The sequence below is a fragment of the Agelaius tricolor genome, unplaced genomic scaffold (genome assembly GCF_023055355.1).
Source record: "Agelaius tricolor isolate 1412-34295 unplaced genomic scaffold, bAgeTri1.0.p SCAF_1, whole genome shotgun sequence".
In the NCBI taxonomy this organism is placed as follows: domain Eukaryota; kingdom Metazoa; phylum Chordata; class Aves; order Passeriformes; family Icteridae; genus Agelaius; species Agelaius tricolor.
This window is the reverse complement of record NW_027269261.1, coordinates 77,687,237-77,975,594: the sequence shown is the minus strand read 5'-3', so window position 1 is coordinate 77,975,594 and position 288,358 is coordinate 77,687,237. Positions and strand designations below refer to the sequence as shown.

Below are 288,358 nucleotides of genomic sequence, written 5' to 3'. Positions count from 1 at the left end.
ATCAAACATTTTGATGTTTTTTCTATAGTGCTACCTAGTCTCTGTAATAAAAATAACCCTTCCCTTCACTTTTTTGGTGAAACACCTCTCAGTAATCTGAGCAGTAACCTGGTTAATAAGAAGAAATATCTAAATCATGCAGTGTTTTAATCTCTTGAAGATCCCACCAGAACACATAAATAAAATAAATACTAATTAATATAATTCATATCATCACTATGATCAGTGCTGATTACAACAGTAAACCTAATAACATTTTATCAAAGTACCTCATTTTCATGAAATAGAATCTTTATCCATCAAATGGGAGTTTTAGATCTAAACAATAATTCACCATTGTAGCTTTTGCATAAACCAAAACACAGTAAAGAGCTAAAAACCCTCTAATTTTCAAAGTTTAGCAAGAGTAGAGATATAACCCCCAAATGTACCCATGAATTTCATGATAGCTTACAGGTAACAAAACTAGAGCCAGTATTTTAACTTAAAGAAAACCAGGTTTAAAAGTGAGGGAATGTAGCTGATCTGTGAATTGTATGTTAGTGAATTTCAGAAGCATTGATTAAAATAATCATTTAAAGTAGAAAGATTTCTAAATGAACCCTGTGTAACAGGAAGAACCAGTCAGTCTTCTTAAATGAAAAATCCTGCTTCTTTGATAAATCATGATTTTTATAGGTATCAAAAAAGCTACAGGGGAATTGTTTGAACTTTCATTTATTACTTCTTTGAACTTTCAGATAATTATTGGCAATATTCCTCAATGTTAAAGGAAATGAATAGGTTAAGAATTTTGGGTGTAACAAATAGTTTCCAGGGCTGAAAGCAAAACCAGGAAAGCCTCATAAAATACTGAGTGATAAGAGGGGATAACAAGAGTCTGCTTAACAGCAATCCCAAATTTAATACTTACCTGAAAACTGTAACTTCTCCTCTGTCTTTCTCTCAATTTTTAACACTGATTATATTCACCTGCAGAACAATGGCAAGGTTGGTCGCTTGTCCTTTTTTTGAGGAAGTGCTTTTGCACATAAATTACCTAATTTTAAGAAAAGCCACAATTATGGAATCTCCGCACATTTAATGATATCTTAGATTGTCTATACAGGATATTATTTTTCTTCCCAAAGATGTGTACAAGCAGATGCTATTTTTCTTTAAATACAGAGAAAAGATTTATAGATAATATCTAAACTTTCTTCACCAGTAATATTTGAAGTAGAGATAATTTTCTTCACTTTTTTTTTTTTTTTACAGGAAAGACTATGTCCCCTCCTTTATTTTCCCTTTATCACCCACACCCTCCAAGAGAAGGTATTTAAAAGACTGAAGGACCTACTTATGTAGAAACAGCAGATCAGCAAAGTATAAAAAAAAACTTTGGAACATTTCTGTGAGAAATATACTGTATGGTGTAAAGAAAGACATAGGTATTTCACAAAATAAAAATCACAAGGATAATGTTCCTAGCTCTTTTTTTCACTATTAGGTATCTTTCTACAAAGGAACTGGAATGCTATCTATCAGCATGTCCCTCAATTTCAAAGTGCTTTAAAGTCAAGTGCTGCACACAGCACTTTTCTAACTGACCAAATACAACCTGTGCTGTTCTGTTAAAGCTCTGTCTGCCTTTTTCTCAGTGGCTCTCAAAGTTTGGGTTTTTTTTCACAGAAGTCTCATGAGAAACCACAGATATCTACAGATGCCTGTGTCCTGAGCTGCAACGTTAAACAATTCTTGCTGGTTCTTTGTTGTATCAGTCCCACGATACCTTCCCAGAGAAGTTGCATTCAGTCAGTGTAAGCTGTTTCTAGTGATGTGAGCTAGTAACTAAACAGTTTTGAGCGATCTTTGGAAAACAAATCAAGAACAAACCCAAAACCTTACCATCAGAAAAACTTCTGAGTTAAAGATACCAAAACTCTGGAGAGAAAAAACCAATGGATGAGAAAGAAGACTAGAATTTCTGTGTGTTTTTGAACCAGATTGATGACACATGCAACTAACTGAAGACTTGCCTTCAGAAAATAGTCCTGGGAGAAAAATTCTCTAGTTCTTGTGACACAATTCCACGTATTGTTTTAGCTCAGACCAGAAATGAATTTTGCCAAGCTAATGTCCCAATTCTCCTAACAGATTGTTCAGGCAAATTTCAGTCTTCGCAGAGGAAACAAAACTGGAAGGTACATTTCAGGAGTGTGGCCTCTGACTCTGATCTGTAATTAAGGCATCCAGTCCCTGGGTCAGATGAGAGCTTAGCGCAACCGAAGTCCCCAAAGTGGGGGAGTACTTAGCACCTGAAGTTTCATTGTCTGGGTCCTCTCCAACCAGTCTCCTGCCCACCTTACATTCAAACTATATCTCATAATTTTGGGTGTAAGAGTGCCATAGAAGATTATATCAAAAGCATTTAATCAGAAATCAGTTACATTAGCCAGGCAAATTTGCCCATGGTGAAGAACTGCTTGTCATTCCCAGACATCTTCTTGGATCATCAGAGACTTCCTCTGATCATGATAAAATTAAGTTCAAAAAAGAAATTAAATATATTAAAATGGTAAAATGTATCAACTGGTTCCTTTAGAAAGGTATAGAAAGTGCAAATTAATATTTGAGGAGAATATAAATACTATATTAAGGAAACCTTAGTAGAAAGAGCTGAAAATCTAGAGGAAAACTCAAGAGATACAAGAAATTATCCAAATTGATATGGAAAATTGCCTTATTCTAGCAAAAAAAAAAATTCTTTTTCAATAGAGATGGCTAAGAATTTCTCTAGAAAGCCCTTAAAAGAAAATTCACCAACACAAAAATTCCATAGTTAATAAAGACAAGCATAGAGGATAATGACCCTCTTTGGAATGCTGTCAATATGGTGACAATGAATTCTACATAAATATCCTTGTACTAAAGACTTCCAGAAAGTAACATCCTATATGAAAGTGTAATCAGACCTCTGGGACAGGGATGCAGGTGAAAAACAGGATAGAAAGAAATCAAATAGACAAAGATTCAGCTCAAGGTCAGGATATCTACCTGGGGGATTTATATATGGCCAAAGTGTCTAAGCATCATCATAGCTGATCTTCTCAGCACAGTCAGCGGTGCCTGAAGAGCCCTCAGCTGATCAGCAGCTGGATATGTCCTGGAGGATGGGTTGGTGGCCCCCAGCCCAGCAGAGGAGGTGCCCTGAGGTGGCACTGCTGTGGTGCAGCTGTGTGGCACCAGCTCAGCCTTACCAAGAACAATTTGTTGCAAACGTGTGAGAAAGTGTGTGAACTGCAACTCTGCAAGACAGGCAAAATGGAAACATGGAAGGGAATTGCTGAGGTAGTAAAAGCTGGTTTAGAACCTAAGTGGAAAAAAAATACTGATGTGAAGAAGGAATTCTGTGAGGAATATAAAAGGCAGAGCAAAGTAAGACAACCAAGTATATACCAATCAGTCTGTTCCAAGGAGCAAAGCAGACCCACCCCTCCCCACAAGGCTGGTGACTGGCTGACCAGAAACGACCTGCTGGGTGCTGTGGGTGACCAGTATATTCCTGCTCAGTCTGGTACACCACGAGTCCCAGATATGTTGCCCATGTTAGCACACAGTGGAAAGATGGATGGGGGTAACATTAGAAGAAACTGAGAATTTATATTCACATCCTAACAGAAGTTACAATAGCACAGAAATTATAGGGTAAATTACAGTTGCTGCTCCCTGAATGGAATGCAGTTGCCATGCTTGTAATTTATTCCAGGATGGTTCCCCACACCCACAGTCTGCAGCCACAGCCCCTGCTAAAGGGGATGGAACAGAGCAGGGAGCAGAGTGGAGGCACCACAACCAGGCTCTACTGAAATCCTCACAGGGAGGGGAATTCAAGGCTGATTTGCAGCTGAAAAACCACCCAGCACCTGTCAGCCAGGGGAGAGAGAGGAGATGTCCTGCTGCTGAGCCAACAGCTGAGCTGAAATCCCTCTCCTCAAATGGACTTGGTTCATTATAACCTAAGTGTAACATTAACACACACCTCCAACCCAAAGGTACCACCTCCAAGGCACAGCCACTCCTCACTGGTCAGGTGCTCTAAATTTTATTGACTGTATCTTTAAAAGCAAAGCAAGAGAATTCTACACCAATCAGTAACAAAGGTATGCATGCCTGGAGTCCCACAAGCTAAACACAAATAGTAAGATGGCAATAGAGAAAAGTTAGGCAAGAGTCTATCACAGCAGCTAGGATCAGTCAAGGGGCTGAACCTGTCTTCTCCCCCATAGGGACACCTCTTGGGAAAGAACCACACTCTGTGTGTGCTGAATGGTTTTACTGGGTATTACAGCTTGTCTGTGTGTTGCTTTGAATACATTTTTGCAGTCAGATACTGTCAACAACAGTCCTCAAAACTTAACCTGTCACAATTTTATATTAATAAAGAATGTTATTCCATAAACTGTTGGTGTGAGCCTTTCACTGGTGCTGGCAGTCATTGGCAGCAGGGAACAGATCCAAATGAAAAGGAAGAGCTGCTGAGGAATCTCCCTTATGTTGTTGCCATATTTTCCTGAACAAGTCAGTCAAAGCACCCCTCAATCCAGCAGGACTGTTCAGTGAAGGGGACACTGACAGACTGGTCAGGCACAAGGGTCTCAGCTTTCCTGGGATGCTGACAGACAAATCAAGCACTAATGGTATGGGGGGGTCAAGTCCATCTCCCCACAGTAAGGTTTGAGGAAACCTCCCTTTTTCACATGGCACACATAAACAACTGCTCTGTATTCCTGTCTGTGTTGTGCTTCAATTTGGAGCATGGTAAAAGGCACCCAAAGACCAGAGTGAGGGAGGGTTACCAGCTCAACAGCTGTAAGAGGAACTTAATATTCGGTGCATGTCAGTCCCTGAGTAAAATTGAGTTGCCTCAGAAGGGTCATCTGTTTTCATTTTAAGACACAGACTTTACAGGGCCTAACCTTCAGCTGCTAGTTCAGAGGGGTGACTGCATTTGGTTTTCATTGCGATAGGACATACCTTCTCCTGATGCCTTCAGTAAAACCTCTCCAGCTATCAGGTGCAGACCTGCCTGTTCTGGAAATGAGCTGTTGTGATTTCACAAAGTAACAAAATTATAAAACTGTAAAAAATCTGGTTTCCATCTTCATATCTTAATTATCTTTTTCCTCTCTTTCTCCCTGCACGCTCTTTCTCAGTTCAAAATAAACTTTTTCTTAATTGTGACTGATTAGTTACATTGATTACGGTGTTGTCCTTTACCATTTCTCCAGTGGAAAGGAGACCACACTCTTTATGTGCTTGTAAACAATAAGATCTCCTTTTTTCTTACTTTCCCCTCATGGAAGTTCATTTTCTCATCCTCTCAGCTTGTGCATGATAATGCAAAACAGGGCACAACCCAGGAAGTTTTCTCTTTTTTAAGAAACTATTTTTTGCATTTACCATTTCCATTCCTGGCCTATACCTATAGCCTACTAAAGATGAAAAAGTAAAAGTTCATTTTGAGAGCTACTTTCAGATTAATGAGTACTCTATCCTTATCGGGATACTTTTTTTGTAAGCATCTACATATGAGCCAAATCTGATGCCACAGAAAGGCAAAAATTAGAGGCAAATTCTATTTCACTTCCCCCTGCCTGCAATAATTTGCTTTAAGGGAACATCTGCCAGAGGATGCCAGAGACCCTTCATGGGCTAAACTTGCTGCATTTACCACAGGCACAGATTAATAATCCTTACCACTACCACTACCACCACCTCATTTTATTTCATTTCTTTTACCACACCACTGTTGCCTGTAAAACAACTGGAAAATGAAATTACTTACTGTGATAACATCCTCTTTGCATTTAGGTTTTTTTAAATTGTAAAAACTAAGTGTTTCCAAGTGTTCAAGTTTAACATGCTTCAAGTGATGCATGCATTTTCTTTAGAAAACAAAACAAAATTATGTTTTGCACAGCATTTTATCTGTTGCTCTAATTTAAGAGGTCTATTTCAGACTGACACAATTGGAAACATTGCTAAGTGTGAGCAAACATTTTTGTTCAAAATTATCAACGACTCATAGTATATCTTCTGGAACTTTTGACATTTTCTGTGAAAGGGCAGACTGAGATGAGGAATCAGGAAAGCATTTCTTTGGCTCAGATCTAAGCCAAATAAGTATGGAACTTTGTTAGTTTTGATTAGGTTTCTATACTGACAGGAAAAAATATTCCTGGCAGCCAAAAAAATTATTTTTTCCTTTAAGCTCTCCTACTCAAAAATAGACCAACTAATTATAATAAAAAGAATACTAAATTATTAATTCATTAAGTAAGTTTGGCTCATGAGCAGTCTTGAGCTAAGTAATTCTGAATTGTCATTTATAGAAATATATTAGTAAGCTGATTCACTTGAGTAGGAAGGAAGATGGATTGTGAGGATAATAGTATATAAATATATATAACTATATATAACTACATGTAAAATAATTCCTGACAACATCTAATGTGACAAAAGGGCAGAATTAGGAGGAACAGGGTTACCTTATTATGCCGGCATCTCATTTCAAGATGACTGCATTTTCAGATAAACTATAGGTCAATGAAAAACCAGTCAAAAAACAGTCAAAAACCCAAGAGTTCCTGATTTGAAACTTTTTGAAGTGACTTCACCTTAAAAAGAGAACATGAAGCAGCACACTGTTTAAGCCTGAATACATATATGAAGAGGAATTTGAATAGGTAGTTAACAGCTGTTATTGATTAAATTGTATGCAAAAAAAAATAAACAAGCATAAAAAATAAAAAGTGAAAACCAGAAACTCAGCACACTGTGTAATGATATATGAAATATATCAAGACCCCCAACAAAAAGTTATGTGTATTCAACCCATTTTTTTATACAAGGCTAGGAAAGCAGTGAGCTAAATCTCATATGGTTCCTGCCTGAGCTTCTCTTCAAAAGCATCTTTAAACATTTTCTTAGCTTCAAATACTTTTATTGAATTCATTATATTGTGTGACTCACACTTAAGAGTCTGAATAAAAATCACTTTAAATATGTGCTGTGTTTGACTAAACTGGACTGTAAATGTATCTGGTGCTTTTCCCAGTGGGAAACAGAACCTAGCAAGATTGTTAATTAAGGTCTAAATTAAACTAGTCATCTCTGTTTCCTTGTCACTGGAGACCTGATTGCCCTCCAGAGGTGATTTTTTCCCTCAGCACAGAGCCGTTCCATCTGGACAAGTTGAGACAGACATAATTTTGAGAGGGCTCCCATGAAGACAGTGCAGAGCCAAGACTGAATTAAACATGCTGCCTCAGGGTCCAGCAGGAGACTGCCAATACCAACATGGACAACATCCCTGCTTGTTGTGTCACTCACACTGCTCCTGCTCCTTCAGCAAGACCAGGAATGTCTTCCATCTGCCTGCATACATGAAAATCAAGCTGTGCAATATCACAAAAAGACATATTCTTAATGGCTTTTTTTGCACAGGTTGATTCTCTGAAATATTTTGAAAAAGGGGACAGCAGGCAGTACTTCATGGCTAGAAAAAAGCTGAAAATAAGATATTACGGAAGCATTTCAATGCAAAAAGGAGTAAAACTTGGGAGTCATCTTCATCCTCAGCAGGCTGCCTGCTCAGTCTGCCACTTTTCATGGAACCCAATCTGAAAGTAATTTTCCTCCTAACCAGGAGGAAATTTGTCCAGGAAACCAAACTGTTCAATCCAGGTGTGGATTACAGTGCAGAGAGAAAGCAACCTGGAAGTTATCCCCAGCAGTGTCTGAGTGAGATGTCAGTGTTGCACCAATGAAACAGTTGTGACAGTGGCAGAGTCCAGAACCAGCAGATTGTTTCACAGAAAATAACTAACTTTCTGTGTTTTGGCTGAATCCTGAATTAGATAAATGTCAAAATGTACCATACACACCTTCACAACAGAGGGAAAAATAATACATTTTAAGAATATAAAATTAGGATTTTTTATGTAGAGATTGGAGCTCACAGTGAGAAAGAACAGTCTTCCCCTCTACTCAGCACTGATGATGTCAGACCTGGAATAATGTGTTCAGTTGTGAGCTCCCCAGTACAGGAGAGAAATGGACACTGGAGAGAGTCCAGTGAAGAGCTGCTAAAGTGATGGAGCTTCTGCCCTAAGAAAAAAGGCTGAGAAAGCTTGGACTGTTTGTTCAAAGGCTCAGAGGAGATCTCATCGATGTATGTAAATTCTTGGAGGGGCATGCAAAGAAGGCAGAGCCAGGCTCTTTCCAGTGTGCCCAGAGACAAGACCAGAGGCAATAGGCACAAAATGAAACACAGGAGGGTCTGTCTGAACTTCTTTGCTCTGTGAGGTTGATCAGGCACTGCCACAGGCTGCCCAGGGAGGTGGTGAGCTCTCCCTCCTTGTAGATGCTCAAGAGCCATCAGGACATGCTCCTGAGCAAGTGGCTCTAGGTGGCCCTGCTTGAGCAGGGAGGTTGAGCGAGATGATGTCCAGAGGCGCCTTCCAATGTCAGCCATTCTGATGGGGATGTGGTGATGTGGTGATTCTCCCTCCTGTGTGGTTTGTGTGGTAAAGAGCTGGTGCCTGCCTGGGGGTCTGAGCAGTGACCTCAGCTGGAACTAGGAAATAAAATGTGCAGTGATCTGTCTGCTCATCCTGAGACCAAGCAGTGCAGTCTACTTCATTCTATACAGATCAGCTCTGCTCTTCCTAAAATGAGGTGGTTTCATCTATTCTACCTTATAGGTCCATGACTTTTATTAAGTCAAAAACTAGCATTATTTGGGCTAGTGCTAAGCAGCAAAACCAAAAAATGTGCCAAGGAATGTACTAATGATTAAAGACTATGAATAATCCCATGCTAATGCTGGGACAACGTCCTGGGCTTGTTCAGCTTGATGGTATAGATATAGCTTTTATATTTATAACAAAATAAAGGACATAAAATAGAGCTCTAATTTCACTGTATTAATATTTAGCATCAATTTCCCTAGCAACACCTTCTCTAGTGCTAAATCTTATAATGATGCCCTTGGTTTGATATCTAACAATTACTTCCTTTGTTAAGAAGATTCTGGTCTTCCTACTCTATTTGGTGGGAGATGCCTCCAAGAAAATAAAGAAAAAATTTTTAACATGTATTGTCACTTCTGTCATCAGATTTACATCTATAAATGCACATAGGGCAGAAATCTCTGGAAATGTATTTTACTTTCATGTATTTTTTACACCTTAAATTTAAGGAATAAAAGGCTGATTTCTGTTTCTGAAGTCTACAATTAAAAATGAAAATACTGTTTAGAAAGCTACAAGTATTTTTGCCTGAAATCTCTATATATTTGTATCATTAAATATTTTTTATAGGAAAATGTTTTGTATGTATTTCAATAAGCATGTCTGAAAAGCACATTTATAAGCATGACAAAGTAAATTATGTACCACTGATTAAAGGGAAATACATGTTATAATTAGGTATGAGAAATTTCAGAAATGCTGATGAAAAACAGAGATAGAAGGCTTTGTTTACTGTAAGGCAGAGATTTGTAACTTTCACATTTGCCAAAGGAAAGTATTTTATTCTTTAGTCTGAAAAATGTATTACAATTCTTTGCTTTCCTTCTGGCTGCACTGATATCAAATTTAAAGATCCATGTCCTTACTAAAATTAGTCATAGTTTTGACAAGTCAGATCTCTTGTTTCTCAGTGTCAAGCAACAGTAATTTTTCTTCAAATACTCAAATACATGAATAATTACAACTTCTTAAAATATAATTTCATATATACAGTTGTTGTTTTTGAATATGGACAATGTAAGATACAAAGCTTAAGATAATTCCAAAATATTTTTACTGCACTTTCAGTTCAGACAGTGTCATGGAAAAACTGATGCATTATTCTTTGAAGAGCCTATTTTTCTAAGAACTAATGGATGTGGACCTTTTCTCAGATGTAGCAAATTGTCCCTCAAAATGACAATCATGCTAACAGGAAAGGTCACCTTCACTTCAGCTACAGATTAAGTGTAATTTCATTGTTATTTCTTTCATTATATCCTGCTTAATTTATACAAGTTGATGTTGAGCAGAGGAGTTTTGGTTTGGCATCTGCATGAGCATGAATTTGTCTCTCAAAATATACAGGGTAGTAATAATTTTTTCTTTTTAACAACTGTTAACATTTTACAGCTTTTAACCTTTAAACAAGGAAGGAACCTCAAATTAAAATTAATAGCATCTATCCTACAATTTCTTTTCGACTCCAAACCTCCATTTCTCTTTCTACCTCTGCTTTAGTTGTTTCAGATATTGACTTTACAAGAAATATAAGATTTCATCCTATTTGTCCAGTCTACATGCCTCTGGAAACAAGGAGCCATGGTCAAGGTATAGATCACCAAAGGGGAAAGCTGGATTCCCATCTTAGCTTTGCCTTGACAGTCTGTGAAATCTGTGTAGGATTCACTGAATTTTATTTTCTGAAGGTATAAAGGGAAGAAAAATAACCCCTATTATTTTCTCAAGTGCTTTTGGGATTTAGAAATGTGAAATAGAATGTTAGACTGTGACATCACATCTACAAAAAAATTTTCTTGATATTTCTGTAATCTCTCTAGATACACTTAAGAAGATACAGTTTGATATGAACAAATATCAACAGATCAGAAATACCTTATATTACATGCATATAACTTAACAAAGCAAGTAATGTTTCATGCTGATGAATATTGAAGACATTTTTAAAATTAGAGTTATCTTTATTTTGGGATTCTTCCACTAGCCAGAAAGTTTGAATTTGTTTAGTCATTAATGGAATTTAAAAAAAAAAAAAATCTTTCTAGAGTTTACTTTGCTGTGATCCTTTCATTTTGTCACAGACTTTCTGTTTATACTGCAGCCTGATAAATATCTTGTTACCTTGTTCAGCTGTATATGCTCATTACACAGATAAGTATTTCAAATTTTCATGTCAAGCTCTAGACTTATTTTTCAAAACACAGGAAAAGGAATGTAAAAAATTATTCCCCAGTCTGGATACTGTGTAGCTCAAACAGTCCTTTTGATTGTCCTAAGGTATGACATCTGGCCCTTCATCTCTTATGAAAAGATGGTCTAAGTCCTTGAATTGGGACATGATTCTTCTCCAAATTGTAAGAAACCCCAAGAATGCTCCATCCAACATTCATCTATGCTCTTTCCTATTTCAAATCTCTCTCACTGGATCACTCTGTTCACTGGAAGTTTTCCACTTGTGACTTTCCACTGTGAGTTCCATGGGAAGAGCCCATTATTTAACTAAAGACACCAGACACTGGGACAAAGATGTGAGTAGGAACTAAAGCAGCTCCAATTAATCACCATCTCCTCCATCTCACCTGCCACAATGAGATAAGACTTCAGAAATGTTTTCTCTCTTTTTCTGGTGTAACCAGTTTCAAGTTTCCTGTCTAGGAGAAAATAGTTTTGGTGCAAGAAGCTTCAGGAGTCAGGGAAATTGCAGGAAACTGGGCTGCAGAGGAGTTGTATATATAGAGTCCTTGAAGAAAAGTGTCCATCCTCCCCAAACATAGACTGGATGTGCTATGGATGAAGTTTGAGTGGGAGAATGGAAAGCAACCTAATCGATGGGAAAGTAGAGGAAACACTGGGAGCTGGACTGTAAGAATTCTCAGGGGACTGTACTACACTGAGGCCATAGCCAGCTGTGCCAGAGGTCAGTTCTGTGAGGGAACAGGGAGCAATGGTCATCACTCCAGAGGAGGCTGGATGTCAGCCCATGGCAATGCTGGAGGTGCAGGGAGAAGCAGCAGAAGGTGGGAGGATGACCCAGGTAAAAATATCAAAGATGGACAAAAATGACATTTGAGAACGAGAGCTCTGAGACATGTTAAGTTATGGCTCAAGCTGCCCTGTTGGAAAGATTCATTAACCTTCATCACAAATTATTCACTTAGCCCTGAATTTAATCAGTAACCTTTTACTACACCGTAATATAGGAATAATAATGTTTAAATCCTGTTATGCAGTCATATACTGGTGTGATCCTAAGCAAAGTAGAGTGAATATTTAGGGATATCACTGGGTAAATATTCACAAATATTTCAAAATACATGCTTTTAACAGCTGACACTCATTAAAAATATAAATATGTATACTTCCATTTCAAAAAAGATAAAAGCATCAAACAAGGTATTGATTTAATGTTCATTCAAATTGTTTGTTAACAGAATCACAGAATATCAAGCTAGAATGGATCCTCAAGAATTGCCTGGTCCAACCTTTCTTGGTAACAGCATGGTAAAATCTTGGTCTAGACAAGATGGCCCAGCTCTCTGTCCAGCTAAATCTTAAAGGTGTCCAATATGGGGGAATCTACCACTTCCCTGGACAGATTATTACAAGGCATGATGATTTTCTCTGTGAAAACTTTTCCCTTTGTGTCCAATCAGAATCTCCCTGGAATTAACTCATAACCATCACCCCTAATGACTCCTCCTAAAAATGAAGTCTCCATCTTCTTTGTAGCCACCTTTTAAATACTGGAACATGGTGCCAAGGCCTTCTCTAAATCTTCAAACTTCAGGGATGAGCACACCTAGATAGATCTCTCAGCCTTTCCTCATATGTCAGGCTTCCCTGCCCTTGGATCATCACTGGACCCTCTGCATTCTGTTCACATCACCTTTGTATAGAGGGAACCAAAACTGAAGATAGTGTTCCAGATGTGGCCTGACAAGCACTGACTAGAGTGGGATGATGTCTTCCTCTCTGCTAGTGATGTCCCTCTTGATGCATCCTGGTGACTTTCTTTGCTGCAGCAACAAATTAGATTTCTTGCTCTTATTTTCCAAAGTTTGTTAGGTATTAAGATGATGTTTCAAAGACATAAAACTTCCTCTCTGTCATATAATCAGATCTTTATCTCCTCCTCCTCCTTCCAGCTAATAATGGGGGGTCATAGCCTCTTGTTTATAAGACCATCAAGGCAATTACATGACAAAACTTGCAGCCACTAGTAATCGTACTCATTGTAAGATATAAAACATTCAACTATATGTAGAATTTACTTTAATTAAATCTTGTCAAAGGAATCAATTTTCAAAGCACAAACCCCACAGCATGCAAGGCAATACAATCATGCTTTTCTAAACAAAGGCACTTCATGTCAAATTAATTTCTTTCTAAATAAATGAATAACTGTTCCTTCTGTACCTGATTATATATCTCAAACTATGCATAGGGGAAATACAAACAGAAAAACACAAAGAAATAAAAACAACAACAACAAACAAGCACAAACAAAAGCAAACAAACAAAAGCCAACAAAAAGCCCCCCAGGAAAACAAAGAGAGGGGATGAGGCTAACCAACTACTTTCATAAGAATGATTTATTATAAAAACCAAACAAAACTCCCATTGTTCCAAGGTGGATATGCTATCAAGAGATTAATGAGAGATAAACTCTTTCTCTATGAAATCTGTTTCTGAGCTGGTTGTCATGACACTGGACCATCTAAAAGGCAACTAAAAATCTTTATCAAAAATATCAGATAACTAATGTGAAGAGAAGTGGAGTCTCAGTTCATTCCCTAATGGACTTGTTACTCACAATATGTAGAAACTATGTGAAAAATCAGGTGGAATTCTCTCTCCTCCAAAAGCACATCTCATACTAATCTAAACTTTAAACAGTTCCTCTTCTACCATCAGTAGCTTACTGTGTTTGATTTTATTCATTTGAGACGTGTCAAGCCCAAAGCCACAGTATTTATTACATATATAAATATTTATGTCATGATTCACACAAACTCCCCAATTTCTTCTTTATGCCGCTCTTTTATACTGTACACAAGACATTAAAAAATCAAGCCCCAAAGCTGTCCAAGCTAAAGGCAAAGAACTATAAAACATAAGTAGGGTGGAGACCTTCTATGTCCCAGTGCACTGTGCAGTTCTCTGTTTTAGGAACAGGGCAAAGAAACAGGAAAGAAAAATATGTTTCACTTTGGGGAACACAGGAAGACCCATAGAAGTCTACAGCAACTATCAGAAATAGTCCATAAATCCCTGGTAAATTATTGTATTCCCTGCACAGATTTCTTCCTGTATACAGTCACGCCTTTCCTTACAACTACTATATGCTTGTTTACAGAGCTAAAACTCATGCTAATGAAAAACAGTTGTTCGTGTTCCCAGCGACTAAAAAGAAATGTAAGATTTGTGTTAACCTGCACAACCTCAGTTGTTCTTTCCCTTTACATTTCTGTTCTTTTCACTGAGTGAGGCAGGGGTTTTTTTAGGCAAAACAAGACTGGTGAGTGTATATGTAAAGTTTATAATACACTATACCCACACAGCTTCTGAATTGAAATGGGGAAAGGGCCAAATATATATGTTCATTTCCTAACTTTTGACTACCTGTCTTTACAAATTACAATCTGTGGCCAGGAGGTTCTTAACTTAAAGAGAGGATGTAGTTCTGGTTCCAGGTATAAGTAAGTGAACCCAACCCAGTTTCAAGGAGTTTCTGCTGTGCTGAAGAACATCATTCCAAGAAAATGATGGAGAATTCCTGTAAGAGAAGCTGGAGCTGTACATGAACTTCAGGAACAGATCCAATCTTGTTTGCCCTATGTCCACTCAAACCTCAGTCCCATGACAACTGTTCTGACAAAGTTCCAGTGCAATAAATTTTGTTACTCCTGCTTTTGGAGTGGTCTGTTTCAGGCCTATAAAAGTTGTCTGTCTTCACTATTGTTCCATTAAACTGCTAAACCTTTTCTGGAAAATGCAACTGCGGATGGACAGGCCAGTTTCTAAAGGTTCATAATTGAATGAATGCAAGGCAATGAAAATTCCATACCTCAAGCTATGGAATAAAGCTTGAGAGCTTTCTCCTTTAAAAATATCAGAAGTTCAAAAAATCTCTTAACAGATGTCAGGTTCTAGAAAGGCACCAGTATATATGCAAGAAATACTAATAAAAATGCACAGAAATCTAATGTAAATTATTAAATTAAAAATAAGCAGATAAAAGTATAAATTTTCCTTGTTTTTGGTCTAAATCTTCAAAACATTCAATTTCATTATAAAACTCAAGTTGTCTGCCTTACATAATGATGGATTGCATTGCATGTGATGAGGTGCTGAGCAGTTGTGTGATTCAGAGATAGACAAGAAAACATCTAATCACCATCTAGAAAAGATTTATCAACATCTTAGGAATATGTAAAGGCATTGAAGACAATCAGGACTGCAAGTCTTCATCCAAAGTGGATCAAAATCTTTCTTCATTACAGACCCATAGGAAAAATAAAAACATACTAAAAAAATCCCAGTTTTTTCTTTATAACACACACACACAAAATCAAACGCCCCTCCCACCAACATTCTTTTGTAAACTATATTAAATTCAAATAGGTGTAAAAATAGCTGTTATTCATCATCTCAGGTGCAATGGATAAGAGCAGGATCCTATACTGGAACCAAGGTCTGTGGGACTGCTGAGGATCAATATAAAGGGCTAATAAGGTTTTATCAGTGAGCAAACGAGCACTATGAAATATCTCAAAGAAATGTGCTTTGACTTATTAATAGATAGATCCTGCTTACCCCACAAAATATGTGCCATATATTATTTATTTTTTCAAAAACTTTTAGCTGTATTTCTTTCATCCTGTATTCTCCCTATTTAATTTTAGTTACTCCCTGTGCTAGTGAAGCAACAAAAATATTCTTAGGTCAAAAAAATACTGAGAGAAACATTCACTTTCACTGAAAATAATATTGAACCATAGGTTATTTCCAGCCTACAAGAAGCTGATAAAAATACTGTATTAGGGAAGATAGCAGGATATAAGCAATGATCCTAAAATTTAAAGTGCTAAAAACATCTGGTAACAAGTCAACCACCTGTTACCTTGTAAGCAACAAATGGGCATTTTTAAAACACAGCTTGTTATTCAACTAATGTAAATTATTGGCTCAGATGAGGAAATATATTCCAATTAGGAATTGTCACATGGTATTTTACTACCACTCTTTATTTTTTTTTTTAATATTACTCATATAAACAATAGATTGTAAAAAAGCATCAAGCATTTTTCAAGAAAGCACATATTCACAGCTATTGCTACCTAGTCTTTTCTATGGAAATAAGGAGTGAAAATTGGCCAGTGCTGAAAGTTTTGTTCAGTCAGTAATGAAGCCAAGCAATTCACACACACTCAGCAAATCTTCAAGTTTTGCTTCCCACAGAAAACACAATCCACCAAATTTACAGACTTTAGTTAAAATGGTGCAAAAACGGACCTGAAAGCTTTTCTAAGCTGACAACTCTCAAATGTTTTCTTTTGTTTAAGTTATTCAGTGGCGGGAAATCTCCAAAGTTCCCAGGAGATTTTATTCCAGCATTACATTACAGTTCCAGTATTCCAAATATTTTTTCTAAATGTGTAAACTGATTTTTTTCTTGCTGCAACTTAAACAGGTTACTTCTTATCTACTCTGAATCTGTAGAAAAGGTAACCTCCCGTTCTTTACAACAAAACTGTGTAACTGTGGGCAGTAACTGCATCCCCATTCACAGCCTCAGTCATCAGTCATTCCTGTACATATCATATTGCCTTAACCACCTCCTGTTCATCTTTCCTGAAGTCCATTCCTACCCAGAAGAGAACCATTCCTGGGAAAGGCTGTTGAGTAACAGTGCTCCAGATTGCAATGCAAGATGCTTTCAATTTCCACCTGTATGGCAGATTACCTTTGACAAGTGGGCAGTTTGCCTTATCTCTCTCTTTGAGTGACCACATTCCCACCTCCCTCAGCAGGGGACATCTGCTGATAACAGACTATTGAAAGTCACTGCATGATTGATAAGAACTATAACATCCCATTGTGAGATGCTCTGCCCAGAGGGAGCAGCCAAGCATTGCTACCCAGATAGAATCCAGAGGTTTTTGAGACAGCAGCATGGCTTTCTCCACTGGATTCCCCAGAGGAACAGCAGCTGTCTTTTCTTCCACTGGATCTTTAGAGGAAGAATACATCCTTCTCTACAGATCCCCCTTGCTCCAACAAAACCACACCTGACACTGCAGGAGGACTGCAGCCACATTTCCAACTGGACTGCCACCAACACCCTGACCCACAGGGTGTCAGGTTGGGTTCTGACTCTGTCAGTGTTGTTCTAGTGTACTGCATTGTTTATTTCATCCTTTTACTTTTTTTTCCCTTCCCTATTAAAGAACTGTTATTTCCTGCTCCCATATTTTTGCCTGAGAGCCCCTTAATTTAAAATTTATAGCAATTCAGAGGGGTGGGGAGGGTTTACATTCTCCATTTCAGGGGAGGCTCCTGCCTTCATTAGCAGACTCCTGTCTTTCCAAACCAAGACAAACAGACAGTGCAATTATATCACTTTACAGATCCATATCTGTAGTTAGTTGTTCCCATCAATTTACAGTACCTTGTGTTGTCTTGAAGAGATTTGTCTTATTTTTTTTATCATATCTTCAATCTCTTAAGACTTGTTGAATTCTAATCTGTACTTCAAAGTAATTTCACTATCTCCTGGTTTCAGGTGGTCTGAAACAACAGTAATTGAAGTAATTAATAGAAGAATTTAACAGCAAAAGATCTAGATGTCTTACATTTCCATTAAAAAACAAACAAACAAAACCTACAAACAAAACCTACAAAGCAAAACCAAAAAGAAACAAACAAAAAACCCATAAAAAAACCAACCAAACAAAAACAAAACAAAAAAAAGCCCACAGTGAAATTTCTCTCTGTATATTTGTACAAATGTCTTTTTCACCCATGCTACAGTACTTTCCTCAAGAATGTCTCAACAGCTTTTCTTGTAAGTAAAATGGGTGAAACAATGCCAAAAGCTTTTCTGAAGCTGAGATGTATCATCTCTACAATTTATTTCTGTAGAAAGGCATCTTACCATCCAGAATTACTGAGGAAATTGAAGATAAGTGTCAGGTTTATAATCCCCATTTCCTTTTCCCTTTCCTACTTGTTCAAACTTGCACACTTTATTTGTCTGGTTTCAGTCTTCTGGCATGTCATAAACCTTTCAGACATTATCAATGAGAACACTTCTGAAATTACCTCAGACAGTGCTTTACAAATACTCAAATGAAAGAGTTCTCCAATGGATTAATTATTTTTTAAGGTTAAAATGAGAAATTACACTTTAAAGAAAAAAACACCCCAGCATAAGCTCCCATTCAGTATCACTACATTCCAAGACAGATGGGTTTAATGTCCACTTTATGACAGTCAGGCACTGGTCATAACAGCATGTCAGGACCATGGTGGCTCATAGAGAGCTCTCCACTAGTAATTTGGGTTACATAGGAAATGAGATGAAATACAGGAAAAACTCAGGGAAAAAATTGCATTAAACAAAATGTCATATTCATAAAATCATTTATTTTTCTATTCCAAACATACTGGTAGTGTAGAGTAAGAACATTTTTAAACTGTGATGTTTAATTTTCAACACTTCATTTTCAGTTCATCTCAATCACAGACTTTCCTTAATAAAACAAATTGTTCCATGATCACAGAGGTGCCAATTAAACCTGGTTTACCTAGATTCATGCCTGTTGTTGACTGATTGTATACTTTCTAAAAATTGGGTTGGTTCTAAAAGGGTTGCCTCACACGTGGATTCTCTACTGCCTGTGCTGAAGAGCAGCCCCACAGAAAGGGACCTGGGGATCCTGGCTGAAGTTGAACATGAGCCAGCAGTGCCCTGGCAGCCAGGAGGGCCATCCCTGTCCTGGGGCATCAGGGACAGCATGGCCAGCTGGGCAAGGGAGGGGATTGTCCTGCTCTGCTCTGCACTGGGGCAGCCTCACCCCCAGTGCTGGGGGCAGCTTTGGTGCCACAATATTAATTTTTAAAACTATTAAACTACTGCAGTGTCCAAAGGAGAGCCATGAGGAGAAGCTGTTTGAGGACTGGCTGAGGTCACTTGGTCTGTCCAGCCTGGAGGAGGCTGAGGGGAGACCTCACTGCAGTTACAGCTTCCTCATGAGGGGAAGAGGAGGGGCAGGCACTGATCTCTGCTCTCTGGTGACAGTGACAGGACCTGAGGGAATGGCCTGAAGTTGTGTCAGGGGAGGTTTAGATTAAATATCAGAAAAAGATTCTTCACCTAAAGGGTGATTGTGTAGGGGGATACAGTATAGGTAAATGAAAGTGGTATAGAATGTAATCTTACCCCCTAAAGAGTTGCAGCTGAGTTAATTACTAAAGATTAGGAGCAGGCCTGATGTTAACAGGCCACACCTGTAGCCAATAAAAGCATGTTATAAAAGAGTGGATTGGTTGGCTGAGAGGAACTGGAATCACTTGGGGAAGAGTTAGTGCCTGGAGGAGCTGCCTACAGGAAACATCAAGGAGGTATGAAACTCTAGCAATATGGAACCCTTGCAATGTAATGACTATAGAGCTCTTGCAATATATGACAGCAAGGTTGGGCATTGGAACAGGCTCTCTGGGGCAGTGGTCACAGCACCAAGCCTGACAAGAGTTTAAGAAGAGTTCAAGTGAAGGTTAGAAGTTAGACTGTGATGATCCTTGTGGGTCCCTCAGTATATTCTATGATGTAGAAGTGCATGCTGCAGCCTCTGCAGAAAACAAGATTCTTTCTCCTGTCCACAGCTTTCACATTATTTTTATGACTTTATTAATTCCTTTCCTGCTGAAAGTGTAAAGCAGATCATCTTGCCCTCAATAACTACAAAGAGAACTCAGAGAGAGTGAATCCTGCAATAAAATGTCTTAAGTCAGACAAGACAATGCCACCTTTAGAATATTCTTATAATGGACATGGTAGTTTAATATTTTTCTGAACCATCCTTAGCTTTTTTTCCTAAATCATTTAGTGTTATTTAATAGGAAAAGTCTTCCTGGCACAAAACTTGAAGACAGTGAAAAAGGGGAAATACTACATCCTGACAGTGAATTTTCCTTGCCCTAGATTTCACCTTCACTATCAGGAAACGCAGAGAGAGAAAGAAAAGGCTTGGACACCTGAGGACTTGTCAGCTCAAAATCTTCAAACTAAATTCAATCTGCTCCTTCTGTGAGTTAATAACACGAGCTGTGGGAAATACCAGGAACAAGGTTTTGCAGACAAGAGGTAACCCTGGGATGACACAGCAGTGAGTTACTACAGCAAGACAAGACGTTCAGCAGATTCTTGTAGTGAGTACAAGATTCAGCAATGCAAGACAGAGGGTTAGAAAATCAGCCCACAGCTCACAAATGTTTTCAGGATATCATGCACAGAAGTGTGCTCATCAGATTTGTGTTCACTTAGAAAACAGCATTTCTACTTAATTATTCCAGGCATGGGAACTCAACAGAAATATATCTAAATAATCAAAATAGGAACTGACCAAATTTTCAAGCTTAAAAACAACAACAACAAAATTTTAAAAAAAAATCACAATTAAGTAGTGAAATGCAGGACTTGTGCTGCCTACAAAATGAAGTACTTAGGGATTATTACTGCTCACTGGACCGTCTTCCTTATCATTGGACCTTCTTATCAAAATATCTCAATTAAAAAGTAAATTATCTTATGCCTTTTAACTGCCTAAGTAAATATCTTTTTCACACTAAGAAAATTGTTCCTGACTTTTACCTCATAAGGGCTTGTCTTAACCTAACAGTTCTTTTGCAGCAATTTGGAATGTCAGCTTTACTGTGGAGTCACTACACTGCTCTACTGTCTGCTGCAAATATGCCTGATGCCTTTAGATGCTTCTAAGAAATACATTTTTTCTCTAAAAGTGAAGGAAGGTAGACATGTAGACATGATGTCAGAAGGTGTATGCACACAAGGAAATAAAAAAAACAAGCCTCCATTTTTAAGCCTTGACGATGAGAGGGTAGACATGAATTTGTTCCCACCCAAACGAGGGGGCCACACACAGACTGGCACTGGGAATCACTCCTCACCCCTGCAAACTGCTACATCAGGACCACCCATTATTTGGAATGTTTCTGCTTTAAAACACAGCCAAAAACACACTAGGGATCATGGTAATAGTTCATCAGCATGATCAGACAGTGTGCTGACACTGTCCCCTGGTTGTGCTTGGTTTGCTGCTATGGAATCAGGCAGAGTCTGATGGGGAGCTGCTGCAGATGAACTGGATCCTGGGGTTGCATGGCTTCCCTTTCTGGAAACTAATTTCTCTGTCAAAGAAGACTCAGCCAAGGAATGGTACCAAAATCTGTTTTGCAGGAGATAAGTAACACTGCTGAATTTTCTGACAGAGAAACTCTGAGAAAATTGACTAATGACACAGAACAAAACCTGAGTGTTACATTCAAAACTGACAAAGCTTCAAATCAAAATCTATCTCTGACATGTCTTTGTTCTGACTAGGTCTGAAGGCTTTAATAATTTATGCATGTAAAATGGCTTTATTAATATTTAAGTTCAAAGACTGGTAGGCATGTAGAAAATAACTTTAGAACCACAAGGTATTTTTTTTATTTCCCCTTTAGTCATGTCTTAGAGCTGTAAATACCAATGGAGGTGTATTACATTCTGCATTTATATTCTGCCTGGCATACTGGAGAAAACCTAAGTGACATATTCTACATGCTATATCATACAGACCACTGCCTAGCTAGTTACTGTTAAAATGTGTCTGCTCAAATCCATGTGCAGGCAGGACTGATATTTCCTTACCACATCTATATTAACTCTCTCTGTATGCGAAATCAACAGAAATGCCACAAATTCCTTGAAATTCGAAAATAGATTTACTTATTCTTTAGTTTAATTATAATCTATGGAAAGATTTTATTTTTTTTTCCTCAAGAGGTAATTTAAAATCAGAAACATTCATAATAGCTAATTAGTGATTCTTTCACTGCTTTCCATTTCTTTGTTCAGGCAGACACACAACTCCCAGTCACAGGCACTCTTTTCGCACCAGCCTCTGCAGGACTGGCTTTCAATCACAGAGACAGCTAGGCAACAGAGCTAGGTATTTTGGTTTTTTTCCAATGTCTAATTCAGAAACCAACATAGCTGTCCTCTTTCCTGAGAGAGTGATGAAGGCAGTTTCACAGAGCTTAAATGCACCTGTTAGCTGAACTTGCTCAGGTGGACTAATTGGCAAAGATAACTGTCATACTATGTTAGGAATTCATTATTTCTGCAGACTGGCTGGTAACAGGTTCAAGCTTTTCTTGGGGGAAGAACTGCATGTTTTTTTCATAAAATACAAGGAAGGAAGACAAATTCTGGTGAAAAAAAAATATTTTAATGTATTTAATCCTTAAAGTAAGACTGAATAATTATAATTTTTGTTATGTAACATCTTAAAATGAAAAGGAGGTATTTGGGATGAAATGGGAATAATCATCCAAATTAGCCACATCTTTTTGGGGAAATAAAAGGCTGAGAGCACAGGCTGAAGCAATAGCATGCAATTGTCTTTACTTTTTGACATTTAGTGAGCTCTGTGTCACAACATCAGCACAGGCTTCCCCCCAGTGCCTGCATACAGCTCAGGAGTTGGCTGAGCCCCAACAGACAATTTTTGTGCAGTCATCCTGTTCTGGGGATGTCAGAGAATCCAGCTGGAGGGGTATATCTGTGCCATGCATATTGGCCTCAGGCCAGAAAACAGCCCCTCTGTAATTTCATTTATCAGCCTGGCTGTAGTTGTTAGTTTATAGAGGCAAGCACATGGGAAAATGTGATAAATAATGGGATTCCTCCATGTTTCTTCCTTGGGACACAGAAAAGGCTTGATGTCCTTAACAGAAGAAAACAAATCCAGAATCAGACCTAACAGAAGGCTTTTTGGGAAATCAGGACCATCAAATCATGTGCTTTATATGTTGAACCACAGGACACAACTGAATTTTTCCTTTCAGATTGTCATATCCTACCTGATTTATCTCAAGAGCCCTTTGTCTTTCTGTTTACTTCATCTCAGGAAATAGCTATGAAATTGTACTTATCTTTAATCAGTTGAGCGTTACCTTGAAAGTTTCCTTCCCCAAATAGTCTGACAAATCCAAGGAAATTTAATTGTTTATACCACTGGTGTAGGTGTGGAGGGGATGAAGTCTTTCTTCTGAGCCACTGAAATAACAGAGGTACAAAGACAATTTGCTGTATTCAATAAAGATGGCAAGTTGACATTACTTGCAGACACTACATAGCAGAAATCCTGTAAAGCTACAAAAAACACATATAAATGTAGAAGAGCTCATCTGGCCATGAGTGAGGTATGAAAGCAATAGTCATAACTGCAAAGTAAGGCAGGAACTGGCCTTTGAAGGGGAAGGTTGCCACCCCACACCTGGTCCCGCAGGATTGGTCTCTGCTCCGGCGGCACTCACTGGGCTCATGGAGTTGTCCTGCTGCCACTTGCGGATGTGCAGACTGTGTGACAAAGTCTGCAACTACTGAAAGAGGTAAGAGCTCTGCAAAAATGTGTAGGAGTTGTATCACCAGCCCAGGACTTAATGACTTGTGAATGACCCCAGCATTTTCTCAGCAGTGTAAAAGAACAGGCAATAAAGAGCAGACATGTCAAGAGCCAGTTAAACCTGGAGATTCATTTTCAGATATAAAGGCTTTTATGTCAAGGTCATCAGCTCAAATCCAGCTAATAGTGGGTCATCCATCTACAGCAGTTCTTGTAGAGGCTTCCCCAGTTACTCCTGAGGAAATAACTAACACTGACATTCTCAAAGTGAAAAGACACTTTGCCATCCTCTTGCAGACCCACTGAGCTTCAAGGATGACATCACAACACACCCCTTTGTGTATAAATGGAGACTGTTTTACACAGCTGGGAGATCTTATATATATTCCATTTGTCTTAGAAACCAAATATGTGCAAGCTTATGAAAAGCCCATCCCAGGCATCAGGAACTGGGGAGCTGTTTAACCTGTGATAGCAGAGCTCTGTGATGGAAGCCCACAAGGAAATAGATATGCAAACACGGTGGTGTGGGCACTGTTGCAGAAGATGAGAACTACACAGCCTTAAGCTGCATGTGAAATTAATCCTAGACTGCAGAAAAGCCCTTTTATTAACCTGCATATTGAAACATTTAGCAATGTCTGGAATTTTCCTCCAAATGTTTTAGCCTCTGTATGCAATGTTCAGTCAAATCTTATGGGTGGATAAAGAGTAGACAACTGCAACTAAACCAATGTACAGTAATCCAGTAGGGTGCATGTCCTGCTTCAGGGCAGATTTGGGAGAGAACCCGCAAAGGGGCTCCTCTAGGAAAGCAGATTCAATCGGCCCTTCCCCACAACCGGTCCGGGAGAAAATACCTCCTTAGAGAAAAGTGGGAAAAACCTGTTTATTAAACAATAAAACCCCTTGCCGCTCCAAAAGAGATGGCAAACTGAGAAAATCCCCTCCCCGGGTTGCAGCTCAGCTCACTCAGTCTCTGATCAGTCCCTCAGGCGCTGGAAATGCCACGGCCCAGGCCCGGCCCAGTGGGCCACGGGTGCGAGCTGCCGGTGCTCCCCTGGGTGTTCAGTCCCGAGCAGGTTTAAACAGGTCCAAAGAAAAAGGAAAAAAAAACATAGTCCAGGGAACTTTGCCTCAGCTAGCTAAACTAACTAAAAGCAAAGGAGAGCTCTGTCCTGCTGTCTGTCCATCCGCAGACAACACAGTCAGGAGCAGGAATGCGGAGGAGTGAGTGCAGTGTCTGAAAACAATCTGCTGCTTCTTGTCTCCCCCCTTCACTCTCTGGAGCAAGTCGTAAAGGTGCAAAACTTATTATTCAGCATGAAAAGAGCAAGACAATTCGGGATAAAAGCATCATATAGTCAACCTAGGACAGTGCAGTAAGTCACAGAAGAAGACTGACCCAAAATAATGGTGATTTTTTGGTCTATATTGTTTAATTATGTACATACAATAATAGAAGGTATATCTCTCTGCTTAAGAAGCACAACAGTATTTTTGGACAGTAAACTAAAATATGGCTAAGAGTTATAAATAGAAATTATTGGGAAAAATTTTGGAATGGAAAAGGGAGTAGATTATATTTGTATGATATATTTATGATTAAAATTAAGATCTTTTAAGAAGATATATGTCATTATTATGCTGAAATTTTAGAAAAGATGGATAATGGAACCAACACTACTGATAGTCTGAAGATAGATGCAAAACCCAGAGCCACAATAATTCAAGTTTTTGTTAGTTCTAGTTAATATAACTTTCATTATTTGTAAGTGAAATAATACCTGACTCTCTATTCACTGCTGAATCATCTGACAGCAAAACCAAAACAAAGACTTTTAAAATACCAGCCAGAAGTGAAGCTGCTTGTCTATCATCTTTCTCAAAGTGATACAGATTTTGAACTAAGCATCCCGCTGCCACTTTACACATTTTACTATAAATAACTCTGGGAATCTGCACAAATCTATAAACATAATGTGGTTCTATGTGCTACAGACATTCTTATTTCAGATCTGTCTCTTCATCATCTCTCCTCTCTAGATATATTGCTCTGGACTGAAAAAAACCCCATATCCTAAACAGAAGGGAAAGCCTACTGCCTTAAATTTCTCAGTTTATACAGAAGATTTTTTATCAAAAAAGATAAAAGTTAAATGTCTAAAAAGAGAATAAAAATACACAAGACCTCCTCAGAAGACCTGTTCTTCTGTTTTATATATTTATTTTATATATTCATTCTATTTTATGTATTCATGCTCTTACATGATACAAAAAAGATAAATGAAGAGGTGTTCTAATGTCTCAAGCACTGATAAAAACGACAATAAAAATTCAATTTCTTTAAATCTTGTTTATAGTCAGGAGACATTTGGCTAAGAAATCACTTAGTGCCCAATAACAAATTCACTAAATGTCTGCTAGAATTAAAAAACATAGGAATTTAAAAGCAAATCGATATTGAAATATTAAAATAACTGTCTGAGCTGTTGAGAAATTTAATATTTTTTTCTCTTTTTAACTTTCATGTGACAAAACAATTAATGATCAGCAATACATTTTTAAAAATTATTTAGATAGAATATCAATGTTATGATATCTTGTCTAGAAAATGCTACCATTATTGTTTTCTCATTTCCTACTCTTTCTTTTAAAATTGGAATTTTCCTATTTTAAAGCCCAGTCTAGCTCTATTTCTCTTTACTTCCCAATTTTCTCACTTTACTTTCCATTTCCCCTTGCTATGACTGAGAGATACAACAAGAAACTGAGTTTATGAGAAACAGGGCTTTTTAATTCAGAATATGGAGTTTTAACATCTGTATATTTTTACAGGATTATCGTATTGAATTTGCAACTCAATTTTCAATATTTTCTCTGTTTTGGCCTTACTGGCTGTTAAATCCAAATTAGCATGAAAAAAGTCTGTCTTTTATTTCTACTCTGAGCTGCACAGAGGTGCTTTGCTGTACAAATTTCAAGGACATTCCATACAGGAACCTCAGAGTGTAGTGCTACAGATGCAGTGAAAAGCTGTAAACAAACTGGCCAGGAAGAAAGTCAAATAGCATCATCTTATGCCTTTGGTATAAATTTTCTTAACAATGAAGAAGAAAAAATGAAACACATAACCCATTTTAGTCAAATAATTTGGATTATAATATGCCATGCTGCATAAAGATTTATATTTCTCTGATTTGGCAGAATCCCAAAGTCAAAGTCACATATTTAAAGAGTGTCAATGCTACACTCTCTGTATTTATGTTTAAAATTACCTGACTGTATTTGGAAGTACTTCCAATTTGCAGTACAACTTGCTACAAGAAGTGAAGCCATCTGCTTATGAGAACAAGTATACAGGTATCTTATATTCCATATGACAAGAACAAACCACTCTTATTTTTCTCCACCTAATCTTCTTTCCAGTGTTGTCTCCTGGCTCATTTCTTCTTTCTCCTCACATTCTCACACCCTCAGCTTTTATAAATTCAGTTTTCAAGCCCATGTATTATATGGCTATTCAGCTGTCCACTCCTTTGCCTTTTACCTCATCATTTGTTTGTAAATCTGGGAACTGATCTCCCACACACCTAAACAACAGGCAGCCTGAGCACTTTCTTTAACAGGGAGTTTCTGTTGCCTACCCCTCTGTTGCATCCTTTCTTTGGAAGAGAAGGTATCAGACTCAGCAAGAAGATTTAATTCAGCAGAGAACACTACAAAAAAAAGGATCAGGAGAAATTAGTGGACTGGAATTGAAGAAATAGCCCTTGGCAAATGCAGTCAAAATGGTTATTAGAATAGGCCCTAGTCCAGTTTTTAGGTCAATTTACAGTCCCACAACATTTAAAACTCCTAGTCCTAGGCTACAGTGCCTCCTAGTCTGGAGTCTGAAATTTCTGGATAACCCTTAATCAGAGATTAAAACATATTTTAAGCCACCTCTATCATAGAGCCTAAACTTCCAGCGATGTTTTTCATAATGAGTGGCTGAGTGCTGGGATATGATTCCCCTAAAGGTTATGGAATCAGTGTTTCTGGAAATATTCATATCTCAGATGGAAAAGGCTCAAAATAAACTGATCCATTTTTGGGAGTGGCTCTACACTGAGCAGTGGGTTGAACAAGATGACCCCAAAGGCATCCTCCAAGCTAAATTATAATGCTTTTATAACTGAGAGGTGGTTAAGGAAGTGACCATAAGCATGTCTTTAGTCTTACCTGCTTCTGCTTGGAGATAAGGTGAGGACTGAATATTGCAAAGTTGTGGATTCTAAACATCCATCTTCTAAAATGGATGGAGGACTACATTAACTTCATCTGCCAAGAAGCAGGACAATGCATAAAGTGTGAGATTGGAGCGTGGAAGTGTCTCCCTGGAACAGCAACAAACCCAAACCAGAACACTTAAACAACTGATTTTATCACAGATGGCTTTAGCCCCCAAGGACTGCGGGGATTTGTAGCCTTTCTGTCCCAGATGGAACATGCAAAATCTGAAGAGCCCAAAATCATAGAATGATACAAATGTTAAGGTTGGAAAAGACCTCTAAGATCATCGAGTTGGACCATCAACACAGCACCACCACCATGTTAGACATCAGGAAAAAATTCTTCACTGAAAGAGAGATTGGGCACTGGAATTGTCTGCCCAGGGAGGTGGTGGAGTCACCATCTCTGGACATGTTTTAAGAAAGACTGGATGTGTCACTCAGTGCCATGAGGAGGTGTTAGGTCATAGGTTGGACTTGATGATCTCAAAGGTCTTTTCTAATCTAGTTCATTCTGTGATTCTGTGATCCATGTCTTCCAGTGCCATACCCATACATTTTTCCAACACTTCCAGGGATGATGACTCCACTACTTCTCTGGGCAGAAAATTCCAGTGCTTTATAACCCTTTCAGTGAAGAAATTTTTCCTAATACCTAATCTTAAACCTCCTTGTCACAATTTGATGCGACTTCCTCTTGTTCTCCCTCTTGCTACCTGGGAGAAGAGCCCTACCTCCACCACACTACACCTTCCTTTCAGGGAGATGTAGAGAGCAATAAGGTTTCCCCTGAGTCTCTTTTTCTCCAGGCTAAACACCCCCAGCTCCCTTTGCTGCTCCTCACACAAAACCTCTCATCAAACTATGAAGTTAATTCCATGAAGACCTCATTTCGTACCAGATAAAGATCAACTTTATGGTGTCAACAACTGAAGCTCTCCGAGCTGTAACTGTACTAGTCTGAGCATTTAGCTATTGAAACCAGTCTATGGAGCACAGTAAGAGCACAGTTTGATCTTCTCACTTCAAAGTACCTGTGGGATGGTCAAATATACATGGGAAAAGTACATTCTCTTCTAATGAGTTCTGGACTACCACTTTTAAAGTTTCACTTGTAGAAGCCTATATTCAGTCATTCCTTGAGAAAAAAGATGGTGAAACAAAGTCTGCTGACTCTGAAATGCTCCCTTAGGAATTAGATTATCAGAGCCTGTTTATTGAGATATCTTTTTTGATTATGATTTATTCTGACTTAAATTGGAAGGTGCAGTTGACTGAAATGAACTAATTCAATTTATAAATGCAGATTGCAGGAAAGAAATAGCATTTTTTCAGGTCCAAAATGAATTTTATTTTACCTTAATTAGTAGAATATGTAAAGCAAATGTGGGGAAACAGCTTTTAATTTACAGTAAAAAAGTAAAACTAAGTAGTTTTTAAGATCAGTCTTTAGAAAAAGAAATAGACAGTTTGAGATTATTGTTCATTATTCAATACATATGATTCTGTACCATGCAAATTCTCTGGAATTAGATTAGAAAGCTCAGTTCATTTCCAACCTTTTAAGCAGCACAAAAAAAAAAAAGCCTAATGAAGGTCAGTTCATATGACATAGGCATGAATTATTTTTTTACACTTTAATATTGATATTTAGGGAATTATTAATCCTCATGGCAAGAGCCAGTCTGGGGGATTATTTCTCAGTAAGTGGCAAAAATCTTGCACAGAAAAAAGCATTAAATCCTCTTAAATACTAGTAAATGACATTGTTTATGGGATGATCCCCTGCTTCACTGACAGAAGAGTCTTTGAAAGGAGAGAACATGAGCATTCAGAGTTAACAAATCAGGCTGTATATGCAGAATATCCAGAAGATTTATATTCTCTGTGATGGGAAGAAGAAGAACATATTTCATATATACTTACTTGTAAATTATACCTAGCCCTTGGCATAACTGCAGTAATAGATTCAACCTCCATCAACAGATCTGTGACCAGAAGGAGATCTACACACACTAATAGAAATAATGCAGATGCTGGCTAGAAACAGCAGTTTATGTCCTAGAAGCAATATTAAATTAGAGAATACTGTTCTCAGGACACACAGTCTGGAGTTCTGCATCCACCTCTGGGCTTCCCAGCACAGGAAGGACCTGGACCTGTCGGAGGAAGTCCAGAGGAGGCCACAAAGTTGATTTGAGGGGTGGAGCGCCTCTGCTATGAGGAAACACTGAGAGAATTAGGATTGTTCAGCCTGGAGAAGAGAAGGCTTCAGAGTGACCTAGTTCTACCTTCCAGCACCTGAAGGGAGCCTACAAGAAAGAGGGTAGAGAGGCTCTTTACCAGAGCCTGTAGTTACAGGACAAAGGGAATGGCTTCAAACTGAAATAGAGTAGGTTTAGATTAGATATTAGGAGGAAGGTCTTTACTGTGAGGGTGGTGAGACACTAGAAGAGGTTGCCCAAATAAGTTGTAGATGCCCCATCCCTAGAAGTGTTCAAGGCCAGGCTGGATGGGGCTCTGAGAAACCTGGTCCAGTGGAAGCTGTCCCTGTCCATGGTAGGGGAGCTGGAACTAGATCACGTTTCTGGTCCCTTCCAAACCAAGCCTTTCTATGATTCTATGACATCAAACTTTTATCTGCTTTCCTATTTCACTTTTATATGCTTTCCTATTTCCTATTCCTATTCAGAGGAATAATACTAAACTGGGCTTAATTCCTTAAAGTCATGGGAATTTGAATGATACTCTACTTAAGCCAGATTCTTTGACTGTTGAAAGGGTTTCTTTAGTAACAGATTTTTTTTTTTTTAATTTCAGCTCAAACAGCACCACAAATACAAGTGAAATCAACAAGGATATGTTGAGTGTGCCTCCATCCCAGGAAGAAGAGAGCTATTCCCTTCCATCAGCCTGGTGTAGATGGTACATAGTATTAAATAGTAAAGGAGATTTCCCAAAATATATTATAATATAAATAAAATGATTATGATGAAAATTAGGTCTTTGAAGAGGATTAAGAAATGGCAGCCTGAAATTGCCATAGTGAGGCACTGTGATTTCAAAACATGCTACATGGAGACTTGGAGCCATGCCCTTCCTGCACTGAGCTGAAACACATTTATTGGTTTGGTTCTCTTTGCCCTGATGCTGCTGGAATTGAGGAGCAGTCAAGCTAAGATTCATGGGGAAATGGAATAAATACAAAAGTCTGAACTATATAAAAATATTCAGCTATGTCTACAAGAGTTCATACTGAAAACCACACTTTGTGCTGGTGTTACCAATGGCTTTGTGACCTCCTTTGAAGTTGTGCTTGGGCCTTGGTTATGGCAGTTTGGGGCTGGAGGCAAACTGGAAGTCTCTAGCCAAGGACAGGATAAACCATAACTGTTCTCCAGCATTCTGACTTTGTCATCAGCAGATTCTTTTCATTATAATTTTTTTTTTGTTCAAGACAACAGCAAGGATGAATGTCATGCATTTGTGTGCATACAACTCTCTGACAAAGGAAATAGCTTGCCCCTGAAGCTCATACCTTTCCCAATCACATAGAAACTAAGATAACAATTACTATAGAAAGATGATAACCATGAGAAGAAGAAAGCATTCCTATTATCATGGCATTTCTTAGGAGAAATAACAATCTCAGAAGCAATACAGATCAAAAATCATGTTATTTGTCTGCTATTATTATCAAGAAATGCAAGTTTCACAGCATTTCCCAATAGACAGAGGTTATTAGAAGGTTTCTAAATTTTAAAAACCCTCTAGAATTCCCACTATCTCCCTCTACCTTAATGAAAACACGTACCATGACTTCCAGGGCAAGAGGTAAGGTTGCACTACTTCCCTCGGGGACTCTGTGAGGGAAGCTGATGCAGTGCCAGAGTGAGCAGAGCAGAAGAAAGCTAATTTTGCACATTCTGGGACTTTGCAATGCCAATAATATGCTCTTCTAAATATACATTTCAAAAATGCACCTGGGTCCACTTTGAAGCACAATAAAAGCCAGGCAGCAGCCACACCTGAATGAAGCTAGAATATGACTTAAAAAGCCCTGAGAAAAAGCATCCAGAGCTGAGACACTTTGCAGAAAGTTGACTCTTGGCCTGGGAAAGAGAAGGAAGAGCAGCTTGTTGGGGCTCTGCAGCATCTCTCTGTAACTATGGGGCTTGCTTGCACTGTTTGGTGCTCATAGTTTTCAGAATTCATATTTTTTCATGCACAATGCAGTCTGTGGCCATTGCAGGAGTGTACATATTTGTCATCATGCCTGCTGAACACAATAAAGTGTGTCAGTCTCCTTCATATTGTCATCCTCAGGTAGGTTCAGGTCAAACAACACAAACATTTCACATTTTTCTGTGGGAAGACAAAAATGTTCTCTGAGACCATCAAAAATAAGGAGCTTTCATTATCAAACTCCTTTGGCAGCCATAAGCCATTAGTTTTGCCCTACACTGACATTATACTAAAAAAAAAAACTCGAACGAAACTTAAAGACAATCCCACCACCCCTAAAAAACCCAAACCAACCACACACTTGGGAAGATGCATGAACTGGCAGTCATAGATTGTCACCAGATCACAGCCAACCTTCTCTTGAGGCAAAGAAACAGTGATGTATAAACAGGTGGCAGAACAGATTCAACCATCTGGGGACATTCAACAATATTATTCTGGAGCGTGCTTTTACAATAGTTGCAGACTTCTTGTTTAGTAATCATCTTTCCCCTTTTGTTTTGTATCCTTCCTTTTAAAATTTAAGTCAGAAATAAACATATCAAATCTACTTCTGAAACAGGTACATCTATGGAATAGCTTCCAGGGCCAAATATTTATTAATATATCCCTATATTATCAGTAAGTTTAGTTTTATTCTTTGATATTTTTCAAACAAAAAAGACAGAAAAAAACATGGTCACATGAGATAAGAGGATAGCCACTATTCTGCCATCCCAGGGACTCCTTCAGAATTATATCTTTAATGATATGTGTGTAAGCTATAATAAAGAACTATTTTAATGCCAGATTACCAAGTACAATGCAGTTTTCAGTTTGCACAAGCTGTCACAGAACAATGCCATTATTTGCAATGTAAATGTTTTACTCACAGAATGTTCAGCATGAAATATTTAAGATCCCTGGAAAGGTAACATTTTGAGAAAACACCTCATGTTTTCTCATTTTTCTGTAATTATTCCTGTATTTTAGTAATTTATTACAATTTTAGACGTTTAAGATTTCTACCTTTTCTTCTCCAGATGATTCAGCTCTGAGGATCAACCTTTGCTACAGTTACCAGGTGAGGTGGAACCCATTTCATTCTAGAACAGTACAAAACTTCCCCAGGAGGTTCTGGTAGCAAATGCTCCAAAAATAAGAACACACAACAGCATTAAGACTTAGTGCTTAACAGATCCAAATTCCATTTAGGCAGCCAGGTAAGGGGAGACCACAATTATAACCCTTTTGAATTTTTTATATCCCTGGACTATTGGTATCAATATGATGTGCTAAGCTTCCAAATATCTGTAGCACAGGCAAGTTTGTAAGAAGATAGAATTTGAGAATGTTACTTTATTTTTTTTTAATGGAGAGAAAATCAAATATTTAGTAAGATTGTAAATATTATGTCAACTTAAGAATAAAAAAGCTCACTACTGCCTGTAGAGTCCTTAAAACCAGTGTTTTCAGAAATTTGTAGGTTACTTATTAACAGAAATTATTGAATATTCATTTGCAAATAAATTGAAATGAATTGCAAATGGGAATTAACTTGCTACAATATTAAATAAGTATTTTTTCAAGTCTGTCCTGATCAAAAGTTTAAAGATTAAATGTAAATTACTACAATAAAAATAAGTAGATATTACACTATTTCTCATCCACAGTTCTAAAAGTATTTGAAAAGATGCACTTTAGCAGCTTCAATTTATCAAGCAACTTACTAGAACTAAGACCTTAAATTTAATTCAGTTGAGTCTAAATAATGCCTATACATTTATGCTATCATATATTTTATATATATATAGGTAGTGTTTATTATTGATCCACAAAATTGAATATAGTCATTTTACCAGGGCACCCATATTATTGCTACTAATTATACAAATCAAAATAGCATTAGACAAGCCAGTGGGAGACAAACACCAACTTCTTTTCCCTCCAAGCTCTCATCTCCTCTGATACTGCATTTTAAACACCAGCTCCTTCATTATTTTTAAATACTGCCAAATAAAATTTCTTTAGCATGAAAAGACTTTGCTTGAATCCAAATAAATTCATAATAATCACACTAACTGGTTTTACTGAGGTGCTTTTCATCAGAAAGGGACATTTTACTTTTTTTTCAGGAGGCTGATGCAGATTTGGTTAAGCACATATGAAATGGATAATACAATTTCTTTCTGGCCACAGAATAAACTTCCAAAAGCAGAATCCTCATGCTTTTCTTTTTTTCTTTTTTTCTTTTTTTTTTTTTTTTTGCTCTTTAATCCTTCTAAGGTTTTTAAAGCATAAAGCTAATTTTGAAGGTACCATGAAGATGTTCCTCACCTCAGAAATGAACAAATTGTTCACACAAGTAACAAAGATCCATCACAAAATTAGTTAGAGGTTAAAACACAGACCAAGATCCATTATCTCTTCTGCTGGGTCTGTCTTGTCAGTGCCAGTGCTCAGTCACCCTCTCTGAGAAAAGTGTTTCCTGATGTTCAGGTGGGCTGTCCTGTGTTTCAGTTTGTGTCTCTTGGCTCCTGTTCTGCCAGTGGGCACTACTAAAAAGAATCTGGCTCCATCTTCTTTGGGCTGTATCATCAGGTATGTATAGACCCTTCACTGCACCCTCTCCACTGTGTCCTTACCTCCCTGTTACTGGAGAGCCTGTAGCTGGACACAGCACTTTGGGTGGTGCTACATCAGTGCTCTGTCCAGGGGAAGGTTACATCCCTCGTTCCACCAGCAGCACTCCTGAGTGCAGCCAGGGGGACTTTTGTCCCTTTTTTGTTTGCTGCCTTTGGTGCTGGCTCATGTTCATCTGGGATCCATGAAGCCTCCCATGTCCTTTGCTCCAAAGTTGCCTCCCAGATGGTCACCTTTCCTGCCGGCACACAGGACATGCCAACAATTTCCAGCTCTCATTTCTAGGATTTTCTGCTTAAAGAGAAAAGTGGGGGGTTATCTGTACATGGTGTCTTTTGAATTTTTGCAAACAGGCATTTAAATTCTTAGGAAAGGCAAAGGAGAGAAAATGAAAACACAACTCTGCAGCAAACTGTAAATCCAAAATAATTCAAGAGGCAAAGACAGTTAATGACACAAAATTGATAAATACTTCAGATAAAACCCACTCCTTATTCCTGGTAATGTTTGTGGATATAACATTGGGGATTACCCCAACTCAGTTGTACCCTAAAGAGGGTGTCCCTTTGATATTTACCCCAGTGTAAATCATTTGAACGTTGATGCCTGGCACAAGGGCTGGACCAGGGGATGTGTGGGAGGCTCTGCTGCTGAGGCAGATGGGTCTGATGCTGTTCTGCCAGACAGCTCACACTGCAGCCAGCTTGGGGTCAGCCTGCTGGGCCTCCTCTCACAGAAACCCAGCAGCACTTTTAATTCCTTTAGAAGGCATGACATTACCTACAAGAGTCACACACTGAATGCCACAAAAAAAAAAGTTTTCTAAAACTTTTTTGGCTAAAACTTTTCTAAAACTGTCTTGGCTGTGTACTCTTCTCTTGAAGGCTCCTGCCTTGCTGGGCAGGCATGCATACACAAACTAGATGAGTTTTAAAAGTTTTACCCAACATGTTTGTAATTATTAGAGCTCTCTCCTGTGTACACACAGCTCTTTTAACAGCAATAGACACCAATGTTATAAACCAGGTGTGGAAAGCAAAGTGGCCATACCTTCTCCCTCCCAGATAGTGCTGTTAGTAGTCCCTGCCTCTGCTCCTGTCTCAGGAGCATTCCTCCTCTGTCAGGTGTCAGAGCAGGTGAATCATTCCATCTCTCCTTGCAATTACATCTTTCCTCTCCTTTCTCTTGTCTACTTAACCTCTGGAGCAATGATTGCTTTTGTGACTTTAAGGAAACATGTTACACACTGTGTCTGGACCTCAGAACAGGAAATGGAAGGGGCCATGAGGACAACCACTTTCCTGTTATGGGTAGGATTTTTTTTCCAGGACATTCCTATTGGGTGACTGCAGAATCACAGCCATGAAGAACAGAATAGGGTTAAGCCTTAAGGGAGAGTAAAACCTTTTCTAAATAGGTCTCCTATATGGGGGGCTCCATGGCCAACCAAAATGGCTTTAATTTGATGCTACAGGATTTCTGAAGTATCAGAGTAAATAAAGGGTTATTTCTACTAAATATTAATCAATGCATTTCTTGAAGTTATGGTGGTAATAATATTTTTCATTATCTTAGCTCATGTCTCAAAGTAAACCTTATGTTCTTGAACTCTCTCAGTTATAAAACAGCAGTAACACATCCCAGTTTTAGTGAGCAGTGAAATCTCTAAATGGAAACAATTATGTAAATAAATCACACAAGTACAGGTAATATAATCCGAAAGCACAATGAGGCTTTTTTTCAGCTGATAAAATCATAGGAAGTGAACAAAATAATTCAAAAAGTAGCTTTGAAAACTGTCCAAATAAATTCATACAGGAGAGATACTGAAGAATGAACACCTTCTAGCTGACTTTACATGTGAGTAACAGTACCTTATGTGCCTTAAGCTACATCTATGTGCAGAAGGGCACTGAGTATAAGATGAGGATAAATTAGTTAAGTTCTAAAGGAAAGAATTTTGGAGATCAGCTCACCTGACAAGATTTTACTCCATGCATTTACTGCATAAATTTTTAAATGAGTTTTACTAAAGGTTGGTCATCTGAGAGAAAATACCAACAAAAATAGTAAAAGGTTAAAGAAATCACTTTTTAAAAAAATATTTGTTCAAGTGGTTTATTATATCTGCTGTTAAAAAAAGTCTGACTCAGCCAAAGCCTTTGACGGATTGATAGTTCTACACTTGCCTGTAAAAATAAAACATTTTCAGTCCTCCATTTGCTCTACTTAGGAAAGTCTTATGCCCAAATATCAAAACACCTCACAGTCTTCTTTTGCAGAACTTTCATCTGCCTAAGCTTCTCACTGTAAGACAGCTATGAACCAGTTCTAGGTTCTCAGTAATTTTATTGTATTTGTAAAGACTTAAATTACTAATCCACTGACTCAGCAATGTTAGATGAAAATTACCTTTTATCCTACTCTCTACAATCCATATCCAGCACGCAAGGATCTAGCTTACCTTTACCACTACAGCAGAAAAAACTAGGAACACTTAATCTAGTGAAAAACTGGCCATTTTAAATGAAAAAATATGCTATTAAAAAACTGGAAAAATTAAAGCATTCTAAACACACTTCATATTTATTATAACCATAACAAATATATATTCTAACTAGGTAGAAGAAAACATTTCTGCCTTGCTTGACTTCATTGCATGAGACACCTTAGCCCTGGAAACAAGAACTTACAGCCAAATGATTCTTTGCTCAACTTATTCATGGAAGACTGAGTTTGTCTAACATCCACTTTGTCTCCTTTCAAGCTGCTGTTCTAAGACACTTGTGGCTGTCCCAGATAGTTGCTGGCTGACAGAATTAGTGCCCTCAAGGGAGGATGAACAATTTCAATTTTACAACCATTTTTGGCTGAAGCACCAGACCAGGGTACTGCCATTTTTCAGAAACAAGACCTTTAGTTTTAAATCATTCACATCACTGCTGGCTGAGCTCCAGGATTTTCTTTTCTTCACCTACTTTGATTTGTGAGAAAGAATGGATCACCAAGAGGATCCTCTGGATATTCCTTTTGTAAGATCCCTAAAGTCATGTAATTAGTTCCAGCCTAAGATTCTTTTTCTTACTACAGATGGCAACTTGAGCTTACAAAGGTCCCTTGCCTCATTTCATTTGCACTGCACTTAAGACAAATGTTGAATACAAGAGTAAATCAGGTTCTTGCTGCATACTTTACCATTGGGTTCACTTTAGAGGGAATAGACTTTCACTTCTTGCTCCTTCAAGAGAATTATTACTTAGATATGTCTGTGCCTGGTCCTCTTTACAAAAATATCAGGGATAGTTTTGAGGCAGACTCAACAGTAGTTTGGAATGGTGTCAGATGTCTGGGGGATTTTATTGTTATGCATTCATTGAGCATTCAAAACATAAACAGTGCAAAATTTGCTATCTCATTCGTGGTAAAGTCATGCTGACCTTTTAGTAAACAGCAGTGTGCTTAGTGGCTATTAAATGCATTTTAAGTCTTGAGTCACAGATAAAGTCTCTGTGTCTTATCATTTTAATGGGCCCTTTCCCACCCTGACTGTACTGAGGGGTTGTCCCATTCTGCTCCTTCTGACTTTGTTTATCATCCGAACACACTTGCTGCTGTCACAAGTAAATACTAATAAGAAGTAAATGGTATGTGATTAGTGCACATCTCTGATTGAAACTTTTTTCCTCCTGCAAAAGAATCCTCAGGACTGACATCCCCTCTCTGTCATTGTGGTACAGACACCAGCAGACAATTTGTTTGTGCATAAACCAGTGGAATGGAGCTTCAGGCTCTGCTGGGGCTTCCTGCCACAGCCACACCAAGGTAGTTAATAAGTCCCTGCAAGCCTGTCTTACGTGGTAGGACTGAAAGGGAGTTTGAGGCAGCACAGGCTCATTTACATGTAGCTTACACTTCTTTTTAAAAGAGGTCCAATTCTCTAAACCTTTCTGAGCTGGTAATTCTAAACTGTTGACAACAAAAGTAATTGCTATACGTAGATTAACCCCAACTGTTTGTAGAGTTCAACTCCATTTCCAGCTCTGTTTTCCACAACGTAAGCATTCCAGCAGATCTGCATTTCATTGCACAGATGGTATCTCAAAAAAACCACCAGCAAAAACTATTCATTGTTAATATGTTTCTGGTGCCAAGACACACAGAAGGTTTATATGCCACTATGGAAAGGTAAGACTGAAGTAAAGCTGTTCCTCAAGTAATAAAATCATCTTTTATTTCATCTTCTCTTTCACAAGGGTAGCTGTTACCCTGATCTCACTAGGTGTTCCATGGACAATATAAAGGAACTTTCTTTCCAGAAGCATCAGCACTTCTAACTAGTTTGTTAAACCAAACACGTTTCTTATGAACATTCTTGACTTCCCTAACAGCCTGTCCAAATTCATGTAAATCACAGCCCCAGCAATCTGATGAGAAACATAGCTGTTAGCTCTGTATTCAGAGAGCTGAGCCAGGTCATTTCCAGTATGGGGCACAGCCCTGTGCTTGGGGACAGGCAGGCTCCAGCCTCAGATATTAAAAGCTCTGGTTTTAAATACAATCCTGTCAAGACAGCACATACTTTTATAAATCTAATCCTCATCCAAGTCTGAAATCGAGTGTCACCTGCTCAATGCAGCACTCTTATCTATTGGGACAGGAGACTTGTCCCAGTAAGTCTGAAAACATTTTGTGAATGCAAATAAAATTTTGTTTCAACCAAGACTGAGGAGAGGTTTAAAAGAGTGCTAAGTCATGGAAATCTCTTGCTAGGACAGCATCCATGACTATGGATGTTCACTACACAGCAATCCTCTTCATTAATATTGGCAGCCCCACTAGAAGTTTTTGGAGGTGCTTTAGAATCAAAGAAGCACAAAGCCAAGCTACCCATTGTGCTGAGGTGTCAGGCAGAAGGAAGACAAAGGATGGAGTGTCATTTCAGGATGACAGCTGTGGCCAGCTGAAGCCACTTCCTCCTCAGCCCCAGCTGTGCAGGCATTGCTGGCAGCCTCTCAACATGCAACCCAACATCTCCTTTCTATTTCACCAAACCAATTAAGCCAGTTAACTTGTAATTGCTTTTGTTCCTCACACAGCATGCATATGGCAACTATTCCATAGCGCTCAGCAAGTCCCTGGGGATTTCTTTTTTAGTTTCAGTGTGATTTGCTGTTTCTGTCTTGATCTGCCTGTGACAAGATGCATCAGCGCATTGACCACACTGTCTCCTTACTGTGTGAAGAGCACACATCGGATACATAGCATCATTCTCCCTTTGGCAAGTGAGTGTGATCCTCTGTACACACAGCAGGGGCCACTTAGAGCACCATAATAACATATTTAAAAAATACAAAACCAGAAAACTTTTGTAGCCCAGGCAAATTCAGAGTGCAGGCACAAGACATGGTTGCATAATATCACAGATATTATAGTCATATCACAGAAGATGCCAGTGGCCTTTCTTAGCTGCTCTCATCACTAACAGCAGCTGTTCTCATCTTATGTCAGAATCCAAATCTTTCTTGAGATATTTTTTTATACTATGCGTATTTAAGAAAAAAAATCAGCAGAAGTACATTCCCATAAAGCAGCAGCGTGACTATTTCAGAGCCTACCTTGTCAGGTTAAAACTATTATTTCTCTCATTCCCATCAGATGATCTGAATTCTGCAAGTGACATAGATAGGATCATTTTTCATTCAACAAGAAAAATTCAGCAGTAAGAAGCCAAATGCTGAACTGTGACTGTTTTGACACAAAAATTTTATTTGCTACCTGGAAGAGGTAGTTCAGTCCCAAAAACCATGCTGAAATTGCAGGGGGCAGCTGGGTGAAAGTAGTGTTTGTTGGATGGTCAATCCACACTCATTTTCTCTGTCTGCTGTGACTCTTTCCAACCTGGCAGACAAGGAAAAAAAAAAATTAAATGGATTCCCACCCTCCCTACCTCCATAATCTAATCTAATGCTTTTGGATTTTGTGGCTGCAGAAAGGGATATGCAATACAGGTATCATTTATTTTCTTTGCAAGTGTTAAACTTTTGAATCCTGTATTTATCATAGTGTGTGGACATGCACAGATAGATAAACCATTGTACTCCACATAGGAATATATACATAAATCACCACTTCCCACAATTAGCAAGTTCATTTTGGCCTGAAAAATGTTCTGAATCATTAAGTAAATTTTTTTCAATACATTCCAGCTATACTGTTCTGAGTGTACTGGGGCTGAAATAGAGCAATACATTAAAACCTGCAGAACTTCTCCTTTATAAAGCAAGAATTAGAATTAATTTTAGAACAATTAGTTAATTACTTATCCATACCTTGTGTCCACTCTACTGGACAATCCTTAAAAATAAAATAAGATGTTGAAGCAGAGAAAGTTTTAGTGAATGAAAGCAGATATTTTTTAGCCCAAATCACACACTGCATCTTTATGAAAACAAAATTAATTTCAGTGATTAAATAATGACTCAAAAAGCAGATAGCTCCATTTATTTAGAACAGCACACAGCTCTGATTACTCACTCGAACTGAAGTTCACAGAAGAGCAATGCAGACCTGGGAAACACAAGATACAGTCTTAAAATTCAGTCTTTTCCTGCTTTAGCCTGTAACCACTCTTCCTGGGGTCCTGGACACCCCTTGTTGGCTGCAGAGCTCTGGGCCTTGTGCTCATGTCCTCAGCTCCAGCTGCAGCAGCCCTTCAGTGAATAGAGGGGGCTGATAAGAAAGATGGGGAAAGACTTTATTTTAATTGAGTCTGTAGTGACAGGACAAGGGGTAATGGTTTTAAGCTGGGGGGGTAGGTATAGATCAGGAATAAGGAATAAGTTTTTTACAGTGAGGGGGGTGTGAGACTGGCACAGGCTGTCCAGAGAGATGGTGGCTACCCCATCCCTGGAAGTGTTCAAGGTCAGGTTGGACAGGGCTCTGAGTGACCTGACCTAGTTGAAGATGTCCTTGCTTACTGCAGGAGGCTTGGTCTAGGTGACCTGCTAAAGCTCCTTCCCACCCAAACTATTCAGTGATCCTATCAACCTGACCCATCTGTTCAGGACAAACACTGAACCTTCTGACACATTCAGCTGTGCAGAGGAACCTCCCCCGGGGGCCCTGCAGGCTTATGGAGGGCAGTGCAGGTCTCTCAGCACTCCACAGCACTGGTGCTTATTGATCACCAATTCTGTAGTAAATGTGTACATATGTACATATGCAAAACACAGAATAAAGACTTTCAATCAAATATTTAAGTATCTGCTGTATACCAAAGAACTGTAAAACTCCTGTATTGCCCATATTCTGTAGACAGTTTTTAGGGGTTTTTTTACCTCCCACACTAAAAGGTTTATAGGATATCTTCATTAACACTTGTTCAGAACACAGACATACACAAGAATTCACTTCAAGAGGCATGACTACAGAACAGTCTGTGGGGTGGGAAATACACCCCCAAACTCATAAGGCCCCTCAGTTATTCTGTAGGTGCTTTTTTTTACAGGTCACCAGGCCACATGAGAGAAGAATCCAGCTCCACCTGCAGATCCCAAGCTGCAATTAGAAGCGAGCAGTGCATTTTTTCCTATTTGCTTTGTGAAAACTAAAAAAGAGGATGGGAACAATCCTTCATTCAAAATCATTTTGGTGATCACTTTATTCCAACATGAAGAGAAAAGCAAACTGGAAGATGCCAACAATTTTACTAATTCTTCCCTTCACATTAGGAAGTAATGTGTAAACAAGTAATTGATCCTTCACATTCCCTCCAGTTTTTGTTTTTTAGAGTACATAGAATATAAATTCTTCATGTAAAATACAAAATAAATTGGTCTATTTAGCCATTTAGAAGAAAAAATTTTAAAATCTACAAATTCATAAATATATCTAAAATCAGGACACTGAATTTCTGGTCTATTTAAAAATAATTTTATGGAGCTAAGCATAAGAGAAATTCTAAAGGAAAAAAAAAGCCCTAACAAAATGCAATAATGTTGTTTATATTATACCATTGATGATATCACACTTGAATAATTCTTACAATTTAATGTAGCTATAAAAGCAGCTAAAATAATTCTTTCAGTGAAGTAGCTTAGAAATAAAGATTACATTCATCTTTAAACAATGTTGAAAGCTTGTTTTAAAGAGTTATCAAAATAACACCTTTCAATGATGTTTTTATTTCAATAAATTTGTATTTCGTGACCCAGATACAAATGTGGCTCATCTAGTTGGCTTTATCCAGCATCTGTCTGGATTTCAAAAAAACTTCTACTTGGCCATCTTAAAATTCCTGTTTTCACAGACAGTTTTTCTCTGTTGCTTTCTCTTATAACTTGATTCTTCAAATTCTGACACCAGGGGTTTAATGTGTGGGGGGTTTTTTCCTTTTTGCTTGACTGTCAAAAGAATTCATTTTCTAGCTAAACCATGTCTTCCATGTTACTGGTACTTCAAACTGTGTATCTTTGTCTAACCCATTATTTTAGATATATATAATTATATTAGGTACAGTTACAAAAAAAACAGAATAGTTTATTTATATTTTTTCATAGTATTTATTTTGCTTTTTTTTTTGTGGGAATAATAAAACAAATATGAAGCCAGTCTCCTTAAGACAGAACCACTTCTATTGGCAATAATACAACAGGTGTTAATTCACTGCATTTTTATTAGTTGAAGCTAGGTAGAGACCTAAGTAAAATAAGATTGATTTTCTCCTTGAATCCTCACCGACCATTTCTCTTCATTAGACATTCAAGTTCCACTGTGATGAGGGGCATAAAACTAAGACAGATTTGCAGAGGGAAAGATCATTATATTCTTTCAATATAATCTCTGCTCAAGACCCCATCACAAAGTAATAAGGACTTTTCTTTCAGGGACATGATGGAGGTAGTTTTGTGACAGCACTTAGGAGGTTTGACAGCCCAGCTTCTGCTTGTCTGCAGTAAGCTTTTTAAACATTTCCTTTAAAGGAATGCAGTTATTTTTCAGGTTTCCTGAAAGACGTAGGAAAAACGAGAGCAATCTGAACATGCTTAGATCATAAGAAATAATTGGATTGAGTATGAGCTATCAACTTAAGCATAAGGTAGATATGCAAAGATTACAAGGAAGCACAACTAATGAGATGAGATTGCAAAATAGTCATAGCTGACTTGTGTTCTCAGCCCAGGTAAAGTGACTGGACTGGACTGCTTGTCTGGTTGCAAGACAGACAAGCAGTTTCAAAGTAATTAAATGCTCATGCTCTCAGCTGCAAGATTGCCTCTCCAAACCCACAGCATTTTTTACCAGCATCCAGCAAACTGCTAATAAGAATGAGGAATGAAACAGCTGGGGGCTGCAGAATCATGTTGCCATGGAAACCACTGCAGGTGCGTGGTCCGAGGAATAGTAAACCTCAGATTTTAGAGTTTATAAAAAAGAATAAGGAAGAAATGAAAAGAAGACAGAGATAAATAAATAACACAAACCAAGGACATTGCAAACACTTTTGAGAGAAGGACAGACTAGTATTGTTAAATGGGACCTGTCAGAGAACAGTGCAGGGGACAAAAGGACTGAGCTGAAAGATATCTCAGTGCATAAGTATGCCAGAAAAAAGAAGAAATCAGAACTAAACAAAAGAAAATACAGACACCAGAGGGCACTGAAACAGAAATAAAATCTATTACAGGTCACTGTGTTTAGAAAAAACAACAAAAGAAAAGAACAGTTCAGAAATTGATGTGGGAATCAGGACCCCTTGGATTGCCTGACATAGTTCTACTTCTCTTATGCCAAAAATCATTTGTACATCAAGTCTCCCACTTGTATAACTCATGCACCAACCTTTCCCAAAATAACAGCTCATTCATCTATGTACAGCACATTGCAAATCTGATGGATCTGATTTTCAAAGGTATTTAGAGTCCCAGTACTGTAGCTGGTGGGAATTGCTCAGCTCCTGAGCAGGCTGAGCACTTAATTCACATTCACGTCAGTGGAACTGATGTTCCTCATGCTCACCTTGCCTGTCTGAGGACTACTGGCACCCTAAAGTCCCTCTACAGTGATGTGCAGCTCTAGGATTTACTGAACCAACCAAGATTTTAATTTGTTTCTCTCTCTCAAGTGACTCTATAGGACACATTATCGATTCCATTTTTATTAAGATTACATTTATCTATGCAGCTTCCTATTTGTAGAGTTTATGAGCAAAAGGAGGAATGCTGTCTGGAGATGCCATGCAGTGATTTCATTGCAGGCTCACAATACTCACGATGCAAAAGAGAAGTCTCAGAAGACCATGATGTCCCCAAGCCCATTTGTGGTGATGGCTACTCCACACAATGGCCACACACTGCCCTGCAGTAACCTCACCCTTCACAGAGCAAGGAAAGGTGGATTATGCAGGTGAAGGACCCAGTCACCAAGACAATTGGTGACAAGAGTTCTGTTGCTAGAAAGCCTTCTGGTGCCTTTTCTGACCAGGAAGAAACAATGTGCTGTTCTAGACAGCACCTGAACAGCAAATCCAGGGACAACAGCTATGGTACAGTGACATGCCATAATCCAGAGAACAGCAAGAGAGAGGCAATATGCAAGTTACTGCACAAAACACTAAAGAACTCCCTGATGGCACCACCTGCATTTACCACTTAGTGGAAAAGCAGACAGAAGGTGAAATCATAGCGCAAAAATGACAAATTAAGTCATAAGGCCTGTGTCCCTTCAAATACAGAATAGAATACAGGATGTCAAATCCCAAACAGGAAAACAGACTTTGGCCAGACTTCAACAAAGAGAGCAGGAAAAAAACCCCCAAAAAACAAACCCAAAACCCCAACAACAACAATAACAAGAAATGAAAACAAAAAATACCCCAAAAACAACAACAGAAAAACCACAACAGTAAAACCCCAGAATCGAAACAAAACAAAACCAAGTAAAACCCAAACAAAACTGAACCACAGCTATATTAGGCAGCATACTTGGTTTTCATACATGCATTCACTTACTCATCAGGTTAAAAGCATGCAATGTCCTCTCCACCAAAGCTTTAATGAAGTGTTTTATCTTAAAAGAGACATCACACAAAAATAAAATTAGGAAAAAAAGGTTTTTTCAGATAACACATGAAATTCAAAAGATGCAAAATTTGGAACTATGACAGAAATGATTTAAATATATCATCCTAACAGCTTAAAATATAACCAGCCATTCCTGAAACACAAGCTAAGACTAGATTGTCTGCAGGGATGAAGCATGAAACATAAGCTGCTAGAAATAAGATGGTCTTTGAGTCATGTTCAAATAAAGAAGAAGAAAACAACTCAAAGAAAAATTAAGGTAAGGAAAAAAAAAAGGAGGAAAACGTTGCTAAAGGCATAAAAACAAATAGAAACTACTCCTTCATAGAAGTAGAAAGCCTGACAAGAGTGTCTCTAGGGCTACTAGACGATGAAGGTGCAGAAAAAGCATTCGGAACAGATATAGCCACAGCAGAAAATCTAAACAAGGTTTTTATGACTCTGCTTATCAGAAAAGAATCACAGTATCACAGAACATCCTGAGTTTGGAGGGACCAGCAAGGATCATTGAAGTCCAGTTTCTGACTCTGCACGAGTCACACCATGTTCCTGAGAGCATTGCCCAAGAGCTTCTTAAGCTCTGTCAGGCTGGTGATGTGACCACTTCCCTGAGGAGCCTGTTCCACTCTGGGTGAAGAACCTTTTCCTGATGCCCAACCTGAACCTCCCTTGACACAGCTTCATGCCAAGAAATCAACAGAGACTTAGGTTTTAAGGAGAAATAGACCAGTAAGGTCAGTGTTTGTATTGCCCAGACTGCATTACTGAAACTGCTAAAAATAATGCAGTTAAAAGATATAGAGATAAATATTAAGTATGTGAATAAATGTCAGGAACATGCCAAACAACCTCCAAATAATTAATGGTTTCCTGCAAGAGCTCAAGGAAGGTAAGATACATTGCAGAGGAAAAAAAGTTCTTACCTTTACACAAAAGGAAATAAAATTACATCAATCACTAGGGAATTGAAGATCAAACCCTGATATAGAAGAGGAAAAAATTTGAAACAATTCTTTTATAGCTAGGACACTATATTAACATGAGCATAAATACAAAAATGGATTTCCTAAAGCCCATGATGCCACAATAATGAAATTTACTTCTCTGACAGGGTGAGGTGAATTGACTTTGGCCCACTAAAGCTGCTCCAACTAGGAGCTTTCTCCAGCACAGACCTCCCATGAGGTGACAGCCCCTTTCAGACATCTTCCTGTCCTCATGTGGGTCCACCATGGGCTGCAGGTGGATCTCTGCTTCCCCATGGACCTCCCCGGGCTGCAGGGGCACAGCTGCCTCCCCATGGGCTGCAGGGGAATCTCTGCTCTGACACCTGGAACATCTCCTGCCCCTCCTTCTGCACTGACCTGGGTGCCTGTGGGCTTGCTCTGCTCATATTTTCTCCCTCCTCTGGCCACAGTTCCTTCTGCACAACAACTTCATTTCCCTTAACTCTGTTATCCCAGAGGTGTTACCACCACTGCTGATGGGCTCAGCCTTGGCAGGGGTGGGTGAATCTTGGAGCTGGGTGACATTGGCTCTGCTGGACATGGGGCTGCTTCTCAAGGAAGCCACCCCTGTGACCCCTCCCAGCCAGCAATAACTTGCCACACAAGCTCAATACACAGGGCTATTAGGCTAGGGGCAAGAAGTTTAACTTAAGCATCTTGTCTTTAGTAAAACTTCTGGAATTTGATATTTACATAGGAAAATTAGGGTTGTATGGTTTAGGCAAAGCTAATATTAACTGCCTGCACAACCAAGTGACAATAATGGGAGAACAACATGTTCCTAGCATAGTTACTAATAGTTACTTTTAGCCTGGAATGGTGGGAGATGAAACAGGAGGTCTGTCATAAGTTTTGAATTATATTCTGAATTTTCTGTAGTGATACGGTTGAAAGCAAAACCAATTTTTGGATGCTGAAACCACCTTAAAGATTCTCAAGGACATGGTTACAGTCCCTTATCAAAGAAATGCCATGAAATTTAACCAAAAAAATGGTACACCTGAGAAAGAAGAATTAAAGTAGTAAATATAAAAATGAGACTGTTTACACAGCAGAACCACTGCAGAAACATAGCTGAGGCTACAATAAACCACAAATAAAATGAGTTGGGAGCATGAGTACAGAGCAAAAGTAATTCTCTAATGAAGGTTGAGAAGTATTTCATAAAGGTCATGAAAAGTAGCTGTTCCACTCTGCAAAGTATTGACAAGACCATAACTATGATACAGTAATTCAAATAAAATTTGGCAACTCAAGGAGAAAGCAAGGAAGGTGTTTTAAAAATAACATGAAGAAAAAATGAAGAAAGAAAAATCAAAGAATTATATTTGTTGAAACTAAAGACAATGTTTTAAAAAGCCTTTCAAAATATAAATTTCATAATAATGAAGGGGGCAACAATGAGGTATTCCCCAATATGCAAACAGTTAATTTGAGAAAGGGATGCTTTTCCATTACAGTTTTAGGAAAATTAGACAAAGCAAAGCTTTTCAACATGATGTCAGTTAAGTACTAGGAGTAATTAAACATGGAAAGTACCTAGCACAGCTTCTAATTTGGCCTCTAATATTGTCACACCACTGCTCAAAACAGAGTGGCAGGGTAAATACCCACCAGTGCAGAGCCCAGCTCCTGTCTGTTTACCCTGGGCTGACTTTCTTAGTGATGAAGATGTTTGACCTGGTTTCTCTTTGGTTAATGACTGGGATGAAAAAGGATCTGCAGGGAATTTATTTGTACTGTGTATTTGGAATTGCTTGCTTACAAGAGGCTGGGAGTGCTATTTTTAAAATGACAAACTTTAAGGGCAAATTAGCTATTTGCTAAATGCATCAGACTTTGAGTTCTGATGTTAACATTGAAAATAGTATAGCAGCAGAGTGGTAGCAGATAGAGCATGCCACTTCTTCTGACTTACCAAGGACATTGTTTTTTCAAGGTTTTTCATTCTAGATAGCAAATTTCATTACCTTAACTAGACATTTTGCACTGTAATGTCAAATACAATACCAGAATATCCATGAAAACATGAATTTGAAGTGAGAGAAAATAATATCTCAAAGTCGAGAATAAGGAAGAGGTTCAATGAGGAAAGACAGATTCATCTTACTGCTCAGCATAAAGATCATACTCCAGGATAAAGTGATACTTGACATAACTTAGGCTGAGCTAGAATTTTTTTAAAGGTACTAAATTTTGAAAAAAAAAAAAAAAACAAACCACAAAAAACACAAACAAACAAACGAATCCTGAAGACTTGGTACTACAAATTGGGCTAGTGTTTCCAGAGACATGATGAATGTGGGGTGGGAAGGTAGGAAGCTTAAAAGGAATGAAAATGCACACACCTGAAACAGTGCAAAATCCCAGGGAAGCCCCTGCCCACAGAACAAGGGACTTCACATTTTGTAGTGCAGAAATGTGATAGGATGACCATGTGGACTTGTATGTTCAACAATAAGGTTTATTTAAAAAGATTCTCTTACATACATTTATTTCCAGTAAGGGACAAGCTTTTGTATTGGGTACATATAAGACAAGAATTGGTAAGGGAAAAAAAAAAGGCTGTCATGGCTTAATAATATTTTAAAGGACTTTATAATATTTTACCATGGGGCACAAGATGACACAGGATGTCCTTTCTATTTGTTGGGAAACCAACTAGGTTTGAAGCTGCCTAATCAAAATATTGTGGGGCAAAACTGGGAAGGATATTAGGTAAGAATCCACATTAGTAGCCCTAAAGAAAAAACTAAACCTAAGGCATGGGCTGATCCTCTGTCCAATAATTCCAAGACTGGTCCAGCTGAAAATTTTCAGAGAAGAAATCTTTTGTCAGTCAACTTACTCCTGCCTAGGACCATTCAGGCCTGCAGCTTCAGACTCACAGGAATCACCAGGTTCAAGAGGGAAAGGAGACATCACACCAATGTTTTGTTAAACTCAGCCTAGCCACAGGAAGAGCTGACACTACATCCACCTTTTTATGAGCAAGAGCTTTCACCCATCTTTTTGTTGGCAGGCTACAGACAAAAGGTTGGACAAGCCCTGCTCCTTCCAACAGGTTAAAAAGAAGCACCATATGGAGTTAGTTCCAGGCCAGACAAATCATTGCTAAATCAGAATAGAGACCTAACACATCTGTGTAACATCACCTGGTTATTGGCAGATAGATTATTTCACAGTACCCTCCTGGGCCGAGCCATTAACTACTCACAAACAGGCTTTAGGATACAAGCCATGAATTCATAGCCCTGGGGTCTGAAGATCCTCTCATTTTATTCTAAACAACTGTAAAAGAGATTTTTGCTGTTAGACACAGGGATATCTATGGAATTTACATAACACAGATTCTAATGCACTTTCAGCAGCAAAAATTAAAAGAGCTTTAGCTAAGTATTCCAGGAGTGAAACAACGACGTGTATTGGCCTTTAAAATCCTCTTAGCCAAATGAACATTAATTAAAAATCCTAGAAGCTCATAAAAGCAAGTTGTGGTAAGCAATCTGGAGAATAAAACTCATCTAAAAATAGCTACTTGAATATTCGAAAAATCTTAAAGAAAGGAAAATTCTCAGCTTGTCTGCAAGAAACTCTTAACAGGAAAGTGAGGCTGCATTCATTCATTTGATTTTCATCACAAATGTCTGGAATAGCTCTAGAAAGAGGAAATTTCTTCCATTTGTTCAATAGAAAGATGAGCCAAAGGACCTGTTCTTTCTTCTGATGAATCTCTGGAAGAAGTATCCATAATCTGACTGAGCCTACTGGATGCTCTAAAAGAGGGGAACAGGCTGGCCAAGCAGCAAAGTTTTTGGACACCTCTGGAAAGCCACCTTCTCACTCATGAACTCTGCAAATAGGAAGCGGAATACATAAGTAGTATCCAATTTATAAAATTACACTGGTAATGTAATTTTAGTAGTCTTAATAAAAATTTCATTGGTAGAGAGTCATTGGAAAGAGAGAGGACAATTCAAATTTCAATTGATTGTCAGTCTTGAAGTTACATATCCTCATTGCTGGTCTCTACAATTAAATTACTCCTCAGAGGGTGTTTCAAAAAGTGACTACCAAAAAGAAGTCAATAAAATTACTGTTACAGTTTTGATACACAGAGTACTGTTACAGTTTTGGTAGACAGATGTTGCCCTACTTCAGGTTGCCAAATTTTTTGGTAATGCTAGAAGCTGTGACTGTACATCACTGGGGCCACAGCAGTCATAACAACTGCTAAAATTCTCCAGGCCAATAGGGAAAAATCTTGGCTTACTGCAAGAGAAGAAGCAAACACAAAGCCCTCCTTCATCTGCCCCACAGTTCCCTTTTAATAGTTCACGTGCAAACCATGTGCAAAGAACGGGGAAGGGCAATTTCCTCCTGTAAGGCCAATGTCTCAAAGTTACAAATGTATACAATGCAAAGTGATCCACAGCTCTTCGGAGCTGGAAAAGCTGCCAGCTCCAAGCACTCAAAGCTAACACCCATGACATCAAACAGCCCCAAAAAGCTCTTTTCTACAGCAGTGCTAAATGCTAGCCCTTAATTGAGGAGAGAGCTCTCAGGCCTAGGGTTAAGCCAAACTCATCAGTGAAGCAGGGCTGTGAGATGTTGGCTGTCAACCACCACTTCCCATGCGTGGCTGTGTGACACTTCTCAGTAATCCTCAGTGGCAGCTCTGTAAACACCAGAGGTTGTGTTGTTCAAGCTTATCCTAGGGATGCCAGGAATTATTCCACTCTTTTCCCCACCGTTACAATATTCCTCTGGTTAAGTCTTTGTAGGTCTGAAATTTGATCTGGTGGAGCATACAGCTGTTTTGGGACAACAAAATCCAGTTTGCTGATTTCTGTTCACCTGCAGATGCAATCCTTGATTTTTGAAGTGTGGTCAAAACCAAAAGCTGAAACTAGCAGCTGCAATAAGTAATAGGGTAATGAAAATAGATCTTCCCAGCTAATTTTAATTGTTGGTACCAATTGGTTTTCTCTCAGGACACATTACATCCATGGGACAATAGATCAGAACAGAAAGAACATTTACTCAATGCTGTCAGTGGAAATTCTCAACAGCATAGAACAGAATTAAATCCTTGCTGAAAATCTCAAATGCCACAAAATGCCGTGGAAAAAAAAAAAAAAAGAAACATGCAGAACATTGCCAGTGCCTTCAACCACAGCAATAGCAGGGGATTTAACATAGAGAGACAATTCTGCTCCCTGTTTTATTCCACTGTTGATGGTCCTGAAGACCTTGAGGCTTTCCCAAGAGTTTTAGATACATTGAGATGAGTGAGAACCTGAGTGAGCAAGGAAAAATTTTCAAAAGTGCTCCCTGCATTTCAGGCTTGAAATTTAAGAGATGGAGCTGCATCTGGTCACAACTTTGCTTTGTGTATAAGGCACTGCTCTTTGATAAAGTTACAACTAAGACACTGGCATAAACACGACCTGTGCTCTCTTCCCTTACTTCTCTGACTTTTCAGGTCACAGAATGGAAAACCCAGCTTTTAAAGTCAATAATAATTCACCACATTTAAAGCAGAATACAGAGAAGTTATCAAAATGTCAACTATTTTTAGAGGTCTCATGTAGGCAACTGGAAAGTGTTTTAGTGGTATTTCATGGAATTAGTTATAAATGTGTTCAAATGCTGCTGTAGCTCGTAAAATGCTAAGTGCAAAAGTTATTTTCTTTACCATATATTTTTTCAATGCTGACAGTTTTATACATAATTATGGTTAGGGAATGTTAAGAAAACCAGTCCTCTGGCTTCAGAAGACTGATGGCTGGTACTAAGAGTTCAGCAAACTAACCTTATAAGTCAAAACCAAGTCTGTCCCTCTGTTTTTGCTCCTAAAATATTGTTTGATACATATGAAATCTGAAGAAATATTGTGTTTTTCACGTCCTCCTGAAAACTACTGAGCAAAGTTCCAAAATAACTTCCTGCCCTTTTCTAAATAGAGATGTTCTTAAAGCTGTCATTGATAGTCCTTCATTTCCTATGAAAGAAATAGAGAGCCAGATTGCCCAGATCCAGGGCATAAACAGAGTGCTGACATTTAACCAGAGGCAGCATATCCTTCCTAGTCAATATATTTTCCCTGATAATTGGCACATTAAGACCAAACTTCAGTCTAAACTAAGAATCCTTGGATAAATGTGGTGAAAGAAACAAATCCAATTTGGTGAACAAAACCAAAAAGGTATTTTCAATCTGGCAAGGTTCATATTGGCAAAGCCAAGAAGATGCTGAGCAGAATCTGTGCAAAAATCATTTTGTCACAATTCCTTCACTGTTTGTTTTCTCTAAGCACATAATTTCTAACACATAATGTAAATATTCTGTTGAATGTAGGTGCAGAGCTTTCACAGTCTGGGGTGTCCTGGGAATACTACCATAATTAACAGTGCCATCTAAAAGCAAAATAACCTGAAGGAATCAACAAGTAATTAAAAAACCGAGAGCTCTAATTACAAATGGTAGCTTGTAGTCATCTTCATTCATTTCTCTTTGCTCATTGCTCATTTCTATGAGGAAGATGCAATACTGTCATTCCTCTCCAGACCAAGACCCTCAGACTCCTGAATGTTGTAGATGTTTTAGAAAATCTCACCATTACACAGAATTGCTTGGTGTGGTCATTCCAGGTATTTCTCCATCATTATGCTCAATTAAAGAGCAAACACAGCACTTAAACATTTACCTAGGTGTTTTGTTCCTATGGAGACCTATCAAATCATTGAAGAGATATAGATTATACCAGGATATAATGCTAACAATAACCCAAAACTTATAACTTTAAATATCTTGAATCTTGATCCATCTCAAACTGGACTTGCTTCATATGGATATAGAAATCACTTCTATTTTTTCATCCACTTATGTCCAGAAATTTTGAACAGTCTAAGAAAGTGCCAAAGACTGAAAAATAACACATCTGAGGAACATTTTTGTTACAGAACAGGGGTGTAATGTTATAGCTCCAAAGTCCAAAATCACCAATGATTGTTTTCACTCTACTTTTCTCTGCAATATCTTTATCAGAAATAACAGAATCACAGAATCATTAAGGTTGGAAAAGACCTCCAAAATCATCAAGTCCAACCTTTGACCTATCATAACCAGGGCAACTAGACCATAGCCCTAAGTGCCACATTCAGCCATTTCTTGAATACTCCCAGGGATGGTAACTGCACCACCTCCCTGGGCAGCCCATTCCAAAGCTTAACCACCCTTTCAGTGAAGAGATTTTTCCTGATGTCAAACCTGAATCTCCCCTGCTGCAGCTTGAGTGCATGCCCTCTTGCCCTGTTGCTTGTTGACTGGGAGAAAAGAGCTGGCTACAACCTCCTTCCAGGCAGTTGTAGGGAGTTCAAGTAGTTTTCTCCCTTGGGCCTCCTTGTCTCCAGGCTGAGCACCCCCAGATGCCTCAGCCACTGCTCATAGGACTCACTCTCTAGACCTGTCACCCCTTCATTGTCCTTCTGTGGACACGCTCCAGCACCTCAACATCTTTCTGGAGGGATCCAGAACTGGACACAGGACTTGTGGTGTGACCTCACCAGTGCAACACTTAAATCGTCACTTGGACAAAATAGTCATTAAGTGTCTAATTAAATGGAAAAGGTCACAAAAGAAGCATCCCAGGACTCGACCTTAAATTGCTCTTCCATTTCCTTTTCAAGATTATATAGGATACTGAATGTATTCACATACATATTACTGAAATTTACATTCAGATACACACACACTCTTGAAATTTGCATTTGTGTCCTTGTTCTTCTCTAGCCAGAGCCAGTGCAGATGGTACTATCAGAATAATTAAAATCACCCCTCTGTTTCATTCACAGCTTGTGTTCTTTATTGTTCTCCCATTTAGACTAAACTCCTTCTGCTTGTTTGTTTTCAAACATTACTTTTTTTTATTTTAAACAGCATATATCTGTTTCGTTCATTAGAATAATTATTTTATATGCACATTAGGCAGATAAGGATTGTCAAGGAAAAAGGCCGTTGTGAATGTTTGTGTACCTGGATTATGAAGGCCATTTGACTATAAATCAGAGCTCTGTGTGGAGCTGGTTTTCCCATTACTGTGCCCAGAAAGCATGGGAAGCCTAGGAGGGTAGTCTAAAACAACATTTAGAGACATTCAGTGTGCCAGCACGGTGTGGCAGAAGATGCTGATGTCAGAGCAAGAGGAACACATGTTGAGCAGACAATTCCATTTCAGTGGTAATCACATTCTTTATGTTGAGTTTTATTTATGATGAATTTTCTATTTCTTCATTTCTCTGGACCACCAGGGATGAGGAGGGAGAGAAAATCAGGAGTGAAACTCAGCATGGGAAGATAGGAGAGGTGGGTGGAAGATGTTTTAATATTTGGGTTCTATTTCCCATTACCTTGTTCTGGTCTGATTGTCAATAACTTAATCTGATTTTCCCAAGTGGAGTCTGTTTTCCTTGTGATGGTCAATGCAGGGTAATCTCTCTCTGCCCTTATCTTGATCCAAGAGCCTTTTAATATTTTCTCTCCCCTGCACAGCTGAGGAGGGCAATGGCAGAATAGCTTTGGTGGGCACCTGCCACCACCTGCCAGGGTCAACCCACAGCATATACCAAAAATTTACACTAACTATCCTGTATCTGGTACTGAGAAATGGTACAGGAAGCTGGGATATGGAAATGACATGGCTGTGCAACAGGGAAGCTGTCAGGTTCTCTTCCATCTGCTCCCAGGCAGCTTCAGAAAGCAGAGTCTTTATTTTTAGGTAGAAATGCTGACCAGGTTATCAGATCCAGCTATGATTGAGCTGGACATAATGTCAGACTTTATCTTCTGTTTGCACAGCTTAGTGTATCCCATGGAGGTTCAATCAACATGATAAAATACCCTGCTTGGTTCAACAGCAGAGTCATTAGCATGAGCACCAAGCCATCCCCTTTGTTAGCCAATCTCAAAGCAAGTGAAGAAAAATGACAGATGAAATTTATCACTTTAAGAAGAAATCAAAGTAAGTAAGATTTTCATGTTTCTGAATGTCATGGTAGACAGAAAGGCTTTGAGAGGGATTTATATTTTTTAAAGTTTTAGCTGTCATAATTCTCTGCTGAAAGTTGTAGTTAAACCACAACTTTCCTAAGCACTATCGAAAGATGAGGCTCTGTCCTTTTATTGCTAAAATCTTCCTCAACTATAAAGGGATGCTCATTCACTCTGCAAACTCCATACTCCATCTCCAGCCAGTAAAATAGAGCATTGCTGAGGACAAACATGAAAGCTAAGGACACTGAGCTCTTGTGGAGAATAGAACCACGACAGCAGATGTTTTAGCCAAGTTAAAAGAAAGAGCCTATTTCTGACCATCCAGAGGACCTTTATACTTCTGCTTTCATCATGTGCCACGTCTCCAGCAAAATGAGCAGGCTGTTTTCAAGCGCAGGCAATTGCCAAAGAGATTCAGGTTTACTATTTTCTGTGTCTACAAAAGGGACATCAAAGATTATAAAGGCATCAAAGTGCTGTTGTATTAAGGGTATAGGAATTTATCAGAATGTTCCAGCAGGTCCTCAGAGATCAGAGGGGTGGTAATGAAGACAAGTTTTTGAGAACTATGGTTTGATGAAAAAATGTTGAAAGTCTTCATGAAACATATTGTCTGAGTGATGAACTCCCACTGAGTCAGCCTTGCCAAACTTAGCCCCACATGTCACCAATGGCTTAGGTCTGAAGTTTTTAACAGCACTTAAACTTAACAGTACTTAATCAACAGCTTAATTTAAACAATTTAATGAAATATTCTTGTAGAATTTACCATAGCACAATGACAACTCACTTATACACCTAATTCACTTATGAATCTAATGTACTTAAGAATTTAAGAAACATTCACAAGATTTTAATGTGTTCATACACACACACAGACTTAAAGGAGTATGTAGGCATATATATCCCTGTGAAAATTCCCCATATTTTCAGGGAAGTACTCACATTGGATGCCTTTGGATCTTCTCAGAGGATGAAGGCTGATTCTTGAGGAGTGGGGGCATCAGCCCAGGCTCTGTCAGCTTCTGGCAGCTGTCCTCTGAGTAAACTTGAGAGTTCTCTGGCTCACAGTGGTGTCTCAGAGAGAGATGCTGCCACAGCCCACTGTGTCTGGGACAGGTCAGTGGATCTCACTTGGGACCATTGTCCATAGGTCACAGGAGGGTGGGCTTTAGTCATAGCAATTTCCCATCCTGACCACAATTCAGGTCAGTAGCTTCCTTTGAAAGTTCAGCTACAAAAATGTTGTTCCATTTGGGTTGTTAGTCAGGCAGGAAAAACAAGTTTCTAAGGCTGTTCATTAAAACCAGCAGCTCATCAGACAGTGTTAAGTTCTTGGGAGCAGAGAGTGTTTCTGAAAAGCTCAAGAGAAGCTCAGCCAGCTGCTGTTCATCAAGGCTGAGGCCTAATGAGCATTTCTGAGATCATGGTGTGGCCCAAGGAGGAGAGGGCAGTGTTACAACCACAGATGTACAAGAGAAACATAATCATAAATGTACTGTAACACAGAGAGCAATTTCAGATTACTGTTACCACTGCGGAAAGGGAACTCAGTGTCAAACGAAATAATCCTATGCAAACACTACCTCAGGTGCTCAGTAATAGCTAAATAATCAAATTGAGAAACATTTGTATGCCCCCAGAACTTTTGGTGTGTCTGCAACCTTTGATACAAGGCACAGCTCTGCTCCTGCCTTCCATGTCTCAATAAATACACAAAAAATACAAAAAAATTATTGTGTTTTTTGAAGGTGTAGGAATTCCTACCCCTATGATGCAGGTATCTGTATTCATAGAATAGTTTGGATTGAATGGGACCTTTGAAGGTCATCAATGAGAAGGGACATTTTCAATTGGATATCAGAGCCCCATCCAACCTCACCCTGAGTGTTTCCAGGGATGGGACAGCTACAGCCTCTCTGGGCAACCTGTGCCACTGTTTCTTCATCCTCATTATAAAATCTTCTTTCCTGTATCTAATCTAAATCAACCCTCTTCTACATTATCTGTCCTATCACAATGGACTCTACTAAAAACTTTATCCACATATTTCTTACAAGCCCCTGCAAGTACTGGAAGGTGCTATGAGGTGTCCTGGAGCCTTCTCCAGGCTGAACAACCCCAGCTCTCTCAGCCTGTCTTCATGGGAGAGGTGCTCCAGCCTCCTGATCATTTTTGTGGCCTCCACTGCACTCTCCCCAACAGGTCCCCATGTCTTTCCTGTGCTGGGGGTGGCCATACTCTGGTACCAGATGGCCACTCTCAAAGCATCTTCTCACTGTGCAGAATGTCACAGACAGTAAATCACAAGAACTAGCATTATACAAGGAAAATACCTGAATCACATGTAGCCACCCTACTCATTGAATTGCACTTTTGTTAACAAATTGCAACATTTGTTTATAAATAGAAGTGTCTACTCTGCATTATTGCAATGTCATACTGGCTATACTTAGTATTTCCAGCTTCTGAGTTATGAGCTTTCTTCCCTAATCTCTGGTTCTAATTATTCAAAAGCAAGGTGATATATTTTGCTGCTTTGCTCTGTCTCCCAAGCAGCTAAAAGCTCCTTAAAGATCCAAATGCTATCAGTGTCTTTCAGACAAAGGAGGATTAATTGCCCTAGGAAGCATTGCTCTTGGAGACACAACTCGACTCTTTATTCACTTGCTTTTGGGAACAGAAATATCTCCAGAGAGTGGAATTGTTTGACGTAAAAAAGAAAACGAAAATCTGCTTATGCTGTATTATGAACAAATCCCAATTGCACATCAAATAAACTGACAGAACTGAACTATTCAGTGCTCAGTATAACAATAACCTGGCTAAAAGTACTACCAAGGTGAGTTTCTTAACCTTTAAAAAGAAAAAAAAAACCAAAAACCAAAATCCAAACCCAACTCAATAGCACCTGCTAATGTATCCTACTCTAATCCCAGAGTATTAAATGTTATTCTGCAAAACAGAAGATACTAAAAGGCTGGCACTGGGATACAGGTTCTTGTTATGTGCCTCTTCTCTTTTTTTCTTAAATTTTCTTTGCAACATACACCAATATAGGCTGATAATTTTGGATATATATACTAAAGTAATACTTTTTCTTACAGGTGAAAGTTCTGAATATAGAATAAATCAGGAATAATCCAGGCTGCAAGGAAAGTATTGATCATGGATTTGTAATGCCAGCAAACAAGAAAATGGACAGGAGATCAATAACACTCATTAGAGGTTTTTCTACAGCTCAGTTTTAGAGTGATAACTAAACACAAACTCCTCATGATCCTGAACAAGAATGGTCAGAAAATCTAGCACCGAATTTACCAACCTGAGAACAAAACCTCCAGGCCAAAATGCTTCACTGTAAAGTATTGAAATATCTTCTACAGAATTTCTCAAGGTTTTCTTGCTGGAGATGTGCACATTGTTTGTCCACATCTACACATCTACTGATTACCACTTATATTACCTTCTTTAATTTTTTCCTTTCTTTCCTCTGCAACTCCAATATGCTTGCTTTACTAGTCTGGGGCTCTTGGGACTGCCAACGTAAGAGAACAGAATTAAGGCAATATAGCTGAATGATAGAAATTGGAATTTGGAATGTATGCTAATACATGGATGATATAACCTTCCATAAACACTGAAGGACAGCTGGGACTAGCAAACACAAAAGATAAGTTAACAATCTGAAGAATTAAAGCATTGTTAAAAGTCTCATTACAAATCCTGTGCAATGGGGGACATCTGAGCCATTTTCACAGTCAGTAAAAGCTGGTAAAACAAAGCACATCCCAAGAGGACAAACAAAAAGCTTTTCAACATGGGAACAACCAACACAGTCATCCTTGGAGGTTTTCCAGACCCAACTGAATATAGGCTGGAGCAACCTACTCCAGCCATACAGGCATCCTGGCTTAAGAAGGAGGTTACATTACATTACCCTAGAGATTGCTTCCAATGTCCTCTGGATCTTATAACGTACAATGTTTCTGTACATTATTACATCAAAATTAGAACACAAGATTAGGCAAAAGATTCACAGACTAATTTTAAGAGTGTCTGTAAACACAAAACATCAAACCCTTTGGGTAATGCAGGTAATAAACAGTGCCCTTGTTAAAAAACCTCTGAAAACAACAAAAAAATTGTTCTGTCTTAGTAAGACGGAAAGGCATTTATAATCAGTCCCTGGTAAAATTACAGAGCTTATTTTGTGAGATATTTGAGAACACCTGAAAGACAATGCAGTCACTGCTCACAGGCAGCATGGCTTCACGAGAGCAAAGTCCTGTTTATCCAACCCAATATCCTTTTAAGACAAAGTAACCCACCGTGAAAGGATGAGCATTGCAAGTTTTTTGGATTTCAGTGAAGTTTTTGATACCCTCTCTCCTACAGGAGATATCTCTACAAAATGTCCAGCTGAATAAACACATCATGGGATGGGTGAGCAACTGGCTCATGTGTCAGTCACAAAGGGTGTCAGTGAATGAGGTGACATAAGACTTGTCCCCTGTCCCTAGTGGGGCTCCACAGGGCTCCATCCTCAGCCCTGAGCTCTTCAACATCTTCATAAATGACCTGGATGAAGGACTGGAAGGGATACTGAGCAAGTTCTCAGATGAGACAAAGCTGAGAAGAGCTGCTGACTCCTTAAGGCAGAGACTTTGACAAATCAAGAGGGATGAGCAATCAGCAACCATCTGAAGTTCAGCAGAAAAATGGATGGATTCTGCACCTGAGATGGTGCAGACAGATGGTGCAACCCTGGATGGACAGACAGACTGGGGAATGAGAGGCTGGACAGCAGTGCCACAGAAAGGGGCCTGGGGGTCCTGGTTGATGGCAAGTTCAAACTGAGCCAGCAGGGCCCTGGCAGCCAGGAGGGCCATCCCTGTCCTGGGGCATCAGGGACAGCATGGCCAGCTGGGCAAGGGAGGGGATTGTCCTGCTCTGCTCTGCACTGGGGCAGCCTCACCTCCTGTGCTGGGGGCAGCTCTGGGTGCCACAATGTAAGAAAGGCTTTAAACTACTGCAGAGTGTCCAAAGGAGGCCACAAAGATGGTGAAGGGCCATGAGGGGAAGCCGTGTGAGGAGTGACTGAGGTCACTTGGTCTGTCCAGCCTGGAGGAGGCTGAGGGCAGAGCTCACTGCAGTTACAGCTTCCTTGGGAGGGGAAGAGGAGGGGCAGGCACTGATCTCTGTTCTGTGGTGATGGTGACAGGGACAGGACCTGAGGAAATGGCCTGAAGCTGTGTCAGGGGAGGTTTAGGTCAAATATTAGGAAAAGATCTATCACCCAGAGGTGGCTGGGCACTGGAACAGCTCCCCAGGGAAGCGGCCACAGCACCAACCTGATGGAGGCTCAAGGAGCATTTTGACACTGCTCTCAGGCACATGGTCCTGTGCAGAGCCAGGAGTTGGACTCCAGGATGCTTGTGGGTCCCTTCCAACTCAGCATATTCTGTAATTCTGCAAATATATACATATATGCAATTTTTCATAACTCAGGAAAAATGTAACTAAATACTTTGAAAGTACATTTACAATGGTATCAGCACATGTTCAGGATTTAAGATGGGGCTTCCCAAATGGTGGAGAAAAATATCTCTTAGACTTTAGCTTGTCCTCATGAATAAACATCACTAAGGAGAGACAGGAATTTCAAAAAAGGGGCTGAAGAAAGAAAATATTTTTCTGCCTAAAAGGCTGAAGGAGATAGCACATTAAATGCAAAATATTTTATTTATTGCAAACAAAAGCTGTGATAACAACATTGCACAATACTGAATTTTAAGGTTTTGAAATTCTCAAAAATCACTCTTGTGATTTTTTTTTTGCTCTATATATATCTTTATATTTTTACATTAGTTTTACATTATGACAAGAGTAAATTACTTACAGAAATTAAGACAAATTGTATATAGCCTGCCACCTTACTAATGTTTCATTTATATGTAACTGAGTGTAACCATTTAACTTTGATCTGAAAGGATGATCAGATTCATTGCTCTGCTAATCATACAACAGAATGATACAGTCTGCACCAATAGTTTTTTAAACAATTAGAAGTATATGGGAATTTACTGTGTGCTGCGTGTTTTCTACAAAATGTGGGTAATAACTCACTTTGTTACTTTACTAGAGCAACAATTTCTCCCTCTTGATTTGCAGCAAAAATGCAGACAAATGCATAAGTCCAACATTTTCAGATCCAGTGCTGAACAGCCTGGAGGGCAGTAGTGAAAGTCCTGAGTGCAGGATGGGTCCCTCGAAGAGCCATGAGGAGAGACCCGGCCTCTGCCCTGAACCCTGCTTCCTTAAGCTGCTGTGCAATTTCCTCCACATCCCAGCCCCCCTGCCCCTGGTTAGCCAGGAGGTGCTCAATGAGGCGTGGGCAGAAGGCAGTGGACATGCACTTCACCACCAGCTTGGCGTTGAGGAGCAAGGAGAGTATTTCAGCATCACAAGTGGAATCATCAACCTGCAAAGAAAGAGAAATTCAAAGTAATTAACAATTAATTACCAGATAGAGCCATCAGGTAGAACATGTCACGATGGTTCTGACTGCACAGTGTGACCTTCAAAGTGAGAGGAGTATTCCCCACAGATTACTTACAGGGACACAGGCTTTGCATATGTCAGAATATGTAAAGGTATGTCTTTAACACTCTACCACATTAATATAAATATCTGACCTGCACAAAGTTAAGGAATAAGAATGCTTAACAGACTGGGATTACACCACCAGCTTTATAGACTTTTCACAGGTTTTCAGTCCCAGTGCAGCATAGATCATACCATTTAGCTCCATATCAAGAATGACAATCTGAGGAAGGTCAGAGAAGAGTATATTAAATTTTGGTCACTTTATATTAATATATTACATTACTTTTCACATGTTAATATGACAGGCAACATTCACAGACTCAATGAGCACCCACAGCAAGGATGAGATTTTCAAAAGAATATAACATATTGAAAGATGTGAAACAGAGCTGCTACCTCTGAGAGACATCCTGGATGCCACAAAAAATGTGGTTACTTGATATATGAGAGCATAATACTCTCTTGAGAATCTTGTCTGTAGCTTTACAAATAACACTATAGAATACTTTAAATTCTATTTCAGTTAATTTTGATATGTCTTTCCTGGTTTCTTTGAAATACAGCACTGTGTTAATTTACCACTTAATGAAGCACAATTGAACAACTACATATAACCAAAAAAGGGACCCCACCCAGAGGGACCTTGACAAACTTGATATGTGGCCCTGAGCGGTCTTCATGAAATTCAACAAGTCCTAGTGCATGGACCTGCATCTGGGTTGGTGCAATCCCAAGCACAAATACAGGCTGAGCAGAGAATGGATTGAGTGCAGCCTGAGGAGAAGCATCTGGGGATGTTGGTGGACAAGAATTCCAACATGACCCATCCATGTGCTCTCACATCCCAGAAAGCCAATCAATCATATCCTAAGCTGCATCCCAAGCAGTGTGGGCAGCAGGGCATGGGAAGGGATTCTGTCCCTTTGCTCTCCCAACCTGGAGTGCTGCACTCAACTCTGAGATCCCCTACATAAAGCATAAAGACATGGACATTTTGAAAAGAGTGCAGAGGAGGCCACCAGGATGCTCAGAGGGCTGGAGCACCTCTCCTATGAGGACAGAGCGAGATGCTAGGACTGGAGACATTAAGGCCCTGGAGACACCTCACAGCATCTTCCAGTACCTAAAAGGGGCTACCAGAGAGCTGGAGAGGGACTTTTTACAAGGGCAGGGGGTGACTGGATAAGGAGGAATGATGAAACTGTAAAAGGACATGTTTGGATTAGGTATTAGCAATAAATTCTTTATTGTGAGGGTGGCAAGGCACTAGCATAGATTGTCCAGAGAAGCTACAGGTGTCCCATTGCTGGGAGTGTTTCAAGGTCAGGCTGGATGGAGCTTTGAGCTACCTGGTCTAGTGGAAGGTGTCCCTGTTCATGGAAGCGGGATTGGAACAAGATGATCTCTAAGCTCCTTTCTAACCCAAACCATTCTGTGATTTTGTGATAAAAACAGGACCAGAGGAGGTCTAGACAACAGGTTTCAATTAATGCACCTTCTCAAGTTACAAATAAATGAATCAAGTTATGATACATTTACAAAACCACCTCCCAGTTTAAAAGGAAAAAGAAAATTGTCTGATTACTTTCTGCTTAATTTTCTATAAAAATTATGTGCCAACATCCATGATTGGTACCAGGGTACCAGCAAGTAATAAACACCCTATGATAAGTTATTTAGCACCCTTGAAGAGCAATTCAACTGCTACACAGGACATGACTACTGCACAAAGGAAGATTGGCAGTGACACTTTACAGTTGTAATCAAGCCATTTTTAATCTAATTAGCACAGAAAGTCCAGTTTACAAAACAGTTCTAAGAACTGCAGGGATGTCCAGCCTTTAGGCTACCCAATCTTAGTCTTCAATTATTTAGTAACTGCCAAAAGTTAACGACAGAAATGTTTTCCTGTTGAAGACAGGCTGATCATTAAATAAAATGGGTCAACAAACAGCTGAACATGAGCCAGAGTGTGCCCAGGTGGCCATGAAGGCCAGTGGCATCCTGGCCTGGATCAGCAATAGAGTGGCCAGCAGGACCAGGGCAGGGATGGTCCCCTGCACTCGGCACTGGTGAGGCCACACCTCAAATCCCCTGTCCAGTTCTGTGCCTCGCACTTGCAAGAAAGACTTGCAAGGTGCTGGAGCATGTCCAGAGAAGGGCAATGGGCTGGGGAAGGATCTGGAGACATATGAGGAGCTGCTGAGGGATCTGGGAGTGCTTATCTTGGAGAAAAGGAGGCTCAGGGGAAATCTGAATTTCCCCTGAATTCAGGGGAATTATTGTTCTCTACAACTGCCTGAAAGGAAGTTACAGTCAGATGGGAGTCAGCCTGTTCTCCTAATTAACATGTGACAGGACAGGAGGAAGCATCCTCAGGTTGTGCCAGGGGAGGTTTACACTGGATATTAGCAAAACATTTCTTTATGGAAAGAGTTGTCAAGCATTGGAACAGGCTGCCCAGGTAAGTGGTTGAGACTTGGTTTAGAGAGGACTTTGCAGTGCTGAGTTAACAGCTGGACTTGGAGAGACTTCACAGGTATTTTCTAACCTAAACAATTCTGATGCCAAAATTTCTAGTGTTGGCATCCTGCAGCACACCATGAAGCACACGAAGCCATTATCCAAACAGCTGCCATCTCTTCTGAAATGGGGCTGAAGGGATATTCTCTCGCACCTTGAAGCTCTGCGTGGTCTATTCTTAACTTGTATGTAGAATGGGACTTTACACAGGGCTTCACTGTTTGATTTTATGAACATAAAATGCAAATAGGAATTACAGTAGTGAGATTGAGAGCAGATGCAAGGTTTAATTTAAATTTTTTTAGGCTACTATTCAGTTAAGAAAAACTGCTATAGATTAGTGTGATTTTATGTACCAGAAATGTACAAAATTGAGAGAGAGAAATCTGAAAGAAGACTGTTCCTAGCACAGACCATCTGAGCTACACTACAGGGATGAAGATACCCATGCAACCCACAAGCAGAGAAACCTGTCTGCACTCACAAAGAAATGAGATCAGTGTGGTTTCACATAAAACAACACAGCTCACAAAAAGGCTCTTGGGTTGTGCCCCACAGCTCATCCTTAGGCTCAAACAGATCAGTAGGTTTAAACTGATTAACGTTTCCCATTTTCTGACTTGCAAACTGTCTGAAGCCTTGGTAAGGAAGAGGAAACTTTTGTAATTTAGTTGTCTCCAGGCAACTGGATGGAGACACATGATGGCAACCAGACCCTGTGAATGCATTTTGTGCAGTTAAGGCCACTGTCTGTTCCACCATTCTTTGGGAAGTCATGTGGGGTCTGGCAGGTGTGGGAAGAACACAGAGACACCAAGGTTTAATGAGAATTGCATTTAAAAATAGGCAGCAAAGAAAGCTCAATTGACTAATTTAATTTACCAGTTTTACAGCTCCAGATCATGCCAATTTTGGGGTTATCAATTGCATATATAAAGACATTTCTAGTCATTAGTTTAAATAAAAACAACAACTTACAGAGATTGTCAATGAATTGATACATGTTTACAAACCTTGAGACACCTTATACATTGAACAGCTCTGTTTAAATAGAACCGTAAGATTTTTTTTTAATTAAATCATTGTAAATGTAGCTTAAGACTACATTTATTTAAAATTAATTTTAAATCAGAACAACAAGCATTAAAGTGAAAAAAACTCTACCAAAAGGCAAACAGAGAAAGCATGTATTTTTAAAGAACTACACCACAGAGAGTACAGTAAGTTTTTTTATGCAAGAAATTGCTCAGCAAAACTATGACTCTCCAATCTAAAAAAGAGACAGCTTCAAGGGCATAGGGCAGATAGCAACATCATCAAAATTATAAAGGGATTAATTAAAAACATTATCTTATTAAAAAAGTAAAAAATATAAAGCATCAAATTAACCTAGTGGGATCAGATTACGAGAAAATAAAAAATAGGATTTTTTGCTCTTGAATTCTCTGTCAAATGATACTTCAAGATGTAAAAGCTCATCCAAGTCTAAGAAGAAATTGCACAAAACCAAGAAAAGAAAACCACTGTCAATTACTTAGCAGATACATACAGCTGAAAATAACCAGAAGTTTGGAAAGTAGTATTTCAGAGAAAGAAATACTGTACATCTGCCCCATTGTTACTCCTCACTAGACTTGTAATTCTTCCATCTGTTCAAGCCAGGATGCTGTTCCAGATGGCATTTTGATCCTCAAAATGTTACATTTAAAAAAATATTAATGGAAATCAACCTCCAGAATTATTTTTGCTTGCCATACATACCGAATACTAGCCTACAGTAGATACAGACTCCTAAATACACCACATTTTCATTTTCAAAATCATTCTTTTGAGTCTGTAAGACAGTAAAACCCAGCAAGTAAAAAACAACCACCTTACTATCCCAGTTTTAAAAAGCTGTTTTTTTCTGGGCAGTCAGCTCAGTCAAGATCTTACCAATGAATCACTTCTGATCTGCCTGCAGATGCAGAGCCCTTGCTATCCCAAGACCCTAACTAGTCCATAAAACTAAGACTATTGCTAATCCCAGAATCACTGGGATTAGCAATTATTCCAGTGATATGGAATGAAGCTGACTGCAGTTTAAAGAGGTCTCAGAGGTGCAGGTTATCTTCTGCACAAATTAACACCCAGCCACTTTCCATATTGTGTGAATAAACTATGACCCACAATAATGACAGAATCAGAGTGTCATTATGCCTATCTAGAACTCCATGCTAAGGGTGATAATTTTTTCATTACAGTAAAATCTGGAAGGTTTAAATGGGAGCAGCTTTCATTTTTCATATCCATCTCTCCTTCAGGAGAATTTGTCAGTGTAGATTTAGCATGATGCCCACACACAATGTCCATGGTTACGAGTAAAAGATCTAATGGGGATAATTACATTAAGGAGAACTGACTTTTTTCCCTTGGCCTTCCTATTTAGGTTGATATCTACTTCCAAGCACTGAGGTGTAGGCATTCAAGTGGTACCTCTGCCCTTACGAGAGCACTTGGAAGTACTGCATCCAGGTGTGGAGCCTCCAGCACAAGACATGGACTTGTTGGAATGGGTCAGAGAAGGTGATGAAGACAGTCTTAGGAGCACCTCTCCTATGAAGATTAGCTGACAGGGGTTTTCAGCCTGGAGAAGAAAAGGCTCTGGGGAGACCACACAACAGCCTTTCAGCACAACAGAGCTGGAGAGGGATGTTTTCCAAGAGCATGGAGTGTTAGGACAAGAGGAAATACCCAATCTAAACCAATCCCCTTACTTCAAATGGTTTAGATTGGATACTAGGAAGAAATTCTTCACTGTGAGGGTGGAACAGGTTGCCCAGAAAAATTGTAGATGCCGCAGCCCTGGAAGTGTTCAAGGCCAGGACAGCTTTGAGCAGCCTGGTCTAGTGGAAGGTGTCCCTGCCACACAGGGTTTGGAACTAGATGATCCAATTCCCCATCAGTACTGTTTGCACAGGCATCCAGAGGCTCTGGCATTACCAACAAGCAAAATTTCACCCATAATTTCTGCATCAGAAAACCCATAAGTTATGAAAGGGAAGGGCTGCTGATGACCTCACAGCAGTAAAGAACTGAAACCACTGTTTCCCAGAGTATTCCCTTCTCCAATACTATTCGAGATGAAAATGCTTTTCTTTTTATTTTTTCCTGGAGTACAGATCTATAGAACAAATAAATAAGGGGAAAAGAAACAAGTGACATAAAAAATCCTGGAAAAATAAACTGGAGAAAGATATTTTATCATAATCACCATTAGCTTATAATTTAACTATTTTTTTTAAAGATTAAGCCCCATTAAGTGAATAGCCATAAATGGCATACACTGGAGAACACTAGAAATTCCCTTATTCCACACAAAATGTGTGATTGTTCACATTACATTTTTCAGTAAAACATGTTATGAAGGTAGATTCAGTACTTCATCACTGAAATTATAACATGCAAATAAAGCTGAACTATTTTTTCAGACTACAGCATTCTCCTTGTTCCACTTTCTATTAAAGTATTGATTGAATAAGTATTTGCACTGCTTATATTAACCCCCACTTGTTAGCTGTTTTAACATTATAGGTACCAACAGACAATAGAGTATTTACTTGCTCTCTCAGATGTATAAAAATCAGTTTTCATCTCTGAAAATGCACAGTGCACAGACAACACTGAAATCCCTCTCAAAAACAATCTGACTTTTAAGGGCTCTATTAGCAGTAATAAGATTATTTAGGTAAACTGTTTTTTTAAATTACTCACACAGTACACAACATAGGGGAAGAACAGTTATTTCTATTACTCAGAAAAGACAAGTGGCAGCTCATTTAAAGACACACAATAAAAAGAGGGGTCTGCAATTTCAAAAAAGCTTACGCAAAAACTTGGTTGGTTTATTACAGGCAAAAGCTGCACAATTTCTAGTATCAGCACTTCAGCATCATCCTTAACTGTAAACATCCATAAAGCTGTCAGCAGCATACAACAAATGGCTAACTAATACATCCTATCAGCAAGGAAGTGCTGTATTTTTCTCACAGCCATGTTTGGGAGCTGTGTTAGCACTGGACTGGGGAATCAATAGCCATGATTCCCCTCTGCCAGATGTTATTTGTCTGTTTCCTGTTTATTGTAAGCAGAAATGGTCTTCCTATGAAAAATTAATTTAGATTTTGACAAAAGCATTAACTGCCTGAATACTGTTTTTTAAAATGCAAAAAGTATGCATAGAAAGTGATACTGAATAAACAACATTGGCATAGCTAAGTAATATATGCTCTTTCAGTACAACAGCAAACAATGTAATCATAAGAGATGCATATAAAACAAGGAGTAAGAGGTACTTTTTATACAATATAGGAACAGCTTTTACATTTAGCACACCACTCTTCTGTACTAGCTGCTTTTCTAACTCTGTCACATTCCAGGTACTGGCTAAGCTCTATGCCTGGTGCAATAAAGTCAACAGTTAAATCTTCATTGACTTAAAGTAAACCATTAGACCAAAGCTAACTGCTTCAAAAATTCTAGGTTATTCAGCACTCTTGCAGAACTGTATGCTCAAATTAATACTGAATTTAGAAGGAAAAACTAGAAACAACTTATCAAGCTGCCTCCTGTAAAAGAAAGCCAAAAAACCCCAAAATTATCTTGGGCATGCACAGGTATACAAAATGCTTTATACCAGCAAGAAGCTAATAAGGTTCCTGGCCCTAAAACTCCAATATAATGTAATCAGCTTAGAGTGTAGGAAAGCTGGAGCACACTAGAAAGAAATGGCCAGTTTCAAGAGCAATACAATTAGTAACCATTCAGTAAGTGCTACTGCACAGCATTATGCTTTAAAAATAGTTAAATAAAACATATTTGGACACTTATTCCTGCTGACAAGCTTCAGAAAGAACTCAAAGAACTCAATTTTAAAAGGCTAACAAGAACACAGATGAGAAAGTACATGCATATATCAGATTATCCGATTTGTGCTTGCCTTTCAATGAGATCATCTTGTTTAAAAGTTACTAAAAAGCCTTGTTCTGTAGAAATAAAATCTAAAATTGCAGGTGGTAAAAGAAAACAATCAATATACTATTGTTTTGGTGGTTAATATTTATGCAATTGTTTTGTAAAAAACACAGAAAATTTGTGGTTAGGAGACTAAATTTCATCTTTTTGGGCATTCCATCTTATTTGCTGAAAAGCAAATGTACAGGGAAAAGACAGTTATGTAATGTTATATAGCAAGTGACATCTGCATTAATGTCTTCCAGTTCTTGCCCAAAGACAGTATTTAGATTTCTTCCCCAGAAACTCTGGCACCAGGTCTTTTTAGAATGGCAGGAAAGTCCCTGAACATACCATCACATCAAAACCAGTGACATAACAGCTCTCCAAGTGTATATAAACACATGCCACATTTGTCAGAAACAAGCTGAGTCATCTGACATACTTTATCACTTAAAAAACCCCAAAGTGAGGGAATATGAACACAGAGGTAACAATCTACTTCATGTATCAGAATAGTTTCTGTTCCACCACACTGACAAAAAACAGCATACCAAGTATTTAAAGGAAGTGCTATGAGGTTTAATCACTCAAATATGTATAAAAGCTCTTACCAGCCCTGTGTTACTGCTCACTGTGGACACAAGAGCTGTGCAAAACCTTAACAATGGTAAGTGTCTCAGCAGTCTCTGCTTACTACACCAAGATAAAAGAGCTAACTTATTACCTCAGCCTCTGAAAGGTGGTTCATTCAAGTGTTCATACCTTAGCAACAGCTGTTATCTGCTCCAGTGCCACAGCATGAAGGTCTTGGTCTTTGCTTTCTACCAGCAGTTTCAGGGATGGCAGCAGGAGGGACTGGTTAAGCAGCAGCAAACATAATTCTTTTATACACTGAAATAAAAAGTAAATTCTCTCAGCGTGATCTCTGAAGATACTAACATCATCATTCACAATAAAATTTATGAAAATTTTATGTCAAATACAAAATGAAAACCACACTTCCACAACAAACGAACTCCCTGTTGGAAACAAATCCTTGGAAACTAGAAAGAACAAATTTTTAAAATGTGGAATACTGGTTAAAGTGCAACATTTGTTAAATTAAGACAAGGCAGGTACTGAATCACCATTACAACCAGGAGTTTTACTGAAAAATAACAGCAGTCCCACAGCTCTCTGTGGGACTAACATATTTGTGCTTACTGAAATACTGCAAAACACAGGAAGAAACACTAACAGACACCTGTGACAATTCTGTAATTCAATTATGCAATCAGAAAAGTGGACTAAAGAGGAAATAAGAGCACATACCACAGTTGAATAATGTTTCTGTTGCAAAAAGCTTCAAAATTTTATACAATATTTTACACACAATTAAGGTTTAGCAAATTAAGTTTCTGCCATTCATCTAGTTTCCTATATTTGATAATACAACATAAATTTAGCATCACACAACTTCAAGATAAAACTGTCCAGAAAATACCTTCTAAAATAAGGTGTTTTATACCTTTATATATAAGGTATTTTTAATAGAACATCCCTCAACAAATCTATTGTGCACTTCTAAAACTTTACCTTGTCCCTTAGTTAAACAACCAAACAACATGTCCTACACGTGAGCCGTTTTATTTTCCTCAGTATTGTAGTGAGTTGTCCATTTATATGTCAAAAAATATTTCAACCTACAAATTATATTATAAATCAAATTCTAACTTCCCTTTCCCTTTTTGTCATTTCTGAGAATTTAGGTTGCTTGTCACAACCACTTCTGAACGAGGCCCATCAGAGATGTCCCATTTTCCAAGGCGCTTTACACTAGGGACTCTGGATATTGTATGGTAGTTACATTGAAAATGGTTTCCATCTCTTAAGAGAAGCACTCTGTTTCACTCTAACAATTTGAGAGCAATTGTCAAAGGAGCTCATCAGCTAAATATTAAGCTAAGAGAATGCAAGTCATGTATTTTTTATGTCTTTTGAACTTTAATGATAACTGTAACAATTTAATGACCAAGATGATTCACACATTTAGTAGCATAGTTTCAGCAGCCGTGAGCCTAAAAGCCTAATTATTATTTGAAGATGAGGAGACATTAAATACTCCAAATATAATGTACTGCACAGATACATGGCTTTGCTTGGGACAGGGAGCTCTCTGGCTGTACTTGCTCAGTCTTTTCCAAATTTACACCTTCAAGAAAAACAGCCTAGAAGGATATATTCCATCACAGTAGCTCTGAGTCACTTAGCAAGCCTTGTTCTCTTATTCAGACTTGCTCCTTTAAACTCATATTCAGTACTGCTACTGATTGTTGATGCTTAGAATCACACAGTATACTGAGTTGGAAGGGACACACAAGCATTATCAAAGTCCAGCTCCTGGCCCTGCACAGGACCATCCCCCAGAGTCACAGCACATGCCTGAGAGCATTGTCCAAATGCTTCATAAACTCTGTCAATCTTGGTGCTGTCACCACTTCCCTGGGGAGCCTGTTCCAGTGCCCAACACCTCTGGGGAAAGAACTTTTTCCTAATATCCAACCTAAATCCCCTGACAAAACTTCAGGCCATTCCCTCAGGTCCTGTCCCTGTCACCAGGGAGCAGAGATCAGTGCCTGCCCCTCCTCTTCCCCTCCCAAGGAAGCTGTAACTGCAGTGAGGCCTCCCCTCAGCCTCCTCCAGGCTGGACAGACCAAGTGACCTCAGTCACTCCTCACACGGCTTCCCCTCAGGGCCCCTTCACCATCCTCATGGCCCTCCCTTGGACTCTCTCTAATACATTAATGTCTTGTATTGTGGCACCCAAAACTGCCCCACAGTGCAGAGCAGAGCAGAGCAGGACAATCCCCTCCCTTGCCCAGCTGGCCATGCTGTGCCTGATGCCCCCAGGACAGGATTGGCCCTCCTGGCTGCCAGGGCACTGCCGGCTCAGTTTGAACTTCCATCAACCAGGACCCCCAGGCCCCTTTCTGTGGCACTGCTGTCCAGCCTCTCATTGCCCAGTTGGTAAACCCAGGTTTGCCCCATCCCAGGTGCAGAATCCAGCACTTTGCCTTGTTAAACTCCACACTGTTGGTGATTGCCCATCCCTGTGATTTGTCCAGGTCTCTGCAGGGCCTCTCTATCCTTGAGGAAGTCAACAGCTCCTCCCAATTTCATGGAATGGGCATGATTGTTGTGAATGATATGATGTGGATCAAGGAATAAGAAGACTAAATAAATACATTAAGCTTTGTCTGAGCATTCATATGCTTATTAAACTCATGGTAATTTCATATTCCACTGGATTGTTTTGAGCTGCATGCCTGCCATTCTAGCAAACTTACTGAATGAAAAGTCATGGATTCACTCTACACTTTTCTTGAAAATATGTATTCACACCAATATTCAGAAAAATAAATTCTGAGAGTCATAAAATACATCTGAGCAAAACAGGAATTTTATCATGCTTGGTAACACTTCTCTCTCAAAACCAGCTGGACAAGTAGAATAACTTTCTGCCTGATGGTAGCATGTCTAGCAGACATACTCAGTCTTTACCATACACAAGTACAGAAGAAGCCATAATCTCTTCTGAAGAAGAAAGACACATTCTAACAACTGCATTTCTTTTTCCACAGGAAGGGACTGGACAGCTTGCCAGCCATGGAAGACTGTCCAAGTATCAACTTGTATCACTGTCACTAATGACTACAGGGCTCCTCTGGACAGGAATTGAAAACCCAAGCCCAGGAAGGAAGGCATCACCCACAGCACTTCTTGGAGCAACATAAGTGGGTTTCTGTTCTGCAGTGAGCACTTGAAAACGTTCAAATATCTGCTGCCTGCCATGAGAGGCACTGCTTAGAGGGGGTTTGATGTTATCTGTGAAAAGGTCAAGGGAAGCCCAATTCAAAATCTGAATTACCCGGATTTAGCTGAAACTTTTGTATGACAACTTTTGTCCTCTCTATTTATGCAGCTATCAGTGGCTCACTGTGGCAGGCAAGGCAAATAACCCATATGTCATTGGAGTCTGTTTTGGGTCCAGTATTATTCAGTATTTTCATGGATGGCTTGAAGGGCCAGATAATGAGTACAAACAGCATTATGTCTGGAGAGGCTAAAAACAGACTCAAAAGCACCATTTAAATTCAACATTATCTGAAGAAAATTAGCAGACATAACTGTGGACAAAATCACACTATCTAAAATCATATCTAAACCTCAGGAAAAACTAGCTACAAAAATTAGAAAAAAAGGAGACCAACTGTCTGCTGTATTATTCCAGGAGATAAGTATCTCAGCCTCTAGGACCCCAGGGTGATTACAGATAAGGGACTAGATGCATTGTCCCATGTTAACTGACACATGAGCCATAGGCTGAGAGAAGAACATGAGATATTCAGAGGAGTCACATTTTTAACAATTACGTAGTGGAGAAGGATTTATCCCTTTCTAAAGAGATTAATCAGGCAGTGCAGATGTTGACAGTCCAAGCATGTGTCTTCCAGGCAAATAAAACAATGCTTTCTTCCACTAAAAGGAATGGAGGTATCTATCCATTGAATAATGCAAATTAAAACCCTAAACAAACAAACAACCCCACAAAATACCACCCCACAAAGCAAACATAGAACAATTAAAGCTATGTTACTATCCGAAAGACATTTAAGAAGTACTTGGCTTAAAAAGCTAGATAGACCAGTAGGAATGGAATGAAATAAGTGGAATGAAAAAAAAGAGTTAAATCCTTCATGACTATATCCAAAGATGGTTTTTCTAACTTCTAGACCACAAGAATTGAAGTTATATGAGTTTTCCATTACAATCTTTGAACTTGGCAAGGTTGTAATGGGGGAGAATTGAATGGCATATGTTTTTCATGATAATTAACTGGTTTCAGTTTTTAGAATTCCATCATTCCAGATTTGTCATCTTAATCAGTCTATATACTGAAATGTCAAATCATCTAAACAGGTTGTCAGTGATCACATTTTCACCTTATTCAGCCACATAACTGTAAATCTGTCATTTGAGCACCTAAGTACTGTAGCCATACAGACAAATAAATTACTTAAATTCATACATGCCATTCCTCCTCTTCCCAAGCAGTGACTTACAGGAATACAGCCTATGTTTGTAGGTAACTGTACAACTACACATTTTATTGCAACTCCTTGTCACTGCACAGCATTCTAGCCATAAAAAGATATTTTACATCAGTAAGGCTGTTTAAATCTTGATGATTGGAATAACTTCTGATCTGTACCTGTATAGTCATACCTACATGGTGAGCTCTTTCAACATCCTGTAATATTAAAAAAAAACAAAACAAAAAAAACCAAAAACAAACAAACAAACAAAAAAAAACCAAAAAAACAAGAAAGGCATCTCCAACCAAAGCTGTATATCAATACCAAAACTCTGATTAAACAGTGACTTGCCATGGAGATCATGGAGAAGTTTACTCAACTAAGAGAAATGCAAACCATGACCCTTCTTGAGCAGAACTCTTGGTGAACTGACTGCTGTATGACAGTGACACTCACAGGGATTTTTCTCCCTTGGTCACTGAGGTGAGGCAGAACATTCTACTTTGACAAAGTTCAGCTACTCCTATGCACACTAAGGTTTACAAGCTATAATGCATCATTTCAGCACCTACAAAGAAAAGTTACATATAATAATTATACCAGTCCCAGGAACCTGCCTTCCACCAAAGAGTTTTGGTGGGATTAATAAATTAGTAAATGTACTTATCATTTCAGTTTACTGCCACCTTCTGGAATCACGTTTTACAAAGATTTCTGAACTTGATTCAGATGAGTGTGTTGGATTAGGGAAAAAAAAACCAAACAACAAACAAAAACCCACACACCCACCTGTCTGTATTTTAAACAGAATGTGTTGTTTTTATTCTGCTTTTCTTCCTAACATCAGCTGTTTTCTATTACAGACAGTGACTGCATAAAGATAATTATACGAGATTAATCAGCCTACTAAAAATATGCACGACTACTCTGAAATTGTGTGAAGTTTATTAAGAACTTCTCCAGTCTGTCTTCATTAATATACAGTGTTTACATACAAAACACTTCAATAATTTTATACTTAGGAGATGTTTGTATTGAAGTATGCATACATACTTAGGGAAGACAAGTTAGAATATCATAGTTACTACTTAGTAATTACTTGTATATTGAGGTTTTTTCAATCACCATGTTTTTCAGGGGTTCCTCACTAAATCTTTAAGGATTTATTGGTAAGAGAATTACTGATAATTCAAGTAACAATTTTTGCAACACTGATTCAAATGATAATAGATTATTAAAGCCTTTCTACAAATACATTACAGAATAATTTATACTGCCATAGACTTACAAAGATCAGCTAATCCAACCAGCCTCCAACTTGAAGCAAGTCCAATAATATTAAACTGCCCGTGATCCAGTCAAGACCTAAATACCTACAAAGGTAGATTCTCCCTGTCTCTTCTAGGCATCCACCCATTCTAATATTTCACTACTTTAAAGATTAGAAATGTTGTCCTTGGGTGCAATGAGAGTTTTTGATAATGTAACATGTCTCTATTGCCTCTTGTCCTATAACTGAGCATGTCTGAAAAGAGACTGACTAATTCCTCTCCTTGTTTCCTCATTTGACAACTTAAACACATGGTCTCCCATAGTCATCTTTTCTCAAGACAGACTGAATCCAGTTCTCAGCCTCTCTGTTAGCTCTTCATTGGACTTGATCCAGTACAGCAACATCTTATCTGTAGCTGGGACCTTGAAACAGGACTCATAAACATGATACCCAAAGTTAAAACTTACCTTGACGGGGAGCATATGCTTTGTCTCATACAAAGAACGGCAAATTTTCAAAATTTCATTTCCTGTCTTCTCCTTTTCCTCAGGTGGGCACTTCTGCAGCATAAAAGTCCCCAGTTTCACCCAGGGATTATCATCTGTGCATGATCTGCCCAGTAAAAAAAGAGATGTATATAGAATATAAATATACATATAGCATTTCCTGTAGGTTGTTTCTCATGTGACTTAAAAGCACAACTTCATGAAAGAAAGATGTAAGTTTTGAGACAAGTCACTGTCCATAATGCCATCACTCTTTCAATACAACAAAGAAATTTAAATTACATGGAATTATGAAATGCTTATTGCAAACCCTGAGGAATTAGACACCAGATAAAGACTGATCAAATTGGAATAGCACAGGATCTCCTCCTGGCTTTACACCAGCCGATTTCCCAAGCAGAGTGGTATCAAGGGAGGGGTGATAGGAATCCAGCATTCCTAATTTTGTTTGCTTTGATCACATTCTAACAGCTTCTGTTTCTCAGTATCTGTCTCTTGCTTCTGAGAGGAAAATATACAGCCAGATTCACATTTTAATTTTCAGGTCCAATGAGTATAGACAAAAATAAACTTTTCTCCACAGCCCATCCAAAAAGGGTCAGGAAGTGAAGTTACTTGCATCTGAACTCTGCTAGTAGATATGGATACAGTTACATTTGTTTTACATATTTATTTATTTTAAATGTTCTTTTAATTCCTCACAGAACCTCATGCTATGTCACCATTACAGAATCAGACATGAACAGATGGCAGACAGTAGATACAAGTAAATTTCATCATGCAGGATAGCAAACACAGTGCTTACTGTGAAGTTTTTTTTCTGTTGCTGCAACATTTTTACATTTTTTTCACCTATAGTCATTATTTGGTAGATCATGGAGATATTTTGGATACTTTTGTTAGGAACAGGTGTACTGGCTAGGAGTGGATGTAGTGACAGAAATGGGTAACAGACCACTTTTAACTGATAGCACAAAGCTCAACACTGGAACACACCTACACTGCCGTTTTTCTAATGTAAATTAAGTTGATGCATTTCAATTCCCACCTACAGAGGGCTAAAAACATGCACAATTACAGCTTCTATTATGATTGTATTAAGCCACAATAACACAAACTCTATGTCATCTGTGCATAAACTTAAGAAGGTACAAGAACCATTTTAAAAATCACCCCATCAATTTCTCTGGTCAGTAATCAGCATCCCAAAGACACGGTAAACCTTTCACTTTAGCTTAAAAAAAAACAAACAAGAACAAAAAAACCAACTCACAGCAGGACCAAAAGTGGCAATTTAGTATTATAATTTAGTGGAAATTAAGATACTCATTTAGTACATGTGACAAGAAGCAGTAAAGTGCTGTCAAAGTGCTGCTTTTCAAAGTTATTATTTTGCAGCAATTGTTAAAGCAACACATTAATATAATTGTAAATGGAGTCTGTTAAGAGAGTCTGTTGGATTGACATACCAAGTGTCTGACAGCTCTGGAGAGGACAACCACCAATATCTACTGTTTCATACATAAAAGCTCTCTCCTGCTCATCGTCCACTTCCAGAAGTACACACTGTAAACAAGTAAAGGCAGCCCCATACACAGCTGTCATTACAGCCCAAAACAAAAACCAGACAGAGAAGCTAGGAGTGGGAAACTCTGAATGCAAATTAAATAGAAGTCATTGTCTTTCTTCCTTCTGACAACTTAATTGAGCCTTTCCATCAGTCACAGTCACTGTGCACAGAGCTGTCAGAAGTCTGGCTGGGAACAGCAGAGCTCCTCCTCTCCGCTCCTTTCAACGTGATGGGTTGAAACCCTAGATGCCAGATTATTCAGCAAACACAACATGAGGCACTGAATCTCTGAATCCCCAGTCATGGCAGAAGAAGAAAAAAATCCCTGAAACTCCATCTTCGCCACTGGTTAAAGGGATAGCTCCTGCTCTGTGATCCATTTCTTACTTAGAGGCCCAGAGTCAAAATCAATTTCCATTTCTATAACTGCTGCCCCCAGAGCACATTAAGAAAATCTCCAGGAATTTTCCATTAGAAGAAGGAAACAGAAATCACATTATAAAACACAAAAATAAATGGAAATATGCAAGGCCATGAAGACCTGCCATATACAAATTTATTTAAGTAAATGATCAGATTATATAGTTTACATACATAAAGCTTTACTCATCACAATTCCTTATAACTCCTGTGCCCTATTAACAACTATCTGCTATCTCTAATTAAACCAAAATTAAGTTACCAAAATCTGATACCAATAGGAAAAATTCAGTTTTCTTCTCTCCTGAATTTTACTTTAGTAACTGTGATTGTAAAAAAATTATTTCTCATCATAAAAATGCAATGACTTCAAAACCACAGCAGAAACACCTTACATTTTTTCCCAACACCAAAAGAGGAAAAACCAGGATTAAGACTAAAAAAGTGAACTAAAGTACTGAATCTCTAACACTAGGGTTATTTCAGTTCCAAAACACCTTATCAATATTTATAATAAATATAAAAAATGCCTTTTGAATGTACGCAGCAAGTTCCAAAGGACTGCAGAGCTTCAGGTATTGTCAATAATTTTTTTTAAGAAACACCTTTATGAAATGTTTAAAATGACATCTGACTATGAGCCATCTGGGTGGAGAAGCATGCATGCATAACAAGGGTATGAAAATAAAATTTTAAGTAGTGTACAGCTTTGAGTGCTGACTGAAACAACCAAGCTACCTCTCTGTTTTCTCACAGTAAACACAGCATATTATGACAAGAAGAGAATCATACTTGTGATAATCAGTATTATTTTACCTGGAGTGTTTCAGAAAACAGAACTCAAAAAACCATTAAGTATGGACTTACTAACATAGAGGTTACAAAAACTAAAAGCATACCAAAAACTCCCTCAAACCTTAGTTCTTTTATTTCTTCTTCACTTTAAACCTTTTACAGAATGTAAATTGTGTTTTCCAGCTTTATATTCAATTCTAAGTATTAGATATTTACTGCTAGATTGAAAACCTAAATTCTAAATATTCACATGACTCACACTTAAATTCCCCAGTTCCTGTAAGGATCGTTACATTGCCTGGAAACAATAAGCAATAATGACCCTCCTCCTGAAGGAGAGGAGGAAAAAAAGAGTAAAGAGTAAACAAAAATGTTAATACATACAATTTTAACTTCTTGATGCTTTCCTCTTTGCTCAAAAATTTGTTAATACAACTTGCTTTAAAATGAAATTGTTGAAAATATTGCTAAGAAAACAGCTCCTGTTCTTTACGCCCAACCATCCTAAAGATAGGCTTTTCAGGAACACATGCACACATACATCCATAAACCCCATGGCTGCTAAGCATAGCTGAACGCTGTTAACGTGGAATTATGGAACAGGGGAGAAGAGGGAAGAACTGTGACTGTGTAATTGCCTAGGAGCCATAATAACTACTTTATACTCTAAAAGAGTTATGATACAAGTAACCTAAGTATTTGCCGAAATTTTCACTTCCAAGATTGATGAAGTCGAAGAGGTGTTCCCCACTCTGAAATTTGATCCACAGTTAGTTGTGACTACACCTTTTATTTCTTTCTTTCTGGTCTTCACTGTAGGAAGTCAGACTGAAGGAACATAACACCAAGAGGTAGATATTATAATGTAATTTTTTTTATGTACTCTGTAACAGAACAGTAGCCAAGAACTGCCCATATACAAGAAGGGCTCTCCTTTCACAAACTCTTTAGTCTTTCTGTTCAACACAAAGAAAACAGATTTTGATAATTGCAGCAGTATTTCACTTGACCTTTTGTTCTTTAAGTTTTAGATTTTTGTTAAAGGTAGTATGTAGATTATAAAAAAATTGACAGTTCCCACACACCGAGGCATCCAATTTGCAATTACAATCAAAACTGAAACTTAAAATGGAAGCTGAAATATGAATTTGTGACAGATCCCACAGCAGTCCTTGTAATTCTTAATGTACTGAAAACAATTTTTGGCTTGTAAAACTGTCACTAAAGAATTTAGGTTATTGCTTATCCAGAAATTCCAAACAAAGTGCAAGCTTGAATGTTAAAAACTTTTACAGATTACCTTGTAACCCACCAGTTCTCTACACAAACATAAGATAGTTACTCTTCAGAAAAAGATAGCCTTAACTTTTCTGAAAAATCAATGCACATAAACACTTTGCGTGTGGATGTAGTCCCCAAGTTAAAATAGGTTGTAATCAATACCCTTAAGTAATCCAAAATAAATACCACGTAATAACTCTAACCTAACTACTGTCAGAAATGGCTAGCCAAAATATTTATTAATATTACTTCTCTCTGAAAGATGCATGATCCTTGCCTCTCCACATGAGTTTATTTGAATACTTATATCTTAGAAGTGATTAGTTAAAAAATTAGTTAAAAAATTTAGCTGCTGTATTCTATACTTTCAAATTTATTTAGAAAGTCACAAAAAAAACCCCAAAGAACTGATAAAATATTTTATTGCCTATAGTCTGGATGTTCCAAATTACTACTTCCAGTTAATATCCACTTTATGGGTGTAATTCTGAAGTCTTATAATTACTTTAATCTTACATTGGTTTGGATGCTTTATTCAGAGACAGAAATAACAGGTAGTGGTCTAGACAAGAGAAGTGCCATTTCATGGTACCATTACCCTCGCAGGCCTCCTGCAGACTGTCTGCCACATCCATCTGAACATCATCACCTTTCAGAGGCCTTTCTGCAAAGTGTAACTTTGAATATAAAGAACAGTCAGAACTTTCTGTTCTTTTCTAATGGACTCTGTTTATACTGCTAAAAACAAGAACAAAACACATAGTTTGAAATTATAAGTAGACAGAACACTGTCCTGTGCTACAGTTCAGGCAATAAAATGTTTTTCTGCCTTCCTTCATCACAGAGACTACATATGTGTATATACAGGTTTTACAAGAAACTGATTGATTCAACTCTGCTTTAAATAAACCATTTATTCTTCCCAGTATGACCCTTTCCAAAGGATGCACTCCTACCAGCCACTGACTATTCAGCTACTGGACTGAAAACGACATGATATCAAGCTAGACTTTGAACTCTTTTCTTACATGGTTGTTTGAAGAAACACTCACCCATTGCTCCTGTCCATTGGTGGCCAAGCCTGAAGCAGCAGGACCAAGTGCTGAAACTCAGACAGACTCTGACTGGACTCCAGAAGTCCCAGGAAGAGATGGTATCTTTTTTCTTCATTTTCAATATCTGTTATCTCTACCTGAAAGAGGCAAAAAACAAACAAACAAACTAAACCAGATTATTCTTTAACCCCAGAAATCAATGATTCAAAAGCAATTGACAAATTATCTGTGAAGAACATCACTGCTTCAAAATGCAGGAAACACAGTGAACATAATTTTCCCAGAAACCCATTTTCTTATCTCTCATTTTCAACTACATGCAAATAAAATGTGAGAACACAAAAGCTGTGGAATGACTTAGGTGGACATTCCTAGAACAATGTAATCTCACATAAGTACATTCTTTGATTAGCTCAGAGGATCAGATCTCTGTCTTCTTCATACAAACAAAAATTCCCTAAATTTCTTTTTCACAATGTACAGAAATATACACACACATTTTCAAAGAATAGCTATGTCCAGTGCTTTCCTAATATGTACTACTCCCCTCATCCATGAAAATTCAATAGTTTGATCTGAATTTACAGCACCTCATCTTTTCTCACCTAGAAAAGAGCCTTGAAAGATGCTTCTCAATTAATCTCCCCAGCAAAGAACGCTTGCTAACAATACAGTATTTCTCTGCACAGGTGTTTGAACCTAAGGGAAAATAAACCCACTGCCCTATCAGCTCCCAGACAATTCTGTCTTGGGACAAGTGCCTATCTCTGTTGCAAACCTGCAGCTTTTGCCTGGACTTGAATTCACTCCAGTTGATGACAGGTTCTTTTAAATGTAATTACTGCCTGCAGTTTCACGGTAAAAATGTGCAGGTTAAAAGGTCTGACTGTCAAAGGAAGGTTGTTGTAAATGAGAAGCAACTTGCTACTAAATAAGAAATAACTGCTGTATAAAAGTTTGGATATCACACCAGGAGGGCTCTCACAAATGGAATAACAATTCGCTGCCTACCTGACAGACACAAGTTTTTAGAGTTTAACAATTATTTGTTACAATAACAAAGTAGCTCCCTCTGTATTATTAACGCATTTTTACGCTGAACTTTTCTTCCAGAGTCCAGAAACTTTCAGAATATCAAACACTTCAGTTTCATCTTATAATTCTGCTGAAGATACACAGCATTAAATGTTAACTTTTCTGTTTCAGCCCAAGTAGCTCTAAGACTTCAAACATGGACAAAGTCTTCCTTAGTTCTACAGCTACTCTGAAAGATTAAAGATCGCATCCCAATCTCTTCAAAGTGGCTCTGATACATCAAGGGCAAATTTTCAAAAGAGGCTGGAAAACAAACATTACTGATGCGTTTGTTGAGTTGCCTACATAATCTGGGACTAAAATATTTAGTGTTGAAAAACTGTTTGCTTCTGTCTCCAGAGTATATCTGAAAGCACCATACATTTCAGATAGTGAAAAATGTTCCCTAGATCTGTCCACTTGAAGTATTTTTCTTTACTGCAAATGTCACATAGCAGACATCAGTTACCCACTTGTAATATATATATCTACTTGATAATGTATAGTATTATAATACTAGATATTGAAATGGCAAGGTTGAGAAGAGAAAGGAAATAAACAAGAAAGGAAAATAGAGACAGAAGACGTTAACCTCTAAGGCTCCAAAATATTTACCATTTTAGCAAGTTAAGTACTGGCTAGACAACAGAAGCTCTCACACTGCTTACCCATCCCCAAACCTCTTTCTCAGAAAACTAGCTCTTTATATACTGAAACCAAGTACATACCATTCTGGATGGCCCACTGAGTACATTTTACTATATCTTCACAAACAGCACATTACTTCAAAACACAGACTAAATTTTAAGATCTTTCTAATGATAATCATAAAAATGGCAATAAATGGTAAAGACAGTATGAATACATGAGAAAAGCTATCACAGAAAGCCCCTACCAGTAGCAGAGAGCAGATCAGACATCCTACTCAACATGAACTGAATTCCAGGAATTCTGCCTAATAATGCATCTTTACAGATTTTGGTTTACATTTTTTATGAGCTTAATTCATCTAGCACCATAATTTTGTGTTTTGGACAGCTAGATCCTTGCAACATGATTGCTCATGACAGAACACATGCTAATTCAATTGAAGTCAATCAGAAGAATTACCTTTCTATTCTCAAGTAAGAGAGCATTTCTGCAGCATTTCTCTCTACAATGGCATTTTTTTCAAGTCACCTATGTTTCTCAATAAGAGTAATAAAAATTAAGTGAACTTTCTATGGTGTTAATGATTTGTGTTTTTTTAAGAAGACTAGAGAAAATTCACTCCTTTTATGACATTTTAGATGCATGTCACTTCCCTTTAACGTGAAACAAGAGAGATTTCAGTGACAGTTCCTTGCTAAAAGGAAGCAATATCTTGAAACAGCACATAGGAATGGGGTTTTCATTTATATTTACTATGTGTCTGTATGTATATACATACATACATCTAGACAGACAGATGGATTGATCTATATAAAACACACAGAGAGAACTTAAATTTTGCTCTGTATTACTGTCTTTGCTTTCTGAGTCTGGGGAGAGCACAGTGAGGAAGCAGACACCTCCCACAGCAGAAACAGAGCAAGCTCTGTGTAAAAAGGTAGAAATTTCACCTTCACAAAGTGAAAGCTAGCTGAGATGAGTTGCTGTGGCTAGTCATCTCAGTTTTGTTGTAATAACAGATTAATAAAAAATCCACTTTTAATTGAACACTCTCTTTGTAGCAATTTTGGATGATCTATTCAGATGACTCTGAATGTTGTACTGGGTACTGGGACAATAGCACTCTGCTTTTCCTTCTTTTTTTTTTTTTTTAAATAAACCCCAAAACATCTTTCTAAACTGCTCTGAGGTTAATCATGTCAAGATAACCCACCATGAACTGCTCAGAGCCCTCTTAACACAAGTGCCTGTAAAGAACCTGTCAATAAACAGAATAACGAGGCCCAAAACTAGACATGAACTTCAGATGAACCCAAAGAAATATGAAAAAAAAGTGGAATAAAAAAATCAAACAAACCACAAAACAACAAAAGCAAGGAAAAGGGAAGCAGGGTTTTCAGTTTTAACAACAGATTTGCTCAATTCTGACTTGATTGTCCTCAGTTTCAGGCAGTCTCTTTGGCAGTAGAACACAGCTGGCATCATGTTTCTCATTAAAAGGCTGCACAAATATTTACCACAATGGGAAAGTCAATTAGGGGAATTAATTGTAGAAATTATCCTCATGATAGATTATAAAACAAAATACAAATTAAGTAAAGCCAAACCTTATGTTAAACTGTTAAAACACACAATTTCATTACTGAGGGACTACATATGTTCAGAAACAAGAATATACAAACATCTGCATATGTTAATGGTTCCTTCAAAAAAATCATACAGGAAATTCACAAAGCAAAATCCTGGCTACACAAACAGCATGAGCTTGTCATAGCCTACAAGAGATTCAGTGTTGAATTAAAAACTCTGTGCACTTAAAATTTCTCTTCAAATACATCCAGCTTTTCTGCCTTACGATCAAATCTTTTAGACTTACCTTAAATCTTACAAGACTCTTTCCTCACAGATTAGATCCTATTAGATGCCCAAAATGTTGAAAGCACTCAGTTTATCGACTTTCAATGCACTAAGTTTTGACTCATAATGTTATTCTACGGATTTGTTATTTGATTCATACTCATCACCTGTGGTATGGATGAAGGAGTCCAAATATGAAAAGCTGCCTCACAAGTTAGTTATGTAGCTTCTGGAAACCTAAAGTTTTACAAAAACTGTAAGATGATGCACTTGAAGAATGATGAAGTTTAATAAAACTGTGGAAATCACACAAGACTGATAAAAAAAGGCCTTTGGCATGGCAGAGGAGTGAGATAATGTACCAAACTAAAACACTGCAGAATCAGTGGTTTAGTTTGATACATCATCTTACTCCTGAAATCAAAGTTAAAACCAGTATTTACAGCAACTTTGGAATGTAGCTGTATCTGAACTGTGTCCTTAAGTTCTAGATATCCACTAATGAAATCCTGGTCTCCTGATCCAACAGGACAGACACATCTGATAGACTTGCAAATGCTTTATTGCTAAAGCTATTTAATTTGACAATCTGGTGCTGACTGACTTGGTTGATGAGAGTGCCTTTTGTTTGAAAAAAAAAATGGAAATGCCAATAAAAAGACCCAGTCAATTCAACTCTCTCCTTCCTCTGAGATAATAGAAAAATGCTATTTTTGTATGAGAATGGTGAGCAGGAAAACTAATGCAGAGAGACTCCGACCTCCCTCTGTCCACTGGTATCTATTCTGCAAATTCAATTTTACTCTGGGTCAATGTGACAGAGCCACAGTTTTCATTAACAGATTTTGCTGACTACAAAGGAGATAAATTATAAGCATGTTTATAAATGAAATCAGAAAAATATTTTCACTACAATTGCTTGTTTATTGAGAAAAGCTATATCCATGATTAAAAGCAACTCCCTGTCCTCAAGGCAGAAAAATTTGCTGTTACCAAGGAATGCAACCAAAAGCTTACTGTTTTACATGATTATAAAATTAATTTTATTACATCTACCAGATGGTAAATGTAAGTATTTCAAAATATGTTCATGTTCAACACTGCAGCATAAATTTGAATTAAAATGGCATTGAAAATAGAAACACTAAGCAGGCATTTGACTGTCCCTTACTGCTACAATAGACAATTGTTCTGCAATTTCTCAGAACTTCCTTGTAAAATGCTGATTTTATGTATCTCCCCACCCCCCCTGCCCAAGCTGTAGTGATAGAGAATTTATCTGTGCTGCATCTCAAAGTAATAGGCAGATGTGACATCAAAGATTTTATTCAGATTTAAGATAGGGAACACTGATGCTAAAATTTCCTTCCACTCATTAGACGGGGCTTAACGTGGTTTATAAACAACAACTGAAAGGATTGGTAGCAGTTTGACTGCATTGCTGTAACTGCCATCTTGATGTGCTGTTCATGGCTCAAAAATTCAACAGCCTTGCCCCAAAGAGTTCACAATCTAATTAACTAAATCAGCAAAGAAAATACTGTCCTTTCTATATAACAGGCCAGTAGGGTTTGGTCACTGAAGAAAGTAGTCCTTCCACTTTGCATGTCAGGCTGTAATCTGTCATTCCCTGCTCTCTATGGAGCTACTGAAAGTCTGCACAAATATAAGTTACTGAAACCTACCTCCGGTACAAGGCTGCAAAGTTAAAAGTTTTTTACAAAGGACATATAAAATTACAAGTTAAATAGAAATTTTAAAGTCAATTATTGCTAATATGAACACAAATGTCAAAAGTCAGTCAAAAACCCCCAAAAAACAAACACAATCTGCAACACTATACAACTCTTCCTGAAATTGCATAGCAACTGACTCTGCACATGTAAGATTAGGAGCTTTTAAAGGCTGTTATTTATTTCATCATCTTCAAACTGTTTCAAGATGTTAGAAATCCTATCAGCTTTGATGTTAGACACATTATTTACTTGTGAAACAATGCAAAACCACAAACACATATTAAACATCTTATTCAAGATTTTCACATGCTAGAGCAACAGTAAACCCTTTTTCAAGGCAAAACCAAAAGTGCTATACCCTGCAACATACACCAGCATCCCATTATTTCTAAACTAGGATTTCTTTTAAAAAAATCCACATTAAACAACTTGTAAATTGTGATTGAGGGAAAAATCCTCCAGGACACAACAGGGTCAGGCTGGAGAGACTAATAGCAGGCTTGGAAAAACAAACCACGATATCATTCAGCCACTGGTCCATTAGTATATGGGCAAGGATACAAAGGATGGAGAAAGTCAAGGGCAAAGGAGCCTGTTAGCTTTAAACAGGCTGTTTTGATCTTGCTTTCTCTATCAACCCTAGTTCACATTTTGATAATTCTACTTTCAACACATTTTAGTAAATGGAAGTTTATGTGGTAGTAAGTCACAGCTGAGAGATAGCAACTTTTAAAAATTAGTTTCATTGGCCTCACAAAATGCTCCTGTACAATAACAGGATTTAGCTCTGGTTTAATGAAAAAACACAACAGCTAAAACATGATCCAGTTTGTTGCAGATTAAATTCCCTTGCTTGAAAGCAGCTTTTTGCAAGGCTATGCTTATGGAGTTTTCCCAGTTAATGCAAAGCAAGTTTTATTAAGGGATAGTTACTTAAAAACAACAAAACCAACCAACAAAAAAAATACAAAAATCCCCAACCACATTCCAAGGACTGTGTCAGGGAGGTTTAGGCTGGATATTAGGAAAAGGTTCTCCACCAGGAGGGGTGGCTGGGCACTGGAAGAGGCTCCCTAGAGAAGCGGGCACAGCACCAGCCTGACAGAGCTCAGGAAGTGTTTGGACAGTGGTCTCAGGCACTGGGTGTGCCTTGTGACTCCTGGGGTGTCCTGTGCAGGGCCAGGAGCTGGACTCATTGACCATGGGCTGCTCTGACCTAGACTGAAAGCCATAAACACTGTCTGACAGACCAGAAGGAAGTGTCTGCTATCAAAACTACAATCTTAGAGCAATCAATTCAAAATTAAAACTGAAGTCAAGGGTTTTGCATGAACAAACTCACTGTTCACAACCCGTGCCTTATATCCCAGAGGAGGAAGAACTCTGAAGTCAGGTGTTCCTGCACTTTCCTGAGAGCTGGGCTTCACATAGTAAAACTATTATTGAATTCTGAGCACATATGCAAGCTTGCTGCATGCAGAAACTAAAGAGATGCACATAATAGAACAGGTAAAATCCTGCTCAAATTAAAGCCAGTGTACAAGATATGCAAGTTATGAGATTCAAGTTAAAAAAACAAATCAACAAGAAGCCTACTGGTGATGAATCAAACTAAGGCTTAGCCACATGTTGAGTTCTTATAGAAATACTCAAGAACTTTTTTCTTCTGAAGTGATTTATATATTGTTTAATTCCTTATCTGCTTCATATGCAGCTCACTAAGAAATGCATATAGATTCAATAAACACAAATGTGTTGCCTAATGCATAAAATGAATAACTCGTGCAGAAAACAAAATCCATTCATTTGTATTCTGCAGGAGACTATGTCCTAATCTGCAAGTACAGAGAAAACCTCTGAGGGCTGTACATAGATATTGGTAGGGAGAATAACAGCAAATAATGAAAAAGAAAGATGCTTTTGAAAGACTCCTATAGCTAGCTAGATGGAACTGAAAGAGACAGGACTAACATACATTATTTAAATTGTATATTGACTAGGTGTGAGCTAATATGTAAAAATTTGGATGCATGTATAGTTAAAACTAACACTTGTGCAACATGAGGGACTCACAGACATGTTAAGTAATCTTCTGTGTATGCACCAACTACTAATCATTGTTATATAATTCAGAATTTATATATTATATAAATACTCTAACAGACCAGACAACAGCATTAGAAGATACAGCCCAGAAATGACAAGATTTTCATCTTTATATATGTCTTTTAAGCTGTTAACTCAGCATCAGCCATTTCCTTCCTATGATACACAAGTGGTTTCTAATTTTCCCTTTTAATCATCACTACCATCAAGCAGGATCCACAAGCTCACAGTATTCACCCCTATGCATAACTGCTGTCTTGATAACCAAAGTCTGCAATTCTGGCTAATAAAGAAAAATTCTTTTAAAAGCTGTTTACATGTAAGTGAAACATTTTCAGAATTAGTACTTCCAAAAACATCTTCCTGCAAATAGGCAGGACTAGAAAAGTCAAAGATATATTTCTACAAAGAAAGACTCCAACTAAACTAAGACACTGTCTTACAGGAACAGAAGATTGTTGATGTCAACTCCAATTATTTCAGTATTACTCTTTCCAGTTAAAAAAAAAAAGAAAAATTCCTTCATTGTTGTTATCATCTAGGCAGGAGCAAATAAAATAGCAGGTGGATGGTTATCACAAAATTATTTAAGCTGTAAAAACTGAAATAAGTGAGTAGCTCTGTTGCAGCCGTAAAAATAATCTGAATAGGGCAGGCAGCACCTGTCATACCAAATGGCATTACAGAAGCACTGCAGTTGGTGGTTTTCTTTTTGATTTGGTGTAGCTGATGCAGTCACAGTCTTGATAGCTGGGTCCCTGAGTAACAATAGCAGCAATGTGGAAAAAGAACCCCTTACTCTCTCAATCAACATGAAATATCACAAATTCCTATAAAGTAAGAACTATTTTAAGAATACCTGAGGTCCCTCAGATGATACAGAGTTTGCAGATCTCTAGATAAGAATTGTCAACAAGCACAATGGCTGATGGAATAAGAAAACTGTTTAGAAAAAAGGACAGCATCTATTGTCACAGTTATTTATAAAAACACACTCATTTAAGATACTAATACTAATAATGCCTAAAGAAAACCAGTTTTACAATTTACTTATATTTTCAAAGGGCTTAGAACTACATTCGTGACTAGAGACACTGAAGGGCATAATCTATTAAGAGGAAAAAAAAACCCACCCAAAAATGTAAACAAAAAAAGCAGTTTATAACCAAATAGTAAAGGTAAAAAGTAGAATTTCTCATGGGTTTATGGCTGCTTCCTTGTTTACATAAACTATGTTTTGGGGAGACTGCAAGCATGGAACAGACAAAAACGCAGACAAATGATTGTCAAGGCTAGTTTATGTCAAAAGAAACCTCCAAAAGACTTAAAAACAAAAGTCTTAGGTAAGTAAACGACTCTATGATGGCAAATAAAATGTAACAATGGTAACACTACTGCATTTTAAAATATGCTAAATTAGTCTAATCAAGTCAAAACAGTAACCTGAGCCTCACTAAATGAAATCCAGAGAACTCTGGTTGATGTACAGATGAAGTCAAGACAGCAATCAAGGTGCTGGAATGCATAACCATGGAGTCTTAATTTCCACAAGGACAGCATATTCACTTCTCCAATTACCTTTCTCAGGAGGTGTACTACATATCACAGTGGGTTTTGAGATAGAGGAGAAGATACTTATGGAGAGAAAAAGCTGTGGAGGAGGTGGTGTGACTGGAATTGGTTACTGAGAGTAAACAACAGATTAAGGGAAAAAGTCTAGTGAATAAAAAATTTGATTTTATGAATTTTAATATCCTAAAAAACCACAAAACTTAACAAATCACAAAAAAAGGTTAAGTCATAGAATCACAGAATGCTTTGGGTTGGAAGGGACCTTAGAAAGCATCCAGTTCCAACACCCCTGCCATGGGCAGGGACACCTTCCACTACACCAGGTTGATCAAAGCCCCTTCCAAGCTTGCCTTAAAATACTCCCAGGAATGGGGCAACCCCAACTTCTATGGACAACCTGTTCCAGTGCCTCGCCACCTTCACAGTAAGGACTTTTTTTCTACCACTTAGTTTAAACCTACTCTCTTCCAGTCTGAAGCCATTCCACCCTGTCCTGTCACTTCAGGCTCTTGTAAAAAGTCCTTCCCCATCTACTTTGGTGGCTCCTTCCAGGTGCTGGAAGGCCATAATTAGGTCATCCCAATGTTTTCTCTTTTCCAGGCTGAACAATCCCAATTCTCTCAGCCTTTCCTCACAAGAGAAATGCTCCCTCCCTCAAATCATCTTGGTGGCCTCCTCTGGATGCACTCCAACAGCCTTCTGCTCATGGAGACTTCAGGGCTGGATGCAGGGCATCTCTCACCAGGGCAGAGGGGCAGAATCCCCTCCCTCCCCTGCTGCCCACGTTGCTTTGGATGCAGCCCAGGGCACATTTGTCTTTCTGGGCTGCAGGGGCACATGGCTGGGTCATGTCCAGCCTCTCACCCACAGCACCCCCAAGTCCTTCTCAGCCAGGCTGCTCTGGCTCTGTTTGTTCATCCCCCAGCCTGGACTGACAACAGGACTTTCCCCAGTCCAGGTGCAGCACCAGCGCTTGATCTTGTAAAACTCATGAGATTCCCACGGGCTCACTTTTTGAGCTTGTCCAGGTCCCTCTGGATGGCATCCCTCCTTCACAAAGTTTCAGCATGTTTTGTGCTCAGTGAAGCATGGTGTGTCCTAAGGCTGAAAATTTAGCAGGGGATGCCCAAGATTGAATCACAGTTTATCCACTGATTTCTTTGAAATACAATAACAGATGTCTGATTATATTGCAAATAAGCTCTTAATTTTTCTTAATAATTTCTTAATAATTCAAAACTGATTATACACTGTTTCAACCATTCTGCACTTAAACCTTCATTACAAAAGACCTATGAGGGAGAGTGAATGATCCCCCATCAATCCACCCCAGAGCATTCTTATCTTCCTTTGAAGCAACTGCTACTGGTCACAGAGCATTGCAGTGCCCAGGGCTCAATTCAAAACTTGTGTGCACTCACACTGCTGCTTTTCTCTACACTTTGTCTTATCTGCTATACTTGTGTAGTTAATGGAGAATATTTCATTTGCATCTAAAAGTATTTAATTAATCATACACGCTACAATTTATGTTCCCTGAAAAAGAAAATCACATGTTTTCATATGGATGAATTGCATCTTCAAGGAATGGAAATTAGTGTTTTAAAATATTAATTAAAACTTAAATTAAATTTCTTAAGCTTAATTTTTATGCATTACCAGCAGAGAAACAATGTCTCTAGAATTATAAACAACATCATAACAAATTTACTCAGAGTTGATAGGAACATAAATCTTTCTTCTAATTAAGCATTTTTCACAAATAAAAGATGGCTGAGGATAAAACAGATACAGCTCCTTCCCCTGTGTTTTGCCAGATCAAACTAAATACACGTTCCATTGTTACCTGATAAATGGCTTCAACAAAATGGACTTCTCATGTGTAAATCTATGACACGAGAAGAGGAAATGGGAAAAAGTTGAAAATCACTGGACATTGATATTCCCATTGAGACCTTTCTCAAGGAACTAGCATGAAGAAACACCATTTTTCATTAACACATTTTTCATTGCAAGTTTTTCATTAACAGGGTTAAAAGATGAACAAAGCAGCAATGGAGTCTTGACAGCCACCCCAAGCTCTCGGAAAGTCAATGCAGACATTACTAAGGTTGCTGAGACACAAGTTTGCATATGCCATACATCAACTGCCACACAGGCAGGAAGGAAGGAAAATGTTTTGTGCACATCCCACACACACAACACCAATTAATCTGCCAATATTTCAAAGCTAAACTTTAGAAAAAAAAATAAATAAGAGAAGCGCCCAAAGTTACACTTTTAAATCCTTAATAGATGTTCCTTCAAATTTTCAAAAACATTTAGCCCTCAGCAGCTCTCTATACTCCAAGATCATGAAAAAACTATAATATAACAATATGAGGGAGAAGGCTAAATGAGATTACCTTCTCTAAATGACAAAGCTATTTGCATTTAAGTGGCATGCAAGTAGTAATTACATTTTGTATTTGCATAATAATGAAACAATCCTTTCAAGAAAAGGTGGGTCTTGTAGAAGCTTCACAATGAATAACTTTGTATATGAAAGTAAGCCTTGGTATACTTCCAGAAGCTTTTTAGTGCCCCTGTAACTTCCTGAGGCAAACCCCAACTCATTTCTGTAACCTATGCCTTGTAGCTGGTCACTGAGCTCAACAGCTAACTACACATACACACACATAACCTGTCAGCTGACACTTCAGGCTTGTTAGACACTACTGAGTCATTACAGACTATATTTTTATATTATTTGAAAATAAATGGATTTCCCATCTTAGATGAATGCAGATAAATTTTGATACCAACATTCTAAATGATGTCTTTCTTCCCCCTCCAACATTTTTTAATATAGAAAAAGTCAGTATTTTGAACCATATTTTTCATGCACCAGTTAACTAGAAAATTACAGAACCTGAAGAGCTCAGATAAAATTCATCAAGGGGATTAAAACAAGGCATGCCTCCTCCTCCTCCATAGCGTGGGATGCTACTGGAATGTGAATTAAAGACTCTCAAGCCTTTGAAAAATGAGGACCCCTGAATTTTTAATTTTGTTAACTAATCATTAGAGAACTGGAAATCACTGTGTTTCTGAATGTTTGATAGGTAGCTGCTTCCATAAAGTACATTTTTAATTTTGTAGGAGCTGGCCTGTTTCCCAGCACATTGATTTGTGGGACCACTACTTACAGCACCTAGAGCATAATTAAATATTAAGTCCCTCCTTGATGTATGCAAAGCCTGTCTAAGAGGATTAGTAGGCACACTGAGGGTGGCTTTCACACGTTTTCTGGTAATTGAACACTGCAATATCATTAAAATTATCTTTATTAAATAGAAATCCACATTCATACTTTATAATATCTGCTGTCCCTTTTTGTGCCAAGGATTGGTACAGGAAAAGAGGGATCCCCCAAAAGCATGTAAGAAATGCCATGCAAGAAATAATACAACAATCTGGAAGCAAGATAATGAATGCATTTTTGACCTATTTGCAATCTAAAGTTCATTAAAAAGCCCTGAAAACCAACAACCTTTAAACACATTCCTGTAAAATCTAAAACCAGCATTCAATCCACAGCCCCTTCCCTCCCCACTTATTTTAGATGTGATTTTTTTAATTATTATTTTTCTGGATGAGAAAGGATGACCAAATTGATAAAGGTGTAGTGATAATAGAGAAAGCGATGTCTACAGACAAGGCAGGCAGACTGACACAGTTTGAAAGATGAGATTCCTCCTGTCTACTTCTTCTTCCAGGATTACTCAGCAACCTGATTAAACTTTTAAGTTGTCCTTCAATACTCCCTCCTGTATAAACAGGGTTGCTTTTAAAGATCTTTGTACCTGAAGTGTGAACTTGCACGAGAAAATTGTGTCTTAACCATAATGCTCTGCCAAAGCTCGTATAGAAATCTCTCTCTTTGCTTTTCAGCAACCATGTAACCACTGACTTCTGCAGTGTTCTTATTCCACTAACACACCTGAAAGACTGGGAAATGTATCGTTTTCAATCTGTTATTTTATGATTATATTTTCCTTGTTTGTTAGTTCACAAAATATGCAAACTTAGTAAGACCTCAAACAAGGCCATCACTTGCCTTTCTAGTATCAGTTTGTACACTAGCATTTGACATCAGCTGACTAAAAGAGGAAAAAAATACCAAATAAATACATCTAAGACCACTTATTTATTTTCTTGGACATTTGTGAAGAACTTTGAATTTCAGTGACAGGTATCTAATGGACAAGCCAACATGACTTTTCTGTCTAAATAACACATTAGTTACCTAGCACAAAATATTTGAAGAAAAGAAAGGGTTCTTATCAACCACACTGAGCTTGAGCTGACATGAAAATGAGAATAACTTTTAATATATTTCAATAGGATTCTTATGATTGCACTCTGTAGCAGAAATTGGGGTGCACAATCAATGATTTTTATGTATGTACATTTAAGCACTGCTTTCACTATTGTTAAGCATGAAAGCTATTTCTACACTTAGCTAAACAATAAATAGTATATACAGAGAAATTAGTATTATGGTGTTGTGTACATATTTTCAGACAGTTATCTCTGGAAGGTTTGAGCTTATCTAGTGCATTTTTCAAGCTTTATTACATGTCTTCTTGTACTACTTGCTTACTCATCAGAAAATGGGTGAAGCACTGAAGTGATCAGCAACTCTGTGATGAGCAGATGAACTGTTGCTGAGCCAGTACAAAATTCTTCCCTTGCAAAAAGAAAACCAGGTTTTCCTGCTTGAAACTAGTAGTATTCTAAAAATCCCTTCAGGAAACGGAAAGTAACTGATTATATGGAGGCCTGAACAGGCTGGAAGACTGAGGCAGCAAAATTTGAACAAGGTTTAACAGCTGTGATGCACCTGGACAGGTGGGGACAGGAGAGCTGTGGCTGTCTCAGCTCTGCTGAGAAAGCCCTGGGGGTTCTGGTGGGCAGTGAGCTACACATGAGCCAGCAGCACATGAAATGCATTCAATTAAGTCCTAAGATTAGGTTTTGTAACCAAATGGATGAATGTTTCTTTTTGCAAAGATATACATCCTGACTTACAAGATTATGGGAGAAAATAAAGTTTTGATAAATATTTAAGGTAAAATCACAAGTATAATGAGTCTCATAAGGCTTCTGTCAAATACAGGTTCTCTTCCTGTCTTCTAAACATGGCTGAAAGCTATTACCTGCGTGTATCTTGTTTTCTTAAGACATACTCTAGTTGAATGTTTTATAATTGGAAATGATTTTGAATTGGAAAGCAGATCACAGGCAACACAAATACTGACAAAGGATTGAAATGAAGAATCCAATCACAGACACCTGCATAGTAGTTGAGGAGTTAAATGCTGGTATTACTGTAAATACAAGAGAAAAAGTAATTTCCAAAGAAACCAAGAGATAAGTACTTTCTTTTCCTTTTAAGATTTTTATTAGGATTGTTCCCTTGGATGAATTTAGCACAGCAAGTCAAAACTGAGATATTGCTTTTGTTTTATATGAATATAAAGTGGGTTCGTTCATAGATTTTTTTTGGGAACTATTAGAAATATTCTATTTTTGTTCTGTAAGGTCTTGGCATAGGGAGAGGCACTTAGAAAATGAACAAAAAGTAACTCTGCTTCTGAACAATTCTACATGCAGCAAGAGGTATTTCACATGATTTCAAGACTGCTACACATTCATACAATAATATTTAAAGGCTCAAGACAAAAAGAGTCTGGCCAGTGGCCAGTAATTATCATTCTAATTCTGAGTAAAATGTGACACCAAGTGGAAGATAAAGAGGGAAGATAAAAGTGACGGAAAAAAATGGTCAGAAAAGAAAGAAGGTACAAAAACATCAGTGTCAATGTTTGACATGGAGGAAAATCACTAGTGTTCCATCAAGTTCAGTATCATGTACTCCTGACTGTAAACAAAAATTAGAGAAGTCCTTTACTTTTATGTAACTTTGTTTTTCAAAGAATCAGAATGTATCAGAAACTTGATTTAAAAAGGAAAGTAGGATTAGTTTCCAGACAACAGGATGCATCACAACTATATACTGACCAGTGATTCATTACATAATCCTCACACACAAAACAGTTTAATGCTGTAATTTGCAGCAATCAGTATTAATACCTTTGTTTCAGGCCAGCAGGCTCTGAGAACAGCCTGTGTCCTGAAGTACACAAGCAGCTTGCTATCCTCATCACTGAGATGGAAGGCTTGCTCCAGAATTTGCAATACCCTGATGCGAGGCTTCACTGGCAGGGAGTCATCGCCACAGAAAGGTCTCAACCACTCCAGAAGGTCATCTGAAGAAACTATTCTCTCCCTGTAATTAAAAAATACTGTGTTAAACAGTCTCAGGTAGTAATCCTATGAAAATACTAGATGCATTTTTAAAACTTAACAAGCACACTCAGGATGTATGAAATACCTAACACCAGGAAATGGAAGCTCTGACCTCTGTGAGGCTGCAGAAGAACCAGCCCACGTAAATCAGGAGCCCAAAGTTGTGTGGCATAAGAACTTTTACTGGACTTCAAACAACCATGTAATACCATAGGAATCCATCTGTAGACTTACATAATCTCCCATAAACTACCCTGGTACCATACAGTGGTGCTGGGTTTCAGCATCCGGAAGTCCAAGACTTTTCATGGGGTCTGGGCCTGACTGATGCCTGTACTACCACACCATCTGATTTTATGGAAAACCAGCTTGAATGCTTGCATTTTTAGTATGACACTTATCTTTGAATGCTTAATCATACTCTCATCCTGCACTGTTTTTCTTCCTTTAAAAGCCCTTTCTTTCCATTCCACACACACAAATTATTTTCTCCCATTCACAGCTATAGCCCTATGTTTTCTTCTGTACCATCTCTAGCCAGCTTGATCATTCTAAGTTCTTAGCATGAAAGTGATTGTAATAAGTCCAAAATCCTTAGAAAGAAAAAAAGAGAGATGTTAAAACCCCTAAGTTTTGGGGTCAGACTTTGTTAATTAGGAAAACTCTTAAGTATATAATTTGATTCAGAAAGTGAATTCTATCAAATACATCCTAACTGTGTGGAAGCATTCACAGTTCAGAGATCACCATGAACTGACCAAGCAGTTCACAGCTGGAGACAGAATAATCTGTGCTGTCCCTTGGAGGCTAAAAACTAACAGATACCAAATTGGTAAATGCTGTTTTAACTTTCAGTAATGTTTCAAACTCAAGCAAACTTTTTTCTTAAAAAAGAAACCGAGCAAGGGGCTCCTGGTGGAGCATGATTTGTAACTAATGTTCCCTTATTTGTCTTAACAAGACAGTCAGGAAAGTAATATGAGATAGAAAATACCAAGTTAACCTGTCCTGCAGCTATGAAATAATAAACATTGACATGTGAGGTTTTCATATTACAAGGATTTCAACTTTACTTAAGCTTAATATTGTCTGAATGATGCTGTTAGCACAGAACTCCAGCTGAATTAGACATGCCTTTGCTGAACAGGTGGCATTCAAACTGCAAATTAAAAGTCTGGGAATTAAAGGGACTTGCTGGAATATTTCAAGAGTTTGTAGAGCTTGCACTTGAGGCTTACATATATTTTCCTGAGGAAAATATTTCTGTTTCATAAATTGAGTAGCTGAGTTTTAAGTTGATAAATAAATATTTAAAGGAATATAAACAATCTCTTGCAATCATAATTACTTTCACTCCAGCCTCCTGTTTCAGCAGTTAAACGTTGATGAAGTATACAAATAAAAGACTCCAGAAAGTATCTCAGAATAAAATAGTACTGACTCGTCCTTTATGACTTAGAATACTGCAAATTATATTTACTGCAAATCTTTACATCAATTCAATCTACTTCAGTATCCAATATTCAACTCATTTAATTTCATTGCAGAAGCCTCAAAAAAATAGTGTAACTGTTTTTGTGTGGCTACCAGAAAGTATGGAATCGTATTATCGTTATTATACATGAATTCTTCATTTGTACATCTGAGGGAAAAAAAAGATTTTTTTTTTGTTTCTTCCTTTTCTTTACAGGAGGTGAAATGGAAAATGTCAGTGAGACATGCAGGCCATTATGCGATCTGAAGTAAGGACATTCCCAAAACAGGAGAAAAAATGTGGTGAAGCATCATACAGCATTTGGGAAATTATTTCTGCACTATACTTTACAAATATGGACAAACTTAGATATCTAAATTACAATATCTGAGAGTGAATTATTATAATTTGCAATTTATCAACTAAATTAAAACAAAAGCAGTGACATGCTCCTGGTAGATATACAATCTGCAGTAGTCACAGCTGAAAAACCATTTTCTCATTTCACTATAATACACAGTTATCTAAATTTTAGGTTCAGTGCTTTCTTCCAAATGATCAAGTAAAGGCTTCTGTCAGGGCTCAGACTTCTAACATGAAAAATGATAGCCCGTTCCAGAATAAAGTCTTAGAAAATTAAGTGCAAACCCATTATATATATCCATGAAGAAAAATCATCCATATTCAGTATTGTACCTTCAAAGATTTCATGAGAAGCATCTTTCAAAGTCTTACCCAAAGAATCCATACAGGAAGCTCTTACCCTTTTTCAACGCTTGCATGCACTGCAGAAATTATACCTTCAAGGACTCCGAGTGGATCTTTCTCTGTCATAGATGAGTCACCATTTCCACTATTAAGGGAAGACAAAGTTACAATTAAAAAGTCCCTAATACTGTATCTCTTTTTCTGCACTTGTAGTATTTATATGAATTGTTCAATAATTATAAGAATGTTCAATTTTCGCTTCTTAACTAGCAGCTTTATTTTTATGTCAGAGTAATGCAAAAAGCAACAAGAGTGGGAAAAAATTTTAGAACTCTTAAATGAAACTTGAAAGGAAAAACATAGTTAAAGTTTAGTGCTTTCAACACAGATTTATTAGGTCAGCGGAATATTCACTTGTAATCTCGCTACCTTAAAGATCAATATGAACTAAACAGACCTAAAGTTATAAATAAATGTCACCATCCTTTCTGTCCAAATCCTGTTGCAGCATCTCAGTTGGCTTAAATTAGCTCAACTGTAACCTGAATCAGTAGCATCCTATCTGCTGATTTCTCTGGGGTCAAGCAACCACAGAACAGCAGCCTCTGTGCACGTGTGGAATAGAAAAATGTCCACCACTCCCATGTTTCAGTTAAAATACAGTTTTCTTTTGGAGGTTAAAAGGTTGTAAAAATTGTGTGAAAAAAGAAACAAACAAACATACAACCCAAAGCCACTCTGGTAGGAAAGCAAGCTTTGCTCCTAACTCAGTGAAAGTGACATTTTCGGCTAAGATTTCCCATTAAACAGATTTGGTGCTGAGAGAGGGACAGATTTTGCCCTGGTACAACACACAGTGTCTCCCCATGGAAGCCACTTGAGCAGCAGCGATGCCTGGATGAACGGGAAAAACAACAGCTTTGCCTGGCTTAGTTTGTCAAAGCTGCATTAAAGAAAGAGAAAAAAAGGGAAATAGTTACCAAGTTATCTGACTGCAGATGATTTGAAAAACCCAGGGAAAAGGGTATTTTTTCCATAGGTCATCACCATATCAAAGCTCTTCTGATACTAAAAATGTCAACCTCTTCCTAGATCTGCCCTTACCAATAACAAACACATGCCCAGACTACTTTGACTGTTCAATTTAAAGCCAAAATACTACACAGCTGATAGTAATGTGCAAAAATAACTGTGATATTCCAAAATACTTTTTGTCAAGACTTAGAGAATATTTACAGTTTTGTCATTTATTACATCAGAAAGATAAATATATTTCCTGGACAGTGATTATATCATATGGAATAGAGACCTAAATCTTTATAACCTTTAATGTCTTCCTGCATTCAGAATTTTCATCTTTCCTATTTTTATCTTAGTAAGTGGCCAGCACTCCAGTGAACAACACTGGATTAAAAATCACTAAGTCTATTCAGAACAGATGCAAGATGACTTGTTGCATGATGAAAATTTAGCATACTCATTTTATATTATTATATTGCACACCTAAAGTTTGAAATAGGAGTAGAAGGCTGTTAACACTGGCCTTTTTCTCAAAAGATACTGTACATATGTCTGATAAAAATGCTGTTCTTAGTACCAGTATTTAGCATATGGTAGCTAAATAACTTTTTTATGAGTGAAGCTTGAATCTCAATATTTTTCTAAACATCTTCAGAATATCTGGAAACAGTCAAATTATAATTTATAGTACAGAATAAAAAGAATATATAGAAATATTCAGGGTTTTAAACTCTCAGAGACATGATATGTCTCCAAAATATAAAATCCATTACCAAAACACACAAAAAACTCATTCTCAGAAGGCAAAAAAAGAAAAAAAAAAAGTGTATTTTCACAGAAAGGAGATGTAACAGAACTGAACACTCTGTTTAGGAAAAAGAAAAAAGAATACACCCTTAGGGCAGAAGTGTGGAAATGATAAAAAGCAGACTAGTATTCAAATAATAATTTTATGCAACGGGCTACATGCATTAGGAGATGGTTTCAATTTCTTTTAAAACATAAAAAGCTAAAAAAATTTATCCCTAGAGTGAAGACAGATATAAGACACTTCATTAACGCTCTTTTTATAAGCCACTTTGTTAGTGATTTGTTTACAGGCCAGATTTAAATTTTCCATTTTTTGTGCCCTTTTTTCAATTAAGTTTGTAATAAAAACACATCTACAATGGGCATATGAAAAGGAAAGTGGAATACTTGTAAAGCTTGCACACTAAGAAGAGTACGAGTATTGAAACAGAAACAAACAGGACATTTGCAGCTCTTCAATACTTGAAGGGGGATTATAAGAAAAAATGGTGACAGACCAAAGAGTCAATTCAGACCACATATAAGGAAGGAATTTTTACAGTTAGGCTGGTGAGACACTGGCACAGGTTGTCCAGAGAGGTGGTGGATGCTCCTTTGCTGGAAACATTCGAGGCCAGATTGGATGGGCTCTGAGTGAGCTGATCTAGGTGAAGGTGTCCCTGCTCATTGTAGGGGGTGTTGCACAAGATAACCTTTAAAGGTTCCTTCCAACCCAAACCATTATGTGATTGTACAGTGTACAGAAAGTGAGTTCTTTCTGCTCCACTTGCACTTACTTATGTTTAGTGTACATAAATAACTACCACATCAAAGGAAACCGACCAGCAAACCTTATATTTTGGGTATTCTCAATTTAGAGATCAGTTCTGGACAGTCCTAGCCCTTGCTCTTCAAAAAACCTTCATCTCTCAGAAATGAAAAATGAAAGTTGGTAGCTCCTGTCACAAGCAGGCTCTGAGCTCCTCAAAAATACCCTAAAACAAAACAACCACCACCCCCCCCCCAAAAAAAAAACCCAAACAAACAAACAAACCCAACCCAAACCAAAATGGGTAAAAAGAAATCTATCTACATAAGCTAATGGGCATTTCTGAAAACAAAAAATCACTGTTTCTGACAATACATCCGTGAAGCTGATTTTCCAGAACAACAGATTTATGAACATTTACAGGAAGCTTCACGTTTGTCAGACATAGACAGATGTCTTTTTTAGGCACAGGAAAGGAGAAAAAAGGTTAATCTAAGCAGTAAGCTACAGTTATCTAGAATAAGGAAATATTTTAAAAATCTACAAAGACTGAAAGCTAGCCATTTTTTAAGTTTAATACTGCCTTTACTGCCTAATGGTTAGAGGACCTAAAAAAAGATGATGGCTCTTGAGACAAATAATCCTGTCAAGTTTCCACAGATTACTGCCTTGTTCTTTTCTTAATAATTAATGATTAAAAATAAGCAGCTACTAACAGAAACAAATATAATTAATGAAGGATTAGTCTTCCACACAGATTATATGCTATTTTATGGATGTTTTAAACAACAGAACATGATTTAGTGTTCACCTCAAAACTCCTAGGTATGAGCTTGCTGTAATTACACTGATAAAGGCTTATTTTGATTTCAGTTCAGTGTCAGAAAAAGTGATGCATATTTAATCACATTCCTCAAACAGAATAAAGTACAAAGAACACTTGGAAGAATAAATTAACTTAATCTAAATTTTTTTAACCTAATTACTGTATTCATTGAAAATACTCCAGCTTTATTCTCCTCCTTCTGATTGTGCTTTGTCATATTTAAATATGAGGAAAATAAGGAAATAACAGGCTAATGGTGTTACCATTCAAAGCTGGGGATAAATGGTAAACCATTATTTCCATCTAAAATACCACAAAATCATTATATACAAGTTACAAAATTACTCTGTATTACCTCTGCTCAAATGAGATGAGGTAATAAAACATCTGATTTTTTTTTCCCCCGAAAGCTACTCTTTCTAACAAGGCTAGATTTATCTTCTTCAAAACCAATGGGCAATAAACAAGCAACTCAAAATCTCACCAAACCTTTCCTGCTCCCTGCCTGGTGAAATTTCATGAAACACTATATCCCTGTGGATATCCAAGAGAAGAACTCTAGGAGCAGCAGGTGAAGGAGACCATGAAGTCTTCAACAGACAAACAGACAAAATGTCTTTCCTGACTGACAAACCACAGACATGCCTGCAGTCATGGAACATAGAACACTTCCTATCCACCATGCCAGAGATCTTAGGCAAGGAATTAAATTGAGTCTTAGGTAAGAGTAATCAGGAGACCATAGTTGCTAAAATATTTTGGTTTTTTTTCCACAAGTTCATGGTTTCTATTGAAGAGGCAACTGTTTTTTATTTATAGTAGCTGTTTCTACAGGCAAACAAGGAAGTGCACAATATGTAAATCATGTAAAATATGAAAATATGCTCTGTGGAGAGCTTTAACACATACCAATGCAAGAGTTTCTATTTTGAATTTTGTGTGCCAAAACTGGAGTTAATGGAGACAAAAGTAGTTAAAAGAACTGGAGGACAATACAGATTTTAAAATTGCCATTTAATGATTTACAAATTCACAAATTACAAAATCCCAGATTAAGCAAATAACTATGCTATATTTAACAAAAAATCTGTTTCAGAGAAGGTCTCAAAGTTGTTAAGCCTGTCATATCATATGCTGCTGTAAAATGAAGCCAAAAAGTAACTTCAACTTTTATGAAGACATTACTTTCTAGAAGGTTCTTCTGCAAGAATGACTATATATGCTAATAACAAAAGATATTTTACTGTGTTTGAAGGGTGGTTGTAGTTTCCTCCACTTATATTTGCAATACCTTAATTACATTCCTTGTCACCACAGCTATAGGAAATCCAAGTTCAGTGTCACAGCCTTCCAGCTGCTACTCTGAAGGTTAATTGTTAAAGAATTTTCCAACAAAATCTCTTTCAAAACTACTGTATAAAATAACCACACTGTGTAACATATCAAAGCTCCAGTAAATAAACCTAAAAAAGGTATTCCCTTGAAATGTTGCATTTATTGAGTTAAAGTTTTCCTTTCCCAGCTACACAGGCAAGACTGCTTCTTTAATTGTAGAAATGCAAGTATTTATCAAAATGTTGTAATTTGTGTTGTATCTTGAAAGTGAACATCTGAGCATAAGACAGAGATTAATCCAATTTTATTCATAACAATAGGAATACCAGCAGGCTTAAGAGATGTCAAGTAACAACCTTTCTTTTAATTCCTCCCTATATTTAGATTAGATGTAGTACTTTATAATATTAACCCTTTCTGAATTTCATCATAGGGAGGATATTATCTCAAGTATTTTCTATTTTAGCTGATGCTAGGTTTTCACTTCATGTTCTTTATCATTGTAGTGGACAAACCTTCCATTGTTCAGAATGATATAAAATTATCTTTCTCTTCTTTTTCCCAAAACCGCAGCAGAGTGGGAGTGGAACATTTCTACTGACCACATAAGGTCACAACACACACCAAACCATCTTAATTGAAACTTCCAACTCATTTGCCCACCTTTGCCACTACAGTTTTCTCTATGAGACAGTCATTCCCCTCTTCCCAGTCAAGTGCTGCATAGGAGTTACTGGAGACAGTCACAGTCCCAGAACTTTAAATCAACTTGCAGCCATCCCAGCCTTGCAATGCATATAAAGAACAAGAATTTCAGTTTGCAGAAAAGTGTTGATAAGAAGCAGAGTAAAAAGGAGAATTTTGATAGGTTTCTCATACTCTGCATGTTAATAAGACTCATTATAGGCAAAATAACTGGACTTTGTGAGCTTTGTATCCAGATACATCACACTGCTAGTCAGGAACAGCAGGACAGTTATTATCTAAAGCTAAATTACTCTTCTTCAAATGGACAAACCCAGACAAGAAAGATTATTACTTATGTTGCTGTGCAAAAGCTCTATCATCATTGAGGATGCTGTGAACACTCTTAAACTGAGTGACAGGAGAAATCAATTTTCTGCCAAAGAGGACAGCAAACAATTTGACAGGCTGCCTTCTTTTCATCTGTGGCACTTCAATCTGCTGTAATATATACATGCATGCTGAAGAAAAAGTAGAGCCATAGCAAACTTTCCCTGCTAGACTTCTTTTCCAATTCCTGGTGTATGCATTCAGATCATCCTGCCCATATAATTTTTCTGCATGCAGAACAACAGGATAAATTCTCAAAGCTCTATATCTCTCAACTGGCCTTAGAAGTGCTAAACAGTGTTTACCAGACATCTAACAGCAGAATACTCTTTCATACTTGTGGCATGTATGCATGTATACATCTCTTTGAAACAGAAATACTTCAGAAGAGAGTTTTGCATGAATAGTTAAATGAGAATTATCTGTTCAAATTAAAATAGACTACATAAAATTATCTTCCCTGCTTCCCTGCGTTCCCTTAAAAAAATGAGGGGGAATAAAATATTTGTAATGAACCAAACCAACCAGCACAAAAAAACCCAGCTCCCAGAAATGGCTCAGCAAGTTTTTCTAAAGATGGAAATTCTATGACTTCTGGTAGGACACACTGTTGTGGCAGAAGCTATTACTAGGCCTCTGCTGACCAAATACCTGCATGAGTTACTATTTCCAATAAACATGCCTTTTAACTCAGTTTAAGAAGGAAGAATTATGTGCTGTTGTAAATGTTACAAAAATTCCCAAGGCCACATACACATAATGGAACAATGCTGTAAATCCAATGCTTTTAACTATAAAGCGCTTGTAAGCTCTGTCTGTCTTTATTCAAATTGCTCAGGCTTCCCCAGCTCATAAAAATATAATATGAAATTATCAGTAAACAAAAACATTATCAAAAAACTTTCCTCCTACTGCAAAATCCAGACATTAAAAGCAAATAAGTAGTCACTGAAAATAAACAAAACAAACCAAACAACCAAAAATCACAACAAACCAACACACCAACTCAACCACTGGAAAAAAAACCTTCCAAAAATCCAGAAGAAAGATTGTTATGCTTAGTTAAGGAAGTTTTGTGCTTACCTTAATATACCTACAATTTTTTTGATAGCACATTGGACAATATCCCGAGGAGAAAGGCCTAGATCTCCAACAGCCACTTGTAACAACTGCTGCACCATGTCCAGGGGCTGACCATCTATACACATGGCTACTGCTTGCTCATGGATTTTTTCTTTCTCTGACCTTGACAGATCATATAAATAGCCGTACTTCTGTAGTGCATCCTGTGAACAGACAGTTTTTGGAACACTAATCAGTGTACTGCTTATTTACAGAGCTGTATCAGTCTTCCTTTCTGCTAGGAATTAACATATACTGAGAAAAAAAAAAGATTGATGGAACCGAATGTTCAAAACCCAGGTCAACAAAAGCAAAGGTAGAAAGCATTAATAAAATATGACAGAAGATTGATGTCTATCACTGCTAGTCATGGTAACACTCAAAGCAAGCACTTGATCAGTAATCATTACCTGTTTGCTGCTTTTCAAATAAGTGATAAAACTGTGAGTGAGTGTTTCCAGATGAGCAAGAGATTGTTGCAAATGATTCAGTGTTTCTTCATAAGCAGCAGGTGGGTTTTCAGCATCTTTCATGTCATTATCTGAAGTTTTTTTTCTTGATTTCTCAGAAAGATGTTTGACTGCCTTAATAGCCTTCTTAGTCACTTCTATCCTGGCTTCAACTGGCAGCTGAAAAAGATTGCTCAATTATTTATTCATTCATTACCTGTACACTACTATTTGTATTTCAGCAGTGCCAAGAGGTCAGGTGGCTCCACAACACAGCATAAAACTAAATGAAGTATTTAATGGTCAACAACTTTGTTTCTGACTTGTCATTTATTAAAATGATCAGTATTCCTTTACTTTCTTCTGCTGTCCTTCTTTTTACTGACTCATGTTCATTTTAAACCATATGGACTTCTTTTCCTAATTATATTAATTATTTTTGTATACTGCCACCTCACAACCTTTCATTTCCAGTTCTTCACTGAGAAATGTGTGAGAATTGCTTTACAAGACTGACTGAAAACTCACCTAAAATTAGTTTTGTCAGGTTTAGACCACTGTTTAAAATGTAAGACCATAACCATAAGCAAAAACCCCATAAGGACTGAGAATTTTTAATTTAATCTATTTAAAGCCCAAGGTATCCCAAATAGTAATGATACAAAATACTTTTAAAGACCTGTACAACCAGCTGTATCTAGGCATTAAACTGAAACAAAGTCTGACTGTCCTGTTTGGGGAAAGATGCAGCGTGGACTCAAAGTCCAAAACAAAATCTAAATTATGATTTTAGACATTCATGTATGATTTGCTCATTTGTAACTTCAAGTACAGTTTTAACAATGCTTGCAATATACTTTCTAATGGGTGGGAGTGTCCTCTGCCCGAACTCTAAACCTGAAGCACTGGGTACTTTTAACATCAGGTGTTTTAGTTACTGCAATACTGAACAAAGACATAAACAATTTTAACTTTCAAGTTGAAATACACAAGGAATAGAATAAAAATGCTTAAATCTGTATGACACAGTGAATAGGAAATAAGATGAATTATCATAAAAGAGGGCAAATAAACTACTACAGCATTATTCATACAAAGTCCAAGAGATGTTTACAGCATGAATTTAACTAGCTACTTCCAAAGCCATAAAAAGTTTGATAAGCATTATTTAGTGGAAAGTTTTACAGTTTACATACTGTAAAACTCCCTAGATAAAAAATCACAAGTGAAAGATCTATAGTTTACTCCTGGTTTTTTGTGCTATTACTGTGAACTGCACTAATGGTCTACTGGATATTTTAAGGATGAAAGCAAAATAAGTGGACATTATTGTTAGAGCTAAGAAAGTTTGCCAGTTTGAATGTTATTCAAAGGGAATTTTACCATACAATTTCAAATGTAACAGAGTTCCATTCCCACTCAAATTAACTGATTTTGTTACTGTGAACAAGGCCTCAACATCAGGTTTTACTCTAAGCAGAGAAAAATTCATAGCCTCCACATCACATTAAAATCTAACAACCATGGTTGGATTTATATATCCATTTTATAAACATGATAAAAGAAGAAAACAGCTACATATTTCATTTTTTTCTCTTCTAGTGTACATTCTAATGTTCAAAATGCAATTAAGAGCGATGCAAAAAGCAAACAATTTAAGTATTCCATCTAACTTATATCCTAGAGAAAAATGTCAATATACTGCCAGTTAAGAAGTCATGTTGCCATAAGCACATGCAGAATAAAGCATTCAGATTAAAAAAAAAGAACGAAGAAAGAAAATACAGCTTTTTCACAAGCCTGTTTTAATTTTGCATTCACATTTGCATAGTGCCAAAATGCAGCATTATGAACATATAATTTCCCTGGTTATTTTATTCCAAACCATGAATAGCTCTCCCTCCATACTTCTAGTCAGCTTCAGTAATGAGATTTGGTATCAGAACCAGTGATAAAAATGTAGCTTAGGGGTTAGTTCAAGCTTTGTTTGCATGTGAAGTGAAGTTTTATATTTAAAAAGCTTTTACAGTTTAAGAAGATTTTAAAATCTATAGACTAATGTGTAATAAAAAAATCCTAAAAATCTCTTTTTAAACCGAAGAACACCACATACTATTTTACCTCAACAGATTTTACTCCTCAGGGTAAAAAATCATCTCATAAGCCTATTCTCCTCAAAGTATATAAGTATATACTTCTTAATAAAGTATAGTATGAGTATCATTTACTTATATGTGAAGATGTTGACCCTGCTACTCTTGTTGCCAGTGATTAACATTCAAGTGTGAGATTATGGCAACAGCTCCACTCCTTGTAATGGCACAGGAACCTGGGATCCCAGCAACACTAAAACACAGAATGGGTGGAAGGGGCCAGCAAAGGGCATCTGCTTAAAGAGAGCCACCTACAGCCAGTGGCCAAGGACCACAGTTCAGGAGGCTCCTGAGTATCTCCAATGTGGGAGGACTCAACAACTCCTCTGTGCAACTTGTGCCAGTGTTCACTCGCCCTCCTAATGAAAAATGGGTTTTTATGTTCAGATGGAACAGCTGGGTGCAGTTCCTGTATCTGCTGCCAAATCACAGAATCACAGAATGGCCTGGGTTGGAAGGGATCTTAGAGATCACCCAGTTCCAGCCCCCTTGCCTTGGACAGGGACACCTTCCACTAGACCAGACTGCTCAAAGCCCCACCCAACCTTGAATACTTCCAGGGATGAGGCACCTACAGCTTCTTTGGGTAACCATTTTTCCTAATGTCTAATGTTAACCTACTCTCCAGTTTGAAGCCATTCCCTCTTGTCCTGTCTCCATCATGCTCTTGTCTGTCTCCATCTTTCCTGTGGGTTCCCTTCAGGTACTGGAAGGCCACAATTAGGTCACCCCAAAGCCTTCTCTTTTCCAGGCTGAACAATCCAAATTCTCTCAGTCTTTCCCCATAGGAGAGGTGCTCAATCCCTCTAATCTCATGCAACTCTTTGTTTGCTGCCACTGAGCATGACATTAGATGGCACAGAACACACCTTTGGCCAGCCCAGGTCAGCTGTCCTGGCTGTGCCCCTTAACGACTTTTTGCCTACCTGCAGCCTACTCAGGGCTGAGGTGTTGAGATAAAAAATAAGCCTTGACACTGTACAAGCAGTGCTCAGCAAGTCAAAATCCCAGTGTGGTATCAACAGTGTTTCAGTCACAAATCCAAAGCACAGCCTCATTGAGGCTGCTATGATGAAACAAACTTCATTCCTACCAGATCCTGTAAAATTCATCTCGAAAAAGTTTAAATGGAAGTTTAAGGAACTAGTTAAAGAAAAGATATTTATGAAGTTTTCTATTAGTGAAGTTTCCTATTCCACTCTCAAAGCAGATTTAATTAAAATAACTATATAAATGAAAGGCACAAGAAAGTACCTTGCACTGATACTAGAAAAAGAAGTACTGTCAATATCCATGAACAAAACAAGGTCAGGCAAGGCAAACCAACTGAACTGGAGCACAGTGATAAAATGAAGACAAGTAATTCAAAAAGTAACATCTGAATGCAGTCACGCTATGTAAGAACATTTCTTGTACACCTTCAGGCAATGTCATACCCTGTCTTTTTCCTTAGTGTTTTATACAGCATTAAGTCAATCAGCCAGACAAAAGATGGTGAACAATACTCTGGGCTTTTTTTTTTCTTTTAACTGAGCTTTTTTATACAGTTATTTTAAACAGCATTTAGTGCCTTTAAAGTCAAGAAAATGATGCAGGTTAATGTTCAGTTGTAACAGGTTCTCATTGCACACCTCTCTGGTATGTGGTCAAAAAAGTACTACTGACTCAGAGAAAATAAGTCAACCTTTCGACTGAAATCACTAAGTTGCAAGAAAAGTTATTTTAAAACTTTTAAATCAGAATTTGGGAAAGAAGTTTTAAAAGATGAAATGTTAAACAAAAAACATCATCAGCTGTAGTCTGATGGAAGTCTGCAATAGAGTACCCATGTAAGGAAAACTTCAGCTTCTCTTTCTCTACAGAAGACCTGACTGATGATACCACTGCTTTTTATTCTGCTTTTCCCATCTAAAGCTGTAGCCTTTTCTTCTTCTAATCAACATATTGTGCCAAGCTCCATTTGTAGTGTGTGTTCAATAAAGAAAACACAGTGATTTAAAAATATTGTTTTCAGTTGTGTTTATGTTGTGCTAGGCTTTTTTTCTAGAGTACTGTTAATCAAAAAACCATCAGGGCAATGACCTATGAGCTCTACAACAGATGGTTCTTTGAAGACATAACCAACTCCCTAGCACAATGAACAAAATGCTGGCAATGAAGAAATTCCAAAAAAAATCCCAAAACTATCTAAAATGCTCCACAAAGATCACAGAAACAGGAACAAATGGGAAATCATCATGGTAAGAAGTTGGTATGATCATTGCTATAATTAACAAACCATGACATCAGTATTATTTAAAAGCAAACAGAGCTGCTGGGAAAAAAGATGACATATTCAAAATGCATACAAAAATATAAGCAGTCATTCCAATGAATATTTGGAATATCTCCCATTTAGGAAGAAATCTGTTCCATACCCACAAATAGCCTATTCTTAACATTACAGAGACTGAATGATTTATTATTTAGTCAGAAAGACTTAAATAGTTATACAGAGTTAAAAGCATATCTGAGTAGAAATGCCACAAGCAGGAAGCTTCTCAAGGGCTTGCAGCAGTGAGCTTCTGTGGTCAAGGGATCAATAGATCAGTCCTTCAATGCGTGAGGAAGGCACTGACAAAGCCTTAAGGTCCTTGCCTGTTTCATTTACCACAAACACAAAAAATATTACATCAATCTGTACCTTCTTCAACTACATTAACCATGTTACTTTAGGTTTATGGTTTACTGAAGTCCCACTATGATGCATTGCTGCTCACACAGTTCCCACCACACAATGTGACCATTTAATGAATGCTTAAGGCCTGGGAACTGAATCTCATCTTCCAGGTGGTAACTCATTTCTACTGATTGCAAGAAACATGGGAGAGAAGAATCTCTGGCCTCTTAGAGCTAGAAGTACCTAAAACCGTGTCACATCCTGAACTACAGTCAGTATAACTATGCTAGTTGCCTTTTCATAAATGCAAACTCCTCATCCATTTCTCCAAATTTAGACATTCTCTCCATCCCTTTACCCAGTCAAACACTGCTCATTCAGTCATTGCTGGCCCAATTAATGAGCAAGCTAAAACATAGTGTCTGTGGAAAGGGACAGGTGAATAAAAGGGCCCCTGTCAAAGCTCATCACACTCCTGTCTTTGTCAGGAAGAACAAGAAGTTGCAGCAGCCACCACTAAACCCCTGTGGTTTCATTCCCTTTTGCATAATTACACATTCTGCTCCCAGGTTTTCTGCCATATCCAAGTGACACACAAGCAGAAGCAGCTGCCTATTGCTTTGCTGCTCCACCACTGCTTCTCCTTACTTCTACTGAAATACTGGAACAGCAGAGATATTTTGATGTCTGTTTCCTAAGTTCCCACATGGTGACAACAGCAATGCTACCTCTGAAGCTGAGCTCATGTAACCTACAGTGCTATGTAACCAAGGTCCCATTACCTCAGCACTTGAGACATTTCTCAATTGTTTCTAACCGAAAGAGTTTTTCCATGGAGATACTGTTCCACAAGAATACCAGTGGAGTGCATCTCAGCCTCTCCCTGGAACATTCTCTCTCTCTTCTTTCCCACCTTCCCCTTCTGACATTTTGAAGGAGTGAAGAGAGCTGTGAGGGTATCCAACATTTGGTTTTTTTTGGGTTTTTTTGCCAGTTCACTTCTCAGCACTCCTAAAAAACCCACTTCACTCTCACTGTAAGCTTCCTCTCAAAATTTCCTTCATGAGAGAAAGCTCAGATGTCTCAGTGACAGTACAGATTATTTCACTATAATGACCATGGTTTTTTGCATTTTCACTGAGTATCAGCACTTCCATGAAATACTTAAATATGCATCTATTGTGGGAATAGGAAACTGATATAGCAAAGTATTTGGTCACAAAACTAGACTGGGAAGAAAGTGCTGAATTAGAGATTAAAAGAGTGAGCACATGACCAGGGCAGCCCCAAAACACATAAAATTTAAGTAACAGGTGCAAGGCAAAAGACTGCTTTTATGTATGAAGTGTTTTCCAGATGAAAGGTAGAGGAAAGAGACCTCAGAGATAAGTTTCCAGGGTCTACAATGATAAAATTTCTCATTGTACAATTCTACTTGAGAACTGAACAGGATCCTGAGGCAAAACTAGTTGCAAGCTGTAAATCCCAAACCCAGTGCATGGCACATTATGTGATTTGACCAACTGTTTCAAGCACTTCTTGAGCATCTTTCATGGCCAAAAAGCTAACAGGTCTCTACTACAAAATTCTGCCTGACCACAAACCACGATCATCTTGCCTTTAGTGTTTCTTTCATGCGATTCCTTCTCTCTACTCTCAAGAGGGTAGAGAAAATGTATTAGAATCCTGAACAGAAACAACGGAAAATAATCAAGGTGTTTCAAAACAGACACATAGTGGGGGATATCCACTCTCTCCCTGTACCATTCATCTGGAATAAAGAAGAAATAACCTTGAAATACTCAAGAAACATTAACAGCAAGAGTTTCAAGTAGTCTGTTGCAATGACCATATGTAAAGACAGTACTTCCTTCTCATTAGACAAGCCATGCCCTTGCTACCTCAGTTCAGGGTCAAGTCTGGCAATTAAGATCTCAGGAGAAGTCTGAATCATTGCTCATAAGAATGAAAAAGTACCTTTATGAGATCAAAGGGATCAAAACACCTAAGCCAAGACAACAGTTCTGCTAAAAAGGCTTCAGAGACAGCTGATGGAACTAGAGAAAACATGCTGGTCTACCCTGACAGTCAGATCACAGCATAAATTCTGTCCTGACAAAGTTTCTTATTAACCCAGCTAGCAATTTTTTTCACCAAATTCTGATATAGACAGAGGTTAGATGGGTTTTAATAAACCTATACTAATATTGTAGGAACATTAAAACAGTATTTAAAGACAGAACAAACTGAAATTCACCTCATTAAACATGGTGTATAAATACCTCAGTAAAACTGTCACAAACCAAAATAAAGAAGATAGACACAAAAAAACCCCTGGACACTATCGCCTTTTCATTTCAGTTAAAGTTAGGGAAGACATCTCTAGATCTTTTAATAAAGTCAAATCTAAGAAATCTCATTTCTCTTTTGTGCTTCACAGTAAAGATATGTAAGAAAGCATGGGTAAATCTATATGCTAGAAATAGCCTTGCAAGTAGGTTTCACTGAGCAAAAATAAACTCCACATCTGGTAATATCTGTTACACACATGGAAGTGCATTCCTTCAAAACCAGGCTTTCAGCCAGATGAGATTACAACAGTTTATAATTTACATTATTACAATGCTTAGAAACCACATGCATTGGGCCAGAATACTTTCTCTGTGGAACATCTTATTCTGAATGCAAAAGCCTGGTACTAAGCACAAGCCCGTGGCACAATGAATTTTAGGATGAACACAAGTAAATAAATACAACCACACCAGTGTCTGGTGGAATGAGAATGCAACAGGGCACAGGCAATCCAGGAGGCTTCTGGAATGCACTAATGACAATGTCCTTCTCCAAGTCATACAGGAACCAACTAGGAGAAGTGCTATGCTGGAACTTGTTTTCACCAACAAGGAAGGACTGGAGGACTTAGTGCAATGAGGAGGGTGCACAGAAAGTTCACTGCTCTGGACTTCAGGGATTTGCCATGGGATAAAGCAAAGAGGGACCCAAAAAGGTTGGCTGATATTGAAGGATAGCCTCCTTTAAGCGCAGAACAATGTATCCCAAAGAAGTAGTAGTCAGGCAAAAAAGCTAGGAGACCTCTAGGGATGCAAAAGGAACTTTTGGAGAAACATAGAACATCAAAAAGAAAGCCTAGAGAGGATGGAAACAAGGACAGGTACCCTGGGAGGCATACAGAGGAACTGTCCCAGCAGTCAGCGATCAGGTTAGGAAAGCTAAAGCATTGCTCAAACTAAATCTTGCCAGGAACACCAAGAGCTGCAAGAAAAGCTTCTGTAGATAAATTGGTGAGAGAAGAAAGACTAGGGAAAATGTGGGTCCTCTCTGGAAGGAAATAAGAAGTGGGGTTACCTGAGACATGGAGAAAACATAGTGACTCAATAACAGTTTTGCATCAGTCTTCACTGGCAAGTGCTCCAGCCATGCTACCCAAGCTGCAGAAAGCAAATGAAGGGACTGGCAGAGTGAAGAATAAGCCCCTGCTTATTCTTAAAAAGCTCATGCTCAAGACCATCTAAGGAACCTGAAGGCGCACAAGTCCTGAGTCCTTATGAGATGCTTCTGTGGGTTGTGAGGGAATTGGTGCATGAATTTGCTAAGCCACTATCCATCCATTTGAGAAGTTGTGGCAGTCTGGAGAAATTCCCACTGACTCTAGAAGGGGAAATAATAGTCCTCATTTTTAAAAAAGGATGACCTAAGGAACTGCAGGTTGGTTAGTTTCATCTTGGTGACTGGCAAGATGATGGTGCAGATCCTCCTGGAAACTATGGTAAGGCACAGAAAAGCAGAGGTGGCTGGTGACAGCCATCACAGCTTCACTAAGGGCATATCATGCCTGACAAATCTGGTGGTCTTTTCTGACAGGGTTACAGAACTGGTGGATGAAGAAAGAGGAGCTGTAACTGGTGTCATTTACCTGGACTGGTGCAAAGCATTTGACACTGTTGGGTATGATACACAGACTGGAGAGATGAATGTGACAGATGGACCACTCGGTGGACAAAGAACTGGCTGGGTTGGCTGCATACAAGGAATTGCACTAAGGACTCAATGTCCAAATGGAAAGCACTGACAAGTATCACCCCTCAGGGGCTGGTATTGGGACTGGCACTGTTTAACATGTATGTCAAACACAGGGACAGTGGGACTGTCTGAGCCCAGAGGAGGCCACAAAGATGTGCAGAGGGATGGAACAACTCTCCTATGAGGACAGGCTGAGAAGCTGGGCTGTTCAGTAAGGAGAGGAGAAGGCTCTGGGAAGACGTTAGAGCAGCCCTCAACACCTAAAGGAGGCTGCAGGAGAGCTTTCCAAAGGGCCTGTAGTGATGGGACAAGGGGGATGGCTTTAATGAAAAGGGGCAGGTTTATATTATATTGGATAGATGGAAGAAATGCAGAAATCCTCCATGGCAGGGAGGATGGAACTTGATGGTCTTTAAGGTCTCTTCCAACCCAAACCACTCTAAGAAGTACACAATATCTTATTCTCAGTTGAATGAGCACACAGGGACTTTGGGGTTCCATCAAAACTCTCACATCCACAGATCTAACTCCCCTAAGTGAATAAAAATCCTTTCTTTTCCTACTGGCTGTCATAAAAATAAAAGGTAGTCAGGGAAAAGTTTACAAATTTATCTTTAAATACTGCAAAATGAAAACTGTAACATCTCCTGGGACTTTCTTCTTGATGCTGTATTGAACTCATATATTATATGCTTCACCTGAGGACTAAAATTCTTTAAAAATATCTCCTTACCTTTGTGACAGCTTTGGAAGAAAAAGTAATTTCATCAATGAAAGTAGCAATATCATCTGGATCAAGTCTATCAAAGTATTTGGAACACATATCATATGCATGTAGCCACTCATCCATGGTTTCTGGTATTTTTTTAATGAGATTGTGATCGCCATTCCAAAAAAGTTTTTGCAACCACACAGTATAAACAGAACTTGGTGACAGCATGCTGCCATCTTTTTTAGGAATTTTGGGAGCCAGTTTGGAAATAGATAAGATATTTTGACTTGTAAGGATGGGCTCCAATGTTTCCAGAGGGTTTTCATTTTCATCTGTTAGTTTTTTGTAATTAAGACCTAGTGACAGAAGGAGAAAGAGGTAAAAGTTATTAATAAATAAATCTACTCACACTCCAAAATTACATGTGAAATAATGAATACACTAGCATCTGCAGAACTAAAAAGACTCTAGCCTATCCCCTTTGACAAACATAAATACTGACAGACTTAGATTTTATGATGTCCTGGTGCATGTGAAATTTCTCAATCCATGGAACATATTTTAACATTATGTATCACTCCAGCAAGGGGGAATGGGTTCCAACTGAAAGAGGGTAGATTCAGATTAGATACATGGAAGAAATTCTTTGCTGTGAGGGTGGTGAGTCACTGGAACAGGCTGCTCAGAGAAGCTGTGGATGCTCCATCCCTGGAAGTGTCCAAGGCCAGGTTGGGTGGGGCACTAAGCAACCTGGTTTAGTGGAAGGTGTCCCTGCCCATGGCAGGGGATATAGAATTGGCTGATCTCTAAGGTCCCTTCCTACCCCAATTGTTCTGTGATTCTATGACATAACCCGAAAAATGCAGATTCTCAAAGAAGCAAGAACAAATATATAATATATAGAATCATGCTAGAACTTAAATGTAAATCCCAGAAAACCTCATGCAAGTCAAAGCATGAGTCTTCGTTATTTTAAAATATGTATTCTGATCATGTAACAACTTACCACTTAGGAAAAACTGCAAGGCACTAACTACAAGTAAACTAAATAAGGTCAGCTAGAGATAGGACACGTAGATCCATTTACATCAATATTTATATAATCAAGAGTCATGCTACTACTCTGCTTCCCAGAGGAAGAACATCCTTGCAATTAATTTACCAACAACAGAAGTATTTCTAGAAACGATACTATTTTGTTTTCTTTGCCTATAATTTCTAAAGTAACTGACTTCTATTGCCATGTTCTTATTCATACACTTTGGGCCTGCAACCTCTGTAAACACTTAGCTGTTGTTCCTTCACTCCTATCTCTAAACTATGCTGAACACTGAGAATTTTGATTAGGCATGTAGTACAAAGATTTAATTTTTTACCATGCAAACTGACGAACTTATGTCTGACATATTTTCCCAGGACTTTTTTTTTTAATAAATTGCTTAAATAAATGAATGAAACAATAATTCATGGCAGAATTTTCTTTGGCAAGCATCACAGAACTTGACTGTCGAATAAGATCAATAAGAACTGAGGGTTATCCCTCATCTCCAAAAAAATTGACTTTTTTCTTCCTGCAATACATGAATTCATAGGCACCATCTCTTCAAACTTTGCAGCACAGTTAGTGTCCAATACAAATTAGGTTCCAATACTGATCAGTTAATTCATCCTCACAGGAGGTAATGCTATACAGTGTGTATTTTTCATTCTGAAACTGGATTTGGAGTTGTAAAACTAAAATTCAAGAAAGTATCCAACTAACAAGCAAATTGAAAGTACTATTTCAAGTTCCAGAATGCTTAGGAGCAGTGTATTTTACAGTAATTGTCTGAAAATGAAGGGCTACAAACAATGCTGTAATTCTGGGAAAGGAAAAGATAATATCAAGGGTAAAACATAACAAAAAATTATCCTCTTTCAGACAAACAAACACAAAATGCATAAAGTCCCTAATATATTCTGTAATTCAGGCTCTCGAAAGGTAAACTTTCTTAAGCACATTGAGAATATTCATGTTAAACTTGTAGTGTTAAAAATTATACTCTAGGAACTTGATATTTTTCATTTAAAGTTTCACTATGAAATACCACCAATAATTTTAAATTGCATCAGTAACAGAACCTGCTCTTATCTTGTTTTTTCTTGCTGTGATCAAATAAATTTCCAGTAAAACAAAGAGAAAGAATTTGTGACTATATTAATTGTATTCATCTCCTTTGCTCACAGAAAAGAAGCAATTACCAGGAAAACAAACTAGCTGAGCATAATCATGCCAATACTTACATAATAAAGTAATAAATACAGTTATGAAGAAAACAAACAGGTATTCTCTTACCTGGTGCAACCGCTTTGAATTTTTTCAGGAGTCGGATGTGAGTTTCAGGTTTAAGAGCATGGTCCACCACTTCTGAGCAGCCACAGTTTTCCAGGAGTGTAAAATAGTAAAGCAACCGCTGGTGATCTTGGCCTTCAATACTTGGGTAAACATATTTAGCCATGTGTTCATGGAAGGTTTCAGGACTGCTTTTCAAAGTCTCAAACAGACCAAGACTTTGTGCTCTTTCTTCTATTTGCAGTGTCGATAACCTGTGTTTAGAAATGACTTTTGCTTAAAGGCCTGAATGTGCCATGAAAGACTCTTACAGCTGCACACCTGGGAGACAGGACAATCCTTCCCTCTCTTTAGGGTCTCACTCACAAACACTTAGATAATTGTACACTCTATAAACAAAAGCTAAGCAACTCTTGTATTTCCCCCCGATCCTGTTAACTGTTACCTTGGACATACAGATTAAGGGTTATGAATACTGAAGTGGAATTCAAAGCAGGACTTCACATCTGTGAGTATAGCTATATGTAAAAGGTAGAATACATCCAGGACATGTGTGAAGAAAGACTTTATTAAACAAACTAACCAGCCACGTGCGGCTGAATGACGTTCAAAGATCCTACTGCCCAGTTAGAAGCTTTCCCAAGCCATTACATTCTGTTTTCCGTAGCTGATGAGTACCTGTGCACCTCTTGAGAGATATTATCACTGAAAATTGGCTCTTGCCCAGCAATTAATCTGCTTGGCACTATTATTCATGTTTAGGACAGTTTACCAAGACTTTGACAATTTAACAAGTTGCTTCTCAAACTGTCATCCACAAAAGCTTATGAAAGTATCACTAAGCCTTGGGTTGACCTCAGTCAGTCTCACTGCTTCAGGAAATTCTTTCCTGAATCTTTTGAAAAGAATACATTAGCTTTTTCACAGTAGGAATTCAGACACCTCCAGCTGACTACATAAAAGATAATCACTCTTTTTTCCCTCAGCTGGGAGAAAAATGGGTGCATATGGGTGCATATCATCTTAAGTTTATCTTTCTCAACTCAAAGTTTTACCTAAATCTGAGGAAAATCTACTTTAAAACTGATTAAATTAGAATTTCATCATTTCCCTCCTGAAATACACATGCTGTAAGTTAGTGTTTCTCTTTAATATCAAAGTAAAATGTCTTTGTTTCATTCTTAAAGATGATTTTGTTATAGCAAACACCACAAATACAACCTTCTCAGTTTAAAAATTAACTGATTTCTTAGGGAGAATAAGATATTTTTTAGTTATTTTTACATCTGGGACCTATCCCAAGATGGTTAACGTTGCAAGCATTCTTTTAATTCTACAGATTCTTCTGATTTGTTATTTTTTCTACAATATTAATGAAAACAAGTATGATATTAATAAAGTACCATCCACTCTTCATATTGGGGAAAGCAGACACTTCGACCTGATGTATTTCAAGACTGTGATATGACTAATTTTTTGTGTTCATACCCAAAGTTCAAAGTAAAAGCTAGTTGAGCATTAAATTTTATGAGGATTGGCAGATGTTTGCAGTGTTTTTAGGGCAGGGCTGATTGCAGATAGGAAGAGTTTATGGTGTTGTTCAGAAAGATTCTGGAACAAGAGGTTCTGTGATAGGCAAAAGTTTGTGTTGCTGAAATCATAAATTCCATTTTATAGAGTTTTGATAATCAAATGTGATCAGATTCCTCAAAAGAAATAACTAAATTTCTTCTTGATTTTTATAAAATGTCATTCTGAACAATTTTCAGACTCATATTTCACAAAAAAGTCATAATTCTTTGTCACCAAATAATCAAAAGAACAGTTAATACAAACTATGTTAATTCAAACTATGAAGCTCTTTTGAGCTTCTCCCTATATAAAGTGGCTTACAGAAATACTGTATATTTGGTTAAAGAGATTAAGTCTTAGAATAAACTTAATTTCAGTTCAGAATGAATGCATAATGAAACATCTATTATTAATGCCATAATCTCAAGACTCAAATATACTGTAATGGTCATTCACTGTCAATCAGTTTTAAAATGAGATTATGATACAAAAATATGCTCAGCAGCATATTATGCTATTATACATCAACTTTTAAGACTTTCTTCGAATTTCACTGGAGAAAATATGGTTACTGTGTACTTCTGTGATTTCAGAATTCTATGAATACTAAATCAAGGAGGAGAAGAACAAAGAAAACAATAGAAAACTGTTGCAAAACAGTTGGTAATATTTGAGTCCCAGAGAAGGCAGCTGGCTCTTTCACACTCAGCCCAGTGCTGCCATGTTTATATCCTGGCTGTTTTGTTTAAAGCAGTAAATAATTCAGCAGCATCAAAATTTAGAGGGTACGACTTCTATGTTTTTCGGAGGAAGTGAAGAAAAGTCTCAGAACATTATTTCATCTTCTCCAGACAATTCACTAGGCTTTGTTTTTTATGCCTCACATTTTAAAAAATGTTTCAATGCTTTTTTTAATTAATAATTAATGTTAAGAGACGTACCAACACTGCTGCAAGCTAAAGGTGCTATAAGAATGTAACACTTGAAACAAACCAAATTAATTTCATCATATCTGTCAGAACAGTAGGTAAGAGCTGCTGCATTACACAGGGAGTTCTACATCACTGTCATCTGCATGTGCTATTCAGGCAAGTAGCTTGGTCTTCCATCAAATGGGTTTATTCCTCTTTCAGTAGTAAAAACTGCCTGACATGATGTAAGAGGTTAAAATAAATAAATACATAAATTTAAAAATATAGGTCCTAAAGCCACTGTGGAATAGACATTATAAGCATCCCTCCCCTTATGCCACACCAGTGCCACGTTTGGTCTGCCATAATCTTTTAGGCTAGAACAGTTTCAGTAAAACATTGTTAAAAGAAAAAGCCTACTTCTATCAAAAAATGAAACTAATATGAACAGATGCACAATGTGAATAGGGATATATTTATTTCCTCTATTATGTAGAATAGAGGTCAAAAAAGAGCAAAAAAAGAGTAAAAGAGAAACTATCAGGTTTCAGGATGTATTACAGGGACTGTCAGAGTAACTACAGGATAAGTTGCTACTGCAAGAGAGACCTAAACATTCAAAATTATGGAAACTTGAACACTGAAACAAAGTCCTGGAATACTCTGAAGAACAGTAAGACACACATGGACTTTTAACCTTGCCTGCAACAGCAGTTTTCACAGCTGGCTGCAGAAGCATTACGTGGAAAAGACAAATATTCCCATACTATCCCACCACAAGACAAATGAACACACAACCCAAACTCCACTCCCAATATAATTAAATTCTGTCATACTTTAGCATTTATTTCTGTGTAACGGAATTGTATGTGCATCTGCAGAGGAGACAACTTACCCACTGTCAGTGAATAAAAATTCCAGATGGGTCATGTAAACTTCCCAAAGTGGAACATTGTATCGCTGAGCCAAAGAAACAGCAATTTTATAGACATTTTCTTCAAGTGTCCTGGTAGAGGACAGGCATGAGAGAAAATAAGGAAAAGTTATGTTAAGCCCTATGAGACATGATATGAAAATATATGCTTATGTTAGAAAACTTACTATGTCTTTTTCATAAAGCAAGAGCATAGAAAAAATTTTAATAAAAATACATTAAGCGTGTCCTTCTGCATTTACTTATACTCGATGCTCCATTTGGGGGAAAAAAAAAGAAGAAAAAAACCTACAAAGATAATTCAAAGACAGGAACCTACTCCACAAGCACTGGTTCTCAATGGCAATTTCTCAATGGCAATTTGTGCTAAAGCAAAAATCTCAGTTTTCATTCCATTTCAATTACAAAGTGATGAAGGATGTAACTCATCACAGTTAGCATTTATTTGATTTAGTTGCAACACCTACAGTATTTTAGCACAACTGGTATATAAATCCTCAAACCTCTTCCTACTAGTTCACAGACAAAAACACTCCCAGTATTTGTAGACTAAAAGGTGGGAAGATGTCCAGCTCATTCTCTCCTAAAATATTAAAAACTGCTTTTCTGTTAGTGCATCAACCCTTTGACAAAACAAGAGGTGGAGATTATGGTAAAATATGAAAGCTTAAAGTTAACTTCATACTAATCTTTACTAATCCAGTATAGTTTGGTTCAAACAGAGATGAATGGTTCTTGTTTCTAGGCTGGCATAAAGGCAATACTGTTAAGGCTGATGCTGGGATTTTTGGGTTTTGGTTTCAGTTTGGTTGGGTTCAATCTTTTCAGAATAATTCCAAGAAAAACACTATTTGTGTGTAATTACTTCCTCATAGGCCTGTCATGAACAACTTCTTTAAAATGTACTTAATGTGAATCCTTGAGGAGGCTCTGCCTGAGCAGGGAGGTTGGGCAAGATGACCTCCAGAGGCCCCTTCCAAGCTCAGCTATTCTGTGATTCACTGAAAGAGGAAGATGGTATGAATGCTTTAGTTGCAAAATAATCCAGTCAATCATACAAAATAGGAGTGGCTCCTGGAACTAGTGGGATCCTTTCCTCCTGGAACTTTAGAAGCTATACCACAATCCTCCCCTTCTGTCTAAGAGTGGCATGCAGCAGCAGCCTAAGGCAGTGGTGGTTTAGGGAAATTATACCATATAAATGAAGAACAGTACAAGTAATTTATTAATTGTCAAAGTAATGACAAAAGCAAGCAGCTGTTGCAAAATGAAAAGCTGAAAAAATGTCCATTACCTTGCAAAGAATCTTTTAGCTTTCTTTTACACACCCATTTTCATGCCCAGCCCTGCCTGCCTGTTGGTCTCAGTCCAAGAGCTGTCAAAGGAAACCTAACTGAAGGTGAGCACAGGCACACTTTGGATGTATTTTGGTGTTGCTTACCCAAGAGTGGTGCAAACTCAATAAACAACAGCTTCTAAAGATATACACTAAATACAGAAGATAAAGCAGACTACTACCGGTTAGCTAGTTTTAGCAAATTGCAAAGCTGTTTTGTAAATAAGATGTAATCTTTTCCAGGTGTTGTTCCTTCAAACAGCACTTCATAAAAGATTAAAAAACATGAGGCACTTAAATTAAAAAATAAGAATAAATATGCTACACAATTACATTGAATTTGTGCATCTTTTCCATTACAAAATGCAGATTAAGACTCCACTGAGAAGATTAAAGCAAGGAAGCTGCAAGCTGAACAAGTAATTAACTGGATCTTTGCAACTGCCCAATATGGAAGTGCCACTTCTAACCCTTTCATATTGTGTTTTTACCTCTACTTACTGTAAGGAACTTTCTCTTCCTATTTACTTTATTTTACAAGAGACAGCATCTATAAACTCTTGGGTGAAAATGTAAGTTATCCTGCTGTAATCAAAGTATCTGTAATAAGAGAAGACTACTTGTACTGAAGTTTCTGTAGGTAGTCATTAAGATGTAACCAACTGACACACTAGACAGATAAGTTTAGTAACAATAGATACAAAGCAGGCAAGTCTAATTGAAACATTAAAAGATGATTAAAAGCTATTTTTATGAATGCAGTGACAAAATCTGCAGTAACAAAAGCTATTTTTATGAATGCAGGTACAAATTTCACAGATATAAAGCATCAGCTTTGTGTCCAAAACCTGATCTTATACAACCACTCTTATTTGGTATATCAATTCCATTTAGTAGCAAATTTCTATTGGAATTGTAGCTATGAGTAGCTACACATATGGAAAACTGAAAATATTTAAATATGCTCTTTGAAAGCTTTATGCAGACATCAGCTGAAAATCTGAGATTATATTTAAAGGTTCTTATTGCAGAGAACTCTTTCTCTGACAGTCTGTCAACTAGCCAGCTGTGACTGTCCCTAAAACATAAGCTATATTCATGACTTGTTCACAGCCTGAAGTACCTGCATGCAGATATTAATTAAAGGTATTTTTAATATGAAAAGTACTATCCTATATCCTTCTTTTTTTCTATTTTGGATTTCTGAAAGGTGGGATAAAAGCATGCTAAATATCAGAACATATGTGGTGAAGTACTTCCAAATGACTACATGGAAAAAATACAGTGATACACAGCAGTTGTAACTAAATTATTAAGAATAAAATACAGTTTAACAACTCTTTTTTTTTTTCAAATATAGTTCATTCCGAACTTTGATGCATGGGCATACCTTAATAGATTGCTAGTGCGGTTTTACAGGAGATGAAAGAAACAGACCAAACTTTCATCTATGCTCTGCTTTCATTAATCCCTGATTAATTTTAATATTAGAAGTTAGTAAATGAAGAGTTATAGATTCAATTATAAATCCATTTATTTGAGCAACATTTCATTTAAGTAGAGCAGTTACACAGAAAAAGCTCCAATTTTACCAGTATTACAATATAAATCTCAAAAGCAAGTAAATTATATCTCTAAAGGTCAGCACTACTTTCCATTTACTCTCCTAATTTAAAGCTTAAAGCTATTCTATTCTGAAACTGAGAAAACAAACCTAATACAGATTACTTACTCTGCCAATCCCAGTATTGTTTCTCTCTTGTACTGTGCATCTGCTGTAAATCTCTGCACATCCACTCCTTTGCCAAGTCCTTGCAGAGTCTGAGCCTGAGTGAAGTCCAGCAGTCGTTCATTGTAGTAATGCAGCTGATTTATCAAACTGGTGATTTCCTCAGGCCAGTCTGCCTGGGCATACTGAGTAACATGCTTTGTGACCATCTGAATCAACTCTTTTGGATCAGCCTGCAAAAATAACAGACAACAAACTAAAAAAAAATCCCTGTTAATTCTGAACAAAGAATTATCAATATATAATTGACCCCTGTGTTCAAAAATAGGAGATTTGTTTCCATTTCTGAGAAATTTTAAGTAAACAGAATTTAAAATTTTCTCTAAGGCCCATGTGCTCTGATACCATAATTTATCCTTTTGGAATGTTTTAGAATACTCCATATGATACAAATATTTTAAAAAACCCCAAACTTACCGCACCAAATTAATACTAACAAATGTTTCACTATGACTGAATTTGTTTTTAAATTCCTCACTTTTATTTACATTGAAACTAGATAACTGAATAATCAAACACTGAAGTAAAAGTTACTGAATTTCCAATATAAGACTGAAGAGAGGAATAGCTTTTAAGTGTTGAGAACTAATACTTTCAAAGAAGTATTGGAGGATCCACAAATTACTCGAAGCATTGCCTACACCCTGAATCTTCAAAGAATAAAACACTGATCATCTATGAACTAAGCAACCTCACTTTTCAAAATACCTTAATCACAACTAAAACTTCTTTTTTTGTGTTAGAAATTACACACCAAGTGCATCTGTTATAAATCATTAACTTCTGCAGTCAAAAATCCTCATAGAAAAGCAACAATTTAGAACACAAAGCATGAAAAATGAATGCATGTACTGTGGAGTGTTCCAATTTATCTCAACATCTGGACAGTGGCTATGCCTAGGCACCTCCACTTGAACAGAGCTCTGTGTAACATCTAAACAGTTGGCTTACTCAATACCTTGATTTCTCTCTTCCATGAAAAATGAGGGCAACAGCAGCTCAATGCCCAAAAGATCCACTGTGACTTCTGTGTGGCATCCACTGAGGAAGGAGTACCTCCAAAAGAGCCACCAAAAAATACCTTAGAATGCCAGTGTAGATGAAGTATTTCCTAAGAGAAACAGCTGATGTAACTGCTGTGATCTCAAAAATTTTGAGTGTACCCAAGGAATATACTTTGTTTTTTTACTACAGAATTATTCTGCTACATTAGAAGATAAACTTGTGAACATTGAGTGCACAGCTGAGTAAAACATGCACCAAAAGTTTAAACCTTGAGGTGTGCTTTATTTTTTCTGTGACTTGATGGTCATTCTAAATTGATTTTTTTCCAAGTATCTTAATTGACAGGCTGCTCACCAAGTCACATTAAAGGCTACAGGGCATCCTTTTTCCTCTTCACTCTGCATTTCTGAAGCCCTCCAAACATTGCAAACTCATTGGTTTTATAAACAACAGCAGCACTTCTCTCAAGGCTGCTTAGGAGATTGGTAGTAGAATAATAAAACTTCACAAAAAGAGACAGGCAAGCAGAGCAGTGCCTCTACAACACAATTATATCAGCTGGAAACCCATCCACAGCTTATTATGTACCCTGGTATCTCATTCTGTGTGATACACTAGAAAACAGAGCATGGAGAGAGGGTAAGTCAGAGCAAGACAGGGAAACAGGTTTAACATAAGTGCCTAAAACCTCCAGTGCACTGAGAAAGGCAGGTTCCTCAGAAAACCTATGGAGTAAATTTGCTCTCTTTTGTTAGCTTTCCCCTCTCTCCATTAAGGCCCCATTTGTTATATTTCTGTAAAAGCACCTGTGTGTAATCTTCCATGCTGCCTGTTTATGGTCCCAAGGACCTTATTTGGAAATAATGTCTTGGGGTCTATTGGTCTTATTATTGTCAAATTTAGAATAAAAAAATCTGACACTATGTGAATACCCATGTATATATAACCCCAGATACTTATGGCAAAATAAAGTGCAAACTATTCAATCTAGAAGATAAAAATTATACATTTAGATTAAGAAAACACAACTGAAGTTTTTTTACTGCAAGTAGTTTGCAAAGATTGTCTTATTCTGTTCACCACCAGAAATCTTTCAATCAAGTGTTATCCTCTTATCTCTTAAAAAACCTATGGCCTAAACTATCACAGCATATGAATCCAAAATTAGAGAAATCCCACAGTCTTCTGTTTGGTATCAAGATGAACTGAACTTGTATTTCTTAATTTTAAGTATTCATTTTTTAACATCTTCACAGTTTTAATAATGCATATCTTTTAGAAGAAAAGCAAAACTATTTCTACATCCATTAAGTAGCTAATTCAATTAGACATAATGCTTGTTCTAATGAACAGTAAGAGAGAAAAATCACTACAGCTGCATCACCAGTTTTCAAAAAATGTTTTAACAAATTTTAATTGAAAAAAACGTAACAACTAGTTAGTAACAGTACCTGGCCATGAAGAAAATCGGTAAAATCAGTCAAGTCTGAATCTTACTGCAACATTCACAGAGTTTTTCAATTCTTGGACATTCTTCAAATTGTAACAGACAGCAATTTGTGTAAATACAAATTAATTTTGACAAGTAAGACCAATAAGATGCCATATTCAACTTGTTCCCTTTATAACATCACCTGTCAAAAACCACACCAACAATCCCAAAGAGCTACTACACAATTCTGTTGGTTTTTCAGAGTCCTTTGGCCAGTTAGAAATTGTGCTTAGGTGTCCAACTCCCCAATTTTCCCGATAATCTCCTCCAGTACTTCTAGAGAGGTGTTTGAAAAAAAAGCTTTCTCTCCTGTGATCATGCAGGAAGGGCATTTTATATGCACAAGTTGTAAACACAGGGTAAGTTTCCAAAGAAGCCACAAGAGCTGACCCAAATGTATTAACACCCTTAACTCAGAAGCCTCCCTAGCACTGGCAGGGGAAATCCCTCAGGAAGCCCCTGCCAATGCATTTCACTCAGCTCTTGAGTTAACACTATATTTGTGCTGGCAGAGGCCTTACTTAGGAATTAAGAAAAAAAAACCAGAATGGAGAGAAAAGAAAAAGCATACATCACTTCAGCATAAAGCTAATTTAATTTCATGCTCTTGGATGTCATTTACTCAACACAGGTCATATTTCTATCCCTATTGCCCCACTGGTTGTTAACAATCCCTCAGAGCAGGGATTCAGGGTCCACCTGAGTAAATGTTTTAAACCAGTTCTTTTCTGGTCACCCTCTGGAAGTGACATCAGTGAAGCCCCTCAATACGTGTGCCACTGTGATAGTATAAAAGCAACACTGGTTTTATAAGCAAATAGGAGATTTTGATCTCGGAATGTCCTCATTCTTATGCCTGAGTTAATCTTCAATTTTTGTGGATTTTTTTCCAGGCAAGTTGGTATGCCTTTTTTCCTCTTCCAATCTATGTAAGACTTAATTCAGTCATATGCATCAGAAACAAATTTTTAAAAAAAACAAAGCAAAAAAAAAGTAGCTACTATGCTGCTCCTCTCCTGCTCAGGAAGTGGCAATAATTTTACAACTATGGTAATACTAATTAAAAAAAAAGAAAAATAAAATAAAAAAAATAAAAAATAAAATGCTCTACTGTGAACACTTTATCACTACTGATATAGTAACAGATCACTGTAAGGCTATTTGGATTGCTTACTTCTTTTAAGACTAAAAATCCATCCAATTGTTCTTAAATAACCTATTATACTTTTGATTCTGTTTTTAATGGAAATAATCTACAGACTGCAGTACAAAAATGATCAGAAAAAGTGATGAGAAAAACTAAAAACTGCTTAGATCAGAGGCCTATCCACTCATAATCACCTCAAAGACAAAACTGACACTGTGAACCTCTCTGGATTGAGGTTGCAAAGCATTTCCATCACCTTTTGAACTGTAATCTTTTGGCAATGGGCAAAAACTGGCACTGCATTCAGCCACAGAAATCCAAAAGGAACGCAGAAGACAGGCTCCCTTGTGCCCAGATCCCTGTAACATCAGGTTTGTTTTACACCATTTTAAGCAATCCTAAGAAAGGTATCATGCCCCAGAGGGAGACACATACACCAAGCAAAATCCTCATGGTTAGCAAAACAAGGAGATGACAGCACATGAACAAGGGTGACCAGGGAGCAGGGTGTGAGGTTCCTGCTGCAGACACACCAGGGAGCAGGGTGTGAGGTTCCTGCTGCAGACACACCAGGGAGCAGGGTGTGAGGTTCCTGCTGCAGACACACCAGGGAGCAGGGTGTGAGGTTCCTGTTGCAGACACAGCTGCACTTTGCCCATTTCCCTGCCTCTGCAGTTGCTGCCCATCACCAGTGCAGCTGGGAACCAAACCTCACCTCTAGAATGCATTCATATTTCAGAAAGAAGAGCTCTCTCTAATCCTTGTAGCAACTGCCACAGTCCTTGCAGCAAGAGATTCAATGTGCTACAAATTTGATGGAGGGGAAGGCAAGAGAAAAAGAATGAAGTGAAGCACATAAGACAATAATTTTCCTCACATACTGAAGCAGGAAAAAAGATTTACAGGAACAAAATAGTTCACCCAAGAAGTAAAATGCCTGTTCACTCAAGAAATACATTCCATCTCTCCACAGGACAGCTTTTCATTAATTAAATTAATGACACCTGTCTTCAACTTAGACTTTTATCATGCTGTGAATAAAAAGTACTTTAACTTAGATACAGCACCACATGAATTTGGGGTAGCCAACCTTCCATATCACAGCTGTCTCACATCTGATCTGCCCAAAGTAAAAGATAAAACGTATGGCTAAAATGGAAGACCAGAACATCTCAGAAATAAACCTTTATTGTCACATAACTCAAATGTGAGGATACCTCAACCTTATTGTCCTTTCACTGCTGCAGCTACATGTATTGTGTGACAACAGTTTTGGTCAGGATCAGCTTTCACGACCATTTCTTAAAAGGCTACAGGAAGCAGCAGATCTCATCACGCATCAGTGAAATCACACGAGGTCAATATAAAATACCTACCAGAATACCTTCTGTAAGCTACAAGATGCATCAGGATCAAGTTGTACAAACTTATTTTAACAGTGAAGTAGAGAATCTATTGCTCATCTCATCTCTATTGTTAAACCTGTAAGTCTTACACATTCAGACATTAAAACAATATTCTGTTTCAGATTTAAAATCTTAAATTATCTGTCAGAAGTTTTTGTAGCATACTCTAATGTCTCAGCTATAATTAAGTATAATGGTTTTAAAGCCTGGCCATATTCTTAAAAAAATACTTCTCACCACAGTATGGTACATGGTACTGCAAACTAGGTATTTCCTACTGTACTAAAAAATTTGTATCTGTATTATGTAGATGCAGGAAGGCAGCTGTGAATTTAAATTCCCTAGCCTCCCTTCCTTCCTTTACCACAGATTTCATGCAGATGTATCTTTTTTTCCTGAATGTTTCAAAGTTTAATTCCAGATGTATGACAGTATAAAAAAAAAAAAATCACTTCTGGATCACAGCACTGCTGCAGGAACAAAACCAAAAAAAATTGCAAGAGGCTGCTGTTCCATAATAAAACAAAAGTAATTAGAAATGTTGTCCAGGCAGTTGTTTCTATATTTATGCTAAGTGACTTGTGCTTGAAGAGTTGAACTAATTGCTCTAGTGCTGTTTTTATAGGAACACAGAATTGTTTGGATTGGAAGAGACATTAGAGATCCTCTTGTTTCAAGACCCTGCCATGGGCAGGGACAGCTGAAACTAAACCAAGCTGCTGAGAGCCCCATCCAAACTGGCTTTGAAGACTTCCAGGGATGGGGCATCCACACCTTTTCCAGGCAACCTGTTCCAGGGCCTCACCACCTTCACACTGAAGAATTTCTTCCTCATACCTAATCTGAACCTACCCTCTCTTTCAGTTTAAACCCAGTCTAAACCTTGCCTCTTTCAGTTTAAACCTGTTCTCCCTTGTCTGCTCACTACATGGCCTTGTAAGAAGTCCCTCTCCAGATCTCTTGTAGCCCCTTCAGGTACTGGAAGGTGCTACGAGGTCTCTCCTGATCCTTCTCTTCTCCAGGCTAAACAACCTCAATCCTCTCAGACTTTCCTTCCCTCTGAGCATCTCTGTGGCCTCCTCTGGACCTGTTTCAACAGGTCCATGTCCATTCTGAGGTTCTATGTGGAGAGCTTTTTGGATAATTAGCTAGCTGAGAAAGGCCATTTCGATGTGATACCGATGGATAAGGATAGGGGAAACAAGCTGGGGATTATGTAACCAGTGTCCAATCACTGACAAAGGTCACAGTGACCTTCGCTGAAACGGGAAGATGGGGGAGAAAATCGCTTGCCAGAAAATGTAGATATCCTAGGCAGAGAAGCTAGAAGAATGCAAACATAGAAACAAAATAATCATTAGAGCATAGAAGTAGGTGTGGTTGATCTAAGTGTGCTTTAACCAATAATGAGCTCAGCTTTTGCAATATGTATAAGTTTCATTAACACCAATATAAATATGGGTGAGCTTTCAATAAACTTTGGGATTTGCCATTCACGCATATTGTGTGAGGCATTTCTTCCGCCATTCACGACAGTTCTGGCCTCAGGGCTGGACACAGCACTGCAGGAAGGGTCCCACAAGAGTGAATGGGCAGAATCCCCTCCTTGCCCTGCTGCCTGCACTGCTTTTGATGCAGCCCAGGACACAATCGGCTCTCTTGGCTGTGAGCGCACGTCACTGGCTGATGTCAAGCTTCTCAGAGAAACACTTTTTTGCTTTGATTTCTATCAGCTATTCCAACAAGAATGAGGAATAATTTCTCCCAAGAGTAAATGTTTTCATAGGTTTTTTCCTACCTTGTGCTCTCTTACAGATTTTCTGATTGATAAGTCAGGCTGAGGTAGAAAAATCTCATCATTTCATCTGACAGCTCTTTTAGTGAAAATAACACATGATATATAAAAGGTTAAAAGTGTCAACTGAAAGAACATTTCTGAAAATAGAAAATTACTACATGGTTTTGAGTGAAGTGCCTACTAAATTCATAGCATATAATTCATTTCCTATTTGCAGTCAGCATTACTCTCAGTAAATAAGTGCCATGTTTTTAGTAATAATCCTAACCTTCTGTCTATCTCCCTTTTGTCTAAAAAACAAATCATTGAGCTTTCTTTTTGAATAAATTATGTAACTGGCTATTCTTTCAGAATATGTCTTTTATCTTGACCTATATGGTAACAACTCTGTAGTCATATACAGACTTTGGGACAAGCATAAACTCTTACTGCAAAACTTTACTGCAGTATTATGCAATTTCAGTTTAAGTACAATACTGTTTCTTTTTAATTTGTACAGTTACTTAACTTGATACGTGCAAATATTTATATATCTTACTAATTTAAAGATTAAAAACTAGATATCCCATGAGCTACAAAAACACTTAGCTACCTCTTCCCTGACAGCTATTAAAATGCCAGAAGTCAGATATTTTTCATCCTGATCCAATAGCACTGCTAGCACTTCTGAGAAGTGCAGGTTTCTCAGTGACCACATCACATTATTGGGATATACATTTTTATTAGTAGTCTCCTCAGCTAAATAGAGAGGCAAATCTAGAATTTAGCCTCAATTCTCCAAGATGTAAAAGAAAAAAACACCAATACAAACCAACCAACCAACCAACAAACCCCACCAGCAAGGAGTCAAACAACTAAAAAAGAAAGGGATGGAGAAGCCTACTCTCTCACTCAAAGGAAATTCAGCAATCGAAAGGTAACCTGTATTGCCAATTCAGATGAATGAAATTTTGCTACAATGTTTTTAATAATGAGATGACTAGCAAATTTCATGCAGGTTGCCTGCAAAATCCATGATGCTCACTGATGGGAGAAAACAGTTACAGAAGCTTGGAAAAGAAGGTAAAAGAGAAGATAAAACTGCTTGAGTATGGTAAGACTGCTTCAAAAAGCTGCTGGTCACCTCTGTACTGTTTCCCAGAGAGGGAAAACCCTTCACAAGAAGGAAAAGCATTAGCACTTATCCCAGCTATCTCCCTCACATGAAAAATCACTACTATGTCTCCAGAGAAATGTGGGCAAGCTAAAACTCAACCCTCTGCTGAAATGAAAGGCTAGTTTGAAGATCCTCTTTTCTAAAAGAAAATTTCTGAACAGCTGTCTAAAGAACAACACTTGCTCTGCTTTCAGAAGTAGGATTTGACAGAATAGCTTATATAACCCTTGAGAAATAGAAATAAGCAAGACTATAAGCGTCTAATTTCACAAGTACACTTTATCTTGAAGAAATGAAACAGGGGAATGGGGGCAACACCTAACAATTATTTAACAATAGGTATTTTCTGAGTCACCTAAATATTATTTGGTCCCAACTAAGAATGGCAATACTTTGTCATGTTGTGTTCTTAACAAAGAAAGACGAAGATCTGTGAAACACTGGCTTATCTGTATCAAACAGATCACAACCAAAAGAATCTACTTGTCACAAGCTGGCTGCAATGTCCCTAATTGCTGGATTAGATTTCAGGGATCATATCAGAAGATGTTCAAAACTAATCATATTTGCTGGCAGTTCAGGAGAGCTCACTTGAGCTTTAAGCCTTTGGATACACAACAGTTTATTGAGTTCTCCATTTTTGTTAGCTTAAATATTCACTCATTTTGAAAATGTGCGATAATGTGTTGAGACATCACTGAAAAATAAGCAAATCAATGAGGAAAGTTCACAAAATATGACATGCTAGAAAGGAAATTTTAAGTGCTAAATAAAGCACCAGGAACATGTTTTATAAAGTATGGTAAAGCTGACAGAAAAAGTTCTGAAAACTGCTCAAAATCAGAAAGCCAGCTAGAGAAGTGGCAGGATCCCATGGAGAAAAGGTGTGGAAGGAGCAGTCATGGATAATTCCACAGCAGTAGGAATCATGAGATCTTTGTGTCAGTCCTCACTGCTGAAGGTGTGGGGAGAGGAGCCCCATGACTTAAAAGAATCTGGAAGGTGTCAGTTATGTGCTTGCACACCATGATCAGCTGGCATTCATCCCTCACTTCTGAAGGACCACAAATGTGAAATTATGGTAAATGGCAGGCCAAGGTGCACCAACAAATATTTTTAAAAATAACATGCCAGCGTGCAAGTTCCATCTGAAAAAATAGGACGTAAAGGCAATCTTCATAGGGACTGTAGCCCAGCAAGTCAAATGTCTATCCCTAGTAAGATGGCAGACTATATAACAAATATTAAGACCACTAAGCAATAAGAGATTGCTGAGAAAAGATCAGCATGGCCTCTGTTCACTGGCTGGAGGGCTATGAGGGTATCAAAGAGCACACAGACAAACGAAATCAAATACACAGAAATCTTGCAAAATACTTTCACAAGTTTTCACACTGAAGTCCAACCAGAAAACTGAAGTTATTAATGGATTGGAAGAAATCTGGTGAAACAAGAGATAGAAGCTTGGAGATTGCTTTTTAGAGAGGAAAGAGTCAACAGCAAGTACTGCAGAGGCAGGTTTTGAGACCACTTTTATTCAGAATCCATTACTGATGATCTAGAGGAGGATTCTGATGATACTAGGGTCTTGGAATTCTCCCCAGATCAGTTGTTAGTCTGCCTGGTAGTCCCATTCATGGTGCCTTCTGCCACTGCCCTCCTTTTCCTTGGTTCTCCTCTCCATCACAGAGTCTACACACACAAAGGAAGACCAATGGGAGAGTGAATAGTGCAACATAAATTCAAGGAATTATGCACTCATCTCTCCCAGCTTTTCTAACTATCAGGTAATGCACTGGACTTGGAAACAGAAGTATCATCAAATTCAACAGATTCACTCACTAAGTGTTAACGAGTATCAGTACCTGAACATGTATAAACATGTTATTAACATGTTAGTAGTGTAGGATATAAAACCCTAAGAAGTATTAGGCATAACCAGCAGCATGAAAGAGAAGTGGAGCAACCCAAAGACCAGCAAAGAAACTTGAACTTGATGCAGAACATACAACAGAAATTTCCAACAGTGAAACAACAAGGAAAAATCACACTGCCAAATGAAACTTGCTAGTTTCCAACATCACAAACAAAAAAGAAAGAGATGAGGGCCAGAGATGAGGGCTTGAATCAGGACTTAAAAAACCCCAAGTTTAAAGCCCATGATAGGCCAGAAATAAAGAGCGCTACCATTTTACCATCTACAACTACCATCTAGCCCTAGTGCTAGCCATAACACTTATGAATGGAAAGCTGAATGTCCAGACAAAATGAAACAAGACAGCCTGATGCAGTTTGTCAGTTTTGCATGTTAGTTACGCATATGATGTAAAACATTATCTACATAAATCCAAGTTGAGATTAAAAATGTATATATTATCTTCTAGTTAGCTGAAATTGTAATTTAGGAATGTGACAGAATATGCAAAACAATATGCAACTGTTTATTGAGCATTCCAATAAGAGATTTAGCGCTTACCTCATGCATAGAGACTTAACCTTTGGCTGCACTAGAGTGCCAGGTTAAAGCCATTAGGACCTTATCTAGTATGGGTAATAGATCTGTTATCAGATGCATCAGATCTGCCTCCCTCCCTTTTTCCTGTATGCAGCCTTCTTATATAATGTCTATTTCCATTTCAGATTAAGTCTTTATTTCCAACATCCTGTATTTGGAATATTACATAAAGCTGTAGCATACGGACCACGGCTGGGAGTTTTACTTCTCTGGATTAATATGACCATATTTATAATTTATACCAACCTTACACAAACAAGCAACAAAACCTTGGGAGCCAGGTGAAGCTGGCAGAATTAAATCCTGGCAGACAACAGAAATTTCTACACATTCCATCCCAAGTTCAAAGCACTCCTCTTTTGACCGAATTTTGCCTCTTAGAGAGATGTTGATAGAGGCTTTCCAAAGCAGCAAGCAACAAAAAAGGAAGCAGATTAAGTGCACAGAGCACAAGTTCACTGCATAAATGTACCCTCTCATATAGTGGCTAAATACACATCTGGCTATTTAACTCTGTGGGACTGAACTCCCAGCTTCTTCACCAATTCTAGGCCACAACAAGAGAATTATCACTAAGGAGAATCTCTGAGCTTACCACTTCAACATACTGTCAGTTGCAATGCACAAACGGACAGGAATCAATCTCGCCTTCTTGAATGAAAAGTAACATATAAGGGAAGAAAATAAAAAACTAAGAATTTTCTGCTAACAGCAAATCTCCTTATCTGGTATTATGTGCAAATTCCCATTCCCCTCTGCAACTCAGCAGTATTTGTTGTACCTGTTGTTTGATGCTCCAAAAAAAAGTTTGCCCCCTCAGCTGAGGTCAGTAAAATAATCCTCTTCAAAACAACAGAAACACTGCAACTACAGAGTATTAGCATAAGGACAGGAACATAACATATTCATTAACCTCAGGATAATTAAGCATTTTCACTCCCCTCTAGAGTAAACAATTTATTTTGGTCAATTATCAGATCACCAGGATAGGACAAATGAGGAGATAAGCTGCTACAAGAAGAATTACCCAGCAAATTCCTTGGTGAGTTGTACAGCTTTTCTTCTTGTTCATCAAGACTGGGAATTAGTGAGAGGTGAATCAGAGTGGCAGTGGGGCAGCAGCCTGGCTGCTATGCAAACAAGGTTCAGCAACAGCTGAAACAGGCATGTTACCAACCCTTCTAGACACAAATGCAAAAGCACAGCACCACAGGGGCTGCAATGAAAAGTCAATCCCACCCTGTTACAGACCTAAACCAAAAAAAAAATAGGTCCTCAAAGGGTAATTAGTCTTCTCATACCAGTACATTCCACATACACTCCATTCCTGGAAATTTTGCTCTATTCTTCTGACCTTTATCTGCATTTTTCTTAGGTTGGAGAGCACCTTTAACATATTACTCAGGACAAGAAAGTAATATAGCTCAGATGCCTTAAACTGTGACTGTTACATTTATGTTATCATAACAAGTAAAATTTGAAATTGTCTTGGGCACAAAATTAAAGTAATACTTTACAGCCAGATCCCTTTGTTTGTCCTAGAAGCAAAAGAATAACTTTACCAGAAACTGAAATTATCAAGATGATTTCCTTTTGGGCATCAACAATACAAAAAGTGATAGTGAGAATTTCTGACAATTTATGACTCTGGTTTGATGCATAGATACTAGCTGTCAGTATTTCACATCACAACTAAAACAAACAAAAAAAGAAACAAGCCTTCATGCAACAGACCCAATCACTGCTTCAAAATATCTTCCTTGACTAACTGGAAAGTCTTGAAAGTCTGTCCTAGCCAACAGAAGAGGAGCTCTCCTTGCATTTCTCATTATCCTTCTAACATTATGCTCTGTCATTTCCATTCTATCAACATTTCTCCTGTTCTGCCAGAGGCACTCATGAACTCTTTTCAAACAATGTCATTTTAAAATGAGAAACACAGAATGTGTAGACTTTTCCATGCTTCCATACAGTTTCCTTTAAATTCAGATAATTTTCCAACAGTATACTGCTTGATTCACCGGACTAGAAAAATCACAGCTACTGTGACTCAGATGCTCATAGACAGAAACAAATGCTCCATGACCTTGAGGTTTCACCTTCTGAGCATGTAGCTGAAGTGCCAGATTTACTGGCCATTGGCTGTTCACCCTCACCCAAAAAAATGCATTCAGATACCTTCTGAGAATATGTACAACTTCAAGGCAGGCAAAGGACCTAGGGATGCACTTCTGCCTTCACAAACAGCCACAAGATAAAGATGATGCAAGCCACCAGTGCCATGAGTCGGAAGACAACCTACTACAGAACGACATCTCCAACTGAGTATAACATGTTCATAGAAGTTTGAGATCAATTTTCTTTTCCTCACACAGAACTCTTAGAAAACACACAAAAAAAAAACCCTCATGGCTAGATCTACTCCCATGGACAGAAACCAGAATAGCATTTATGAACAAACTTGCAGGTGGACCCATTCTTTATTACCAGCTTCTAAGATGTAAATTTAAGCAAATGCCTGTTTTGCATAAAAATTAAGCATAAATTGGGCACTTAAGTCTGGCATTTAGCATTTTGGGTTTGGGCATTTGGAAAAAAAAACAAGTATGTTTATTTTGGTCAAAAGTATCTGCTTCTATTTCTTGTTATCTACCTCTGTGACATTCCTTCACTAAATACCCTTGGAATTAGCAACAATGAATTATAAATTAGTATTTGCCTATGTTATTTTTTTACTGGCATCCAGGCCAGTTTTGGTGGGGTTTTTTCCTGTTTTTTTGGTGTGCTCTTCATTCAATCTTTTTCTACAATTGTTTTCAAAAGCTATTGTTTAAGAGTAGCTTAAACATAGAACCTACTATTTCTAGCATACAACCTAGAATCCAGTATTTATCACAGTCACATACAGTATTTTACCAAGATGGAACAAAAGATTAGCCAAAGATCACATCACAGTTAAGAGATAAGTTGCATGGTGCCATTGATAAGACTTTGCTTATTAAATGGAAATGGGAGTACAAATAGTTCAATCTAACATCTCTGTCCTCATTCTTGTAACTTGCACTTTCCAAAGGCTTCTTAGATCTTCCTGTAAAATAGGACTCTTTAAAACAGCTAAAGTAAGAAAAAAAGCCCCACAAAATCCCACAAACTTTTTTTCATTAAAGTTATCTTGCAGCAGGAAGATTTACAGGCTCGAAGAAAGCTTTTTAACAAACATGAATTAATTCTTCACAACCAACTTATTTTTCAAGCTCCACAGTTGTGGGCTATGTTTTCCTTTAGCATCTAACCAGAAGAGAGTAAAATGAACATCTCAGCAGGAACATGAAAGGCTTCCTAATTGCACAATTGGGCGAATATCAAAACAGGCTTTCTGCTGTAAATCAGGAGTCATTCTTAACATGGAAAAAACCAATTCTCTCATGCCACAGTGGTGATTACTTCCTTTTCAGAAAACTTGTGACCAGAAGGTTCTTTTAGCTACAGTTGAGAGTCAGGCTGAAAAGCAAACAGTCCAGAGAGCTTCTTCACAGGAGGAAAGAACTGGTGTAAATTCAGAAAGGCTCTCTTGGAGCAAACAAGGGGTTTTATGCAGGCACCTTAGTAAGAATGGCAATCAGTGCCTTATTAAACTTTTGTATGCCACCTCTTCCATTTAGTACAGGCTTCACCGTGAAACTGCTTTAAACACTGTCAATGGAGAACGGGCAAAAAGTAGTGCCATTCCAAAAACAGAAACTTGTCAAAGGAAATGAAAAAAATTCCCTATGAATGAGGATGAATTTTCAAAACACCATATGTAAACTGAAATATAATCCAAAACACCCTAGGTGAGGCTATGGAAACTTTCTGAAACGCACTGTTTCTGTTGAAACGGACTTTACTTTTCCTGGGAAGTACTATATTGCCTTGGACACAGTATTGCAAGGTAACAGCATAAGCTATACTCATTACTGCTTAGTGCTTATAAGCTACTTTGAAGACTGATAGTGCTGTTACCTAAAAATGACACTTGATATTGCGCTTCAAAAACTCCTCCACAAATTGTGAAGTACTTGTTTGTTTACAGCACTGTAGAAGAATAATTATGCGTAACACAACAGGCTGCTTACAGTGTAAGTCAGATCAGCCCCTTAACCGGCTTAACTCATGTACTGGCTTTTTAGAATAGCTTTTACACTGAACATTAATGAATGTGGCTTTAAAAAGAAAAGAGTACTAACCCTGTAGAGAGGGTGGCATTTGTCCTTGAAACATGGTGCCAAACGAGCATAGATCTGCAGGCTATAGTAATAACTTGCCAGCTGGAGAGATAACGCAGAATGTAATTGCTTTTCAAAGCATTTGTTGGCATCTACCACCTAGAAGAAATAGAGAATTAATTTACATGGAAGAATTAGCAAGCATACAACATTAAGTGTTCAAACTTTCTAAAAAGCTACTTGCTATCATTTAGAAATAGCTCTGTGTTTTTCTGGCACAGAAGTAAATCAATAACCGCCATACATAAAGATAATTCTACATTATGGTGGTTTTTTCCCCCTTGCACAAACACCTAACCAAAACATTTTTCCAACTACACTATTGCTGCTTCTATACCACAAGGATGTTATCCACATTTCTGAGTTACATTAGAATTGTCAGTCTGATGGTCCAACTTCTATTTTATGTAGGAAAATGTATCTTTTCATCAGTGCCATGCTCAATGGACAGTCCAATGGCATATGTTCACTTTCCTTTATATGCACCAGCCCAATCTGTAAAAATGTGTATTAAAATGAATTTGAATACTTAAGCTCTTAATATCTTAAGGAAATGAAATTTGCTAATGGAATTCTGCTATGAATAGTCTTTCCTGGCAAAAACATACAAAGCCCCTGTCAACATACCTGTGGCAGTGCAAGCAGATAGGCAAGAGACAAGGCCGCATCCTTTGGTAAAGCATCACTTGCCAGTTGTAGCAGAACTGCAACAGAGATGGAGCAGACACAAAGTTTGGATTTCTGACCCACTTGGCCTTGAGAGCTAGCAAATGAAATGTTTTCAGGGCAACTATATTTTATTAGACACTAGCTTGAAGCACTCCAGACATACTTAATTAAACACTTACCAGCACAATCCAGAAAGAGATAATATATAATTATACTGCAGCACAGCTTTACCTTAACTTCCAAGGAAAGTGTTTGATGCATTAACCAAAGAAGAATGAGATTATGCTAAACAAATGCTAAACAAAACCACCTGTACTGATTTCCAAGTAAATATTTTGCTTGCAAAATCAAGGAAGTAATGTAATGTTCTAAAGGTTCGAAGATATCAAGAAGAGGAATGGTACAAAATGTCTTCGCTTCAAGCCTGAGCTCAAATTCCCTTATCACTGAACACAACAAATCATATTAAAAACTTCTGCCTTAATCAAAAATAAAAACAAAACCCACAAGTATCATAAGAAACACCACAAAAAAGGGTTCTGCCATGTACTGAAAACAAGTATCAGTACTACAGCAATTGTAATAAATTCATTAAAGGATAAGCATTCTGATTATAAACTCATATACTTCTGGTAAAATTGACACAAAAATCACCTGCTTTTCCTGCATTATAGATACCAAACTTGGGGGGAGGGGTTGTTTCCATTGTTATAGATTACATTATTACTAATGTTATTAATAACAATATTATTTCAATAGGAAGAAGCTATCTTGCAGCAACTTAGCTCTTTGTTTATTTCAAGGAAGTCTCAAACACCTGTTTGTTAATTCCCACATTACATAAACTCCTCTGCAGGGCATGCTGGTAAAAACCCAATTACTTTGTACACACTCCCACAGTTAATTCTTTGTTCCAAAGAATGACTTATAAAAGGCTTGAATGACCAATTACAATTTTAAGATTATCATTAATTTGCCATCAGCCTGAAGTGGATTTACATGCTGGCCCTCAGCCAGATACAAGCACTAAATTTCTTTGACAAGTCACCACAGAGGCTGCAACATAAGCCTATCCAACAGCACCTATCCTTTATGCTTCAAATGGCTTTTACTGTGCTTCAGACAGTTTCTTGCTTCTGACAGATTGTTTCTGCTACACTCTAAATAACCTGTATGCTGTCCAAGCAAAGATAGTAAGAACTCCAGAAATATCTAATATTAAAATCTTGATGAAAATTGCTGGCTCCTCCTCTGATAACAAGCAGTTAATTTATGTTTTCTTACAACCACCTCTAGTTAAACAGAAAAAAAAAGGGAGGAGGAAAAGTTTCGGGTCTGCTCTCTTTTCCCTTTCTTTGGAGAATTAATGTTAGTAAAACCTCCTGAATACAGAATAAAATATGGGTTCCCGTTCAACTTAACATCCCCAAGATGACTACTGACACACTTGCAAAAACTGATCTTCACCATTAGGATAGCAATAATTACAAAGAACAATACAGGGCCAGAAAACAATATGATTTTCTTCACACTTTTGCATGAAGTGTGACACAATGGCATCCCAACTCCCAGAAGGTATGTAAGAAGAAAGAATTGCCTCTATTGTCATACCTTCCAAGAAAAAAAAAATTCAATAATTTTTCTGCATGCTAATGTGTTCATGGTAGGTTTTCATGCATCCATACTTAGATGTGCACTTTACATACACACAAATACATGTATGCAAAAATAATTTCATACAGCTTTCTGTCTCCCAGGGAAGCCATGCAAGAATCCTCCGCAGTCTAACAGGGCTGAGTTCAAGTCACAGGCTCCAGACATCAGCAGGATGCCATTCTGTCCTATTATCTTCACAAAATTTACAGGAACTTAATGTCATTTCAGACCACTACCAAATCAGGAATTTACCAAAGGGATTGGACATTACAGGGTTGGCAAACCAGGGAGGGCAGGCAGTGACAAGCAAAATGCCAATGCTGCTGTCCCACAAGCACAACTTTCTCACAGAAACACAAAAATATTTTGATTGTATAAATATTTTCGTTTCCTGTGCAGGTCTTTATGCCACAGCCTGTTTGAGAGGCTAAGTATTGAAAAAATGGTTTATCTGTGAAAATTGGAATTTCTCCATACATAGAAAGTTTCAACTCACTTTTGATGGGCTTTCCTCTGAAAAAAATGCAAAAATTGCTTTGAGTCTTCAATTTAGCCCATGATAAAATGTCAATAAACTTAGAAGCATATACTGCAGTTAAACAGCCATATCTACAACTAACCACAAAATTATGGGGAACATTAAGGTATTATTTGCTTTAAAACCCCTGAGGACTAATAGGTATGACTGACTGTCTTGGGTTTACTCTGAGTTTAGTGCCTAATCTGGTTAGAAGGATATACAGCCATCTTTTCAAATTTCATCTTCAACCTCCTGATCAATCCCTAAGGCCTAAGGAGAAAGAAAACCCCTATTAAACAGAGATGCACAACACGGCCTCAGCCACACCAAGTCTGGGTGCACTATCAGCCCACAGCTGCGGAAGGAGCACTTTAACAGGACCCAGGGAGATGAGAGTTACCATTTCACTTGGAAATAATCAGTTTACCACCTACATCCAGATAGCAAGGACAAGAAAAGTCAAAGTGCAAGGCTTGTAACACCACCCAATCCATAAAAGCAGCAAGATATCCTGAGTTTTATTATAGAGTTTTATCAAGGCTAGACTGGATGGGGCTCAGAGTGACCTGGTCTAGTGGAAAGCATCCCTGCCCATGGCAAGGTGTTGAAACGAAATAATTTTTAAGATTCCTTCCAACCATTCTACACTTCTATGATGATGCACACTGTCAGCAGGGAAAGTGTTTAGCCAGTCTCTCACACTGCACAAGGCACTGTTACAGTAAACAAAGTCTGATGCTTACTCCAGCCTCTCCTAAGAAAAAGTGCCAAGTACAATGATGACTTCTTTGCTAAACTGCATCTCCCTCCAGGTTCTTCAGTTCTTTTGATAGAGTTGAAACCTGCTGTTTTAACCATCCTAGAAGACAGCTAGAAACAAATAGCTGGGATTCAAACTTGTAAGCAAAATCAAGTGAAACCTGCTACGCTTGCAGTTACTAGAGCAGTGCAGCAGCTGACACCTCATATCAGCATTCAAGTTTTGTATGGCAAAATCCTCCAAAAATATTCAGGAAGACTGAAAATTATTAAAATGCAGAATAATAAGTGAGATTCATATCTGTGTGATTCCTTAAACTTCAGCTGGAGGGACTCCTAAGTGAAACACTGACTATAGAATAAAAGTGGTGGAAGAGAAGTACTAAATGGCAAAAATTTTATTCTGCACACTTTAGAGGAAGGAGACAGATGCTCAAAAACTGAAGCTAAAATCTAAAAGTTCTTCTTCAAGGAAAAGTCCCCAACACTGAAATTTCCATCTCAAAAGCAGCTACTGAATTGTAAACAATCAGTTCCAATTACTCAAGTTCGAACAGGAACTATTACCACAGATCTGCCAAGTAAATCATTTTCCCTAAGGAAGCAATAAATACTTTTTAATCCTTGCCCCCCCTCCTCCTTTAAGACACTGGAATCAAAGCTAAAGGCCTATGGGCATTCAGCATGCAACAAATGAGATTTTAAGTACTGATTTTAAAGGATTTTTTTGCATTAAGAGAGCATGTAAAGACCAAAACATGCACACACCCAATTTATACAAGCTGTTGCTAACCTTTTCTGATTCAGAGTGTTGTTATATTAGAACTACACAGTTATCTGTACAAATACCACATATCTCAAACTACTGAATCATATACTTTAAGACAAATATGCTGGTTTTCATGAAACAGTTTGAGTAAACGTGTGGCTTATGGAGAAAGCCTGTCTTGAAACGTCTCATCTAGCAAGTGATTTAATATACTCATTTTTCATGACAGAATTTACCACAAGCCAAGTATAATACATATATCTTCCTTCAAAAGACACTAACAGCATCTAATATTTAAACAGTTAATTTCTTAAACCAGCAGGAGATATCCAAAAGGAAAGATAAACAACCACAGGTGGTTTTTTTGTTATCTTTTTTTAAAAAGTGAAATTGTTTCAGTTAAAAAATTATTAAATATGATCTGCAACATGTAGACATTTCAGAAGAAGACAAAAAGTCCTGATGATTCCAGAAGCTGCAGTTAAGCATTAATTGGCAAATAAAATACTACAATAAACCTGCAATACTGAAACCTGGATAAACAGTGGCACAGAATCTGATCAACTGAATATGCAGGCACACAGAGAAATAACTCACAATGGCTTACAAATTCCCATTACCTGTACATGGTAATATACAGGAAACCTTCAACAATTCCTCCTATCGTTGCCAACCCCCAAATAACACTTTCTGCTTATTTAAAGAGAACTTTCATTTTTCTAATCTTTGCTGAGCCAACTCCTCTTAAAGTCATCTATTCCCTTGAAAACTCTGCAGCTAATTCTAACAAGACTTCTTACCAACAAGAGCCATTGAGCCAGATCACAATTCATGCAAAACACCCAGAAAATACTTCAGACTGTTCTGTGCAATTCTCCACACTTAAACCCACCCACAGATACTTCTGTATTTACTATATATGGAGTGAATATATCCAATATGTCCATACCTTCTGTAGTTGGAAGTAGGTCTTTTCCTTCACTCTTTGTCTCTGCGAGTTTCCCTGTTCTCAGCAACACTTCTGCAAAGCTTTCCAAAGAATTGTTCTGGTATGTTCCATAGCTGACTTCAGACTGGAAGTAAAAAGACAACTGACATATGCATTCTACACCTGCATTTTTATTTGCATCACTTGCATCACATCCAGCTGCTTACCTCAGTTTCTCTATTTGCTTTCCTTTGTTTAATTCTAATGATTTTAATTTTAATGATGTTTAATTCTAATGATGTTTAATTTTAATGATATTTTCCTACTATGGTACAGAATTTCATGTCACACATATAATAAAAAAATCTGTATTTGTACTAGATTATAAGATCTCAACAAAAAACTGCAGACTTCTATAACCATAACTTACTTCTGCAATATATGGATCATCAATTAGAGACTCATAAAATGGATGACAGCCTTGTTTTTCCACAGTAGCATTTTCTCCAGACCCCCTTTTTAATACATCTCCAAATTCTTGGCCCTGGGAAAAATAAGTATAGTTGAGCCTAGTTGTAAAGAAGCTCATAAAAATGCTGTAAACACTATGCAGAAGGGAAACAGCTGTAAATGAAAAGATCATTGAATTCAGTTGGGAGCAACAAAAGGAGTCATCTTACATAAACCAGTTCTGAATGAAGTCCAGTATTCTTAAAAAAGGAAAGAGAATCACGTTCAAAAGCAGTATCACAGAAAATAGTGGCACAAACATTATAGAAAGTCACTGAAATAGAGAAAGTAGAAAGGAGAAACTGCAAAGGAACAGCTTTGAATACAAGATGACAGTATTTAAAGAGTGGGCTTTACTGTGCTTTGCTCCACAAAGTTTTAAAATTCTGCCAAATTTCAATTAGGCCTTCTTACACTATGCTAAAAAACAGGAGAAAATAGACTAGAAAATAGCTTTAGACCCCTTCCTTCACTGGGATTTCCTTGCAAAGAGTCCCATGATGTCTGTAGTTTGTTTATGGATTTGAGGGTTCAGCTATCAGCTCCTACAAAGGAGCTGAGTTTTTATACTAATGTAGCACAAATGTGTAAAAAACATCTGGGGACACATCAGCAATCCCTTACATGTAATGGTCGCAGGTAAGTTAAGGATCTCTTCCACCACTGCCCATCACTGACAGCATGCAGCATGGCTTTGGTAGTCAGAGTTGTGTTGGACAACACCTTCATGGTTTTGGATGTCGTCCAGTACAACAAATCAGCGGACTGCCCAGAGGAGACGCTGGTTTCATCCTGTGACATATCCAACACACAATGCAAGGGTTAGACTCCTGCTGTAATTAGGTTAGTGACCTAAAGCCAAACAAATGCATTAGAGTTCAGGCACACTGTATTAATAACACACTTGAATGACCATTAATTCAGGCAGCAGTTGCCAAAAATAAACAAAAGACAAACTAAAAGTGATTTAGGAGTTTCACTGTGAAGTAAGTGGTGTGATCAGCACAACATTTGGCCCCTTACTCAGTTATCACCCCCTGTTTCCACAGACTGCACTGGTTTTAATTCCAAAGTTTATAATGGCAATGTTCTACATAAATGTTGAATGTTTCCACAACAATAATCACCTCTCTACAAACATGAGGATAGAGTATACTAAAGTAAATCTTTGATAATTCAAGAAAGCTGATATTAGAGACAATCTTGTATTTTTATAGAGGTAGCATTAATTTAATTAAGTTGAACTCCCAATAGGGGAAATAGTAGAGATGTAAATATACATCCCTAGACCAAGTGATAAAGTATCATCAAGCTTTGAAATTTTGCAGCTGGCACACAAAATACTGAAAAACAGCCAGCCTAAAGGACTACAAGAATCCCAACCTTTTCTCAATCAAAAACTTCTTCCGCAATACATGCACATATACCTTCACTTAGTATGAACTCACACATAACTCCACTCTTAAGAGTAGATACATGTTCCACAAATGGGGCTCTCTATACCAGCTCTTCCTATGTAAAGCATTTAAATAATACCCAGAACATCCATGTTGTCTGATCTGTGCTATTCCAGCTCTCAAAGGTTTGTGACCATTGCATGCTTTACAATGTGTGCACATTAATCACCAACATATAATTAGTATACTGAGGTAAACACACTGTTTTCACAACAAAAAACAAGTATTTTCCTCCATATAGATAACTTCAACAGCCATATGTTTATCCCTAACAACCCTATTATTAATTTCCCCATACACTGAAGTATATTGGAACAGAAAAATTCTACCTGTATACCAGTTTGGAAAGTATTAGTTTACAATTTACTAATTAATGACAAAACATCACACATGAGAGCCAAAGGATGCCAAATTATGCTGAAGAGAAATACATCGCACTGCAACCTCAGAGGAAAAACATATCAGCTTCAATAAGGTTGAATTACATGTAGAAAACCTTATTTCTAGTACCTTTTACTGTAACGTACAGTAAATTACTGCCTCAAGCTGACCATTGAAGTAGCAGGTTCATCTTTAGTCCTTCAGCATTTGTTTTAATCTTTTCTGAAATCATATTGTGCATTTCACAAATGAACCACTAATGAATCAACTGGATAAACTGGGACATTCAGTTCTTGCTTCACCAAATTAAGAAAGCGCATGCCAAGTACAACCTGTCAGAATTTTCTGCTCTGAAAAAATAAAAGCAACGGAAAATCCTAGGTCTGGTGGCCTGGGGGGAGAATTTCTTGTTCACGTGTTTTTTAAACAAACCATTTGAAGTATTAAGTAAGACAAATTTTTGTAATTTATTTTAAATACAGAATACTAATTCCTCTCTGCCACCATTTTCAAGAAGATGCTGCAACACACCTAGCTGATTTTTCATGGAGCAAAAATAAACCAAAACTAAACCAAACTAAAACAGAGTGAGAAAAAAACATCCCACCCAAGTTGTCAACTGCATTTGAGCAAAGCACTTTTCTTTAAATCAGCCTCCTTCAGCAGTATGAAAACTAATGAGCCAACTTGTATGCAGGTGTTAATGCTTATGGCACTACTACTATCAGACAAACTCTGCTGATTTTCGTTTAAAAATAATTTCCCTCTTACAGGTAATTGCAGTTTTTTCAGCAAAAAGTAGAAATTCTGTTTTCTGAGAAGCCATTTTACTCTGTACCTGGAACAGCAACACTTACAGGTTACAACCTTTTGCTATCTCAAATCAATCTCTCACAAAGTAAGTTATTTCTTAAATAAGGTTGGAGATCCCATCTCAAGAAAACAACTTTAGTTGCATCATTTAATTGTATCTTTAGGGAGAAGTTATATTTTGGGAGTTCTGAGAGGTGTTTGGGAGAAATTATTTTCTTCTATTAATTCTTCCTGACATCCTTTATAAAGTAAGCACTTCTGATTAAAATCAAAATAATAACAGCAACAACTTATTTAATAGTAGACAAATTAGCAGATTGAAAATCTGCTTGAATCTAAATGGTATAAAAAAAGACAACCAACAAATTCTGAATTATCAAGTTACTTTAAAATAATAGCTAATAAAATAACAGCTATTTATATAAATATACACAGCATATTTTTGTATTTATATACACCTTTGCTCCTACATACACTTATATAATTCCAAACAGTCTCATGGGAGGACAAATAACAAAGCCAACTGTTTGTGAGACAAGCCACACAAGAGACAATAATAAATTAGAACAATAGCAGCGTGGATTTTAGGATTGGTTTTGGTCTTTGATGACAATTGGTCAAGGTGCAAGGATTAAAACTTGCAAAAACCATACACTGCATACACTTTGTATGTTAAGAATCATTTTATGTCGAGACTATGAAGGAAATGAAATGAGGTAGAATCTGTTCAAAAACAGAGCATCACACATTAGGTCTTCCTTTTCCCTTTTTGGTACTTCCATTGCCAAACAGGAATTTAAAATAGCCTCTTTTACATAAGTATTCATGTAGAACCTACATGTGGTTCTTTTGTACCTTGGAGGGTTTTGTATCAGGGATTTTAATTTTTTTTTTCAATGTCTGTTACAGCTATGAACCACTCCAAGTGAAAGCTCCAGTCCTGCAATGACATACCAGACCCTAAATGAGAGACTATGGAAAAGATTCAGCTCAAGATGACAACACTAATATTCAAGAGTCACTGAACGTTCAGGCTCTTACTAGGGCCATAACATCATGGAAAAAAATAAGTAACCCAGTCTTAAGCAAACACAATGCATTTGATTCAGCTGCTGAAACACAGGCTTTGATGAGTGCCTGAGATATACAGCAGTAATTAAGACAGCTGCTTAACACCTGCAGATCTGCCAGAGACATTCTGGAGCAGCAGCTAAAGGACAAGAGCATAACTGATCATCACTCTCTAGTAATTTCTAAGCAGCTGTGATAACAATGTGTGACCTACCAATTTAATGTAAACAAATGTTCTAAGAGATCCTGTCTTTTCCCAGATATAGTGCTTGGGAAAATTGGAAAAGCAGACACTAATGCTCTGTTAATCAAAAATTTTCTTTTCTTTAAGAAGCCTTTAAGAAAATAATTCTTATAATTTGAACATATTAATTTCTCTAGAAAATGTCTAGAAAATACATCTGCTTTTCTATCAAGAGTTCATTTAAAAATAAAACTTTGAACTTAATTTCTCTCGGGTTGATGTGCCATGTAACAGTAATTACGCTTCCATATTCAGATATGTAAAAAATAACAATTTATAACAGATATAAACATAATTTAAATATTATGCAGATTTAATAAATTCAGAGCTCACTTACAAAGCAACTGATTAATATTGTTTTGTGCTTATACACAACACAGCATCTCATGTCTAAGCATTTTATTTGAATTTAATAATTTTACCATTAATATTCTGAAAGGCTTTTCATTAATCAAGAGCTTAATCTTCTCAAAGATATTTTGGTTGAGAAGCACAAGATTAGTTTTTTAGGCATTTGTAGCACACACAAGTAAAAAAGATGATGAAGTAAGAAGGATGAGGATTGGTGAAACTTAACATTTTGCTTAGAAACAATCTGGTACATTAGAATCATGATAGCTTCCACAGCATAACTTCTCAAATGGATTCCATGAGTTCAAACAACAGTGAGAAGTTGACACAAAGCTTGTGCACATGCATTAGCTCCTACAGAATAATGACATGCAGCTTTATCACAGCATTCATTAATTTCTTTTAGAGTAGGACCACCAAAAACCTGGAGAAAAGTTATGCTGAAGTCATCATGAGAGGAATATTAAATGAACCATTTCTAAGCAGTCTATGATATATATAGACTACATAGACTATATATAGACTCCTATCAAGATTTCTGCAAGTTTTAGGGGAAATAGTTTGGAGGGAAAATTGAATAAAAATGAAATTATATTAGTAATGTCTAGGGAAGAGTTCACCAAGAGAAAGCTGATGAAAGAGTTCACCAAGAGAAAGCTGATGAAAGCTGATGATGTTGGTTGACATAAGGGAAGAAATGGTAGTGGAGAGTAATAATTCAATGCTAGACAAAAGTAAGAGGGAGAGAAAAAGGTCACCAGAAGTTTAAAAAGCAAAAGTGATATACTTACAGATAGGTATTTTGAATGTAATAGAAAAAGGGATGCCCAAACACATGTATGCCAGACCTTAATCAAGTAAGGATAAGAAAACTTACACTTAGAGCATCAATTTGAGAAGGTATCAATCAGTAAGTGAGAAAAACCATTTGTCAATTCCCTGAAATAAGGATTCTGTAAGTTAATCAGGAGGTAAGTGAAAGTGAAAGGAGTACAAGAAAAGGGAGAAAAATCAGTTGTTTTTTTTTTTTTTCTTTAAAGAAACAAAAATTCTGTGCAAGACAATGAAGGTGAAGCACAGGGAATTAGACAAAGTGTGACTACAAGGATTGCAGTTATGGGATTCAGTGAAGTCAGAAAAACTGAGTTATTGAATATATTGCTTTTCTAACACTGCAGATGTCTGTAACAAAGGCAAAGTTTTACAGTGAGTAAATTTTTGGCTATGTTTCCTCCTGTGTCATTCCAAGAAATGAAAAAAAGCTATGAATCCCTATTAAGTCAACTGGGAGAGAACAAAAGAAAAAAATTAGCAAATATACAGAACTTTATTTCCTAGTGTAACGGTCTGAAACACGACATGCCAAGGAGCCTTACTGAAGAAAAAGAAAATACACCTCAGTGCAGCAACATACAAACTTGCCAGGTCAATTGTCTACCTACTTCAAATTCTAAAGAGACAATCAACCACAACTAAGGGGGTGGGGAAATGAAAGCTGTATTGGAGAAATTTTTGAATGTCAATTCTCCAGCATAATGAAAATTGCTTCTAATATGCAAACTGAAATGATAGCAAAGTTAATTAGTGAGTTTACTCAACTCTGATAAACCTTTGAATAAATTTTTGAAACATTTATATGCATGCCTAATTGTTCTGCCACAATACAGTACTTCAGCAGATGAAAGGTGATGCATGACAAATTTTTATAGACATTAAAATATTGTAAACATATGCATCCACACCCATATAAATTTTATTAACATCTACTTAAAAACCTCCCACTCAGAGAGATGTATCTATGGATTTCCAGAAAATAAAATGCATATGTGCCAGTGAAACAGACCTGTCCTTCATACTGATGATTCTGGCAGACACAAAATGTTGGCCCTCTTCCTCTGAATTCTGTTTGTAGTGCTATTTTACCTTCCTGCCATTTATTTTATATATATGCAAATACACACATCTACATGTATGTCTACATATACATACATATACATGCACATGTGTATTAACACACACATACACATATATTCATACATAAAAACCATTCATAAAATATGGACATATTCTCTGAGGAGGCTGGAACTCTCATAATTTCTCAAAAAGCCACCCTATGCAACATGAATCTTCTCTTTCATTCTTTCCTTCCCTCTTTCACCACCCCCTTTTAATCTCTTCTTTCTTGTATTTCTTTAAGGCTCTTGATCCCCTCTCCTCACCCCTAGATTTATTTATCACTCACCTATTTCATTAAACAAAACACAGAGAGAAGAATAAATTAAATATAGAATTTTCCATTCAAAGAGTGTGAAAAACATTCCTGTTCTCACAAAGAGATAAATAATTACATCTTCTCTAAAGAGACAAAAGTACTTGCAACTGTACACATATAGACATAAAATAATTGATATAAAAGCAGAAAGAATAATAAGACTTGTTTCCTGTTGTCCTGCCTGAATGTTCCTTCTGATCTTACACATAAAAATAATTTCACATGCAATGTATGTACATTATAAAGTAACAAGTCATAAACTTCATGATGCACAGAACTAAGGGGAAAAATAAGTTTAATTAAAAACCATTTTTTGGTTAAATATGTATTTCAGATTTAAAATTGTTGCTTTGCAGCTGGGACAGATTAAAAAAAAACTAAACCAATATAAATGTCTATTTCAATATAAGTTTTTTTGCACTTTCCCTGCCTCTGGGTTTATCGTTTTTTTCAATGGCGCTAAGACTGTAGGAAGAAGCAACTAAAAATCAGAACAAAGTATAAATACAGAAGCAAACCCCTTAAGTTAATGTAACAACAGAAAGTACTACATGTCTAATGTTGCTCATTCTATCTAGCAAGCAGACAGATGTTGTTAAAAACTCAAATTCTATTCTTCAGAGTAATGTAGAACGAAGTCTTTTATTATTATTACCTTTAAAATTCACATTAAAACTTACCTCTGTATCCTTACTGATCAACAAAGAAGGCCCAGAGATACTTGAATTCTCACCTCCTTCAGAAGGAAGAAACTGGTAATTCACAGCCTGATAAAGAATCTATAAACATGAAATAAAAAATATTATCTTTTGCCAGGCAAATAAGCCAATGAAAGAATTATGACTGATTTCACAGAAAACCCAAGAAACTGACGTAAAGGCTTCCATGTCAGAAAAGGGGGAAAGAGAAGATGCAAAGAAGAAACCACAGCATCTCTGACATCCTCTCACTGTTGGAGTCCCTACACAAAATGACCCTCCCTTCTCCATTAATTTTGTGCAGTATTTTTCCCAAAATCTAAGATTTATTTTTTTTAACTTTATGTACTGTGCTGTACAATGTAGAGTAAAAAAATGGCATGAAAACCTCCATTATCTGAACTCTGAGGCATTGGGCAACTCCACTAAGACATTTGTTCCACGGGACAGTGATTTGGTGAGCAGAAGCTCTGCACAGAACTTCCACCTTCTCACATTGCTTGTATTCTCACAGACATTTCTATTCAGGGGATTTTTTAAGGAAAAGGCTACATACACACTTGCAGCTGCCTTAAAATCAGGCTGCACATGTGCTGTAGCTATGACTCCCTTCTCCCCCATTCTTACATTCTGTGTCAAAAAACTTCTAAGATGTTTCTCTTACACAATTATAAATCTAAGAACACTGTGAACTCTTAGACAACTATGAACTCAAACAAGTCATAGTATGTAGGCCAAGCCACAATTACAGTGAACAGAAATTTAACATTTTGACAACCTAAATTACTGCCCGTCAATTTCAAATAAAACTTTTGCTATGTCATCTTGACATAAGTTGTATTTAAATGCCACAATTACGTGTTCTCGCATATATACAGCAATCAGCTCAACACCTAACATGTGATTCTATCAAGTCAGTCATTGCAGAGTTAATAAAGATTGCTCAGACACAAAGCCTCTTGCAGTTGTTAAAACCATTACATCACTGAAATCTGTGAGAAAATAATTTCATTGCATATTGGGTAAAAATCATAAAAATCATCTAATAAACCCTTAATACACATTTATGTGGACATTTAATGAAGATTAATTACAAAGTATAAATACCTGGAAAATATTTTAAAATTTCATCAACTGTATTTTTAAATAAAATGTTTAAATCAGGCAATCAATAAAGAAATTTAAAATACTAAAGATAGAAAACACAACTGCACTTCCACTTCAGAAACCAATTCATCACACAAAACTGCTTAGAAAGAGACCTGATTTGCTGAAATATAACAGTGAAAGTAGAAGAGCAGAGCAGAACAAATATAAATATACTGGAGGGTAGAACTTAAGGGAACAAACTTGAAAATGAGCCCAAGTCCCCTTCACTTTGGTAGGGACTGGACTTTGATGAGAGAAGCTCCAGAGCCAGGTACCTGTGTCTGCAGTGAGCTGCTCACGGCCAGCAGCGCCTCTATGGCACAGGGGGGACAGTGTGTCAGGGCAAAGGCCAGCAGCTCCTGGCGCATCCCCAGGTCCTGGAAGCCTTCTGACTGCCCCAGCTGACTGCACACCTCCCAGCTTTTAGAATAGCCTACAAGGAAACACAACACACACTGCCTATCGCAACTGAAAGGAGGATGCTGCCCGTTCTTATTGGATGAGATAAAGGAAGGAGGGCATGTGGTATTTCTGTCAAGGCTTAACATCCCCTGAAAAAGGAACCATAAAGGCTCCATAAAACAGAGATGTAGCTCAACTTTAGACTGACCAAATACATAAAAGACTATTTTTTATCATATTGTAGATAACAATAAAATAGGCATCTGTAAGCTTACATCCTGTATTTTTACATATTACAATAAGAAAATGTTCATTTATTTCAGTGCATGATACTGAATACCTTACTGGAGTGGCTGTAAAAACCAAAGCACAAAATATGTAACACTTGATATATTAGAAAAATCTCAGTACATATTGAATTTCCACCCCTCATTCTCAAAGCAGAAAAAAAGACCCAAAGAAACAAATCCCATCTTCCTTAGTATTTTGACACGTGTATTTCACTTACCACTACTCATACTGTCACATAAACAAATTATATAAATAGCACAAATATATATATATCTCTAGAGTTTTGATAGAAAGGTAGACTTCTAAAAGACTTGCACTTTGCTGCTAGCTGCAGTCACAAGGTTTTACCTGTCTGAGGAGGCTACAGTGTAGAAAGAAGTAGAAATTGCTGTTCCCAGAGGCATTCAGAAAAGCTCCCTGAGGTTACACATGCAGTAGTTCAGTAAACACTTATTCCATGCAGTATTTGCTGTTTGTGTCTCTATTCAATGCCAGTGCACTTCCACTAACAAGATGTAACTGCTATTTTAAAATGAAATGGAACAATCTGAAGTACCACACCTCACAGTAAGACAAAAGTCAGAACTCAGATTTCCACCTCCATCACCTCATGCACCATTTATTTATTTACTTCACCTGTGGCCATGAGCTCCTGGCAATGCATACTAGCTGCTTTGTAGTCCTGGAAACTGAGAGCCTGTTCCACTAAAAGGATTAGAATTTGACCTTTTCTCTCCATCTGATCATCTCCTGTAAGAAAAAAAAATCAAACTTTTTATTAGTTAATTGGAACTAATGGTTAACTTAGGATTGCCACTTTATTTCTTAAGAATTAACTATATACCACAACCTGAAAAGCTCCCTTGAAACTGAAACAAAAATAAAATTGCCTGTGTTTTCCTGAAGGAAACAATAAAAGGAGCTAGTATTTAAAAAAAAAAACATTGGCACTGTAGCTTGCAAAAAACCCCAAACCAATTGGCATCTTATGACAAGGTTAAAAAAAAGGAAGTTTTTGAAAATTGTATTTATGTGTTGGCCAAAGGATCAAAACTGATATTTAAGCTAAGTGACATATAAATCAAAATCCTGACACTGAAAAGAATAGTCTTTGTACTGTAATAGAAGAAAAGAATTGAAATGTTTGTTTTCTTATCATATTGTAGATATGAGACCCATTTTAAACTGCCACTTTATGGCTCCAAATAATGCATGAGATGCAGAAAATGTAAGCATTTAAAAATCCGTAACCTCATAAATTGAGTGAGTAGAACCGAAACTAATTTTTCCATATCACATCCATCTCAGTCACCAGACCTTCTGGACAATGCCTCTTCCACTAGTTACGAATCAAAAGTTAGACTTTAGATACTATTGAAGTCCTCTGACTAAAGTTTCATCAAGAATCTTTGTAGAAAAATGTCCTGACCTCAATTTTAATACATCAGCATTCACAGATGAAAATCTAATGAGACAGCTCATCTCCATCTCAAAGCCACTTATAGTCAATACAAATAACATTTATAACTGTCACCCTTTACCAGTAATCTATATATTTTTAAGCGTTTTTCAATTTAGAGTGAACAATTTGCTGGCATTAGTTTGTCCAGTCTTGTGCTAAAAATACTATGTACATCCATGCACTCTATGAGAAGGTGACAAAACATGCACAGAAAAAATAAACTATTAATTTAAGGAAAGAATTTTTAGAATAAAAACAAGTGGATTTTTAAATGCAAGCTTCTTGCTCATGCTTCTCCTCTATTATTAAAAGCAATTTTATGCAGTCAGTGTTGTTACAGTAATTTGAAAAGGGCACTGGTTTATGAAACTGTATTACTACAACTTGTGAAATGCAAATATTTCAGAAGGTTAAACAGATCCAGTTTCAAAACCATTTAAGGAGTACATGTTCTTAAATTGCATAGCTGTTATTTTTAGCTCCACTTTGCAGATCCATCACCATGGATAAAGTAAATTTCTTTTTAAAGCTTTCTCAAAAGGAAAGCTGTAGCAGTTGCAGTACAATGACATTCAGGCAAGTGAAGTTACCCTAATTATTGAACTCAATCAAGGCTCCCCTAATCCCTGCACATCACGACTAACTCAGCTGAGAGAACAGGTTACCTTCCCATCATTTTATCTTCCAGCCTCCTGCTCAATATACTGCCAGCACTCAATGCTGCAAATTAATCACATTCAAGACTCTCCTGTTGCAAAATTATGCCCTCTGGAACCTGGGAACCTCTCATTCGGGCAAAAGCAATTACAGATGACAAAGAGATGCTTCTATCCTCACAAGCTAAATGTGAACTGTCATTTCTCTGAGCGAGGGACACGTACTTGCCACTCCTGATGCCCACTTCACCCTGACAGCTTGACTTCTTACAGAGAGATCTGAATAAGTAGCAGGCACAAAGGAAAGTCAAGAGAAACAATCAAACTATTATCCCTCAGATTTCAGGCAAAATAATCACTGCTATTTATGCCCACTTAAAAATGAGTGGGACTGAAAGAAAGAAAGGAAGAACATTTGGTTCAAGGAATGGTTTGTTTAACTGTGTTTGAGCAGCTGTATGGTATCAGGGTCCCCATCCCCAATGTTTCAGCCAAGGACTTTTGATGCAGGAGAAAACTCTGCATGTTTTAAAAAAGCACAAGTGTGAAAATAAAAGGATAACTCACTAACATTTCCATTACCTTGGCACTCACTTTTATGGCAGAGAACAATCACTGGCTCCAGTGTTACTACTTGAATCCCTGAGGGAAGCCCTTTTCCACACACCTTTCATTAACCATGCAGTGACTGATAATGGTCACTGCTGCAGTTTAGTCATCATCTTCTATTCAGGTATAGAAAAACTCACTTCTTCAGCTTTATAAACATATAATTTGATGGTATTTTAATAATAAAGTCTCATAAAAGGAAAAGTTTTGAAGTCTAAATTGTCTCCCTTGCCATTCTGACAGCTATCCATGACTTAAAACCAAGATAGAAATGACAAAATTCTTCAAATGGTGACCTGATTATATTACATAGTAATTCTGCTTCAAGCCTTAATGGTAACACCTGACAGACTCAAATTCAGAAACCGGAAAGTGGAAGGGGATACCCTAGATGATTCCCTAGATGATTCTGAGGTTATAATAAAAATAATGAGAGAAAAAACATGAAAGCTCAGAAATAGTAGAATTTTTTTTTTCCTTGAGAATTAAAAGATATTGAAATACTTTTTAAAAGCTTGGATCCAATCTGGATTATATAATGAAAAAAGCTTACTGAAATACCTTGGGTAAGATGCATGCTATTTTTGAGTGGATAAAATAACATTATCCCAAATTAAATCATGCCATTAAAACTTAGAAGTCAAATGATATCAACATTGTACTTCAGAAATTCCATATTGCCTAGATTTAGGAGATCAGAAGCCATCTACATTGTTAATTCCAAATGCAAGAAAGTCAATGTTAAGATCAATAGATTTCAAAAACAAGCTTTAACTAAGGAATCTCAGCAAAGCTTAAAGCTAATAGATTCACTTATGGATATTAAAATTAAATAAATTTACCATAGAGAAAAGGGAATTAATGGAGACATTTCTAGAGAGTCTGACAAAGGAAATAATGACCAACACTCAGATCTTTTTGACATACAGTACGAGTAGAGAGGATGCTCCTGATTTCTGATACAGAAGCTTTCTTCCCACTTTTTTTTTTTTTGCACACATCTGCTCAAGTAATTGCATAACATGAATTTGTGACACCCATTCTTAACAAAGAGCACAAGTTAAGTGAGGATTGCAAGACACAGAACAGCTCCAGCTCCCTGAGCATGTGCAGATTTTCTGGCTGTCATGCTGAGCACATTCCTCCTCACTCACTTTACCCATCTGTGAAATTAAGATAACAGTTGTGGGCTTACTTTACAGAGGTAGTGACATGAGGCTTAAGTAGAGTTCACTGTAATTAATCAAATACTTTTAAGCAATTAAGAAGCTAGCTGATATATCATTACCTAAGAAAGATTTTAACTCTGATAAGTATGAATATAAATTCTATTACTAATTTTCAGTGTTGCTCTCAAAGCAAACTGTATTCAGAATACATGGTTCACAAAGCTCCTTAATAATGACTCTACAATCTACCCTTGCATCCACAAGAAATGCATTCTTTTAAAATTTAAAATATGTATGTTCTTAAGATGTTATAGGCTATCTATTACATATAATAAAACACAGCATACACTTTATGCTGTATATGGACACACATAAAAATTTATATAGACATGGACAGATGCAGCAAGCAGGTCTTTCCAATCAGTAATTATACAGGGTGGAGAGGCAGGGGAAGCAAAGAGGGGAAAATACTGAAACAAATTTCTCCACTGAGCAGACAAAACACAAGACAACACTCTACAAAGTGGATTTGGAACAGAAGGGACCTACAACTTCAAACAAGCATAACCAATACCAGTAAGTATGTTCCAGAGGACAAAATCAGAACTTCCTACACAGCAAAGGTGGCTCAGGGTAATTGTGTAAGCAGTGAAAACCAATTAAGGACAAAAATCAAATCTTTCTCCTGGCATCATTTTATCTAATTCTTCATTGAGTCTGTAAAGCTCAATCCTCTTTTTCAAAATCCAGACCTATCCCAAAATATCTCAACAAAACCATTTGCTTTCATCAGAAGCTGTTTGAAATCATGATATCCTTTCACAGTAGTTTTACACCTGCAAACAAAGACTATCCATCCTAAAACTGCAGGGAAGGTTTACCTTTTCTAATATCAAATTTAAAGTATGCTAATTCAAAAATCTTAGAATCTGTATGCAGGATCTGCCCTTTTGTCTATGAAGTAATTTGTAGAATAATACTAGTGTTTGTTATCACACAACAGGGCTGCCAAGTCCTAATATAACTCTTCATCATATTAAAAACAGTATTAATAATATTAATATTAATAATTCATTGTAACTCAGTAACTTAAATTACAAGTTGACAGATAGATAAATACCATTTCTACATGTCCTGTTTCAATTTATGTTTTTAATCTCTACCATCAAATTATACAGCGCTCCTCATTACAGACTATGATTAAGGCTATACCAGCATTACAATTAAAAGTTGTTTTAAAAGGTATTAATAACCTAGCTACTCAAATTCTAAGACTTTAAATTCAGTGCAAGGTCACCTATTCCATCACTCATCAGAGGTACACAGAGGACCAAAGAGTAACGCTCTGCAGCCTTTCTTAAATAATGGAGAAAATATTGTATTTACATGCATGCTTTGAAACGATGACAATCATGTTTCTTTTGTACGCTGCTGGCCACTCTTGTGGATACTTGTCAATGGGCTAGAGAGTCAGGCACAAAAATTTTGCAGTAACAGTGGTATGCCATTTACAGCTTTCAAATCCAGAAAAACAAGCAAACAAGTATATTTAAAAAATACTGAGTTTCTTAAAATTAAAAAATCTGTTTTCAATGGACCATCTCCTACAACAATTAGGTTTAGATAAAATTCACTACTATGGCATTCTCATACCAAATCTGTATCTTACTCATAAATGAATGTTCTATACAGATGACAGCTTTCCATTATAAGCAATACAACTAGTTATCCTTCAGTGACAGTGAAACAGCTTTTAATCAAAAAATCTTACAACTACGTATGTAAAACAAAATTTAAAAAACACCTCACATCCCCCTCCACAGAAAGTCACTACTGAAAATATTGTCTTGCTGTATTTTCCTTTCAAATAAATTAATGTTATTCTATAAGCAAAAGATTACTTTGAAAGTGACCAAGTTACTTGTATATTTAGCATAAGAGAAAAATGTCTAAATAGTGTATTCCTTACCAAGACTCACTCTTGAAATATAATTTTACTACTAAAATTCCCGACTTACCATAGGAGCAACCTCAGCATTACTCCCAAGGTTAACCACTAACTCAGAGAGCCCAACACTTGCAAGGTAAGTATGTCACCAGTAGAGTAAGTAGTTTTTAAATCATTCACCTGTTTAAAAATTAACCATCTCACACATTCATCTTCTGGTTTTCTCTAGCCTGGTAAGTGCATGGAAGAGAAGAACTGGGGGGCCATTTCATCATCTGTATGATCATCTTAAATACATATTAAATCTCTCTTTTCAGTGGTGATTCAGTAGGTGTCACTGTGATTATAACACTAGCACACAGACACTACTGTATCAATGAACTCCATACAAATTCCCACAAGTTCTCTACATACTATGCAGGGACCGCCATCTTTCAGTCTCTGGAGATGGGAGCCACGAGTCTGATCTCTTTTCAAAGGTACATACGAGGGCACTGTCAATCCTACAGCTAAGGCACTAGGATAACATTGCTGGACGAACCTTTATAGAACCTCTCTGGATACTGTTTTTCCTTCTTTCACACAAAGCAAATCACTTAGATTTAAAAAGAAGGTAAAACAAAAATCAGCAACATTAGCACAAAGAACCCAGAATATTAAGAAAAATTAACGGATTTTAACTTGATCTGCATAGGAAAAAGCAGAGAAGAGAAAGAAGGAGCAGTACAGTAATCTTATCATATGAACCAATAAGGGAGACTTTCTTTTTCCCCCAAAAGCCTTACAAGCAAAGAAAAAGAAGTTACAACTGTCACTCAAAATGTTTTATGGATTACATCTTAAATATGTAGATTGGATCCAGCTACTCATCATGGTACCATCCCACCCGCTCTTCCACCTTTCACATAGCAGCGTTGTGCTGACCAGAGTGAGGACGTTTCCTGTGACTCCTTTCCTTAGGATCAAGGTATCCTGGGAGGTCAACAGCCTAATTTCCATACCTCTGTTCTCAACCTCACAAAACTGTCTCAAGGATCTCCCTTCCTATTGATAATACTATGCAAAAAATAGCCAGTATTAAGCCTCACGAAAACGTGAGAAAAAAATCTTAAACGATTTAACACAAATAGAGAGGGAGAAAAGAATTAGCCAGGCATGTTTTAGTAACAAAGCTGGAATGCATTGATTTTATATGCCGTGCCATAAAATATAAAATATTTTATATTTCTATATTCTATTTATACAGCCTAAAGATACAGCAGTATGGTGTTTACAGCTACATTGATTAAGTATTTTTCAAAACTAAAAAAAAAAATCAAAAGGCAGATACTTTGGGTGGGCCATAAAAAAAGCCATAAAAAAATTCTCCTAATATCCTCAGGATTCAATCTTTGAAGATGTTCAGCTCTTCAAATGAATACTCAACTGAATGCATTATTTTTAGTGCCCAAAGGAGATACATGCAGCATAGACTGAAGTGTAACAGCTAAAATTCATGCTTTACAGATTATTTTTCCTCCTGTATCTTAAATGAAACTATTATTAAATCAGGCTACCTTATTTGACAGAGGTAATAGCAGTCACAGTAATTTCAGCAAATTCCCTACCAATTACCTGTAAAACAAGATATTCTCAGCCACAACTCCTCCAATCTGAAATCAGCCTTTACTCCAACTCTAGATTGGATAAGGCATTTTTTTTATTTCAGGTATTAGCAGAATGTAGCAGCTGACCATTTCAACTGTTTTACAGATGAAATATTCCCCTCATGTGAAATGCCTCATTCCTCCCCAATGACTACTCTTCCAGGTGACTTTTTAGTGGTATCTTTGAATGCGTATTCTAACGATCACCTCCAATATCCTAAAGCATAACATGAATGTTCATTGCACTGCAGTTCAGTGTATTATTAGCACAGCTCACCTGCAACCCTCAGCAGGTTTGCCAGTCCCAGGAGCTTAGCAGGCTGTTTATAGTTTGTTGACATCTGAGCCAGACAGTCCTTGATGAGACTGAGTCGATCGGAGCACAAACGCACTGTTGAAAGGAGAACTGGTTTAGAGACTGCACAAATGAACTTGACTGCTGTGTTCCTACTCAAACAGCACAGGACAGAAGGGCTGCTGGAGAATATAAGAATGCAAACACAATCTGAAAACCAGCTCAAAGCTGCTTGCATGCAGATCCTCAATTATACCTGTAAACAGAAAAGTTAAAATAACAACACAGGATATATCCAGCTCCAATCATTAGCAAGTCAGGCTGTGAAGGGAGCAAAGAGAGACAACTGACCTGAATGAAAACTCTTGTTTGTTTCATGTTTTCACATTCACTCTTTTAAAATGTGTACAATTAACTGATATACCTTTATACTTTTTTTTTTTAAATTATAATTTTTGCAATATCCCATAAGACTGCTAATACAGGCATTAACTTTGGTTTAGAACGTTGCAACTAAGATTTCATTTATTTAGCATGGACAAGATACATCATACAGACTGAAAGAACTTTCATTAGCAAACGCTTCAGCTCTTTTTCATTTACTTAAAAATTTCCTGAAAAAGTGGAAGGATAGCCTGCAAATCACCAGGTTCTTTCAACCATATCCTGAGCAGCTTATAATTAGTACTGTGTTTCAAAAAAAAAAATTACCAAGAATTAAACAACTATTTTAACTGCATCATTTAATATCATGAACTGATTCGAGTGCTCTATTTAGCTCATTAGTGGGTGGCTAACTTCAGGCTGCTGCTCTAAAAGGTGATGCTTTCATACTATGCAAGTTCTCAGAACACAGAGGAATAGCATGCAGATATCCCACTTAACACTCAGTAAGAGTGAATGGCTGCATGGGGATAAACTCTGCATCAGCATATTGGGCTTAAAACAGGATATTAAGCCTCTAAATAAGAGCAAAGACATATTAGTATAATGAAAACTATTAATTCTGGAAATTAGACTGAAATGAGTAAGAATGGAAGAGCAAGAAAAGGTCATATTTTTAGTTTCATTTTTAATATTCTATCACAGGCATATATTAGTATTTAGCAAGAAAATGTTTTCAGTTACTGATTATTTAAGCAGGAATTTTTAATACATTATATAACTAAAAGTAATCTGATACAATACTGTGGGTCAAACACTTAAAGATGGATTTGTCTTCATATTTTATTTTAAGACGGAGCCTTCAAACCAGATTTTATTACAACATAGCATAATGGTAGTTCATAAACTTAAACTGTTAATTTTGCTAAAATAGAAGTGGGGGAAGATCTACAGAAAACTAAACACAGAACTGCAAATAAAAGTCTATTGCTAAAAGACTATTGCTGCAAGAACAGCTGATCCTTAGAGCTACTTTAATGACATTCTATCAAAGTAACAGATCATTTAAAGGCTTTCATTAAAACTTGAAAACATAATTTTAATCTTATTAGATTAATTTGATTTACATGAAAGATACTGAAGTAAGGATGTCAGGATCATTAATGAAATTACATGCATGATTTCACATATTCTAATTAATCTAGATCAGTAGTATTACACATTCTGTTAATGCAGCATTATGTCATTCCTTTTTTTAAATGATATCTCCATGTCCACATCAAAAAAAGTTGAAGAAAATACATGTACCTTTTTAGAGGCTGAACAAACAGACTGGAAAAAAATTTTACTCTAGAAATCAACAGACCAATACTGCAAGATCTAAAAATCAGACACTCTCAGTCCAGAAATGTTAAGATTTCTGATGATAACATTTGGAGCATCAATTCACTTGAATAAATACTTGGGAAAAAACAGAACACCAAAGTAATGTAACAACAGCTGCTGAGAACATCTACTTCATTTTCCATGATATGGAAAGCACCAGAAGTGCTTTCCGTAAATCCCAGTATTTCTCTGCACAATGCCAGAAGCAAAACATTATCATCAGCACATCTCACAGCTTAGTGCTCATCTCTGCCAGTTCCATGAGTAGGGTTCATGCAATTTCATTGTACATAATCATAACTTCTTTCCAACCTTTGTCCAACAACTTTCTGTTCCACTGCAGTTGGAGCTACAAAAGATTTCATTTTAAGCACATCATCAGAAGAAATACCTTGTAAAAGTTCACTTCCACTGTCATTGGGTTTTATATACTTCACAATGAAACAGCCCAGTGGAGACATGAACACTGCCTGACATGAAGTACATCTCTCGTACCTGTTATTTTAAAGCACACAGCCAAGTGCAGAATATTTGGTAAATAAAAGATGAGCTCAATTTCTATTCAATCACCAGGAGTTTCATATACTTGATATTCTATTTTAAAGTTGTGCTAAAAGTCAAAAAACAAAGACACCATATGCAAATATTGTTCTTACCTCACAAGCTAAAAAATTCTATTAAAAATATAGCTTTTTATATGTGCCTGTAAACTGCTTGGAGGCAGTATATGGACTCTTTACTTGAATTATAGGCATAAATATGCATGAGAAATAGTTACTATTACATAAGTGTGCTATGATTAAAATAATCATATAAAGAATAAAATTAAGCAGTACCTTGCAGCGGTAATATTTTCACACCAAACTCTTCCAGGTAACCCAGAGCACGAATGAGGTCCAACTCCTCCTGAACAGCACTCGGACTGTCTTCAATGAGTTGTAGACAGCACCTAAATTAGAACAAAACACATTTTTCTGAAGTCTGATGAAAACATTTAAAATTAAACTTGTGGGAAAAGTTAACTGGTGAGTAAAACAAAACAAAACAACCACCATCAATAATTAACTGTGCTTATGAAATGTCAGAATACTCACTGCTTTTGTAATGCACATGGGAGGTGTTTGACACAGTCTAACTCTTATAGCTGGCTAAATGTTTTAACAAATTTCTATTTTGGTATTGCCTTCAACTGGTTGTTATAAGCACATCACCTAAACCCTCCTGAATTTAGATCTGCAATGTATTTATAGATTATGTTGAAGGAATATGTACTTAAAAACATAATTATTTTGAGAAATATTTCTCCTACCACTACAGTGCTTTGGTACTGCCATATAGTAGAAGTTAGAAAAGCAAAACACTGTAAAAAGTTGACTGGAAGTGAAACGCTAACAGTCATTGTCACAAATTCAGTTTTCTCAACTAGGTACAAGAAATAAAACAAAGCTTATTCAAAAACAACAAAAAACCCCACTAAATTCCTCTGAAGGTGAATTAACGCATGAAATTATTAAGAGCACATTATTCTAAATAGAGTTTTTAAATCACATGAATAATATATTCTCATAATAAGCTTTTAGATAGTTTTTTTAAATACAAGCTGCATTCTGGTACAGTGTAGTCACATGTAGTTTTACTAATACACATAGAACAAAGAAAATCAATATGCAAAATCACAGAATCATAGAATGGCCATAGGATGGAAGGGACCTTAAACATCATCTAGTTCCAAATCCCCTGCCATGGGCAGGGACACCTCCCACTAGACCAGGTTGCTCAAGAGGCCCTATCCAACCTGGCCTTGAACACTTCCAGGGATGGGGCATCCACAACTACTGGGGACAGCCTGATCCAGTGTCTCACCACCCTCACAGTAAAGATTTTTTTTTTAAAACATCTAAATTAACCTACTCTCCTCCAGTTTGAAACCATTACTACTTGTCCCACTATATGCAGAGCTATGACAACATTACATCAGTTGTGTTTATGCATATAATGGTTGTAAAGGTACCTGGCCAATTCCATACAGCTATCAGTCAAACTGGTTGAAGAATTGAAATATTCTCTACCAGCAGCCAAAACCAGTTCAATGCTTCTGGCATAGCTGACCCGGTACTGTGGCTTCCCTTTTGATGAACTTGGAAGATCCACTGACCAAACACTGCAGTGCATCATTTGCCCAGCCAAGTGGATATTGTCGATACTGCTTGAGCATAGGAGACTTTCGGTGAATATCTAAAAGAAAGAACAGTAATTTAAAAACCTGCAGGAGCAGTAGCTTCAAATAAGCTTATCTGTATTGTATAGCATTAACCCCTTAGAATACAAGGATATTTGAATCAAAAGAATATACTCAGTCCAAGCAGAAAATCTAACTTCTACCAAGGGAAGTACTTCTACAATGCACTTAAGTAAAGCTAAAATTAATTAGTAGCTAGTTTCTATTTACTGGAAGTTAAAAAAAAAAATTAATTGTCTTTTTACAGTATGACTTAAGACACCACAATATACCTACATTCTCAGGTATTAATACAATGTAAGAATCTGAAAGGGTAGTTCATTATTAAGACCTTAAAACCAACAATGTAAGAGAAGAAATTTTGTATTCCTAAAGTAACTAAAATTATTTAGAACTGAGTATACAAGATGTTCTTTAAATTTCAATCAAGACTATCTTCAAAGAATGCAAACTCATATAATGCAGCATCTGCCACAAAACACCTGATTTATTTCAAGGTAGGAATTTTGCCCAATTTAAGACACTCAACCTCAATTCCTTAAAAAAATTATTTTTTTCTTGAGCACAGTCATTACTGTGCTAATGAAAAGGAACATGAAAAAGGTAATCATTTCAGAAATATCACAGCTGCAGCAATATGGCCTTTATCAAAGGTTTAAAAGTTCATAGCAAATTCAAGAGGATAAATGAATCATAGAGCCAAGGTTGGAAGGGATCTCAAAAGATCATCTGGTCCAACCTTTCATGGTAAGGTCCAACCTTTCATGGTAAAGAGGGCATGAAGGAGACTATTAAGCACTCTATCCAATCATACTTTATTTCAAGACACTTCTTTTCTAGGAAGACCCTCTCCAAACCATCTCATGCTCTGGGAAAGGAAAACAATTCAGTGGTTCTTACAGAACATCACACAAGTGGATTATCTTCCATTTCACAACATATCAACCCTCAAGGAACAGCAAGAGATGCAAAATATCATAGCTGACTCTTCCCCCTCAAAGATCACACACAGAACATTTACCTCTCTCAAAATTTATGAAGCCAAGGAGACAGAATTCACTATGCATGGAAAAAGAAGAGAGCAAGCATCATGCTAAAAAATAGCCAAACCTCACATGGGATTGCAAATCCGTACTGCCTCATCAATTTATCAATTTTGAAGTCATCAAAGTATAATTGCATATGACAGCACTACATTTCAAAGCATTTTCAGCACTCCTACATAATATTTTTTTCCAAAACCCTTGTGTTTCTATTTTAATCATGTTTCAGAGTTAAAAAATAATAATGTTAATAGAAAAATTACATTAAGATCTGAGTAAAGCAAATGCCTTATTTGCAGAGTGCTCCAATATTACAATTTCTTAACATGCACTTACAAAAAAATTCAAATTGTAGCCCACCACAAAATCATGGCTATTAAACGTGTTGCAGTGTTTCTAGCCGTGCAACTACAGAAAAGGAGTGATTTTTCTCATATAGAAGTTGAATAGCATTGTCTTTTTCCTTCTTTTTTTTTTTTCTGATTTGCTTTTAAAACTTCTCCAAAGAGCTAATCAGAGGGGTAGACATAAGCAATTAATTCTGTAAACTGCAATAAAACCTGCTTCTGTATTGATATAAACACTAATTAAAGGTGACATACTAATGCATCTGTAATAAATTGCAGTACATTGAAGTGAAAATGTAAATAAATAATATATGTCACAGCAAATTCTACATCTGTCTAACAGCAATCTTTTGCAAATACTAATGACATCGGTTTGGACTTTATGCACATGGAAGGGTTTTTACCTTCATTCAAATTAGATTTCTCATCTCACATAGTTTTACTTCAATTGCAAGCAGCAGAAAGTCCATAACCCTATAATGATCTTGGATAATATAATCAAACCAGAACTCCATGTTTAAGAAATGCTTGAGTGAAGATAACATTTAATTTTCATTAGTCTGGAGTGTTTATTGCTAAATACATTTGTACACAGAATTACAGGCTATGTAAGAAAATCTCACAAAGTTGACTCAATTTCTAAAAAGTTGAATTTTAATAAAAGATATACATGGTATTTATTAGAGGAGCTTTAGACAAAATGAATAAACACCAGAAATTTTTTACTTAAATAAAATACTGGGGGAAAAAAGGCAGTAGGCAACCAAGTAATAACACAGAAAAATGTATTTACACCTGTGAACAACAATATGAAATAAGAATGTGTAGCTTACTTGGGACATAAGCCAGTAAGAAGACAAAAAACTCACCTCATAGCAAGTATCTGAATGTAAGCACCTATACACTTTCTGCTGCATGTCCAACATATCCTGGAGCAATTCCTTCCACTGCGTCTCACCAACGGACGGTTGCCTACAAACATTTTTTAAAATTAAATACTCGCTTCTCCAACAGTTTCAAAGAAAAGCAGTAGATTTCCATCACCAAAAATGTAAGTTTTCTCAAACTTTATTTCAATATTTAATTAGAGTTTTAACCAGAAGTGATTCAAAGACAGAAGGCTTTTAATATTAATTATTATTAAAACAGTATCTGTGAGATAAAATGGTTTGAAAACAATGCAGTACTCAAAGTTCTTTTTTTTGTTTTCTGTGGGATAAGACAGGGATTTAAGCCATCTTTCTCAAAATCCCCCAAGTAGGTTTTGATAATGTTCCACGATACATCAGGAAGTTGGGAGTGCTATCTTCCTGCTGATCTGGGAACTGCAGGGCAAAACCAAGTCTGTAACAGCAACTGAGGCTCATTAAACTGCTGTTCATTGTAGGCAATCTCAAAGGACTAATCAATGGAATGCAATCACAGGAGAATAAAGCTGCAACTTGATTTTGTTTCTTAAAATTGAGTGGTATTCAGGTTTTTGACCCTCTGGATCTATGAATCTCTGCTTATCCACAAAGCTTCAACTTCTTGTGCTCTACCAAAACTTTTACCAGTAAAAACACTATGAATGTTTTTTGACATTATCTTGAGCTTTTCAGATTAAAAAAAAGACCTTTTTTAAATTGCATGAGCTAGTTCCAGCTAATAGTGATTTTCTCATGTGGCATTAGCTTTTACTTTGGCAAAACAAAAGGGTCTCCAACAGAAGTGGAAAAATCAACATTTTTCCTACAGAGGCATTGTCTTGATCTTTCTAAAGTGAGGTTTCTAAAGGTCTTAAAAAGCTTTCAGACTACTAAAAATATAAATAACACTCTACCATCACGGATAAACTGTTGCATATATTTGCTTTAAAAAAGACAAATCACCCACAGTTATGTCTGGTTTTCCATGATTCAAAATTTTTATCTGCTTATACCAAGAGCCATTTAATAATTCAAATGCATTTGAAAGATAAGTTAAATGAAAGATGAGTTAAACTAGAAAAATTGGAAAATTATACTGGGAATATATTCTACTAATAGAATCAATACGTAAAATCAATAAATTACCCTATTACAAGGATTCCAAGAAAACATGCCAAAAAACCAAAGAATTATTTTACAAATCCTACACTCTCAGTAAAATTCAACAGGTCTTACAGGATCTTTTTCACAATATGTTAACTTTCACAGTTCATCATCCTGCAGTATTTTGCAGCGAGTATGCATTTTAAGCTTGTTTACTGGCACATTAACGTACTAAAGCAGGTTTGAAGGCAGGCAGAGATTTTTGACGGTGGAGAATGCAGCCAAAACACTAATCACATTAATCATCAGCTCAACAGAAGTGTTTATGTCCACTGTCTGCAGGGTGAACACCACAGCTCCCTGCTGCCAGGAAGCAGGCAGGCAGGCTCTGTTACCTCAGTGCCCTTCCCCTGCTGTCCCCCACTCCCCTGGGAATACTAACTTGCGACCTGTGTGCCTGGTCAGCCTGACCATCAGCTTCTGAGCCTCCTCTGCACTGTCCTTGGTGTCCTTCACAAAGGAAACCGGCTTCTGCAGGCCGTGCTTCTCCAGCAGCTCCGCCACACTGCAAACAGAGACAGCCCTTCAGAGCCCTGCACGGCTGAGCAGCTACTGCTGCAGCAGCAGGACTCTGAAAGCTCTCTCAAAATATGCACTGCAAATGCAAACAGTCCCAAAAAGTCCCTTACAGTATCAACTAGCCAGAGGAACATTACCTACGTTTTTTAAAATATATTAATAATACTGTAGGGTAAACACATACCACCAATACTTGATGACACACATTCACAGTTTTAGTCTTTAATCATTCAAAGCATTAGATAGTATCAAGATCAAAACAAGTACCTCAGGTCACCCTCTTCCTCCTCGCCAATAACACCCCACCAAAAATAAAACAAGCAAAACAAAAAATCCCCAACCGAACAAATTAAAAAATATCCCAAACAAATCTCTCCACAAAAAAAACCCCACCAAAATAAAACAAGCAAAACAAAAAATCCCCAACCAAACAAATTAAAAAATATCCCCAACAAAGCCCCCCAAACCCAAGATGTATAATATTCAAATAGATACAACAATTCAAAATGCCTATGTTCCAAATATAAAAACCAGATCATCTTGTGGACAGCATTAAAAAAAAAGATAAGTATTTTTTCCAGTTTCTTATCATAAAGAGTTCCTGGCTATGCCTAGTGATTTCTGTAATACACTATTTATTTTAGCAAAATTAAATACCTAAGAATTTGTTCCAGTTCGTCTACTTCATCATGAAGAGTTTTAGTTTTATCTGTTTCAGGCCTGTAATGATATCACACAATTAAATATATACATACACACATACTCCTTATCATTTCCTCTTAGATAGATATGAAGATAAGCAGTCTGACAGACTCCCTGATTAAAATCAAATATATGTTTACTTGCAAATATTAAAACTGTTGGGCTTCTTGCTGTAAAGACAATTAAAATTTAGAGGGTCCCTCAGTCTCCCAAGAGCAAAGGTCTTCCTTCTTCCTTAGACTTTTCTCAGGCTCTCTCCTTCCTTCATGTAAAAGATACTGGAAGAATAGTTTGCACCTCACAGATCACAGGCTATCTCCTCTTCAAGCTTTCACTTTCTTCAATAGGTTTTTTTCTATCTCCCCTCTCTCACAGGGACGTATTGCTGCTTTTAAGTTAAGTGCAAGATGCCACTATTGTAACAAAACCAGTAAGACAGCACTAACATTTGGTCTCAATTCATCAGACTGTAAAAGTCTAAGAAACAATACAGAAGCCTTGGTCTAGGCTGCTACTTTAACCTTTGTTTTGCTGCAGTAACTGGTAGAATATGCACACAGCAGAAGTCTATAGATACACGCATTACAGAAACAGCAGCTTAGAGGTGAATAGAATATTCCAGTAACTGTCTACCCTTTAGTAACTTAATGACCCTTTTTAAAGCGTTAATTAACATCCATATTTAATATTTCTAAAATATTTAGAAATAACTAGCTGAAAATGTTTACCCATATCCTCTTTGTGGAAGGCATTCCAAAATATCATAGCAGAGAGAGAGCTGGTCATCTCGCTCACAGTTGTAAATACACTCCAACGCCGTAATCATAAGCTGGTCCTGATCAGGAATAATTTTTGGCTGACACTAACAAGAAAAGAATGTAAACTGGTTTTTATTTCTTGCTTCTAATTCAACAGTTAATTTTCTTTTCAATATAAAAATATGTGTAGTCCAAGTAAATAAACTGTCTTAGGTGCAATTAGAAGGTCTCTTGCTAACAACCTGGTAAAGTCACAACCAGAAACTTATCTTGGCTAGTTTTCTGCAGTGCAGACACTTGAAAGAACAGTGGAATGCAATTATACCCTTTCTGAATTTGAGAAGTGGAAAGGGTGCAGGACAGAAGAAGGCAACTGCTGCAAACATTTGTCAGACTTACTTAATATGTACAACAGTACCAACATACATAAAAGAGCTGTGATTGTGCTTTGCTGGTTGGTTTCTGTCCATACGCTCATTGCAATAGCATGCAAATATGTGCATGTGTGCTCTGGAATAATTATTTAAGCCAAAGAAACAGCATGAAACACTCACACAGAAGGCAACTTCAACCCTTACTCATTCATCTCTCACCTCAATTCTAATGGCCCCCACTTTATTCTTTACATTTGCTGTGGAAGGCAGGAGAGGGGGAAGTAACTTGAAATCTACTCCTAGTAAAATTCCTCAAGAAAAAAAGTGAGATCATTAAACTCTTTCATATCCACTTTTTATAAAGGAAATATGCCAGGAATTTACTTTAAACAGGTCACCAGGAAATTGCTTAGAAGAAGAATCAATTCAATAATTTTTATTCTACTAGGCTAGAATCATTATTACATTAGTTTGACAGTCTCATCAAAGACAGTTTAGTTGCACTAAAATTTATGGTAAAAAACTTTTTAATTCCTGTTTTCTAAAACATAACAAATCTTGGGTCCAAGAAAACGAGAAAGATGAGAAGGATGATCTGACTTAGATGAACTAACTATTTTTGAATTCACCTCTTCAGGACAAGAATTTACAAAGAAACCAGTAGAATCAACAGAGCTCTTTACTTACATCAGGTTTTGAATTCTGAAATATCTTCAGAGGTAGAGTCAAGTCTTCCTTTGCCAATGTTACTAAGTATTCTTTAAAAAGGGTATTTGCAAGACCAGGGGACTGGTTTTCACAGCGGTGGAGGAAAGGGATCATCCACTGATAAACATTCTTCACATATTTTTCATCTGAGGACTGGAAAGCACAAAGAGTTACAAAGAGGAAATCTAAGAACAGGTCCAAAACAAGCAGGAAAAGCAAAAAACAAACGGAACCTTTTTTGATCAATATAACTGAAACAGTTATCTTCACCTATCACAAACAGATCACTACATCATGAAGCACTGAAACAATCTTCCTGCTACCCAATGGCTTGGGGAAACTGAGCAGAACAGGAGGAAAACCCATTATGTGAGGAAAGCCTGCCTTCCTCCTGCAGCTTAGAATGAGTGAAAGACCATGCAAGCACGTCGGAGTAGCACTGCTTTCTGCAATTCAGCAAGAATGCAAGTCATGAGTGGCTTGTATTCTTGCTGAATTTCAGAAAACAAGTCATGAGTGGCTACATAAACCCAAAACCAAAACCAAATAAACAAAAAAAGACCAACCCACCCACCCCCCCCCCCAAAAAAAAAACCCAAAGAAAGAGTTATATTTAATTTCTGAGTACTTTCCCATTTTCTTCTGGTGCTTATGTGTTCTTCAACTGAATTCTGACTTTCAGATCCCCGTTCCATCTCTAGCTATTTTTCAACCCTTCCAAGAGGTCTTTTTCTATTCTGAAATTCCATGCTCAAGCTCAGTACAGAGACAAAACCACACATCTGGTGCAGAGGCAAATATAAAAATTTCATGATAATATTTAAAGACACCAAAAAACATCCAAGCAACACATTCAATGTTGTTGTATTTGCAGCATCATCAAGAGCTACAATGAAGATCCTTATAAAAAGGCCAATGAAAAGGCAATTCACAGCTTTCCAGGTAGGATTTATTAACATTGAGTCCTCAGCCAGGGATAAAGTAGGTCTTTGAGAAAACTGAGCAAATTTAGCTTTTTTTAGAAAGAAAAAGAAATAAACCATACCACAAAAAAAAAAAAAAATAGAACAGTGAAAATGTAGAATTTTTACTGAATTATAGATGGGAGTTCACCAGAAAAATGAGCATCTTTATATACACAGGATCCAGGGTAATCTGAGTTACTGGATTTCAAGGTATACTTATTGATTTATTCAAAATACTTACATTCTTCATCAACAGTCTCAGCTTCTCAATGTCCTTCATCTCTAAAAGTTCCTTCAAAGTCAAAGTTCGATCACCATCAGTCTCATAAACCACTGTCTCAAGAGTGATCAGATTGTCACAAAGCACCTGCAGACCAGGAATGTTCCTCTCCATGCCAAGACGAACAAGGGACAGAGCACAGTCAACCTGAAAAATAATTCAAAAAACACTGCTGTACAACTGCTTGCCAAACACCAATGTCAATCTGAGTCCTTTCTGTACATCTATTTTATTCCCTTGTTGCTTAATAGGTAATTTCAAGTTCCTAGAAGTTTTTGTGGACTGCATATTCCTAAATGGATTGCCCTTCTCAGCTTTATGAAGAGCACACAAAGTGCTTAATCTTAGGGGACGATATCATTAGATGTTTTTGACCAAGATGTATTGTATAGAGGCATGTAAATTAGAACATTAGTCCTTCTGGAGATCACACAGAGCTCATCTCAGCATATGGAATATAAAGGATTGCTCTAAACTAAGACCATCAGGTAACTGATGTGTAATATGACTTTTCTAGCTGACCATGATTTAGTAATTTTAATTGTTGCATTTTACGTCACAAAAACCAATGACAGTCTCTCTCCAGTGACTGAAACTACCTTCATACGAAAGGTTCTGTTTTGTTTTCAAAGAACGCAATACTGGCTGTAAATATTCAGCAAGGCAGACATAAGTCTTGAAGAGCAGAATGCAACTTAATTTATATGTTATATAATTTAACTGATCCTTGGAAGTTGCTTTCATTTCCATACCCACTGATTGGTTGTTAAGATCACAGGCAACTATGATTATAAAGAGCCCTGGTGGAGTGCAGGCTTGTCGAATAGAAGAACTCAAAAATCAGAACTAACCTATAGTGATACTTCCAGTCACCCTCCTTTTCATGCAGCTAAATTGGCTTGAGAAGCAATAAAAAACCAGAGCACACAAGTGATGAGCTCTGTTCTTATGTGCAATAGAGCTTCAGACACTTTTAACATATAAAGAAAATCAAGCAGAAACAAGCTGCGTAGTAGTCCCCATAGTAGTCCCACAGAAACACAATAAAACTGCCAGGAAGAAATCATGACAGTACCATTTACTGACATGACAGTGACATGTGTGACAGGCATGTCTCAATATGCATAACACAGCAGTGTGTGATAGGTCATGAAACACATTCCCAACATGCTGCGCACAACTTTCCCTCCTTCAATTACAAACATAAAATGCATGGGAAACACTTTCCATGGATTACAAAAGAACTACTGTCTGCTATGGTAAACCAGAATCTAGTGGCTTCCTTATTTATTTCTATGGATTAATTATTTGGCTGAGTAAACTTTAGAACAAGCCTAAGTACACTGCAGAAGAAAAAACAAGTACTTCAAAAGCCATAATGAAGTTGAGACAGACATTACTGAGGGAGAAGTGTCCTATTAATATGCATAAGACTGTTAAGGATTCTGTTGAAGAAGGCTGCTCAGCCATCATTTCCTCACTGCTATTCTCACCTGCATTGCATACTCTTCAATTTCTTGTGCTCGGCTCAAATACCAATCTGTGACGAGATCTACAGAAAGGTCAGTAGTCCTGTACTTCAGTAATTCAGGTTGTTTTTCATACAGAAACTGGCCTTCATCTTGCAAAGTCGGTTCAATAACCATCCTTTAAAAAAAATAAGTATATGTTTATGTATATATTTATTTACCTATTTTTTTTTTAACATCAGTCTTTTTCCTAAAACTTCTGAAAGAAAATTATACGATCAACCTACCACAGTGAGTGTCAGATTTTGTCAGCAAAGGAACTACTAAAAGATTCTGAACAGGAGAGAGATCATGAAAGAAAGAATCCTCTCTACTGAACTAGTAAGAGATTTCAAATATGTCACAAATTATAATAGAGAATGCTCTCTACTGAAGATCCAGGTTTGCACAACCTCTGCTTTCCATTTGGCTCAGTCAGTGTCCCTACAAAAGCTGAAAAAACAAGTTAATGTGTATAGAAATATTGAGTCTTTCTGGGTCAATTCCCACATTTTAAGAATTAGTAAACAAACTCTTTATATTTTTGCTTTTATATATACTTACCTGCATTCTTGTTTTTCACACCAGTCTTCTTCACGATGTTTCTGCTCATTCCAAGGAAGAATTTTCAATGTCCCCTTCTTGTAGCTGGTATGACAAAAAAGAGAAGCTTTACATAATTTTATGTCCTTTTAATTTGTTATGGCACTCAAGTAATGGAATACAAAGCATACAAAAATATTTCAGTGAATTCATAATAGGCATGTCAGTCAATTACAGCATCAATTATTTAAGATTCATTACTTCTTAGTGCAGCTTTAAAAGTTTCCCTGCAGGTTTTCCCTGCATGTTATCCATACAAACCCATATTCTACCTATACCATTAAAAAGCAAATAAAAAAGATTAATAAATTTCCTTACTGACCATGCTTCAAACAAAGGAAAAAACTCATTATATATTTTCAGAGTTTTTACCATTTCACATGAAGTATTCTGACTTCATATGCTGTCACAAGAGACAGAAATGAGTAAAAACCTATGATATTCACAACTTGAAAAAAAATAAAATCATTCAAATTTTAGCACAAATCTTCCTACTGAAACTACATATGTCCTGCTGTGCTTATCTCAAGTTTAATCTGAGTTTCTGACTACAAGCTTCTACAATGAAACACCTTCTAAATACTGAGGTTGATGGGGAAAAAAAAACTGTTTAAGATGCAGGTTAAGAACATCACGGATTATTACTAGAACGATTAGCTATGGCTTGGTGTAGAAGGCCTAGCTGTTTATGCAGCATAAAACACTAGAAAACCATGTCAAGCTATGCAGAACATAAACCAATGGGGAAGAGAACTTTATAGGTTCTGGCACTTGCAGAAATAGGAAACAAACCATGTACAAAGTAGAGACATTAGAGGTGCAGTATACCGAAACAATAAGCTATTTTAAATTTAATTCATTTTCTCCTGAACCTGAAAATAAACAGCAACAGCTATACTACAGAGACAAGCCCTATTTATAAACCAACAACTGACACAATCTTCTCATCCCTTGAAGAGCAGCACTGTAACTCAGTACCTTAAAAATAAACAGAACTCCAACCAACAAATCAATTTCACAATACAGGAAGAGTTGAAACAATACGCTAAAAATCAGTAACTCCATCTCATTTAGCAACAGCCATTAAACTCACTGAACAAAGCAAGGAATGCCCATAAACTGCCCTGCCCATACACATCTCACCCAGAACACTGGTCACTCTTTTCTTTCCCTCCTCTGTGCATTAGCAAGCAATACCTTAGGTTTTAACACAGTCATTCCAACCCTCCAAATTATACATGCTGTAGTAATCCAACAGTAAAATGGTAGAGACAGGTTTGCAGATTATCGAAGTCAAGCAAATGAAGGAGTGAGGGTGGAAAACTGCTAATTCCTGTGTCAGAGCTATAGTAACACCTGCTTTCAATTCTAGTTCACCTGAACAAGATACTCTATGTCTGCCTTCATAATTTTACACCATGTAGCAACATCATTAAAAGTAACTCATAAAGAAAACTCCAAACTAACATTTGTGGTAAAATCAGGAATAAAGCCACTTTCTTATTTTTGAAAGATTCATCATCAGCCCATACATTTTTGGGATAAGGGGTGCTGTAGTTGTTTAAAACTTAAATAACATAATTTAGTGGTTAAAACTGACTTCATAAACTAAATTAATACAGTCATATTTCAAATTTCATACCTGAGAATGTTATTATGGAAGGCCCAGTTTGTAGTGAAAAAAATTTCTTTATCAGCTGAAATGTCAAATACCAGAAAAGCCAATGTGTGATTAATAATGTCTTTCAAAATACAAAATCAAGACAGTACAAGCAGGACTTGATATTTCAATGATAATGCTCTCCTTTTCTGTGTTCTGTTTAACAGAAAAGAAATTAGAAAGAATTTGTCTAAGACAATTTCATATCTTAGCAAATTTTTTCCCATTCCCAGTAGGCTTAAGAAGACATTTCAAGGGAATGTTTGTTGGTTGGCTGGTTGGTTGGTTGTGAAGGTGGGGAGAAGACTGGGGGTAAAATTAAAGAAAAGTGGAAAGTTATAGACACAGCTGTAACAACATGGAAATTATAGAGGAAAATGCAGTTGCTTCTCCCTGCATGGAATGAGATCAGTGTGCCTGATTTCCCCCACACAGTATATGCCAAGGGGGCCTAAATGAAGGGTGGAGCAGAGTGGAGACACCATGGCCAGGCTCTGCTGAAATCCTTGCAGAGGATTTTTAGCTGGTAAATCCCAGAGCAGCTAAAACCCAAAGGAGATAAAGGAAGATGTCTTGCTGTTGAATCATCAACCATGGCAAAAGCACTCTCCTAGGACTGGTGTATATTCCCATCCCAACGTTACATCAGATACTATACCAACATTCCCTGCCTCCAAGATACCTCCAACCCTCACTAAATAGGTATAAAAGTATATACTTTTATACTAATTTCTTCACTTAAATGTAAAGAATTAGTATAAAAGTTAAGAATGGGGAGAAGTCAGGAAAGACTCCATCACAACTTCTGGGATCAGCCGATGGGCTGAACCTGTCTTCTGCCCCACAGGGATGCCCACTGGGTAAGAACCATGTTCTGTGCACACCAAATGAGAACTTTGAGCTAACTTTTGTTAGGGAGTAGAGCTATTATGTAATTATGTAATACATATTGCTTTGAATATATAATTATGTAATACATATTGCTTTGAATACATTTTTGCAGTCAGATGCTATCACCAGCAATCCTTGAACTTTAACCTGTCACAATTTTATTAATAAAGAGTGGAATTGCATAAACTGGAAGCCTGAGTCCTTCAAGGGGGCTGTCAGCCACTGGCAGCGGGGAACTCACTTGAATAAAGGTGTGCAAACCCAGGAGGGGTCTCTGTTTGGCACAGAACTGCCCTCCAACTTAGCACCACTCCATGAAGAGTCCCCACAATGGGACACTGACAAACTGGTCTGGCATGAGGGTCTGAGACCAATCAAACACGAAGGGTTTGAGGAAACCTCCTGTTTTCATGTGACAGGGGGCTTGTTTGGTTTTTCAGTTGGTCATTTTAGTTGGGGTTTTTTCATTGATGTTGTTCTTTTGGGAGGAATTAAGTGGGGCTTTTTTTTAATATTAACACACCTTCTTAATGGGGAAAAAGGTGCTTTTATACAGCAAACAACAGATAAGGGTTTCACTTCAGCAGCTGTTTCAAATGTCTGCAAAACTGTATCAGAACTACTATGAGGGAATAACATTAAGACAAGATTTTCAGGTAACAACTCCAATTTCACATTAAAGATAGCTTTTTCCTCCAACATTAGCTTACATACTAATGTCTTAACTATTATTCTGTCCCCAAAATTTGTAATGCACTTTGTTAAAATTATTTGATGTAGTCAAATCCTACAAGCCCATTTGAGATTTTTTCTTTATTAGTAAAACAATAAAATAGCAATTGCTTTTTTTTATAAACTACAGGGGCAAGAAATATTCAGCTGCTGGCAGACCACCTGCAAATGGAAGCTCTAAAAGCAGCCTGAGGGCCTGAGCAGTTTCAGAGGCTGAAGAATGAAAAAGCAAAGAACATGCACCAGATCCTGCCCTTCCCTTAGTCCCATTCCCACCCACAGCTCCACTAAGAACAGCCCAAAGAGTACCAAGGAACCTGTAAAACAAGGTCTGACCCTCTCTGTCAGATTCACCTCTTGGCTGAGTCTCCACCGCTGGAAGGTATTTAGGAGACATGAAAGTGTGGCATTTAAGGACATGGTTCAGAGGTGAACTTGGTGGTGTTAGGTTTGATCTTAAAAATCTTTTACAAAATAAACTATTCTACTAAAGAGAACACAAACTGTGCCCCTACCCCTCTCTTTCAAAATCTGGCTTTTGCAAGAGTCTCTGATGCCTTTACCTGACAGTAGAGCAATTACTGACACAGTAAGTAAATAATTACAGCAAAACCCCTTAAGAAAACTGCAGCACATGTCACTTATTGTATTTACTCTGAAAGCAAAGTCTTGTTCCCAGTAGTCACCTGCACTTTCATGACTTTCTTAAGTAAGAGAGCTTCCCACCTAAATAAATCTTCATGACTCTCTTAAGCAAGAGAGTTTCCCAGCTAAATAAATCTTCCTATCTAATCTCAGAAGCCCAGAAGAAAATTTGGGGATTTGGCTGTTTGGTTTGGCTGTTCTTTGTTCTTCCAGTGGTTACTTTGGTTCTTACCAAGAGAAAGAAGTCATGCAAAACAGTAAGGAAAGAGGTGCGCACATTTGATGGATATTTAAACTTCAACATTTTCCTCTTTAGAGTAAAAAAATATTAAAAAAGAAAATTACTACAAATAAACAAATACAGATATTTAGAATGCAAATTTAAAACCAACTCTGCACGAATGAGATCTGAATGACAAGGAACCCAAGGAACCAAGACATCTCAAAACACACAAACACAACCCTAATGCTATGATCCCTCCACATGAGACTGAAAAGGCAAAAAAATAAAAGAGAAAAAAAAGTTAAAGAAAACTCTAGTGACCCAAGCCTGTCCACTGCCAAATACCACATTGAACACATTCTTCATAATTTTGCTGTCATATCCAGCATACTTGCCACATATGTGGTGAAGTACATCCAGGACATATAGTTCCAAAAAAGAAGTAATATCTTTACAGATTCAGTAGCACAAAAGGCTTACCACTAAATTTGGCAAAACTTGCATATTTTTAACTGGGTTATGTAACAATATGAATTACATGTTTCTAACCTCCAATTATTGATAACATAGTTGAGTTACTTTACTCACTCTGGTATACAAGTATTAGAGACTAAAAAGTTTAATTTTTATGTAAGCATTACTCACCCCAGCCTAAAGTTAACAGTTCTTAGCAAATGCTTCTTTTTACAGACATGCAACTACTCCATATCCCTAATATTTTCAGAAAATAATTTGCATTTCCCTCTTCCCAGCTAAAATTTTATACTTTCTTCCCTATCCCTTTCTTCGCCTTCCCTATAACACAAAAGCCACTCGGGTTTGCCCTTAAATACCAACTGTTTGAAATATTTTTTGAAATAGACTTTAAAATATAATCCTTTCCAAATAGCAGAAGTCATGAATTACATAGAGACTACATTAAAAATAACTTCCCTAACATCCCAGCTTTATAGTGTCAACTGAAGCTGAAGGTTTACTGCTTAAAAAAGATAACAGTTAAGGAAGATCTCACTCAATTCAAGTTCCCAGGCTTTGCCCTCTGTGAAAGTTCCTTTCCTTCCCCCTTTCCCTGCAACTCCAAAATCCATCAAGAGACAAAGCAATGTGCAACTCTCTCTCTGGCTGTTTTCTCAAAAGAGTGCAATAAAAATAAAGGTGAAAAGTACAGACAAGCAATATGAACGACTAGAGGCAAGAAGTGCATGATGTCCCTTTCCTAAATGCCAGAGCAGATTGAAGAAACCTAGAAGAAAGAAACAACATGCCAAGACTGATACCATGTTGTTCATGTTATCGTTTCACTTAAATAGGAAATGATATTTCACTGTACTTACTTCCTACAATACTGTAAATACTGATGAGACTGGGCCTCATTTACAATAAACAGCAGATGCTGTTTTACACAATATGTAGCTGAGCTGTTAACTACCTGCTGCATGGCATAGAAGATAAACCACCATGTACTTGAATACTGTACTGGAATAAAATCTCATGAAAGTTCACATCTAGAAAATATCTAGCTGAGGATATTTGAGCCATATATTATAGAAGTATGTTATTTCTCACTTGAGAAACTTCAAGTAAATGTTGCAGTGTGCTTACCTGTACCTATTTTCCTCTCCTGAAAACTACTGTTGGCCATTTGCCTTCTGGTCAAGTCTACCAAGACTAATATCATGTTTCAGCATAAGGTTTTGCGGGAGTGAACCCCACAGTTGTCCAGACACCTCAATTCCTGAAGTGCTAAAAGCATACTTCAGAAGTCTTTCCTAAAAGCTTATTAACAGACCTCACTGTGAAACACTAAAGAGGAAAAGATTTTTCATTTCATGGGAAAGAATCGTCACGCGGTGCAAACTTGGCTGCAAAATGTCTACCTCTATCTTTTTCCCCTTCTCACAGCAGAAAAAGTTCAGAGTTAAAATATTTTAAGTCAGGTGTATGGATAAGCCATGGAAAATACTTTTTAAAGTATTTTCTGCTCTGGCTCCATTTTCCTTTTTAAAAGTATTCAGGTTCACCACTGGAGTAAGTTGAAAGAGGAATTTTAGACTTTTAACTTCTCACCAAGAGTCAAGCAGCATTCAGAACCCATATTCTCTAAATGCTTAAAGAAAACACCACCAATAAAGATACAGTGCAAGATATTTGATTTTTTGTCCTATAAATCAGCATTTATGCAAAGTTACTCTTAACACGTAAGTTTCTTGGTGAGCTCAGAACACACACACAAAAAAAAAAACCCAGCAGAACCCACAGCACTCAGAAATGACTCCTAACTCCATTTACCTTCTTAACAATACTAATAAAATATGTAACTTCCTCTTGCCCCCTACATGACTGTATCGAACTGTCCTTACTATCTCCCCTCATTCTGAAGAGTTAATAAAAACTCCTGTATTTGAAATTACATACAAGGACTGGAATAAACCAGTCTTGACACAAACAAAGGATGAGACATCCCTGTACCAAAGCCCTCTATAAAGGCAAAGATTAGAATGCTATTTTTATCTCAACATTTATCAAAAAGGTTTGTTCTTAACTGATACTTATGCTTTAGCACAGACTATTTTTTTCCTTTGGATTTCTATTCTCAGTTATTTCAGTGACTCATGCAGAAAGAGAGAGCACCAAAACTCTGGAAAAGTAGTTGTTAAAATGGAAGCAAGTCAGTTGAAAAAGTCTTCAGGTGTGAAAATACCATTGCAGTCTGAAAATTCATGCATACAGAAGAGACAAAGAGGGACAGAAGTGAACACATATCTGAAAAGAGGTAGAACTCACATTTTTCTACAATGCTTTGTTTACAACACCTGTACAGCAAATGCAGCTGAATGGGGGGCACATCAGAACCTCCACACACGCCCTGCACACCAGAGAGAGATGTAGCAGGGCTGAAATGTGAATTCAGGATGCACAGACAGCCTGCTGTTTATGCACTGTACACTGGATCCAGAGCTCATTCTCCTTGTGCTACACAACTCTGCAGGTTTGTTCTTGTAACTGAAACCCCACGGAGGTCAGAGACATGTGCAGGTTAAGCCTGCATTCCTATGCACTTGGAATTCCAGACATGGCTGCTGACAGACCACTGTAGTCATCAAGGCAGGTGGCTTTCTTTCCCAACCAACAAAACTATCAGCTGTGCCATACTATAATTGTATGCAAATGTATACCTCACATGGCTGTGAGGTATTTATTTTTCCTGAGTCACTGCTTCTCCCCCACCTTTTTACCTTCTATCTTTTCAACAGTAGAATAAATATGATTGGAATCCAGTAAATTGACTGATTATGGAGGTATTCAACTCTGTTTCTTCAAAAAGAGCTGACTTTTCCTGTATTGCTCTTTTCACTCTATTGTTTATGTTGGCTTGGCAATCCTTCCCATTCTTTTCTTTGACAAAAGAAGTCCCTGCTATTGTAGTTTCTGTATCATATCAACTTCACTTATTGAATCCTGCAGATTATTTTCTCTCCAAGGACAGGCTTTCAAAAGAGGAAGGTCTAACTCAGTTTTAAGTTCAGATTCCAATTCACTCCATTACCAATACCAACTGTGTGGGTTTCCTTTTTTTTCCCTTTTAAGCATTTCATACAACAGGCCTGCCTCCAGGACTCTTCAAGTTAAAAATTCAGAATATTTTTTCTTTAAATCTTTTCCCTTGTAAACCCATCCACATTGAATGCAAAGTGCAATTTGCCCCAACATATTTATGAAACAGTATATTTTTGGTGAAAGACATTGATGTTTTTAGAGGTAGGTTTGGGGCATTTTGGAAGTAGATAAATCTTTGCTGTCTTTTTTAATCATGTCTCCCTGTCTGAAAAATAGTTAGAAACACTCATTTATTCCTCATTTGAAAGCCTGTGTGTTACATACATACATAAAATAACTAAAACATTCTTTTTTCATTTAATTTAGAAACTCTTTCTGTATCATACATTCTTTTGTCCAAAGGCTGTATCTTCTCAGATAGCAATGGGGAAATCAATGCCACTTTCTGTTGCTCTGCAATTCTTATGTCTCTAAAACAGTTTTGTTATGTCACAATTATTCCATAGCTGAGGATGAAATATAAGAAATGCATCCCGGATATACAGTCTCAAACAGCTGGGATATGTATTGCATTGTTCATACTGCATGAAAACATTCTCCTCTTTCATTATAGAATTTGAACAGTGAATTAGTAAATGTAAGTGTTGCGGTGTGAAGCAATGTCCTGTTTCACCTCTCCCAGTCCCTCAGGTGTGCCAACCTTTCCCTTCCCTTCCCCCTTGCTAAGTGCTGTCTGTCAATGTTAACATTCCAGCAAGGGCGTTGTCTGGTTGGTGCAGTTCCAAAGATGCTTCTCAGCCCTGGGGTCATTGGCCAGTCCAGGTGTCACTGTCCCCTGAGACTGCCCCCCTCCCACCTGGTTGGTGGCACACCCACCCCTTCCCCTCCCCCTTTCCCTGGGCTTACAAAGACCCAGGACCATGCGGTCGGGATTCTGTTGGAGCTGTTACCAAGATTCGGAGATCTGAGACCATGGAATAAAACTCTGGATTAAACCCTACGGCAGAATCCGTCTCCTTTTCCTCTTCACCTCGCCTAAAGCCTTTCCACCAGAGGTAAACCTGAGTTCCTGCTTGCCTGGACTTGTCCCAGGCACCCAGCTGCAGCATCCAGCCAGCCAAAGGTGTCTCTGAGGTGAAACCACCACAGCTGCCGCCTCTGGTCAAGCAGCAAGGGCCAGACAAGCCCAGGCACGTTCCATCTGGTAATATTGGGATCCTAGTCCAATATGTAAGTACAGAACTGATTATATGTATTTTTAGGTTTCCAACTGCTCAATATACTACCAGATACAGAAGTGGTGGGCAGAGAGAGAAGTGCTTCATTTTCCAGAAATACCCATAGGGTGTGACAAATTTATCAAGACTGAAGTGCAGCTGCTGCCTAAAACATCCTGCATTTTGGGAAAGCTGATCTGCATAAACCAGTGGAAAAGGTATCCCACAGCTTTTGGCCGCGACAGTTAGCTAACCTTCAGAATCCCTGCCATGCACACTGCAGTGACTGCTTCAGGTCTTCTGAAGCAGCTCTGCCACCAGAGGAGAAAGTTATAACTGATTTCATATAAACAAATCAAGCTATGTTTTAATGATGTGGCTGGCTAACCTCTAATAAAATCTGGGGAGAGGGGAACTTTCTTCTCTCCTAAACAACCCAGAATGAATAATCTAAACATCAGAAAAGTCAGCTAACACCACACAAGCACAGTTCAGAAGCTCACTGTGGTTTTTTTCCTCATGTATACAATTAAAATTGTGAGGCAATAGCCCATTTTGATTTTTTGAAAGCTATTTTAAAGACAAAGCTGAACTCCAAGTAAGATCAAAGCTGTCTGCCACCAAATAATGAAATACTACTTCAGAAGTGTACATTTATAAAGCATAATGAATGTTCCTGGGAGAAATTTTATTCTAAACCCTGTAAAAGAGCAATGAACAAATGAGACAACAGCTGTGGTACACCTCATTTGAAGATTGGACAAGGCAAGCCAAACCCCAGCTCAGGACTACGTAGGCAAGAGACACACATGGTAGATGAAGTCAGGACAAGTCCAGCATTAACTAGCCAGAAATACAAAGGAAACCCTGATGATGATCTGTGGATAAACAGCACAGCCACAGTTCAACTCACATGCTACAGGAAGTTATGAAGGCTGCTACTGGCCTGTCTAAAACCTCCATGCTGAACATACTCGGCTCTCTCAGCTAAATGACACCTCAGCTCCAGCACAGCAGGTCCTGTGAAACCTCCCTCCTTCCTCCCTGACAGTTCATGTTCTCCACAGCTCCCTCATGGCTTCAAGTTCTCATTCTCTTCTTCAAAAACTCCTCACAAGCAACATCTACATAGGGTACTTTCGCCAGCTCACTGTCTGCAGCAGCCTCCTGGCTATTCCTCTTTTTATCACAGATTCACACACAAGCAGCTTGCAGAAGAGTCTCTCTTCCTCCAAACCACTGCTTTATTTTTACATGGACAAGAACCTTCCCTGCTCCCACCAGAAGTCAATCCAGACAAGAGCATGAGTGTCATCACAACAAGTTAATCTTTCTCTCAAAAATTATTTTTTCTACTTCATAGTAGAAGGTAAGATCTGCTGTTTTTTTTTCTACCAAATACATCCTTGAAATTACCTACATTTCTTCCTCTGAACTGTTTTTTTCTTCCTATTAGTGCAAAGATAAAAGACATGCACATAAAACACAGGCCCTTATTATTTTCACTGTAGCACTATACAAATGAATTCAAACAAATTCAAAAAGGGAACTGACCATGAGATTAATTCTTTTAATGTGAACACCTCTGAATTACACTAAAAACAAAAGCAGTTTAGCTTCACAAGAAAAAAAATAATATTAAAAAGAGGGGACTATATATTAGACAGTTCCATAGACATTCCACTATCAAATCTATTTACATGCACATATAAGGAAGGGAAGAGATGAAGCTCTAAGAGCTTTATTGAAACTGCAGTGCCACAGGCAATAACTAAAAACCTAGTTCAGGAGAAGATATCATTATGGAAAGGCAAAGTCAACTGCTTATGAACTCTTAGTAGTACTTACTCATTCATAGATGAAAGTCAACTACATGGAAATTGTCAGGTTTTAAAACCTTCACTAAGTTTTTAGGAGATACTTCCACATTCCCATCCCAGTTCATCACACAAATGGAGTTCATCCAGCACTCTCTAGTAAAAATTCACTTTATGTCACAACTGAACACCAGTATTTGAAAAGTTAAGAAGCAAAAACAGAGAAACATAAAAAATTCCTATCTTAGGGGGAAGATTTTTACTATAGCATAATGTGCAATATAGCGGACTTATGGCTGCTGAGGGAACCACACATTTGAAGTTCCAGACTTCTGTGAGTTGAAAATTATAGCAGTAATGCTATAATACAGCAGTTAAGCCTAGTACAAAGGATAAGAAACTTTTAAAAATGGAAAAATACTCTGGTTATGTATTTATAATGGCAGTAAAACACTGTTTTCCTAGATCACATTTAAAATCCTCAGGGCAACAGTCTTAACTATAGATTAAGAACACTAGCTATAACTATTAAAACAGAGATTAAAAAGAGCTATCAGCTCCTTTGAATGCCTGAACTTTTACCACCTTCATTCTAGTTGTCCTAACAGATGTAGTCTGTGCATCTGATGGATCTTTGAGAAGGAGCATGAATCCCAAAAGGAGACAGCAGAGACACAGGAGCCATCAACATAAAAGAAGCTGAGAAATAATATGAAAAGAGTACGAAAACATTACAATCCGAATTCTCCAAAAACACATTACTTAGTAATGTTCATCTATCACAATACAAATTTGAAGCCAATACCATTTACAGCCACCAATGTGTCTTTGTATTTCAGATTCCTTCTCAACTAGGGAGCTGTTGAGCTTACTTAAATCACAGACTTTTGCAGAAGTTCATGACTACATAAATTCCCTGCTTAGACACAGAACTCCTGAACTGTTCTGAGTAACCACAAAAGATGCTAAGCTATAAAATATGTGCCAAAAATGAGAAACAAAAGTATATCTACCATTTGAGACTTTTTACAAGCAGATACAAGAAAAAAACATATGTATTTCCTAATAACCTGTCACAAAAGGGAAAAAAAATCTACTTTTTTCCTCCATTTGTTATGCCAGCTCTTCCTCGACTGACAAGACCTCAAATTTTTGTGACACTGCCCTTTAAATGCCATCCTGATGTAAATTACACATCCAAGTACAAGAAAAACACCTACTTTATGCCTACAGAATGCACTAACCAAAGGAACCTTTCTTTCAGCGGGTACTTAGAATTTAGTTCTGGCAGCTGAACTGAAGGACACAGATGAACACAACCTTTACAAAAACATTTCTTAACAGGTTAGGAAGTTCATCATATATAGCACTTGAATGTGTGCTCATGTTGGTGGGGGTGCACAGCAAGCAACTGTTTCAGTGCCCTTACCCTGGCTGTAGATGGAGGTGCCTGTTTACCCACTTCATCTGTTCCATGCACTAACAAGGCAGCACCTGCTACACAATCTCATGTTTCTCCTCTGCCAGATTCCCTTGAGATGGAAGAACTAAGTGAGCATAGAGCAATGTAGTGAATTCCCATAGGGATGAGTGTCACCTCACAGAGCTCCAGCTGGGAATCAACCCCCTTATTGTTCGAAGTGTGCAGTGTACACAGACACAATATGGTAAATTTAAAACAGTGCTTCATCCTACACACACAAACACACACAGAGCCATACAGGAAGATGCAGAAGACACCTCCATCAAAACCCTTTCTGATCAGCAGGGGGTCTGAGCTGCAGGAAACTGAGCAACAAAGGCAGCCACAAGGCATGAACAAGGTGCTCTTTAAGTAAGGCCACTGGATCAGGCTGCACCCCTGAACAGGCAATGCCATCAGCTGATCTGTGTCAGTGGACTTTCTACATGCACCAAATACCCTACTGAAATCTGCTGGTACAAATACTGTGGCCAAAAATTTTCAGAAAAAACAAGGATCTAAGAGAAATCACTAGAGAGCAGCCTTTTTTGCAACTGAAAGGTAAAAAGCTCACCTCCAGAAAGATACCCCCTATTTCCCAGCTGCAACAGTGTGAAATTTCAGAAGGAAAACCAGATAGTCCTTTCCTGATTCAGAATCTATTTGCCTAAAGTCAAAGTTCATCAACACAGATTGATTGATTCACTGCTTGTCCTGAGACGCCTGTAATTACAAGCTACATAAGCTAGAGAGCTCATATCCACAGAATGTCAGTAATTTTACCATACTAATAAACTCCCTAAAAAACAACCACCAGAGAGACAAGGACAATAAAGTCACAAAAAAATTACTAAGAACTTCAATTCTCTTCAATTCACATGAAACAAGAATTGCCAGAAGCCTCCTTAATATAGTAAGAAAATGTCACTTTATACAACTTAAATCTATTTCATTAGTATATTAGTCTCATTGATAGATACTGTCATCAGTACATATTAACCACATTACTAAAATATTGGTTTAGGGAGTATATTTAACAACATTATGAGCAATCAGTTTTGTAGCAGAGAAACAGTTTTAGAAAAAGCTTGTATCAAATATACAGTGTATTTTTTGTTTTATAAATATATGGGATTTGTGTTAATCTCATCCTCATTTTTTAGTTGTCCAAAGACAAAAACTTAAAAAAACACACAGTATTGTCTATTCTGCAATCTGGAGGATAAAAAGTGTGAATCTACACATACTGGAAAGTTCTGTCTGCTATGAGAATAAAAATTCAAAATATATACTTTCATTTTTCAATAGCAGACAAAACTAAGTTCTTAGCCCATAACTTCACATCTTTACTACTAGATCACTAGTGAAATGTTTTATTTTAGCTGTCATCTTGTCTCTTGGCACATAAGTCAGTTTTGTAAACAAACCAAACAACAAAGTAAAAAAATTATATTAAAAAAAAAGAAAAACAACAAAATCAAGAACAAATAACCCTTCAGAAACACAAGGACCCTATTTATGACCAACAATGGATCATAACCATATTTAAGATGACCATTCTTCCCTATGTGTCACATTCTAAACCTTAAAAAAAGAGAAAGACTGGAATATGTTTTATCAATTTTATAAACACTTCAATAATTTATCTTCATGGTCCTAACTTGTACTTGAAAGAAAAGGATAAAACAAGTGTTTTCATACCTTAATTAAATCACTAAATGTGTTCCTAATACTACCAACAAATAAAAAGGGAAGCATTAGCTATCATGAAATAAAGACTGTTCTTTCTCTTCAGGGACAACAAAACTGGTAAGTGTTTTGAATTAGGAAAAGTTTCAGGGGAATTAATTGAAAAACCCTATTTTAAAAGAAGAATTGCCCAAATGGGACTGGCAAAACCTTGAAATGAAAAGCTTGACTATAATAATGGAAGACTACAAAAAAAATCTATTAGCTTCTCCAGAAACTTTCCCTCTTTAAGTAAGCCTTCAAAGTCCTATTGTAAAATACCAAATAATGAAATCTGTCCATCTCTTTATGAGCACTGAACAATATGCTTCAAAACTAATATCATAATTGAAGAGTCGAAAAGAAACACTCTAAAAGCAAAAAATTCTTCTAATAATATAAAGAACTTAATTACGATGTTCAAGGAAGACTCTCTTAGAAAAATTAAATTTACAGTAAAACAACCTTTTATGCTGAAATGAAACAATAGGAAAGTCTGTATTTAAAGCTTTTCATAATTCTACCTTACCAAGTTACATAAGAATTAGTACCAAGAAGATTAATGTTTCTGAAGTTACTGACTGCTTAAGTGTTAAATTACTTCACAAAACAAATCCAGAAAAATGCATTTGCTTCCAGGGACCTAAACACTTTTATTATTCCTTTCCTAACACTGGCTGTTACCACAAGCCAATTAAAGACCTGTACTACACAGGTGAAAATGTGGGCAGTTTCAGGTCAGAAAAGTCCATGTTCCCTCTTAGATATGTAATGGAGCAAAGAACCTCTAAGATCTCTACTCTCCTGTTAACGACCAAAAGGATTCCACAAATGGCACAAAGTAAAGCAGAAAATGATGACTGGTAAAGTCAAGACCCATACAGACAAAGCTGCTCTTTTGATTCCAGATAATAACCAATAACAGAGTGCCACACATGGAAACGAATTTATGTATTAATCTAAAAATCTTGTCTCTTTGAGTTAGTATCTATCAATGCACCCTTACCAAGCTTCAGGTAACAGCAAAGCATACTCGTGTGGTGAAGTGGTCTCTGGGAAATTGGAGAGAATCGCCTGTCTGTGTGGAAGTAAAGCTGATCCATGGAAAGTGAACAAAATTTCCAGGGCTCTGACATTGCTTTCCTGAAGAAAAGAACAGTAAGTTGCAGAGCTTAAGACTGATTTAGACTGAAAATAGAGCAATGTAATGAAAATGAGCAAGAAAGTTTAGGTCATACAACAAACAGTTCATTTTTAAATTTTCTTTTGCAACAAAAAAAACAAGGTCAGGGTCACAGCATTCATTTATTTAAAATCAAACAAAGACACCACCTCTTAAATTTCCATTGAGATTCAACCAAGTTCAAAAGGAGGAGGAAAAAGCACTTTAGTGAAAAGAGCAATATCAAAATAACACTGGATTCTAGCAACATAAATATTAATACCCGAGCATAAGTTCTTGCTGAAAGTACAATATTCTGATTTCTGAACTTCTTAAAGAATTCTCCATCATAATGTTCAGCTGCATGAGGCCCTCCAAGGATTTCCTTAAAAAAAAAAAAAAAAAGACTGCTTTTTATACGGGATTTACAAAAGCATCAAGAAGTCCACACATCTTTTTATCCTAGGATGAGTAAGTATGAGCTATATGCTGAAAAGTATGCTGGGTTTTTTGTTTCAGTATAAAAAAACAGATGCACTTTTGGTTGATAAGCTAAGACCATTTTCTCCCTTATTTTAATTAAGGTTTAGACATCATTAATTACAGGGATGTGGTAAAAGCCATAAATGGGAGTGTGTGCATTACCAACTGCAAACTTTAAATTTAAAAACCTAGTAAAATACAGCTTGACATTCCAAAAACTTTCACATTCGTAAGCTCATGGAAGAAAAAGATTTGTTAGAGAACCTGCACAGAACTTGTCAATTTGACAGACAGGGGTATCACAGTAACCCTGCCTGAACTCTACATCCCATGTTGTTGCATAACTCAATTCCCTGCAGACACAGAATGCTCAAAGCAGGCTTTTGCCCAACTGCACCTGTCAAGGCAAGAAGCCATCCTTTGAAAACAGTGAAGCAGGAGAAACACAGTCACTCAAACAGAAAACATCTTACTTTTCTCCAGTGATAGACTGGAGCTTATAGCCTTTCAACAAGGCAATAAACATTAATACCACAATAAATAACAAAAAATGGTAAGATGATGTGCTGCAAAAGCTGCAGGAATACCTGTGGTGTGAGAACTCAGAAGAACTCACCTCATAGGTCTCAAGGCGATCAAGGTAAGTTAACAGCTTCAGCCTGCTACGGCACAGCTCCTTCTGTTCCAGGGTCAGCCTGTGTTCAGAACAGGAATTTTCACATTTGCCATTAATATTTTATGTCAGATGTATATGAAGACAAAGGTTATGCATTTTAATTACTTTGTGCACTGGGATATAGCAAGAAATTAACTAAACCGAGAACTCTGACACAGTATAATGCCAATTAAAATTTAAACCACTTTTCTAGTAGGAATAATATATATAAGAGTAATTATGTTCTTGCAACTGTGTAGTTATCATAAACCTATAATTCTGAATAAAACATGGCTTAACATTTCATTTACTTTGAGAAGTTTACTGATGCTAGCAGTTCTTGACGCTTCTTGGCCTCCTTTTCCTTTCTAGTATCCATTTCTTCATCTGGTGACAGAAGGTCTTCATAGGGAATTTCAATGTCCACTTCCCCTGGTAAGATAAATCTGGAAGACAAAATCAACAATCTAAGCAAAGGGAAAAAAAAGAAATCATTTTTGAAGAGACATAGTGAAACAGCTTTTTGTCTATGTTTTGACTAAAAATCTGCATATTTATAGAAAAATACTGAATTTTTGTGTTTTAAACAAGCAGGGGTTCTTCCCAAGCCAACAAGTGACATCAACTCCTGTTTCCACTCCCTCCCTAAAACAAACCAAAACCAAACTTGATAGAAGTTTCTAAATTCCACAGCCAGCAAGTGGATTGGCAGCAGCTCTCCAGCACACAATGGCAACAGAAAACTGCACAAAGAACAGCCTCTTTCTATTTCTACCACCAGAAACTGAACACTGAGGAGAATTCTCTACTGTGTCTTGCTTCTGCTTGATCAATACAACTAAGACATAACCAAACACATTTATAGGGTTAGTTGCAGCTTTCAGAAGCAGCAAGAGAAACCGATTCTCATAGTAAAATACTGACATCATAAATTCCCTCTGACAAAGAAATTACAGGGCATATATTTACAATGAACACTGTATTTTATATACATAGAGAGATAAAATTTATAGGTACTTTATGGACATCTATAGAAGAGTCTGAGTCAGAGCATGACCTTTCTTTATGTCCTGCAAAAGCTTCCCAATATTTTCACTAGAGGTAGGTAAGAAAAAAAAAATTACCAAATTAGTATAAAATATTTATACACCATTCTTTAAAAAAAAAACAAACAAACAAAAAACTCTTCCCAAACCTGCCACCATCCTCTCCTTTTCCTATGGCCACAAGAGCCTCCAAGTCTGTGCCTTTCAAGCCATACTGAAGCAGCTTCTTAGCAGCATCTGCATTTTCTGGAACTCTTTCCAAGCACTCATGAAGAACCCATGCACGTTTCTTGATTTTGCTCTGTCCATGAACAAGAGCACAGACACGTTACATGGTCCAATCCAAAGCAACAGAACCAGAGATTACGTTAAAGTTCTCACATGTATTTCTTCCACTTAAGAAAATGTCAAGCTCCCCTGGTGACTGACAATGCAAACCAACAAAAGAGATGAGAACACAATAAACACAATCCCCTCAGAGGGGAATATATATGTGGCAGAAAAGGGCAGGAAAATATCAAATTACTAAGGAGAACTTCCACAACTGGAACACAAGTTATTATTTGTACTTTCTAATTACCTTTACTCCTTTTTACACTAAATAAAATGTGATGGTTTGGGGGTAAAGTACATGTTTTATAAACCAAGTGTATAAATTCCATGACAGCGCTAGAGTAATTTTCAATACCACCCTCTTCACATGCACTAAGATTCTGTGACAGAAAAGGCACCAGAATTACAAAATACATTTGCCTTATCTGCTGATCTTTGGTTGACATTACAGATCACATGCAGAATGGCTAAATTTTGATATTTAGTCAATATCTAACTTGAAAAATAATAGAATACACTTCTCTTGATCTCTTGTAATACTTCAGTCTAGACTAACATACCTATCTATACTACTATATATACACTAATATACCTATATTACTAATACTATACTCTATCTGCTATTCTAATACTAAATTATATATTACTATTCTGTAGTAATAGTATATTTCTATTCCTAATAGTTTACCACAACCATGAGGTTGTACAACTTCAACACCATTTTTCTGCTGAGTTAGCAGTCTTTCTTCCAAGCCAAAAAAACCCCATGTTGAATTCTACTGAAAGGCTCAGTTACAGTTTGCAGAGTTCACTGAAAATTTTGTTATTCAAACTTTGTGATACAGCTACTGTACCAACTTCACCTTCTCAATTTATTTTCTATAATAACCTAAAGTATAAACAGTTGATATTTTCAATTATTATTCTTCATCTGCCAGGCAATAATCTACTGTGGCATGTGGGGGAAGAGATTACACACAGGAAGTGTGTTGCTATAAACAGAATTTAGAAGATATTCCAAAAGACTTTCATTAACTGCCAAGGTTTCTAGATCAGGCCTTCAGTTAAACTGCTCTCTTACACATGAAATGGAATTTTCAGAGCAATTCTTCAAACTGCCACCAATTCACATTGCATAAATTAGAACACAATTGAGAATTCCATTTCTGTAAAGATAACACAGACAGTCCGATAAGAAAGCCTTAAAAAAAAAAAATCACAAAGCACAAACACACCAAGTAGTCTTGAATTGAAGCGACATTAACAGCCGACTTCCTCCACTGTCTTTGGTACACAAGATCAGAATCAAGGCCATACGTTTGAGCTAAAGACAAAGCTTCCCCATATTCTTCATTATCAATCTAAAAAGCAAACACATGAAAATTAAAGTCATCTGATTTTCCATATTGAACAACAAATGGTTAATTCTGTGTGTTGAAAGAGTCAGAGGGATAATTACTGTGGGTATCCATAAGCAGGTAGGAAAGAGACTGGTTCAAGATACAGATAAGTAAGATTCAGGTCTGATGGACACCTCTGGAAAGTCAAGGATTTTTCCCCTCAAATAAAAGGAAGATGTTATTTAGGTAACATCATATTAGTTATACATCATATTTAGTCTGACACCAGCATTCCCTGGGAACTGTAACAGTTACAGAGTGGGCTGGTTTACCATCAGAACAACTGGAAGGGCCTAGACAAAGCAGTCTGTCCAAGATCCCTAAAGCAGAGCAGTGTCTGTTTGGTAAGAATGACTCGGAGGCTTAATCTGTACATATATCTGAAAAAACAGGCAAAACATTCACAGAAGACTGTAAGTTAACCCACTCCTGGGCCAACAACAAGTGAAACTGATTTCATTCAATATATATTTGCCAAGTCTTGCACTACATGCAAACACATGAGTAAATGTCCAAGACTAGCCAAGCTAATGATACACAGTGTCTCCCAGTGGAAACATCACATCATTTCAGTGATCATAATGCTATTTTTAAAAAAGGATCCTTTTGATCAGGTGACACAGCACACTGTCAGTTAAGAGACTCTCAGAAATACGGGCCTAAATCCTTTTGTCAACACAGCAGGAATTAAAAGAAAAATAAAAAGTTCGTTCTAAATAAAGCTGATTAAAAGAGATTTTACTTTTCCTTCCAGACTTACTTTTCTCTGGTACAGTTCCTCTGGAGTCGTGGATCTTAAGCTGACAAGGCGGAAATTCTTTGTAATAGTGCGTGGTCGTTTCCGTGGAGGAGCAAATCGTTCCATTTCTGTTACAAAGTACAGGCCTTGCTTTAGGTAGCTGAAGTATCTGTCCTTAGCAGAAGTTTCCTCATCTGAGTCCGAGTCATCATCTCCCTCATCTTCATCACCAGGCCTGCTCTCCAAGCGCAGTCTTTTTGGAACAAGTTTCACCTCACACTGCAAGAAAAGATGAACATGAAGCATCCACCTAGTACACCTTAACTAGTTTAGTAAGAACTGAGTACATCTTCCACTTCAAATTTCAGAGTCAACATCCTTCCTCCCTCTCTCCTTTAAACCCTTTGTTTCTCAGTTTGCTTAACCACAAACCCTGACTCTGTCTGTCTCCTGGATGTAAGGTTTCATCCCTCATCTACCAAAGTGAAGGCTTCTTAGTAACCTGCTTTTACCCTACACCTCCTGCACCAGCCAAGACAGGGCAGAACAGTGAAGACAGCTTACCACAGCATATATGAGTGTTTTCAACTCTCAGCTATTCAAATCGAGCTTTTCTATCTCAGACTACAACCTTAGGCTGTGGTATGCCACTCACTAGCTGTACATATTATTTCCAGAATAATACAACTTTCCAAAAAAATACACACAAGCTTTGTACTGAGATTTTCTGATTCTAATGTTAAACTTTTGATTAAGATGCTTAAGACCTATTTGAATATAAGCTTTGGAAAATAGTAATTTTCTCTGTTTTAGAGAAAATTACTGGTTAACTTTATTATCTTCTACTCCCTGCTGGAATCCTACTAAAAATAAACAAAAAAATGTATCTCTTATGCAGCTCTGCCTTCACTGCGTTCCTCATGTCCAACTGAAATGTGTTCATTCTTCCTTTATGAGACATGTATTTCAAAGTGGAAGAGGAATGGTTGCAGTACTCTTCAGAACACTAACATACAAGGCAAGGTTACTGTCAACACAAATTCTTTTCTGTTGCAAGTTTCCTCTCATTAAGACTCAACGTTCCAGGAGTTTTGCTTCTATTCCCCACAAGTTATTTATTGTTTTATCAAGTTTTTTCTTAGAATAGTTAAGCTGCAGCAAGTTCAGAATCCCCCTGCAATATGTATCTACAGATAAGGAAGAAAAATCACTTTTCCTGTTAGTAGTAACAGCTTCTATTTTAACCCCCCTACCTTAGGATCACATATAAAAAAGCCAACTGTTTTACTGCAATCCAAAGGACATCTGCTTGTTCACATTCCTCACCTCCAGACTTAGAAATCCTCCATCGTGAGCCGAAGTGACCTGAGGAGAACTCTCAAACCATTCACAAGTCTTTCCCAGCAGGTTCCTTAATGTCTTGACTGATGACACAGTCAATGCACCGGAGCAGCGAGCAAGGATGACAGAATTATCTGCCCACCAATTTACATCTATCAATGGGTAATAGGATTCTTTATCTAAAATAAGAATGCACCACATAAAGAAAGATAATGTTAAACCTCAGGTAAGAACAGAGGAGACTGCCATTATGAAGAAATATGGTCTAATCTAACAGATATTTATTGTTATATTTGCAACCTTGGTTCACTAAGTCTGTATTTTATATCAGTTATCTTTTCCTAAACCGTATTTGTATTAAATAAAGCTGTTGAGAACAAAAAAAGGTCACAATTACAAACATAATATATATAAATTATTTGGAAAAAATTCACAGTAAACTGATTTACTTGCACAAAAACTAACAGATTTTTCATCTATGATAAAGATCTACTTCATTACCTATCAGGCCATCTTCAACATGACAACAAACCTAATAGTAATGAAAATCAGAAAAGACTACACTGCTTTTGAGGACAAGTAAACATATCAACACATTCCAAGAGGATGTTGTTAGGAATGTTAAACTAAAAAGCCAAATAAACAAGAAAGTTTGTAGGACTGAGGATGGAAGCTATGGCATTTCCAGTCACTGTCTTGATTATGGTAACTGGATGTTGGGATAAAATGTTCATCAGAGAGTGGGCTCATATTGCTCCCCGCATGTCACTTCCCACTTCTCTGATGAAAACCACCTTTTCCCAAACAGCACTAACAAACAGGTCAGATTATTCCTTTTTTTAATAGTGCTTAACCAGCAGTGCCTACCTATGAAGGTCAGATGAATTAACCTGAAGACAGAATCACCAAAGAAAATATTACAAAGAAGCAGGAATTTTTAATAATATAGATGTGTATAAGCAGCAGCAAATGGATCATGGAATAGCTATTGATCTCTGCACTCTTGGAACAGCCATGCAATAACCAGGTGCTAAATGGCTCCTCAGACTGGCCTGAGCTTTCAGAAAATAATAGAGTGTGATGAGGTAAATCCAGTTAGAGGAAATTGCTTTAGAATTGTTTTCAAAATTTTTAACCGGTATCTTTAAATTAAAGTAGCTTTCAAGATTTATTAGACATTTACAGGAAGAAAAAATGAAATCCTGTGCTAACTGAAATATCAACTTTTTTATAGCTATACAAGCATTCCTAAAAGAGAATCTGAAAAAAAAACCTATTGTGACTGTCATTTAGATCTACCATGCTACAAATTCAAATCATGCAATTTTGGCACCCTGACTGAGATTTAATTCAGCTATTTCAGTCCTCATGTATTTGCAGTATTATTTTTAACTCCACAGTGATATAAAATAATGATCTAACTGTACTGCATACCTTTTATTTTCTTTCTTTTTTCACTAGAGAGTCTCCAGTCCGGGTTAAGCTCATCATAGCCAGGCTAAAAAAAAAATTATATGCAAGTACATCTTTGTAACACAGAATCCGTTTATTTACTCTGTAGTTGATCCACTCATTTTTCAATTAAAATGCTCTCTATGAATTCAAACTCTTCTCAAGCATAAATATACAACTGCTGCAGCACCATTGTACTTTTCCACAGACAATTAAAAGGAAAAAAAAAACCAAAACCACAAGTCATGGCCTGACCAGCTTTAAACAGTAATCATACCCAAAAGATTTCTGAAATAAAGGTTCTCCAGCAATCAAAAGCCAAGTGTTTGCTTTTCATGTCTATACACAGGACTGCAGGCTCATAAAATAATCTCCAAGAGAGTCTGTGTAGTGGTCCTGTGTGACAGTGTAACACAGTTCTCTAAGTATTTTCCCCAGCTATTTTCAGAATTATAAAGCCCCTTTGAAGACTAGTGCAAGAAAAGCAGCAGCATTATTAACTGAGGCACCGCAAGGTTTAGAATTATGTTCCAGTGCTGCTATTTTAAACATGACTTAGCAGTGACAGAAATCCTGCCCCCAAGTGCAACGCAGTGGAAGTACAGGAAGGTGAAATAACTAAAGCACATTTGGATAAAGCAGAAGGTGCTTTTCAGAATTTATTTTTCAGTAGAAATAGGAAAGTCTACTAATTAAAAGTAAACAGGAGGCCAGTCTAATTTAATTTCACACATATTATGGAAATACACATTATACTTGGACACCAGTTTCACCTATAAAAAAATTTTTGAGAATAGTCAAGCACTAAATATTCCTTTATATCACCCTCACTGAATAATGAAGTCCTGAATGCTCCTTCAGAATACATATTCATTATTACTAAAAACAAAGAAAAAATACAACTCACTGTAAGCATCCTTGAGCAAAATTTGTCTGAAGTGTATATTAAAAATAGAGATAAATAGATATGCATATATAGACACAACACTCATCTCAACACTAGAACAGAAATTCTTTGAGGTTTTTTTTTTGTTTGTTTTGGTTGCTGTTTAAAAATGCCTTTCTAAATAAGCTTGAAATTACATTTTGATCCCATTTGTTTACCCTACTTGGAACAGATATTGGTTTATGTCTCATAGATTTAGAGCATAGCACACAGTACTCCAAGTGAAAAGCCTTTCTTTATCTATTAGTCAAGAAATTAATGGGAGGAAAATCAGAACACTTCACATACTAGTGTGCTTCATTTCAGATTTTTCACTTTTCAGAATGTATTTCCTCATTAAAATAAAGTTGGGGTTTTTTTCTTTGAAAACTAATTAGCTTTAAATTTCCAGTGTTTTAATTCACACAAGTCACTAAAAGTTTGCCAGTGTCTGGGAAATTCCGAATGTAAGTTCCTCTACTTAGTTTTGCAAATAATTCCTGCAGAAAGCATTGGACTTAAGATTAAGAAAATATTGATTAAGAAAATATTCTACAGCATCATCTGGAATGAGGTATGGTAAATTTTGAGGGAGGAATAGAATACACTAAGACACCCAGAATTTAGTTTCAACCAGTGAAACAAATTTAGCCATGTTAGCCTCTACTTCTCTTCTGTAACTGCATTTCAGTCTAATGGTGTTGTAGTCTAATTCTAACAGTGTTACCTACTTGGTACCAAAACGCCTCATGAAAAATTCATTGCAACATGATTGGTTCTTTTTCTTAATTTTTCAAGTTCACAGTTTATGGGCATAACATAGAAAGATTATAATAAATGTAAGTATAGGGCTCTTGAAAAACATGGAGCTGACTGGGAAGCTAGCGTGTAGCTAACACACAGTTACCCGAACTCCTCTCATCTCCTACAAAAACACAATTCCAGAGGAGTAGAGTAAGATATATAATTAAAGTTTCTAAACATGTACATTCTTCTTACCTGAGCAGTTTGGTCCCATTCTCCTTGTTGTCTGAGAGATGGAATAGACCAGATCGTCAGTTTTCCTGAGAAATGAATAGCTGCCAAAAGAGCTCCATCAGGAGAAAGATTCATCTTGAAAACTCCATCCTGCCGAACATGGCATCCAAGCAAACAAACAAACAAACGGAATAAAAATATACACCAAGGAATACCCCAAAAAATTCCTCCAAATACATATTTTTTTTCTCTCTTAGGGAAACAAAAAATTGTACAACCTTCCACCTTGAAAAGGTAACATACCTTAAATTAAAATCAAACAAAAAAACCCTTATTCTAAAAGAAAAAGGTAAGAGATCAGTTGTGACATGGAAGAATAAAAACAACCTGCATAAAGGAAGAACACTATCTTAGCATGAACAAATCTTTAGGAATGTAAACTTCTGTATCACGTTGTTATATGGCAAATAAAACCTGGAAGTGCAGCATTCCTAAGAGAACACCCTGACAGCAATGCAGAGCTGCTTGAAGGGAAAAGCACAGGTTGTTCTCTGCACAGAAAAAACATCCAGCAGCCTCGGTTTTCTACTATTCTGATTCTCTCGTCCTGATTGCTCCTGAATAGTCTTCAAGAAAGACTATTACCAAACCACAACTTAATACAACTCTTCCTCCTTGGGAGCAAAAAATTAAAGGAAGGCAAAAAATTAAAGGAAAGCCAAAAAAGGGATATAAGAAATCAGACAATAAGAGATCTTGGAGGAGCACACTGTTCATTTCAGGACACTGAATCAGAATCCAAGAACCTTGAGTGACAACAGACCAAGTAGTAACATAGCGAATATCAGATTGAGTCCATATAAATAAAATTAATTCAGCATTTGTACATTAACTTCTTTAAGGCTACAAAAATTCTCCTAAATTAAGTTTTCCATCAGCTCTGGACACTTTAAGAGGCAAAATACACTTCTAACAAAGTACCTTCTTACGGATTCACAAAATCCAGCACGTCTACAACTGGATCTGTGCGCTATTTCCACAAGACACTCTAAATACACACTTAAATTTTAAAGTCAAATTTAGTGACACTGGCAATGAATGACAATTTCTGAAAATACATTTTACATTCATTCACCCCTCTCCCCTATGTTTTCAGAAAGATCATTTCTTTCTTAAAGTGTCTCATGTTCCCTGAAAGACAGCAGGATACAGATTCCCAAAAATTACATTGTTCACAAAATTCTATTTTGTTAGCTCACTTTAAAAAACCTTTAAATAAAGATTCACAGTTAAATTTTTCCAAGTATGCAGCTAACCAATTTTTTTAGGCCAGCACCACCCCTCTCAGAAAATACCCCAACATAAACGAAGCACAGAAAGGTTAGCTGACATCCATCAAATAAGAAGTTGAAATGGCAGAATGTTATTGGTAGGTATTATTTGAAGATAAAAAATATTCTTTTCAGGTCAGTGTGTTTGTTGGGACTTGGGAGTTTTTTTACTATTATTTTTATTTTATTTCTTAGCCTTTTTGAAGTGCTAGGTATGCCATAGAAGCAATGACAATCAAGAAATGTTTATTGTTGTACAGTGGTTTGCAGCTGTTGAGAGCACTCCTTAAATCAATGCCTAAAATGTGTTTTTAATTGAAAAGGAGAGCATTAAGGGTTTTTTTTAAACCCATTAAGAATTATTTATATTAGAAAAAATTCATATTCTCTGACTTTATTCTTAGCTGCAGTACTGCACTTTCAACTGTTAATCTGCCCAGGAATTGTACATGCCTTCTAATGGAACTTCTCTCTTTACAAGTCAATTTGCCTGCACAACAAAGAACAAAAGACTGTTAAAGGACCCAGAAACACAGAGGTGAAATATAACCTGTTCAGATAACTGATCAGTGGTATACATCACAGATCTTGAAAGGAGGTAAATGTTTACTCAGCAGTCAGTAATAATTCTCTTGCTGTGAGATTTAGATATTGGGTGGTCATTAACACACTCAAACTTATCACCCAAGCCCTGTTATCTATAAAAATTAATCAGTCCTTTGCCAAAGCAGGCAATGCTGCCCTTGCAAACAGCTCATCAGCTTAAGGGAACAGCAAAAGATGTTGAGAAACTCAGCAGGCTGGCACTTCACATTTTTTAAGTGTCATTTAACAACACTAAGAATCAAATCCCAGTGTAGCCAGTTCTAATATACAAGTCCTCTAGCTGCTGTGTCTATCATATTTTAAACGGGATGTTAATTTCACACTAGGAATGAAAACTATACCTTATATATTTAAGCCATAATCTCTGAAATTGGATCAAAACATTCAAGGATAAATAAGTTTCTGTATTTCTTCATTAATTTAGTATTGTCAAGTGCAATGAAGTTGAAGTTTAATACAGCTACATGCAATACAAGCTTTTCAGCTAAAAAAGCTTAAGTCAGCTTTATCTTTAGCATTCTCAGTGAAGGAAATAAAATCTCTCCCTGTTCCACCCTTGAGAAAGATTCAGAAAGATTTGTTTTTCCTTTCCAATAAAGCAGGCAACTTCTTCTTTTAACCAGCCACCTAAAACATCCCAACAATCTATTAAGGTCATTTCCAACTCAGATCAGCCATTTTTCCACTCAGGAGGACGCAGAGTGAAGGTGGTAGACAGATTCTTTACTGTTCTTTCCTTGTAAAGCAAAAGAAGGGAAAACAATTTCTCTTACAAGAAGGGAAAGGGGGATAGAAATAGGCATCAAACCAAGGCTACACATGACAAGTAGACAAGAGATAAGAAAAGCAAAAGCAGTACTGCATGGGAAGTTCCTAAGGCATATAGAAGAAAGCCATGAATAAGCACCACTTACAACACTTTAGAAATACAGAAAGCACACACCTACACTTCAGCACGAGATTCAAGGTTTAACATCCATTCATGGCAGAGGAGAACATAAGGTCTATACCCAGAATTTGTTAAGAATACATTGATTCTGATCAGCAGTTTCATTAGGCTCACATGTATCCCGGGAATAGAAGTCAGACCCATAATAAACTTTGGAAGCTACTAAGCAAAATGTTTCCATAGTTTCTCAGACTGTAAAAATAAAGTCCTTGTGTCTGCCCTATTTAAGCCATAAATTATTAGTTTGAATACACCCATTTTTTCTTTCCCACATGGTGTGAAAATTGTGGGCTGAGGCTTTTTTGTTGTTTTCTAGTGAAACACATGTAGTGCAGAAGGTTGAGTTTTGTCTTTATCTCTTGGGCATATATTTTATTTGAGAAACATCATAACAATCAACTTTCTTCTTGTAGAATATATAACACATCTAACATGATCTGATTATCACATTTATTAACAAATAATTAGGTGGCTTCTTATACCTTCTTATTTGAATAAGGGTTTACATTTAATATTGAACTCTACATCTCTAGACCTGCTCCTGAAACCCAGCGATTCAAGCTTCAGCAAATGAACTAACTGGATTTTTAAGAAAACCAAAGTGGCAAGCTATTCCATTTAATGCTAAAGCTTTTTGATTAATTTAATAGAATGTTAATTCCTAAGTTGCATAAATTAAAACCTACTTGCAGTCAGTCTCTCAGGTAGTCATTAATAGACAATTATGTTAGTAAAATACATTTCTGAGGTAGACCTAGATCTTAATACCTGTTCTGTTCCTCTCCTGCTGTAAAATCTTAAATTCATAATCCTTAATAATCCTCTTCTCTGTGCCTGTAAGAACAGAAACAAATCATACAATGAAAAACAATCTCCTACAGTTTCATGCACAAAAATTGAGTCATATTTAAAATACTAAAATAACTTTGCAAGATTCTTTAGAGGTTCTGCAGAAAGACCTTGACAAATTAGAGAGATGGACAATCACCAACCATATGAAGTTTAACAAGGCCAAGTGCCAGATTGTGTATCTGGGGTAACCCTGGCTGTGTGCAGAGACCAGGGAATGAGAGGCTGGAGAGCAGTGCTGCAGAAAGGGTCCTGGTTGACAGCAAGTTGAATGAGTCAGCAGGGCTACAATATATGGCAGAGATGAAGCCATCAGTGTGCCTAAAGAAAGCCATGAGGATGGTGAAGGGCCCTGAGGGGAAGCCGTGTGCGGAGTGGCTGAGGTCACTTGGTCTGTCCAGCCTGGAGGAGGCTGAGGGCAGAGCTCACTGCAGTTACAGCTTCCTTGGGAGGGGAAGAGGAGGGGCAGGCACTGATCTCTGCTCTGTGGTGACAGTGACAGGACCCAAGGGAATGGCCTGAAGCTGTGTCAGGGCAGGTTTAGGTTGCATATCAGGAAAAGGTTCTTCACCCAGAGGGTGGTTGGGCACTGGAGCAGCTCCCCAGGTAAGAGGTCACAGGTCCAGCCTGATAGAGCTCAAGTGGTGTTTGGACAATGTTCTTGGGCACACGGTGTGACTCTGGGTATCCTGTGCAGAGCCAGGAGTTGGACTCGATGATTTTTGTGGTTCTCTTTCAACTCAGCTTATTCTGTGATGTTACTATTTTTAAACTTCCAGAAGACTGCCTACTTTAAAATAATGCAAGCATAATAAAATCCAGTTTGTATAATTCTATCAACTTCAGTAGGTATACATGTCACAGAAAAGCACTCCTCATTTGCAATTAAATTAACAACTCACTTGTAATACTAAGCAATACCTATATAAGAGTAAACATTGGAATTTATCCTGGAATATAGTAAATTTATTTCAGTTTAACAAGCTGTTACCAAATCAAACATTTACTTCTACTAGAAGCAAAAGAAATCAAGAGCTAGAATTAAACTGAAATATTTATTTCAGGCGTGCTGCCTTTTGTTCTGAAGTAATAGAAGAACAAACTGTAACTTTTTTCCAACAAAGACAGGTAGTATATCCCAATGTACAACTAAGAGCAAAAAATATTGTAGCTTGGAAATTTACAGACTCCTTTCTTCTTGTTTTTGGTTTTAAAACCACAAGTGATAATTAAGAACTTAAAGTTCAAATCACACTACAGAAAAAGGAAAAATGGATGCTGTGGGGAAAAAGATAACTGTTTAGACATATGTAACATAGCTTAGAAAATAGCAAAACATCCCAATAAATTCATCTTTCATAAAGAGATATTTATTGAGCTTCCATTGACAATATTTATCCAGTAAAATGAGGAGACAAACTTACTGTTCTAACATCATCTTCATAACTAGTGACCTGTTTGTAATGGGGAGAGCCTGACAGAATTCTCCAAGCAGATATTCCACAACCAGCTGCTTTAGATACTCCATCTTCATCTGTTTCACAGCCTCCTACAAGGAGAAGTCTGTAATTATATATAAAGATGCATTATTATTTCATATACTGCCACATATTTTTTAATTTTCTTAAGTCTACAGCAGTTTGCTTGGGGTAACATAAGGCTAAATATACCAAGACACTTAACAGCCCAATATGCTTTGTGAATAAATACCCTGAAATCTAAAAAAACTTCAATATCATTCAAGTAACATTTGTTATTCGTAGCATGTATACCTATTCATTCTCATCCCTAGCGTTCCAGGTAAGTCATAATTCCCAACATTTAGAATAAAATAAGTCTGGCCACAAGTTTGAGTTTCCTTCTTACCCTCAAAAATGATAAAAAATTACTGCTTAAGCATATAACAAGTTCCAATCATTCCGTTTAAGCATCAGATTCTCATTTATTCAGATGTTGTACAAAAGCTACTTCTCTTTCACTGAAGAACTGAACACATTAAGTCTTGTCAATTCTGTTTTCTGAAGCCACTGTACCAATTATACATGTGCATGTAATACTTTAGTTGCACACCATAGGTGGCATTTCAAAAAGTTTTATGTAAGTCTTGTAATTATTACACTAAACTGTAATCATTACACTAATGCCACAGGTGGCATTTTAAAAAGTTTTATATAAGTCTTGTAATTATTACACTAAACTTGTCATTATTACACTAAACTGTATCACAGTATTTGCCCTTGAAGCCCTTTCACCTTATTAACAAGCACTTCTATATTTAACTGATGACTACCTTGATGAAAACTTTCAGAAAAGGAGTCTGTTTGGAAGCATGATTGTAATGAATCACCCATCAAAAGGTAAAGTATCCACAATAAAAGGCACAATTGCAGGAGCCCAAACTCTGCCCTGGGAATGCTGCATGATCCCTTTCCCAAGGCTGCACCATTCCTGAAGTGCTCTGCCCCCAGTAGTGGCTGCCGCTCGCACAGCGCAGCTCTGGCCACCAGGGATGCCAAAACTACACCTCCAAAAGTCAAAGAAAGAATAAAGCAAAAAAAAAAAATTCCTTCCACATTTAATCCTTTTTAAGACATCAGTAAAGTTTATTTAATAATGCCAAGTCCCCTGCTCGTCACTAATGTACAGCAGGATAATTTTATACCATGGATGAATGACAAAATCACATCATCAGGCTGGAAAAGAACCTCTGATATCATCAAGACTAACCTATGATCAAACACTACCATGTCAACTAGACCAGCTCAAGGGATGGTGACTGCACCACTTCCCTGAGCAGTACACCCCAATGTCTAATCACCCTTAATGTGAAGAAATTCCTCCTGATGTCCAATCTGAAACTCCCCTGGAACAGCTTCACCCCATCTTCTTCTAGGTCTTCCCAGCTCCTTGGGTGAGGAGGTTGACCCCCACCTGGCTACAACCACCTTTCACATAGTTGTAGAAAGTGATAAGATCTCTCTCAACAGTGATGCTTAAAGTTCTCGCTATTCTGTGGTGTTAAGAATAACCTACAGCAGTAAAAAAGAAGCCACTTTCACCAAAAACTGCAACAGGAGACATGAACTTGAGGAAGACTCATTTTTTTTCCTTGCACATGTGCTCTACACATAGCCCAGCCAACATGCAGCAGTTTCCAGGCTTCATTCCTAGATCCTTAAACAGCTACCTACTTCTGAGACCATCAGAGAATTCCTGGAAAGCATCTGAGGAACTTCACAATGCCTGTCATTGACAGGAAGAGCTAGCTAGCATGCATTAGAAGCTTTTAGCAAGTTCTGCCAGCTGTTCCTAATCAAAGGGTGATTGAGCTTTTGTTCTAGATAGACAAAAGCTTTGAGCTTTTGTTCTAGATAGACACCTGATTAGCAGGGTCAGGAACCCTTTCAACAAAACCTGGGAAAAGACCTATGTAAATGCCAGGCCTAGAGTGCAGCATTTTGCAGAAAAAGATGGCCAGAACCTGTCTTTGTGTATGACCTAAAAAAATCACAGTGATGTGCTGCCAGGCTCAGTCTCCAGCACCCTCTGGAGCAGCTCCCCAGCACCTCAGAGGCCTTGACACAGACCATGCTCCTAAGGGAGAACACAGATGTGCAGGTCTTGGACTTGCAGTGACATGGCTCCAAGCAACCTCCTCTAGCTGACCCTGAGGTGAAGGGGAATGGATTAGATGATCTAAAAGGTTCCTCCAGACTCAAAAACTGGCTGCTCTTGCAGTACCTCAGTTGTACTCCGCTCCATAGGTTTGTACAAAGTTGGGTGGAAGATAACCAGTGTAACACCGGTCTCAAGAACAAGCTCAGTTGAGGTACCCAAGAAAAACTTGATATGCCCTTCTTTACTTCGCAATTTTGGTACAAAAACTTTAAATAAATCTGAAACTCTCTAATTCCTTCATCACAAACTTTATACTATAGTATCAAACATATTCTGCAGCAATTACAGATAACCCAGAAATGACACATTCAGTTCCAGATTACGATAGCAAAACAAGCAGCTGTTAAACCTTGGATTTGAGTTTACAAAGAGCTCACACTGAAGCAGACATTTAAGTTTTGTCAACTAAAATGCACTGTAAATTCCATCCTAGATGAAAGCAGGATCACAAGAGAACACCAGCACTAGGTATCTAACTTAAGGTATATAATAGTTTTCCACAACAGTAAAAGTCATTACTGGATTTATTCCAAAAGCTATAGTTTCAAGTTTTCCTACGGGTTCAAAAACATTCCCTACTGACATATTCTCTTTGCAATTATCATACATGTAGCTGAAAAAATTAAGTAAATTAAGTTCTTAACTGCTATTTTATTGCACTAGAATGGGTCATGAGCAAATACACTGTAATACAGTAATGCAGTAAGTCAAGCCTTACAAGCAATGAAGAAAGATCAGTATAATTTCACCACCTGAGATTAAATGAAATGCAAGAAAGAACAAACTGACAAGGTTGAACATGTGTTAAGTGATCAAACACATTACTGAAAATTAAAATTTCGAGGCATATCAACAATTTTCTTTAATGCACAACTTTCAAGTACTTGTGTCCAAGCACTTCCAGGTTTTTTTGGGATAACAAGAAAGTTTCAGCAAGAGACTTTACCCACAAATTTAGAATTCTCCAATGAAAAATTTACAAGCTTTCTACCACAGACTAAATTTAAAAACGGAAAAGACTTGCATCCATCAGGCAAAAAACACTGGTTCTTTTGTCTTCTGTCCATTCCATCCAATTGTCCATTCTTTCAAGTGTCCATTCTTCAACTTTACTAAGCCACTCAACAGGCTGCACATAGAAGGAAATACTACAACCATTAAACCTCATCTGATGAAAGCATACAAGGGGTTGGTTCTGCTATCTGGTCATGTAGTGCTACCAAAGCTCCATAACCCACAACTATTACCTCAAAACTGTAAATTCAGTATACTGAGTAATAATTATGTGAAATCACTAAATATTAATTAACTGGAAAGAAAAAGCCATATACAAAATAATCTCTCAAAAGAATAAGCTAGAAGAATATTACATCTCATTAATAATAATTTGTTTTCCTAAAATAGATATGACAGCTCATTTAATACTGAAGAATGAGAAGAAGTTTTTTCAACAGTGAGTTTCTTCTGGTAGTTTATAGCCAAGCCTAATTTCCATTTAAAAAAATACAGTGATGTAACATTGCATGTAACATTGCACTGAAAGATTCAATCCTAGCAGATCTAACACAAGAAAAATATCTAGAACAAAGTTTGGTTCCTTCAATTGAAGAGAAATAGAAACAGAGTTGCTGAGTTTATCTTGGTACATAACAAATTGATACTAAAAAAGTACACCCATTTTTAGCATATAGAATAGGCTAACCAGGACTTATTTCAGTTACATCGGGTACAAGAGCATGCAGGCAGTCAGTCCACATTTCAAGTCCAGTTTCTGTACTCAATAGGTTACTAATAGAGAAAACACATCACAAGACAACTCCAAATACAAGAGCCTGGCAGTTCCACTCAGAACACTAGGGAAAATGGGCTCGCCAGTAAGTCCAGCAATGAATTCCAGATAGAAAAACAAAACAAAATGCAACCAAAAAAAAAAAAAAAAAACCCAACAAAAAAACCCCAAAAAACAACAACAACAACAACAACAAAAAAAAACCACACTAAAAAAATCCCAAAACAAACAAAGGAAAAAAAGAAAAAAAAACACAGAAAAAACCCCTTTACCATTCAACATTACCCATCTTTCATCACATTCAGAAACCTCTTTTGAAGCTATTTCTGACATTCTAAAAAGTGCATGTTGCTTATGCAAGGTACTCAAACAGAAAAGGCTATAAATTAACTAATGGAATAATGAAAGTCAAGTGAATGAACTAAGGTTCCTCTTTCATACTAGAAAGAGACATGACTTGTTATCACTGATGCCCTAAATACCAATTTTAGCAAGAATAGATTTTTCTCCCCCTCCCTATCCAACATATTCAATGCTTATTTTGCCACTTTTTGTTCATCATTTACATACCAATGTCAAGTAGCAAACAGAACACTTACCTGTGACCAGGATGATAAATGACAGTTGTTATCCCATGAGCATAGTGGCTGCCAAAGCTGAAACTATGACTTTCTTGAAAGCTTTGATTTGTTCCAACACTAAGTATGCCGGGAAAAAAAAATATGCGTTACTTCAGATTTATTTTCTTTAAAGATTAGAAAGAATTTCTCTGAAGTTCACTGTGGCATCTCAAAGCAAGTCAAAATTTATGCTTACCTCACAAGGTAACTTCTCAGTTCTCCACGGTAATTAACAACAAGGAGCTCAGCTGACCACTGGGCACTTGCTTTGTATTCTAGAAAGATCAATCCAGCAATAGCGTAACTCAGATCGCCTGGAAAACTTGCTGTCTTTACCCAAAAATGAGGGCAGACATTGGGAGAGAAAGGGGATTTTTAAAAAAGTGTCTCTGTTACTGAAAGAACTAGAAAGTTAAATTAACTATATTGTATTTAAAAAATAAAGTTTCAGTTAAAACTAAATACATTTTCTTTTATCGTGATTATCAAGAAATCGTATTATTACAATGTTTGCAAAGACAATATATTGAGGAAATACACTTGAGCCACCTTCACAAACCAGTTCAATACAACCTTTGAACAGGCAAAATAGAAAATATATTGTGTGGGGCCTGTCAACAGCAATTATTTAATATTGTACCAAGCAAAGTACTTTGGCAGAAATATTTCTTCATTTACAATTTGACTCTGCATATAAAGTCCAGATTTATTATCTATTAATACAAATTGTGGTGATTCCATACTTCCACTGTCTGATGCACCTACAGATGTACCACAATTTAGGACAGATGTAAAACATACCCTTTTATGCTGTTGTAAGGGTTACACATGACTTTTGTTGATCCTATGGTGGATGTTTTATAGTCGAACTTTTTACAGTCCATTTCTGTGTGGTATTCAGTGTAAGCATTTATAGCAAACTAAGCCATGATTTTAAAAAGGTCAAAAAGTGGAAATTATCCACGATCCTTAAAAAAAGTTCTACTATACTGGTATTTAACCCAACAGAGCACATACCGGTGAAATGACCAAAAGCTCACTACCCATCAGGTCAAACACTCTGACTGTTCCACTGCTTTCAGCATAAGCAAGTAATGTACAATCATGACTCCATGCCACTCTCCTCCACTGAGGGTTGGGATCCTTTGGCACTATGAAAAAAGAATAAAATTATTAATAAAAGCAAAAAATAAATATAATCCCTTAAACAGAACAAAAAGTAAATTGCATCAAAAAAATGCAGGGGGCTTACCAGCATTACAAGCTTTTCTCAGAGGAGGGTAAAGAAAGAAAAACCATGTATGTCACCCAGAACCATTAGTTCTATCATTTCATTTCAAATTCAGGTTTCATATATTCAGAATAGAAAGAAGAGGCAGAGAGAGGGTAACAGAGCTAGTCACAAAGCAAAATTATTAAGAGATTCTTTCCAATGATTTTAAGAAGTAAACCGACACCACCATTTAGCAATGTATGAATAACAATTATGACACTAAGTAATAATGAAGAGGTTGCCATACCTTGACATTTTCCCACTATGGATACAAAGTCATCTTTTGCAGACCTGCAGAAATAAGACTCATATAAATTTAGATACAAAAAAATCCACTGTTCAATTTTCTGTAACAGAACACTATAAAAATATTCCAAATGCACAGTTCAAAAGCCTGCATGCCTCTAACTACTTGTTCAAAAAAGCAGATAGTAACTTTCACCCTCTAGGCAGCTACAGTAACTAACAATAGTATTTTAGAGACTGTCCAACTGCATAAATACCAACATCTCTCATTTATTTGTAATGCTGTACAAAATAGGACAGCATCATCTCAGTGCTTCATATAACTTTAGGAAAAAGAAACCTAGTCAGTATTCTCTAGGTTACAATTTTAGAAACAATGCAAGAATATAGTTACATTAATACAGTTGAAACACAAGATTTATTTTATAGTCTTTAAGCTGACATTTATGGTGCTCACACCACTTTTGATTGAACAATTTTCATACACTTGCTTCTTTTACATATAAATGGAAGGTCTGACCTTCTAGCAAATGGATTTTTGTGAAGCAAGTAAACACACTCAATCAAGATCTGTTCTACAGCTATGTGCTCTTGAACTGGCAAAAGAGAGCTTGTTCTTAAGAGAGCACAAGAAAAGGGAAAGCATCAGTCTTTACAGCAATCCACACCACTTGTAAAACAAGGTGAAGTATTATACATGCCAGCTACTCCAAGAGAAGAACACTAGGTACTAGCTCCCATTTATTAAGGGAGAATTTCTAGACGGGGCAGAAAGGCAAAGGTTAGAAAGACCATAATTTGTGCTGAGTGTTTTTGAGGATCTTGATTGTTTTTCTTTCATATATTGAAAACAGAGAGAGGTACAGATATATACTTATATCAACACATCTGTTATAATTGAGAGGGTCAAGGACATTTTATGTTGGGTTTGGGTTTTGCTTTTTTTTAGGCTCCTGCTTTTATGATCATTCCATGGATAAATTTCACAATATATAACATTGCAAAACAAAAAAAGAAATCTGTAAAAGTATTGCTAGCAAATGACCAGAAACACTTTGTCAGAACTCCAGAGCTGAAGTAATAGATAATGCTAAGTTACCTGATTTCTACACATTGGTCTTGAACAACTGCCAACAATTTACCATTGCTGAAAGAAAAACAGATGTGAAAGTTCATTTAAAGTCCACTCCTTACAGAATGTGCATCAGTGTCCTAGGTGCTTTTCTCTATGGTTAGATATAAAATGCCTCATTTAAAAGTTAAAAAAAAATTAAGTGGGAAATATCAGTTTTTTATTAAAAATAAAATATCCATACTATGATATTACTTTCATTTCAGAGAAATCTATCTGCCACTCCTTTCCAGCAGCACTAAGAAAAAGGCACAAGGTCTAAAATCCCACTGCATGAGAGGTCAGAGTCACATGTTGCTTATAGATAATTTTACAACAGCAATGTACACAACTATGTGTTGCTTTATCTGGTATAAACAATTATCATAATTCAGTAAGTTATGCGTCTTTGCATACAACATAAACCTTCCCTACTACCTTCATGTAACCATGTCACTGAACCATTTTCTGTGCTTACTTTTAAAAGCCAGTGATCTCACTGATGCTGCTAAAATTCCTGCAGAACAGTTGCTTCTAGCCTTGGAACTCTCACTCCTCTGTGTATGCAATAGCAGACAAATCTTGAGGGCATGCATTCACTTTCCACAAATATAAATTGCTTATTTTAAAATTATATATCCTGCCAAGCTTTAAGTCTTTAATCAACCAAATTCAGGACTTGAATTTGAAAATGACTGCACTGCAAGCCACTTTGCCCCAAAAGCTAGACAGACATTCAGCCCTGAGTGAGAGATGCACTAACTGAAGGGAGGCAGGTAGAAGCCCCTAGGCAGCACACTGAGGCCACCTGTGAGAGCCTCCAGTGTTTCTCTTAAACAGAAAGAAAAACACATCTTTAGCACAATACCATGTGCTAAAGCATGGCTGAGTGAGGATGGTGGGGGAGCACAGGAAGCATTAACATGTTCACTCCTGGCAGAAATGGCAAAGCATGGGAGCTGGTTACCTTGCAAGTACGAGGTGCCAGTTGATCTGCTTACTAACCAGGCGAACCAGTCCAGCGGGCAGAGAAAACTTTGCAGGGCTGAAATACCAAAACCACCAGGATCAATCAGAACACACAGAGAACCAATGCAGCACCTGAGATACACACACCACTCAACTCAGCTTCAAGGCACCCATCAGTTACCTGAGAGGGTTTGCAACTGAACATGAATCAACACTGCACCCTGCCAACGACAAAGGCTAACAACAGCCTTTTTTTTACTAACAGATCAAAACTGCATATTAAGGGAACTGATCCTTCATTTATCACTCTTTACAATCTCTCACCAGCCAGTTTTGCTACACCCACTGAAAGAAGAACACCAGCAAACAGGAGGGGCACCAAGATGATCAAGGGGCTGGAATACTTGCCCTACAATACATCAGATGCTGTGAGAATTTTATGTGTTTAGCCTGAAGAAGAGAAAGCTTCAGGATGACAAAACAGCAGCATTCTCACTGATACCAGGAAGGTGGGAGCAACAGAGGTGCATGGCTGGAACACAAGAAACTATGATCAACCCTTTGGAGGACTTGGAAGTGCTGGGGTAACGGTTGGACTCAATGACTGTAAAGGTCCTTTCCAACCTAAATGTCTCTGTAACTTCAAAACCAAGAAGGGTCCAAGATGACATTAAGAAGAGATTTTTTTCATCATGAAGACAGTCAGGCACTCGAACAGGCTGACCAGAGACTCTCTGGGTTCTCTATCCTTTAACCTTTCCAGGACTTAGCTGGACAGAGCTGCAAGGAACTCAGTCAGAATTCAGTGTTCTCCTGCTTTTAGTGGACTTTAACCTAGAGGCCTCCCAAGCTCCCTCCAAAACTCTTTTATCAAATACATGAAAACAGCAACTAGAATAAATTATAAAAGCTTCAAATTAGCTTTTAACTATGACTGCTGGAGGGAAGGAAAAAAAGTAGGTGAATTCTGTCTACAACTGACTTCTTACAACTAGACTCACATGACCATATGTTGCCCACAAACATCAACTTCTCAGGAGAAAAGGGGTGGGGGGCAGTAGGTGCACAAAAATAAAGCAGAACACTAGCAATAGGGAAAAAAGCATTCCCTGCCAAATTCAAGTCCAGTACTGTTTCACAGAAGTCACATTAATGTCCCTTTCCACATTACAGATTATCCTTTAAACCAGGAAACTGTTCTCTTCAAATTTGCTGAGCCATATAACTACTGATTTTACAGAAACATTGTACTTACCCAAATAAATTTCTGGGACCATTTCATGACTTTTTGAATCAAAACTTAAATTTATAAATGCCATGAGTGCTGCTCAAATAGTTACCAAGCTTTTCATATGAGTTTGAATTGTCAAAGAAAAAGAATTCAAAATTATTACTCCAAAGGAAGCAAATCCTGCCATGACATCATATCTCTCACTGAGGCTTAAGAAAAAACCTCACAACAGCTTCCTTTGCAGTATCTCAGCTGGGAGTGGAAAGGACTCCCAAATGTGTTTGGAGAAACTTGTTCCAACTGCAATGTTACTTCAGCTTCTGATAAAAGCACAAAGTCAAACTAGTACATACCAGTCTTCTTCTATTTAGACTTCAGCTGCAACTCAATTTATGTGAAGTGGCTATTCTAAGCATTCCTTGGACAATATTCTAAACAAGTGTTCAGTTTTACTCCCATCAGGAATTACTTTCCATCAAATCAAAAAGCTATAAAAATATTACCAAATATTTTTTGCAGCATTCTTGTAAAACCTACCTGTACCAGATGTACCGAAGCAAAAATAATGCAGGACCTATAATGGAAAGAGGTAAAAATTACATCTCTAGTAGTCTTAAAACCCACTCCAGGTTACTGCACAGGGAATCTCAAATTCTCATTAAAGAGAAAGGTACTGAGGGAAAAATCCTTTATACTTGGACAATAAATTCTTATGTTAGAATAAATGCAAACGCCAAATAAAAAACAAACTAAACAAACAAACAAAAAAGCAATCCACTGCACATTTTTTTTAAATTCTAAGAGAAATTCCTACTGGATGAAAATACAATTCAGTCACTGCCATTTAACACTTGGTTTATGCAATGTAATATCATCAGAATCTAAAACTTCCTCATAGAACTAACTAGCAGACAAGCCAGTGCAAAGGATCTTAAGAGAGGGAAAAAAATGGCTCAAATACAAACACAAAAAAAGCTCTGCAAAACAAGCTCTGCAAGAAATTAACAAGCTCTGCAAAACACAGAGCTTGTTAATTTCTAAGATGTATGGTTTATTAGTTTGTCCCAACAAAAACTAATGGAGACAAGAATGCTCACAAAATTGACATAAAAATAACACAGCCATGTTCACAATCAGAAAACATCTTCCTGAAAACACATGCTGTATTCTACTTCCATTACTACTTCCATCATTAGGCACTCTAAAGGGCAGAAATTGTAAAAATTACAAGCAATCCACACAGTCTTAGAAGTCATGAAGGTAGGAACAAGTAATATTTACCTGCAATTGCTCTAGTGATGATAAATGATGCACCATGTGTTCTGTTGCCTCTTGGCTGCAATTACAATAATAATCATCAGACAGCATGTCACACATTTTAACTTAAATACAATACTCATACATACATTCACTGATTAAGTTTAAGTTGGCTCCGAGTCTTCATGTTCTTTATGTAGTTTCTATTACTCACCACTTCATATAATGTCTACTTTAACTGCATAAGCTAAAACAGTTTATAAAGCCAAATCATTTAAATGCCAAGATGCAATAAACAAAATGGGCCACAGATTGTCTGTTGATTCAGCTTTGCCTCAATCTTTGGGTAGCAACAAAAGACATTGCCTTCTGATTATGTTCTCCTGTAAGCTATTATAAAGCATTCTTTTTATGCCAAATAAATGCCACAATGATCTGTAATGCCTAGCAGTCCAAGTACTTGGTGTGCAACATATTATGCTAATATCTAAGTGCTAAGCTACCTAAAGATTGCTCACGAAAGTTTCAGAAACATCAAGAAAAATAAACTATTTCTGAAAAAAGACCCTTTTTTACATCAATTTGTACTATGCAATATGGCCACTCAGATAACCACCTATACTCCATAGCACCTCACACAGCCTTTCCACCTGCCCTGCTCTACTTTAGGCAAAGGCAGCAATTGCAGTCACTATACAAATGAAAGCACTCTTCAAACACAGAAAAAAAAGAATACAAAAGGATATACATTCTTATCTAGAGAGGAGATAAAATTATTTGCCAGTAAGAAGCAGAAAAAAGATACAAAACTGAGAAGAGAACAAGGATAACCAATAAGGAAGGATCCACAAACAAATCCTAAAAATAAGCAATCGTGCTTGTACCTTTCTAATGAGAATATTAGAGCACCACAAACTGAGCATTAGAATAGGCAATGACTGAATTTTCTCTTCCATTCAAGATAAAATACATAGACCAAATTTCCTGTTAACTGAAATATTCAGACCTCACCAAGTTACAAAGCAATAAACACTGAAAGACATACAAATTTATCAACATTCTGCAGTATGTCAATGCTTAAAAAATAATATTTGGGCTCCCAAATTTAAATTATTAAAGTAAAGATTAATTTTCCAAGCAAAGTTGGCAATCCATAAACAGTCTTTCAAATAAGCAGGCTGTCATCTCACAGCATGTAAGAAGCAAACACAGCTGTACTAATAGATAACATTCCACATTCAGGTTGATCAGCCAGGAAATAACAAGGCATTACAGCAAAATAAGTGAGAGCATAAATTATTTCTTACAGCTACCCTAGTACCTCAGGGAGAGCTGCAATTTCCTAGGGACCTTAAAAGCAGAGCTTGTTAAAAGTTTTTGGTTTATGAGGAAGTTCCCAGTAAAAAACATTTCCTAAAACTGCTTACATCTCTTTAGAATGTTTTTAATATTTTAAGTGTCTGCTCCTGAGCCTAAACTACAGGCTGCTATTCCACACATCTTCAACACTTTGCAAAACTGATTTATTGTTATATCCTAAAGACCTGAATTTTACTTTTTATAATATATTCTTATCATTTCAGCCACAGCAATGGTTACCAGATATGCTGTAGCTCTTTTTTAATTCATTCCTTCTTGGGAAAACAACTTCAACTTCTCCTTCCCTACAGCATTCCAGAAATAAAATCTAAGTAACTTTCTTGCTGACAAGACACCCACTTAGTTTTGGATTTTTTTGCATACTCTGCAAGTTTACTGGGGGGACAGCAGCTCTGAGTGTTGGGAAAATCTCAAAACATCGGACTGTAATGAAAAAAAAGCCCCACAAGACCAGGTGATACATTTTGGAAAATAAATTGAAGAAGAGAGTTTGATCAGACTTTATTTCCATAAATCATTTCACAAGTCTTCTCTTGCAACTTTGCCCACAGCCACTGCCTCATTCACTATTTTCATGGATCTACTACTCAGTAATTCCTTTTATTCTCATTATACATATCAGTGTTCTCCAACAGTGCATTATATACAATGGCATCAACATCCTGAACACGGATGGCTTGATTTCCACACCACTCTCTTCTCTGCTGAAGTCAATTCCTTGTGTGTTTCCTTCACAAGTAACTGCTGTAACCCCCCCTGCCCCTCCTCTCCTTCCCCCAAAAAGCTCTTACTGGAACGTTCAGTACATGTGAATGACAATACTGACAAGAATTAAAATTAAAGCAAATTTGGGCATTCAGTCTAAGAGATCCATGCCAGTTTCATCAATGTCTTGAATGTAACATGATTTTTCATGTTCATCACAAGACTCATCTTCCAATAATTAGAGCTGTAAGTTCTAGTACTCTACAATTAAAAATTAATCATCCTAAATGAAATAACAGAAAAAATAAAGTCAATAAATACCTGTAAACCTTTAAGGTCTGGCTTTGTAGCCTAAATACCTGCATAGGAAAATAACTAATTTCATTTCCCAGTGCAGCATTCAACTTTCTTTCTCTTTCTACCATTCCTTACCTCACTTATTCCAAAAGATTCAGTTCTACGAGAAAGTAGGGTGTGATTTTTTTTCCGAAGAGTGAGAAAAAAACAGGGTTGAAAGAGACAGATGCTCCAAAGGGAAAGCCACCTAAGGACACTTAGTCATTTAGGACAATCACCTAAGTAGTATCACTGTTAAGACACCTTAAGGGAAAACCTGACTCATACTGACAAAATAATCTGTTTGCCTATGTTGTCAGTGTAAAATCAATTTCCCACTAAAATGGTAAAAAGACTATCAGAAGTGTCCTTGAGTACTGACAGTTTCCAAGAATGTAAATCCAAGCAAACTATACAGCATAGTATTTTCAAACCTTCCAACTTCTGCTATTGAAAACAGGTATTCTCTTTAAAATAAATAGGCAAGAAATACCAAGTTTAAAATAACTAGCACCATCTGCTTAAGCTGACAAGCAGAATACAACAAGGCTTAGAAATTCTGACTGTGAGGGCAGATGAGGATGCTCAGACTGTGGTTACAGTCACTTTAAACTGGCATCCCACATGCTGCCACTGAAGAGAGGTGTCACCTCACTGACATACTATTCACGGCCCCCTTGGTTCCTACAGGGGTATTAAAGGGACCCCTTAGCAAAAGGAGATGAAACAACATGGTTGTTTCTCAGACTAATCACCTCTTTAATCAACTTACCATACAACTAATCACCTCTTTAATCAACTTACCATACAACCTCAAGAACACTGATGGCAGCAGAAAAGGCACTTGTCAAAAATGTGCCCCCTTAACACAGCTGTAGAACCACAGCCTTGTGTCATCATAACTAAGTCCTCCTCATGGTTTGCAACAGGAAAATTGTTTCCATATGCTACTAAAAACAAAGACTACTTACCATTTCTCAACACAGTTGAATTAAAATAGGTGCAACTATCGATTATCTGCACAAATAACCTATTAAGCTAATAAATGGTAATAGTGCAATCATCTTTTCCAAACACCCATACCTGTTGCTGCAACTGAGGATTTACAGATCAAGATCAACAACAACAAAAAATCTTTCTGATAAATGAAAACCTGTTTTTTGAGCATGGCTCTAGTAATTTTTAACAGGTACATTCTTCCCCTTGTGATGTTTTTACATCTTTTCTGTTCAATTGTTCTCATTAAGCACAAAACTTTGTTAAAATGTTTCTATTACCAACTTTCAGTGGGAAATGCATTAAAAACTCCAGTGGGCTTAAAAGCCACTACAAGAAAGAAATAAAACCACATTGCTTGCATCCTTTACATCCAAGTCAGACAAGAGCAGACATAGAAGCAGCAAGCTCAGCACATTGCAGAGGAAAACATGAAAAAGGTAAGATGAAAGAGCTTCTCAGCCCTTCTAGTGACCTGGGAAGAAGAACAGCTAGAAATAACTAAAATAACCTGCAGTACAAGAACAGTGTTTTCTGATTTCTTAAGGGTTGGCTTAAGAAATCAGAAATGGATATCTGTGCGCATTGTGTACGTAAAGAGAAATATTCTTCCCTTTTACCCCACTCCTGCAGAGACACAACTGTACTGATACAGGAGTCCAGAGAGAGGATCTAATTTTCCTCATACAAGGTAGACTCAACGAAGGTCCTGTTTTCACCAGCACAGACTCCACATCTCTCTACACAGCAGTTTCTAGAGATGACACCTGGACATCATCCACCATAGCTTCACTTGTGCCAGCTCAATAGTAAAACCCGATATACATTGTTCAATGAGCAAGAAACACTTCAAGGCATCCCAGGTGGCACAAGCCACGGTGGGAATTAAGTGACACAAAGGCACAAGGGGACAATGGTCGCACGAACACCCCTTGTGCCCGCCAGGAGCAGCGCGGGCATCCCGCTGAGCCTCCCCACAGGCACCAGCGCATCCCCGCAGCCCCCGGGGCGCCGCCGCCTCCCCGCCCGCGCCAACGTGGCCGGTCCCCTCCCCCGCCCGCGGCCGTGCCGCTGCCACGCGCACCTGCACCTCCGTCTCGGGAGGCCACTCGGTGTTGACCAGCAGGTCGTACAGGATGTTCTCCTCCCCGTCCTCCGCCTGCTCGCCGGCGCCGGCCATGCCGCGCTCCCGGGGCGCCCCGCCGCTGTCCCCGCCGGTGGCGGCCATGCCGGGCCGGGCCGGGCCGTCCCGCCCTCCCCGCGCCACCACGGCGACGGCGCCCGGCGGGGGCCAAACCGCTCCGCCTTTAACTCGTGCGGCGCCGGGAACGCCCGGTGCAGCCGAGACCTCGGCGTGTGGATTGAGCCCTTTACCGAATAGGGGTAAAAAATATGAGAAAAGGCAAAAGGTGGATTGCTCGCTAGTGGTTCTTGCGGCTTTAATGGTGCTCCGTAGGACTTCTAAATATTTCAGTCGTACGAGTTCCTAGCGTTCAGCTCTCTCAAGCAGATAAAATGAGCTTGTTTGTAAGTTCTGGGCCACTCACATCAGGAAGGGCATTGAAGGGCTGGAGTCTGTCCAGGGAAGGACAGGGAGCTGGGGAAGGCTCTGGAGCACAAACCTGCTGAGGAGCGGCTGAGGGAGTTGGGGGTGTTTAGCCTGGAGAAAAGGAGCCTCAGGGGAGACCTTAACACTCTGAACAACCACCTGAAAGGCGGCTGGAGCCAGGGGGGTTTGGTCTCTTCCCCAGGCAAGAAGCAATAGGATGCGAGGACAGGCTTAAGCTGCACCAGAGGAAATTCAGGTTGGACACCAGGAAGGATTTCTTAACAAAAAGAGTTGTTAAACATTGAAATGGGCTGCCCTGAGAGTTGATGGAGTCACTGTCCGTGGAGTTGTTTAAGGGAGGACTGGACGTGGCACTCAGTGCCATGGTCTGGTTGACCAGGTAGTGTTCCATCACAGGTTGCACTCGATCTCAGATGTCTTTCCCAACCTGGTTCTGTGAAATAATTATGAAAGAACTGATGTTTCAGCCTCTTTCCTGCGACTTTATAAAGCATTTGTAAAATAGAAATAAAATTACTTCACACCCTGACACTTCTGCTCCTGCAGTTTAATTTTCTTTTGTGTTAGTAAGCTCTTGTAGGCAACTGTATATCCTAGAATTAGGTTAAACAAAAATTCAAATTCTGAAACTAGAGATTCAGGGCAATATGAAAGCTCTGTTGGATGCTTGGGAAAGACTTCAAGAAGAAACAACTAGTGAGAAAAATGCCTTTTTACTGTTTCTATATTTTTAACTATATTTGACAGTGTAGCTTGTAAAGCAATAGTAAATAGTATAACATCATGTTTGTAAGTTTCAAAGAATTTTGGGAGATGTATCGTAAATTACAGTCCACGTTCCACACTAACAAGCAGCGCTATATATTGATATCAAGGTCTGCCTACAAACAGGTTTTCTTAGAGTTGTGGTTGAATCTGTACATTATTCATATCTGTGCCTTTAAAAAAAATCTCTAGTTTTGTCATTGACCTGAAAGCAAGCAAACTAATGATTGACAGATATATAGTGAATAATAGTGTAAGAAAAGAGGCACATCAAAGGAAGATACTCCCAAAGGAATTATTAAAACATGAGAAACCATTGCAATGCAAACAGCCTGGTATGAAGGGTATAAAATACCCTGCTGTATTTTGCTCTACATGACACCAGTTTCTACAGTGTAAGTTAACAGCTAGTGGGGCTCAGCAAGTTTTTAAAAAAAATCTTGAAACAAACAAACCAACCATTGGGACAAAACCAGTATTCAAATTGCAACACAGTACTCAAGAGAACTATGTTGTCAGAGATGCTTGTTTTGGGTTTTTTTTGGCCTCTGACCCAGATGTGTCTCTATCTCATGCTGTCTTCAGAAAGGCTGAGGCTGTGTTTCACAATGGAAAGCATAGGCAATGGTTTATGCTGTGCCTTCCACTTAGCAGACAAATGCACCATTGGCTCCTGATGTTACTGCAGAACCTGCACTTTGCACTTGCAATCTCATTTTGTTTTTTACAAAACTCCGAAGGTTCTTGCATTTAATGTCAGTAGATGTCACCCTAGAACAAAATGGTGCAGAATTTGGGGAAGCTTCTGTAAAACCTGGAGAATAAAGTATCCTAGTTGGTGTATAAGTGACACACGCCGCGGTGTGTTTGAGTCTCTGAGGCGCCTTGGGCCGCCAATACCCGGCGGCGCTCACGGGCCGGGGCGGAACGCGCGGCGCGGCGGCTCCTGCGCTCACCCGGCCCCATAAAGCGGCGGCCGGACCGCGCGCCTGCGCGCTGCGGTGTTCGCGGCGCTCACGGGGCGAAGATGGCGGCGTTCTCGGGTACGTGGCGCGGGGGCTGCGGCCTCTCGGCCCTGAGGGAGCCTCTCGCCTCTGCCCGCCGGCTCCCGGGCTCCCTGCAGCACCGAGGGAAGCTCCTCGGCCGCCCTTCCAGCCTGGCCCGCGGTAGTGTGTGGCTGACCATAGATCAGGCTGGAGGTTGCGAGGCCTGCGGGGGATGTAGGTGCCTCTCCCCGTGTCCTCGGGCTTCTGTAGGCTTTGAGAAGCGGTTATCGGAATGGTTTGGCAGGTTTTATTGCATATGTGGATCTAGCAAAGGGGTTGCTTAAAAGTTAGGCTCGTTCCTCATGCTGGCTGGTTTCAGTAATAGGAGGTTTATCATAACTGTTCTCTGTATAGCAGTGGATAATAACTGGCTTTTGGTAAGAGAAGCTCTGCTTGGTGATAGGATTTGGCAAACAATATCTATTATACAAACTATATATGTGTATATAATAGTAAACTGTAATCCAAAAGCTTACTATTAAAAGAGGAAGCATCACTCTGTGTCCCCTTCTCCACGTAGATATTTGTAGAACTAGGCAACCAGTCAAGATCAGAGTTCTGTAAAGTTTTAATGTATATGGGGTTTTTAGTTTGTTCCTTTTAACTGAACTTTTTATATCTTATCATGGGGGCAAAATGCTGAAGCTTCTTCCCAAGATCTAGAGGTCAGTTTGGATTAATTTGGATGTAGTTGAGGAAAATGTCATGGTGTCATTGTTTGATTAAATTCTTGTACTTTATATTGAATTGAACTATGTGAGTTGTAAGTATATGGGAAAAAAATACAGATTTGTTTCCAACTTGGAATTAGTAGAAATTGGTTTTGATTGCTATTGATTTTGTTGCTTGTGTGGATTGTCTACTTTTGTAGGATTAGAGCCCAGCACTTGAAAATATTAAAGCTTCCTAAAATATTAAAGCTTCCTAAAATCACATTACAAATAAAACACATTTCTTACAGCATGTTTGTAGCTGAAGGAATTGATTTAGAGTAACCTTATGTACCCAAAGAGATGGCCAACAGATAAATTGTAATTTTGATGGTGTGCTACCAGCATTTGGGTCACTTAGGATTTGCTTTCCTCTTGCCTGTATTGAATAGCTGCAGGTTTCTTTTGTTTTCCTTTTTAAATACAGAGGATTTGTTTATCAACATACAAGCATGTTGCTCCATATTTAACTTGTGTCTGAGGTACAACCATCAGACCTTGAGATGCGTTTGCCAGAAGGGGTATCCAAGAAAAAACTTTAAAAGGTGTCTGTAATTAATAACTTTATCAAAATCAAAGCCTTGTTGTCTTATTGTCAGTCAAGATTTGAACTAGAGTCCTTACAGGATACAGGTTTTTTCTACTGTTTATACCTCAACTGTAGAGAAAGTTGGGTATTTGTGATTAACAAAGTCTGACCCATTGTCTGCATAGGCAGTTTCCTTAGAGGTGCAAAGATAAGTACCTTGCCCTTGGAATGGTGCTCTGTTCCCAGTGTGTTCACTTTGCTGCTGCATCTGTACCTGCCCCTGTGCCCTGTGTGTGCCTGACTCTGCTCTGAGTGGGGACAGCTCTCAAAGCTGCCTGTGAGGAAGGGAGAACGTCTCCATCAGTGGGTGCTGGAGTGAAGGCAGCACATGCTGTTGCCCAAAAGAGTGGTTTTCCATGGTTCTGTCTGTAGCTGGAAGTGTTGATGCTTGGCAATCTTTGGGTGATGTGAGGTTATTAACACTGCTTGATCCTTCTTTGCTTGTCTTACAGAAATGGGTGTTATGCCTGAGATAGCTCAAGCAGTGGAGGAGATGGACTGGCTGTAAGTAGGAGTGTGGCAAACTCTAATTTGCCTTTCAGTAATGTATGACATGGTTCTTAAAGCATCTCTGCTGGCACATAAAAGCAAAGTGGATGTGTGTTGTCCTTTAACTGTCATTGCATCTCATGTGCTTCTCTGTAGTGTGAGAGACTGAAGAATGCAAACTGTGACTGCAGCAATAACACTTAACCTTGGTCAGGCAGAGCATGACTGCTTATGCTTGACTTCTGTTGTTTCACAAAAGGCTCTGTGCCTCTGGTTTATTTATATGTATCATGGGATTATTGGATGAAATACTGTCGCATAATTAATGCTAGTTCAGTTCGTTTTCCAGACTGTGGTCTATGATTGTGTTTTTCAAATTTAGTGCATGTGTGTCAGTCTTCTAAAAAAGTTATTATTCTTGTGTTTGGTTACTTGTTTGTTGTACATGGCCAACATGTTTTTACTTCAGAGTTTGATTTGAATTGTCATTCAGAAAGTTGTCAGTATGGACAAACTTAATGTTTGTAGTTCTTCTCATATGAATATTAATTAGCTGTGATTGTCTGAAAATGCTGTTTGAGTTTAGTTGTCTTTACTTTTTTTTTCCAGTTTTGAACAGGAATCATGTAAATGAAGTCAGCATAAGTGACTTTAAAGAAAAACTCATTTGAAGAAAGGAAGACAAGGAATATGTAGTTAATAAGGGTTTTTTTTTATAATTTAGCATAATGATGTGAAATGTACTGCTCTTACCAAGGTGCAGCTGAATCCACTGCAAGCCAGGAGAAATAGCAGTTACCTGCTTTATCTTGCAGATTATTTGGTTTCTGTGAATTTCTAGATAAGTAAAAATTTCTTTTTCTATTGATGTAGAACATTATTTTGTGTTAATGTGTTCTTTCCTGTAGTCTCCCTACAGATATCCAAGCAGAATCCATCCCGTTGATCTTAGGAGGTGGTGATGTGCTTATGGTATGTAGGCAGGATAGCCTATTTTTAGAAATCCTGTGTCTTTCAGTTGTTGTTGGTGTGGTGAATTGTTCTTTCTGGACAGGTCCATAGTTAGACTAGCTCTCCTGTCCTGCTTCAATAGACAGTATATTCACTTTGAGTTACTAGTGTGTTTCCAGCTGTTCTTGCAGATGAAATCTAGGAGTATTGGGCTTTATTTTTTGACTTCTTGACAGGCACTGCCACATGAATGAGGCCTGTCTGATCTCATCTGCTCTCCTTTTGGCTATAAATACTTGACACAGCTCTATATGGAACATGCCAGATACTGCCCAAGCCAATGCTGCAGTATCAATAACTCTGAAAGTATCAGATTAGTATGCCTTGTTCATCCTGTCTTTTATGGTTCTCTGTGTTCTTCATTCCATAAGCCAAAATAATATTTCATAAAAAATAAACTTAGTTTACCAAAACAGAATTCTAGAGCAGTCCTGATAAAACTCTTGTATTTTTCTTCCTATAGGCTGCTGAAACTGGGAGTGGAAAAACTGGTGTAAGTAATCAAATTTATATTAGCAGAAAGTAAAAGTCTTTAAGTGGTCTCATAAATGCAGAGAGAGTGTTTATATGTGTTTAAGCATTATTGGTTATAGTCTTTACCAACATATATGTAGGAATGTATTTCAGTATTTCTGGCTGTGATATTGCACCCAAAAATGAGGCTGGAAATAAGTGTATAACTTGTGGAATGAAAGTGACTTTTCATTTTAGGCTTTCAGCATTCCAGTTATCCAGATTGTTTATGAAACACTGAAAGACCAAATGGAAGGCAAGAAAGGAAAAGCCACTATTAAAACTGGAGGGGCAGGTAAGTTTTTGTGTCACACTCCTTAAATTCAAAACTCTGCTAACTTGTGTTGATTTTGTCACTTTTAGAAGTAAAGTTAACCTGCCATTAGGTAAGTATTTTTTCCATAATTTGGGATAGTGTAAATATAATCATTCAGTGTTTTATTAAACAGAGAATATAAATTTACTGGTGGAATCATGGGAAGAACTGGTGTGCATTTGACTGCAGACTCTTAGTAATGCTCTTCTTTTCAGCTTGGGGCTGGCTGATCCACACCTGGCTTTCCAGTGTTCTTCTGAAAGCCCTATACTAGGTTAATGCCTTGCAAGATGTGCTGGTGGTGTCTACCTTAAAAGAAGGAGTTAAAAAATATCTTTCTATTCCAGGATTAGGTGACACAAGCTGTGACACCATGGAGTTAGTTTGGGCCTCTTAAGTGAGCTTGAGCAGAAAGCTCTTCTAGGCTCAGACTTATTTTTATGTGCCTGGGATAACAGTGTAGGACCTTTCAATTCTGTTGTGCTGAGTAGATCTGTTGTGTTCCTTTTGGCACCTGCCTAGGTTTGGAATTGAATATTTGATATCTTGTTTCTTCTAGTAAACATTGAATTGAGCAGGAAATGTATAGGGCTGGAACTCAGCTATATAAAATGGACTGTAACTATGATAATATCCTCACAGTATTTGAGAGTCTGTTATGCATCCATTTAATTAGGCTTGGAACTGTAAAGCTGATAACCATGTCCAGTCTGTCGTACTGATAAGATTGGGTTTTATGTAAGTGAACAGTATTTGCACAAACAACACTCTGAAGATGTTATCGAAGTTGTCATCATTATAACTGCTGCTACATTGGTGACAGTAAAATCAACTTTAAAAAAGTTAAATCCTCCTTGAGGGAATGTAATATGAATACACTAATACACTCAGTAAACCTAATTGAAATGACACCTGTTTTTTTTTTAAGTCATGTATATATTTTATTACAGCATGTTATTGGGCATATGAAAAATGAAGTCAAAAATTCTATGTGCGTTATCTTAGCTCCTTAGTAATGACATTTTAACTTACAGCCTGAAAGATACCTTAATGTAAGCTTGGAACGGAAATGGCAAATAATGCATTTCAAATTTGTTGTTCTTTATATAGTTTTGGGTATTTTCTATCTGAATTTGATTGTGATTGTGTGAAACTGCCTTATTTTATAAAAGTCTTCCTTGTTTGCAGTTGCATTTTTAAGTAACTTAATCTGTCCTTAATGGAATAATCTAAACTTCCATAGAATCCCTTTGCATTAAGCATTTGTGCTGTTCTTCGGATTGTAGGCCTTCATTTGAGCTTACATGAATTTCATTGGAACAAAACTATTTCCCCAGAAAATTAAGCCAAACACTCTGGAAACATTTTGAACATCTAATTTGAGTTTCTCAGCCTTGATTTGTGGATTAAATGCTTTTTCTGTTATTGTCTTTCCAACTTAGTGCTCAATAAATGGCAAATGAACCCCTATGACAGAGGATCAGCTTTTGGTGAGTTGTCCTGCTTTTCACTTGAGAATTTTTACTTGGTGTAAAAAAGAATAAGCTAGAGGAAAGAATGCATGAAGTTTTCTTTTAAAAACAGTTAGGCAATTTCTTTAACTAAAACTGTCTTCTAATTTTCAGCAATTGGATCAGATGGTTTGTGTTGCCAAAGCAGAGAGATAAAAGAATGGCATGGATGCAGAGCAACTAGAGGAGTGACTAAAGGTACATATAAAGCGATGTGTTTTGAATACTCTTCCAGAAAAGTTTTAGCAGAAATGCCTGCTTGTCAGCCATTATTAATGTAGATGGTTGCATTAAAAACTTTCTATCCATCTGACCAAATTTAGTAGCTTAAGACTTGGAAATGACCAATACTTATGTTTTGTTCTCCTTGTGTTGTAAATTACCTTTTCCCTGATAGTGATGCCTGAAAGTAGAACAAAATCTTCCTAAACAACCTTAAAATTATAATAGAAAAGCAAACATTTACTTGAAAGCTTTCAGTGCACAATATGGTGAAACCCATGCCCCGAATTAGATTGCTACAATTTTATAAGATCAGGCAGTTAGAATATTCAGCCAATATTGTCCAGTTAAAGGAGCAGTTGGTTAGGTAACCCCCCCCCCGGATTCTGCCCCGTTGGAGTCCTCCCCCTGGTCCTCAGATCCTACCTTTATTATGTCTATGATATGTGGTACAAAATAAAATGTCCTTGGTAAACTAACAAGCAAGACTAAACAAAACTTCTAAGAATGTGTCAAAGAGTTTGTTCCCTATTGTAAAGAGAGCTGGAAAAGTACTAGAAGTTATACCTAGGCATTTAACACTCTACTAAGCTACAAATACACGAAGTATACAAAGAAAGCTAAAAATCTTCAGGCATCAATAGGAGACTGAGTTGCAGGAGGCAGAATCGTAACTAATATTCATCAGAATGCCTTTTTTTAGGAAATGGCTATACACACAGTACTTTGAGTTGTTTCCTCACAGACTTCATGCAGATGTGCAAAAATTTCATGGTTCTGTGGTTGTAGCAGTAGTTGAGAGGCCAACCCTAACACTTGACTCAGAAGTAGAGTCATCCTGATGAGTCACTCCAGTGGTTCTGGAAGTGTGTTCAGAAAGACCCTAAACAGTCTCCTTTAATGGGCTGTGCAGATTATTCTGTAGTCTATGTGTACATAACAGCCAGCTGGATGTTCTTCAAGTGGCACAAGGAGTTGTTGATACGGGAGCATGCTGGTGGTCTGGTTCTGATTCTGCAGAACCTTGTGTCCTGAGTTTTATCAGGTCCTGTGCATTGAGTAGGACCACTTCTCTCTTGCTTGTCACTCCTTTGGAGCCTTTCACACTCTACCTCTCAGTGAGTACTTTGTCTCTTTTGCCTGCTGTTTCTTCGTTTCCTACATAGGTATACAATCGACCTTTTCACATAAACACAGTGTAGGGGATTTCATGACACTTTCAGCAGAACTGGGATGTTAGATTTGTATGGTCTTGGAAGTAGCAAGACTGAACCACCTTAATGAATTTGGGTATTGTATTAGATCCTTTCTTTTTCTTTTAAAGGGAAATACTACTATGAAGTTTCCTGTCATGACCAAGGCTTGTGCAGAGTTGGTTGGTCAACTATGCAGGCTTCACTAGATCTGGGTGAGTTTCCTTCTGAAGAGCCTATAGGTAGTTTTTATATTGACATTGAATGGGTGGAGTGCTGTTCTAGTGTTGCAGAGAATGGACTCTTCAGGAAGGATCCCAGTACTGCAGAGTTGAAAATGTTTTGTATAAGTATTTTAATTCCTGTAAGGGGAAGTCTCTGGTTGTGGCAGTGTTTTCTGGTCTTATGTGACTTTCTGCCTTTTATGCTTTTTTTTTTATTTTTCATGAAGATGACTGGAGACTGGTAAAATCGATAAATGTACTGCTGCAAAAGTACTAGTTTGGTGTACATCCAGGTCAGAAGTTAGTAGTTAGCACTGTGTATTATTTGTTTATGTGATAGTGTTGGAAATTTCAGTTGCTAATACCAAAAGGAAAAAGCATAATGTGTCAACCAGAAGATAAAAACCTATTGTCTTGTCTTCAGGCACTGATAAATTTGGCTTTGGATTTGGTGGCACTGGTAAGAAATCTCACAACAAGCAATTTGACAGCTATGGTGAGGTAAGCTTGAATTGCATTTGGCAGAAATATTTTTTAAAGTTTTGCATGTTAGTTTTGTGCTGTTACAATCAACTGTCTTTTGAAATAGGGCTCACTGCTAAGGGAGGCTCACTGGGCAAAAGGGCAATGGAACATTGAAGCATTTTTGCATAAAAGCTTATTAAAAGATTCAACAAAAGCAGTTATAAGCTGAGACATGATAGTGGTTATATTGCAATTATATTTACGCTCATTTAGAAGTTAAAATTTTGCTGTGTGTTACAGATTGAAAGTTAACTGACCTCTTGAGATTTGTCTTGACTGACTTCATCTTTAGCTTGAATAAATCAACCCATATGTATACACTGGGAACATGCAAGTGAGGGCATTGTATTCTGTTTACTAGAAGTTAAAATATAAGTAATTTCACAACTCTGTAATCTGTCAAAATGCATTATTAATTTCTACTAAAACATAAAGTGCACTACTTCTGGCTATTGAGTTGGGTTTGCCATTACCTTAATGTACACTTCCGAAGTGTCTGCTGGGAATATCTGTAATGGATTTTGTGTAGTGTAGCAGTGAAATGGAGATGTTTAAACATAAATAAATGAGTACTTAAACAGAAACTCTTATTTTTTTGTGCTAATAATAACAGCTCAATGTCATAAAACCTGCAACTTTTATGACTATGTAGGTTGTTTAACAGTGATTCTTGAGCTGTTGATTGGAAGCACTTAATGTATAAATGTTATTGAATACTTTTAAAATTAGCAGATTTCAAGTTATTAAAATAAAGCACTTAGGTATACATAACATGCATATAGTGTCATCTTCAAGCATTAGTCTTTTATTATAGTAAAAATACAGTTTTCTGATGTCATGTTTGGTGTTCTAAGCTTAGATTTACATTGGCTAATAAATATGTGACTAATGTGCTTTTCCATAATGCAGAATACTTCCAGGTAAATGGCTTAAATGTATTGTTGTCATTGTGTTGGTTTTTGAAGTAAATTTAAAGCAGTAATAAATGTTTAAATACCAAGATCAATTGGGCAGTTTACTGAAGACTTGTAATCAAATAAAAATATGTGTTCTATTTACAATGGTCTGACTGAAATAAATTGAGCTTGCTTGACTTCTCTCAGGAATCAGCATTTGTTAGGGAGAGGTGAGAAAAGTAAAAGCTGACAGAATATAAGCACTAAGTTGTCTTAATGCACTGAAAATGTCTTAGCTTCACAAACTTTTTTTTTTGCAGGAATTCACTATGCATGATACAATTGGCTGTTATCTAGACACAGAAAAAGGACAAATAAAATTTTCCAAAAATGGTAAGTTTTATTCTCTGTTTGGAGATTTATTTGGATGCTTTTGCTGGGGGGAGGGAAGGAGAGAGGAATGCACACACTTGCAGAGTCTGACTGAACCAACCTTATTTTCAGGGAAGGACCTTGGCCTTGCATTTGAAATCCCTCCACATATAAGGAACCAAGCACTTTTTGCAGCTTGTGTACTGAAGGTAACAGGAATATTGCAGATGTCCAAGATTATAATAAATTTTCTGGGTTTGTTTATAGTTAAGTATAAAGTTTGCATAGCAAAATTTTGCATAGCAAAAAAAAAAAAAGTCAGTTTTCTTTGGTTTACCAGTATTCACTACTGAAGTAATAATGTAGCTTTGAGTACCATTTAAGTAATAAAATAGCTTTGAGTACCATTTAAGCTAAATGTTTAAATTCAAATTTTAATCTTGAATTTATAGGTAGAATAGCATGGACAACTAATTCCTAATAACAGTGCTATGTTGTGTGTATTAAACTGTTGTATACTGCCATTCAACTGATACAAGCAAATAGCTTGAAAGTCAGATAGCTTGTTTCATTTCTTCTGTACTCTAACACTACTGTAAGGTAGTACTATGTCCTTTCAGTGGTTAGAGAGATGTACAACTTCAGAAAAAATTGTTTGGTTAAAAGTTGGCTTTTTTCTGTGTGTTTGGTTGGGGTTAAGTTCCAGCAACTTGGGGAGGAGGAATGTATAAGATAGACAAAGTGTTTCCTTCTCCCATCTTCTTGGTTTTTTCTGTTTTTTTCATTACTGAGTTATTTCTCATTTTTTGTGGTCTCTTGAATCTGTGTGTATGACACAACTTTGTTGATACCTAGAATGCGGAATTGAAATTCAATTTTGGTGAAGAAGATTTCAAGTTTCCACCAAAAGATGGCTATGTTGGCCTTTGCAAGGCTCCTGAGGGTAGTGTTGTAAAATCACAACACTCAGGTAGGTTACATTTTTACAAACTTCTCTTGTTTCTGTATTCAGGTTGTGTTGCAGCATTTTTGGATCCCTTTAATTGCAATCAGAAAGATCTTAAATAGTGCAGTAATGAAGAAATATTGATGCTTTTTTTGAAAGTATACCAGATTTTCTTACTGTTAAATCGCCAATAGTCTTTCCTATTTGGAATTCAGAAGTACATCAGATAAAAGAAGTCCAGCTAAGTTTTTCAACAGTGTTATTGTAAAAATGTGTGGGTCTTTATGCCCCACAATGGAATGGATTATCCTGCATGGCCAGTACACAAACTTGTAAGTTCTGATCATTATTCTGAAGTTACTCATAATTGAGAGAGCAATCACATCACCTTTGAATGGAGCATTTAGAATTATTAGGTTTTAATTACTAATAGAAAATCCAGATCTGTTTCCAGTAAAAAATTCCAGAATAGGAATATAGTTTGTCTTAATGGTGATTTTTTTTTCCACTTAGGAAATGCCCAAGTGGTTCAAGCACAGAACCTTCCAAATGCTCCAAAAGCATTGATTGTAGAACCATCAAGAGAGCTGGCAGAACAAACTTTGAACAATGTGAAGCAGTTCAAAAAATATGTTGATAATCCCAAATTAAGGTAAAAGTGAATTTGTTAGTTGCATTTATGGTATTTTCCATGGTTGTAACTTCATGGGGAGATGGGGAGTAGGTTCCACTTTGTAGCTAAGTGAACCATAATCTGCAGTGCTGCTGATAATAATAATATCAGTAATAACCTGCTACCAACCAAACTTCTGACTATGCAACTGCAGTTAGACCACTTAGGGGTTTTTGGTATGTTTTATCAGTGGACTGCTTTTTTCTCATGCAAGAAATTTGGTGGGTAGGTGTTTTTTTTAATAATCAGTGATAGCTAGTATGATACTTCACATGCTTCTCTTGATTAAAAATGTTATCTGCTTACTGCCCTTCTTTCCTAAACATTTTCCTATGCCTCCATCTCCTTCTACCCCCTCATTTTGTTTGTTTTTCATCTCCATCAAATAGTTGTATACAGGGTCTGCTCTCTTTAATTAATGTGCTTGCAGGACAAATTATCATGGAGGTGCAATTCTGAAAAATGAATCATCTATAAGTTGCTTTGGGTTTAAGTTGTCTCTGCTTTGAGAGACAACTGTGCTTCTAAAACTTAAACATTTCCCAATGATAAACAGCAATCTGTTTATAAGAGTTCATTTACTAGAATTGCTGGGATTAAGCAATAGGAATGGGCAAACTACAATGGAAGATTAATTTTGTTTACTGTTATTTGCATTTCTAACTTTCAAGGGCACAGGAAACTTTAGTTCACTAAGTTATATTATTTTTGAGATTTTTAATAAATATTTTTTGTGAGATTAAATTTATTAAGGTGCTAATTTGCTTAAAACAACAGTGATAATCACATTCAATTACAGTTTGGTAACAAAGTTTTCACTTGAACTGAAGTACACTACTTGTGAAAGGCTGAGTTTCAAAATTAATTTTTTCTATTTTGTTCTTGAAATTACTGTTCAGAGCTGTTAATTGTCAGCTATCAATAAAAACATCAGTCTGAAGACTGATTCTAAGTATACCTTCTGAATATAATAAATGGGTAAATCTCAAATATATTGATGTAATTTTAGGGAACTGCTTATTATTGGTGGAGTGGCTGCAAGAGATCAACTCTCTGTACTGGAACAAGGTGTAAGTGGTATTTTTTTCATATGACTTATTAGTTTGTGTTCCAAGCAATTGATGATGTTGCTAGAGGATATTAATGGTGGTAATTCATGTAATAAGAATAATAAACATGTTAAAACAAAAATGTACAGTCAATAGGAAGCTCATGTTACAGCAGTCTAGCAGCTGTTCCTTTACTTCCGTGTCAATACAAGTACCTATACTACTTAAGTTCTCTTGGAGCCTGAGTACTCCTGAAAATCTTAAAATGAAAGTTCAATTGTTTTCCATTTGTTCTTAATCAACAAGACAGTTTTCCTATTAACTTCTGTCCTGTTTTTGTGAATAAAAATAGTCTGCAGTTATCAAGATGAACCTACACTACAAACCAGTCCTACATAGAAGGAAGTGGTCTGGTTTCAGCGGCATGGAATGTACACTTGATTCAGTCTCACTGTAGGGAGAACAGAGTCACAGGGCTGTGTTTTTTATTTAAGACTCACTTTTGGAAGTGAAAGCACATCACTCTTGATAAATTTTCTAGTGGTTCTAGCTGCCAAAATGAAAAATTTCTGTTAAGCCTACTTGAACCGGAAGATTATTTGACTTCCATGTGAATGCTAAGTTTTTGATTGTGAACCTTTCTGTCTGGCAAAATTTGTAGTTATTTCTCTAGTTGATAGATTTTGTATCCTTCCACCTTGAGAAAAATTTATCCCTGTTTAAAAACAAATCTGTTTGTTGGCTTTTGATAACAAGATTACACTGCTTGGGGTTCAGGGAAGGAAAAATGGGACACAGCACTTCCCGAATAATGGAAGGCTTCCTCCCTAAGGTAGATGCTGCTAATGAAATGACTTTAGAACCAAAATGCAGGTTGCCCAGAGAGGAGGTTGTAGGATCCCCTTCCAGAAAGGTACTGAAAATTGTATTAGGCAGCTACCTAAAGTAACTTAGAAATTGTCCTTGATTTGCATGTGAAAGTGGGGAGTGGAGACCAGATGATAATCTCAAGAGATCCCTCTGACACAAATTACTCTAGGATTTTATGAAGTTATAATTAATAGTAAATAAAGCATTATACTGATAATTGTTTCATAATGTTAAGCTTAGATAAAACTTTTCATGTCTCTAGTTAGTTACAGGACCAACTCATACTCTTTATGTACTTCATAGGTGGATATTGTTGTTGGAACTCCTGGAAGGCTGGATGACCTGGTCTCAACAGGGAAGATTAATTTATCTCAAGTTAGATTCCTGGTTCTGGATGAAGCTGTATGTAGAGAACTAAGTACTACTTAAATTCTGTTCTTAAATGCAGTATGATATTTGCAAAAAAGTGAAACGTGATTGTTCTGTAGTATTTGATAATTCAATGGAACAGTTAGGTACCTATAGACTGTTCCACCTTAATCCTCTCATTGTTTGCAACCATAGTAACCTGCTTTTTTTTCCCCTCCCACACTCCTGGCCTCTGTTAAATCTGTTTGGAATTTTTCTGATAGGAAAATGTATTTCAAATTATATTTACAAGGTACTGTAAATATAATTTGAAATGAAGTCTGTCCCTGCCACTGCAGGGAGCTCAAAGGACAAAGACAAAATATAAGTGTTAGTTAACCCAGCAGGTCTTGAGGCTAGTGAATGTTGTACTCAGTATGCTGTGAAATAAGGGCATCTCTCTGATCTCTAATAGTACATCTGAATATTCACAAAGATCAAATGCCTTGGGGTGTTAGCTAGGAGTAGCTGCTTAGCTTCTCAGCAGCTATAATGTAAGTGCTCCACATTTTTAGTGGGTTTTCCTCCTTAGTAATAATATCCCTGCTATGCACTGACTGTCCAGCTAATTAAAAGCAGGAACTTCTGAGACTAGGAGTGTATTGCTTATCTAACTCAAGTGTAAAGACTGAGAAATGAGAGAAGATTTGCAGCTTCATCTCTTTTATTTCATCCCCACGCAGGATGGCCTTCTCCTCCAAGGTTATTCAGATTTTATAAACAGGATCCATAGTCAAATTCCTCAGATAACCTCAGATGGAAAGAGACTTCAGGTATAAAATATTTGTGGTTTGGTTTTTTTTTGTTGTGGGGTTTTTTTTAGTTTTGTTTGCTTAAATATTTTTGGGGGTGTGTTGTGTGTTCTGCTTTCAGTTGTTGACTATTATTTGGCATAGAGCATGCTTCTTTGGAGTTCCCAAAAGCTCTTGTCCAAAACTAACACATGTTCAGTGAGTTCAGTAATTGCCTGTGAAAATATTTTTAGCCTCCTAGATGTTGAAGCCTAGTGTTCAGGAGTTTTCAATTTATTTTGAATTATTTATATATAAATCTAGCAAACATGACTGAACACGTACTTTATGATTTCTAACATATTAATACTCTTGATTCATCAGCTTTCAATAGTTTTGCATTCTTCCTAGTAATTTTTTGGGTCTCTGTAACAGAATAGTTAATCAACTTATTTTGTGTCCTGACTCTTGCCAACTGAGTGGTTCCTGTGATGAGGAGATCCAAACATTTTCTGTTTTGCTACATTATGCTATTCAACTATATAACATTCATACAGTTCTATTCTCACCTTTTTGGACTGGGAGGATCTTATCTTCAGTGGTATCCATGTGACTCTCTTCTTCTCAGGTGATTGTGTGCTCTGCAACCCTGCATTCTTTTGATGTGAAAAAACTATCCGAAAAAATCATGCATTTTCCTACCTGGGTAGATTTGAAAGGAGAAGATTCTGTCCCTGAAACTGTACACCATGTAGTTGTGCCTGTAAATCCAAAAACTGATAAACTCTGGGAAAGGCTTGGCAAGAATCATATCAGAGTAAGTGAAAATTGAGGTTTTTTGTCCATGTTTACTTATTTAACCTTCAGAACAGGGGCCTAATATTGAGGGATCTTTGCTGGCTATTGAAACAGCTTAATCTGAAATGGTTTGTTTCATGGTAGTCAGCATCATATCAGTGGTGTCATAACTCTGTTTCTGAACAGCTCAGTGTTACAAACATGGCTGAGGAAGAGCTTGATTAAGTAACAGTCTGATTTGCACTAGAGAGCAATGGCATTGTGCTTTTTCACTCATTTCACAGCTAATGGTCCATGGCCTAACTGTACTTAGTATCTCTTTTCTGACTTGGCAGGAGGGAATAAACCTGCCAAGATGGATCATTCTATAAGGTAGTTCTGTCTCCAACCCATGTGAGATGAGCAGTTTTTACAGGAATGGATGTCATATCAGACTGCAATTGAGATTCCAGATTCTACATACACCTGACACCTATTCACATGAGAAGGTGTTGGTTGTTCAGGTCTTTAGTATTCAAGTTCTGAATAACCTGGAACCATATTTTGTTCTTGGCAACTCTGATGCAGTTACAAATCTATGGTTTTCTTAATCTCTCTTTGTCTTTGGAACATCTGTTTGTCATGTGTTGTCATTAAGTCTTAGTGTGAGTTTATTTCTTTTGGATTTTAAGTTTATATCTGATTCAGGCTAGCATAGGGGAAAAGATAAGGAAGTACTATTTATGTGATTTAACTATATTTTACAAAATGTTTTTATTCTGGTTTGTTTGTGTGCTTTCAATTCTTCACCTTTGTTCAAAGGTGTTTCCTGTCCAGTGGCTACATAGTTTTATTGCCCTTTTTTTATGAATATAAGTTTTGTATTCTTAAATACAAGACCTTCCTGTAGCTAAAGGGGGGTAAACATGGCTGGTAGGAGAGCAGAATGCTAAGATTACTTCTAAACTTTTGTTTCTTCCTAATTACAAGTTAATGGAGTTAAGTATTTCTCTGTGAAGAGTGGACTACTGACTTGGGGGGTTTTTTTGTTTGTGTTTTGTCTAGACTGATGAAGTACATGCAAAAGACAATACACGGCCTGGCGCTAACACTCCAGGTAATGAGCAACACTAAGAAATCATGACATTCTTGTAAATGTTTTGAATGAAAGGTAAATTGTAGTAGATACTGGCCTTGAGTCATGTTCCTCCAAAATTGTATTTCTACATTCTCATAGTCTTGAAGAGAAATGTGTTTCTGTAACTGGGAAATAGGAAAGAGACTTGAATATATATTTTGCAGATTTGTAGACAAGTGTTTGTTGGTGTGTATAAGAAACTTGAAATTTCTGAGTGCTTTTGTTCTTCCTGTATTGTATCACCTTGGAGCACAGGAGCGTGGAAGGGAGAGGTAGAAACTGAAGGTTTAGCTTACTTGCTCTAATAATAAAAGTTTAACTGTCTACTTGAAGGCTAGAGAACTTCAAAGATACGCAGTTCAAAGGTTCTTCATGTTTTTAAACAATTTGAGTGAAATAACTTCTTTATTTTTATTTAGAAATGTGGTCTGAAGCTATTAAAATTCTAAAAGGAGAATACACTGTTCGAGCAATTAAAGAGCACAAGATGGATCAAGCCATTATTTTCTGCAGGACTAAAATAGACTGTGATAATATGGAGCAATACTTCATCCAGCAGGGTGGAGGTAATGTTTTCATGTCAGCCTTACTCAGCTCACTTTTCTCACTTCTGTGTTTTTTCAGCACCAAATTTGTATGATAGAGGTCACCAGTACTGGGACACAGCCCAGAAAAAATTGTGCTACAGTTTTTTTGCATACTGACTGGGCATAAAATTCAGAGTTTTGTAGCAGGCAGCTGCAGGGGTGCCCTTTGTGAAAGAAAGCAATGAACGGTCTTGTACCTGTTCCAGATAGTTCTGAAATGAATGGAAACCCATCATACACCAAAATTTGAACCAGTGAGAAGATATATGGTGCCTCTGCTGAAACATGCTAGTAAAATTGATAGTCAGTAAGGGGAAGAGACATGGGAAGAGATGTTCACACCTAAAAAGACATTGGAGAAATGTGAAAGAAAACACAGGAACAGTGAAAGGAATGTGTGAGGAGAAAGGTGAAGATGAACGTTTGTAGAAATTAAGAAATTTAGAGTAGGAAGGAGTAAGGAAAAGTGCCTGCACAGGTCTGCTCTTGGGAGGAGGGAGAAATTGTATTTTACTGCTTGTCTTGTGTATTTTTTCCACCCCAATGCCTCTGAATTTTTTTTCCAATTCTATATGGTTTTGTGTCATAGCTTATATGTGATGTAATTAATGCATATAAATTCTTTCAGGCCCTGATAGGAAGGGACATCAGTTCTCCTGTGTCTGTCTGCATGGTGATAGAAAACCTCAAGAAAGAAAGCAAAACCTGGAAAGATTTAAGGTGATGCAGCAGATTTTTGAAGGCTTTTTCCTCACCTCCCAGTATCTGAATTTGTATGTTAATTTGTGTTCCTACTTCTCTATTTAAATTAAATTGCATTCAAATGCTCTATGTCCCACTTCCTGAAATTGTAAGGCACATTTTCTGTAGGTGGAAGTCTGTACTGGTGATAATCAGTATGACCTTTGTGAGTTTGAATTCAGAAGATAGTAGGCTTACTTTGGAATAAAATCCTAACTTTAAACTGTATAGTAATTACACTGGTTTTTAAGGTCTTTAGTACTTGGTCACTTAAAAAAAAAGGTTCAATATTACAGTTTAGTTTTGATGAAGCTGTTTGTTGGTTTTGTTTGCCTTATGGTGCTGGAGAAAGAAACAAGGATGTAAATTCACCAAACTATTCATGCGTTACTTGAAGTGTTCTTAAAGGTGAAGTGCAAAGGACTATGATTTCATTGCTTGGGATTTTGCTTGCTGTGTTTAGCACAACGCTTCATTACAGCTCTGTTTTTGCAGAGAGGAGATGTCCGTTTCCTGATCTGCACAGATGTTGCTGCTAGAGGAATTGATATTCATGGTGTACCATATGGTAAGACAGTTTTTTAAACTTAACCTGTTGAATTGCACTGGAGCTTCAATATATTTGCCTGTCCAGTCGTTAAAATAAATATATGACTTACAGCATAATTTTAAGAGATGTAGATGTTAAAGGCTGAAACTAGGCAATATTTAATTTGGTTGTTCACCATAAGTTCTCAAATACTTTATATTGTTCTGCATTTTTGGGAATCATTAATTCGGTTTTCCATTCTTGCCAAAAAGTAATCAGAGAGAAAGCAGTGTGAGAGCCTTTATTGCAGGTATTGCAGGTTACACCTGCAACTGTTGTAATAGACTATAAAGTATGTACATAGACTAAGGAGAGGAATTGCAGCAATCAAAATAATATTTTAGGTGTCTGATCTCAGACCTTAGCTCATACATTAAAAAAAAAATCTTGTGTTCTCTGTGAACTGTCTGTGTTACACAGTTATCAATGTGACCCTCCCTGATGAAAAACAGAACTATGTTCATCGAATCGGGAGAGTCGGCAGAGCTGAGAGGTATGTGTGTGTTCAGAGCAGCCAGCAGGTGTTGTGAGATTTGTTGTTGTTGTTGTTTGACAAGTTGGCAATAGTTACTGAAATACATTTCTCCCTCCCTTGTCTCCTAATATTTCAGGATGGGTTTGGCAATCTCCCTCGTGGCAAAAGAAAAAGAAAAGGTAATTATACTCCAAAGCAGAGATGAACAGACATTATTTACTGAGGTTCTGTCCCCAGCTGCTATCTGACCTTATCCTGCATTGAAAAACTGCTTTTTTTTTGTCCCTACTTAATTGAAGGAGAACACAAACAGATTCCTGAATTCTTTTTCATTATATAAGTAGTCAAAATGAATGTACTAAACTATTTCACAAAGTTTAGAGGTTGTTTTGCATTATTTCTAGGTTTGGTATCATGTATGCAGTAGTCGTGGAAAAGGGTGTTATAACACCAGGCTGAAGGAAGAAGGAGGTTGTACCATATGGTACAATGAGATGCAGGTAAACATTTTGCTTAAATGTTCCCCAATTCCTCTAAAAGATTCCAGAATAAAGTTCTTGTTTCACCTGTGTAGCTGAAGTACAATCTAGTCTTAAGGTGTTTTTAACCTTTGATTCCATTTAAAGAAGAAGTTAGAACATAGAACATTAGAACTTTTCAAGTTATATGTTCTGTAAGTTGTTTAATTATAAAAATCTATTTTAATATTCCCAGCCAATGTTGTTGGAGTATTACTTGCAGTTTCCTTATAGTCTTCCTAATCAAAGTCCGTTAAGATACATATCCTGAAGAGAATGTTAGTTTAGATGGTTTGTTGCAAAATTGTCACTTAAAACTGTTGTTTCTCTAACCTGGGAAAAGTTTATCTCTTAGGTAGGTTTTCATTGGGATTTGTATACCAGCTATGAATGCAGGTTAAAAAGCAATACTTGCCTTCTTTCTCTAATGAAGAAGGGCAAATAGACTTCATCTGTGATAAAATAAGCTTGGACTATGAGCTGTTATAAAGTAGCCTCATTTCTGCAAGTAGGGTAGTGTATGAAATGAAGACTTCTAGGTAGGGTAAAACCATACTGAAATTGGAAATGAACTTGTGTAGTCTGTAATAAAAAGGTGTTAGTCTTCTGTATCTGTGACCAAACTGTTTTGTGTACCATTCCTGTCCAAACTACTCAGATGTGACTGTTCAGAACACTAGTTTGACTAGTCTTGGACCATAGAGTATTTAAAGACTTCTTGGGTTTTTTTCTCTTAGTTGCTGGGGGAGATTGAAGAACACTTAAACTGCACTATTGCCCAAGTTGAACCAGACATAAAAGTACCAGTGGATGATTTTGATGGGAAAGTTACATATGGGCAGAAGAGAGCTCTGGGAGGTAAGGATGAACTACTCTCAAGTTCCCTTGCTATGCAGTGCTCAGTTTCCAGTTTCCTGGTTGTCTCCTGTGTCACTACAGAATAATAGACTATAAATAAAAAAATAATAGATGATAAATAAATGGATTATAAAAGGCTGCTAGCTCTTTGCTGTCATTTGTTACATGCAGTCCATAGGTTGCAAGTGACAAGAGTATGTGTATACCTGTTCTGGTTTTTTGTGCTGGTTTTTTTTTTTTTTTTTAATAAAGTAATTGACTCTCTGAATGACTGTGGTTGGGCATTGTTAGTTCTACTGAAAAATGACTTTGAACATGTAATTTAGATTGTATCTCTTTTGGCAGGTGGACTGTATAAAGGCCATGTGGATATCCTGGCACCTACCGTACAAGAGTTGGCTGCCCTTGAAAAGGAGGCTCAGACATCTTTCTTGCATCTTGGCTATCTTCCTAACCAGCTGTTCAGAACATTCTGATTGTGCCACACTGGAGAGAAGGCTTGAGTTAATAAATGCTCTGCCCTGCAAATACAAAAATCCTGCACTGTCTCTGAGTAGAGGTAGTTAGAAAGCGATTAAAACTAAATATTCTTCTTGCATGAGGAACAGAGTGTTCAGCACTGTTAACTTTGAGTAAGCTGTTCTCCTAATAAAATAAAACAAGTCAAAGATGAAGTGGTTTTGTTTGGTTTTTTTTTTGCCTTAAAGGATTAATTTGCAGAATCATTCTTTGCATGATTTTGTTAATTTATTAAAAGTACAGGGGTAGTTAGGCAAATATGGGAGGAGAGTTTTATATTTCTATTTATTTATATTTCAAATTATTTAATTATTTGTGTACATTAAATTTTTAATGCTGGGCTGACTAAAGATAGATTCATATTCATTCAGACAGCTTTTTATATTTATACTAAATAAGAAAAAAAAACAGATCTCAAGTAGGTATTTGATGAAGGTCTTTGTTTTCCTAAACCCCTACAATCTAGGCTGATAACGGCATTTTGATTCTGTAGTTCTAGACTTCTCACATTTAATGGTTCTTAAATTTCTGAAATGGATCGTACAATATTGTAGCAATATTGTTACAAAAATTTCTACAATACTTCTGAATTCATAGGGGAATATCATGTGAGTATCAAAGCATTTCATAACATTGCACGAAAAGCTTTTTCATGCAGCAGTATAGGCTGAAATATTTAATGCCTCTTGTGCTGCTTTCAGACAGGTTGAATTTGTTACTGTTTGTTACTGCAGTCTGGCTTGGAATTTCTTTTTAGCTTTTTTTTCTCTAGTGACTCTTTTAATGATAATTAGAAATTTCAGTAACTTTTCCTGCAATTGTCATCCAAATATCTCAGGTCATTGGGAATGCCAGACACCCACAAATCAATTTAGCTTTTGCCTTCTTGGTGAAGTCATCTTTTCACAGAATGTTTCATCCCCTTGAAAGAGCAGTGACAATCAATTTAAACTCAGGTTAAGCAAATTATGATTTTTAGTGTTACCTGGAGAGGGCAGACTGAGAGACACAGGGATTATAATAAAAACCCTGCATTTCTCAGTAATTTAAACAAAGTATTGCATTTACAGAAATTAGTGGTATTACTTGATCCCAAGGAGAGGGGAGATTACATGGGATGCTTATCATTAGAACCTTGGAAGAAAAGTTCTATTGTGTTGTGTTGGTCTTGTCAGACAAAAGTAATGAAATCTGTCAATCCTAAATTAATCAAAATTAATTTATTGCAATGCCTAAAATAATTTAGATGCAGAAGGAATTAGATCATTCATGTTTGCCAGTTGAAGCTGAGATTAAAATCAGTTTCATCTAGTTTAGACATATATCTTGGGAAATATTTTTAAATCACAGGGAAATGGTGGATAGATGGAATCAAAGTCTTAGGAGCATTGATCTTTTTGTGAAAATGTGACATTCTAAATTTGCTACATGTTCCCCAAGTGCTGGTATCTTTCAAGATTTGCTGTTGGGTATCCAAATTACAAATCATGACTAATTAGGGCTGAAAAAATGATGCTAAAAATGAAAATTACTTTAAGCATGTAATTTAGGCATGCCAATTCTTACCTAAAATTTGTATTGGTGCTGGAGCTGAAATTACTACACTGGCCTGATGAATATTTGCTTTCAGAAGAGTTTTGCTGATACGCCTTCAAATGCAGTAGCATGAAAGAGGTATGGGGCAGTTTCTGGTTGACAGACTTCAAACGTTGTGTGAGATGTCAAGAACTTAACTGTATCTTGTGCTAAATGGCAGAAAATCCCCACTGCCATAATCAGTAATCTCTTGGAAAAGTATTTAGATCAGATGGCATATAAGCTAGCAGTTGTTTGGGGGGATCTGGCCTGGGTTTTTTATATTACTTGCAGTTACTGCTGTCTTAAACCACTAAGATGGATTTAGTGGAAAACTGGACATCTTTTCCAGAAAGCAAATATGGCTATTCAAAAAAAAAAAAATCTTGAAAAATAAAATAAAAATTGGAATGAAATTACACTGAATTAAGTGCAGACAATTTTGATATGATGTTCCCTGCCTCTTGTTATTTTTATTTGGGAATGAACATGCCTTTACACCTGGTTACAGGAAGTGATAAGGCATATCGAGATAGACTGGCATTATTCCAGTTAAAAGTTTTAACTGCCTCTCTTGAACCAAGCCCTGACTTGCTTTCACACCAGTCAAAGCTATGAAGATGTTTTTGTTCTGGATGTTAAAAGTCAACAGATACCCAAGGATAAAAAAATTCAGCATCAGGTGATGTTGTACATCTCATGGGAATGCTCCAAGTAATTGAAAAAAATAAAAACTTGTCTCGTAGAAATCAAGTTAGCTAATTTTTGCCTGCATCTCTGAACGGATCTGCCCGGGGGGCTGCAGGGCACGCGTGTGCTCCGTGCCCGGCCGGGGCTGTGTGTCCCGAGGATCGCGCCCAGCCCTGCCCGCCTCGTGGTGGTGCTCGCGTCTCGCGTATTCCCCTTCCTACGCCAGCCTGCTGCTCCCAACTGGGTCAATTACACTCTCCCTATCTTTTTTTTTTCCTCTTTAGAAACAAACAAACTCCTAAACTAAAAAGAACTTAAAGCTGTTGGAGCTGTTTGTGTGGAACGCAAACTCACAATGAAGGGCCCTTGCTTCACTGCCTGACTTCTTGTCGCAGCTTGAATAAACATGCAGTGTGAGCTGCTCGGATTGCTAATCCGCTCACTTCTGCTTTAAAGGGCTTGTTCCTTGTCTGGGTACAAAGCTAATTCTTGCTACTGTACATGTCAAAACTGTGTTTATTTTTCTTCTCAGTGCTGATTTCTAGGGCTTGCGAACTGAAAACAGAAACAAAAAATAGGCTTTCATCAGCGCCCCTGCCAATATTTGTTGCCATTTACTGGTTTTAAAATTGTGTAAGCAAATCCCATGTAGACGTTCTTGCTGTGCTTCAGCTTTCCTGACCAAAAGGAAGGAATGAGAAATTGAAGATGAGCCTGAGTAAAATGAAAAAAATACAAATTCTAGTTTTAACCTTTTTTTTAACTAGTTATATTTTAATAACAGCTATAAAGTTGACTTAGGGAGATATTTTTGTTTGGTTTCTTGAGTTTATTACTTGCTTACTGGAGCACCCTTGTTCAATAGCTTTGTATTTTTGACTAATTTGCTTTAGCACATGTCTTTGAGAGAACTCACATTCTTATTGGATGATTAACTATTCATTTATAACTACTAGTAGTAATCTTTCTTTGTTTTCCTTTACACTCCTATAAAGGTTCCTTTTATGGAAGGGAAAAGGATACAGATGGTGTTTGCCACTCAGTGTCCAAACTGCTGAGCTGGGGCCCCCTTTTAGCAAGCTCCAAAGGCAGGAGGAGTTTGCTGGTCTCTTAGCTTTAAGTATGGTTCTGTTTTGCTACTGTGAAAGCAGACAAAATTGCTGCTGGCAACACAGACTTGTACTTCAGTCTTCTCATGTTTATGGAATCACACACACAAATAAACGTGCCTGGTCTATTTGAAGAGGTAATTGGCCTGTGGTCACTACCATATGTGAATATCCATATAATGCAGTGAGCTGGGCTCCTGCTTAAGCCAGTTAGCAAAATAGCTGCATCTCGAGTAGATTAGGTACATGTAAGAAAGAGGAAGAATGGGTGGAAGATTCAAAGGATGAACTTTGCCAAGAATTGTGTACCCTGCTGTTTTGCACCTCTGTAGCTGGGGAAAAGTGTAACAGCTAGAGAGACTTTGATAAATCCTTTATCTCTGCAATTACACCACCCCTTGCCTGTTGACAAAATGAAGTTATACAAGAGGTGAGGGTTTTCAAAACCTTTCTTCTGTAAGGAATTCTCTAATAATGCATTTTCTACATGTTGTTAAAAGCAAAAAGTTGCTACTTCTCAGAGTTGCTACTTGTTGCAGTAACTAATGCATTTAGTCAATGATGAGAAGGATCCTTACAATTTCTTATTAAAATTTGTCTAAAACTCACTGTGCTTCTTGCAGTGATTTTTGTCTATATCTCTTGATTTCTAAAAAATATGTCCAGATCCACAGATGGAAAAACTGAGGTAAATAGATGTAGCAATCTGCTGAATGTCAGCCAAGACTGGCAAGAATTGTCATAATATCTTTGCAGCAGTAATATGTTAAATGCTGTTTCAAGATACTCAGCACATGAATGAATTAGTCTTTTTCATAATGGTTGTTATTATGGGAGAACGAACATAAAGGTACATTCATGAAGTGAATTCCATGACTGCTGAGTACTGCTGCTTACTGGAGTGCCTAGGGTGTGTAGCAGAAAATTTCTCTTGTCCTGAAGGGATTTTCTTGATTTATTATTTAGCAGAAAAATTAAAAATACAAACAGCTAACTTAATACATGGAGAATAGATTGCTGGAATTCAGATTCTAGCTAACATTGAGCTGACACTGTTGTGGGTGACAGGATAATCTTGCCTCTCCAGAAATTACAGGTCTCCTTTCTGTGGGTGTTATGTTGGACCTGCCAGTGCTGGACAGAAAATTCAGGTACCCTGTCTAAACAGCATGAAGAGCTTGTGTTTAGACAACTTAAACCATCCTCTGTGTAAAATAGAGCTGAATTTAAAAACTCTAACACATATGGAAACATCATAGTACTTACATTTCCTAAACTATGTTGCCTCTTCGTTTGCTCTCTTTGGAGAGCACTAAAATGTTGTGGATTGTCCAGTGGTAACTTCCTTCTGTTTGTTGATTGTTGCTCATAGAAGATTTGGATGGTATCAATTAAAACCATCCTTCCACAGATGCCTTGTTGGGAACCAGAATCCTTTTAACCAAAGCTGTAATTGTTTTAGAATTAGTTCAACTTCTTGTATGAGTAATGAAGAATATCATGTAGGATAATAAAATAATAATAGAAATTACATCCGAATTGCTTTCAGTGGCATTTCTGACTCTTCGGTGTATAACAGTATGATGAGTAGCCACTGTTATTTAGGTTTTAAGTAATGTGATCCGTTCTATTCTATTCTACTAAAACCCCTTTGAGATTGTTTTTTTTATTATTGCTGTTCCACTGAACAATAATAGTATTTTTAATGAAGTGATTCAAAATAGGAGGTAGAGAATTGTTGGTATACAGCACATGCTTTCACCAGCCCTCTACCAAATGCAGTAATATTTTTATTGAGTCTTAACCTTTTTTTAAAAAAAAACAACTTGCATTGCTCTTCCTTATAAAAAGAATTTAAGCTGTGTTTGGCTGAAATGGTTAAAAATAAGTAAGTTTTACAAAAAGATAGTCTGTTCACCTCTAAGCACTGATCTTTTGTGGTATTTCTAATAGTCTGAAAAGTGAGAACAGAATTTAAATTCAGATTAAAAATTGTAAAATAGTCTGAAGTCATCTATAGTTTTCTGTCAGCAGCCCAAACTTTGGTTAGGAATTTGGCCAACAGCCACTGTTGCCAGGTGATGCTTTTAACTATGACCTGCATTTAGTCCAAGTTTCTAAAACTATGTAGTGCTTAGTATATGGTAAATATATCTATTTTTTCTGTATTTTCTTGCTAAGATTTAACTTTTCTATGGTATGCTCAAACAGCTTTTCCTGATGGGTTAAAAATAGTCTTTATATCAAAAGGAGGAAAAAGTTTATTGTTAATCTTTCCATATTAAACTTGGGGTTTTCTCCTGAATAATGCCTATGGTATCAGAGGCTTCCTCCATGTGTTTTACTTATCTCATTTATCGTGTAGGTAACTTATGTAAATGCTGTGCTCCAGGATGTAGTCTCCTTAAAAAAGCAGGAAATCCCTGGGAAACTGTCCAAGAAAACACTGCACAGGCTACTGAAACAATCAGAAATACGGGTTTGTATACAAAATATTTCATCAAGCCTATATAATACCCCCTTAAAGTTGTCTCTTTTTTTGTAAGGCATCCAATAAAGTGACCTTTCTGCTTGTTAGACCCTGTGTGCATGCAGTTGCCTCTCCTGTTACCCTACTGATGAAAAGTGAGTTAACTTTTATTCCTATATCAACAGGATTTGTTTCCATGGTGGCTTTTAGTTTACAGCCATGGGTTGAGGAGAAAATGTATCAGGGTAAGATAAGGAAGAAATGCAAACTCCATAAATTAAAGAAGGAATGCAAATCAAATCCTGATTGAGACCTAAATTGCCACTTGAAAATAATCTTCTACATAAGTGTTTCCATAAGTTACATGATTTGGGGTAATTAGGTTTGTGGTGCCCAAACATGCTCTGGTTTTAAGGTTATGATCTTCAGAGATCAGTGTCTTACAATCTTAAATCTTGGTGATAATCTTGACTGTGCAAATCAATATACAGCAAATACAAATTCTCTTCACTCTCTTGCATACTGCTATTGTTGAAGGCAAATTAAAATAATGTGGTTTGATATGCCATGATGGAAAATCCTCTCACTGCAGCATCTGTGTTTCAGCAAGATGTCAATCTCTGCAGCTCATTCACAAATTCCAACCTCGGCTATGTTCTGGTTCACATTAGGTTTGTACTGAACAAAATAGAGTGTAACAAAAGTAAGCAGGAAGCAATTCCATCCCCAAATGAGGCTATTCCAGTGTTTTTAAGTGTTTAATAAAAAACTTAACAAATTGCCAACTCAGGTAGAACTTGTGGAATGCTATTGTTTCTCCTTTTTCTATAGTGATGCTCTGTTGTTCAAAGTATCACATCCAACAGCCACAATTTCTCAGGCAATTCTTACCAAACTCAAGCCTCTAACTCATTTATTTGAAGAAGAAATCCCCAACTCCACTGGACTATTTCCTGCATTAAACTAATTAACCTTCAGACAGAAATTAGGTCTTGCAGAGGTGGTTAAGAGAGCAGCCACAGCACTCCTGACAAGTGTTTGATGTGGAAAAAGCAAGTTTTAAAGAAGGAGTTGATTTCCAGAGGTGCTGCTGCTATGAGAAACAATTTCCAGTATTACATGTGTTCTTGAGTTATATTGTTATATTGTTAGTTATATTATATTAGTTATATTGTTATATTGTTAAATATAACTAAGTTATATTGTTAAATATAAGTGTTTTTGTATTGTGTCAGCATCAAGTACTTTGTTTTGTTTGCCATACAGATTTTACAAGGTTTTATTCTGCAAAGTTTTTTGTATTAAAAAGCATGTATGTATCATTTTATAGGACCAGTGTCAGAAATTTGCCTTAGTTTTACTAATTTAATCTGTTACTTTGACAAGAAAAAAACTGGAGGAGGAAGATAGCAGTGGGCAAGGACAGCCCATCCAAGGCTTAGCTTGATACAGTGATGTGAAAAGTTTTTAGCTGGAGTTCTGCTTGCACCCACCTGTGTGTCATGAGTAAGCACTGTCTTTTTTTATTAAGTGACCCTATTTCAGACTTCCCTTTGCATGATGCATCACATTCTTGGCTCACCTGCCTCTGCCAGGTGCCTTGGTATTGCTTTCCCTTACCTCTGGTTTAGGGGATGTGCTCAAGGGAAGAGCAAAGATATCTGCCAGGTAAGGAGGGTACAACAGGACAACATTCCTCCCAGAACACTTGCTAGCATGAGACCTAAGAAGGGGCAAAAATTAAGAGCAGTAGTGGAATGGTGCTGTAAATCATTCTACATTTGACTGGGAGAAAAAATGGTGAATCACATGGCACAGTCTGCTTTATTTTTCTAATGCCCTTGTTTTGCCACTGTGGTAGATGAGAGCTTTCCTGAAGTGATGATGCCTTCTGATACCTGAAAAGAGTGGCTCATTTTCCTCACTGCTCTCCCAGAAGGAATGATATGAACTCTTGGGCTCAAAAACATTCTTTTGAAGGAACAAACTGGAAGGATGAGCTTGAGAAATAATGAGCATAATGAAGAAAGGAGCATATTTAAGATGATCCTGGATTTCTTTGAGCATCCACTCTATCCACCACAAAACCCATTTCCTATGTCAGTGGAAATTTTTTTTGTAAGTTCTGCTATGTTAGGAGGATAAAAGGTGCTTTTCTTTCTGTGCCAAAAAATTGTCCTTTAGTTACACTGGTTTCTTTGAGAAACCACGGTGTGGTTCAAGATGCTGTTTCCTGGAGCACAGCACTTCATGTAAGGAACAAGATTGCTAGGGTTGGTTGAACCCATGGAGCTGAGCAAACACGTCAAGGCTGAATGTGTTGGAAGTGAGTATAAACAGATTCCATGCCCTGAGAGGTAATTCCTGAATGGTGGCAAAGATGTGTAATTATTGCTAAATTTACCAGCATAATTGAAGTCCTCTAGTCAATTTTAGGTGATAACACTACTTGTGCACACTGACTAGAACTTATGGGAATAACTAAATTGCAGGTTAGTTGGCTGACTCTGTGTGTGGTTTTGCTGTTTGAAAGACTCACTAAATTTCCTCTTGTGCTAAGGAGTGGTCTGTCACACAGCCAAGGACTAGGCTGGGGACTACATTTTGGTTTATAGTTTCTCTTATAACAAAGATTGCCACAGTTTGTACTTTGTGAAGGTCTAGGAGAAGGTTGCAAGATTGATTTACTTATTTATTTGTTAATTTTCTGTTTTGCACGCTTTCACAGATTCATAGAAAGATTTGGGTTGGAAGGGACCTTAAACATTATCTACTTCTAATGCCCTCACTTGGGAAGAGACACCTTCCACTATACCAGGTTGCTCAGAGCTACATCCAGCCTGGCCTTGAAAACTGTTGGGTATGGGGCATCCACAATTTCTCTGAGCAACCTGTGCCAGTGCCTTGCCCCCTCACAGTGAAGAATTTCCTCCTGGTGTGTAATCTAAACCTTCCCTCTTTCGGTTTAAGGCCATTTTCCTTTGTCATATCAGGACACATCCCTGTAAAAAGTCCCTTTCCAGCTTTTCCTTTTCCTTTTTTCACTGAAAGTGAGCAAGTGTTCTGTGATTATTAAGTGATTATTGTGTATCCAGACTGACAGATCAGGACAAGAAGTCAGCCTGGACGGGTCTGACCCGGACCAATCATGTTTCATGGCAAACAAAGTCTCCTGGACAGGTGGGGTGGATATATGGGAATGCTGATTTTTATTAACACAGTGTGCATTGATACACCCCTGAAGAGGAGTGGGAGGATGCAGCCTGTTTTATTGCCACTAAGATTCCCAGACAGATCACATGCTTGACTGCTCCTGTGGTTAGCTGAGGATGACCTTGCAGCCTGTCTGTGAGAGGGACCCTCACAGAGAATTATAGCCCCTGCTCTTCTTTAGGCATCATTTTCTGCTGTGGTACTGGATGTGAGTTTAAATTATACCCATATAGATTTGCATATGTTTTCCAAATGGAAAATTTCAAAAATTGCCTTTGGATAGTTTAGTTTGTCTCAACATCCCTTTGCTGTCATTTTAGTTGATCAAAATCAGCTATGGAGTACTTAGCTAAGGATTTGTGGACAAATAAAACCCTACTCTTGCTGACATGCTGAAAGACAGCAGTGGAACACCATGACTATTGGAAGCCAGCTGACTTTCTACATAAGTACTGGAGAAAAATTCAGGAATAACTATTCAAAAGTCTGCTTCTAAAAGTGAGAAGCAGTCAGGATGGTCATGTTTTAAGAAGTCTTTGTGTGCCACTGTGCCTTATAGATGGGTGTCATCAGGATCATGGAGGTACCCCAAAAGGGCTGTGTCCTAATGTACACAGCAAAAGTAAAAGGTGCTATGTATTATTGCTTTTTCTACAAATACAAGGAATTTACTGAAAAGTGCTAATGATAATGGATTTTAAATGCTTTTGCCTGTAGCAGCACTTTTTTTTTTTGTGGAAGTTTTGAGTCATACAAGTCTAAAAGATACTGATTTGCTGATGATAAAAATGGTCATCCTTTAGCTTACATTGTTTTCTATGTGTCTAAACAATTTTGATAATAGCTGTCTGAAGCAAGAGAGAAAATATCAAACTCATGTACTAAATAAAATTGTAGCATTATTTAAAAAATAATCACTCCTACAAGTATACTCTCAAATGAGCTCCATCTGGAAATTTAATTTGCAAAGGTAATTCTAGGAGCACACATCTCTCATGTTTCTATGTTAAGCTTCTATGAAGTTTTAACTGGATGAGGATTTTTTCCACCTATAAGTTTGGCCTCTTCATGAAATGTGAGTTCATAGACCACAGAAAAATTCAATTCATACAAATTAATCCTCTTGTGTGTCAAGAAAGCTATTACTTTCATATGCTTTTGTGCTTTTCACAATGTAAGATAATGATGCTGTATATATTGAACTTCAGTATTTTAGAGATGCAATCCAAAAAAACCCCATTTAAATAAAGCCAAGGGTCTACCTAAAATGTAAAAGCAAAGAATTGTGAAGCTCAGGTAGGAAATTCTGGTCAAAATTATATTCTTCAGGATTTTCAAGACCCCTGCTGAGTGCTACTGGATTGTCTGCTCTGTCTAAACTTGCACTGATGTAGGAAGAACTATATGTAAGTTCTGTTTGTGAAGTTTAATTTTTTTAAAAGAGAAAAGTGAAAATACAGATTTAAAATTTTCATTTTCAGATTTACAGGAAGTTACCTACTGGATATGAGTATGTTTATGTAATTAGGCAAAATTATAGATTATTGTATTAATGCACATTTATATTGTTATATGTTCCTTTTTTTTCAAAATCATGATGATCAGAGAGGACAATGTTCATATCTATATGAAAAGACACATGGGTTTATTCAATTAAGTTTTTTTTTCTTCCAAGTGCATTTATTAATTGATTAAAAGGTAAAAATTGCACCCATGATGGAACATAAGGGATTCTGAACAAGACCTAGAACAGCAGTGAAGTCCATCTTGATTTTGAAATTGAATTCTGATGTCCTAAAAATTATTTTTCAGATTCTAAGTCCAAAGTTGTCTCGGGTCTGCAAATTATTTCCTTCCTGAATTGCACAGTTTTCAGGAGCCTGAAGTCTTCCTTCAGAAAGTAATCAAAAGTGGATCAATAAGACAGGAGAGAAGCTGGGATCTGTTCAGTGCATATTCAAGGACCACAGGCTAAATATTTGTGCTTTGTCTAAATTGCCTGCAAATACTTTTAGAACATGGTTGATGGGGGTATTCTTGGATAACTGTGTTCTACATTAAATGTAGCAACATTCTTTCCTTTCTCATCAAAAAAGTGGTATCATCACCAGTGATGGCTTTTGCCCTGTAGATGGGTGGTTAGAGCATTACCCGAGGTACGAGGTACAGAGGAATGAAAAGCACATTCTCTCTGCCTATGAGCTTTAAAACCCTTTTCTTCCATGTCATTAGAGATTACAGCACCCAATCAGCTTTAAACTAGTTTTGGGAGAGAATATGTTCACCTCCCAGCACAACTGTGCAGAGCAGAGTTAAAGGTTCATTGGTCTAAGGAATAGGCCAGAGAGGAAAGGAAAGAATCCATTAAGAGTAAGTTATTCTGAGTTATTTTTTGAGTTTTAGCTAGTTGTTGGTCTAACCTTTCTACCTAAGATCATAGAAATGGAAACTTCATTTTTATCTGGACTGAAAAGCTGTCTATAATTAAATTTTGTCCTTAAATAAGTATCTAAGGAATATGGTACAGTCATGTCTTTGTTTCTTTGACAAAAGTTATTTTACTGAGTGCTCAAGTACCTCACAAAGAAGTTTTCTAATCCTCACATCATTCCTGTGACTTCTACTCAAACTCTAAGTCTCCAGGGTTGTTCTTTGTCTGTGTACCAGCACCAGGGCTGCTCCAGCAGAATTTCCAAGCACAGAGTTAATGCAACCTCCCTTCCTTCGGTGCCCAGTAATGGTGTTTGGCCTTTAAAGTAGGGAATCATGCTGAAAACTCGATACCTCTGTCTCTCATTCTTCCTCTTTCTTTTTTCTTCCAGAGACTGTTTGAGGTTACAGCCTAGAGGAGTGGTTATTCTCACAGGTAATACTATATATGTGGCCATATTTAGGATCAAAGTACTTGTTTATGACTGGGTTATGAGGTGGCTTGTACCACTCTGGGTTGCTTTTTTTTTCCTAGATTTTGATACAAATAACTTGTGGGGATCCAAAAACCCCCTACATTCTCAGTGATGGATTGCAGTGTGTTTGGAGACCTGTCAGTCACATAATTTTACTGATATGAGCTATGCTACATTTTTGTCACCATAGTTTCTTATTTAATAAACAAATAGATAAAGAAGGCAGTGCCAAATCAATACCATAAAGAGATCTAAATATATGATTTCCCTGTGATTCTATTTTTAACTAAACTTGTAATTTCATCATAAAACCTACCAGTTTAGCTTGATGTAATCCTATGTTGATTGACATTAATTACATTTTCCTCCTTTAATTTATTAATCAAGTCCTGCACCAGCCAGCTATTTTGCTTAGGATCAATGTCAGTGTGACAGTCCTATAATTATACAATTGTCTTATTTGTTCTTTTAAAATATCCTCAATTTCTCTGTTGTTTCATGATGTATTGAAAATAAGCATGAATGGTCCAAAGGGTTCCTTCACAACCTGTCCCTGAAACCTTTACAGAAAGTTATTTGGACACTCCAAACTCTACATTTAGGAGCTACTTTTTAGTACCTTTCTGAGTTACTATTAAAACGGACAATATTTTTGACATCATCATCAACTAAACATGCAGAGGAAACTTTATTCATTAATTCATTTTGGAAGTCCTTGGGAATTTCTTCTGGATTTTCACTAGTGCTATTGAGACTTTTTTGCAGATCTTAATCTTTTAATAATGATTTTCAGATTCCCCACCTTGCTTTCTCATAGGATCAAGCAAAATCCTGTTCCTGTGTTTGATGTCTATTTGCTATGGCACTCACTGCAAAATCCAGGACTGGGGCTGCATTGTCAGAGGACACAAGTGAAAGAGGGTGAGATTTGAGGTAAACATTATATTTATGGTGTTACAGGCTCACCTGGAGGCCACACATAAGACTTCTCTCTCTGTATGGTTTCAGCATCAGATATTATGCCATGAAAGTACAAGATAAGGGACCTTTAGCAGAGCTGAAAAGGGGACATGAAGAGCCCAGTGACACAACAGCTTTAGTTAGTGTAATGGGGAGGACAAACATGTTTGACAGCCTGTGCTGAAGCATGGGATAAGCCTTGTAGCATTGTTTTAAGATAAATGTAACCCATGAACCCTTAGACCCACTGATGTCTGTCAAACCCGATGTTCATTTGCTGAACAAGAAAAATAGCAGAAAAGCATATATATCAGTTAAATTGTGCAGGATAAAAAAGCCTCTTTAAAGCTGAATAAAGAGCAATAAATGTGATAGAGAGGATGCTTGATGGGTTTGCAACTCTGGTGCCGTGAACAGCTCCATTGTCAATTGTACCCTTCCTCTGAACACCACTTCTGGTGCTTCAGAGCTGTGGGTCTCCTCTCTGGTGGGGTCCTGCCATGCATAAACACCATCAAATTGCTGCTCAGTAGTGGTAAAATCAGGGAAGGCTTCCTGTGCTGCTGCTGCAGCTGATGGCCTGGAAAAGGAATGCTTTTGAAATGGGCTGTGGTGCTTGCAGCTCCCCTTGATTGTTTCCATCTCTGCATCAATCCCTGATTCAACACAGTGTGAGCTGGCTGTGGGTGAAGGTGGGTGTCCATTTGGAAAACAACAAAAGGAAAATCTTATACCATCTTTTATAGAAAATGGATGCTGTCTGTATCTTAATTTCTAAAGCAAAAGTCCATGGTGAGTGTACCTAGCTGCAGACAGAAGATTATGTGCATCCTTTATCTCTTTGTGGCAGCACATTTCTCTCTCTGCTGGGTACATCTGCCCAGCTGGATTAACAGCTTCTTTTCAGTATTTCGCCCCAGTCCCTTTTTGTTGAGACTAGAGGCACATTCAGTTAAAGGTAAACCTAAGAAGCCAATGCATCCTAATGCTCAACATCTGATGGTAATCCTTGTATAAGCCACTATGAAATGTCAGGATAAAACTGGTAATAAAAGGTTCATGTTTAACCAGAAATGCATGACCAGAAAATGTAGAAATCAATATCTGGTTTTGGTAACTTCATACTGAAAATAATCTCCAATATTTCATTACTATGTACTTTCTGTTTCCTGAGGGGCTAGATCTAAAATTTGTTACAGGAGAGATCAGAGGAGACATTCCTTATTCTGGCAATAAATCTCTAAAGGCTTCTGTTCATGTTAATCATCATGGAAAGATTTATTTCAGTACAGCAAACAAACAAATAGACAAACAAATACTGTAATAAGTGATTTTCATGAGCTAAAGAATATTACCAGGGAAAGACCCTATATGGGAATATATATAGTCCTTTTACAAAACTGTTAAAGCCACTTTTTAAGATTTTAATCCGCCACTGCTTGCATGCTATTCTATCTCCCACAAATATGTAAAAGACATATAAATTAAATACAGAAATCATAGATCACAACCTTTTTCTTCCCATGTCTTCTAACACAGGGATAAAATTACTTTGACCAAAAATGAAATGAACTTGCAGCTTGTTATTCTGTGTGGTACTAACAGATAAAGCTTCTTGTCCCAGGTACTGGGCTGGTAGGGTCAGCCCTGGCTACACAAGCTTTGATTTAACTATAAACATGACAACAGATAAAATGTGAGACAGATAAAAATCAGAGGAACAGTGGTGGAATGTTGTGGTGTTAAAGGTGAAGAGGGGTTCTAAATGTTGCTGCTGGTGTTGTAGAATTCATCACTATAGAAAACAGAGGAAAACTCAAAATTATATAAAGAAGATAAGGATATATAGTGTTATATCTGGGCATGAATATCTGCATATAGATAATAAACATATATCCAAGGATGTGATTGTTAATGCTAACAAAAACATTGTGATGGATACAAAATTTTCTGTTTTCCATTAGATTTAGTGAATCTTTAGTTTGATAAGTTTAATATATAAGACTATAGCTGTGATCATACCCGTACAATCATGGGGAAAAGACTGCTCATTTTGGGAAACTGAACATGGGACTGTTTCTTGAGAAGGCTTAAAAGGAAAGGTAATGAAAGGTAAAGGAAACACAGGAAACAATTCTACAGGAAAAGCATCAGACCACCAATAAAATTCTTTATACATTTAAGGTTGCTGCTTTTTATCAATGAAGTACTAAATTGAGTCTCTCTCTCTCTCTCTCTCTCTCTCTCTCTCTCTCTTTCTCTCTTTCTTATGTGTTATCACCACGTTTGCAAATGCCACTGAGGCTTGAATTGTAACTTTAATATGAAAAAGAATAAATTTCCAAAGCTTTGTACTCAATAGTCTGTTATCATTTAAATATCAGGGCATGTTACAGAGCACATCTGTTTTTCTGGACATCTGTGGTGGGAGGGATTTGAGAGCATGGGATAGGCAGAATTTAGGATATATTGGACCACTGTTATTCATTAATAACAGATAATATTTAAGCATTCAAATATTAGGACAGAATGGAACACTGTCCTTTATAATTTGTTATTGAAATAAATATTAATAATCATTGCCAAATTTTTGTCTTGCTGCCATAGTTGCCACTAATAAACCCTGACAATTGCTCTGCCAACTTTCTCCATGTATTTCCAAAAAATTACTAATATTTATTTTCTTCCATGTTCTTGAGTTCAACAAGAAATTGTTAATTTTCACACGCTTTCACTAGTTTGTTAACTGTAAAAGTATGGTGAGCACTTTGCAGGTTTAAAACCAGTCATTTGGTTTATGAAGATATCATTTAATCCTTCATTAACAGAATATCCCTTTTTTGTAAGAGAGTGCAGAGGCACAGTGTACTGTGCTTGCATGGGAACTCCCTGCTGCAGCTCTGGATGATGTTTTCCAAAAATGCATGCTGCTAATATCTCAAAATTCCCCACCAGTAGCAATAGTCATATTGTTCTATGATTCTGACTTTGTTCTTTAACTTTGTTTTATAATAAACTTTAACTTTGTTTACTAATATCAACTCTTTGACTTGATCAAATGCCTCCCCCCACCCTGAACAGACAAACAGGTGATAGTAACCAGAGACCCATTAATCTGGAATATTTAAAAGTGTGACTGCTTGGCCTGCATTTACTATCTCATTAAATTGGATTGTAATGCTCAGGTTTCCAGCTTATGGTTGGATATGTAATTAAATAATGAATTTAATTAAGTTCATGCTCTCTGCTTACTGATATACTTTGTGTGCCAGAATTCACATGCTGTGATCACCATTTTTGAATGGCTCAAATTGTAAACCTCAATTCTGTTTTCTACAATGCCTAAAACATAAAATCAAGGAAATGGGAGGCATATTCTCTCTAAAAGCATGATTGGTGTTTCCTGGACTGGTAAATAATGATCCCCATTAACAATTTTTCCCCCTATTCTTCCCACTTTAAAGCATCCAAATGCCAAACAGGAGTCATGCCAGGTTAAGCGATTGGTTGTTAATGAAACCTCTGTGTGAAGACCCTCCCTAATCTACTGAACCCTCCAGAGATCAAACAGAGTGTTAACAGAGCAGAGCAGGTTATATGTGATGGATGTGTGTATATAAATCACTTCCTCAAAGCCAAATTGTTCCAATTCACTCAGTGGCAACAAACTGCAAAGATTCTCACAGAAATGTAACACTCCCTCCCTCCTCCTCCTCCTTGGTGAGGATTATTGGCTGAGAGTTAGAAAACCCCTGGGAATCCAGGTAATGTAGCAGCAAGACAAGTAGGGAATAAAAGCAAGCATGTGAGAGAAATAATCATGATTTTTGTCTCCTGACAAGCATTTTGTTGGTCCTGAGAAAGTCCATACTGTCACTGGCTTTTGATATTGTGCAGGTAACTTTGTTTAGATGTTCTTAAAGAAGGTAACATTAAATGAAATGTATTGACAGAAGAACAAGGGATGAATCTTTAAGGAATTATTTATAAAATTATGGAATAAAATTCAGCTGTAAATCACAAGCTCCTAAAGGAAATTTCTGACAACTGCTTCTCAATACACATTTTTTTTCTGGTTTGCTTCAGTTATTCTGATAAAGCAAGTTTTTGGAATCTGACTAAATGAAGCACAGTTGTCTTTTTACTTAATAATGTCTGTCCTGTGCCTGCCTTCTCAGAAGTCTTTTTAGGAACTAATCTTAAAGCTCCCAGATAAGAAAAGTTCACTAATTGCAGATTGTGCTGACACTATAACCATCTCATTTAGTTTAAGAGAGAAAATCTGCCCTTCATTATTATCCCAGTGGTTTCAGCAGATCCTATCAATATATCCAAGAACTGAATTGCATCTGAGGGAAATTTTAAATGATTGCACAAATAAAATTCAGTTAAATGTGCTTCCATATTCTCTGTTTCCCATTTAAAAATATTATTCATATGTTTACTAGATGTGTTTCTCCCTCCGTGTTTTACCCTGCTCTATTTCCAATGTGCATTTTCTTCCTTTTCCTAATAACCCACTCCACTTATTTTTAGCTTTCTCCAGGCTCCAGAAAAAAAAAACTTCTGAGAGAAAAAAAAAATCTGCTTATCACTTCTGTTTATTGAACCATTGATATTCATGGAGAGTTGTTAATTAGGAGTTTCTGCTGAATACACACCATAGAGTAAAGGAAGGTTGAATAGGTCATGACTGTAACTATATGAAGAGTTAGGTTTGGAAAGACAAATAAAAGGGGAGTGAAAGGCTCAGACTTTTACCTGCTTTGTATTTTAAATTTATTTTCACTTATGACAATGAACTTGAATATGCACATTTCTTGACCATGGTCATAGATACAACTATGGTAGTTTACATCTTTGTCCAGAAATAAAATATTTATATGTGAGGTTACTCGAAAATATGTTCCTTGACTATGAAATGTCATTAACAATGGAGGAAAAAAATCTAAAGAGGTAATTCCTTGGATAAAAGAAGGCCATTCAAAGCATTAAACTACAGGTTATTCCTGTGAAATTCATTTCACTTCACTTTATATTACTGCAACTCAGTCACCTTTAATTCCCTTCTTACAGGTACTCTTGGGTGTGCCTATGACATCTGACTTTATAGTTGCTGTCTTTGGATTAAAATGAATCACACTTCTCTTCTTTGATTATGTAGAGTCTGTGGTTAATTGTAGTACTGACATCTACCTATGGACATCTACAGAAGTCTACAATATAGACAACTGCAAATGTATGTATTGACGTATAGACATATAAATTTTGTCAAATAAATCCTGCCCAAAGCAATATATTCAGCAGCCCCATGTTTTTCCTTAAACCTCTCTACATGCACATTTCTAAAGACATTCAAAGTGTAAGGTTTCCATTTCAGAACAAGCAGACAAGCTTTGAGGCTTCAGTCAAATATCATTTGTAACAGCTGAGCTTGACAATAAAAAAGGCCCAGCCCCAGTCCTGGCTGGTTTTTTGGGCTTCTTTTTTATAGTGAACATACTGACAAATCCTCTATTATAATAAGAGTATGGATGAATATAATAAATTAACACTGAAAGCCAACTGATGTCAGTCACTTCCTTCCATGCATTGTGGAAAACATAAGTGTGCCTTTGTACGTGACAAAAATCAGTTTGGTTCAATTTATTGTGTGGGTAACTCCAAATCTTTAATCAAATCCCTGCTTAGTCTTCATGCCAACTTTTGCTTCTAACTTTGAAGATTTCATTCCAGAGGTTCAGGCAGGTCAGTGCAGAGAACTATGTACTTCTCACACTTGATCAGCTGGGTCATCTATCTAGGGGACAGGGTGGTGGTGGTGGTGGGAAGTCAAACAACAGTGCAAAATAATTGCTTTTTCTCTTTTTATATAGAAAAAGGGAATTTTGTTGAAGTGGCTAAGTCTTCAAAAGGCCATTTTGCAAAACAGAAATACACTTAAAAGCATATAATCTTTAGCTGGAGGCCAGACTGAATATGTTTCTGATTATACTGGTGACCCTCACCCTAAAATCCCTTTGTAGAAATGCCTTTATTCTAGACAACATACTGACTAGCAAATGATCTAACAGATTTCACAGCACATAAATTAAGACCTAATAAATTATTTCAAAATCAAGCTCCCTAATTACTGAATCAGTGAAGCATTCCATTTACAATTGCAATTACATAAACAATTAATAACAACTGAGTAATCCCTGAAAAAATATTTGATGCTTACAATGGAAGACAAGCTAAAATTTTAAGCACTAGATAAAACTGGTATGGACTGGTTAAAGCCTATTAATCATGGTTGGTCTAGATACCAGGACAGGAACATTTAATTTTGTTCGCTTATCTGAGTGTAAATGATATTAACTTCTTTCACTGATTAATTTTTATATTTATTTAGAAATGTTCTACTCTTCCTTTGCAGAGAAGTTGCTAACTTTAGCAGAAAATGTTTTTAAAGTGTAGACTATACATTATATATAAATGTATATTTATATATATATAAAATATATAATCCCTAAATATTTCTTGGAATTCATAGATATGGAAAGAACAAATGTACAATTAGGAAATGTACTTTGTTTAAAAGTATGGCTATGGCTGTAAGAAGATGGTTTCTACACAGATTATTGTAAATTAAATACATTTATAGTCTCTCATCCCTCAATGTAAGTTTAATAGTGGGAATGCATATCACCTATAAAATACAAAGCTGCTCACCCTATGCACAAAACACTGCTTCTGAAATACCATCCTTTGGCCTACTGTCTTCCCCAAGCCCAGAAACAAAGGTCAAAGAAAGATTAAAAAAAAGAAAATGTAAGTTGCTTATATAAATTAATTTATTTGAAGTTTTGGGATATCTTCAATGAGAAAATTAAGACACGCTTTCAATGAAAAGAAGTCAATATTGTGTGTAGGTATAGGGTACTTCTGTCCCAGTACTTTGTATTCTCTCAAGTGAACAATAATAGCACTGCTGTCCCAGGACTCCATGTCTCCATGATTTCTAAGGATTACATTGAATCTAGTGCAGTGGGATCTATTTCTGCACTGCCATCTGGACAAAATACATGAAGATGTTGAAATGTAGTAATGAGCTTGTAGCAAAGGTCCTCATTGCTTTTCATGACCCTGAGCCACAGAAAGCTGTTTATTGGAGATGGCACTTGAATGCTGAACATGCCAAAAAGCAGGGAAAGTGGAAACAAGAATGTAACTGCTGATGTATATTGGCTGCCACATGTACACATGTAGGTGTCTTCCTATGTCAGATTAGAGGACACATTGGGACCTGGAGAGCCCATTTCAGAGTGTTCAGTCTGTTTTAAGAGTGTTTCAGAGTGTTTCAAGGCTTCTGTGACTTCTGTTCAAACAGTGAGTTCAAACTCTGTGAGGGAACCACTGAAATCATCACCTAATGGCTCCGAATTACTCCACGGGAGAAAGTTTTTCAAGCAGCCAGTTCTTTCCAGAAACTGTCACTTAAGTCTGATACTTCACAATGAGATTATGAGTCAATTATGAGGTTGTTAACAGAGTTTGAGGGTTCAGTTCTGGAACTAGGACTGGTGAGGAAGATGCTGAGAAATGTTTCCCTTGCAATTGCTCCATGTGGGTCTAAAGGAGCTCTTGCTCTTTCCCAGATACTTCAGATTTTCTGAGATAATGAACTCCTGTTAGAAGAGTAATAAAACAATCCATTCAGATGGCTGAAACACTGAAGATTAATCTCTGTTTTAAATTGTTGGTGGTCCAGTAGTGCAGTCTTCCATATCTCAAATACAGGCTTCTTGTTCATGCACAGTCTGCATATTTTTGTAGGCACAGATTGCTCCATACAAAATCTGAAACAACAAATAACCTTAGTACCAAAAATAGCTTATTACATTTTGCACATTCATCCTTTACATGGTCCCTAACTGTGTTAAACATTCTTGCTATCTACCAATCACATCTGAAATATTTTATAGGAATATAAGAAATCTCATGCTGTTCAGACCAATGACCAACATGACCTCATCCTCTGCTTCTGACAGTGGGAATAGGATACTGAACATCAGCCATGTCCACCTGTCTTCTTTTCATCAGTCACTCCATATTCTCTGTCCCACTTTTCTTTTGTAACAGTAGGTGGTAGGTTTTTCTTACTTGTGAATTTATCACTGCTTGTTACACAGGCAGAAAAAGTTCTATGAAGCATTTATCAGGAAAGGACTTGGAAATGTGAATTCTACAGCACAAGATCTTTCTGATGCAAAAATCCATCCCCTTAAATAACAGCAGTGCAATAGCAAACCCTAATCATTTCAGATCTTTTTAGAGTCATCTCCTGTGATCCTTACTGAGTCAAGGCTTTATTCTGGAGTGGATGGAAGGTTAACCTCAGTAATAACAGAGTAGTTCCAAGGTTTTCCCCTTGGTAAAATAATTTGTAGTTATCCACATATTGCTGTAATATACATTAATTTCCCTTCTCGCTCTTAATCTACACAGGAAGCTGTTTATGTATTTTCTGGAATGCCAAGAAAACAATCACAGATCATCTATTAGCAATTGGATTACAGAGCTGGTTAGCTTTTCTTTGCCAAATACATTCTACTTCGTCCAATCCAACTTACTAGGAAAAAACCCCATCAAGCTGCTATACATGTTGTCTTTTCATTTTAATTGCTGGCATTTTATCAGGAATACACATAGGTCCCAATATGCACAAAGAACTTACTGTACATTTATTTGCAATATCAAATTCCATGCCTTGGAGTAGATTATGTTTGTAATACTGTTTTATGTCATAAAAATCTGGTATATTATTTATTATACAGTCTTAATCTTATTACATTCAGTTCTTGGACTCAGTTTTAGCAAACTGAAACAGCAAGAGAAAGAGTCATGCTAAAATTCAAGGAGAATCATATCTGTGAGGTGGGGGTGATTCACTTATGTCCAAGTTAGAAGGTGGTCATTCTCCTGAACTGCACCTGAGGAAAGGGAACAAAAACTCATCTTCAGTTGAATCAAAAAGGACTTTATTGAATAAACTAATATCAGTAGCAGCTGTTCAGCACCCCTAAGAATGAATTGTTCCAAATTTCTAGTAAGGAAGCACTAAAAAAATTGATTGCCAAATCTGGCAGTCTAGGCCTTTGGAAATAATTTGTGCTGTGTGGATATGACCATCAATGAAAAGCTGAAACAGGTAAAATTACAACACAAACTTCTCTTTTTGGAGTCAGCAGTTTCTCTGGAAGCCTGATCATTGCTATTTTGATTGATGATAATTTGTAAAAAGGTAATGAAGATGCAATGGCTTTAATTCTTCTTGTTAGAAAACTATGAGTAGTACATGTTATTACTTTCTCTTTCATACCAGTTAGAAGCTTAAGACTTGTTCCTGCTACATCCCCTATCCAGTTCCTCCTAGGAGCAGGATTTGGTTTTCAGCAAATTCTCAGACAGGCTATAAACTCAAAATCAATCTCAAGAGTCTCTTCTGCCTGAATTACAAAGCAGTCTGGGGCAATGTTTGAGTGATAAAATAAAACAATGGATCTAGAAGTCAAACTCCTGACCTCAGTTCTTCTGTATTTTCCATGTTACAGAATCTGCTTGAATTTTGTCTCTCGGTTCCACTCCAATAGCCTGTGCTGTGAACCAGATACTGTCCCTGAACCCCAAGCATTTGTAGGATGGGTGGGGGGAACTATTTATAAATGTTTAATCAAGCACAGGAACAGACTAAGGTGTAAAATGTAGAACTATATTTGTTTTGAAAAAGTAACAGCTTAATCTGTTGCGTAACAATGTAATTGAGCAGTAAATTCTGCCCATTAGAAACCAACGCCTCTGCTGGAAAACCTGTGCGTCCTCAGACTGACTGTGCCTCCAACAGCCTGAGACTGACAGAGTGTCTCCTTGTTTTAAACTGGCATGATTGAAATCTTGGTTTTAAGGATTCCATAATACATTTCTCACACATCTGAAATGCCCAGTGAAAACAGCAAGTTTGTATTTGCAAGAAATGCAGGAACCAAGGCTTTGTAGTTGTTGCTCTTTTTTTTTTTTTAATATCTAAAATATGTTCTAATCAGTCAGCTTTACCATCATTTATGATTTGCATATATTCTTTTTCACTGGGAAAAAAAATGGAATGAATGATTACATTCTATGCATTAGTCTCACTGTCCCTAACAGAGTTAAACATGAAGGAAAACTGAGTATAGATTTTCTTTGTAATCAGACTTTAGACTGATGTAACTACAGAAAAAAGCAATCCCAAACCCCTAAAATCTACCAGATATGTCTAACAATATAATTGATCTTGTGCTTGTGCTGTTTTGCTTAAATTCACAATAAATTGACATTTCTGCTTCATTAGCACCACTGTAAATGAGTACGTATAGCAGCCCTGGTGCCTTGAGAAAATGAGAATATACTCTTCAGAACATACTAACAATTACATTTGAATTTATGAATATGATAATTCCTTCTGAAAAATGTGGACTGTTTAAACAAATAATCCTTTTGAAAATGTTTATTCTAGAAAACTGTATTTTCTTTCCCAGAAAATTGCATGCAGCAAGGGCTGATGGTTCCAGTGATTTGTCAACCATGGCATTCAAAGAGATGAGAGCTTGGAGTTTTTCCTTAGAAACTGGAAAAAAAAGAGACTGTGGTAATCAACTAGAAAGTGCTTATGAAAACAGGCTGAGAAAAAATAAACAAACACCTTCTGCAGTGCACAGTTTAAGGTTAACCTCAAACACATTTGGATGCATGTGATTTTTGCCTTCACCCACTCTTGTGTTGAGACACCAGGAATAGACAGGTTCATATCTACATTTGGACACCTGAGTAGTTCAGTTCCTCAGAGTGCTGTGTATAAAATCCTAACAAGAAAGATGTTCTCCTGCAGCCCCCTGAGCTGCTGGGAGCCCACAGGGATGAGTGGTAGCTTGGAACACACTGCAGGAGGCAAGGAGAAAGAATTTGCTCACCCCACTTAAGTTCCTCAAAGTTCTGTCTGTGTGGGCTTTAGGCTTATTGCTGTTGCCCAGTTTGCCTCACAGAGGTCCTGTGGAACTTCTGCCTTTGAGAAAGAAAAGAGCTACTGAGTGATCAGTCTAAGAATATCTCTTCTGGCACGCCACTGCCTATTGCTGTCACTCCTGACGTCTGGTGCTGGCTCCAGGAGCATCATTGACCACTCAGACTCAGACACTATAGCTCAAAGTACATTGAATAGGAGGAGACAAATCGGTTTGAACACCCAGCACATTTCACAGGACAGTGTCCTGTGAAACAGCTGTTCTGCTGGCAGTGGAATTACTGACAAGGCATCCAAGAGCTGTAAGAAAGAGAGATGGCTGTGAAGTTTGCTGTTTCATCTTGAGCTTAGATGCCTACCTGCAGCTCTGACTTGGATGTCTCTGAAGGGTAAATTCAAAAAAACCAAACTAAGTCTTACAAGAAGATGTCTCTTAGATGTTTCATAGATATTTTAAGCACAGCCAGAGGAAACAGAGCCGCATGCCTTTCACATGAGCTTAGTGGCAGCAGAACTTGCTGAGGCTCTGAGATGACTGGCTTTTACATCTTATGTATGGAAAGGAAGATAGAAGTGGGCTAGCTCTGCAAGCAAAGGATAAGGTTACTTTGGTGAGGGGAGAAAGTTGTGGAGTTCCAGTCATACCCTCAGTATTTCTGGTTGTTATAGATGGATAATGAGATGGTTGGCTCTTGCAGTTAAGGGGTAACTATTCCAATACTTGCTTATTGTGCAATATTAAAATACCTAATGAAATAAATAGGGCAGGAGACCTTTCTCCTTTTTAATGCCTTTGTTTCAAATCAGCTTGAGTGGGGAGAACCCACGGGTTGCACACACACTGCAACTGCTCCCAGGAGCAGAGGCACAGAGGAGGAGAACAAGTGCAGCTGTGCCCGCTGGTCTGCAGGCAAAGCTGGGGCTTCTGTCCTCACAAAAGCACCAGAAAACGCCTGGCTTTTTTTGGTTTGGTCCTCTGTCTAGCCAACATCTTTTAGGTTAGGGTGAGGGGTAAAAAGGGTCTTAGTGGACACTGGATTCTGTTCTTCATGTCTAGAAATCATTTTGATCTCTTTGTTCTGTGGTGGCTCATTGTTTTAGGGGTTTTTCCTGCTAGATTTGGTGAGGAGTTTCCTCATTTGCATGCCAACCTCGATGTCGCCTCTTCCTCACAGTCACCTTCCAGGAAGCGGCAGGGGGGACACTCGACAAAGGGGGATTTCTAACCATCAAGAACAGGTAATTAAAGGAAAACTATTAACAACAGGGGATTACAACATGAAATTATTAACAACAAATAGTTAGAACTCCAACTTGGCAGCAATTGGTTTAACCCGTGAATTCTGCAACCTTTAAAAAAATGGACAACTTTTCTACTCACAGCACCTAATGTACACTGCAAGTTCCTGTGTGGCCAGGTGGTTATGGAGGGATTTTGCATATCACTCATCTAACCTGTTTTCAGGTTTCACAGCCTGAAAGAGACCTCTTGTAGTGCACATCTGACTCCAGCTTACTGTGCATATGAACATTAAAAATCTTCATAGCACTTCTGTAAGGGATATTTAGCTCATAGAGTACTACCCGTGATTTTAGGCATGATTGTAACAAACAACAACCAACCTCCATACTAAATGCACGAGTAGGTCCATTTTTTCTTGGCTGCTTGTCCCAGCAGGGCTTTCCTGGGCTGTGAGCACCAGACCTGTGCAACTTCTGCTGCTTGCTTCAGTGATTTGAGATAAGCAGGGCATTCTGCTTTTATTCCGTGTGCTGCGGACAGATCATCTCCTGAGAGAGAGGAGATTAATTTCTCCTAACACTCAGGCTTCCATAAGACTTCAGGAAAACCCAGTCTGTTCTTCTGTGCTCCAAGAAAGATTCATAACACCTTTAAAAGTCGTGCATGTAGGTGGGTACCTCTGGGCTACCCACACTGGCTCTTTTTATAGTCCACCCTGACAGGCATTTCCAGCCACTAATTCATCCCTTCCTAACCTTTGGGTCATTCACACCCCATTTTATCACCTGAGCCACTCAGGTGCAAATGTCTGTGTTTGGCCAGAGGGCTCCCATCCTTTTGTGCCTATCAAAGTGACAGCTTTAAAGGAGCAAATGGCCCCCATCACCCAGTGCACATTTGTAGGGAGAGGCGATAAAAAGAAAGGGTTGTGTGCCCTTTCCTCTCCACCAACACCCTAAGCTCCTACAAGTATGCTCAAGATCATCTGAAAACAGTAAAGGCCATCCCAAGGTCCACATCTTGCTGATATCTTGTGCTAGCTACTATTGTGATATGAAAACCAAGCACAATACCTTTTTATTTTAGAAGCTTTTATGCCATCTGCATATTTAGAACTCCTGATGTTCACTGATCACCCTTCACAGATCTGCTTTATTCTGTATCCAGTTTCAGAGTTGCTTTTGTGATTTTTTTTTCATCAAAAATCTGTGATGGCTAAAAATATGGGAAATTTTGCCAAAAAAAGGAGAAAATTGGAGAGAAAATAAAATAAAAACTTTCTGAGATACCAAATGGCTCCAAGTTTTATCTAAATATGTTATTCTGTTTTACAGTATTGAAATAACTTTAAAATGCTGAGGAATATCTTATCCAATACCAGCTGGTGTATGTAGTACTTCTGGTGTACTCAAATGCATAAAATATATAGATGATTCTGGAATGGCATTAGTTAAAACACTTGATTTCTCTATTTGCCTGGGGTTTTTTGAGTGCAGTGCAATATTGATGCTCTCATTTAATACAGACTGTCACATCAGCAGCTGGATAAGAGTTCATCACAAATAACAGCATTGTTAAAGAATGACCTTATAATCTACATAGATTTTTTTTCTTCTTTGATATATTTTTATTGAAAAAACAAATAATTTTCCCTCAGCATTTGTTAAACAATAGAATACTCCTAACATTAAATTACCACAAGGGAACTATTTTTATGTTGCCACTCTTTAAAATCACATAACTAATGGTTACAACTGCAACTTCATACTGACCATTTTTTTTCAAATCTAACCAGAAATACAACCACATAATTTGAAGCACTTTATTTAAATTGCAGCTTGTTACCTATCTTATACAATAAATTGTTTTTAAATGATAATAATTCAGTCCTTATAAATCTGCTACTCTCCACTCTGTTAGCACTACAGCTCCATGCTAGATGTCAGTGGCATTCCATGCAGGCACAGGCATCTCCGTTAATGAACCTGAAGCAGATGAGGGTCATCATTAATGTTTGACTGTGTATTTACAGAGGGAGATTTGATGGGGAGTATGAGCTAAAGTAATAGATCTCCCACCTTGCTTCCTTCTCCATAAACACTGCTTGAGAACAAGTGGCTTGTGTTTGACTATACACTTAGATGGATTTCAGCCAAGCTAATGACCAAATATTACTGAATTTCCAAAGGCACATGAAATTTTCAAACCTTTTCCCCCCCTTTTTCTTTCCTGAATAAAACTTTATTTAACGTGATGCAACACAAATTTCATCACAAGCGTGTCACTTACCAGCAGCAGCAAAGGAGTACCTTTCACAGGCTGGTAAATGAGAGTGCAAATTCACATGAATTCTGCAGAAGAGAAGTGCCCCTGAGCAGCCACCCCACCTCAGAGACTCCTGATTGTAAAGCCACCACGGCCACCTCAGCTGTGTGTCCCCACCACCTACTTTCAAAGGGAGGGGATTGGGCAGGGAATCAGCCCACTGACTTCAGCTGGCTTTGGATTAATGCCCCCTCTTTGCTACAAATCCATGAAGCCACTATGAGAAGCTTTAAAATGTGTTCCTGGGTATCCCGTTCCGACATCTCAAAGAAGGGCAATTATTTGGTAGAGTAATTGTAAAACACAGTTCTCCTTGGCTTTAGTACCCTTTATGACCTATCTAATAACATATTTGTACTAAGGGTGATGCAAAAATGATCTGTGGAGCTGTTGCTAAAGCTACTGGCAGCATGCCACTTCTAAAGACATTGAAGGATGAAAGATTCAAATGGAAGGAGTCACATTGAAGGATTTTTAGATTCAAATCTAAAGGATTTGAATTTTTGCCTGCTCAATATTATTACTTCTGGACCAGTGTTTTTTCTGGATAAGATCAAACATGCCATGGATCACAGGGCTGCACAACAAGGTGGTAAATACATTTGAATCTTACCTACATTTTATTGTTCATCATGAGTGCTGGCAGCCAGCTGGGTGATGAACTGTGTTTGTGCAGGCAGTGGCACAGGAACTCAGAAATAAATGCCCTTGGTTTCGTGTGGTGGCAGGGAGTGCTGAGCTGGGGCCGAGTGGGCAGAACAGGACTGTGTGTGTTCATGGGGTTGGAAGGGCCATCATGTTTCACAGATTCCCAACAACAAATTCTGACAAGTGAAAAATGTCTGATTTTAAAATGTCACACAGCTCGCCTTTTTTAAACACTTTCTGTATTTATTTAACCTAGTAAATAGGTTTATTAGCAAGGTTCCATTCTTTGTAGTTTAGGTAATGGATTTACCATATGTTTATGCTTTAAGGACTTGTGTAAGACTGCTAACACCTATTCCTCCACCTCCTGTCTCAGGGGTTAAGACCTTGGTATGTTGCCAGTTTACTGCTGTGGTCCCTTCCCTTTCTATAATTGCAGTCCTTCCCAGAGTGAAGGAAATTCCCTGAGCTCTTGCTCTAACTAGCCTCAATGTTTCCCTACAAAAAGGCACTTCTTTAAAAGAATAAAAGTAATAAAACTTTCACATTATTAACTTTTTCCCTTTTAAAAGAGGCTGAAAAATGCCATTGTACCACATTAAAGACCTTTACATAAGACTCACCATTGGCTAATGAGCCTTGTTGTACAATCTACCACATGCAACTGCCTTCAAGTGCTGCTTTTAACTTAACCTTGATGTAGTGCCAGGAATGTGCAAAGGATATACTTTGATGGCAGGGGCAGCCCCCTCCCTGCCCCTTCCCCCACCCTTTTCCATATTGATACTCTTCAAAATGTCTCTAACATTTAAATTTTACGGTTGTTTAACTGAGCAGCTACTTTATATCCTGTAAAGGAGGAATGAGTAATCATCTATAGATACAGAGATACAGAGCACTTCATAGGCATCCTCACAACTCCCCTGTGAAGAAAGTCTCATAATCTCTGCTTTATCATCAATAAAACCAGTGCAGTGAATTTCCAGAAGGACACAGAATATCAGCACCAGTAACAGGATCTGAAGAATTTTTACTTGCAGCTCCCTCTTTGATTATGACTCATTTCCTCCCATTGCTGGAGTGAATTATTTTGGTAGCAGTACTACTGGAATCTGTTTAAATTCTATGTTATGGTCAGATGTGTTCTCCATAGAAACATGTATTTAATCTATATGATAAGGTAAGATTCTGAACTAACATTACTCTTTCCTTGAATAAAATGACTATGATATTGAAAATGAATCTTAAACTTTCCATGAAGACTATTTAAAGAAATGGTAATTTTCTTGAGCTTAATAGAATTAATTGACTTAAATGTTTGTCTTTTATTTCTTAGACTGCCTACTCAAACCATAAGAGCTGTTATCTAAATGTTTTACATTTCCATAATTTGAGAATTTTGTGACTAGGAAGAGAGGAAGTTATTCTTCAAACCAGACATGGGAGGTCATTCACAAAGAGTATATTCAAAGGTGAAACAGATGACACAGAACATGGGGAAATGAATCGTCAAGGGACAAAGATAAGTTTTGCTATATGCAAACATGAACATTTTATCAGGATCAAGGCCAGGCCAGAGGGGGCTTTGAGCAACCTGGCCAAGTGGAAGCTGTCCCTGCCCAGGGCAGAAGGGAGTGGAATTTGATGGTCTTTAATTTCCATTCTAACCCAAAACAACCCAAACTGTGAGTCCATTATTCTCTAGAAGTAGCCCATGAATTTTCAATTTATCAGGACAGTGTAACTGATAGAATCACTAAAAGTGAGCATGAATTTAAGGAAAGATTTAATTAAATCTTTCAAAAGCAAAGGTTATTTAAAATGAGGCTTCTTTCCATTCCATCCTCTTCAAAGTCAGGAAGGAAAGTATTTTCCACATGTCAGCTTCTGTCATACTGGGAGAAAAATTGGTTCTCAATTACACAATTTACCAGGTGGCATGACTGCAATAACATATTTGAAACAAAGTAAGTGAAAACGAAGAGATTACAAAATGGCATTTGTATCTCTTTTCCCCCCCTTTCAATTACTACATATTAATCACTCACTGTGATTGTCTTGAACTTTTGTCAATTCAGTTGACTGTGTCCCTTTCTAGAATACTTTTTTTAGAACAGTCTTCTAACACAAAGAATTTAATTTTTCTAATGTAATTTTAATTTCTTGTTTAAAATATTGCAAGCAGTTAGGAGGAATTTTGGCCATTTCACCATATGGAGGACTGACTATAATTGGTTGACATGTATTAAGATTTTTTAAATATATATTTGAGTGCTTTTTATTTTTTAATTTGAACATAAATCGATCAAGTTTTGAAGGCACTTATGAAATATTTTTGAAATAATTTAAGGTATGTCTTTTTAATGAAAATCCCATGGTTCTGGTTTTGCTCCCCAGTCAATCAGATGTTTTGCTTCATTTCAAAACTTTAAAAATATAAAAAAAGACACACATTTTTAGAAACTATAATTTTTCAAAAATAGTCTGGTTTAGTTCATATTTTGAAAGGAAAAAAGAACCATCAGCTTTGAAACATCAAAAAGTCCTGCTATGGATATGTTGAGATTTAAAGTGGATATTCTCTGACCAGTGGATAATCACAGTAGTCATGAGGTGAAAATTAAAATGATGGTAGGGGCAGGAGAGAAGCACATATATGTTGGGAGAGCTGGAGGGATAAAGTAAAAACTTAGAAGATTGAGACTGAGATAGGGCAGGACTTAAAAAGTGTAAAATGAAGATTACCTGACCAATTTGTCCTCACACTCCATTTAACTTCTTATTATAAACATCAGGACAGTTTAGGTAATTACAGAAATGAGTTATCTCGAAACAAAATAGAAACCCTTACAAGACAAGAATATATAAATATATAAACACAGCACTGTAATATCCTGAAAAATTACCTGCATGTGTATGGAATGTGATTTTTGATAGGGGTTTGGGTAAGAATCCATATGAGCTGTGCCTGTGTTCCTCTCCTTACACAGGCAGAATTGGTTTATTTTCTCTGTTAGTGCCCCTGAGTGGTATTAAATCCCTGTACCATTCTTCCTTGCACCATGTTTGTTAATTAACTCTTCAAATACTGGCATGTGTTAGAGATTAGTCAAACACGATTTGCTTTGTTAATAACTTCAAGGAGAAAGGATCAAACATCCCCATTAATCATGTTATCTTTTTGAGACAGAGCTCCATGACATTCAATCTATGATATATTTAAAATAAAGATATTTTCTTACTGGTTGAGAAACTCTGGGGTTTCCCAGAATCCTGTGATATTCGTGGACTTCAGTTAAAAATAAAATTGTTGATCTTGCTTTGCAAGGCCCAACTTGCTTTTCAAGGAAAAAAATCACAAACATCTGCTGTTCTTCTCTCCACCTAAGGGAGCAGGAACCTCCACTGAAGCACGACCAGACAGTTTATTTGAGCTGCAGACACACAGGGATGAATCTGCATGAGGAGAATCCTGTACAGTGGTCAGCCAATTACCATTTCTGTGAGGGAAAAAAAAAAAGTATTTAGTTACTACCTAACAGCTTACATAGATCTTATCCTTCATCCAACCAGGAAAGTAAATTTGTGGGTTGCAGGAACTTTAACAAAATCTAGATCCTCCATACTGCTGGGGATTGTAGTAGTGTGTCTAATTCCATGATTTTCTACAGCTCTCAATTCCCTATTAGGATCTTGAAGCTGTGTTGTTCTGAACTTGCTGAAGTTGTTTCAGTGAATAACCACAATTCAGGAAATAATTTGCTCAGAAACCACACATTTTCTAAAAGAATGGAAACTCTGGAGACTTATGAATAATAACCAGCCATACTTTATTTTTCAAATTTTTTATAGGACACTGTCCTTTTCTAAGGATTGTCAGGCTGAAAAAATGGGAAAAAGAAGGAACTTAGATATTAAAGATTTTTCAGGACATCAGCTTCCAAAACTAGTAGGTTGTTTTACTAAAACTACTTCCTTTTATCTGTAAATTTCTTACTTATAAACTCCTTCCTCCATAATCCTAATGAAATAGACATTAAAAGATGACACTACTTCATGGTCTGCCTCAGTGTTTGTGGGCTGCTAGCACTGTCATGCACCTCTTTGTGGCTGTGATGTTGGACAGTGCTGCACTACAGAGTACACTGGTGCTGTGCTCAATGGAAAACTGGAAATTAGCTGGAGCCCCTGGTAGGCAGGACAAGCCTCATGATGGGTAATGTAGGATGAGACTAAAAAGAATTGAAATGAGAAGGGACATCTGGAGATCAAGCTCTCTGCTCAAATCAGGGTCAGCTGGAGCAGTTTGCTGAGGGCCACGTCCTGTTGGCCTCTGCATAACTCCAAGGACCAAGATTTCATAACCAATCTGCTCCATTGCTCGACCACCCTCATCATAAAAATGTTTTTACTAATGTTGGGATACAAACAATGCATGTCTGTTGTTTCTTGTCCTCCTACTGAGCACCACTGAGAAGAGTCTGTGTCCTTCTTACTCCCCTCATCAGGTATTCATACACCTCAGTGAGACTTCCCCAGAGCCCTCTGTTCTCCAGGCTGAGCAGTCCCAGCTCTCCCAGACATTACTCATAGGAGAGATGCTGTCATTCCTTAAGCATCTCACTGGCCTTTCACTGACTGTCTACACTGTGTTCATGCTTCTCTTGTTCTGGGGAGCTCAGAACTGGACAGAGCTCTCCAGGTGTGTCTCATCAGCGTGGAGCAGAGGGGAAAGATCACCCCCTTCACCCTGCTGGCAACACTTCATGCAGTCCAAGATGTTCAAGTGCAAGGGCACATTTCCAGCTTATTGTTCACCAGGACACACAGGTCCTTCTCTGCAAATCTGCTTTCCATGCAGTCATCCCCACTGTGGTGAACAGGATTATTCTTCTCCAGTGCAGGGTTCACAGTTCCTTTTCTCGAACTTCATCGCATTCCTGTTTGCCCATTTCTCCAGCCTGCAGAGACACACAGGGTATGTCAGGCATTGGTCCCTGTTCTGTATCATCTGAGTGCTCTGTCCCACCCTCCAGATCATTAATGGGGATGTTAGACCATATTGACCCCAGTATTTCCCCTAGAACACCCCACTGGTGACTGCTCCCCAGCTTGACATTGCACCACAGGTCACAACTTTAACCAGTATTGGAAACACGCCCTTCAAAAAGCAAATATGAGAGAAAGAATCCTTGTACAAGGGGCACAGACAAAAAAGGGAGAAAGATGAGCTAAAAATGCCAGCCTTCCTATCTGCAATGACAGCCTGATGCTGAAATATTTTGACAGCATCCTGAAAGTGTGTTCATGATCTATAGGCAATCACAGAAATCTTTGGAGTTAATGGGTATGCTTACCACACTAAGTAGGAATAAATCATAGCAAAATTAAATATGCATTGGACTGAAAGGGAAGTTGTGACTGAGAAAAAACCAGGAGAGGACAGAGGAGGCATCCTTGATTGCTCCTGGACATGCATTGGTGGAGTTGTGCATGACTGCCTGTGACAGGAGGATGTGACCAGAGCCATGGGTCACAGCAGAAAAGGGCAGCACACCTGGAACTACAAGGAATCCAAGGAAGATTTTTTAATTTTTTTTCTCCTTGGAAAAAAAAAAAAAAAAAAAAGGTAGAAAGAGCATGACTGTCAAGCAAGTAAGTGTGGGTTTTGAACATACAAATGGTACAATGCTATTTGCTCCTGTTATATTCAAGGACTTGGGAAAGATCTAAAAGATCTATTTATTAACCTTGCATTAAATATTATGATCTTGCATTAGACAAAAACATGAACTGTATGCTTCCTGCAGTGGATTATTCACTCTCACTGTGTTGTACAGACAGAATTCTGTCCTTGCTAAATGAAGTGTAAACACACACATCCCTCTCACCAAGAAGTGGCTTTGTCTCACAGTTTCATTGTGGTTACATCTCCAGGACAGGTTTGGCAGAAAGGAAATATGAGAAAATTAGTGGATGTGGAATGGATGTCTGGTGTCTTCCAAAGCCAATTTTCACTCCTCTCTTTATATTACATTATAAAGAATTCTGGCAGAAGTGGAAGAAATTCTGTGTAAAAAAAAAGATCTCATGAAATGGAATTTTACTTAATGTCCCTGGTAATTTTGCTAATTGCTCGCACTGTCAAGGGCCACCCCTGGTGAGAACAGAGGGACGGGGTTCTCTTTCCAGTCCTGCATACATACTGAGCATAATCTCACTGGATTTTGCCTCCTCCAGTGGACATTCTTTATGTTTTGTCACAAATAAGCATCATCCTCTGCTGACAGAAAATTACCAGGATTCAGATGGAAATGAAGTCCAGTCTGTGTGCTCCAAACTGGAACAGAGCACAAAGGTAGGCAGGACCTGTCTTTCATAGTGTGTTGTACAGCTAAGCAGAAACTACAGAGAGCCCCCAAATATCCACCAGTCTTTAAAACTCTTGAGATGAGAATTCACATTAAAAACTGTATCAGTGCAGTGTCTGCAATGTCAGGATTACTTCAATAATTCATCTCCTTACAATGTATCCTGTTTTAATATGAAAAGATTTCCATTCAATCCTGTGTTTACTTTTTGCTTTGGTTCTTTCCTTTTGTCACCATTCTGTGGATTAGCTCTCACACAGTTGTGTACACAAGCTTCCCAGATTTTATAGTATACACAGGATAACTTGTTTACAGAGAGTTTTCCAAATCACTTTTACTCCATGTTAGCAGAGTTGTGATTACTTGGCTCAAGCCAGCAGAACAGAAATTTAGTTATCAGACAAAAGGTAAAGGTGCAGTGATTTTCTTTACTTTTGTGGCCACCAAGGAGGATGAAAAGGCACACCTTTTCAGCTAGTTAAAATGCTCAAATGTAAGTTTTCAGGTAATGACAGTAATAGCACACACAGAACATTTGTATCTATGTTTTAAAGCAGTGTAAAGCAGCTTGAGCTGTTACACAGTGCCAACTACCCCCCCTTTAACCCACGGTTTGTCCCATCATAATCGAATATCTTCAGGTTCTGGCAGTAACAGGGTAAAAAAGGCTGAGGAGAGATCAGTGCAGCAGGGCTTACTCTCTTATGTGCTGAAGGTAAATTAGGCAGAGAAATTATACCCTTTTGGGTTTTGTTGTTAAGTGTCAGACTTTGTTGTCAGACAAGTTCCCTTGAATTGCAATCACTTTGCCATTCACTGGAAAGTGATGCTCAGTCTAGGGCACAGACCTGCCTTTCCCTTCTGATGTCCCTTGCACAGAGCACTTTGTGCCCTGTGGGATACAGGTATAATTTCTGTCTCAATGCTTTAGCTTATAATATCAGACAGCAGCAGAGCTTTGGAGACTCATGCTGATAAAACAATTTCTGAGATGTTGAACACTGTGACTCCAGGCAGCTCACTGAAGAGTTCAGTGTAAAGAATGCTTCAGAAATTCTGAAATTCTGTTAAAAAATGTATTTTTGTGGGACACTGGCTTGCAGCATCTACCCCTGACTTACATGGGGGGTACATAATGGGTCTTGTAGCTGAATCCTCTTTCTTTTTTGTAATCTAGAAGACTCAACTCCATTTTTATATGAAAGTGCATTCCCATAAAGCAGATGGTGGGAGACAGAATTAGTGCATAGGAGTTTTGAAAGAGATTGTACTTCAGGGGGTCATACCTCTCTCTCAGCTCACTGAGGGATTTGAAATCATCCTGTAGGTATAATATTAATAGTAAGCATTGTTCATACAGATTTTGATGTTCCACTTCATGCTTTCTAGCTATTGTGCTGCTTAAAGCATTATGGGTGAACAGTAGTTTGAAATACTTTAAATAACAGCTATTTCACACCATTTTCAACTGACAAGTAAAGAAAAATGTCTTGCAAAAGTATCCTGGCAACAGGGCTTATATCATCAGTGTAATTCTTGTACATGTATTAGGATGCTGTGGAACATCTCTGTGTTCAGAATGGAGAGCTGCAAATACATTTTTTATCCTAAAGTGACAGTTTTCCTGACCTATAATGATAACTAACCACCCAGACTGGGGTATCTGTGTAGAAAAGACAATAAAGGTCAAATAAAGTCAGATTGCATAAGCATTTTGTAAGACTTTACCATTATTTGAATTAAAAAGCTCATCCTGTTTTAGAATCGGCAGTCCTCGATGTCACAGGTCTTTAAAATGCTTATGAGTGATTCTGAAGTACTTATAGAAAACACTAAGCCTTGAAACCTGCAGTGACAAAGGTGGCATTTTTTCACAAAGCCTTTCCATTGGGAAAGAATCGTAATTTAAGCCCAACCAACAGGGCTTATTTAGTCACAGGCAAAGTAAACAGTAGCCTACAGTGACAGACTGCCTGAGATGGCAGATGAGGACAGGCAGTGAGTGCATTGCTTGAGTAGCCAGTCTCTGCCTCCTACCTGCACAGCCTTCTGCTCTTTCTCTGCTGTCACTGAGCAAGGGATAATGTTTGTGCAGCAACAAGAAAGAAGCAGTGGGAGTAGGAAGCTTAAATTGCTTGGGTTCTTTGCAGCTTTCTGGCCTGGCACTGCTCCTTCACCTCTAAAGTGCCTTGTCCTCATTTCTGTAGCAAAATGTCAGTGTTGTGTACACTGTCAGGAAGCCTTGGAACCAAGGAAAGAAGTGCCCCAAGTAACCCCAAGTATCCAAGCAGTTCCAAGCTGCAGAGCACCAGGGAGTGCCATGGGGTCTGCTAAGGACTCTGCTGATTTTAAGTAAAGGAGTTTCAACTGCAATGGGTAGTGATATGGAGCATAAAAAGATATCAGATATATCCAAACATGTCTTAAATGTTTCTGTAGACTACAAAACCTCAAAGGCCCCAGTATGTGACATAATTCAGAACAGAAGGTGAAAAGAAAAAAGAAAAGGAAAAAAGAGTATGTGATATGCAGCTGCTGTAACAACGTGAAACACTTGAAATAAAACCTTTAGGGATGTTGAACAATTTGTGAGAACATGTGTGTGTGTGTGTGTGTGTGTGTGTGTGTATTCTTTGACAGCAATGCAGTTACAAACATCCCTTACTCCAGCCATGACAGGTATCACCTGTTTTAATGTTCCCAACATAAAACCAATAACAATATTATATCATGTATGCCTGTAATTCAGCAGGAGTGTGCTTCTCTGTCCATGTATGATTCAAGCTGAGTCAGGGGAGGCTTAGGTTGGGTATCAGGAAAAGGTTTTTCACCCAGAGGTTTTACCCAGACTATGCAAAAGGTCAGAAACTTTCGTTAAACTTTAGGTTTTGACTGATTTCCTGTGTAGCTTAATCATCTCTGGGGATGTTTCTCATTTAAGATGGGGTAGTTAAATATCTTAAGCATTTGAACATAAAGGTGTCTGTCATTGTATAGCTATGCAGAGAGCATCAGAATTGGATACATTCTTTGCATTTTCACTCAAAGTAATAATAGCAGAATTTACTGAGCAAAAGGTTATTTTTATAAGGCTAATTGGCAGCTGTTGGTGCAACCAACAAAATAGAAACTCTGAGCTCTTGTCATTAATTAGCCCTGAGCATTTCATTTGTAATAAACTTGTAAAGTTTAAATGGGGTAAATATGTTTTAGATCTTAAAATCTCTCTAAGTGCAGAAAGCTCTTTTTCCTCCTCTGCTCTATAATAATATGTAAATTTGAGTAGCAGCAGCGCAGTGTACTGCAGGTGGTGACAGTATTCCAGTGGCAGATAAATGTTTCCCTGCTGAACAGGATTCTCAGGTGAAATAGAGCTTTTGTTGACTTGAGGCTTTTGGTGTTTCAAGATGGCATTTTGTCAAGATTCTTGTATGTGAGGAGTGCTTGAAGAAAAAACAGATAGCAAAGAGTAGACCATGCTGGCTTTTTGCACTGACTCACCAGGCATTTCCACACTACAGATGTGAATGAGAAGTGGTAGTAATATTATAGGCTTCAGGATCTAATGTCAATTATCTTTAAGATGTCTCCTGATGTAGAGCATCAATTTCATATAAAATAGTGTGGTTTGGACATATTTTCTTTCTTTAATTTTTAAAAATAACAACCAAAATTGCCTATTGTGTAAAAAATTAAGATGATTTAAAGCAGTTCTGTCTAGTTCAATCTAATGTTAAAAGAAGAAACTACAGATATGGAGGTAAAAATTTGATAGGCAGTGGGATTTAGGTAGACAAGTACATATTTATACTTGCTTTTCTGTTTTCTTTACCATTAAAGAACCAGTGTAGATAAGAGTGCTAATAACATAACAAAAGCAATGATCAGCAAGCTGAACAATTCCATTGCCACCATCCATCTGCCTCTGGCATCACATTTTCATGACACAGTGAAAAGAGACAAAAAAAAACCTGTCAACCAAGAGAAATATTCCACTAAACACCTCAAACACTTTTTATGCATGAAAAAGACAGATGAAAAAGGGAGACAAGTAAAGAGGAAGGCTAGGGAGAGAGATCTGCTGAGAGTCTGCTCAAAAAGTGTGTGTGAGAGAAGGATGAGAGGGTAGGGCAGAGCGGAGAACTGCGATCAGAGGTCGGCTTGCTGCAGGACGTGCTGTAATCTAAAAGGGACCACAGGAAATTTCCTGAGGGCAGAGGCAGCAAAATATTGAAAGGCAATTATAGCTGTTTTAAGTGGATAGAGCTCTGCCAGGCCTACACAAATTACATCCTTAAGTCTGAAGAGGAAGCAATGAGGGAAGAAATAGGAAAAACCTTGGCAAGAGTTTTGAAATCTTGCCAAGGATGGCAGTGACCCCAGAGAAAGGGACAGATGGCTAACTCAACTCCTGATGCTAAGAAATTAGTAGGAGCAACATGGCCACACAGTTGACTTCTGCTATGAGAAAGATTTTGGGATAATCAGCAAGGTTTTTCAATCATTTTCATCTCTTATGCTTAATTTCTTATGCTTCCAAGAAAACAGGAAGGACTATGTGGTCTCTCAACATCTTCTGAAGTCTTGCATTTTTAATTTCTCTGATTTAAACTAACTTGACAATGTCAGCTTATTTAATTTTAAAATAAAGACAATTTTCTTTCATCCTGCTATAGATACAAACCTAAAACCCATTTCCATTATGGGAAAAGAAAAACAAATGTACTATGAATTAAAGGAGTTAAACAAATCCGAAAAACAAATATGCTATGAAATATAGGAGTTATCATGTTGTATATAGCAAAGAAAAAATAATAGTGTATTTGAAGTGATGTATGGACTCTGAAGCGTGGTGGGAGGCTGGAGGCAGATAGGACCAGCAGTGTAATACTTCCTATATATTCTATAAGCTGTTGTTTCCTTTATGTTTCTGTTTTGAAACACATCTACCAAGGTACAGAAATTATTACTGTCTCAGACCCATCAGAAATTACATTCAATTTACATTCTGGTATTTAGCATCACTGAACTGAACAATATTCTGGGTAGGGTAGGAGACCTTTGTAAAAGCCTCTTCTTGTCAAAGGAATTGCTCTCAAGTATCAATTAAGTTTCCTTTCACTTAACGGAATGAAATGTTCCTTTCATTGTGCTTGACAAATCATCCTGCAAAAACTGCTTCTGAAGATGGTGTTTGATCACTTTTCCTCATGTTCCATCTCATGAAAGATGAGATGGATGTTAAAAAGAAAGAGTAACAAGGAAACATGTATAAAAATCAGCTTTTATTGACTGGACAAATAAAAATGCCACAAGTCACACAAAATTAAATTTCCCCAAATGCCTTTCCACATACAGTCCTTTAAATACCATTATGGACAATTAATTTTCAGTAATTCTTTTCACAAGTTTAGTAGTAATGACCTAAAAAATATGAGAAAGCAGGAAAACATGTTTAACTTCATCCTTCTGCATGGATATAGAGGGAGGTTTATTACCACTGATAAATAGTATACAATGAAAATTCTTTGCAGAAGAGAAAGTGATAGCTCAAAACTGGGGTTTTTTCTACTTTTTTTTTTTCTGACCACTATCATAGCAATAGTGTTTTATCAATTTTTAAGATGTTCGTTTCCAGATTGTTTTTCCTTTGCTAAGGTAAAAAAATAACCCTGCTAAACTTACCCTCTTTCCTACAAAATGGCCTGTCTTCACCAAGAAAGTTGCAGAATGTTACTCAGGAAAGCGTTAGAAGAGCTGTTTCTTTCTAGAAGGAGACTTCCTGGTGAGGTGGAAATTATAAATTTAGAAATTATCAGACAGAGAAGAACAAATTCTGGCTCTTGCACTTCCTCAGGTCTGAATACTGCAATCACCTTTTCATTACAGAAAAACTGGGCAGCCACAGCTATTCTGGTGATGTTTAAAGACAATCTGTATCTGTGATCAGTTATGTTAGATGGTGCTTGGTATTTTTATTGAGGGAATCCTTATCTTTGGATTCAGCTACACCAAGAGGTCTCTTGGAGCTGGCCTAAAGATCTCAAAGCAGGGTGCAATTTCAGAAACTGGGGATTCTAAGTAGCTTCTTACTCAGTGTATGAGGTTTCTCACTGCTTTTCTGAGCTCTGTGACTCTTCTCAGTCATCAAATAAAAAAGGCAGGAAATCTAGACCTGTGGCCTTAATTCAGCAAATGAGATGGTGTAATGCCTAGTTTGTATCATTATGAGTTTCTTTTATTCAAATTGTTCTTTAGGTGTAGAAACCAATACATGAAATCTAAGAACAAAAACTCCATGAAATTGTTGAATCATTAATGAGATAATCAGTACTCCAGGATCTGTAATTCTGACAGCAGCCTCCCTTTGTCCATCAGTCTTACTTGTAACTGTTCTCTAAGCATAGAACTAGCAGGGACTTATCTTCCTTTGCCTTCTTATCCTTCCCTTTTTGTGAGATTTTTGTTTGCTTCACTGCATATATTTATGTGTAGAGTCTGACTGATAGGCAATAAAATTACTCAGTGGAAATAAAAATTAAAAAAAAGCTGTTGAAATCTTAGGGAAATCACAGGTGCAAAGTTGTTACATTAACAACAACTCTCCCTTGCAAATAAGCCAAGGTTAAATGCAAGTAATTCATTCTTCAGATTCCTTATCTTGTTCTTGCAGCCTTGAGATCACTTGCCTGTTCCCAGCTAGCCAGAAATCAAATCCATTTTGTAAAAATAAACCATGACTTTGAATGGATCAATCACAACTGGTTCTCTTTATTACTTTAATTGAACAACCTTGTAATTACTGAAGTATTTCTTCTTAATTATCAGTTCTCATTTGTTCTGAATGATTATATTCTGCTTCATTCCTTCAAGAACAATTTAGAAATATACCATGGAAAGCTCAATAGGTTCCATTGTGAAAAATAATAATGAATGTAAGAAGTGAATAAAGGATAATGATCATCCTGGAGATATAGCAGTTAAAATATCAGGGAACATTATATTTCCAAAGTACAGCATTACTTTTCATCCTTTAATAAAAGTGTCACTATCACATCATGACTATCCCTAATGGTATTAATTCACCAAGGCTCTTCAACTTTATCTGTCCTTCTGAGCTTAGACAGTCAAATGTACTTTTCTGTTCCTAACTTGACATCAAAGCTTTCTTATTCCTCTGAGTATATAGGTCAGCTGCTGCTCCAGAAATGAGTTGGTTACCTCCTTCCTGTGAGTTCCCCTCTAATATTGTTACTGATAGTTTAATGAAATGGGAAAAATAGTCTGGCTGGGCACTACAGTGCAATTCCAAGATATTATGAGTTTAGCTAAATTTACAGAGGGGAAAACTTGTCTTGGCATTTACCACAGCTCAGAGTAAATTCCTGACTATCCACTGCTGAAGCAGAGAAAGAATTCTGTCTAAAAGATACAACCCTTCCCAAAGATGGAGGTAGTGACACATGCACATCCTCCACCTCTGCTTTTCTGGGAATGCCTGCCTCCAGATAGATTAGTTCATTGCTCTGAAAGGTGTTCACAATTAATAGACAAACAAATATTTTCAGATGGCCTGTGAGAAGGAGTATCTTTTCCATGGTCACTTGAGAGTCTGTCATCTGCATCAGTGTCCAGACTCCCAATGCTATGTGTTGGTGCCCATTAGCTGCTCGGTTGCACTGATAACATCATTGATACCATGCTGGGAAGGCACCAGCAGCTGCAGTGCTCCAGCTGCTCAAGTGTCCTTCCACTGGTTTAAATGAGACATCAGGGGTCACCAAATGAAATGTTGGAAGGGCTGGAATGGGAGGGAAAAGTACTGTTCTGTCATCTAATTTTCTGTGATCCAAACATCTTTAAGTCATTTGATTGTTCCTCTGCTTACACCAACACTGAACTTGCTGTGACTCACTACTCATCGTTTCTTTGCTTATTTGGGATTTTTTGAGACAATGAACTTTGCAACATATATTCTTTCACTTTGAGATGGACTTCTTTATTTTTGATCTCCTTTCACAGGGACATAAATTAAAGTAAAGCTGTGTTTTTGTAATGTTTCAGAGTTCCTCATTGTGGCTACTCTGAAGGTGGCTGACCTGCAAGGCTGACCTACTTCTCCTTCTGGGAACATCCTGATGATGCTTATGGGTCCTTTCCTATTTGAGATATTCTATGATCACTTAGTGCTATCTCTGTTTTCTCTGTCACAGTTAACTACACAAATAACTCACTTTGTATTTTCCAAGCTGAGGAAGCAATTCTCTTTCTAAAGTTGCACATCAGGAAAACATTTCTTGACAGTCATGGTAATTAGTTGCCAATGAAAAGGCTCTGAAGGCATTTGATTCACTGTCACTGAAGGTCTTCAAGAGTAGACAATGTACTAAGAGGGAGAGGCAAGCAGAGATACAATCCCTTTCCTGTAGAGGGCAGAGGAAAAATGATCCAAGCCCATCAGGTCTTTTCCATTTCTATTTGATATAATTAATCCAGGAAAATAATTTTCCCCCTCCCCCCACAGCTAACTGGATTTCTGGGAGGCCTGTGTTTCCCTTTCTCTCACTTAGATCATTAACTGTTTGTTTTCCCTTCCCTATGTACACGTTTAAATTCCATTGATGCTAATGGAAAATACATGTGCAAAGAATAATAAACATATAAATATTTGGATTCTGCTAACACTCCTCCCTAGGGCATAAAAGTAAAAAAGTTCCAGGAAAATACACTTCTGCAAAATAACCAGAAGAACAGAAGAAGTAAATTTGATGTCTTTCTTTTGCCACTGCAGTGAGATAAAGAAGCAATGGAAAGTATCTTTTCATTCTCTTCAGAAGAGTCTGTTCACATTAAAAATAGACATTTTAATGTAAAGTATTACTCCAACAACTGTGTTTGAGGAACATGGCCTGTTTCTGCCTAGCAGGACTACATATGACATTGGTGTACTTGACAACTTCTTAAAAGAAGGAAAGGCTAGAAGGGGCAGCATACAGAGAAATGTTTATTCAAAAATCTTATTGACATGACTAAATTAAGAGTTTTGCTTCATCTGTCGTCAGTGATGAATGAGATAACAGTGACTTCAATGACTTCAGAGGATCCCAGGTGAGAAGAATTCTCTTGGAGTGGGAATGTCTTAAAAGCCATTAACAATGTATGGTGTGTCTCTCTGTAGCATGTCTGCTACTTTACCACAACACTCTACTGGTATCACTAATATTCCAATTTTGGCCCTGTTTTTCTACTTTTATTACACTAGGACTGGAAAGTACCATCTATGTCAGCAAGGCCAAGCCATATCAACTATTGGCATCCCTGCCTGTGTCAGGGGGTTTGGAATTAGATGATCTTTAAGGTGGTCCCTTCCAACCCCAAAGCATTCTATGATTCTGTGGTTCTATGAACTATAGGAAACCATGCATGAAATGGCATAGTTAGGAAGGTCTTATTCTACATGTCTCTGCAACCCCCTCTCCACCACCATATGAAGTTACTGAAGATCTGCAGTAGGAGACCCAAAAGCTGCAATGACAAAGGGGCACAGAAAGTGGAGACTGAGTAGAGACTGACAGTGCCTGAGAAGGTGCTGGGACTCATTAAACCCTCTAGATGATCTTAGGGGACCATGTCCCATGCCACAAAGAGGTGAAAAATAAGCACAGAAACATCCTTGCCAGTATGATTCAGATCTGGTGATACCGATCTGGTATCCGACAGATCTGGTGATCTGAGTGTGTAAACAAGCTGCACAATTTTCCCATACAAATTAACCATTGGAGAGAATGCAATATATCCAGGAACATCAGAGCAACTTGACTAGTTCTGACCAATATTCTGCATCTTGGGAGAAGGTGAGTGTATCCTCACCGCTCATCAGTACCTCTGAAGCCAAATCAGGAGATCACCAGAACTCACAAGAACAGAAAGAGAAGAGCATAAGTAAATTGACAGCAAGACCTATTTTTGGACTCCTGTGCATACTGCAGAAGACCAGAGAGACCAGGTTTCATTCCAGGAGTCAGCCCAAAGGCAGATGCTTTCCTGCTCTGGGGGCTGCTTGGGAAGGGTTTGTGTCTGTGTGCCTGGGGAGCGCAGGGGATCTGGTGGAGCAGGGAGGCGCATCCAGCGTTCTTCCGCACTGATCCCCCTACAGGGCAGTGTCCATAAGGAGCCTGTGTCCCTCGGCTGCAGCTGGCAGCTGCTCCTGGGTGTCCCTGGGTGTCCCTGGGCTCCCCCAGCAGGCTCCAGCCCGGGGCAGCCGTGCCGAGCCCCGGCGCCTCCGTCCCGCAGGGGCAGAGGGAGCCCGCCCTCCCCCGCCACCGGCTGCACCGGGACAGGAGTAATGGGTTTTCTAGAAATCTTGTAGGACTGCATTTTTTTCAGGGGAAGTTCAAGCTAGCATGAATGTAAAAATTTGTAGCTGCATGTAGCACGTTTGTTTTGTATCTACTGACGCCTCTGGGGTGCCTGGCTGAGTGAAGAACAGGCACTTTTTAAATTCAGAAATCTCTGTCATGGCAAAGCTCTAACTACCAATATGCCTGTCTCCCCTAGGGCTAGCTACGGGCAACAAAC

General features: G+C 37.5%; 2 protein-coding genes and 1 long non-coding RNA gene across 5 annotated transcripts; 1 reads left to right on the top strand and 2 right to left on the bottom strand.

The window, feature by feature from the left end:
* Nucleotides 1–61,497: 61,497 nt before the first annotated feature.
* Nucleotides 61,498–221,669, bottom strand: NBAS (NBAS subunit of NRZ tethering complex). Its single transcript, XM_071440593.1, has 52 exons — nucleotides 221,483–221,669; nucleotides 217,006–217,060; nucleotides 216,262–216,298; nucleotides 214,492–214,569; nucleotides 213,513–213,560; nucleotides 212,415–212,458; nucleotides 211,912–212,045; nucleotides 211,091–211,224; nucleotides 210,874–210,972; nucleotides 206,232–206,370; nucleotides 204,727–204,792; nucleotides 201,094–201,222; nucleotides 199,152–199,215; nucleotides 197,703–197,896; nucleotides 196,398–196,655; nucleotides 195,473–195,598; nucleotides 194,054–194,205; nucleotides 193,170–193,304; nucleotides 192,820–192,898; nucleotides 192,004–192,105; nucleotides 191,565–191,701; nucleotides 176,587–176,670; nucleotides 176,008–176,161; nucleotides 174,476–174,661; nucleotides 173,249–173,422; nucleotides 172,158–172,291; nucleotides 171,385–171,447; nucleotides 170,591–170,713; nucleotides 169,006–169,108; nucleotides 166,519–166,742; nucleotides 165,344–165,456; nucleotides 162,720–162,833; nucleotides 155,589–155,702; nucleotides 154,535–154,692; nucleotides 153,093–153,191; nucleotides 146,448–146,615; nucleotides 145,744–145,857; nucleotides 145,335–145,458; nucleotides 140,640–140,716; nucleotides 139,974–140,111; nucleotides 125,172–125,401; nucleotides 122,065–122,175; nucleotides 118,690–118,940; nucleotides 116,376–116,710; nucleotides 106,751–106,969; nucleotides 106,302–106,504; nucleotides 99,461–99,550; nucleotides 97,008–97,203; nucleotides 81,871–82,010; nucleotides 76,714–76,858; nucleotides 70,661–70,789; nucleotides 61,498–62,255 (listed from the first exon to the last, which is right to left on the bottom strand). Exons 1-52 carry the CDS (start codon nucleotides 221,624–221,626, stop codon nucleotides 61,980–61,982), a joined length of 7,143 nt encoding a protein of 2,380 aa, XP_071296694.1. The 5' UTR covers nucleotides 221,627–221,669; the 3' UTR covers nucleotides 61,498–61,979.
* A 2,025-nt stretch (nucleotides 221,670–223,694) lies between these two features.
* On the top strand, nucleotides 223,695–243,384 carry DDX1 (DEAD-box helicase 1). 2 transcript variants are annotated; one of them, XM_071440573.1, is made up of 26 exons: nucleotides 223,695–223,776; nucleotides 225,531–225,582; nucleotides 226,476–226,539; nucleotides 227,042–227,071; nucleotides 227,290–227,386; nucleotides 228,850–228,897; nucleotides 229,033–229,116; nucleotides 230,465–230,548; nucleotides 230,982–231,058; nucleotides 232,299–232,371; nucleotides 232,483–232,559; nucleotides 233,206–233,320; nucleotides 233,810–233,948; nucleotides 234,979–235,039; nucleotides 236,192–236,290; nucleotides 236,980–237,069; nucleotides 237,656–237,844; nucleotides 238,870–238,921; nucleotides 239,362–239,508; nucleotides 240,158–240,249; nucleotides 240,766–240,838; nucleotides 241,280–241,352; nucleotides 241,471–241,513; nucleotides 241,739–241,834; nucleotides 242,590–242,710; nucleotides 243,056–243,384. In XM_071440573.1, the coding sequence occupies exons 1-26, from the start codon at nucleotides 223,761–223,763 to the stop codon at nucleotides 243,184–243,186; spliced, it is 2,223 nt and encodes a 740-aa protein (XP_071296674.1). In that variant the 5' UTR covers nucleotides 223,695–223,760; the 3' UTR covers nucleotides 243,187–243,384. The 2 variants fall into 2 exon arrangements, with proteins under 2 accessions (XP_071296674.1, XP_071296683.1); XM_071440582.1 differs by lacking the exon at nucleotides 226,476–226,539 and having other exon boundaries at nucleotides 223,759–223,776.
* Nucleotides 243,385–263,046: 19,662 nt separating this feature from the next.
* Nucleotides 263,047–284,464, bottom strand: LOC139591932 (uncharacterized). Of its 2 annotated transcripts, XR_011679821.1 has the most exons (5): nucleotides 283,466–284,464; nucleotides 276,159–276,370; nucleotides 274,652–274,909; nucleotides 264,872–265,127; nucleotides 263,047–263,993 (listed from the first exon to the last, which is right to left on the bottom strand). It is a non-coding gene; the product is annotated as an uncharacterized lncRNA (long non-coding RNA). The 2 variants fall into 2 exon arrangements; XR_011679817.1 differs by lacking the exons at nucleotides 276,159–276,370; nucleotides 283,466–284,464 and having other exon boundaries at nucleotides 274,652–274,973.
* Nucleotides 284,465–288,358: the final 3,894 nt, after the last annotated feature.

Coding starts and splice junctions, on each gene's coding strand:
- DDX1 (XM_071440573.1), top strand. Junction 227,387..228,849: donor TATTAAAACTGGAGGGGCAG/GTAAGTTTTTGT, acceptor TTTCCAACTTAG/TGCTCAATAAATGGCAAATG. Junction 241,353..241,470: donor AGAGTCGGCAGAGCTGAGAG/GTATGTGTGTGT, acceptor CTAATATTTCAG/GATGGGTTTGGCAATCTCCC.
- NBAS (XM_071440593.1), bottom strand. CDS start 221,626: ATGGCCGCCACCGGCGGGGACAGCGGCGGGGCGCCCCGGGAGCGCGGC. Junction 146,616..153,092: donor TGATCAGTAAGGATACAGAG/GTAAGTTTTAAT, acceptor GATATGTCACAG/GATGAAACCAGCGTCTCCTC. Junction 116,711..118,689: donor ATTCAAAGCGGTTGCACCAG/GTAAGAGAATAC, acceptor TTCTGTCACTAG/GTCTTAATTACAAAAAACTA.